This window comes from Sciurus vulgaris, assembly GCF_902686455.1.
Source record: "Sciurus vulgaris genome assembly, chromosome: 6".
NCBI classification, from domain to species: Eukaryota; Metazoa; Chordata; class Mammalia; order Rodentia; family Sciuridae; genus Sciurus; species Sciurus vulgaris.
The window spans coordinates 84,341,232-84,629,589 of NC_136466.1; the positions used below are offsets into that span (position 1 = coordinate 84,341,232).

At 35.4% G+C, this 288,358-nt stretch overlaps 1 protein-coding gene and 3 pseudogenes across 4 annotated transcripts; 2 read left to right on the forward strand and 2 right to left on the reverse strand.

Moving 5' to 3' along the window:
- The first annotated feature begins 72,743 nt into the window (after positions 1-72,743).
- SLCO4C1 (solute carrier organic anion transporter family member 4C1) lies at positions 72,744-143,524 on the forward strand. Its single transcript, XM_079145883.1, has 13 exons — positions 72,744-73,187; positions 76,150-76,413; positions 110,112-110,294; positions 112,093-112,189; positions 114,526-114,647; positions 116,383-116,501; positions 117,873-118,017; positions 118,402-118,597; positions 124,813-124,966; positions 128,465-128,655; positions 138,484-138,548; positions 140,336-140,473; positions 141,931-143,524. The coding sequence occupies exons 1-13, from the start codon at positions 72,842-72,844 to the stop codon at positions 142,089-142,091; spliced, it is 2,181 nt and encodes a 726-aa protein (XP_079002009.1). The 5' UTR covers positions 72,744-72,841; the 3' UTR covers positions 142,092-143,524.
- On the reverse strand, positions 134,188-138,477 carry LOC306664792 (large ribosomal subunit protein eL8-like; annotated as a pseudogene). Its single transcript has one exon. The product of its transcript is annotated as a large ribosomal subunit protein eL8-like (transcript).
- An 8,332-nt stretch (positions 143,525-151,856) lies between the features above and the next one.
- LOC306663441 (solute carrier organic anion transporter family member 4C1-like) lies at positions 151,857-182,012 on the forward strand (annotated as a pseudogene). The gene is made up of 10 exons (XR_013766681.1): positions 151,857-151,863; positions 152,541-152,660; positions 154,381-154,500; positions 155,870-156,015; positions 156,396-156,588; positions 162,803-162,954; positions 166,442-166,632; positions 176,471-176,535; positions 178,320-178,457; positions 179,908-182,012. The product of XR_013766681.1 is annotated as a solute carrier organic anion transporter family member 4C1-like (transcript).
- Positions 174,091-174,865, reverse strand: LOC306663442 (large ribosomal subunit protein eL8-like; annotated as a pseudogene). The gene has a single exon. The product of its transcript is annotated as a large ribosomal subunit protein eL8-like (transcript).
- Positions 182,013-288,358: the final 106,346 nt, after the last annotated feature.

Below are 288,358 nucleotides of genomic sequence, written 5' to 3' on the forward strand. Positions count from 1 at the left end.
TCTAGTTTTACTGTATTTCTTTACTTTCTGTCTTACAATTTCTTTTGTGGTAAAATGAGTTACTAAGAAGCATGTTTTGATTTCTTGCTTATCATTTTGGTTTGTCTATTATATTTTTTCCTTTATGGGTACCGTGTTATCTTTTAATTAGAACAAGCTGTTTAGAAACAATAGCACCATAAAATGACTATAAAGATGAAAAAGAGAGAGAGAAAATACACTGATTAAAATCCATAGCCTTTTACTCTATTCCTCCCCATATTTTACTCTTATTTGCTAGTTTTAAAACATCTAATGTTTTCTTTTTAAGTTTTAAGAATTTCCTTTAGCATTTCCTATAGAGGAGATCTGTCAGAAATATATTCTCTCAGATTTTGCTTGTTTGTGAATTTCATCTCTCATTCATTTTTAAAGGTTATCTTCTTTGCTGTGTAGGGTATTCTTGGTTAGCAGAGTTTCTGTTGTTGTTGTTTTGTTTTGTTTTTTCATTTAGTACTATGAAAATTTCATTCTATTCTCTCCTGGCCTATAAGATTTCTGCTGAAATGTCTGCTGTCAGACAAATTGGGACACACTGATGTCTTACTTGTTTCTTTTCTTTTGCCACTTTGAGAATATTTTCCTTATCTTTCACCATTGACAGCTAATTATAATGTCTTAGGGGTAGATTTTTTTAGTTAAATCTGACTGGTGATGTTTGAACTTCTGTATCTGCATTATCATATCCTTCTGTAGGCCTGGGAAGTTTCTATTATTATCTCTTTGATTAAGTTTTCTATTCCTTGTCATTCTCTAGTCCTTCTTGAATTCCAATAACCTGAATATTTGCTCTTCTAAAACTGTCTTCAAAATTCCCCTAAATTTGTTCATTCTTCTTCATTACTTTTTATCCTTCAGCTGTACTATTCAAATAGCCTCTCTGACTGAGCTCACTAATCTTTAATTATGTTCTACCTGTTTTGCTATTGGTGCCTCACATTTGTTTTGTTGGGTTTTTTGTTTGTTTGTTTGTTTGTTTGTTTTTTGGTTTTTGGTACTGAGGAGTGAACCCAGGGGTGCTTAACCACTGAGTCCCAGTCACTTTTTACATTTTGTTTAGAGACAGGGTCTTGCTGAGTTGCTTAGGTCCTGCCTAAGTTGCTGAGGCTAGCTTCGAACTCTTGTCAGCTCTCTTGTGTCAGCTCTCAAGTCACTGGGTTACAGGTGTGTGCCACTGCACCAGGCTCCTATCACATTTTTAATTTCATTTAGTTTATTTTTCAGTCCAAGCACTTCCATTTGATTTTGTTAAATTGCTTCCATCTTTCTGTTAGAGTATTGAATCATTTATCTATGTTTTTCTTTAGCTCTTTGCATTTCCTTAAAACAGCTTAAATAGCTCTAAATTCTCTGAGAATTTTTCCACATTAATTACTATTTGGTTAGTTTCTGGTGTCTTATTTTGATGGGAAGGTGAGGTGATGTTTCCCTGAAAATTCTTGATACTTGCCGCCATGCAGCATTGTCTGTATTAAAGGATTTATTCCATGTGTCTTTCTTTCCAGAAAACCTCAGGAATGTATTTCTCTCTCTCTCGCTCTCTCTCTCTCTCTCTCTCTCTCTTTCTCTCTCTCTCTCTCAGCCTTTAGTAACTCCTGCTATTTTAGCACCAGATAACACTCTAAATCAAGGTTTGTTGCAGGTTCTCTGTTAGTGGGATGTCACTGCTTAAACAACAGAGAATGATCTGAGCCCAGGTTTTCTTCCAAATTTGTTGTTAGTGTGTTATTTTTGCATAACCGAGAGAGGTCCACAAGCCTCTCCCTGGGGCTTGGGTGGGCCTTGATGCCTCATCCACAGTTCCTGGCCTGTGGTTAGGCACTGCTAGAGTCTGCCTGATCTGGGCAGAATCACCACGGAAAGACCAGCTCCAACATCCTATGCCACAGCTTGGTGTCCACCTCTTCCTTCTGCTCCCTCAATCAAACAGTTACTCTTTTCATATTGTGCCACCTGAGGTTGAATGAGAAAAAGTGGTCAGTCCTATGCCATATATGCTGTGATGTTGGGTCATGCCCTGAGCCTACAGCTTGTTAGATCAGCAGAACAGTGGGGCAGGACCTACAGCCTCACTGCTGCCTGTTTCAACAGTAGACACCCCATGGTCACTGTAACAAGCCACAGGTGATGATGCCTAGAATCAAAGTCTGATAGACTATTGCCATGTGTGTCTCCCTGTCGCTGGAGATGTTCCAGGGGTTCTGCTCATGGGCACTGGCCTGGAGATGGAGGCTGTGTGCAATGTGGCACTGAGTTTGAAGGCAAAATCTTGTGCTGCTATCATGACGTACCCAAGTGAGTGCAATATTCCTCCATGCTATTCTGCCTAAAACTGGGAAGAATTGGTGGAGTAAATCTCTTAGCCACCAAGGCTGACAGTAAGCTGGGTCACACCTGTGTCTCATAGCTGCAGCAACCTGCACAGTCTCATGAAGTGGTGCTTCAGGTTTACTTTGAGTTTGGCAATGATATAGACTGAAACATAAATCTGTCCCAGTGAGATCCTGGTCTCTTCTGATGTTATTATGTCTTATTGAGGCTTCATGTGTGAGCTCTTCTTTGCCTATATCTAACTATCTTTCAAATTATTTTTAACTTTCCATTTCCTTTTGACATTGAAATCATGCCTTCCTCCATCTATTTCTCTCAGAGCATTTATTTTGTCTTTGTTCTTATGTTTTTCTAGCTTAATGTCCACTTCTAAAATAACTTTTTTTAAACAACTTTTAGTTCCTTTCTGACTCCTATTTTTTTTTTTTTAGTTTTCTAATCTTGACTTGTAGTTTTATAATTTTTGTCATATTTTCTAGTCATTTTTTTCACCTGATATACTATTTTACAACTTTAATTTGCTGTGTGAAAATATCCTTTTTGTGGTTTTATGGATAAAAGTCATACTCCTTTTTATTTTATTCTAAATTGAATGTAAAAAATACTTTGGTATAAAGGATGGCACTTGTAGTATACTGTATCATGTTACCTCTAGATCTTCTGTTTTTCTTTTTCTTTTTTCTTTTCAAGAAAAGTTTGATTTTACTGGACGTGAACTAATCCAGCACTTTAATTCTACATTGTATCGTGGTCTCTTTGCATTCCCTTACAGAATGAGTGCTGGAGAATCTGCTCCTAATTGTGGAGCTTCTCCCATTGCCCTGCTTGCTTTCCACTCTGTATGTGCTGGGATGTTCCATGACTGTGGTCTAGAAAATTGTCTGCTGATTTTCTCTATTTTTCTCCTGCATAGGTGCTGATTCTTTATGACTGATGTTTATCTTTGCTGGTTCACATTGTTTATGGGAATACCTTATCACACCATTTTGTTGTTTATTTTCTTTCCACTTGGAGATTTGTTATCACAGATGTTCAACCAGAGGAGTAGGGAAAACAGAAACTATGTTGCTACTGATTTCACAGAACAACCCCACTACTGGTTCCCTCTGAGGGCTACTCAGTAAAGGTATCACAAGGATAACATGAACTGTGTTCTTCTAGGAAGGCAGGGTAGGATTAAGAACTTTCTAAGAAGATGAATAATTATATTAGAAAAGCACAATATCAAAAAGACAACTTTGAAAACTCTATTAAATTTTTAAATATGTCTCTAATAAACATTTTTTTATTTCTGTGCTTAAAAAGAGAGATTTGTTGTGATGATGTAATGGGTAGTAATTTTTCTTTATGTGTGGAAAGTTATGCACTGAAATATCTTGAAAACATAGTTATGTCATGTAAAGGACTTTATATTTTGCCCTATGGAAGGGTCAGTGACGTTAAAATGAATTATTTCAATAAAATTCTAAATATATAACTTAGAATTGAATAAAAAAATTATAAACTAGAATATTGAATGATATTTACCAGGGATATTATTAACCAATGTTGGATTTTCATTTTAGAGAAATCTCAGTGGCAGGATGTTTAATGGATTTTAAAAGACCTGATTGGGTGGGGGGGAGAATACTGTAATAACTTGTGAAAGCTTTGAGAAACTAGACTAAAGAAATACTTGAAGGAAGGGCAAGAAAGCCCTCCAAAATTTATAAAGAAGTTAGTCTAATGCTGACTACCAGGGTTTCTGGTAGAGGCAAATGCAAATTCATTAGAAAGATATTTTTTCAACAGAAACTATGGACCAATCACAACTGAAAATGAGTTTAAAAGTTAAAGTTTAAAAACCCAAAAACAATTTGTGAGCAATAATAAACATTTACAATGAACATCAGAATTGGGGACTGGATAAAATTGAGGAACTGAGAAAGTGTAAAATAAACATAGCTTATTTTATTAAAAAATAGAGGCAGTTCCTGGGTTCAATCTCCAGCACCAAAAACAAACAAATAAACAAACAAATAAACAACAACAACAAAAAAACAGAGGCACTAACACAAAACTGCAGGAAAATATTAGAACCAAATTGACTATAACATAAATTAAAATTATAACTAAAATTTTTAAAAACTAAGTAAGGGCTGGGGATATAGCGCAGTTGGTAGAGTGCTTGCCTCACAAGGCCCTGGGTTCAATCCCCAGCACCACACACACACACACAAAAAGTAATAAATAAATATTTTAAAAAACTAACCTTGACATTAAAAAGAATCATTTGACAAAAATTCTAAATATACAGCTTAGAGTTGAATATAAAAATTGTAAACTAAAAGATTGAATGAGAGCTATGCCTAAAATTTCATTCCAGAAAAATGGAGATAAAAAAATCTGAGAAAAGGGTTAAGAACCACAGAGGATAGCATAAGAAGGTCCAATATAGCTATACTAGAAGTTACAAAAAAAAAAAAAAAAAAAAAAAAAAGTTAGAAATGGAGGAGCAGCAGTGTAAAAAAAAAATACTGGTTTCAAATTTCCCCTTACTGATCAAACATGAAATTTTATATTCAGCAAATATATTAAGTCCTAGGCTTAAGAAAAACTAAAAGCTCTCAGTTAGAAAAATTTTAGTAAGAATGAAAAATACCAAAAAATAAGGAGCAAAGAAAAATCTCTTGTGAAATGACAATTAGACTGCCATCCTAATAGAAGTGATATAGGCCTGAAGAAAATGGAATAATTTCTACAAATTTCAGAGAGAATCAATAGAAATGTCATTCAAGGGGTTTTTTCAAGATGGCGGACTAGAGGGTGGCTGCATTTCAGGTTGCTCCGGGACTCAGGATTCAAAAGAGGAGATATTGAGAGACTTGGGACCAACTCAAAGCAGCTGGGTGAGTCTCTCCCATTGGGGAGGCATCCCGGATGGGGCAGTAGTCCCGGAATGCAGGGAACTTTGTGAAGTAGAGCTGCCCAGGGAGACACCCCTCCCCCCGCTGGAGCAGTAAACTCGGACAACTGGGAGCATAGTAGAGGAGGCTGCTCAGGATAGGGCTTAGACTCGGAGCAACCACTGGGGCTCTCGGCGGCGGCCCAGAGAAGGAGCTGCAAGGAGAGCTGTTTGGACTCAGAGTGACCACTCCTGAACACTGGGGGTGCCCTCAGGAGGGGGAGGAGGAGCGCAGCAGGTCGCTTGGACTTGGAGTGACTGCTTCTGAACACTGGGGAGCTGCCTGGAGGAGGAGGAGGAGCGTGGCGGGTAGCTTGGTCTCACAGTGACTGCATCAGAGCTCCAGGCAGCTGCTCAGAGGAGGAGGTGAGTGGTGAGTTGTTTGGAATCAAAGCGATCGTTCCTGAACCCCAGGGGGGGTGCTGCCCAGAGGAGGAGGAACAGGGCGGGTCACTTGGACTTGGAGTGACTGCCCAGGGCTACGGGCAGTTGGCGGGAGGAGAAGGCACGCAGTGAGTTGCTTGGACTCCTAGTGAGCGTTCCAGAACACTGGGCAGCTGTCTGGAGGAAGAGGCATGTGGCGGGTCACTGGGACTTGGAGCAACTGTACGGGGCTCCAGGTGGCTGCTCAGAGGAGGGGCTGCATAGCCAGGAGATTAGGTGCAGAGCAGGGTCCCAGGACCTAGGAGGCTTCTTGGTGGAAGAGCCGCACAGAGACACACTTGGGGTGGAGCGAAGGTTCCAGGACTGCGGGCAAATTCTCTGAGGAGGGGCAGCCTACAGAGACTCGTCTGTGAAGGGCGAGGCTCCCAGGCCCAGGAGGTAGGTCCAGGCCCCTGGGAACATTGAAGAGGAAGGCAGCCCAGCCCAGGCGGTAGTCGTGGATTGAGGCGAACCTCTAGGAGGGGAACTGACCAGCGAGACCTCTGCACTGGGTGAGTCTTCCCTGCCGGGTGAGGTTTTCCCACAAGGACTGTAAAACCAGAGACACAGGACCAAACTGGCATTGCCTCAGCCCACAGCCTAGTTTCCCATTGGATGACCATTGGTCAACACGTGGAAGAACCTCTTTTCCACTAGCAAGGAATATACCCCACCTGAAGGCCACCACCCCCAGAGAGGCAGCTTCCTTGTGGAGCACTGCATTATCAACTTCCTCCAAGACTTCAGCCCACTGAAGGCAAAGAGGGGATATACTAGAAATCTTCAGGGACATACAAGTCAATAGAGGAAATCTGCAATATCTCAGCGGTCCACTGATACCTGAACAATATAAGAAAACAAGGGAAGAAAATGCCCCAAACAAATCTAGATGTTACATCAATAAAACCCAATGACAGCATGGCAGAAGAAATGACAGAAAGGGAGTTCAGAATGTACATAATTAAAATGATCAGGGAAGTAAACGATGAGATAAAAGAGCAAATGCAGGCACTCAATGATGAGATGAAAGAGCAAATGCAGGCATTGAATGATCGCACCAATCGACAGTTAAAAGAGCAAATACAGGAAGCAAAAGATCATTTCAATAAAGAGTTAGAGATACTGAAAAAAAACCAAACAGAAATTCTTGAAATGAAGGAAACAATAAACCAAATTAAGAACTCCATAGAAAGCATATCCAATAGGATAGAACACCTGGAAGACAGAACCTCAGACATTGGAGACAAAATATTTAACCTTGAAAACAAAGTTGAACAAACAGAGAAGATGGTAAGAAATCATGAACAGAATCTACAAGAACTATGGGATATCATGAAAAGGCCAAATTTAAGAATTATTGGGATTGAGGAAGGCTTAGAGAAACAAACCAAAGGAATGAACAATCTATTCAATGAAATAATATCAGAAAATTTCCCAAATTTGAAGAATGAAATGGAAAATCAAGTTCAAGAGGCTTGCAGATTATAGAAGAAAAAGTAGGTCCAGATCTTCAACATGTCGGCTTAGGACCAGACTTCCTTAACAGGACTCCCATAGCACAAGAAATAAAAGCAAGAATCAATAACTGGGATAGTTTCAAACTAAAAAGCTTTCTCTCAGCAAAGGAAACTATCAGCAATGTGAAGAAAGAGCCTACAGAGTGGGAGAATATCTTTGCCAATCATACTTCAGATAGAGCACTAATCTCCAGAATCTATAAAGAACTCAAAAAACTCTACTCCAAGAATACAAATAATCCAACCAACAAATGGGCTAAGGAAATGAATAGACACTTCACAGAAGAAGATCTACAAGCAATCAACAAACATATGGAAAAATGTTCAACATCTCTAGTAATAAGAGAAATGCAAATCAAAACTACCCTAAGTTTCCATCTCACCCCAATTAGAATGGCGATTATCAAAAATACAAGCAACAACAGGTGTTGGCGAGGATGTGGGGAGAAAGGTACACTCATACATTGCTGGTGGGACTGCAAATTAGTGCAGCCACTCTGGAAAGCAGTGTGGAGATTCCTTAGAAAACTTGGAATGGAACCACCATTTGACCCAGCTATCCCACTCCTTGGCCTATACCCAAAGGACTTAAAATCAGTATACTACAGAGATACAGCCACATCAATGTTCATAGCTGCTCAATTCACAATAGTCAGACTGTGGAACCAACCTAGATGTCCTTCAACTGATGAATGAATAAAGAAACTGTGGTATATATATACAATGGAATATTACTCAGCCATAAGGAATGATAAAATTATGGCATTTGCAGGAAATTGGAGATGAAATGGAGAATATCATGCTAAGTGAGATAAGCCAATCTCAAAAAATCAAAGGAAGAATGATATCACTAATAAGTGGATGATGACTCATAATGGGGGGAGGGAAGGGTTAGTATTAGTGTTAGAGTTAGGGTTAGGGAGGGGGGCAAGAATGGAGGAAGGAAGGACTGCATAGAGGGAAAAGAGGGGTGGGAGGGGTGGGGGGAAGGGAAAAATAACAGAATGAATCAAACAACATTACTCTATGTAAATTTATGTTTACACAAATGGTATGCCTTTATGCCATGTACAGAGAAACATGTATCCTATTGGTTTACAATTAAAAAAAAAAAGACATTAAAAAAAAAAAAAGAGGCTTATAGGACTCCAAATACACAAAATTACAACAGACCCACACCAAGGCACATTATAATGAAAATACCTAACATACAAAATAAAGACAGAATTTTAAAGGCTGTGAGAGAATAGAACCAAATTACATTCAGGGGAAACCAATACGAATATCAGCAGATTTTTCAATCGAGACCCTAAAAGCTAGAAGGGCCTGGAACAACATTTTTCAAGCCCTGAAAGAAAATGGAAACCAACCAAGAATCTTATACCCAGCAAAACTTACCTTCAAATTTGACGATGAAATAAAATCCTTCCATGATAAACAAAAGCTGAAAGAATTTACAAAAAGAAAGCCGGCATTACAGAACTTTCTCAGAAAAATATTCCATGAGGAAGAGATGAAAAACAATGATGTAAATCAGCAAAGGGAGGAACTACCCTAAAGGAACAACGAAATAAAGGAGAAATCATGTCGTGTCAAAAGAAAAAAAAAAAAAAACCCAAAAATGAGCCAAATGACAGAATACAAATCATATCTCAATAATAACCCTGAATGTTAATGGCCTGAACTCATCAATAGAATGGCAGATTGGATTAAAAAGAAAGATCCAACATCTGCTGCCTGCAAGGACCTCATCTCATAGAAAGAGATACCCACAGACTAAAGGTGAAAGGAAGGGGAAAAACATACCATGCACATGGACTCAGCAAAAAAGCTGGAGTATCCATCCTCATTTCAGATAATGTAGACTTCAAGCCAAAGTTAGTCAGAAGGGATAAAGAAGGACATTTCATACTGCTTAAGAGAAGCATAAATCAGCAATACATAACAATCATAAACATCTATGCCCCAAAGAGTGGCTCATCCCCTGTATGTCAAACAAATCCTTCTCAATTTCGGAAACCAAATAGACCATAACACAATAATACTAGGTGATTTTAACACGCCTCTCTCACCACTGGACGGATCTTCCAAACAAAAATTGAACAAAGAAACCATAGATCTCAATAACACAATCAATAATTTAGACTTAACAGACATTTATAGAGTATACCATCCAACCAAGAGCGAATACACTTTCTTCTCAGCAGCACATGGATCCTTCTCTAAAATAGACCATATATTATGCCACAAAGCTAATGTTAGCAAATACAAGAAGATAGAGACACTACCATGTATTCTATCAGATCATAATGGATTGAAGGTAGAAATAAATGAAAGAGTAAAACACAGAAACTATTCCAACATCTGGAGATTAAACAATATGCTATTATATGATGAATGGATAACAGAAGATATTAGGAAGGAAATTAAAAAATTCTTAGAGGTAAATGAGAACAAAGAAACATCATATCAAAATCTCTGGGACACTATGAAAGTAGTACTTAGAGGGAAATTTATTTCATGGAGCGCATTTAATAAAAGAAGTAAAACTCAAAAAATAAACGATCTAACACTACAGCTCAAAGCCCTAGAAAAAGAAGAACAGACCAGCACCAAAAGTAGTAGAAGACAGGAAATAGTTAAACTCAGAGCTGAAATCAACAAAATTGAAACAAAAGAAACAATACAAAAAATTGACAAAATACATAGTTGGTTCTTCGAAAAAATAAACAAAATTGATAAACCTTTAGCCACACTAACAAAGAGAAGACGAGAGAAAACCCAAATCACTAAAATTCGTAATGAACAAGGAAATATCACAACAGACAGGATTGAAATACAAAACATAATTAGAAGGTATTTTGAAAATCTATACTCCAACAAAACAGAAAACCTCGAAGACATCAACAGATTTCTAGAGACATATGAATTGCCTAAACTGAATGAGGAGGACATACACAATTTAAATAGACCAATTTCAAGTAATGAAATAGAAGAAGTCATCAAAAGCCTACCAACAAAGAAAAGTCCAGGACCAGATGGGTTCTCAGCCGAGTTCTACAAAACCTTTAAAGAAGAGCTCAGTCCAATATTTCTCAAAGTATTCCATAAAATAGAAGAGGAGGGAACCCTCCCAAACTCTTTCTATGAAGCCAATATCCCTCTGATACCTAAACCAGACAGAGACACATCCAGGAAAGAAAATTTCAGACCAATATCCTTAATGAATATCGACGCAAAAATTATCAACAAAAGTTTAGCAAATCACATACAAAAACATATTAAAAAGATAGTGCATCATGATCAAGTGGGTTTCATCCTGGGGATGCAAGGTTGGTTCAACATCGGGAAATCAATAAATGTAATTCACCATATCAATAGACTTAAAATCAAGAATCACATGATTATTTCAATAGATGCAGAAAAAGCATTTGATAAAATACAGCACCCCTTCATGCTCAAAACACTAGAAAAAATAGGGATAGTGGGAACATTCCTTAACAGTGTAAAGGCCATCTATGCTAAGCCCATGGCCAATATCATTCTAAATGGTGAAAAACTGAAAGCATTCCCCCTAAAAACTGGAACAAGGCAGGGATGCCCTCTTTCACCACTTCTATTCAATATAGTCCTTGAAACTCTACCCAGAGCAATTAGACAGACCAAAGAAATTAAAGGGATACGAATAGGAAAAGAAGAACTCAAACTATCCCTACTTGCTGGTGATATTATTATATACTTAGAGGAACCAGGAATTTCCACCAGAAAACTTTTAGAACTCATAAGTGAATTCAGTGAAGTAGCGGGATATAAGATCAATGCACATAAATCTAATGCATTTCTATACATAAGTGATGAATCTTTGGAAAGAACAATCAGGAAAACTACCCCATTCACAATAGCCTCGAAAAAAATAAAATACTTGGGAATCAATCTCACAAAAGAGGTGAAAGACCTCTACAATGAGAACTACAGAACACTAAAGAAAGAAATCAAAGAAAACCTTAGAAGATGGAAAAATCTCCCATGTTCTTGGATAGGCAGAATTAATATTGTCAAATTGGCCATACTACTGAAAGTGCTCTAAGATTCAATGCAATTCCAATTAAAATCCCAATGATGTACCTTACAGAAATAGAGCAAGCAATCATGAAATTCATCTGGAAGAGTAAGAAACCCAGAATAGCTAAAGCAATCCTTAGCAGGAAGAGTGAAACAGGGGGTATTGCAATACCAGATCTTCAACTCTGCTGCAAAGCAATAGTAACAAAAACGGCATGGTATTGGTACCAAAATAGACAGGTAGATCAATGGTACAGAATAGAGGACACGGACACAAACCCAAATAAATACAATTTTCTCATACTAGACAAAGGGGCCAAAAATATGCAATGGAGAAAAGATAGCCTCTTCAACAAATGGTGCTGGGAGAACTGGAAATCCATATGCAACAGAATGAAACTAAACCCATATCTCTCACCATGCACGAAACTAAACTCAAAATGGATCAAGGACCTTGGAATCAGACCAGAGACCCTACAGATTATAGAAGAAAAAGTAGGTCCAAATCTTCAACATGTGGGCTTAGGACCAGACTTCCTCAACAGGACTCCCATAGCACAAGAAATAAAAATAAGAATCAATAACTGGGATAGATTCAAACTAAAAAGTTTTCTCTCAGCAAAGGAAACTATCAGCAATGCGAAGAGCGAGCCTACAGAGTGGGAGAAAATCTTTGCCAATCATACTTCAGATAGATCACTAATCTCCAGAATCTATAAAGAACTCAAAAAACTTTACACCAAGAATACAAATAATCCAACCAACAAATGGGCTAAGGAAATGAACAGACACTTCACAGAAGAAGATCTACAAGCAATCAACAAACACATGGAAAAGTGTTCAACATCTCTAGTAATAAGAGAAATGTAAATCAAAACCACCTTAAGATTCCATCTCACTCCAATTAGAATGGCGATTATCTAGAATACAAGCAACAACAGGTGTTGGCGAGGATGTGGGGAGAAAGGTATACTCATACATTGCTGGTGGGGCTACAAATTAGTGCAGCCACTCTGGAAAGCAATGTGGAGATTCCTTATAAATCTTGGAATGGAACCACCATTTGACCCAGCTATTCCACTCCTTGGCCTATACCCAAAGGACTTAAAATCAGTATACTACAGAGATACAGCCACATCAATGTTCATAGCTGCTCAATTCACTATAGCCAGATTGTGGAACCAACCTAGATGCCCTTCAATTGATGAATTGATAAAGAAACTGTGGTACATATAGACAATGGAATATTACTCAGCCATAAAGAATGATAAAATTATGGCATTTGTAGGCAAATGGATGAAATTGGAGAATATCATGCTAACTGAGATAAGCCAATCTCAAAAAACCAAAGGACAAATGATATCGCTAATAAGTGGATGAGAACACATAATGGGGGGAGGGAGGGGTTAGTCTTAGGGTTAGAGTTAGGGTTAGGGAGGGGGGCAAGAATGGAGGAAGGAAGGACTGTATAGAGGGAAAAGAGGGGTGGGAGGGGTGGGGAGAAGGGAAAAATTTACAGAATGAATCATACAACATTACCCTATGTAAATTTATGTTTACACAAATGGTATGCCTTTATGCCATGTACAAACAGAGAAACAGCATGTATCCAATTTGTTTACAATAAAAAAAATGTCATTCAAGAATTCTATTCCTTGCTAAATTGTTACTCAAAATAAAGGTGATGTAGAGAATATTTTACAGCATTTATCACCAATGGCACCTCAGGGAAAGATCTGTTGAAGGATATGATTGAGAAAGAAAAGGAATATATGTAGAAGAAGGTAGGACACATGAAGCAGCAGGACTGAAGACATGAAGCTAGCACATATGTGTGTTCATGCATATGTACATACACACATGTATACTAGTAGGGGTTAGCAAAGAATGATACTGGAAATGAGTGTTCAGAGCCAAGGAAAAGAGCAAAGTCACTAATTTTAAAATATTCTGTCACATATGAGGACAGGGAAAATATAAACAAATATAAACAATAGTGTGTTTAGAGAAAACTGCAAACAAGGAAAAGTTGTATTTGAAGGTAAAGTGGAACCAGTGGATGGGATTCTAGGTGACTAACATCAAGATTTCAATACTTAGCAAGGTGTGGTGGTAATCCCAGCTGCTTGGGAGGCTGAGGCAGGTGAATTGAGAGTTCAGAGTCAGCCTTAGCAACTTAAGTAGGCCCTAAGCAACTTAGAGAGACCCTGTCTCTAAATAAAATATAAAGGACTGTGGATGTAACTCAGTGGTTAATGCACCCTGGGGTTCAATCCCCAGTTAAAAAAAGAAAAAAAGATTTCAACACTTTATTCTAAATCCAATAGAAAACCAATAAAGAATTTTCAGTAGGAGAGTAGAGATAATCTCATTCTTTTCTTAAAAAGGAGCTTTGCCATTCAGCAACCATGTACAGCCAGAGGAATGAGAAGTTATGCTCCATTTGTGTACAATGTGTCAAAATGCATTCTATTGTCATGTATAACCAATTAGAACAAATTAAAAAATAACATAAAAATATAAAAGAGGAGTTTTGCCTTTTGAATACAGTGCGATATGATTAAAGAATTCTGAGTAGTTTTGTCAATAACCAATAGTGAATTGTTTAGGGTGTAAATACAGAAAATGTAGAAATATGGAAAGATTCTAGAACTATTGAAGAAGGAATAAAATGGCACCAAGGATAAATTCCAAGTTCTGGTGTGAACTAATATATTTTAGAAGTGCTATAGCAGGGGAAATAATGAGCTCATTTTTAAAATCCATTAGGTTTGAGTTAAGAAATTCCAGTGAAAGTTTATCAAGTATGTAGATATATATCTACATCTAGGTTCATAAGAGAAATCTGCAAAGGGGCTATAATTTGAATTTACATGTAAATAATGGGAATCCTGGGAGTGGACAAAATCCTCTTGATTAGTGTACAAAGAAGTCTATTAACAGTGAACAATAGATAGAGAGAAAACAGCCATAAGAAAAGCACAGGGAAATATTTAAGGCAGTAAGAGAAAGAGAGCTTCAAAGGAAGCTCTTGGTGTAGATAATCTTAAAAATGTTGAAAAGTACTTAGATGTTTTGGATTAAATATAACAAATATTTTGTTAAATGTATAAATGGGCTTGCAATCAGCAAATGTTGGTAGATAGGACCAAAATTACTCCATCTCTGTAAAGCAAGAATCACTGAAGAATTATTGCATCAGGCAAGGCTAGTCAGCATTTTTAAAACCAGTGTATTGGCTGGGCACAGTGGCATATACCTACAATCCCCCTGGCTCAGGAGGCTGAGGCAGGAAGATCACAAGTTCAAAGTCAGCATCAGCAAACAGTGAGGGGCTAAGCAACTCATTGAGACACTGTCTCTAAATAAAATACAAAATAGGCCGGGGGTGTGACTCAGTGGTCAAGTGCCCCTGACTCCAATCACTGGTACCCAAAAAACCAATCTACTTGCACAGGAAGGTAGCACAGTAGCTTGTTCTTTTGACCTTACATCCTAGTAAGGAGTGAGGTAAACCCAGTAATGTGGTTCTCATAGACCTTCATCATCTGAGATTGTGTTGAGAATTTATATTATCTTTATGTCTAAGAAATTCTAAACCAACCTATTAATTTAAAATATTTTTGGATATTAAATCAAGCTGCCTATCATAAGCTGCAAATCAAATTTTCATGAGACTTCCACTCTGACTCCTCAGAATCCTTACAGATTTAAACCAAATAAATATTTATGAAAAATTGAAAAAAGCTACAAATCTCATAATGAAATATGACATGTGAGAGTGAGCAGAAATAAGTAACACGGAATTATGTACCTCTTTCAACAGCCCAGATCTTTAAATATTGGCGCTAGGAAACTTTAAAATTAGATTTTTTATTATTTAATTTTATTTTTAGTTAAATAATAATTGCATATATTTATGGGGTAATGTGATATTTTGATATTTCTTTACAATGCAGAATGATTATATCAGGTTAATTAACATATTCATCACTTGCCATACTTTTTTTTGTGGAGAAAACATTTAAAGTCAACTCTTTTAGCAATTTCAAAATAAACAATATATTAATTTTAGTAAGTAATAAGGTAACTAAAGAATAAAGTAAATAAAATAGTATCAAAATATATAAGAAGGGGCTGAGGTTGTAGCTCAGTGGTAGAACATTTACCTAGCATGGATGAGGCCCTGGGGTTTGGTCCTTAGGTACCAGTGGGTGGAAACACACACACACACACACACACACACGTACACACACACACACACACACACATATGAATATTTGAAGGTAAATAAAAGCAAATTCATTCAGAAAATTTAAATGGTAAAATTGCAATTACAAATTCAACAAATAGAGTAAAAACTTGATGAGAGAATTGATGAACAAGAGTACAGACCTTACGAAATTATACAAAAATCCAGAGAAAGATACACAAGGTGAGAAAATAGGAATATATAAATAAAAGACAAAAAGAGGAATAATTACAATATGAAAAATAGGAGAAAATACTTAAACAATTAATGACCAAGGTTTTTCATTTAGCAGGGCATTGCAGCACATGCCTGTAATTCCACCAACTTGGAAGGCTAAAGCAGGATGATCTCAAGTTGAAAGATATCTAGGTTACTTAGCAAGACCCTGGCTCAAAATAAAAAAATAAAAAGGCCTGAGGATAAAGCTTGGTGGTAAATCACCCTGGGTTCGATCTCTAGTACAAAGAGAGACAAAGAGAGACAGAGAGAGAGAGAGAGAGAGAGAGAGAGAGAGAGAGAGAGAGAGAGAAGAAAGTTTATTTAAGTTTATTTAGTCATGAAAGACATGAATCCTTAAAAATCCATACCTCCATGGTTTAAAATAAAATTGCAGAACATAAAAGTAATTTTTAAAAAGTATTAGTGGTAAACAGATAAGATCCTGAGATTCGAGGAATAAAAACTTTATTGACAACAGATTTCTCAAGAATAATACTTAAATCCAGAAAACAGTGGAATGTTATCTTCAAATTCATGGTTAAAAAATAACTGTAAATGTGGAATGATATACTAAATAAAAATATTTAGTAAATTTTTAGCTACAGGAATAGCATGTGGGCTATTTTTTTCACATAAACAAAAATGAGAGATTTGAAGATGTACTTCAAGAAGAAAATGATTTCTGAAGGACAGTATGGGTGGCGAGAGTAGTAGATAAAGGAGAATGTGATTCACTCTGAGAAAACATGGTAGAATAAAGATCAGGGGTACATTGGAGAGAGAAATGTCCCAGCTGTTTCCAAGAGAAACCCCTTATGATCAGCAAGACTCTGACCCATTCTGGCAAGTGGCACCACTGGTAGAGGAAAGCCAAAGGAGCCCAAAGACTTCACACATGTCCCCAAGAGTGATTTCTGAGGAATTTCAGCTGACTCTTAAAAGTAGGTAGGAACAAGGTCAGTTTTGACCAACTTGGTTTTAAACACCTGGCAGGAGAGTACAGCCTAAGTATCATCCTACACGGGCATTTAAAAGTGAAAACAATGTTTGCTCTTAAATGTAGTTTAATATGTATACTTGTGTCAGCCCTATCGAAAATAAGTAAAGCTGGAAGCTATAAAGGAAGGATTCTTGTGTGGGAGTGCCTAATAATAGTGATTACAAAGAACTCTAGAGTCACAAGTTTGTGCTGAGTTAATTTGAGCTTGATCACCAAGACCTACAAATCTTCCTAACCTCCTACATTGATAAACTTGATCTGTTTTTCACTGATATGATTATGTGTGACTGTCTTCATAGTTTTCAGAGACTGACTGAAATACTGATTGCTTTTGTACTAATTATTTACAAAAAAAGTAGTGCTTTGCTGTCTTGTACATTGTTGTCTTAGCGTGATCCCTGCCCTCTGCATGCCTTGCCCAGTCACCTGCCATCTGTCACTGTGGACCTCTGAACTGCTCTGAATGCCCTTAACTGTCCATGCCTCACCTGATAGAGAACAAGGATTTTGGATTACTTTCCCCAACTTCCTCTTCTTTCATTAGGAAGCAGCTTGGAGATGTTGTCACCCATTTTTCCATAGAAATGGAATGTAGAAATTGACAGTAGGGAAATGTAACAGTGGTACAATTTATGCTTTGAATATGGCCCTTGCTGCTCTGCCTCTGAAACTTATTTTTTAAATGGACATGTTTCTTTCTCTTCCTCTCTCCCTGCTCCTCCATACTCTCTCCCCCTCCCTAATCTCATGGGAAACAGGATTACCTTTCTTCCTCATTTTAGGTAGATGTATCTTTGAGTACAAATTCACCATAGGAATGAAGTGATCCAGACTTTGAGAATGGTACAAGAAGATCTCAGAAATTATCAAGTGAATTACAACTTCAACAGAGAGTTCATAGAATCTAGACTTTGAATCACCTCTTTAAAAGCCCCCATTCCTGCTGATGGGCAGAATCACAGCCTCTGGGACAGGAATCCCTTGTGTTTCTCCTTTACAAGCAAAGCAGTAAACTTTCCTTTTCCTTTTTCTTCAAAATGAAAAAGAAAGAAAGGAAGGAAGGAAGGAAGGAAGGAAGGAGGGAGGGAGGGAGGGAAGGAAGGAAGGAAGAAGAACAGGCATAGTTATAGTAATTTTACTAGTAGCAGTAATAATAAAAACAATAACCTTGGGCAAAAAAGTGCAAGACTTTACCTTTTGGTATCACACAACACTATTTGTTTTAAATAATGTCTTGAACTACAGCTTTTTTTTTTTTTATCTAGTATAACTTTCCCTATATTTTCATTTTCATCTTTTCTGTTTTTATATCTTAATTATATTTTTCCATCTGATGTGATGATATCTCTATTGTGAATGACAAATTTAGGCCATAATTTTTAGACATAATTTATTGACACTTAAATCATACAGTATTGCAACTAGAATTTCTTCTTTAAAAAAAAAAAATCTTGCTTTTGCTTTCTATTTTCCTTAAATTCTCTACTCTTTAAAACATGAAATGTTGGGTTAGATTTTTCTGGCACTGTGTACAGCTATGGACACATCAGTTCTCATGCCCAAAAATTTGTAATGAAGCCGTTGCCTTCATTTGCCCCTTGATCGCACGCTGGGTTCAAGAGTGTGCACACTAGTGATGTACTACTACCTCCAAGCTGGATGGATTTAGGAAGAGAAGAAGGCCAATGTAGATTAAGGAAATGGGTCAAAGGATGCTTGCTCAGAAAACCAAAGTCCTGGAGTCACTGGTACATCCCCTTCACCTTAGGACCTCCTGTCTAGTGGGAAAGGATAGGTGAAGCTGGAGTAGCACAGGAATGGGCAGGTTCTTACAAAACATTGACTAGGAAACAGGGGTATTACTCCTTTCTTGAGTCTAGGGCAAGGCTGAAATATTAATGCATATAACATTTAAAAATTTTTTAAATTTACCAAGCAAAAGACAAACCCCTAATAGAAAAAAAAAAAAATTATGCATTTTAGACAGGAGTAAACACAAATGTCTAATAATATGAAAAAGATGTCAACCTAATTTACAATCATGAAATCACATAAATTGTTACATTTGCAAACATGTCCCAATGAAAACCACTGTTCTGTATAATTAAAATACACTAATAAAAACACTAAAAAGATACTACGGTATCCTCATCAGAAATTTAAAATTTTTAAAGAATGACAAATTAGTTTTATTCTCTAAGTTGAAAGTGTATATTCAATAACCCAGAAATCCCATACCTGGGAATATATATCTTGAAAAATCCTCATGTGTCCCAAAAAAGACATATTTGAAAAGATTTATAGAAGCATTCATTTGAATTTGAAAATAAGGAAATAATATGCATATTAATAAATAATAGAATGCATAAATAAGTTGTGGGGTTTTGTTGCAATGGAAACTATACAAATGAAAAAGTAAACAAAATTGAGGGATAGCTTTTAAAATGAATAAACTTTATAAATAAAAATTTGAGCAAAATGCCAAAGTACGGCCAGGCACAATGACACTCGCCTATAATCCCAGGGGCTGGGGAGACTCAGACAGGAGGATGATGAGTTCAAAGCCAGTCTCAGTAATGGTGAGGCTCTAAGCAACTCAGTGAGACCCTGTCTCTAAATAAACTATAAAATAGGGCTGGGGATGTGGCTCAGTGGTTGAGTGCTTCTCAGTTCAATCCCCGGTAGGTTCCCCCCAAAAAAGCCAAATTACAGATCATATACATAAATATTTGTGACACAATAAAATCCCAATCATCTTTTATTACATATGTATTAAATGTTTGTAATTTAGGCACCAAAATTCTGTAACTTTTATGGAAATGTGATGTATACAATAGAATTATTGAGAATTTTAAGAGAATGATGAAATATCAGTTCCAGCAGAAAAGGCAACATGCTTTGTTGCTTACACACAGTTGGAGAAAAACTGCCCCTAACCTAAAAAATAAATAAATATTCCTTCAGTCTGGTTGTACGAAATTTCATTATTTGTTCATCCCTAGAACTATAACAATGGCAAAGTTAATGATAATCAGTTGGACTGAAATTTGAACCCCTACATTAATAATTGCTAAGGGAGAAGTGATTGCTATAATTGGATGATCAATAGGGTTTCATCTCTAGGGCTTAAGATCCCTGGGGTCAACTTCCCTTAGGCCCCATAGTTGGTTTGAAAGCAGCATATGTCATACATAAAACTGAATTCTTTCAGGAAGAAGAAATCCGTGGGAGTTAATGTATAGGCCAGGACTATGGTAAAAATAGTGGTTTTTAAGAGGAGAATGTAGATGGCGAGAAGTGAGATATAAGTGAGGTAGAGACAGAAAGACAGACAGGCAGAGACAGATAAAAATAAAGCCTGTCCACCTCATAGCTGGCTTTCATGCTTTGAAACAGGGTGTTCCTGTTAGTATGTAAACCGTAGGAAGAACAGAAGATTTAAAGGGGATGAGCTTGTTTTGAACACACTCTTTCGTGGTATCACTGAAAAAAACAGATCTAAAGCTCAAGAGAGATCACAAGTAGAGTTATAATGGGGCATCATTTTTATAGAAATTATTATTTTATCCATGGAAGATGATACATTTGCTCAAGAAGAGAAAAGGACTGGTATAAATTGAAGAATTTTGAAAACATATAAGAAAAAGAGGAAAAAATTAAGAAGGAGAAGGAAGAAAATCAGAGCTGAAATGATCAAATAAACCAACTTAAAGAGTACACAAAGAAAAAGGGAGTAGTGTGGGGGGAAGGGAAAAAATAACATAATGAATCAAACAACATTACTCTATGTAAATTTATGATAACACAAATGGTATGCCTTTGCGCTATGTACAAACAGAGAAACAACATGTATCCCATTTGTTTACAATAAAAAAAAATAAATAAAAATAAATAAATAAATAAAACATTAAAAAAAAAAAAAAAGAAAAAGGGAGTAGTAACAATAGTCACATTTCTGAGAGGCAGGGGAAGGAAACTACCAAATGGCCTACAGGATGTATCAACAAGAGTTTGCTCTGAAAGTAAAAAAAGTTTCCTCTGAAAGTAATTTCAGAGGAATTGAACAGAAACTAAATGATATGGAGGTAAAAACAATTTCTTAAAGATAAAACAGTAGTTGGCTGGAGTACTGAGGTCTGGGGGGGTGGACAATGTGGTTTCTATTACTCTCGTGATGTTGCAGTGTCTATTACTGAGTTTCGAGCATCTTCAGTGAGTGATGGGAGGGGCAAGTAGGAGGAGGTTGTGTCTGGGAGCACGAACTTAATTCAGACATCTAGATTACTCAAAGGTAGAAGAAACACAAAGGAAGAAAACTTAGCTGAAGTGAAGAGAAAGGATTTCTTCCTTTGTAACAGAGGGGGCAAATGAAGGATGGGCACAATTCCATGCTCTGTTAGTCAGCATGAGACCTCTCTTACTTGCTTCTTGGCCTTTTCTTCTTCCAACTCACTCTCATCCCTGCTGTAAAAAAAACTTTTTAAAAATGCAAATCTGACCAGGTTATCCAATGTATTATTAGTTACTTGCCTGGCTCTTTTCTAGACTATGAAGCATTTAAAGAAAGTCCTATTTTGTCCATTTGTATTTATATAATAATTTTCCAATAATATTAATTGAAATAATGAATATTGAATGACTTTACCTTTAATACCATCAACACCAAAGGCTTTTCTTCATATAGAGATTCTCAGGTAATAGTTTGTTGGATAAAGTATAAAATCTTGTTTTATTTATTTATTTATTATTTATTTTTGCACTGGGGATTGAATCCAGGGGTGCTTAACCACCCCTGGGAGCCATATTCCCAGCCTGTCAGGAGCAGCAAATAAATCATTGCTTTGAATTCCATAACCCACAAACAGCCAGACTGCCCTTTTGAGTTTCTCTCAGTAACTCCTGAAAGACACACCCACTTGCAGACAGTCACTGTTAATGGGGCAGATTCCATGCCTGGTGTGGAATTTATGAGTTTGGTAGCTTTGAATTTAGATACCTGCTAGCCTTGGGTCAAAGAGATATCAGGGCCCCAACTAGCCTTGAAGTACCAGCTGCCTGGAGGAGGAAGAATTACTGTGCAAGTGATAAGTCCCCAGTCAGGCCATCTTTCACACAGCCTCTGGCTTCTTGTTTACTTTGCCCTCCTTCACAAGAAATTCCTTTGGTGTGTTTCACTGTATATAAAGCATTCAAGAGCTTTTTTCCCTCTGTTAGGATCAGACCCATCAGGTCTTTTCCACTCATGAAGCCCCTACTTTCAATATATGTATGTATACAGTTCTTGCATCCTTTGTGTTTATTTCTTAATACCACTTTCAGTCTTTTATTTCCAGCTGGCCCACATCTTCAGGGTTACTTATTCCCTTTCTATGCAGGTCGTGGCTAAGTCCAGCCCTTTTCATATTTTATTTACAGACAGGGTCTTGCCAAGTAGCTGATGCTAGCCTTGAACTCTGGATCCTCCTGCCTCAGCCTCCTGAGCTGCGGGATTACAGGGGTGCACCACTGAACTGGCTTCTATGAAGCTTAAAGGAGTCACAATATCTTATGGATTAATATTCAAAGATACTTCCCAACTTGCTTCCGTCCTCTAACTTAATGTGTCCTATTTTAATGTCCATTTCAGCAAAGTGTTTAATTCTAGATTGAAATGTATCCCCTCCAAAGCTATGTTTAATTCTTTTTTAAAACTCTTTTTTTGTAGTTGTAGATAGACAGCATGCCTTTATTTTATTTGTTTATTTTTTATGCAGGGCTAAGGATCGAACCCAGTGTCTCACTGGTGCTAGGCAAGTGCTCTGCCACTGAGCTGCAGACCCAGCCCTATGTTTAATTCTTAACCTCTAGAACCTGTGACTGTAACTTTATTCAGAAACAGTGAATATGTAAACAAATAAAGATAAGGAAGTTTTGAACTAGGTTGGGTCCTGATTCAGTGGCTAGCATACTTATAAGAAGAAGCAAACTTAGACATAGAGCAACAGAGGAAAAGGGAGTGTGAAGATGGAGACCAATGAGGGTAATGTGGCTCTCAACCAAGAAAGAAGCACCAACGATGTACACTACTACCAGAAGCTCAGAAAAGAAAAGGGAGGATTTTCTGGTAGCCTTCAGGGGAAACTTGGCCCTGCTGATACCTTAATTTTAGACTGCTAACCTCCAGAACTGTGAGAGAGCTACTTGGCTTTGTTATAAACAAGCCAGTTAATGGCATTTTGTTGAGTCCTAGAAAACTCTGTGTGTGTGTGTATGTGTGTGTGTGTCCCTTTGCTTCGACTGATTTCAAGAACGTTATCAAACTTAAAACTTATACAATCTCATTTCTTTTAAATTTTACTTTTTAAAAACATTTTACTTTAAAAGTTTTCACTTTTACTCACCCAGGAAATTAATTACACCATGTGTGATCTGTACCACCATATCCTAACTCTGATTATGACCTTTAGAACAAAAATTCACTTATTCCATGACTTGTTTTTTTTTTTTTCTATTTCCTCTATGACTTTTTCTTTTTCTTTTTCACTTCGTTGTTGCTGTTTGATGAAGAAGAAAGATCCTAAATGACATTAATCTGTTTAGGTTTTTTATGAGTAGTACTTAGGAGACAATGGTAGGAAAGACTTGGCACCAGTAAATGATTGCACATAAGAAATTTCACAGGTGAAAAATGGCCATACTAAATGATTTCAGAAATATTGCAAAAAATCTAAAAGCTGAAATCTAAAACTGCCTCACTTTTTTCAAAAAGCTTACGTGGGAGCTTGTTTTCAAAATGCTCAGGGATACCTCTTTCACTACATGTCGAACATGGAGAAAACAAAGGCAAGCTATCTTTTCTTTGAAACTTTTTTTATCACCTTAAAGTTTGTAAAAATCTGAATATTTCCAGTAGCAAACATTTAGGATGATATTAGATTAAATAAATGTAGTTTTTGAAAAGCTCAGCCCTGTCCAGCCCCCACACTTGCCCCCCCTGTAAAGTGTGAACCGCCCTTCCTTTTTGTACAGAAGATGAACTGTATTTTGCATTTTGTCTACTTGTAAGTGAATGTAACATACTGTCAATTTTCCTTGTTTGAATATAGAATTGTAACACTACACGGTGTACATTTCCAGAGCCTTGTGTATATTTCCAATGAACTTTTTTGCAAGCACACTTGTAACCATATGTGTATAATTAACAAACCTGTGTATGCTTATGCCTGGGCAACTATTTTTTATAACTCTTGTGTAGATTGTCTCTAAACAATGTGTGATCTTTATTTTGAAAAATACAGAACTTTGGAATCTGAAAAAAAAAATAAAAATAAATGTAGTTTTTGGTATATTGCAATGGTGCATTAATCTCAATTTATGGAAAATTATTTCAAGAGTGTTTCTAAATAGAAAGTTTGTGTCACGAGCTGACAGATGATACTAATATTTAATTGGTTATTTAATATGAACTGAAGATATTGAGGTTAATACATTTGAGACAGTTTCTGTTTTTCTTTTAATATTCTTTTCACATGAGATTGATTAATTATATGGTGGTAAGTTACCTAACGTGGTAGTTGTTATGTTACTAGGTTTAATATGTAATCATGCTTTGTCTAAGCAAGGTCAGGCCCAGGGATTTCCAGTATTATTTGGGGAAAATATCTTTTTGTTTCCTTTAGCGCTGGGATAAAGAGAGAGAAAATGTTAGTGGTTAATTCTTGTGCAAAAACAGGAGACTATGGGAGTCACTTAATGCCATACATTTTCCCCCTACATAAATAATAGGGCAATTTGATTATTGGGAGGCATTAGGAGGGAAGAAGAGGAGAGGCATGGGTTATGACCTTAAATTTGAGTGGTTTAAATTATTGGTCATTTGCCATCAGGAAAGAAAACAACTAAGAATGTTTTACCTATTGCCAAGGCATTGACTATATCCTTGTTCTTTGCTTGCAGGTGTGTATCTGAAGCATTCTCTAGCCCTGGACGTATAATTTTTTATTTGATTATTGAGTATGTTTCTTCAGTAACTGCCCATTATTATTTTCAACATCTTTACATAATTCTAAGTACACTTAGAAATAAATAATTAGGATATGAATTCAAAATTATGTGTGCTTAGGAAGTAGCTGTTTTGGAATTTTTTTTCTTTAAATTTAGTCTTAGAAGAAACTATATAATATAGTTTTCCCACATTGTAAAGAAAATACATCTTAGGATCATCTATAAATGTAAGTTATAGGCTAGCAGTATGTTTGACAAGACAGATTGTGATTATTAATTGTTTATATAAACTAAAATTTTAATGTTCTCTTTCCTAGAATATTCAAGTACTAATCAACTGATTATGATACTTCCAAACAATTTCACCTTGAAGTCTATTATAGACTTTTCTCTTCCTCTCCTCATGACCTATCATTTTGAATTATTTTTGTCCAAAAATCAAACTGTATTTATGAAAGAAAATATTCTATGGTTTTGTTGGAGTACTTTTATTGTCTTTCTGAAGTCCTGTAAATGGCTTTTGGTATTCCCCTTACAGCCTGTGAAGATCCCAGGTAGAGCACTACTGACCTAAAGCATCACTTTTCTCCCCACACTCATAAATACATAAATACATATTTTCTTATACATATGAAATGTGTGTCTTTCCTCGCTTAATGCACAAGAAACTCACACTGGGGCAGCAACTATGGGAAGAATCTGTACCTTCCTCTGTAAAGGAGATATATATTTCTGGAATCCTAGTTGAGAAATTAAATGTATTTCCTCCTAGAAACAATGATTATCTTGGTAAATAAGCACAGATGGAATTGTAGTACAAGCATACTTGGAGCTATTATGTATTTGGTTCCAGATCACTGAAATAAAGGGAAAACTGCAGTAAAGGAAGACTCATGAAATTTTTAGATTCCTAGTATATATAAATGTTATGTTTCTATATACTGTAGTCTATTAAGTGTCCAATAGCATTGTTTACTCAAATAACCACTATCCTAGATGAGACTCCAGGGCAGCTGATTTTTCCTACCACTCATAATAATCTTTTCCAGTACTTAGTAATTCCTGCTGTCAGAAATCTACTTTTTGTTTGATAACATTAATGAAGTACCAGCTATGTGTCAAACATTCCTGTCCTCATGTTTATGTTCTAATATCATGATTCAAAATGGTATATTAGGAGGAATGAAGCTGATGATACACATCTATTTGGAACTTGAACAAGATATTATCTCAACTTGTATACAAGGAACTGGCTACTAACATTGAAACTTATTTTTCATAGGAACTATTCCTGGACCAATTATTTTTGGCTTTGCAATGAATTTTTATTGTGCCTTTTGACACACTGACAGTTGGGTTGCTAAAGAACATTGGTTTTGTGACAAATCAAATATCCAACATTGACAGGAGATATAATGTTTGGCATTTTTTATAATTATAGGTTAAACAATTTCCTTACAAATCTACTCTCCAAGAAGATAATTAACAAATGGTTTACTCAGTAATTGAGAGAAATTTTCATAGATAAAAAGAAAATTTAAAAAAATTAAAACTGCAGAATACCATTTGATATATTATCTTTATAAAATATATAAGTATATTGCTTATTCACTACAAATAGCATAATTTTATCAATTAGAAGTATTTCATTTGCAGAAATGTTTTAACTGATATGTAGAAATAAGGTGAGTTATAAGCTGCTTTATTTAGGCTTCTTCAGAAAGACAGAACCAATAGGAGATAGGTAGAATAGATAGATAAATAGGGATTTATTGGCAGAATTGGCTCATGAAACCACAGGAGCTGAGATGTCCCACAATATGCCATCGGCAAGCTGGAGAACATGGGAGCTGGTGGCATGGCTCAGTGCAAGTCCAAAGGCCCAAGAACCAGGGGAACCACTGATGTAAGTAGTAAAGTCCAAAGGCCGGGAACTTGGAGTACTGATGTTCAAAAACAGGAGAAGTGCATCCTGCTCCAGGGAGAGAACATATTTATCTTTCCTCTGAACTTTTGTTCTTGCCAGGCTCTCAGCCAATTGGATGAGGCCCAACCACAGCAGGACAGATCTTCCTTACTCAGTCCACTGACTTGAATGCCAATCCTTCCCAGAAACATCCTCACAGACATGCCTGGTAATAATGCTTTATCCACTACCTGTATATTCCTTAATCCAGTCAAACCGACACCTACAATTAAACATTACCTGAGCTTTATTTGGAACACTAAGATTTTGCTTTTTGGGGGACGGGGTATGGTTTCCATAGACAAGTTGGCTGTAGCTACTGAATGCTACTGAAGAGAACGAAGGTACAGTAAAGAGACTGCTGTAGTGGAATGACCAGTAGCCAGGGAAATTGCTTGACTTAATGTAGTTTAAGTGAGTTTGGACAATTCGCTTAAACCTTTTGCATCTCACTTTAACTTGTTAAAAAAATGCTTACTTGGTTTGGTTGGTGGGTAGAATTATACCACTTTAACACTTAGTAATATCATAATTTGTTTCCTCTCTGAGCCAGAATGGCATTTTGAAAACAAAAAACAGATGACAATTTTTTAAAATCTTCAAATATTTTAATTTCCCCGTGAGACTTTGCAACTGAAAGGATAGTTTATAAATAACAGTGAAAACCCACACTGTCAATAACATATAGTGATTTTACTTTTATTTATAGGCCACCATGGAGCACACTTAATCTGCTCTCTGTACAAATAGTCAGTAGTGTGTAAATTAGGTATTTTAAAGTTCCACTAGTATAACTGGAAAATTTGTATAGAATAGATACTTTGGATATTGTTAAGAATATTTACTCTTCATTTAGATATTAACAATGCTAAGTTACTTTTCCCACAGTGATAGCTAAAAAAACCTATAAATTACAAGTTTAAAAAAAGCACTATGTTATGGGGGAAACTATGAGAAATAGAATTGAAAGATGAGATATTATTTAGACTAGAGTCTAAAAGTAAACAATAGAATAGAAGAATCTCAAATAAGTTTGAGGAAGTTCAAGTACAAGAACAAACAGATTTTGTTTTTTAATATGTGTACATTCATTCATTAAGACATTTAACAAGTATTTGCTGAGCTCATGTTATGACAGGTACTGCTGGAGGTATTAGAAAAACAGCAATAAACAAAAAAAGACACCAGCTTTCAAGCAGCCTCCATCCTAGAAGGGAGGCAGCTGATGAACAAATAGATAAGTAATGTACATACATAATGTGTCGAATAATAATAGTTGTGTTGGAGAAAAAAGAAGATAAAGATACGTGCTGCTTTACAGAGCGACCAGTGAAGGCCTACCTTTTTTTGGGGGGGAAGGGGTGCTGGGGATCCAACCCAGGGCCTTGTGCTTACAAGGCAAGCACTCTACTGACTGAGCTACCTCCCCAGCCCCAAAGGCCTACCTCTTGAAGGACTTGAGGAAGTGTATCATGTTCAATGAAAGAACATTCAAATAAGAGGAACAATCGCAGAAGCCCAGTGTCAAGAGAGTTCTTGAGAAACAACAAATGCCATGACAATAGCCTGTGAGAAGTGACATCATGTCAACCTTGAAGGCCCTTGTCAAGATTTTAGTTTTTAACTTGTAGTGAGATGCAAACATCTGGAAGGTTTTGAACAGTGTCATGATCAGGTTTACATCTTAAAGACTCAGGAGCCTTCTTTGAGAACAGAATAAAGTGAAACAAGGACAGCCACAAAGAGCTCACTTGGAAAGTTTTCAAAATCTAGGCCATACCTGATCAGGAAGTAAACCTGGGTGGGAGCTGTGCATTGAAAGGCAGTGGTTGGAGTCTGGATTAACTCTGAAGATAAAGACGAAAGAATTTATAGGTGGGTAAACCATGGGATGCGAACGATAGAGCAGAGTTATCAAAAACAAAAGTCCAAGCTGAAAGAGCACCTGCAGGAAGCACAAGATCATTTTAACAAAGAGATAGAGATTCTCAAAAAAAAAAAAAAAAACCAAATGGAAATCCTTGAAATGAAGGAGACAATAAACCAAATAAAAAACTCAATGGAAAGCATCACCAACAGACTAGACCACTTGGAAGACAGAACCTCAGACAATGAAGACAAAATATTTAATCTTGAAAATAAAGTCGCCCAAAAAGAGAAGATGGTAAGAAATCAAGAACAGAATCTCCAAGAAATATGGTACATCATGAAAAGACCAAATTTAAGAATTATTGGGATTGAGGAAGGCACAGAGATACAAAAACAAAAGTCCATGATTTAAACCTAGGAAATTGAAAGGTAGAAATATATTTGGGAAGAATAGTCTGCTGGATTATTAGTTTAGGGACAAAATCTAAAGTGCAGTTCTGCACATGTTAACTTTGAGATGCTTCCTAGAAAACAAAAGGGAGATAGTCAGTAGGCAATTTTGATACATGATTTTTTTATATCAGGAACAATTCAGAGGAATTAATGACATAAATAATATTTTTAACCATGAGACTGAATAAAATGACCTCGGAATAAATGAAGGCAGAGAGAAAGGAAGAATTTTGAAGATTAAATTCTGGAACATTGTAAAATTTGAGTTTAGAAAGTAAGAAAAAACAGAAAAGAAATTGTTAGGAAAGGCAGTCATTCTCTTCACAGTTGAGGGTAGCTTTAGGTATGGAACATTTCTTGCAAAGAGATGAGGAGTTTCCAGAGCCTGTGTTTTGCATATTTCTTTGGGGATATCTTTTTCTGTTCCAAATTTGATGATATTATTTACTATTATGTGGCATCTGACCTACTGCACTGCTGTCTTTCTTCCTGACAGGGAGGGCCTGGTGATCATGCTCTACCGCAAGAAGCGGGTATGTGCAGCCAAACTGCCTGCATCAGCTGTTGCATGGTCTTGCTGGCCATGTGGGACCAATGTATGGCAAGGGCTGGATCAAGCTAGTGTAGGCCTTCTACCTTCCTGTCCCAAGATAATTCTGAGTAAACTTTGAACTGCTTTAGTTTGGTGTGTACCTTCTCTGTTCTCAGGAATCTGAATCCCACACTGGTGTCTTTTCTGGCTGGCACACAGCCTAGCCACTTAGTGGAATAGTAAAATTGAGACCAGTAAGTAGGAAACAATAAGGTAGGATTAAAATTTTTAAATGAATCGTGTATGGTTCTGCTTCTGATTAATATATAGGACGTTATAACATTCTTTTACTCCTGCTTTAAGAGAAGGAAAAGGGTAAACTAACAATTGCATGATTTTAAAGATATTAAAGGGCTGTGTTCAAAGTCTGAATGAACTAAATCTCAGAATGAGATGAGCCCTTTGCAGAAACATATGTAAACTGAAAATTACAAAATCTGAAGCACATCTTTTTTTTTTTTTGGTACTGAGATTGAACTCAGGGGCACTCAACTACTAAACCACATCCCCAACCCTGTTTTGTATTTTATTTAGAGACAGGATCTCACTGAGTTGCTTAGCTCCTCCCTTTTGCTGAGGCTGGTTTTAAACTCCTGATCCTCCTGCCTCAGCCTCCTGAGCTGCTGGAATTACAGGCACGTGCCACCAGGCCTGGTTGTAGCACATCTTGATCTGGGTAAAATCTTGATAGGATCATAATAATTGGTTGCCTAGTTCACATTCAGATTCTGTTTCTGTTATTTTTTCATACTTGAATGTATTTCCTTAATTATTTTAGAGGGAGTAATATTTCTTGAGAAATACTTGTTTGAATTTGCCCATACTGACATAACATATTTTCTAACTTAAATATTTGAATTTACATGTGTTATTCTCTTATCCGTAAAAGTTTATTATAAATGTGCTAATTATTTGGTCTCTAAAATTGGATTTGATATAGCAAGAAACATAATTTTAGAAGCTTACCCACTTAAATTAGGATGCCGAATTATATGCTTATTTTAAAGGAAGAGTTTTAAATAAATTGATTTCAAAGTCCATTCATGAAAAGAAGGACACTCAAACACTAGATGGAGAATTTCATTTTCTTTTATCTTTTTTTCAAATGTTCTAATAGTTATATTGCCAGAAATAGTAGTTTGTTCAATATTGTTTAAAGAATACTGATTTTATTATAATTTGTCCTTTCCTTGTGGTTTTTTCCTTTATAAACATAAAAATAATATCTATTTGGTTCCTTATCAAAATTAAACTAATTAATTCCTGATAACTTCTACAAAGTAATGATAAAATGATATTAATAATAGATTCTCCTGAAAAATCTATCTAGACTCTCAATAATGTTTTTTGTTTTCAAATTCATGAGGTTTTAATACTAACAGATCTCAAGCATTGTAACATAAGTATTCTTTTATTTAAAAAGAATAATAATTATTATAATATCCAGATATTTATAGATATATAAAAACTTCACATCATACCCCAGATACATGCTCATTTACCAATTAAAATGAATGAATTAATTAAAAATAATATCCAGAGAATAGCTCTTATTATAGTGAAAAATAATTTGAGATTATTTTTACTATTATCACTAATTTCTAAGTAAATATATGATTTCATATTTTGCATAAATCATATGCTATTTTTTAAAATAGTTTGATAACATCAAACATATGCACATACTCAATTGGTATATTTAAAAAGTAATACTTTAATAAGAAAATAAGAGCTATAGGAAGAATGTGAGGACAGATGTTCAATTAAATACACAAAAGTTATAAATTTAAGATTATGAATATTTTTAAAAAGACAGGACGTTAGGAAACTTCTGGAATGAATGACTGAGGATCTTGGTATATCAATAAAAGCAGATAGAGTTATTGAAAATTACCACATACAGATTGGAAACTGACCAAAGGCAGATAAAAAAACAGATGCATTTATTTAAGAAAATGTGAAACTTGACAAGAATAGTGTAAATCTGTGTAATTTTATGTGAAGGTTGATTCCATGCTACCTCCCAGATCATGGTGTAGAACTTCGCATAAGCAGAGCAGGAGTGCAATGAAGACTAACATCTCTTCTGTCCTGTTAGATTGATTAAAGAGCACAGAAAATAATTAATTTTTAGAGGCATTGTCAAAAGCAGTTGTGAGCCGGGTGTGGTAGCACAGGTCTATAATCCCAGCTACTTGGGAGGCTGAGGCTGGAGGATTGCAAGTTCAAAGCCAGGCTCAGCAACTTAGCAAGACCCTAAACAACTTACTGAGATCCTGTCTCTAAATAAAATACAAAGAAAAAAGAAAAAGCAGTAAAGCAATAGTACTAGCAATAATCTAAAGTTGCAATAATGATTGGCACTAGCAACAAAATACATCCTCCAGAAAATTAAAAGGAGGATCTAGAGAATGAAGTAGCCAAAGAGGGTCTTACTAATATGCTGCTTTCTCTTGTTATTCTGTTAGAAATCAACAGAAACCTTACTGAACGTGAAGCCTTGTGGCTGCAGACAGTAATTACTGGCATAGATTTATAAATTTAAAAACTCGCTGAACTTTGAAAGCACTCCCAAGCCACACACAGATCCACTGGTAAAGTGTGGAAACCTTAGTGCCTCCAGAAGCAAAAGCACAATCTTCAGTCAATCACTGGCTGATCATTAAGTACACTAAGGAGAATCTTTAGAGAGGCAGTTTTAAAAATAAAGACAAAAACAAAACTGAGCTTGGTCATCAAATGCCACACCATGCAAAGGAAACAGATTCCAAAGAATTAAGGCACAGTCTTAAACAAATAGCAACAAATACAAGACTGGGGAATCAGAATCCAGATTTGCTACAGTGTATTTTCTGTTATTTTATTTTTAGGCAGCTTTTCTTTAGCGTTTTATTTATTAACATACAAAAAATATACAGATTATAATGTTCTCATATGCCTTTGTGTCACTTGCCAAAATCAGTTTGTGACTGATCTTGCCCTATCTACATTTCCATCCATTCTCCCACATTATAGCATCATATACCCTACACAAATGTTTCTGTGTATCTATCTAATAAGGAAAGGATTCACTTATTGGCGTGAGCACATTATTCACCTTCAAAAAAGTAATGATGTCTTAATATACTCTTATACTAAGTTAATGTTCAAATTTAAAATGATTTTTGTAAGATTATTGGTTTTCTTTTTTGTGCTATTTATGTTTTACTGGTGTATTATAGTTGTACATAATGGTGGGATTTGTTGCTACATATTTATACATGCTTACAATATAATAATATACTTTGACCAATATCATGTCAAATTATTACCATGTTATTTCATTTTACAAAAAGGGAGAAAAACTGCCATTCAAGAAATTTATTTCCAGAAAAACTATCATGTAAATAACTTCAGAGGATATTAATGGAAGCAAAATAAAGACATTTTCAAAAACAAGGACTGGCACAATTTACCACATCAGGCAACTCTTATGCGAAATACTGATGAAAGTTCTTTAATTTGAAAGGAAGTGACAGTAGGCAGTAACTTTAATTCACTTGAAGAAAGTGAATAATGGTAAATTTGTAATTATAGAGGTAGTTATTTGAGACAGTTGCCATATTTTGGACTGATTTGAGAGTTTTCCCCAATTGTTCACGTTCTAGAGATTTGATCCTCAGTAACATGATGTTGCAGGTAATAGAATCTTTAGGAGGTATTACCTGGTGAGAGGTCCTTCAGTCACTGGGGCTGTTGCCCTAAAAAGGGAATGTTGATCTTTTGAGGTGAGTTCTTTCCAGAGCAAGTTCCTATAAAACCCTGATTCCTAACTCTCTCTGACTTCCTATTTCATTATGTGTCCCATCTGTCATGAAGTCCTCTCCAAGAGCTGAGCTAATACTGACATCACTTCTTTGAGCCTCCAAAGCCATGAGATAAATAAAAATCTCTTTTGTTTTTGAAGTTGGCTGACCTCAAGAAGTTTGTTAGAGTAATGAAAAACTGATTGAGGTAATATGTTTATCTTAATAGATTAAAAGTCAGGAGAAATCTGCTTTTCCCATACCAAATATGGTATGTAGACTAGAAGAGTTGCAGACAAGGATTCAGTCTGGCACCTAGCTAGATTCTGAATCTTATGCATACTTCCATTCCTAGTCCACATACATTAGTCTGGAGGTCTTCTTATTGGAGGTCAAAAGGCCTCTCTCAGGTGCTTCTGCTGAAATCACATCACCAGAAGATACTTTTCTTGAAGATATTTTTCTCTGCCCCAGCTCCATGGGGGTTTCTGCCACTTCCCACATGGATGAGAAAAGGGTTAACTGCCAGAGGACTATGTTGGCTATAAATAAGTCAGTTACCCATAAACTTATCTAATCAATAAACACACAAGAGCCAATACTCTTTTTAAATGAGAGGAGGCGTGACAGGTCTGGCCATACCAGATCTGGCCTCTAACAACATGGAGTATCCCAAATCTCTTTTTAATTATAGCCACACAGGTAAAGGGACCTGGGATGGGAGGGGCTTCTCCTGTGATGAACAGGTTGAGGTGGAGTTAGGGGAGCCATTTTCTCAGGGAAACCGTCACAGAACCAGACAGGGAACCACTCACACACAGTGCCACATACTTCCTGGCAATCTGGGACAGTGCTCCATGGTAGCCAGTTCCTAGAAGTCAGACCTCTGTGTCCCATGGCTCAACCTAGTCTGATTCTGCTAGATAAGACACACAGCTCAGTATTCAATACTTTTCTGATCCTATCCATATCTTCTTTAGCTTCATCCAATCCCCCAAGTCCTTAACATGGCAGGGCTCTGTCAGCAGGGAGACTGCTCCCAATCTGCATTGATCTAACCTGATCCCTTGAAAATAGGAGCATCCACCGCTTATTCCTCTTTAGCTTATACTATCACAGTAACTGATTCAAATCTTAATAGTTACTTCAATTTTATCTTCTGGTCTCAACTGATTAACACCTGGAAGTTCAACTCTCCATGACAAGACCATGACAAGAATTTTCTTCTCTTAATGTCATTCACTCATGATAAACTGCTTTGATTCTCAACCTTTACATTAAAAAGTACATATGCTCAAATGGAGTTTTCAGATGCGCAATCTGATTAGAGAATAGACATAGTGCAGAATTCAAAATTCTGCAATCCACAGGGCAAGTAGGTCATGTAGCATGAACAAAAAGTGAAGTACAAATGGAAGTACAAATGACCAAAGAGCAAATAGAAGTTGATGGTCAATTCAAGATGTCATTATATTAACTACCAACTTAATTTCCACACATCTGAAACAGGAGGGGGAAGGGAGGGCTCTAACTGGAAAAGAGTAGGTGTGAGAATGGGCAGCAGTCTAATAGAGGGTTCCTAAATCCTCTCACCTTCTCTTACATGTTATGATGTCCTTGGTATATCCATGTCAGTCAAGAATTTGTGAATTGTGACTCTTAGAACAACTGCTAAACACAAATTGGCTATTCTACAAACTAATTGACCCAGGTGGGAGCTAAACCTGAGTCAATTTTCTATGAATGCTATTTCACTAAAAGTAAATAGGATGTATATGATCATAAAACAAAAAGTCAGAGAATGTTGATTGTAAGATGAACAGTGTAAAATGGGATTCATTTTTCTCACAAGCAGAATGTGTTGAGTAGACAGCTTTGGGTTAGTATAAAGACTTGCAGAAATAAGGACCCAGGTTCCCTCCCCCAGTGACTTTGTTTACCTCCTTAAATTCATAATCCAGAACTATCAATTGGATATCCCCAGTTACAAGGAGACTGGAGAGGTGTCTTTTAAGTGCACACATTGCCTTTGTTAAAAATATTGAGGTTACTTAATTAAACAGTGAGTTGAACATAGAGTGGACAAACAGCTATCTGTCATGAAAATGAAAGTTTTGTTTTCTAAAAATGATATATGTGAATACTTAAAAGGTATGTAAATTCCATTGAGAGAAGAAAATAAATTTGCTTTAAAGGAAGTGTGTGGTGAGGAAGAGAAGGAACATTTGATTTTGAAAAATTAAAGATCTTAGGCAAAAGCTAGGAGGAAGAAATACCTTGTGTGGTTGAATGGTGTGTGTGTGTGTGTGTGTGTGTGTGTGTGTGACTGTGTGTGTGACTTGCTAAAAAACAGATCTCATGTAACTGAAAATAAAAGTTCAAAAGAAAGTGTTTGCATGTAGTAGGAATAAATTACATCTGTTATATGATCATGTTATAATTTATATCTACTTAATTTACAATATGGTCTTACTAGAAAATAATTTATTTTCAAAATTCCAAACTTTGATAATAAATAACAAATGTAAGAAATACAAATGAGGCAAGATTTTACCTTGGACACCATGTGTCCAAGAAAGAAGCCCTTTCTAGAAGGAATCATAACTTATCAGATAATTCAATGTACCTAACATAAAACAAATCACCTGATATTAAGATGCACGACTCTGTCTGACACATATACTTGAGTAAAAAAATTCCCACTTCATTAATAAAGAAACAATGTAAACAATAATAATAGTTACTAGGTGCTCGCTTGCTGCTAACATTTACTCTAAGCACTTAGCATGAAGTAGCCTAATTAATCTTTGTTATTATTTGGGGATGGTGGTACCAGGGATTGAACTCAAGGCACTCGACCACTGAACTACATCCCCAGCCCTCTTTGGTATTTTATTTAGAGACAGGGTTTCACTGTGTTCCTTAGCATCTTGCTCTTGCTGAAGCTGGCTTTGAACTCATGATCCTCCTGCCTCAGCCTCTTGGATTACAGCATGTGCCACCATGCCTGGTCTAAGTAATCTTCATAACAGGATAGACACTACTGTTTCCATAATTTACACAGATAAATGAACTGTTGCACAAAACAAGGAAACAAAGCTGTTACTGTGCAAATTTGAAGAACAATCACCTCACTGTCATCATAAACCCAAGAATCCAGGTGTGTGGTAGTCCAACTACACAGAGCAATTCAATACAGCCAGTCCTCACAACAAGAATTCAAGGTCTTCAAGGCCACAGTTTCTAATGATCTGGCACAATTCATTTCAGAATCTGTAAAAAAGTGAATATTCCATATTTGGCAAGAGTGGTTCACAAACAGGAAGCCAGCAACTAAGATGTGAGGCACCAACTTCTGAGGCTTGAGAAATTTATTTATTTACATTTTCACTTGATTTTTTAATTTAGCTTCTCCAATTATAAAGTATCAAAAACTCAAGTATAATTTTGATTAATCAAATAAATAATATTTTTTAAATGTTGAATTAATTCAGGTTCATACTATGAATTTTCTTCATAAGTACTGATAGCAAAATTTATTAACTTATTAATAATTTATTAAGTTATCATTGAAAAGTTGAGGATCTACCAATATTAATATCTAAATTTCAATCAAGTTTATAGTTTAGGGTGTCCCTGTGTAGTCAGGATATTAGACATAACAATTTATTTTCCAAGATTTAAGACAAAAATTCTTTAAAAACTAAATCCATATATAAAGTAACCATTTATTTACCAATTTAAGAAATTATATCTTACTAACAATCTTTCTTCCCAGCTCAGAAGTACCTGCTGTTCTGAATTTGTTTAGTATAATGTCTGTTTATTGCTTTAAATTTTTTCAACATATCATCTGTACCCCCAAGTAGCATGTGGAATGTTAAATATTCTTAAATATTTCATAATCAGAGCAGTTTTATTTTGGAAATTTGCCAGTAATCATTTCTTTATCTATATTCAATTTGATAAGTATAACTCTATTTTATTAAATTTGAGTACTGTATAGTACCCCATTTTGTAAATTTACCATATTTTATTTTGTGCATCTTCTGTTACACATTTAAATGGTTTCAGAAATTTTTGCTATAGCAAATATTTATGCTATAATTTTCTTCTATAACCCTTTTTCCAATGAAACTCTTTTATGGGTGAAAATCAGAAGAGAGAAAGAGGGAGTCAAGGACAAATAGAGTTATATATACAGGTGTGCCTACCTGTGTTGTAAGACATGTATCTCCTCAGTGTTTCCAGCTATTGCCAAAGCATTCATCAAAACCAAGTTATCAAATTAACTCCATTGGCAATACATAATTGATCTCATTGCTTCAATTTTTTTTTTTTTTTTTAAAGAGAGATCGCTGTTTCCAATGAGATAGATGCTATATGGTATTTGATTATTTGTAAAGTTGAGAGTCTTTTTAAAAAACTTCTTATTCCTTAAACTTCTGTTTCTGTGAGTTATCTAAGTTGTTTGTATTTTCTTCTATTGGGTCATGTTTCTTTTCTTACATATTTCGGGCAGTCAATCTTTAAATTTACATACTGCATGTAGTCTCCATGGAATGCATTTTCACACTTTTACTAGTGTATTTATTTAAGAAAATGTTCCAATTCTAACAGAAAGCAAAAAATATAAATTTTGTGGTTCATATCTTATGAATATGATTTAAGAAATTGTTCCTCACCTTTGTGCATACTTTGCATTAAGTTTCTCTTCTTTATCTAGCTGCATGGATGAAAAAATTAGATATTTATTGCTTAAATATTTTTTTCTAATATATGTATTTAAAGTGGCATATTTTTCTAAATACTATATGTACCTACAAATATTAATATGTTTTGTTTTTAGTTTCATTGTGCTCACAACATTTACAAAAATCTCTTGTGAATTTCTTTTACTTACGAGCTATTTTGGAAGTCTGCTATTTAATTTTCAAATATTTTGAAATTTTCTGGATTTTAAATATGGATTCCTAATAAAAACTCATAGTCAGAGAATGTATTTTGTTACCCATTTCAATCTTTTTAAATGTATTGGGTCCTGTTTTATGACATAGGATAGAGTATAACTTGGTGAATGTTTCATAGGTAACTGAAAAGGATGTGTGCTTTGTAGTCATTGGATATAGTGTTGCATAAATATCAATTAGCTTAAGTTGTCTGATGGTGTTGATCAAATCTTCAATAACCTTACTGTTTAACAAATTAAATTTTAAACATATCAAAGTTCTCAACTACATTCATGGATTTGTTTATTTCTCACAATATTCCTGTAAAATTTGACTTTATGTATTTTTAAGCTCTGATTGATGCATATGCATTGAAATTATTATTTTTTAAAGAACTATTACACTCAATAATATGCTTGGATAAGGAGTCAACTTTGGGGCTCCAGTTGTAGCTCAGTGGCAGAGCGCTTGTCTAGCATGTGTGAGGCACTGGTTCAATATTCAGCTCCACATAAAAATAAGTAAATAAAATAAAGGTGTGTGGCCATCTACAATTAAAAAAAATTTTTAAAAGTAGTCAACTTTGCCCAGTATTATTATTGGCAAGCTTTATTATTAGTACAGCATCCTAACCCTTACCCATGGTTTCACCTTCTACTGTTTTAGTTGCCTATAAGCAATCATGGCTTGAAAATAAATAAATAAAGGAGTTCAGAAATAAATAATTCATAAATTTGAAATTGTGTGCTATTTTGAGTAAATAATACACTTTTCTCTCCCATTGTATCCTTCCTGAGTCATGAATCATCCCTTTGACCCCTCCATGCTCTATCTACTACCTGCCCGTTAGTCACTTGAGAGGCATCTCAGTTATCAGACTCATGGCCAGGTGTTGTAATGCTTGAGTTTAAGTTACACTTATTTTACTTAATAATAGCCCCAAAGCACAAGAGTAGTGATACTGGCAGTTTTATTATAGCATAATGTTATAATTGTTCTATTCTGTTTTTAGTTATGATTATTAATCTCTTATTGTGCCTGTTTTATAAATTAAACTTTCTCATCCATACATATGGATAAAAGAAAAAAGTAGAATATATAGAAGTTTTGATACTGTCTGATTTATATCTACTGGGATCTTGGAACAGATCCCCAGTGAATAAGGTTGTACTGTGGTATCATATAGTGTTTTAATCAGTTTTTTTGCTACTGTGACTTAAAGATGCAACCAGAACAGTTATAGAAGAGGAAAGTTTATTTGGGCACTCAAGTTTCAGAGGTCTTTGTCCACAGGCAGCTGGCTTCATTCCTTGGGGGGTTTGCGGTTAGGCTGAATATCATGGCAGAAGAGTGTGGTGGAGGGAAGCAGCTCAGATGTTGCTCAGAGAGCAGAGAGAGAGAGAGAGATCTCAACTTGCCAGATACTGGTGGAGGGAAGCAGCTCAGATGTTGCTCAGAGAGCAGAGAGAGAGAGAGAGAGAGAGAGAGAGAGAGAGAGAGAGAGAGAGATCTCAACTTGCCAGATACAAATATGTACCTCAAAGACACTGCCCCCAATGCCCCACCTCCTCCAGCCACACCCTACCTGCCTTCAGTTACTACTCAGTTAATCCCATCAGGTGATTAATTCACTGATTGGGTTAAGAGTCTCATAACCCAATCATTTCTCCTATAACTTTCTCGCATTGTCTCACACATGAGTTTTTGGGGACTCCTCACATCTAAATCACAACATATAGTATATATGGTATATACTTTCCTAAACATTTTGAGATAACTATGTCTGCTTTTCTTTCTGCTCTGAAAAACTCTTTTAGTTAGTTTTTTTTTTTTTTTTTCATTTAAGTTCAATATCACTTTATGTGGTGAACTTCAAATTCACCATCTTGGTTTTGTGTGTTGTTTGTTCATTTGTTTTTGTTTTTATTTTAATGGTTGCTGGGGATGTAATCCAGGTCTCGCACATGCTAGGCAAGTGCTCTACCACGGAGATACCCTTGTGGTCACATTTAATCTCTTTGCTTTCTCATCTATATCTTTTCAAAAGTATATCTTTTCTGTTTGTTTTGCTTTTAGTTGTTAATCTTGGGATTTCAACATGACTTTTACATACTAGTTTTTCTTGAATTAATTTTGTACAACTAATATATTTCAGAACTTAACAATAACACATTTCCATTTACCCTTTGATATCTCATTGTATATCAACCCCACAATGTGCTGTTATCATTTCTGCCTTAAACAATCACTTGCTTTTGAAGAAAACTCATTATTAAACAAGTCTTCTACATGTACTTACAGATTTACCATTTCAGAATCTCTTCATTCTGTGACAGATGCATTTTGAGTTTGGTTTTATTTCCCTTCTACAGAAAGGGAGAAACATCCTATAATGTTTCTTACAGTGCAGATGCATTGATGAAGAAAGTCCTTAAATTTTGTTTATCTGAACCTGCCTTAGCACTTCCTTCCTTTTTAAAGGTTATTTGCAGTAAATACAGAATTCAAGGGAATAAGTTTCAAGAAAAGCTTTTCATTTTATCTTTTCATTTTCTTCTCACTTGCATTATTTCTGAAGGGTTTAAACATAATTCCTCTTATTCCATTTTATAATTTTATTCTTTCATTTGAAAGAAATGATTTTATTTATTTCTTGTTTTCAGGAGTTTCAATATGATGACCTAATTGTGGATTTATTTTGTTTAGTTTTTGAACTTGGTTCTGTGGGTGATTTTTCCTGTCTGTAGATCCTCTCAGATTTTTTATGTATACAACTATATAGTCCACTAATAAAGAATGTTTCTTTCTTTCAAATTTTGTATCTTTCATTTTTCATTATGTTACTAACATAATTTTAATAGAATTGGTAATGATAGAGATTCACATTCTGGTTCCGAATATAAAACAAAGTCCTATATAGCTTTCCCCCTAAGTCTTATTACTGTAGGTTTTAGGTAGAAACCTATCAGTTAATTGAATTGCCTTACTCTTTTTAATTTTTTAAAAGTTTTTTTACTTTAAATGTATGTTTAATTATTATTAGAATTTGTAACATCTATTGAGATAAACATTCTATATTTCTCTTTCAATCTATCAATGTGAGCCATATTGATGTTTTTAAAAATTAAGACTTTCTTATAACCTTATTTGGACATAAAAATTTTTAATATATTGATAATTTGGTTTACTCATATTTTTAGATTTTTGCATCTATACTTTTAAGTAGAATTTGTCTACAACTTTGAGTTTGGGGAAGTAACCTTTTTTGTATTGGTATCAAGGCTGTATTTACCATATGAAATGATTCTTCCATCATCAAATTTATTAAAAGAATAAATCCTCTGACATAAACACTTCTATTACTTTTTAATTCAAATATTTCTAAAATCGATTCTTGTCCCATCAGTCTTTACATGCTTACTGATCATTTTTCCTCCTGATCTAATTCATAGCATGTTTCATAAGACACAGTCTGCCTACTTCCAGCTGGACATACTTGTGTCTTTATGTTCATGGTTTTGTCATTCCAAATAAATATTATCTCCTGAGGGAAGGGACACTATTTTATTGCTTTGAATATTCTTTCTATTGTGTTCTCTAATGGTTGCTTGTAATATACAAGAACAAGTTTGTCCTAGAAAATAGTGGCAAGTATCTATTTTTTCTTTCATTTTGCATCCAATATCCTATAATTTTTATTTGAGCAATGCTAACATAATTTTGTTTTTCTATATATGTACTTTATAAAACTTTTTTGCTTCTGAAAGCATTGGAAATACCAGGGAACATTTTTTTAAGGAAAGAAATTATGAGACAACCCAGGAGAACAGGATGTATTTGTTCCAGAAACTGATAGTAAAATGCCTATGGCAATGTACTACCAAATTCATTATTCTTCTTTGCCTCTAACACATAAAAAAATTATTGAATTACTTTATTCCTATGAACTGATAGAAGGAAGTTTATCAATCTATACTTATAGTTTTTAAATGTGAATTTTATGTAAAGGTATTTCACAGAATAATACATATTAATTAGCAGGTATGCAGAAGCTGTAGGAATGTTTTTTCACATATTGAAGTTGGCAGAAAAATGGCCACCCATAGATGTCCCTGCTCTAATATCTGGAGCCTATAAATCAGGTATGTTACATAACAAAGGGGAATTAAGGTTACAGAAGGAATTAAAGTTCTAATCACCTGACCCTTAAAACTGGGAAAGTGTCCTGCATTTTCCAGATTAAATGTAATCACAAACTTTTTTTAAATGTAAAAGAGGAACACAGAGAGCCGATGTCAGTGATGTGATGTAAGAAAGACTACCTTGAATATTTTTAGTTTTGAAGATAGAAGGAACTCAGAGTCAAAGAATACCAAAACACTGATTTTAGTCCCATGAGATCCATTTTACATTCTCTAGAACCATAAGATTATAAATATGTTATTTTTCTGGGTGGGGGGGAGGGAGGTACTGGGATTTGAACTCAGGGGCATTCAACCACAGAGCCATATCCCCAGCCCTATTTTGTATTTTATTTAGGGACAGGGTTTCACTGAGTTCCTAGCACCTCACTTTTGCTGAGGCTGGCTTTGAACTCTTGATTCTCCTGCTTTAGCCTCCCAAGTTGCTAGGTACAGGTGTGTGCTACCACGCCCAGAATAAATATGTTACTTTTTTAAGCCAATAGTTTTTGGTCATTCATGATAAAAGCAATAGGGAACTAGTATAGCTGTTGTACTAGTTCTCAAAAACTGTCCCAGAGATAATATTCATCCAATATTCTATTCACATACCCCACTTACATTGTTGTGGTCTCCTTTAAATTAGGTGTTACTAATTTTGTCCAGTGAAATGTGAACAGAAATGAAATGTCACTTCTGAGACTCGCTTTTCCAGTTACTGTGTCTATAACAGTTCAGATAGTACAAATGCAGGGTGGTTAATCCTCAGTTAACCTAGTCACCTCAGTGAATCTGTATTGTACAGTACACATCCCTGAAATGCTTGTTAAACATGAAAGGAGGCAGATTGCTCACTGTCAGGTGCCTATCATCCACCATTTGCCGCCTCTCCCCTGTCCATCGCCTGCCTTACAACTATCCATCATCCACCACACAAGGTTCACCTCCCAATCGTCCAAAAACAGTCAGCAAACAGATCGCCAACCACCAGTGGAGCACCAGCTGTGTAAGACCCCCCAAAAAGGAGACCCTAACTCTGTCCCACGGATCGACGGCAACCCCAATCAATGGCAGGAGGCGTCACTTGATGCAAACCGCAAGAGGATTTTATTCCAGCGTGCTGGGACCCAACTCGTGACTCATGCAGGAGTCGAGGAGTCGAGTCCCTAGCAAAAAATCTTACAAGTTTATAAAGGCAGAAACCACACATCGGGAGGGGTCACACACGGAAGGGAAAAGGGGAACAAAGCTGCCGGGAAATTCCAAAGGGGGTCTGGGTTTGCTGATAACATACAACATGTTTCACAATGTTTTACAACAGGGCATAGATTCCGGTCAACAGTTTCTGGTAATCTTATATCCTATATATCTTAACTGTCTGAGCACTATCTTGCTCAATTTACCCTTTTACTCTCTGTTTGGGGCTGTTTCCTGGAACAGCTTTAAGGGCTTTGTTCCCATCACTGGGAGGGAGACCTTAGGGAGTTGAGATAAAACAGACAGCTTAAAAAAATGTCCATTCTTTCAGCTGCCTGCTGTTGCCTGGAAGTTCACTGTGAGAGTAGCTGCAGGTTTGATTACATGTGGCTGCCACCATTTTGAGACAACAACCAGGCCCTGTAGGACCCCTGGCTGGACTGATTGAGCCCTGTCTCCAGGATCCCTCAGCCCAACCAATCACTCCCTGCCTCCGGGGACCTCACATCGAATAACTGCTCCCTGCCACCAGGACCCCCAGACCAACTGACTGCGTCCTATCATTGGGACCCCAGACCGACTGATTGCACCTGACTTCCAGGATCCCGCAACCACACCAAACGTACCTGACCTCCAGGACCCCTGCCTAACCAACTGCACTCCACCTCCAGGACCTCCAGTGGATCACATCCACACCCAAAGATGCAGCTCCCAATTTGGAAGCCAGAGCAGCCATCTTAGATAATCCTGGAAGCCGTAGCTCCAATCTTTAGATGTGGGAAATCCCATCCTGAGATGCTTGCTGGGAGACTTGAAGCTCATTGTTAGGTACCTCTCATGCATCAGGCTACTGAAGACTGGAAGGCTTGACTACTATATGACTGTTATACTGTAGATTTTCTTTTTTCTTCTTATTGAACAATTTTGTTTTTATTTGTTTACATTTCTTGCTCTCTTTTCCTTTTGTTTACCTGTTCCCTCAGAGTCTCTTTCTCCCTTTTTGCATGCTAACATCCAATTTCTTTTGATTACGCTCTTCCCCTTTCTATTATCTAGAACTTCTGTATATTCTTTTCTTATTCCATTAACAGCTACTTCCTACATCCTTCTGCATCCTCTTTGTCCTCCAATAGAAACTGCAGACCTTATTGCAAATCCATTTGTTATACTGAAGATAATATTTGAACTCATTCTGTCTATTATGACAATAATGTTATTGTCCTCATAGGGGCTATTTGGTCTAGGATTACATAGTGTCTGGATTGGACACTGCTAATATTGATCTCCTCTTAAAGATAAAGTTTTGGAAACCTATGGAGCCACTATAAGTCTATAGGGGGAAATCTGCAATACCCCAGATCTGCACTGCTAGAGGGGAAGATGCATGAACAACATGAAAAAACAAGGCAAGAAAATGATCCAAACAAATCTAGATTCTATACAAATAGAATCCAATGACAGTATGTTAGAAGAAATGTCAGAAAAGGACTTCAGATTATACATGATTAAGATGATTCGTGAAGTAAAGGATGAGATAAGAGAGCAAATGCAAGCAATGAACGATAATACCAATAAGCAGTTGAAAGAGCAACTGCAGGAAGCAAAAGATCATTTCAACAAAGAGATAGAGATTCTAAAAACAAACAAACAAACAAAAAACAACTGGAAATACTTGAAATGAAGGAAACAATAAATGAAATAAAAAACTCAATGGAAAGTATCACCAAAAGCCTAGACCACTTAGAAGACAGAACCTCAGACAATAAAGACAAAATACTTAATATTAAAAAAAAGTTGCCCAAACAGAGAAGATGGTAAGAAATCATGAACAAACCTCCAAGAACTATGAGACATCATGAGAAGACCAAACATAAGAATTATCTGGATTGAGGAAGGCACAGAGATACAAACCAAAGGAATGAACAACCTATTCAAAGAAATAATATCAGAAAAATTCCCAAACCTGAAGAATGAAATGGAAAATCAAATACAAGAGGCTTACAGAACACCAAATGCACAAAATCACAACAGATTCACACCAAGGCACATTATAATGGAAATGCCTAACATTCAAAATGAAGATAGGATTTTGAAGGCCACGAGAGAAAAGCATCAGATTACATATAGGGGGAAACCAATACAGATGGCAGCAGACTTCTCAACCCAGACTCTAATAGCTAGAAGGGCCTGGAACAACATATTTCAAGCTCTGAAAGAACATGGTTGCCACCAAGAATCTTATACACAGCAAAAGTAACCTTCAGATTTGAAGATGAGATAAAATCCTTCCATGATAAACAAAAGTTAAAAGAATTTACAAATAGAAAGCCTGAGCTACAGAATGTTCTCAACAAAATATTCCATGAGGAGGAAATGAAAAACAACAATGGAGGTCAGCAAAGGGAGGAACTACCTTAGAGAAAAACCACTCAAAGGAGAAACCAAGCCAAATTAAAAACCAAAAATAAGCCCAAATGACTGGGAATACAAATCATATCTCAATAATAACCCTGAACGTTAATGGCCTAAACTCCTCACTCAAAAGACATAGACTGGCAGAATGGATTAAAAAGAAAGACCCAATAATATGCTGCCTGCAAGAGACTCATCTCATAGAGAAAGACATCCACAGACTAAAGGTGAAAGATGGGAAAAAAGCTACAACGCACATGGACTCAGTAAAAAAGCAGGGGTATCCATCCTTATATCTGATAAAATGGACTTCAAGCCAAAGTTAGTCAGAAGGGATAAAGAAGGACATTTCATACTGCTTAAGGGAACCATAAATCAGGAAGACATAACAATACTAAATATGTATGCCCCAAACAATGGTGCATCCCTGTACATGAAAAAAATCCTTCTCAACTTCAGGAATCACATAGACCACAACACAATAATTCTGGGTGACTTTAACACACTGCTGTCACCACTAGATAGATCCCCCCCCCCCCAAAAAAAAAAAAAAAACAAACACAGAAACCATAGAACTCAATAACACAATCAATAACCTAAACATAATAGACATATATAGAATATTCCATTCATCAACAAGGAGATTCACTTTCTTCTCAGCAGCACATGAAATCTTCTCAAAAATAGACCATATGTTAAGCCACAAAGCAACCCTTAGGAAATGCAAAAAATACAGATACTGCTTTCTGTTCTATCAGATCATAATGGACTGAGAGTAGAAATCAATGACAAAATAAAAAACAGAAATTACTCCAAAACCTGGAGAAAATAATATGCTATTGAATGAAACATGGATAACAGAAAACATCAGGGAGGAGATAAAAAAATTCTTAGAGGTCAATGAGAATGACGATACAACATACCAAAATCTCTGGGATACTATGAAAGCAGTACTAAGAGGAAAATTCATTGTATGGAGCACATTCCAGAAAAGAAGGAAAAGTCAACAACTAAATGACCTAACATTACAGCTCAAAGCCCTAGAAAAGGAAGAACAGTAATAACAGCAAAAGTAGTAGAAGAAAGGAAATAATTAAAATCAGAGCTGAAATCAATAAAATTGAAACAAAAGAAACAATTCAAAAAATTGACATAACAAAAAGTTGGTTCTTTGAGAAAGTAAACAAAATAGATAAACACTTAGCAACACTAATAAAGAGAAGGAGAGAGAAGACTCAAATTACTAAAATCTGTGATGAAAAAGGAAATATCACGACAGACACCACTGAGATACAGAACGTAATGAGAAGTTACTTTGAAAATCTGTATTTCAACAAAATAGAAAGTACCAAAGACATTGACAAATTTCTAGAGACATATGCTCCTCCCAAACTGAACCAGGAGGTCATACAGGATTTAAACAGATCAATATCAAGCAATGAAATAGAAGAAGCCATTAAAAATCTACCATCCAAGAAAAGCCCAGGACCAGACGGATTCTCAGCCGAGTTCTACAAAAACTTCAAAGAAGAACTCATTCCAATACTTCTCCAAGTATCCAGGAAATAGAAAAGGAGGGAACCCTACTGAACTCATTCTATGAAGCTAATATCACCCTCATACCCAAACCAGGAAATGACACATCAAGGAAAGAAAATTTTAGACCAATATCCTTGATGAATATAGATGCAAAGAACCTTAACAAAATATTGGCAAACCATATCCAAAAACATGTTAAGAAAACCGTGCACCATGATCAAGTGGGGTTCATCCCTGGAATGCAAGGATGGTTTAACATCCATAAATCAATAAACGTAATCCATCATGTCAATAGACTTAAGGATAAGAATCATATGGTTATTTCAATTGATGCAGAAAAAGCGTTTGACAAAATACAACACCCCTTCATGCACCAAACACTAGAAAAAATAGGGATAGTAGGAACATACCTGAACATTGTAAAGGCTATTTATGCTAAGCCCATGGCCAACATCATTCTTAATGGAGAAAAACTGAAACCATTCCCTTTAAAAATGGGAACAAGACAGGGATGTCCTCTTTCACCACTTCTATTCAACATTGTCCTTGAAACTCTAGCCAGAGCAATTAGACAGACTAAAGAAATTAAAGGGATACGAATAGGAAAAGAGGAACTTAAGCTGTCACTATTTGCCAATGACATGATTCTATATTTAGAGGATCCAAAAATCTCCTCCAGAAAACTTCTAGACCTCATCAATGAATTCAGCAAAATAGCAGGCTATAAAATGAACACGCAGAAATCTAAAGCATTTTTATATGCAAGCGACAAAACAGCTGAAAGGGAAATGAGGAAAACAACTCCATTTGCAATAGCCTCAAAAAATATAAAATACTTGGGCATCAATGTAACCAAAGAGGTAAAAGATCTCTACAATGAAAACTACAAAACATTGAAGAAAGAAATTGAGGAAGACCTTAGAAGATGGAAAGATCTCCCATGTTCTTGGATAGGCAGAATTAATATTGTCAAAATGGCCATACTACCAAAAGTTCTATGCAGATTCAATGCAATTCCAATTAAAATCCCAATGATCTACCTTACAGAAATGGAGCAAGCAATCCATGAAATTTATCTAGAAGAATAAGAAATCCAGAATAGCTAAAGCAATCCTTAGCAGGAAGAGTGAAGCAGGAGGTATCACAATACCAGAACTTCAACTATACTACAAAGCTATAATAACAAAAATGGCATGGTATTGGCACCAAAATAGACAGGTAGATCAGTGGTACAGAATAGAGGACACGGAAACAAACCCAAATAAATACAATTTTCTAATAAGACAAAGGTGCCAAAAATATGCAATGGAGAAAAGATAGCCTCTTCAACAAATGGTGCTGGGAAAACTGGAAATCCATATGCAACAGAATGAAACTAAACCCCTATCTCTCATCCTGCACAGAACTCAACTCAAAATGGATCCAGGACCTCGGTATCAGACCAGAGACCCTTCATCTTATAGAAAAAAAGTAAGTTCAAATCTTCAACATGTCATCTTAGGATCAGACTTCCTTAACAGGACTCCCATAGCACAAGAAATAAAAGCAAGAATCAACAACAACTGGGAGAGATTCAAACTAAAAAGCTTTCTCTCAGCAAAGGAAACTATCAGCAATGTGAAAAGAGAACCTACAGAGTGGGAGAAATCTTTGCCACTCATACTTCAGATAGAGCACTAATTTCCACAATATATAAAGAACTCAAAAAACTCTACACCAAGAATACAAATAACCCAATCAACAAATGGGCTAAGGAAATGAACAGACACTTCACAGAAGAAGATCAACAGATATATGAAAAAATGTTCCACATCTCTAGTAATAAAAGAATTGAAAAATCAAAACTACCCTAAGAGTCCATCTCACCCCAATTAGAATGGCGATTATCAAGAATACAAGCAACAGTAGGTGTTGATGAGGATGTGAGGAAAAAGGTACACTCATACATTGCTGGTGGGGCTGCAAATTAGTGCAACCACTCTGGAAAGCAGTGTGGAGATTCCTCAGAAAGCTTGGAATGGAACCACCATTTGACCCAGCTATCCCACTCCTTGGTTTATACCCAAAGGACTTAAAATCAGCATACTACAGTGACACAGCCACATCAATGTTTATAGAAGCTCAGTTCACAATAGCCAGATTGTGGAACCAACTTAGATGCCCTTCAATTGATGAATAGATAAAGAAATTGTGATATATATATATATATATATATATATATACATATATATATATATACACACACACACACACAATGGAATATTACTCAGCTATAAAGAATGATAAAATTATGGCATTTGCAGGCAAATGGATGAAATTGGAGAATATCATGCTAAGTGAGATAAGCCAATCTCAAAAAACCAGAGGACAAATGATCTCGCTGATAAGCGAATGATGACACATAATGGCGGGTGGTAGGGGGGGCAAGAATGGAGAATGGAGGGACTGTATAAAGGGAAATGAGGGGTGGGAGGGGAGGGGGGAAGGAAAAAATAACAGAATGAATCAAACACCATTACCCTATATAAATGTATGATTACACAAATGGTATGCCTTACTTCATGTACAATTAGAAACATGTATCCCATTTGTTTACAATAAAAATAAATTTTAAAAAATATATGAAGCTAGAAATAAATAAGCCACAATTTCAAGAGTGACTATTTATTGCAGTATGACTTGACATAGTTAATCCTAAAAATAAATTTACTAAATTATAGCTCTGTGTAGATATTTCTATAGGGCACAAGTCTTTTTTCTTATTTATAGAGTTTTGATTTCACACTAGAGTTTTAAAATTTTAGACTTCATAGTTAACATTTTTCTTAGACCCTTATATTCGACCTGTCTTCTGGCACACAGATTTGCAATTCTAAGTTGTACTCTGTTGTTAGTGACTGAAGTGAAGAATGTGTATCTCTTTTAAAAGTCATATTCTTTAAAATACAAGATAGTTGAAAACCAGAGTAAGATGCAACTATACAAATTAAAAATATTGCTTTATTTTGCCTAGAGTTATCCGCAATTCCTCCTGCAAGTGCCAGGGCAGAGAGTATGTCAATGCCTGGGGAGGGGGCCAATATTTTTCTCAAAGAATTTTGAGGCTCCCATAGGCCTAAACAAATACTTATTTGACACTTCACATTTACCTGCCAAGTGGCAAAAAGTTATAATTTTATTTTAGCCTAAAAGTTTTAAAGCAAGTTGTTGCTCTTTGGTCAAGTCAATTGTAGAAGTCTAGTGTGAATCTCTTATATGAATGAACCGGAGAGGACCCCTGGGTTGTTCATTCACTCACAGTAGTCTGCAACTCCTGAGCTCAGATCTTGGCATTTACTAGGGCTGAATTCAAATTTTTACATATCCAGTGTTTCTAATATAGCCCAAATAAACAGATTTTTAGCCATTTATAGCCTGTGTGCTTTCCATATTAGGGGAAATTACTCAACAGGGATGAGCCACACACAGATCAGATAAACCCTACAAGCCGTTGCCTTCCTTTGCAGCTATCCAATCCTGAGTCCCAGCTGGACTGCTAGGAACATCACGGCGTCATGATGTTCCTCCTTTCCCCTTTGGGTTCCCTTGCCCTCCTCCCCTTCTGGATAGTGCTACCCAAGTTCTCTAGCCTCTGTGCCGTATACTGTGAGAGAACTCCCTTATAGGCCATCCTGTTCAAATGTTACCCAAATCAAGCTTATCTCACACCTTTTTCCTTGGGCAGTTCTGAAATCCCTCAATCTCACCGAAGAATCTTATGGAATGCCCAATATTTTCCGTCATTACATGGGCTACTGATTGTTAAACTCCAAAAGCACCTCCAAGTAACTGAGAGAATCTGCTCATTCAATGTGATTACTTGTTATTACCCATTTGGGGTGTGATGATAATAATGCCATCCCTGAAAAGAAGCAAACAGTTGTACTTGAACATAGTTACAATGTTAAAGAGCATTGTTTTCATAAATTCATTTGGAAATAGATTCGAATGTTTCGTAAAAGGTAACTCTGGCTTCAAATGATTTCATTAGCAAAAATTTAACTACTACCATACAGTGCCTTTTCACACATTATAACACAATGATTGAGACAACAGACTGAAAAAACAAGATTTGAATTCCAGTTTTGTCACTTAATTATGTGCCTTTAGGCAAGTTACATAATATTTTAAAGACACTTTCCTCATTGTCAAAATAGGGGTAATTATAGAGAATAATGTATCTAGGTTACCATCTGAAGCTGGCTTTGAACTTGCGATCCTCCTTCCTCAGCCTCCTGAGCCACTGGGATTACAGGTATGCACCACCGTGCCTGGCCCCATCGCTGTTATTAAGCTAAATTATAACTTTATTTAGATGCCACCATTATTTTAACCAATAATTTTTCTTCTGTTTCAAGATCTCATCTGGGACATAGCATTGTGTTCTGTTGTCATAGCTCCTTATCCTGTTTGATCTGGGATCATTCCTCAGGTTTTCCTTCTATCTCACAATCTTCCAACTTTTGAGAATGCCTAGTAGTCACTTTGTAAATTACCCTTCAATTTGGGTTTGCTTTATATTTTTTCCTGACCAGATTGAGATTTTGCATTATAAGAATAATGCAGGAAATAATAAGTGTTGGCATGGATGTGGGGAAAAATGCAAACTCATACATTGCTCGTGGAGTTGAAAATTGGTGCAGCCACTCTGGAAAGCAGTATGGAGATTCCTCAGAAAACTTGGGATGGACTCACCATTTGACCCAGCTATCCCACTCTTCAGTTTATACCCAAAGGACTTAAAATCAGCATACTACAGTGACACAGCCACATCAATGTTTATAGAAGTTCAGTTCACAATAGCTAGATTGTGGAACCAACTGAAATGCCCTTCAATTGATGAATGGATAAAGAAACTCTGGTATATATACACAATGGAATATTACTTGGTCATAAAGAAGAATAAGATTATGGCAATTGCTGGTAAATGGATGAAGTTGGAAAATATCATGCTGAGTGAAATAGGCCAAATCCAAAAAACCAAAGGTCGAATGTTTTCTCTGATAAGTGGATGATGATATCTAACGAGAGGTGGCGGCGAATGAGGAACTTTGGATGGTGTAGAGGAAAATGGGGTGGGAGGGGGTGGGGAACAGAAAGATATTAGGATGAAACAGACAATGTTACCCTATGTATATGTATGATTACATGAATGGTGTAAATCTACATTGTGTACAACCATAGAAATGAAAATTTGTACCCCATTTGTGTACAATGAAAATTCAGTCTGTAAAAATAAAAGAAATTTAATTAAAAAAAAGAATAATGCAAGAGAGATTAGCCCTTTCCATTACATCATATAAGGTATGTGATATCAGTAGGTATTACTAGTGTTAAAAATCTTGATAGTGTAACCAAGGTCATATCCACCAAGTTTCACTTTAGTATCTCTGCTAGTTTTTTCTGTCATCTCACAACTTTTGACATATTTGATTTGTTAGAAGCAAGTCACTAGTTGTAGCCAGCACTTACAGAAGGGAATGACATAAGGGTGGGAGAACCACGAGGCTGAGTTCATTAGAAGTCCTGGCAGAAATCCTTACCAAGTAAAATTGAGAAGGTCAAGATACTAATTGTACACATAAAGGATTTAGCATGTTACTGTCAGTATAAATGATAGCCATCATGATGATTATTATAATGTTTGTAATTTTGTGAATGACTTTCATATCGGTTCATTTCATTCAATAAATGTTTGTCATGCTAGAATTAGAATTTCATAAATAAATGCTTATATGTTAGAATTAGAAATACAAACCGACTTTGGTTTTGGAAAGATGATAATATAGGGAAATAAAATATTTGTGAATTATGACAAAAGATGTAAGGAAAGCAAATAGAATAAGGTGATATAATAGAGAATGTCTCTCTCTCTCTCTCTCTCTCTCTCTCTCTCTCTCTCTCTGTCTTTCTCTCTCCCCACCCCCCGACTATTTCAATCAAAGCAGAGAAAGCCTCCTTGAGATGACATTTATGCTGAGGTTGAATTTGGGAAAATGTCAACTTTACAAGATTCTGAAGAACAATATTCTAGGTAGAGAGAATAGCAAGTTTAAAGGCTACAAGACTGAGAAGATGTGTCATATTGATGGAGAGGGAGAGAGACCTTTATGATAAAGGGTATTAAGCAAGGAGTAAAAGTGGTATGCCACAAGACTTGAGAGGTAGACAAGGGTTAAAATATACAGGGCATTGTAGGTCAGGAAATGGCATTTTATTGTATTCTGACTATCATGGGAAAGTTTTAAAGGGTTTTATGAAAGATCTTTTTTTTTTTTCCAAATCTTAAATTTTCAAATTTTGTTCTAATTGTAAAATTACAAAAATATTATAGAAATAGCAATATTAGTAAATATACTCTTTACTCAGACTTTTCAATGATTTATGTTTTGCCATATTTACAACTTCATATTCTTTATAATTATATTGAGTGAGTTGGAGAACATAAGCATTCTCTTATATGATTATAGCATAATTGCTACTATGGTTTTGATATGGGGTGTGCCCCAAAAGCTCCTGTTAATGCAGGAATATCCAGAGGTAAAGTGGTTAGAGAGTTGCGACCTAATCATTTCATCCTAGTTTGAATGGACTGATTGGTGGTAACTTAGGCCGGGGGAGGGGGGTGAGGCTGGAGGAGGTGTGTCACTGGGTGGGTACACTAGAAGTGTGCATCTGCCCTGCAGTCCCTTCCTCTCTTTCTTGCTCTCTGCTTCCTGCCCCTGCCATGGTATGGGCAGTTTTCCTCTGCTGGACCCCTCCACCATGATGTGCTGCCTCACCTAGGGCTCAGAGCAACCAAGTTGACCAACTATGAACTGAGACCTCTGAAACCATGAATTCCAAGTGAACTCTTCCTCTTAAAAGTTGTTCTTATCAGGTTGTTTGGTCACAGTGATGAAAAAGCTAACTAAAACAATTACGAAAATCAGAATTTAATATTAGTATAGTTTTATTATTTTAATAAATATCATTTTTAATATTAATATAATTTTATTATTTAACCCACAGTCTGCAGCCAACTTTTGCCAGTTTTACCCACAACATGTTTGAATTTTTTTTTTTTTAATTATTTGGAGCAGTATCCATTCTAGAATTCTTAATTTTGATTTTTGTTGTCACAGTTTTTTAGATGCCTTTAATCTGAACAGTTTTTCAATTTTTATTTGCCTTACTTTGACCTCAAAAATTTTGAAGAGTACATTTTGCTTAATATCTTTTGATTTTAGTTTAATAATTCCTTTTGATTAAATTTTGGCTACCCATTTTTGACAAGAATACTATATAAATGAGATTGCATTCTTAGGGTATCATATCAAGACATGTTAATGCCTTTTTTTCCCAAAAAGCGTTGACTGTGAGGCAACCCAGGTCCCAGTATAGTCACCTCATAAATTAGACATCACATATGAAATATTAGGGAGAATGAGTAGTCAAGGGTTTTGCTCAGGTTTCTAATTTTGGTGAGAGTGTTTACATAGATGAACATACTGAAAGAATACTAGTCAAGGTGAGTTAAAGCTATTTTCTTATTTAAATAGGAAATGTAAATGAGTTGCAATTTTAAAATAAATAACCTAATAAATATTATCTATAGCATTGTGATTTTTTGAAAACTGAACTTGTGACTTTTTTGGGTCTGATCTTTATTCATGGAATTAAAGATCAAATAATGAGCATCCTTCTTTAAGAACTGTTTAGTCATGGACCAAAGTCATGTGCATGTTATATACACCTCGCTTCACTCTTCTGGAGGGGACACACTGTCAAACCTGGATTCTGTAGTTCAATTAATATCCCTTCAGTGTATATACTTTTGACCCATACTTTAACTTGCTGATGTTTGCTCAAATTTTTCTTGTCTTATAGTTTTGATTTAAACTGATTTTAATTTGTTCTATGTATTTATGTTTGTATTTATTTATTTACAGGTGTGCACCACTATGCCTGGCTTAAAGCTGATTTTAATTACAAAATAAATAAATAAATAAATGACCCAATAAGTCAATGTCAGCTTGTTCTGTCCAACCATAGGGGTATGTTAGTTTTTTGGTCTTAATGCTGTTACACAAAACATTCACAATATTTGTGGCAGATACATGGTTTTGTGTTCACCAGATTGTTTTATTTTCCTTCTGGGCATACAGGACAATTGCAGACACAGCACCCCTCACATTTAGGTAGGGCAAATGACTAATTCCTTGTCAGTGGCGTGAGTAGAATTATCACATATTCCATTTCAAGGCTGAGAAGCAGCAGTCAGTGCAAGCAATGTTCTCAACTTTTATAACACAGAGATATTAACATTAATTTGTTATTCAGTCATTATTTTGTCATAATAATTCAATCAAAAAAGATTTCTATTTCAACTGTACAGACTGTATTGCATTTCATTATCATACCAGCAAAGATATAAGGCAATTTTTAACAGATACTATGATGAAATTCAAACTATGAATACTTCTGGTTTCTAGAGTAAATAATTATCACATTCTTCCTTTGACATTTTATCACTTTCCATATAAGACATACATACATACACACACACACACACACACACACACACACACACACACACTTCCCATATGTGGTATTCACAATAGCTTATTTCTATTTCTCTTTTCCTAATCTTTGTAGTAATGTTTTCACACGTTTCACCTTTCCATATCTTCTGAACCCCACAATACTTTATTTTTCTTTAAATAGTAAAGTATCCTTTAAAGAGATCAAATTTATATATCATTTTTTTTTTCCCTGAAGGGCTTCTTTCAACGTTTCTTGTATGCAGGTGCTCTGGGTGTTGGGTTTATTTATTTCAGGTTTTTTTTTTTTTTAAGTCTGAAAACTTTATTTCACCTTCATTTGACCCTGTACGAGTACTGGCTTGCCCTCTGATCACTTCGGATGATTCTTTCCTGACATAGACTAGTTTCTTCACATCCATGTGGTATCTACACTCTGCTGCAGAGGACACACTCTGTGCCTCCCCTCTGTGTGGCTCTCTCCTCTCCAGGACTGTGCTCTGCATATTCTTTTCATTTTTCTATTTTTCCATCCACCACTCCCTCCCACTCCATTTTCCTTAATAGCATCCAAAGTTCCTTCATTCTTCTTTTTTCCCATTCTGCCACCCCACCTTGTTATATATTATCATTCACTTATCAGAGAAAGCATTCAGCCTTTAGTTTTTTGGGGCTTGGCCTATTTCACTCAGCATGATATTTTCCAACTTCATCCATTTACCAGCAAATGCCATAATTTTATTCTTCTTTATGGCCGAGTAATATTCCATTGTGTATTTATACCACAGTTTCTTTATCCATTCATCAACTGAAGGGCATTTCAGTTGGTTCCTCAATCTAGCTATTGTGAACCGAGCTTCTGTAAACATTGATGTGGCTTCATCACTGTATGATTTTAAGTCTTTTGGGTATAAACTGAGGAGTGGGATAGCTGGGTCAAATGGTAAGTCCATTCCAAATTTCTGAGGAATCTCCATACTGCTTTCCAGAGTGGCTGCACCAATTTTCAACTCCACCAGCAATGTATGAGTTTGCATTTTTCCCTACATCCACGCCAACACTTATTATTGCTTGTGTTCTTGATAATAGCCATTCTAATTGGAGTTAGATGAAATCTTAAGGTGGTTTTAATTTGAATTTCTCTAATTACTAGGGATGATGAACACTTTTTCATAGATTTTTTGATCATCTATATATCATCTTCTGTGAAGTCTCTGCCCAGTTCCTTAGCCCATTTATTGATTGGGTTCTTTGTATTTTTGGTGTAAAAATTTTTAAGTTCTTTATAAACTTTGGAGTTCTTTATAAACTCTGTCTGAAGTGTGTGTCAAAAAGATTTTCTCCCACTCCATAGGCTCTCTTTTCACTTTATTATTTCTTTTGCTGAGAAAAAGCTTTTCAGTTTGAATCTATCCCATTTATTGATTCTTGCTTTTATTTCTTGTGCTATGGGGATCTTGTTAAGGATGTATGGTCCTAAGACAATGTGATGGAGATTTGGGTTTACTTTTTCTTCTCTTTGGTGAAGGTTCTCAGGTCTAATTCCTAGATCCTTGATCTATTTTGAGTTAAGTTTGGTACAGGGTGAAAGATAGGGGTTTAATTTCAATTTACTGCATGTGGATTTCCAGTTTTGCCAGCACCATTTGTTGAAGAGGCTATCTTTTCTCCATTGTAAGTTTTTGGCACCTTTGTCTATTATGAGATATATGTACTTATGTGGGTATGTCTCTGTGTCTTCTATCCTGTACCATTGGTCTACCTGTCTATTTTGGTACCAATACCATGCTGTTTTTGTTACTATTGCTCTATAGTAGAGTTTGAGGTTTGGTATTGTGATACCTCCTGCATCACTCTTTCTGCCCAGGATTCCTTTGGCTATTCTGGGTCTTTTGTTCTTCCAGATGAATTTCATGATTGCCTTTTCTGTTTCTATGAGAAATGTCATTGGGATTTTAATTGGAATTGTGTGAAATCTGTATAGCACCTTAGGAAGTATGACCATTTTGATAATATTAATTCTGCCTATCCAAGAACATGGGAGATCTTTCCATCTTTTAAGGACTGCTTCAATTTCTTTCTTTAATGTTCTGTAGTTTTCATGATAGAGATCTTTCATCTCTTTGGTTAAATTGATTCTCAAGTATTTCTTTTTTATTTTTATTTTTTGAGGCTATTGTGAATGGAGTTGTTTTCTTTCAGGTGATTCATCACTTATGAATAAAAAAAGCTTTAGATTTATGCATGTTGATTTTATATCCTGCTATTTTGCTGAATTCATTTATGAGGTCTAGAAGTTTTCTGGTGAAATATTTTGGATCCTCTAAATATGGAATCACGTCATCAGTAAATAGTGACAGCTTGAGTTCTTCTTTTCCTATTTGTACCCCTTTAATTTCTTTGGTCTATCTAATTGCTCTGGCCAGTATTTCAAGGAGGATGTTGAATAGAAGTGGTGAAAGAGGGCATCCCTGCCTTGTTCCAGTTTTTAGTGGGAATGCTTTCTGTTTTTCTCCATTAAGAATGATGTCGGCCATGGGCTTGGTATAAATAGCCTTTACAATGTTCAGGCATGTTCCTACTATGCCTATTTTTTCTTATGTTTTGAGAATGAAGGGGTGTTGTATTTTGTCAAACGCTTTCTCTGTGTCAATTGAAATAATCATATGATTCTTAACCTTAAGTCTATTGATGTGATAAATTACATTTATTGATTTCTAGATGTTGAATCAATCTTGCATTCCCAGAATGAACCCCACTTGATCATGGTGCACTATCTTTCTAACATGTTTTTGTATGTGATTTGCCAGAACTTTGTTAAGAATTTTTGCATCTATATTCAGCAGAGATATCGGTCTAAAATTTTCTTTCCTTGATGTGTCTTTGTCTGGTTTGGGTATTAGGGGATACTAGCTTCATAGAATGAGTTTGGAAGCATTCCCTCATTTTCTATTTCCTGGAATATTTTGAAGAGTATTGAAATGAATTCTTCTTTGAAGGTCCTGTAGAACTCGACTGAGAATCTGTATGTTCCTGGGCTTTTCTTTGTTGGTAGACTTTTAATGGTTTCTTCTATTTCATTGCTTGAAATTGATCTGTTTAAATTTTATATGTCCTCCTGGTTCAGTTTGGGAGGAGTGCATGTCTCTAGAACTTTGTCAATGTCTTTAATGTCTTTCATGGAAGACTTTGCTGAGAATATTCTGTAGTGCAGGCTTTCTATTTGTACTTTTAACTTTTGTTTATCATGGAAGGATTTTATTTCATCTTCAAATCTAAAGGTTAGTTTTGCTGGGTATAGGATTTTTGGTTGGCAACCACGTTCTTTCACAGCTTGAAATATTTTGTTTCAGGCCCTTCTAGCTTTTAGGGTGTGGGCTGAGATATCTGCTGGTATCCGTATTGGTTTTCACCTACATGTAATCTGATGCTTTTCTCTCGCAGCCTTCAAAATTCTATCTTTATTTTGTATGTTAGGCATTTTCATTATAATGTGCCTTGGTGTGATTCTGTTGTAATTTGTGCATTTGATATTCTGTAAACCTGTTGTATTTGATTTCCCACTTCATTCTTCAGGTTTGGGAAATTTTCTGATATTATTTCATTAAATAAGTTGTTCATTTATTTTGTTTCTCTGTGCCTTCCTCAATCCCGATAATTCTTTAATTTGGTCTTTTCATGATGTCCCATAGTTCTTGGTGGTTTTGTTCATGATTTCTTACCATTTTCTCTGTTTGGCCACCTTTATTTCCAAGGTTAAATATTTTGTCTTCATTGGCTGAGGTTCTGTCTTCTGAGTGATCTAGTATGTTGGAGATGCTTTCCATTGAGTTTTTTATTTGGCTTATTCTTTCCTTCATTTCAAGGATTTTTGTTTGGGTTTTTTTTGAGAATCTCTATGTCTTTGTTGAAATGATCTTTTGCTTCCTGTAGTTGCTCTTTCAACTGCTTATTGGAGTGATTATTCATTGCCTGCATTTGCTCTCTTATCTCATTCTTTGCTTCACAAATCATTTTAATTATGTATATTCTGAATTCCATTTCTTCTACCATGCTGTCACTGGATTCTATTAATATAGAATCTAGGTTTGGATCATTTTCTTCCCTTGTTTTTTCATGTTGTTCATGTATCTTCTCCTCTAGCAGTGCAGATCTGGGGTATTGCAGATTTCCCCCTATAGGCTTATAGTGGCCCTATAGGTTTCCAAAACGCTTTCTTTAAGGGGAGATCAATATTAGCAGTGCCCAAATCAGACACTATGCAATCCTAGACCAAATAGCCCCTATGAGGACAATAACAAAATTGTCATAATAAACAGAATGAGTTCAAATATTATCTTCAGTAAAACAAAGAGGTTTGCAGTAAGGTCTGCAGTTTCTAGTGGAGGACAAAGAGGATGCAGAGGGATATAGAATGTAGCTGTTAATGGGATAAGACAAGAATATACTGAAGTTCTAGATGCTTATAGTGACCCTATAGGCTTCCAAAACCTCTTCTTTCAGGGAGAGATCAACGTTAGCAGCACCCAGTACAGACAATATGCAGCCCTAAACCAAATAGACCCTAGGAAGATGTTAACAATTTTGTCATAATAAACAAGAGAATGAGTTCAATTATTATCTACAATATAACAAATAGATTTGCAATAAGGTCTGCAGTTTCTAATGGAGAACAAAGAGGATGGGGAGGGGTGTAGGATGTAACTGTAAATGGGACAAGAAAAGAGTATATAGAAGTTTTATATCATAGAAAGAGTGAAAGTGTAATCAAAAGGAGTTGGTCATTAGCATGAGCAAAGGAAGAAAGAGATGCTGAGGGGAACAGATAAAGAAAAGGAAAATAGAGCAAGAAAAGTAAAGAAATAAAAACTTTAAAATTTTCAAAAAGGAGAAAGAAAAAAAAAAACCTACACTATAACAGACATATAGGATTCAAACCTCCCAGTCTTCAGTAACTGATGCATGAGGAGTACCTGACAATGACCTTCCAGTCTCCAGCAGGCATCTCAGAATAGGATTTGCCCCACATAAAGATGGGAGCTACTGCTTCCAGGATGATCCAAGAGGACCACTCTGGCTTCCAAATGTGCTGGCAAATGGGGAGCTGCAGCTCAGGGTGTGGGCATAGTCAGCTGGGGTTCCTGGAAGTGGGATGCAGTTGGTTGAGCAGAAGACCTGGAGGTGAGTTGTGGTCAATCTGGTTGAGGAGTCCTGGAGGCAGGGCACAGTCAGTCCGGCCGGGGTTCCTACAGGTCCTGGCTGTTGTTTCAAAATGGCAACAGTCACATGTAACCAAACCTGCAGATACTGTGACAGTGGACTTTCAGGCAACAGCAGGCAACTGGCGATCCACTGGCTGTCTGTGGTCAGTTTGCTGGCTACTGGCAGACAATCGGCTGGTGGACCTCAGGCAGTGGGTGATAGGAAGGTAAAAGGTAGGTGATGGGCAGGCAAGAGGCAGGCAAATAGCAGATGATAGGGGCCAATCAGTGAGCAAACGAGAAACAGATATCCTCTGCTTGAAACCCGAGTTATGGAGTGACAAGCGAAGTAACTTTTCTCTAGTTTGCCATCTTGGATCCTGTAATATCAGCTACTCAGGAGTCTGAGTAAGAAGAATCCCAAGTTTGAGGCCAGCCTGGACAGCTTAGCAAGACCTTCTAGCTTTGTGCAGGTATGCTGTCACACTCCTACTCTAAAGGAGAGCGGATGGGAAAAAAACCCACCACACACAGGAACTCAGTAAGTTTTCTTGCACTCTGATAAAATGGAATACAGAGGTCTTTGTACCTAATCTTCAAAGAATAGATGTTTGATTCCATGTATTTTCTGATATTCACTGAAGCTATTCTCTGTTTGCATACCTCTTTGGTGAGATCTGAAATCTTTCTTTGTGCTTGTGCTAAGAATTTCCACCACTAATTTGCTAAGTAGAAATGCAGTTTCTTTTTCTCTTTTTTTTTTTTTAAGAAGAAGGAAAAAGAAGGTTTGTTGCTTTGCTATCAAAGGAGAAACACAGGGGCCTCATGTCCCAGAGGCTGTGATTCTGCCCATCAACAGGAACAGGAAGCTTTTAAAGAGGCGACTCAATGGCTACATTCCAAGTGTTCTCTATTGGAGTTGTAATTCACTTGTTAATTTGGAAGATAGTCATTTCTGAGATCTTCTGGTACCATCCCCAAAGTCTGGATTACTTTGTTCCTATGGTGGGTGTGTACTAAAGGACAGATAACTGCCCAGGATGGGGAAGAAAGGTAATCCTGTTTCTCATGAGATTAGGGAAGGGGAGAGATTATGGAGGAGCAGGGAGAGAGGAATAGAAAGAAACATGTCCATTTTAAAAACAAGTTTCAAAGGCAGAACAGCAAGTGTTATATTCAAAGCATAAAGTGGAGCACTATTACACTTCCCCACTAACAAATTATACATTCCATTTCTATGGAAAATTGGGCAACATTACCAAACTGCTTCCTGCTGAAAGGGGGAAAAGTTGGGGGAAGTAACCCAAAATCCTTGTTCTCCATCAGGTGGAGCATGGACATTTAAGAGCATTCAGCTTTAGAGCAGTTCAGAGGTCCACAGTGGCAGATGGCACGTGACTGGACAAGGCATACATAGGGCAGGGATCATGCAAAGGCAACAATGTATAGACAGCAAAGCACTACTTTATTTGTAATTAATTAGTACAAAAACAATTAGTATTTCAGTCAGTCTCTGAAAACCATAAAGACAGTCACACATAATCTTATCAGCGGAAAACAGATCAAGTTCATCAATGTAAGGGTTATGAAGATTTGTAGGTCTATGAAATCAGACTCAAATTGACTCAGGATAAATTTGTGACTCTTGTGATAATTATTATTAGGCACTCCCACACAAGAACCCTTCCTTCGTAGCCTGTAGCTTTACTTACTTTTGGTAGTACTGACACAATGTACATCTTAAGTTACATTAATAAAAAAATGGTTTTACCTTTTAAATGTCCATGTAGGACTATGTTTTTAGGCTATACTCTCCTGCTAGGTGTTTAAGACCAAGTTGGTCAAAACTCACCTTGTTCCTATTTACTCATGAGAGTCACCTGAGATTCCTCAGAGATCACCCTTGGGGACATGTGCAAAGCCTCCTGGCTCCTTTAGCTTTCCTCCATCAGTGGTGCCACTTGCCAGGATGTGCTGGGGTTTGGCTGACCATATGTGGCTTCTCTTAGAAGCATTAGGGACATTTCCATCTCCGATGACCATTCTCTTTGCAGAACATGCACTGTTTGGCTTCTGTTCTCTAGGGTCCTCTCTATCTCACTGATCAGTAGATCAGGTGACTCAGCACAGTTGAAGGGCCCCTGAGAGGGGTCCTGTCATTCTCTGCATCCTGGCTGACCTTAGAGGGCATGGGTCAAATTGTTGACTGCTTTTTCTTTTCACTTCCTTGACTTTGGTATCCAAGTTTTTGGTTTTAAACACCCAACAATCCAGTTTCACCAGTCATAATGTGGGAGTAACAGTTTATAACTTGATATCTGTAATTTTACAGATACACCTTTCATTTAATTGGGGTTAGTATTAGTACTGGAAGTCAGCATTATATACTATCTGTACTGTAGGTGATGGCTTATTATCTCAAATTTAACCAAAGTTTTTTTTTTTTCTTTTTTCTTTAAGAAGCAGTACCTCTGTAAAATGCTAACAGTAAACAATTTTAAAGTTTACAAAGAAAATGTAAGGAATCCCACGGAAACCACGCCAGACACGGGAACTCACATAAGAGGGTTTATTTAGCAAATAGTGTCTCCCTGCAGGGTAAGAGAGAAAATGAGAGGGAAAGAAAGGGAAAGAGAAAGGGCGCATGCTAGAGAGAGTGGAAAGCGAGGAGGAGAAAGAAAGCAAGTGAGTAGGAGAGAGAGAAGCATGAGAAAAGATGGTGGGATAGCTATTGTGAATCATTGAATTCTGCCAGCTAACAGGGGACCAATAACGGAGAAGGATACTTGCAAGCTGACTGATGAACCAATAGCTAGCTAGGATGTTCACAGACTGACAGTAGTTGGAAGGCGGGGAAATGGCTGCACCAGAAAGGACGGGGGAGCAGCTTTGTACATTATAGAAAATACAAAATGAAATTAAACAGAGAAAAAAACATATTTGGTTTGTGTAATAGCTATGAACCAAGAAAAATGACTTCTATAATCTTGAAACTTTACTTAGTCATATATTATAGTAGTTGTCTGAGATCACAGTAATCTTTACAACAAAATCGATCTTTTTAACACAACTTTAAATGAGCTGAGGGCTAGACTATATATTAGAGTCATTCTAACATATAGTAAGGTGGAAGGCAGAGCCTTGTCTCAGGTAAGGCAGGGCTCTTCACAAATAACACAATACAACATCACATCTGAAACATGAATCAAAGAAAGGCTAGAGACTTTTAACTTTCTTTTTGTGGAAAAAAGTGGCAGAATGCTCCCATGTTTTACAATATTACCTTTAAACAGATCAGGGTCTCCTTAATACTTCTAAAAATACATGTAAATTCCAGTTTCAATGTGAAGAATAACACAAAATTGTCTATATAACTTATTGACAACAGGTTACTTTATCCAGCTATAAAACATCAAATACACAAATAAATATTAACCAAATTTGTTATTTTCCATACAAACCTGAGACTTCTGCTACACCTAATTTTAGTTTGGAGAACACCAATTTGGCAAAGTGCTCTCTGAAGCTTTATATTTAAGTTTAACTTTAAAAGTACAATTTAGAATCCAGAGTAGATGGTAACAATAATCACAGATCTGCATGGGGTTAACAAAAATCAAAGGATAGGCTTAAATTCCTTACACCTTTAGCAAACAGTGTTAATCATCAGAGGTTGACTTAGTCAAAGCAAACAGATATGGGTCTTCAAATGACAGTGTGGTCCTTCTATGTCAGATACAATGTATAAAAGAGAGCACTCATTGGTTATCTTGCCAGTAAACTTACATAAACTTTCATTTTGTAAACTTTTATAGAACACTTAAACAAAGCTTAGAGAGAGTTTTCAGATGCATACATATACCTAGTCACATATGTGTACAGTGTCAAATATATTGTCATCACCTAATAACAGTTGTTCGTTTAAACAAAGTAATAACTTATGACTTTAAAACAGGTGCAAACCCTAATTCCTTTAAGACTTAGTTTCCCCAAGTAATAAAACCTAACAAATATAAGAAAATTATCCTAACAGATAAGAGCAGATTGATGTTTCAGTCTTTGCTTCATATCAGTACATTAAAGTTCAAATAACTTTAACTGTGCTAATTATGACCAATTTACTCACAAACACAAACTTTTTGAGATTTACCTTCCACAGACCTTCTGCAACATGCTTAAACATTCATGACTTTACATCCTTAGTTTTGTCTTCTTTCATCTCGGGCTTTAGTACAAGAATACTACTTTACCGGACAAAATAATTTCTCATCCAGAAACATTATTTTACCTTCTAATTTTCCATGCTAAAATATATTTCCAGATCTGGAGTTATGTCTCAATAGTAGAGTGCTCACCTAGCATTCATGAGGCACTGGGTTCAATTCTCAGCACTGCATATAAATAAAGAAAATAAAGGTTCATGGACAACTAAAACAAATTAAAATAAAATATATTTCCATATCTATTACTTTCTTTTATCTTTTCTAGTTTCAGATCCTTTCTTAAATTCATATTCTGAAACAGACCTGATGAATGTTATCTGTACATTTAATTTACACAACATATTTTATCCCAGGAGAGGGCTGGATAATCCAGCATATACAAAAAACAAAAACAAAAACAAAAATCAAAATTGTGCCTTAATATTTTTCTGTCATATTGCATTCAGGGTTGGAGCACAGGATATTTTCGAGCCTATCATTATCACAATACCATCAACTTTGAGTTCCCCATTGTCCATTGTACCCAGAGGCTCTGTTTGGGCCTTTTTCTTATACTAGGCATATTGATATGCAGTGGAGGAGGAGGCCCTTTCCATCCTCTTCTTTAGGCCTCCTTGAAGATCACTTTGCTAAAGTTGCCTACAAAACACAGGTTGGCCTTAGTTTCTTTCTTTTTTTTTTTTTTTTCTAGGTGCAGTTATTTACTCTGCCAGTCTCCCCAGGCATTTAGTTTGATGGGATATGGTTATAGCAAGAATTGTTGTGCCCCAGTGATGAATATCCCCTGGGCAAATGGGGGGTCCTGTCAGATTTTAAAAGGGGAGACTATTCCTATCCCCAGCACATCACCTGACAGTGCTGAAACCTACTACCACATTCTTTGTGCCAGAAGCTTCCACCTCCTTCCCCAGGGGCAAAAGGGGTTGAAAGTCAGGGCAAAGGCCAGGTTCCCTTTGGCCATTTTTCTGCAGACCCAGCTTTTCTGGGATTTTTTTTTTTTTTTTTTTTTTTCCCAGTTTAGGACTGGTGTCCTTGGCTCACCATGAGATGATCTGTGACTGCCAGGAGCCAGGCTGAGAAACAATGCCGGGAGTGCCAGCACTGGATTCAAAAGGTTTATCCCTAGGTTCTTGAGTTCCACTTAACTGTGACTCCTACACCACTGGCACCACAGATGTCTCCAGAAAGAGGGTCCAGATGTTCCCACAAAAAGGAACCAAGTTGTGAAATCAAGAGTGTCTGCGTGCACACTGGGGACTTATCAAATGGCCAAAGTTGTCTTTACTGGGTTTAGTTGCCTTTTTCTCCAAGTGGACTGATGGAACAGGGATTTGCTTGATGCTTTGACTATATCCCTTGTGGCTTTGAAAACTGACAAGATTTTTCTTTTTCCCAACCTTTTTCCTGACCTTCTCCTCCCTGACCTTCTCCTCCCTGACCTTCTCCTCCCTGACCTTCTCCTCCCTGATCTTCTCCTCCCTGATCTTCTCCTCCCTGACCTCCTCCCTGACCTTCTCCTCCCTGACCTTCTCCTCCCTGATCTTCTCTCCCTGATCTTCTCCTCCCTGACCTTCTCCTCCCTGACCTTCTCCTCCCTGACCTTCTCCTCCCTGATTTTCTCCTCCCTGATCTTCTCCTCCCTGATTTTCTCCTCCCTGACCTTCTCCTCCCTGATTTTCTCCTCCCTGACCTTCTCCTCCCTGATCTTCTCCTCCCTGACCTTCTCCTCCCTGATCTTCTCTCCCTGATCTTCTCCTCCCTGACCTTCTCCTCCCTGACCTTCTCCTCCCTGACCTTCTCCTCCCTGATCTTCTCCTCCCTGATCTTCTCCTCCCTGATTTTCTCCTCCCTGACCTTCTCCTCCCTGACCTTCTCCTCCCTGATCTTCTCCTCCCTGATCTTCTCCTCCCTGACCTCCTCCCTGACCTTCTCCTCCCTGATCTTCTCCTTCCTGATCTCTCTAAGCATACTCTCTGAATCACCTCTGTAAAAGCCCCCTATTCCTGCTAACGGGAAGAATAACAGCCTTTGGGACAGGAGTCACCTGTGTTCTCCTTTGCTAGCAAAGCAATAAACCTTTTTCCTTTTCCTCAAAACTGTGTCCTCCTTTCATCGGCCAAGCTTTCGGCAACACCATGATAAAGCAATCTGTGCTGTTTAGGGAGAGAAGATGGGAGTTCCCTGAAGCAAAAGTTTAGGAAGCCACTGGGATGGTCCCTCAGTCCCTCCCTTTACTAGAATAGCTCCTCTGGTTCCATCTGGGGCAAACTCACCCATGTCCTAACTCTCCTGTAGTTGGCTCTCATCTAGTTCAGCAGCACCATGGATCCTTAGTGTGGAAGTGCAGTTCCTAGGAAAGACAGGCCTGCTCCAGAAAGTTGGAGTGGGGACTGCTCTTGGGTCCCATCTGGGGTACCTAATTTGCTGCCAAAAGTTCCGACCTTGTCCTAGATGCCAATCCAAAAATAAGGACACGGTTTTGAAAAAAAGGGAAAAGAAAGTGTATTGCTTTGCTATCAAAGGAGAAATGAAGGGGCCTCCTGTCCCAGAGACTGTGATTTTACCCATCAGCAGGAATAGGAAACTTTTAAAGAAGCAACTCAAAGGCTACATTCCACGTAGTCTCTGTTGGAGTTGTAACTCACCTGCTAATTTGGTAGATGGTCATTTCTGAGATCTTTCGGTACCATCCCCAAAGTCTGGATTACTTTGTTCCTGTGGTGGGTGTGTACTCAGGGACAGAACTCTGCCCAGGATGGGGAAGAAAGGTAATCCTGTTTCCCATAGATTAGGAAGGGGGAGAGTTTATGGAGGAGCAGGGAGAGAGGAATAGAAAGAAACATGTCCATTTTAAAAATAAGTTTCAGTGGCAGAGCAGTGAGTGTTATATTCAGAGCATAAAGTGGACCACTGTTAAAATTAATATGAAAGAATATATTAAAATCCCTTACTCACCTCTTTCTCTTTACTTGTAATTGATCTCTTTCTTGTTTTCAGTGCATTGAGCTTATGGGTGTATTTGACATTAAAATTCCTGGCGGTAGGCTGCCAGAACAAATGGTATCTTGATGTTCCTTGTAGTTCTACCAATCTAAATTTTAATAACTTTTATCATTGTACTAGTTCCCTTTGCTAAGAGAAAAATAATGGATAAACTGTATTACAGAACTATCAAGAGCTGAAGTTTGGCTATTTTTCTAATCAATAAAGATGGTGTTTTGTTATGAAATACAGAACTATCAAAAGCTGAAGTTTGACTATTTTTATAATCTATAAAGATGGCATTTTGTTATGATTATGATGTTTTGATCATATATCTTCCATAGAATTCTAGCATATTGAAGGCTCTACTAGACATCAAAATCAGATGTTGAGTAGCAAAGAAACACATTTTAAATATAATGTCCTCATTACTAATTTACAATAAGATAATTTCTTCTAGTCAAAAACACCTTTTGAAGCTGTGATGCACATCTGTAATTCCAGCGGTTTGGGAGGCTGAGGCAGGAAGATCACGAGCTCAAAGCCAGCCTCAATAACTTAGCTAGGCCCCCTGAGCAACTCAGCAAGACCCTGTCTCTCAATAAAATATTAAAAAGGGCTAAGGATGTGGCTCAGTGGTTAAGTGCCCCTGGGTTATATATCTGGTATGTAAAAAACAAAACACCACCCCCCCTCAAAAAAAAAAAAAAAAACACCTCTTAATATGTATAAATCCACTATTTTTTTTTGCTATAATATAATGTTTATATCATAATTATACTTTTAAGGAGCTCAGTGGTGTTTTGAGTAAACTGTAATAATATATCAATGAAAAGTTTAAATGATATTGTATATTAATGTTTACATTGGTAGGAGATATTTGTACCTACAAGTTTAGCTTTCTTAAGAGATTATTATATTAACTGTTTACACATGTTCTTTTAAAAAATTATGATCAGTCATGTTTATGCCTATGTCAATAATTTTTGATTAGTATGAAAAGGAAAGTATAGCTACATTTCATTTCAATAGAAATATATCTTTATGTGCAATTGTAGCTCAAAACATCATTAAAAATATGTAGTTCAGCCTTAAGTTTTTTATTATTTTAATCATATATTCTGTGAAACATTTAAATGGGAAAAATAAAGAATACTACAATCATTTAGATGGATTTATTGCTTTTGATTAGTTAATATATGATCTTCTAGTATTAGTAAAATATTAATTCTGTGATTTTTAAGTCTTCATCAATATCAGTGTTTGATCATATTTGTATTGAGGTCCTCTCAAGATCCCTCTAACTATTCTATGAAATTTTTGGTATTATAATGCTAAAAATGTCAGATTTGGTCTGCAACTGGAAGAGAATTAATAGAGTACACAGAAGGGGAAATTACTGTACTCCAGGTAGGCATATCAGTACATAGCCAGTAGACAATCAACCTCAAAGACCAAAGTGTAATCATAAGGTGCTCTTAATCATGGAATCAGAGAAAGGGGAGTTAGTGAACCAATCTCAATGCCTTCTCTCATTAAACCACTTTACCTTAGTTCACAATTCCTGATAGGGAAGATCTAGTGCCACAACCCAGAGAATAGCAGATATATCCATGCTTGTGTACCACGTTTTAGCTTACTATAAAATTTAGACACTGTCTTCTCACGCCAATCTCTACCCCTTAAAATATAACAAATGAAATCCACTTTAAAAATATGGCAATATGTCAATTATTTTCTGAAATATAACATAGTATATTTTGACAATTCTCATTAGGGACATATTTACCATAGATTAATCAACTGATTAATTTAGAACGTGACAATCTTCCACAGAATTATCAGACGTAAAACCTGTCAAGTTTTTTAAAATCTTTGTTGCAAACCTGAGTTCCCCTTACTTCCATCATTGCAGCATAAAGAATGTAATGTAATAGGAAAGTGGTGTTGGTAATACTTTCAGTAAGAGCAAGAGATATTTAGGATGAAGCAATAGCACCGTTGCTAATCTTTCAACAAAATCCTACACTGTTAGCACTGTAAAATTTATTTCTTGGTAGTGTGAAGTTAAGGGTATGATGATTATAATACTCTGATTTTGATTGGATAGTTTGGATTTTTAATTAAAAGCTACAGAATAGCCTTAATCTTTGCAGGTCTACATCTCTTTAAAGAAAACTATGGGGTAATTACTTGTACTCTATAGCTAAAATGGTGATCTCTACTTACAGATACCAGCTTTGAGTACTTTTCTGTTAAAAGAAAGACTAAGTCAGGCACAGTGGTGAACACCAGTAGTCCCAGATACTTGGGAAACAAGGTAGAAGGGTCACAAGTTCATGGTCAGCCTGGGCAACTTAGCAAGATCCTGTCTCAAAGTAAAAATAAAAGTGGATTGGGGGTGTAGCTCAGGGTAGAATGCCCTGGATTCAAGCCCCATTACCATTAAAAAAGAAAGAAAGAAAGAAAGAAAGAAAGAAAGAAAGAAAGAAAGAAAGAAAGAAAGAAAGGAAGGAAGGAAGGAAGGAAGGAAAAGAAAAAGATGAAGGGGGGAGACTAAGAGGATTACATGCCATATTTAATTTGGATATCTCCAAAATTGAAGTATTCAGGGCAGCATAAGTTCCTTAAACCTTATGAATATGGACAAAATATGAATTATGATATGTCAGTGACTATGTAATAATCTGACTGTGGTTATTAAAAGACAAAATGCCAAGTCCAGGCTGAGAGAACTAAAAACAAATCCTTACCCAGCAGCAGGACACCTATTACCTGTGAGAGTTACAGATCCTCCCTGGGATATGGTTTCTTCAGTGTATAAAATGTAGGTAATAAGTTATGCTCATGTAAGGATCAATAATGAGGCATATAGCAGACATTTTAAATGTTAGTTTCTATTTCTACTCCTTCTCCATATTCTAGACTATTTTTTTTCAAATGTGAGGAAACAGGGAACAGAATGTATGTCTTTTCAATGTAAGATATATATTTTATAACTCAATTCCTCAACCCCAAAACTACCATATAAGTAATTGATACAAATATTTTACAAATTATCATGTTATGTATCTTCCACTATGTATTAGTACTTATTGTCTGTTTCCTATTGCAATGTTAAGCACATAAGGTTCTGAATATATATGTCAGTTTTTGTTTGCTGGTGTACCCTTTAAACTATAATAGTGTCTAAAACCCAGGAAATGTTTTTTTTTTTTTTTTTTCAATTTTTATTTTTCAATGGTAAATGAAAGAATGAATGAATTGCAACTACAGTTACACATGGTGTTAAGCTCTTCAAGTTTCTCTTAATAATTTTAAGGGTAAAAATTACATATGGGATTATTTGGTACATGATAATTATTTACATGATTATCAGGACTTGATCTTAGACATGAACATACAGTCCAGAGAAAGTCATGTGTAAGTTTTCAGTTTCTTAATTTCTATTCCTTCAGTTTGGGGGAAGTAAAACCTAAAAAGTGGTTATGTTTTGCTGTTGAAGGTGGTTGTTATGGGGAACTAGTACACTTTCAGTTTCTGAGGAGGATGACAGGTAAAAATTTTATCACAATGTTCATGGAATCGTAAATTATATGTGTGGCTAAACGTTTGATTGTGGGATTCCAGGATTCTTGCTCTGGTAAGCAGCAAAGGAAGAAAACCGCAAGATATTTTCTTGAACGACCTCCTGATGCAACTGTTTACAGCTTTCATATCAGCACCCAGCGGGAGTTTTCGGGCACAGACTCCCACAAACTCTATTTGTTCCCAGTCCCTGGGCTCCAAGAAAGGACTCTGGAGGGCCTGGGACGTAGGGTAGAGCGGCTCTCGCCTTCTCACCTGGGGCGGGCGGGCTCGCACGCCTACGCTGCTCATTTCTATGACCCTATCTTGACACCAGAGGTGACAAGCATGGCGCAGCCCGGCGCCACTCATTTATCCTGCAGGCGGGTGACTTCACTCCACGCTCCAGGCAGCGGTGAGCTCCTGGGGGCGGGTTTGGATGACGGTGGTTGCAAGAAGGCTAAAGGTGGGAGGGCCGGGAGGTGAGACGCTTTCCCGCACGGGGGCGCTGTCACCTGTCCAGGGGAGGAGCCAGAGTGGAATCTAGCTTTTTGCTGCGCTGAGGTACTGAAGTCGGGAGAACAGTCCTTAACCATGAAGGGCGCCAAAGGCATTGAGAACCCAGCTTTCATCCCCTCCAGCCCAGATACCCCGCGCCGCTTGTCTGCATCGCCCGCCCAAGTGGAAGTCTCTGCTTTGCCCTCCGACACCCAGAGGGACGATTCGCAGCCACAGGAGTCTCCTGAGTCCCACAAGTCATGGGAGCCTCCTCTGCCTGCATCAACTCCCCCGGCTTCCCAAGAGCCACCCGAACCACAATCGTGGTCAGAGTTTGAGGAGGGGCCTTGCGGGTGGAGCAACTTGCATCCCCGGTGTCTCCAGCGCTGCAACACGCCACAAGGCTTTCTGATTCACTACTGCCTGTTGGCTCTCACACAAGGTAAAGTTCAGCGTCAGCTCGAGGGGGTGTCGGCCCAGCCAAGAGCAAGGGAATGGGGGCGGCGAAGTTGCAGGGAGGAGAGGACAGGTGCAGGGATCCCGTGCAGCTGACGCGCGGTGCGAGGCGCTGTGGGCTTGGAATTGTTGGAGCCGCCACTGACGACAGCCTACCAGGTTCAGCCTTCCACATTTTAGCTTCTCCTTTATTGCAACATTTAAAACTTGCTATACAAGTTTTTACTATTTTGTGCTCTTCCTTGGTTTAGCCGATTGGATTCTTCCAGGGAAGATTTAGGAGAACCTTTGGGGACAGTATGCCCCGGGGGTAATCCATTCTACATTATAAAAGTCTACTTTTTCAGAGTCCTTTAGCAAAGGGATTCTTCTATATTATTTCTCTAGTTGGGTTAATAAATTTGTAAATGAAAATAGGATGCTTCGCAAAGGAAACATGAATTTAAAATCTGTAGTATAGATTAGATATAAACATTCGCATTTTTGGAGTATATTTATATCACGACTGTGGACACAAGTGCACTACGGTGAGTAAATTAGCAAAGGCTTCAGGCCTTGTCAAAGGGTGAACCTTTCCTAGCTATTCAGGCACAGGAGTTATCCAGGATCTGTTTTGTTCTAGGAATTTCTTTTTGGTTCTCTTGGGAATTGCAGATTAAGTCCAGATTTATGTCCTCAGGAGTATGCAATCTCGGCGAGTTTAGAAGAGAGATGGTGGAGAGTGAAAGACTCTCTTCAAAGAAAACATAGAGAAGGTAATAGGGTGGGTGTAGCTTAGAATGCAAGGAATGAACTAAGTGGGAAGTTACAGTAAGACACCTGAGGAGGGGTGGGTGTTTTAAGTGGAGTATAGTGAAGGACGTTGAAGCTTAGTTTCTTGTCCTCCCCTAAGGTCTCCTTCCATTATTGACCCATCTTAGTTGTCCAGAATCAGTGATTGCGAAATGTCTCAGTGTCAAAGGAACGCAAAGTTCAAAAACTCGAACTTTACTTTGTATTTTTTCTTAAAATTTATTATGAAAATTCCAAATAATTCTAGAATATATCATTTATACTTAATATGAAATCATGTTTAAAATTAATATAAAATGTAACTAGTGCTCTTAGAAAAAATATCCGTTTTAGCCTGAAACTTCATATATTGAGAGATCACCAATTTAACAAGCATAATCTGGGATGAATATGACCCAATAAATAAATTCGTTTCAGTTTAAGTCTCAGTGACTGAAAACATTATTGCCATGATCCTTGGGAAGACCGTTTCCATTATATATTAATAGATGTTTCATTGGGAAGGAAAACAAAAAAATTATTTAGCTCTGAATTACTCAAACACAAACAGGAATTTTCTCACCACTTAACTTTCTAATATGCTTCCTATCTCCATGCATTTACAATAGAGAGGTGTGTGGTATTTCATGGAAGTGTTTTTAAAAGCAGTGTTCTTGGAATTTGTATAGCATAGTGTTCACTTAGGGGTTCATAGGATTAAAGTGTAGCCCTTCCAGAGGAGTTTCCTACTTATTTTTAAGGAGAAGTTGTACCCTAATTATTTCTAGTGACTGATTTTTAATCAGTATGAGACGTGTGGTGGGAAGTTGATTTTTAGGTGGGGAAATTTTCAAATTATCAGATGACTTATTTCCTTATAGAAGTGTCCTTCCTAGGTACTTCAGATATTTTGTCTTGAAATCCCAGAAATTGTTATAGTCTTATTAAACTGGCATAAAAGTAAAAAAACATATTAACACTTTTGAAAGCTGCAATATCAATTTTCTTGAAATAATTTTAAATTACAATCTTGATAAGCCAACATCTAAAGAACTGTTAGAGATCATGCCATGCTTATACTCATTGTACTAATTAATAATGATAACAACTCTTGATACTTCTTAAGTAAGATACATAACTAGTTAAAATTTGATCAGGTGCTTTTTATCTTCAATTTATGGTAATGTTTAAACTCTTGTAAATTTCATCAATATCTGAACAGGACACTTTTAAATCAGTCAAAATTGGGTTTTCCAACCTTTCTTTGTTTATCTTCCTTCATTATAATTACAAATAAGTAGAGGGAGTATTTTTTTTTTTCTTTTCTTTTCCTGTGCATGTGATTTAGAATGCTAATGGTCGAAATAAAACTCAACTGATGTTTATTTTTTGCTCTATAATCTTTTAAATGATAGCTTTAAGATCTATAGAAGTTTTGGAAAAAAAATTAAAAGGTATTTGAGAACTCAATTTCCCCTTCTTAAAACTAAGTCAAGGTGAGCTCTTGTGATAAGTATATTAGGGCTCAGGAAGCAATTGAGCATTACTTTAAGGCTTGTGGGGTCACTTGTTCTTTCTGCACTCTTCTCAGAGAGGTCTTTAGACGTACAGTACTACACTTGAAAACTCTGGGAAACTGACTCAATGGGACTTGAACAGTGACTTGTGTTTATCACTTAAAGAAAAATGAATTAAGGCCAGTTAACTGCAGTTTAATATGTAGCAAGTATCAGTTTTGTTGGGCACCTGAAAATTCACAAATGTGCAATTTAAAAGGCAAACTGGGCTAGACACTGTTGTTCTGGCCTTTAATCCCAGCAACTTGGGAGGCTGAGGCAGAAGAATCATTTGTTCAAAGCCAGCCTCAGCAAAAGGGAGGCACTAAGCAACTCAGTGAGACCCTCTCTAAATAAAAAACAAATTAGGGCTGGGGGTGTGGCTCAGTGGTCAAGTGCCCCTGAGTTCAATCCCCAGTACCTGGCACCGCCTCCACCCCCCAAAAAAAGGTAAACTGATTTCCAAGGAAGTATGTTTGGGTTGCGTAACTTTAAGAACTTTAAAACTGACACTTTTAAAAACAGCAAAAAAAGCCAAACTTTTTGTAGATTGTGTTAATAATCATACACTATGTAGTAAACTGAGAGTAATGTACTTAAATTTCCTTTTCTCTTTTTTAGGTATTGTTGTAAATGGCCTCGTAAATATTAGCATATCCACTATTGAGAAGCGCTATGAGATGAAAAGTTCCTTGACTGGCCTAATATCCTCAAGCTACGATATCGCCTTCTGTTTGTTGTCATTATTTGTATCGTTCTTTGGTGAAAGAGGACACAAGCCCAGATGGCTTGCATTTGCTTCCTTTATGATAGGCCTGGGAGCACTTGTGTTTTCCTTGCCACAGTTTTTCAGTGGATACTATCAACTGGGGTCCCTTTATGAAGGTAAGTGTCTGTTGTGTTTTTGTTTGTTTTGATTTCAGCAAGTGGTACAACACCAGATTATTAACTCTATTGCAGTTCACTTCTACAGAGGATAAGGGGTTAAGTCTTTTCCAGGGCTCACTGCCTACTTCATTATGTGAATTTGTACAAGGTAGGAAATTACAGACAGACTGGACATTATTTGTCATTTCAGTAGTTCTCTGGGTTTTTAATCCTTTGATTCTCATTACCCATATTACATGCAATCCTCAAAAGAAGTGTTCTGTTTGTCTGCAGGTGTTGTAATCTTACTGGGGTTTCCTGATCTGTAGTTTTTCCTTTTGTGCTATTATTTGCTGTGCTTACAGCTCTGTGCCTGGAACATGTTGATTCCTGATTTGAGACAAAAAGAGGTAACATTAACAGGAGCAGGACTTTTCCTAACAACTGAAATTAGCTCTACTTGGGGCTCGAGTTTAGAGACAAAACTTCTGGGCAGCCTACAGCATTGCTTTAGTTAGATGATATACATGCTTCACAGGCACAGAAAGGAAATTTAATTATTTTGATTTTTTTTTTTCCTCAAAGAATCATTTTTAATGGAAAAACAATTATGGTAGAACTGGAGGAATGTGCTTATGAAAGTACAAGTTCACATTTTTATGTCCTTTCTGGGACTTTTAATAGCAAACATTAAAATTATAAGGGATAAAATCAGATGGTTACAAATTTAGAGACCTTCAGGGATTAAGTAAATGAAGACGAGGCTTAGAACAAGAGGAGAATTTGACACTGCTGAACTATAGGTATTATTTTTAAAAGTTAAAATATTTATATTTGTGTGTGTTAGTGTTAAAAGTGTTAATCTCTCCCAAGACACATTTCCCAATTTTAATAACAAATAACTATGATTTTTAAAGTGCACTTATTAGGTGAGTAGACTTCATTTTATAAGTAAAAATAGAATATGCAAGCAGATAGATGAATGGGGAGTGTTTTTAAAATGTGGTAGAGTTTGAAATGAATAAGAAAAATAAGGAGAATGTGTTATCAGTGAATGGAGTACTTCAGTAGATTCTAGTCATTATCTAAGAGTGGATGAGACTGCACTAGGCAAATTTGACATAATTTCACTGGGGGTAGTTTCAGGAACTAGGCAGACATTGTAGCACAATCTGTAGTATAACACCTTTGAAATCTTAATGGTAAGGGGATATCAAAAGCTTGATCTGCCACATGAGAACACAGGATACTGATTGCATGATAGCAAAATGTTTTTGTGGTTATGGCTTTTGGGTGGTTATCTCCATGCTGCCTCACTCTTCCAGTTAATCAGATGTTCTTAAAGTAAACAAACTTTGCCCAAAGTCTCTGATTTTCTAAACTAAATATAAAAACTTCTTCCAGTACAAAACTTGGTCTGTCTTCAGCAGTCTCAGTACTGTCTCTTGCCACCCACACCTGGAATTATAGCCAATCTGAACAATTTCTATTTCCTGAAAGGAAATGGCAACAAGTTAAGGTGTGTGGTGGGGGTCGGGGTGGGGAGATGAAGCTAAGATTAATGAAGCCAGGTCAGAAATGTTTAGTACATTATTGTGTACTATGCAGGTTTTCACCAAATTTTTGTTGATCATGTTGACATTTTTCATTATTGTAGCAGATCAGATTTAATAGAGTATTGAAGTAGAAAAACTCAGGTTGACCTATGTTATTCTGCCATTCATACAACAAATATTGTTGGTATGAACTGTATATGGTACAGAGAAAACAGCAGTAAAACAGTTCCATGCCATCTAAAGTTTATGTATTAGTGGGAAGAAATAATTAATAAACAAGCTAATTGAAGATTAAAGTTAGAGGATAGAGGGGACAAACAGTATGAAGTCACAGTGTACAAACAGGTAAAAACAGGTGGGTAGGGAAGGCTGGCATAATAACAACTGGATAAGGAGGGCCAGCTTGAAAGATGCTTTCCACACTTGAAAGCAGCTCTAAGCTTGGATGGTTTTAGGAATTGTCAGTTTGGGCTGACCTGATAACAGGAGGGAAGAAGGTGGCATGAGATGAACTTAGAGAGGCCAATAGATACCAGGGAGACATTTAAATTTTTCTTGAAGTGCAGTGTAAAGTCCTGAATGAATATTACACAGGGAAGCACATTGATCTCACTTGAAATCACCTTGAGAGGTTTTTCCATAGTTCTGGTGAAAGATAAAGTAGGTGGGCCAGGATTGTAGTGGTAGAGATCCACAGGATAATTGACAGTATATTTTGGAGGAAAAAGAGATAAGACTTTACTGGATTTATTGTGAAAGAGGAATGAAAACTGACTCCTTTGTATTTGGCATGACCAACTGGGACCAAGTAGCAGAATGTGGAAGATTAGGGACAATACAGTGGGGAGTGGAGATCAAGAATTCAAGAATTTGGGTTTGGACTTGCCAAATATGAACTGGATATCCAGTGTTGCAATACATATTCACAAACATATTTATCTAAATGTGCAAGTCATTCATTACACTTAATTGATAATGTCACACTGATGTTTGGGAAGGGCTATCAGTTCCTCTTCAACTATCAATGTATGAACGTGCCTCGCTGCTATTTTGAATTTTTTTCCTTGAAGCTTTTACTTAACACAAATATTATCATGGTGTATGTGTGTATGCATGTTTACACTACTAGATACAGAATTCAGGACTGAAATTGTATTGTACATCTAAAAGAATCCAGATATTTAGAAATGGGAGGAGTATTAGAAATAACGAATCTCTTCTGTTTACAATGTAGAAATTTAGGACACCATTTAGGACTTTCATGAGAAAGTGGCTGCATAGTGATTTTACACATGGTTAATACCAGCTTACACTAATCCTAGTACTCATGCTTTTTGTGTTTATTCCCCTCCAATCCCCCAGTACTGTAGATGGAACCCAGAGTCTTGCACACACTAGACAAACACTCGATGCTTTGTTTAATATTTTCAAATTTTTGTACTTATTACTATGGTAGGTTATTAGCTATATTGAATTAATTCAATATTTTTATGAATTTAATTTAGTTTCTGAATTCAAGTATGATGGTCTACATTTTTTTTAAAAGCTTCATAACTTGACTTCTCAAGTAAATCTACTTTTGCAAATATGGGAACCTGTAACCAAATATATGAATTATTTTTCTAACTCTAAGGAGAGTAGAGTAAAAAACTGGGTATTTAAGTGGGAAGAGGAAAACAGGTAAATTGAAAGCTCCCTGTAAATGAATTAGGAAACGTATAATTTAATAAACGTATTAAATAGCATAATAAAACATGATATATTATAATAAAGAGCATACTATTAAACAGTCACTTTGTCTATTGAAATCATATAGTTTAATCAGAAACAAACACTGAGGAAATTAACATACGCTTGTGTGCTTTTTTGTTGCTGCTGTGTTTTTGAACTTGAGAGAAATGAAAGTCAGGTTCACATTGGATGAGATAATCTCTATAAGGGGAGATTAAAGTAATGCAATAAAGTTAGGAAGCAGAAGAAAACAAAGTATGAAATCTGATAAGCATGTATAATTTCTACAGGTGTGAGAGTAAACAAAAGGAGGTTAAGAGTTAGCAAATGGTAGAAAGGTGAATTTAAAACTGCTTGAATGTTCTGTTGTTTTGTGAAAAAGAAAAGGTTTGGGAGAAAGTTTTTTAAGGGAAGCTTTGGTAGATACATAAGGGTTAGAGATGATTGAGCAGAGATGATAAAATTTATCAAAGGGAAGTTTAGGTTGTTATTGGATACAGAAAAGAGGAAGTATTAAAACTAGAAAGAACAAATTTTTCTACAGGCTATTTTTTTTTACATGTTAATCTGAAACTAAGTAGTGTCATAAAACATTTTCAAATATGTCATATTTGACACTTTTTTAAAAAATTCTTTTTCACTTCAAATGGGTATTGACATTCACTTCTGACATAAAAGTATTATAATTTTAACATATTTAACATGCAATATATCTTTGTCCCTTAACATTTTGTTTTCATCTAAGTACATTTTAATTCCTTTTGGGTGAGTGTTTTTATAATGTTAAGAAAAATAATCTTTTTGTCTCTTTGAGAATCTGGGAGGGAGGTCATTTTTCAATACCAAGAAATTGGAGAAAAGTGATTACTAAACCCAACAAAGTTTTTATCAATCAGTTTTTTTCCTAAGTTACATTGTTTCTATTTTCCATCCCCTTCCCCTTCGCCTCCCCAAAAAGTGTGTCAATGATAAAAGTTTCCATTTGTTATAGTAGTAAAATGCTAAGTCTCTGTGATTGGCATTTTTGGAGAGAGATCTGTATAAAGGACTTTGGCTGTGTTGAGTAACTACTTAAAAAGTTGTGCTAGAAAAATTATTCAAGTGGGACTCAAAATTGGACTTAATTTCTACCTACTTTCTCTTTTATCTTGTATTCTTAAAGGTTTTTTCTTGTTTGTTTATATTTAAATATGGAATGCCCACCCTCATTGGAGAAGACCTAGAGCAAAGAACCTTAGAATTTCTCAACCACTAATTCAATACAGTATGCTTTAATTTTGGTTGGCCTTTGAGTGTTCTTCCCTCTTTGAAACTATTTCTTCCTTTATGAAAATCACTTTTATTTTTCTTATATTTCAATCATATTATAAATGAAATGAATGAAGAAAAAAAGTTGATTTCTTAATAAAACAAATGATCCAAAATTAACTTTAATATACACAATAAAAGGATTAAAGATAACTCTTTTAGAGTGAGTTGATGTTCCCAATGCAGGTATTATGATTTTTCATACGAGAGACTTTCCAGTGCTCCCCTAACTTCTGAAATGATTGAATTATCCTGTATGATTTCTCTGCATGTTTAATGCTGCCTTTTGGAGATCCTGAATCAGTAAGTCTGTAGTAAGATTCAGGAATTGATCTTTAAAAAAAATAAATAACAATTACCTAGTTTATCTTAGTTAAATGTGGAAGTACATTACAGTTTAGGTCTGATTATTTTGTGACACTCTCAACTGGACACAGAAAGGTTTCTTTTCATCTCAAGATTATTGCTTTATATCTTCCTTTAAAATAGGAGTTTCACAACCATAATGAAATACCAGGTGCTTTAATATTGCCAGTATTGTTGAAATTCAAATGACCAATGACCAAACTTCTGAAGCAGAAGAAACTTACAGAGAAAAATAAGTCAGGCAACCATGTCATTGAGATGTTAATACAAACTCAGAACTAATTCTGCTTATAAACTGCAGTTTTCTGGCAGGTAGAGGTTTAAAAAATGAATGGCCTTCAGCAAGAGAAAAAAGTCCCAGTGTTTCCCAAGGTATGATGTGCAGAGTAATTTCTAAGGATATTAAATATGTTTTAAAAATATGTTCCATGGCTGAAGAGTTTGGGAAGAAATGAAAGTTATTCAGGTATCTTTGCTGCATCAATGTATAAGGGAATGTATTTTGTGATTCTTTAGTAGTTTGCTATGTAGAATTCAGAACTTACTGAGCAAGGGGCTTTATTGCAATGATTGTCCCCTGTGTCCTGCTTTCCATCCCTCACTTTAACTTTCCTCTTCTAGGTGTTTCAGTGAATATGCTTTGGGAAAATCTCTGTGCTGTTTTAGGTCAAGTATGTGTTTTTGAAAGTTGCCCTGTTGAATTTAGAAACTTCATTATGGCCAGCATCTAGAACAGCAAGTGAGGTAGAGTAGGTGTTCAAGAAATGTTTGTAGAGCTGTCAAATATTTAATGAATAAATGTTTCCCTTTGATGGGGACATATTAGGTGTCTAATGACTTGCTCTTCCACAGAAGACAAGAATATACTTTAATACAAATATATATTACATACAAGAATATACAAGAGAATATACAATGTCAGGGAAAGACAGTTTGAAAATTCTATCCATGTTTTCTAAAACTTGACCAAAGAATAATGGGACATTTCTCTGTTTTCTGTCTCTCTCTTGCTCACCATTGAATAACAATTTGTGCTTAGTGATCAAAAAGGCAAAAAATTACTTGCTATAAATGAGTTTTATGGATAAGATTTGGATCTGAAAAATTTGCAGTGTGTAAAAGGAAGCTAAATTGAGAAGCATATTTAGAAGTAGCAAAATGCTTTGATATTCTGTTTTTGGTTTTTGTCATGATTCCTTGCTAAAATATTGATTTCCCTAAAAGTGCTTCTAAGGTAGTGCCAAAAGGCAGAATTTTTGATGGACTTTAATTATCTTCATATATAAAACAAAATTTTCTGATAGAATATTCAAAAGGGCCATAGGCATTGTGTCTAATCATATAAAATGTGTAGGAGGTAATGATTAAGCAATTTTGTTTTTGTAGCTTCCTCAGAAAGATTGGTAAAAATGTGGTTTGTGGTAAGAAAAAAAATGAGGAAATTATATTTTTTTAGTCATGGTTCTTAAAAATGCACAAATTAGCCAACATAAGTTTTAATGTATTTTTACTATTTCATTTTAATACTAATATTACACATATTTAATAAAAATAGATAATATAGCACATATATTAGGGTCAGGTAGAAATGAGTTTGTGTGATAGAACTATGTGATCCTGCCTTAAGGAAATTAGACATATGCTTTGGTAAGGCCATGTCCATTGTATGGAAAGTTCTCATTAAATTGTAGCAGTCAATAATAATGATTTTACTGATAACTGAATAACCGTTTTTTTTTTTTTTTTTTTTTCCTTTTTAGTAATTGTCAGTGGTGGTTTCAAAGTACTATAAATAAGGGAGTCTTTCCATATTTGTTTCTGTAGGTGCCACTTGATTTTGATGTATCTTTAAAGTTTAGCCAAACACTTTCAAAGTAACCCATGAGAAAGGATTTTAATTATATGTATTTCCAGGATTTTATTCTCATGAGATAAGAAGATGTAAATATCTTTTTTTCCCCCCCTGAATTTAATCATCACACATACCTTGTAAGATAATCAGAAAATAGCTGGGTTCAGTAGCACACACTTACAATTCCAAGTGTGGCTGAGGCAGGAGGATCATGAGTTCAAAGTCTTACTCAGCAATTTAGAGATGCCCTAAGCAACTCAGTGAGAACCTGTCTCTAAATAAAATACAAAAAGGGCTGGGAATGTGAGTCAGTGGTTAAGCACCTTGGATTCAATCCCTGGTAGAAAAACCCAAACAAAATATCATAAGAAAGGGAATAAATGTTTCTCAGATAATACAACCTGGGTTACCCACTGTTAACATTGTTCCCTTTTAAAATGTATACATGTATTCACGGATAATCATAATGAAATTTAATTACATAATCATTAACAAAGATGCACACCTCACATCCTCAGTTTAGTATTTATGCATTTTCACACATCTTTATATCACATTCACACATAACACATTTAAGATTTATTTTTAAGGAAATGAGTGTGAACCTATGGAAATCTACTTTTTTGCTTCTAGTATGTATTAGACATCATTTTATATTAATTAAGATAGAGCTACAGATTCTTTATGCTTTTATATTATTTCATTTTTAGATACGTTATTTAGTTGACTCTACTATGTTTTCTTTTTAAATACATTCTGTATTTGTGGTTAGAGATGTTCTGTGGGTCATTGAGGACAATCTGGATAATCTAAGAAGTAGAAAGAGAAAAAAAACTCAATTCATTGTTATTCTTTTCTCAGGGAAAACTGGGGGTTATTTTAATGCTTTTACTGGACTTAATTTTTTTTGAAGTTAATGTCATATCTAGCAAATCATTAGCATTTTTATTCTTGCATAACACTTTGTTTTACTTTGTGTTTTTGAATATTTACTTTTAAATCTTTTTATTAATTGTATGTGATAAACATGATATGTACCTAATAAACATTTTTATGTTTAAAGATTTTTCTCTGTTTTGTAATTGTACAGTATGCAGCCTTTTAGAGTTTGCCTTTTTTGTTCAGAATAATTCTCTGAATATTTATTGGGTTGCTGTGTTTATCAATTGTTCATTCCGTTCTATTGTTGATTAGTATTCTATGGCATGGATATTCCCATTTACTATCTGAGCAGTTTCCAAATTTTAGTTATTATAAATTAAGCCATAGACATTTGTATATAAATTTTCGCATGAACATAGTTTTCATTTTTCTGGAATAGAAAACCAGGAGTAAAATTGCTGGGTCATATGACAGTTATTTGCTTAGTTTTTGGAAAACTGCCAGACTGATTTCCAGAATGGCTGTCCCATTTCACTTTTCTGTCAGCAACGTGTGAGTGGTCAGTTTTATCTGCATCCTTGCTGCCTTTGGTGTTTTCATTATTTTGTTTTTGTTTTAGCTGTTTTGATAGGTGTATACTGAAATCTCTTGTGTTTTAATTTGCATTTCCCTAGTGGCTAAGGATACTGAGCATTTTTGCCTGTGCTAATTTGCCATCTGTATATCCTTGGTGAAATAGCTGTTCATATTTTTTTCCCATTTTCTAGCCAGAATTTTTTTCTTTTTTTTTTCTGTTCAGTTTTGAGTGTTATGTATGTATTCTAAGTACTAGATCTTTGTAAATATTTTCATCAATTTTACAACTTGTCATTTTATTCTTTTAACATGGTCTTTCACAGAGTAGTTCTTAATTTTGATGACATACTCTTTATTTTTCATTTTATGAGTTATGCTTTGTTGTCAAGCCTGAGAGTCATTTGCTTAGCTCTAGATTCCAAAGATTTTCTTCTTTTGCTTTTTTCAAAAAGTTTTCCAGTCTATTTTACATTTATGTTAAGTCTATGAAACATTTTGATCTAATTTGTACATAAGATGTGAAGTTTAGATCAAGCTTCATTATTTGTCTATAGGTGTCCAATTGCTCCAGTGCAATATTTTGAATAAGAAATTCTTTCACCATTGAATTGCCTTTGTAGTTTTGTAAAAAATAAGTTGGGGGAGAGGGTAGGGGGAAAGAAAGATAATCGAATGAGACAAACATCATTACCCTATGTACGTGTATGTTTACACAAATGCTATGACTCTATTTCGTGTACAACCAGAGAAACCATAGTAGTACCCATTTGTGTACAATTATTTTTAAAAAAAGTCTTTTAAAATGCAAAACAAAGATCAGTTGGGCATATTTTATGAATCTATTTCTAGGATCTCTATGCTGTTCTATTGATCTGTGTTCCACCAATATCAGTCTTAATGGTTGTGGCCATATAATAATTCTCAAAATGAATTTATTCTTCTAACTTCATTTGTGTTTTTCAAAATTATATGACTACTAAAATTCCTTTTTGTTTCCATGAAAATTTTAGAATAAACTTGTTTATATTGCGTTTTTTGCATTTTGGGGCAAATTTTATTTCTTCCTTCACTTTCTGTATATCATTAATCTTATTTATTTTTTTGTTTCATTAAACACAATAGAACTTTCAGTATTTTGAATAAGGGTGGTGAAAGAAAACATTCTAGTTCTTTATCTTGGGGGAAAAAAACTTTCTGTCTTTCACTTGTGCTGTACTTTTTTATAAATGAGTTTTATCAAGTTGATGTAATTTCATTTTATTCTTTTTTTTTTTTCCTGGAGAATTGTTAATCATAAATCATGGTTGAATTTTGTCAAATACTTTAGTATAAGTTGATATGAGCATATGATTATTACTTTTTAGTCTTTGGAGGTAATGGATTACATTTTTGTAAAATTTTTGATTATTAAGGCAGGCTTGCATTCTAGAATAAACCTAACTTGTCAAAGGTTTATACTTCTTCTGATGTATTTCTGAATTCTATTTGATGATATTTTGTTAAGAATTTTTGTACTTACACTATAGATTATATTAGTATGTTCTTTTAGTCCTGTGTCATTGTTTGATTTTGGTTTCAGGGGCTACTGGCTTCATATAATGAATTGAAAAGTGTCCCTTCTGTATTTGGGGATAAATTATCTAGAATATTCTGTATATGTTTATTAAAGCATCTGGGCCTGTCGATTTCTGTTTTGCAAGATTTTCCATTAAAATTTCAATCCCTCTGCCCCAAATTTTCAATTTCCCTAATGGTTATAGGGATATTCAAATACAGTTCTTCCTAGCATTCCCTTTTTTGGCTGCAGGATCTATTGTGAATCCTTTGTTTTTGTCCCTGATTGATAATATTTGTCTACTCATTTTCATTCTTTGTCAATCTCTTGTTAGAAGTACTCAATTTAATTCAGTTTTTCAAAGAACAAGTTTTGGTTTCATTACTGTTTTCAATTCACTGATTTGCTATTTCTATTTTTCTTCCTTCTGCTGGTTTTAGGGTACCTCCACCCCTTTTTTTCCCTGAGACTCCTTTAAGTGGCTTATATGGAAGCTTAGATTATCAGTTTGAGATCTTTACTTTTTTCTAATATATTCATTTATTTTTTTGCACTGGGGATTGAACCCAGGTACACTTTACCACTGAGCTCAGCCCTCAGCCCTTTTTATTTTTTATTTTGAGACAGGGTCTTGCTAAGTTGCTTGGGACCTCACTGAATTGCTGAGACTGGCCTCAAACTTGCTATCTCCTGCCTCAGCCTCCCAAGTCTCTGGGATTGCAGGTGTGTGCAACTATGCCTGCCTTAATGTGTGTATTTTATTGCTATGAATATTACTCTAAGCTTTGCTTTAGCTTTGTCTTATAGTTATGATGTACTGTATATTCATTTTTGTTCTATTTAATGTATTTAATGCTGGAGACTTCCTCTTTGGTTTATGGATTATTTGAAAGTTTGTTGTTTAATAATTTTCAAGATTTGGAGATTTTTCTGTCTTTCTTGTAATTTGTGTTTGTTGAAGTCAGAAAGCATATTACCTAAGATTTTAATTCTTTTAATTTTAGTGAGGTTTGCCTTATGGTCCAAGGTATGGTCTATCTTACTCTGTTCTCTAGGCACTACATGGGAAAGTGTATTATGCATTTGTTTGGTGAAGTGTATTATGAATATCAATTAGATACTTTTGGTAATTGTGATTGTTAAGTTATTCTGTATCCTTGCTAATTTTCTAGCTAGTTGATCTATAAATTGTTTCTAGAGGTGTTGAAATATTTAAATATAATTGTAGATTTTGTAGGTTATTCTTTCATTTCATTAGTTCATACTTCATGTTTTATAGCTCTTTTGTTGGTGAATATGTATTCAGGATTTGTATGTCTACCAGGTAGATTGACTTTTTTCTCATTCAGTCTTTCTTTGTGTCTGGTAAATTTCTTGCTTTGAAGTCAGTTTTATTCTAATATTAATATAGCTATTCTGACTTTATTTTGATTAATATTTGGACAATAGTCCCTTATATCATTCACTAAAATTGAACCTACCCACAACATTATATTTGAAATAAGATTCTTGTAGGTAGAACCTGTTTGGGTTATGTTTTTTATTCTACCCTGTAATGTCTTCCTTTCAATTATATGTAGACCACTTAGATGCAATATAAATGTTAAAGTTTAAGTTTACACTTTCATATTTCACTTTTTTTTTTCTCTAATATATGCTTCCTGCCTTCCTTTGGGATTCTTGAATAATGTTTAGAATTCCATTTTGATTTATTTGTGTTTTAATTACATTTCTTTGTTTAGCTTCTTGAGCATTTCCTCTAGATTCTGCATTCTATGTACATCAGTTATCATAGCCTTGCTTGATATTATTCAACTCTGGATCTTATTTAAAACTTCTTCAGTAGTTGCACCCCCTGATAGCTTGGAGGTGGAGGTGGGTGAGGCCAGGTTACTAAGAAGTCAAAGTTTCACTTAGCCTCAAGTGATACCCAAGATGGGAACAGGCTCCTTGTTGTTGAGTAATAGTGGTAATTCTGGATTTCTACCAGAATACTACTGATTCCATTCTCTTTGAGAGGGGGATGAGTGGACTTCCTACCTGTTCTTGTGCTGTCTTTAACACCGCAGAGGAGGGGTACGGCCTAGTTCCCACTGGACTATTCTGAAAGTCCTGGCTTCAGTAGGCTTCCTGTTATGTCACCTAATGCTGAGAGGAAGAGGAGTGCCTTAGTGATGCATGAAGATGGAAATACAGGCTACTGATGAAAGTTCACTGGCAGGTACGGTTTATCATCTCTTGGTTGGGATAAAACCCTGTATCTCTTCTCAGTTTTTTTGGCACCAACCTGGAGGGGTGATCTGGAATCTTATAGCTTCTCTTTGTATAGCTGGTGTGGGTGTACATGGAAGCATCGTTTTTTTTTTTTTTTGTTTTGTTTTTTTTTGCTGTTTTTTTGACTAGAGTGTTTATTGTCTAGAGGTTTCTGCCGTGGCAGGCTATACCTTTCCTGATCTTTTTGGTTAGAATTATCAGGGTTTTTGTGTCCTTTCATCGGTCTTCGCCCCTTGACATTTAACTCCAATTATGGCATAGATGAGGCAAAAATAAAACCTCAGAAACTTACAATAGTGTGGTTTCTTGAGTAACCAATATCACTAGCTGGTCTGTCTGCTCTTTGACTTCAGTCACTATGCACACACACACACACACACACACACACAAGTACATATTGTTCAGGGCTTTTAGTTGTACTTAGAGGAGGAATAAGGAAAAATACATCTATGCCATCTTCTCAGAGAAATCTTTTGTGTCTGTCCTATTTATCATTGCATCACTAGCATTCTGCATGATTTTTGGGAAAATGTAATCACTTAGAACATACTTGTTGCGTGGCTAAAGATATATAGATTTGGTTATGTGTTAGTAACATATAATCCCAAGATCTCACAGGCTTACAGAAATCTTGTGGATCTTGCATTAACTCTGTGTTGTTTACAAGCAGGCATCAGTTAATCTCTAAGCCATGTTCACCTGAAGATTCAGGTAGATTGACCAGTCACTATTTACATATTGCAGGCTGTGGAAAAAAGAATATGACAAAGCAGGTTCAGGTTGTTGAACCAATTGCCCTGGACTGATGTGCTTCCCTGGCACTCACCTGTCAGTGGATAAAGCAACATGTTTTAGATGCTGTCTAGGTGAATGAATCCTAATGCCAGTGGGACAGTGGAGTTCATTCTTTTTCCCAGGTGAATGAAAAACAATTTTTGGATAGTAATGCAGCCTCCCACATAATAAAATTTTAAGGTTGAGTAATATGATGTTTTAGATTTATTTCAAAACTATAATACCAATGAGTAGGGAAATAAAATTGGGAGAGAAGATCCAAAAATCGATTAATCATGGGCTGATAGTTGTTGAAGTTGATGGTTGGCTTCAAGGGAGTTCTCCATTTTGTTTGTTTCAATCTTTCTACAGTATAAAATAAAAATTAAAAAAAATAAAGAGACTGATGAGTAAAACAGAGAAAGCTTTCTGAAAAAAAATGGACGGTACCTGAACAATTATATTGTAGTCTTAAGAGGTCAGAAAACTTTTCTGTAAAGTGCAAGGTAGTAAATATTTTTGGTTTACAGGCAATGCAGAGTCATTGCAATGAACTCTGTTTTTTTTTTTTTTTTTTTTTTTTTTTTTTTTTTTTTTATAGTAAGAAAGCAGACATAGCAACCTAGAAATAAATGGGCACAGTTGTGTTTCAATAAATTCTTATTTACAAAAGATTCAGTGGGCTGGAATAGATCCATGGATCACAGTTTGCATTCTCTGGTCTTAGTGACTGCTGACTTTTGGAGCTGTGCAGTGCCACTTTCCTATGCAAGGAAACAAATTTAGTGCCTCTGGAGTATGACATCTACCTAAAATTCAAACTACCTTTATTAGATGATAAGTTCAGTGGGACCAGAAACTGGATTGGTTATGTTCATTGCTCTATGTCCCATGCTTTGGGAGAGTACATAAAGTAGGGGCTCAATAAATATATTGAAATGGGTAAATAATTCTTGCATACTTGAGGTCCAAAAATACTGTATACCCTTTAAATAAAAATCTGAACTTTTCATTGATGGAGAATATCTATTATTTCTCTTTGAACCTTTCCCTTCCCCCTCTACTAGACTAGAAGAAAGAGTAATTGCTTTGCTTATTTTCTATCTAATACAGTATGTATAGCTATACGTAGAACAAAGCAGGTATTCAATACTTTGATCACTCAAAGAGAAATTGTAGTTGACATTTTAAAAGAAGATAGTTATGTATTGCTAAAAAATGGAATGTGGTATCAGATTTTGACACCTTTCATGGATGTATCAGTAAATGTTTACACCAAAGCTACATAGTTCAAGGTTATTGAGCAAATTGGTGAGATAATAGTAGCCATTAAGCATAAAACTTTTTGATTTTCTTCCCTTCACCCTCATTTCTTTATCTCATATAACAAAACAATGGACATTTTTAGTGTTTTCCCACTACCACTTTATTCCAGATTGAACCTGCAGTATACCTCAGCTACTATCTCTCAAGTATCTCTAACTACTTTTCTCCTCATTAGCTATATTCCTTTAGCAATACACATATTAAAAAAGAAAGTAAAACATCTCTTTGACTCTCTTTTTATTTGCTATTAGCATTGTTTCCTTCTTGTTATTGCCCAGACATGTGAGAAAGACACCGGTCACAGTAATCACTGGTAGTTAAAAGAAGATACACCGAAGTCACTGCTTTGTAGGAATTGTGAGTTCACAGTATTATGAGTATTCCTCCAGCACATGGCTTCAAAATTCTTCTCTGGATCATTTTTTTGTTACCATCATTGGCCACATTTGAGGAGAGTGCTTGGAGATCATCAGTCTTGAATGCCGAGAAGTTGTTTTAGGCTACCTGTATGGAGTTGGGAACTCCGGGTTATGTACACCTATCAGTCATAATTTCTTTTAGGGGATGGTGAGAGTACTTTTGGCACCACAATTTTTTCAAAAACAATTTCTTACTTAACTGATTCCTGATATCCATTCCACACTTACTAGGGGATTTTGTTTGTTTTGTTTTTTAAACAAATTCCTCTTAGATTTAGTATATGCCTTATCTTTTTTTTTTTTTTTTGCTGGGGGTGGTATTAGGGATTGAACCCAGGGGCAGTACCATTTTACCATTGAGATATATTCCCAGTCCTTTTTATTTATTTTGAGACAGGGTCTTGCTAAATTTTTTAGAGTATCACAGGTTGCTGAGTCTGGCCTCAAACTTGCGATCTTCCTGCCTCGACCCCCTGAGTCACTGGGATTACAGGTATGTGCTATGACACTCCGCTATTTTACCTTTCTTATCTTTCTGAGCCTCATTTCTTTCCCTGATTTTTAATAATCCTGTCAGTTTCACTGAAAGCATATTGTTACTTTTCTTTGACACATATTTTCCAATTAAAATTATTTTCTTGGTCCCACCTTAATCCTTTCAGTGGTGTGTTAAAGGGTGGGGCCATCTTGGTCTTTTATAGGATTAAGAGGAGAGAAGCAGTTCCTCTTCCCTACTCTTAAATCCTAGTCGTTCTATTTCCTTTAATTTTTACCTAGACTATTTGGCAAAGATTCAATGTCTGCCACAAATTTCATTGTTGCCAGTTGTTTGTTATAGGATGGGGTCAGAACACAAGGGAAACACAAGTTTGTGTAGAATGTTAAAATAGGTGACTTGTAAAAGGGTTCCTGTACACCAGGTTTCACCATTTTCCAGCATATTATCCCACATATTGTAGAGAGTAGGTATTTGTTGATGAAGAGGATGGAGGAGAGAGGTAATAAAGGAACTGTTTCAAAGAATAAAGGAATGAAGTTAAAACCCTTATTTATTGAAGTATTTCTGAGGATACTTAATATTATTAAAGTGCTTGTGGGGTCCCTAGGAATAATATGTGCAGATTTTTTTTTTTTGAAAAAGGAGAAAAATTTTCTATATCAATTTGTTTTTGTAGATGATATTTCCTGTCATCCCCATGTTATTATCAATCTAGTCAGGTTCCTAACTTGAATTTTATGAGAACAATTAATACCTTGGTAATGAAGTATTTTACCTTTTTTGGATGTTTTATGGACTTGGTGTTACTAAAACATTATGTAACAATGTGATTGAACACTTTTAATTTTCAATTTTATGGGTATAGTTTAAGTGCTATAATATTGTGACCTGAAACACCGTAAAATACTGTTGCTTTTGTTTTTACTAAATGCCCTGGTATTCAGGAAATAATTTTTTTTTTTCAGGAGATAATTTTTTATGACAGGTATCTGGTTGCTTCAGAATGAAGTTTATTCTCTAATATATCAATTCAATTTCATTTAGTACATTGTTTAGTTTATGATTTCTACATACTTGTTTCTAGTTTGATATGTTCTATACTAACATTGTCAATTTTATTTTGCATCTCTGCATCATTTAAAAATTATTACTGTAGTATTTATTTATTTATTTTTAAAATTTTAATTTATTTTTATTATAAACAAATGGGATACATGTTGTTTCTGTTTGTACATGGAATAATAGCATACCATTTGCGTAATCGTACATTTACATAGGGTAATGGTGTTTGATTCATTCATTTTCCTCTCCCCCAACCCTCCCACCCCTCTTTTCCCTCTATACAGTCCCTCCTTCCTCCATTCTTGCCCCTCTCCCTACCCCCCCATTATGTGTCATCATACGCTTATCAGCGAGATCATTTTTCCTTTGGTTTTTTGAGATTGGCTTATCTCACTTAGCATGATATTCTCCAATTTCATCCATTTGCCTGCAAATGCCATAATTTTATCATTCTTTATAGCTGAGTAATATTCCATTGCATATATATATATATATATATATATATATACATATATATATATCACAGTTTCTTTATCCATTCATCAATTGAAGGACATCTAGGTTGGTTCCACAATCTGCCTATTGTGAATTGAGCAGCTATGAACATTGATGTGGCTGTATCTCCGTAGTATGCTGATTTTAAGTCGTTTGGGTATAGGCCAAGGAGTGGGATAGCGGGGTCAAATGGTGGTTCCATTCCACGTTTTCTAAGGAATCTCCACACTGCTTTCCGGAGTGACTGCACTAATTTGCAGCCCCACCAGCAATGTATGTGTGTACCTTTTTCCCCACATCCTCGCCAACACCTATTGTTGCTTCTGTTCTTGATAATCACCATTCTAATTGGGGTGAGATGGAATCTTAGTGTAGTTTTGATTTGCATTTCTCTTATTACTAGACATGTTGAACACTTTTCCATATGTTTGTTGATTGCTTGTAGATTTTCTTCTGTGAACTATCTGTTCATATCCTTAGCCCATTTGTTGACTGGATTATTTGTATTCTTGGTGTAGAGTTTTTTGAGTTCTTTATCTATTCTGGAAATTAGCGCTCTATCTGAAGTATGAGTAGCAAAGATTTTCTCCCACTCTGTAGGCTCTCTCTTCACATTACTGATAGTTTCCTTTGCTGAGAGAAAGCTATTTAGTTTGAATCTATCCCAGTTGTTGATTCTTGCTTTGATTTCTTGTGCTATAGGAGTCCTGTTAAGGAAGTCTGATCCTAAGCCAAAAAGTTGAAGATTTGGACCTGCTTTTTCTTCTATAAGATGCAGGGTCTCTGTTCTGATTTTAAGGTCCTTGATCCATTGTGAGTTGATTTTTGTGCAGGGTGAGAGATAGGGGTTTAGTTTCATTCTGTTGCATATGGATTTCCAGTTTTCCCAGCACCATTTGTCGAAGAGGCTATCTTCTCTCCATTGCATATTTTTGGCACCTTTGTCTAGTATGAGAAAATTGTATTTATTTGGGTTTGTTTCCGTGTCCTCTATTCTGTACCACTGATCTACCTGTCTATTTTGGTGCCAATACCATGCCGTTTTTGTTACTATTGCTTTGTAGTTTAGTTGAAGTTCTGGTATTGCGATACCTCCTGCTTCACTCTTCCTGCTAAGGATTGCTTTAGCTATTCTGGGTTTCTTATTCTTCCAGATGAATTTCATGATTGCTTGCTCTATTTCTGTGAGGTACGTCATTGGAATTTTAATTGGAATTGCATTGACTCTGTATAGCACTTTTGGTAGTATGGCCATTTTGACAATATTAATTCTGCCTATCCAAGAACATGGGAGATCATTCAATCTTCTAAGGTCTTCCTCAATTTCTTTCTTCAATGTTTTGTAGTTTTCATTGTAGAGATCTTTTACCTCTTTGGTTACATTGATGCCCAAGTATTTTATATTTTTTGAGGCTATTGCAAATGGAGTTGTTTTCCTCATTTCCCTTTCAGCTGTTTTGTCGCTTGCATATAAAAATGCTTTAGATTTATGCGTGTTGATTTTATAGCCTGCTATTTTGCTGAATTCATTGATGAGGTCTAGAAGTTTTCTGGAGTAGATTTTTGGATCCTCTAAATATAGAATCATGTCATTGGCAAATAGTGACAGCTTAAGTTCCTCTTTTCCTATTCGTATCCCTTTAATTTCTTTAGTCTGTCTAATTGCTCTGGCTAGAGTTTCAAGGACAATGTTGAATAGAAGTGGTGAAAGAGGACATCCCTGTCTTGTTCCCGTTTTTAAAGGGAATGGTTTCAGTTTTTCTCCATTAAGAATGATGTTGGCCATGGGCTTAGCATAAATAGCCTTTACAAAGTTCAGGTATGTTCCTACTATCCCTATTTTTTCTAGTGTTTGGTGCATGAAGGGGTGTTGTATTTTGTCAAACGCTTTTTCTGCATCAATTGAAATAACCATATGATTCTTATCCTTAAGTCTATTGACATGATGGATTACGTTTATTGATTTATGGATGTTAAACCATCCTTGCATTCCAGGGATGAACCCCACTTGATCATGGTGCATGATTTTCTTAACATGTTTTTGGATATGGTTTGCCAATATTTTGTTAAGGTTCTTTGCATCTATATTCATCAAGGATATTGGTCTAAAATTTTCTTTCCTTGATGTGTCTTTTCCTGGTTTGGGTAAGTGGGTGATTTTAGCTTCATAGAATGAGTTCAGTAGGGTACCCTCCTTTTCTATTTCCTGGAATACTTTGAGAAGTATTGAAATGAGTTCTTCTTTGAAGATCTTGTAGAACTCGAATGAGAATTTGTCTGGTCCTGGGCTTTTCTTGGATGGTAGGTTTTTAATGGTTTCATCTATTTCCTTGCTTGATATGGATCTGTTTAAATTGTGTATGTCCTCCTGGTTCAGCTTGGGAGGAGCAAATGTCTCTAGAAATTTTTCAATGTCTTTGGTAGTTTATATTTTGTTGGAATACAGATTTTCAAAGTAACTTCTCATTATGTTCTGTATCTCAGTGGTGTCTGTAGTGATATTTCCTTTTTCATCATGAATTTTAGTAATTTGAGTTTTCTCTCTTCTTCTCTTTGTTAGTGTGGTTAAGGGTTTATCTATTTTGTTTACTTTTTTAAAGAACCAACTTTTTGTTTTGTCAATTTTGTGAATTGTTTCTTTTGTTTCAATTTTATTGATTTCAGCTCTGATTTTAATTATTTCCTGTCTTCTACTACTTTTGCTGTTATTCTGTTCTTCTTTTTCTAGGGCTTTGAGCTGTAATGTTAGGTCATTTAGTTGTTGATTTTTCATTCTTTTCTGGAGTGCGCTGCATGCAATGAATTTTCCTCTTAGTACCGCTTTCATAGTGTTTCATACCCAGAGATTTTGATATGTTGTATTGTCGTTCTCATTGACCTCTAAGAATTTTTTTAACTCCTCCCTGATGTTTTCTGTTATCCATGTTTCATTCAATATCAATAGCATAATATTTAGTCTCTAGATGTTGGAGTAATTTCTGTTTTTTATTTTGTCATTGATTTCTACTCTCACTTCATTATGAACTGATAGAACACAAGGCAGTATCTCTATTTTTTTGCATTTCCTAAGTGCTGCTTTGTGGCATAACATATGGTCTGTTTTTTAGAAGGTTCCATGTGCTGCTGAGAAGAAAGTGAATCCCCTCATTGATGGATGGAATATTCTATATATGTCTATTAATTCTGGGTTATTGATTTTTTTATTGAGTTATATGGTTTCTTTGACTGGTTTTTGTTTGGAAGATATATCTAGGGGTGATAGCAGTGTGTTAAAGTCACCCAGAATTATTGTGTTGTGGTCTATGTGATTCTTGAAATTGAGAAGGATTTGTTTGATGTACAGGGATGCACCATTGTCTGGGGCATAAATATTTACTATCGTTATGTCTTCCTGATTTATGGTTCCGTTAAGCAGTATGAAATGTCCTTCTTTATCCCTTCTGACTAACTTTGGCTTGAAGTCCACTTTATCTGATATAAGGATGGAAACCCCTGCTTTTTTACTGAGTCCATGTGGGTGGTAGGTTTTTTCCCATCCTTTCACCTTTAGTCTGTGGATGTCTTTTTCTATGAGATGAGTCTCTTGCAGGCAGCATATTGTTGGGTCTTTCTTTTTAATCCATTCTGCCAGTCTACATCTTTTGATTGAGGAGTTTAGGCCATTAACGTTCAGGGTTATTATTGAGAAATGATTTGTATTCCCAGTCATTTGGCTTATTTTTGGTTTTTAAGTCAGCTTGGTTTCTCCTTTGAGTGGTTTTTCTCTAAGGTAGTTCCTCCCTTTGATGACCTCCATTGTTGTTTTTCATTTCCTCCTCATGGAATATTTTTTGAGAACATTCTGTAGTGCAGGCTTTCTATTTGTAAATTCTTTTAACTTTTGTTTATCATGGAAGGATTTTATCTCATCTTCAAATCTGAAGGTTAGTTTTGCTGGGTATAGGATTCTTGGTTGGCAACCATGTTCTTTCAGAGCTTGAAATATTTTGTTCCAGTCCCTTGTAGCTTTTAGAGTCTGTGTTGAGAAGTCAGCTGCTATCAGTATTGGTCGTCCCCTACATGTAATCTGATGCTTTTCTCTCGTGGCCTTCAAAATCCTATCTTTATTTTGAATGTTTGGCATTTTCATTATAATGTGCCTTGGTGTGGATCTGTTGCGATTTTGTGCATTTGGTGTTCTGTAAACCTCTTGTATTTGATTTTCCATTTCATTCTTCAGGTTTGGGAAATTTTCTGATATTATTTCATTGAATAGGTTGGTCATTCCTTTGGCTTGTATCTCTGTGCCTTCCTCAATCCCAATAATTCTTTAATTTGGTCTTTTCATGATGTCCCATAGTTCTTGGAGATTCTGTTCATGATTTTTTACCATATTCTCTGTTTGGGCAACTTTATATTCAAGATTAAGTATTTTGTCTTCATTGTCTGAGGTTCTGTCTTCCAAGTGGTCTAGTCTTTTGGTGATGCTTTCCATTGAGTTTTTTATTTGGTTTATTGTCTCCTTCATTTCAAGGATTTCTGTTTGGTTTTTTTTTTTTTTTTTTTTTTTTTTTTTTGAGAATCTCTATGTCTTTGTTGAAATGATCTTTTGCTTCCTGCAGGTGCTCTTTCAGCTTATTGGTATTATCATTCATTGCCTGCATTTGCTCTCTTATCTCATCCTTTGCTTCACGAATCATCTTAATCATGTATAATCTGAAGTCCTTTTCTGACATTTCTTCTACCATACTGTCATTGGATTCTATTACTATAGAATCTAGATTTGTTTGGATCATTTTCTTCCCTTTTTTTTTTTATGTTGTTCATGTATCTTCCCCTCTAGCAGTGCAGATCTGGGGTATTGCAGATTTCCCCCTATAGGCTTATAGTGGCTCTATAGGTTTCAAAAATCCTTTCTTTAAGGGGAGATCAATATTAGCAGTGCCCAAATCAGACACTATTCAGTCCTAGACCAATTAGCCCGTATGGGGACAATAACAAAATTGTCATATTAAACAAAATGAGTTCAAATATTATCTTCAATAAAACAAACAGATTTGCAGTAAGGTCTGCAGTTTTTAATGGAGGACAAAGAGGATGCAGAGGGATGTAGAATGTGGCTGTTAATGTAATAAGAAAAGAATATACAGAAGTTCTAGATAATAGAAAGGATGAGAGTGTAATCAAAAGAAATTGGATGTTAGCATGCAAAAAGGGAGAAAGAGACTCTGAGGGAACAGGAAACAAAAGGAAAAGAAAGCAAGAAAGTAAAGAAATAAAAACTTAAATTTTTTTTTAAAAGGAGAAAAAAGAAAATCTACAGTATAACAGTCATATACTAATGAACCCTCCCAGTGTTCAGTAGCCTGATGCATGAGAGGTACCTGACAATGAACTTCAAGCCTCCAGCAGGCGTCTCAGGATGGGATTTGCCCCACCCGAAGATTGGAGCTATGCCTTCCAGAATTATCCAAGATGGCCGCTCTGGCTTCCAAATGTGTTGGCAAATGGGGAGCTGCAGCTCAGGGGTGGATGTGGTCAGCTGGAGGTCCTGGAGACGGGATGCAGTTGGTCCCGCAGGGGTCCTGGGGGTCCAGTGTGTTTGGTGTAGTTGTGGAATCCTGGAGGCCGGGTGCAATCAGTCGGTCTGGGGTCCCCGTGATAGGGCTCAGTCAGTTGGTTTGGGGGTCCTGGCAGCAGGGAGCAGTCTGTTGATGTGACAGCCCCAGAGGCAGGGAGTGGTTGATCGGACTGAGGGATCCTGGAGATGGGGCTCAGTCAATCCGGCCAGGGGTCCTAAGGGGCCTGGCTGTTGTCTCAAAATGGCGGCAGCCACGTGTAATCAAACCTGCAGGTACTGTGACAGTGAACTTCCAGGCGACAGCGGGCAGCTGGTGCTCCACTGGCGGTGTGCGGTCAGTCTGCTGGCAGCTGTTGGACGATTGGGAGGTGAACCTCGAGCGTTGGATGATGGATAGGGGTAAAGTAGGCGATGGACAGGCAAGAGGCAGGCAAATGGTGGATGATAGACGCCTGACAGTGAGCAATCTGCTCTCAAAAAAGGCGTCGATATCCTGGCAGATTGCAGGTCATCACAGCAGGCAAATGGGGTAAACACCAGGGGATCGATAAGCAGCAAAAACTGCCTCACTGAGAAACAGATATCCTTTGCTTGAATCCGGCGTTATGGAGCAACAAGGAACGCAGCCTCCCTCTAGTCCGCCATCTTGGATCTCCAAAACTTAAAATTTTTCAATAAGGAGAAAAAAGAAAATCTACGGTAAACAGTCATATAGTAATGAAACCTCCCAGTCTTCAGTAGCCTGATGCATGAGAGGTACCTGACAATGAGCTGCAAGTCTCCAGCAGGCATCTCAGGATGGGATTTGCCCCACCTAAAGATCGGAGCTAGGGCTTCCAGGATTATCCAAGATGTCCGCTCTGGCTTCCAAATGTGTTGGCAAATGGGGAGCTGCAGCTCAGGGTGTAGACATGCTCAACTGGAGGTCCTTGAGGTCGGGTGTGTTTGGTGTGATTGCGGGTGTGTTAGGTGTGGTGTGATGGCTGGGTGCAACCAGTCAGTTTGGGGTCCCAGTGATAGGGCGCAGTCAGTTGGTCTGGGGGTCCTGGCAGCAGGGAGCAGTCAGTCGATGTGAGGGCCCCAAAGGCAGGGAGTGATTGGTTGGGCTGAGGAATCCTGGAGACAGGGCTCAGTCAGTCTGGCCAGGGGTCTAATGGGCCTGGGTGTTGTCTCAAAATGGCGGCAGCCATGTGTAATCAAACCTGCAGTTACTGTCACAGTGAACTTCCTGGCAACAACAGGCAGCTGATGCTCCACTGGCATTCGGCGATCAGTTTGCTGACTGTTTTGGACGATCGGGAGGTAACCCTCATGCGTTGGGGGGTGATGGACAGGTGTAATGCAGGCAATGGACAGGGGAGAGGCAGGCAAATGGCAGATGATAGGCGCCTGACAGTGAGCAATCTGCACTGAAAAAAGGTGTCAATATGCTGGCAGACTGCAGGTGATCACAGCAGACAAATGGGGTAAACAGCAGGAGATTGATAAGCAGCAAAAACTGCCTCACCAAGAAACAGATATCCTCTGCTTGAAATCAGACTTAAGGAGCAACAAGGAATGCAGCCTCCCTTTAGTCCACCATCCTGGATCCCTACAGTAGTATTTAAATCATATAAATTCTGAAGTTTTTTGGCTTTAATTTTTTATTATAAATCATCACTGCTACTACATCAAACTCAGTTTTTTGGGAATGTAGGAGTCAAAATTTGTTCATAGTTTTCAGTGGCTGAATTAAATGTGGCTCATATTAACTATTCTGTAAATGTTCAAAGATTAGAATTAGTACCCAGGGTTTTTTACTATGAAATACAATTTAATGTTATATTTTCACAGTAGCCCTTCCTGTTCAAAAATTAATTAAAGACCATTAGAATGGACCTCGTAATGGATATTCTTCATCTGTCTATTCAGAGCCCGGAGAGAGAGAAAATGAATGACAACGCTAAGCTTCAGAGGAAAAATCGGCCCAATTACACAAACAAGTTCTAAGAACTGAATCAATATATATAAATATAATAATTCTAAGTCTCATGAACCAAAACCTGATATGAATATGTACAGTGGGAATTCACAGCCCTCTGTCAGATTCCCAAGTCTAAGCCAGTCCATGGACTCTGAATTCAGTACTTAACGGGAGTGCAGATCTGTTTGAAGGATTTTACAACAGGACCAGGTATATGCGATATGTCCGTTCTCCTAAATCCATCCTGGAGGGACTTGAAGACTTTCAACAGAATCCTGAGGAGGAAGGGAAGTATCGATCCACCAGCTGGAAGAGTTTGTGAACTAAAAGCTATTATAGTTGAAAGGGCTAAGCACATGTTCCTGAATATGACGTTAAGCCAGAAGTAGTACCATGTCCTTAAGGGAATTAAAGAGCTTTGGGATACTATCAAAGATCAGAAAGACTTAGGAGTGATTCCTACAAACATTCTCACTTTTCCCCACACATTTGTCTAGTACACATGCAAGATAAAGTAATGGAGCATGACATAGATCATTGTAAACATCATCTGGGGGTGATACTAACCACAGTTGTTGCCATCTCTGGGCAAACCAACACAGTCTTATATACAATATGTAGCTATTTATATTACAGATGTTTTCTTTGACTTCTTAACTACAAAACATATTAGGGTGGCTCGCTTTCATTGGAAGATTAAGGTTATGTTATTGTCACATCTCAGTACTGTATGAATCATCTTGATCTCTGTCATAATGTAGTCTGGAACAGTGATTCTCAACTGGGGCCAATTTTCCATGTCAGGAAACATTTTTGATTATTATAGCTGAGTTGGAGGATGCTTCTGGCATCTAGTAGGAAGAGACCAGAGACATCCATAAACCCCGTACTACAGGAGAATCCTCCACCACAAAAAATGAGGTGGTCTCAAATGGCAGTAGCATCGAGGTACCATAATTATTTTATTATTCCATAGAACACCATACTGGGTTTTATATTGATGGTATGAAGTTTGGTAGATGTGATGAGTTGAAAAGTATTTTAGATGTCTTAGAATAGCATATGCATGCCAGAGGAAAGGAGACGAACCACAAATCATTTAGAGGCCTGCCATAAATTTCTAGGAGTTCAGCAGCCTGGGCCATGTCATATTTCCTGCTATGCTTCTTACATATTAAGGAAACATAGAACCTGGCGTACCTTTTAGTGTGTTGGAGGCATATATTACCTTATTTGTGCACATACATCTGCCCATTTGCTAGATAATACATAAGGCTGCCAAAGTTTAGTTGGAAGTGAAGCAAAATCCATTTCTGCACCTACAGGCAGTGTTTAAATGCAGACAGGGAGAATTTAGGGAAGCCTCTGGAGAGTCTCCGTAGGGAAATCACAGTGAGGGCCCCTAAGTTTTTATAGTAAGACCATAGTATCTCCTGCCTACAAACTATTCTTCATTTAAAAAGCAGATCTTGAATTATGCCTAAATACTAGTAGGTCAGACATAAATATGCCTACCTTCACTAGGTGACCTGTACGTCCCATTATGAAGAATGTGCTTTCTATCATAACAAAGCATAAAATTACATGCATGAAGTAGCATTCATTGTGAAATGAAATGTGTTATGGAAATCACAAGCATCTAAGTGAGCAGGCATCTCACACTACTGGTCTAATTGCTTTTCATGCCTTGCAGCTTCCCCTTGGAAAATGGAGGAAGGTCGTCATTATAGAAATTAACTAAGCCTTACTACAAAAACTTAGGTGTCCTCACTGTAAGGACCTCACAGAGATTTCCCCATGACTGGCTGGCAGAGGAGAAAGTATAGCCTTCTTTGCAGAGTTTGCAAGCTGTCTTGGCACTTAACAAGTAGCTGTGCATAACAGCCCCAGTCATGTTTTACAAGGCAATGATAAACACAACTCACTTTGATAAAAGGAAAGAAGGCCCTACCTTAGAGATTATTTTGGCAACTGATAAAGAATTGAAAACCATGACTTTAAATCTGGTCTTCACATAGTGACTGCTACTGCTCACCAATCAGAGCTCACAAGCTCCCTCCAGCACCAAAAGTACCCATGAATTTCAAAGTAACTTGAGAAGATTTCTCTGTCTTTGTAAAATTCCCAATCTTTCCTTTCTTCCCTGGATATACCAGAGTCTACCCTCACCTGTGCATGTGTGACATTCAAGAAAAAGGAAAGTGTATGTGTGTGTGTGTGCTTGATGGTTACTTAAATAATTTGGGATGGGAATTGAAAACATTTCTATAAACATTTCTCAAGATAAAATGACAAACATTTTTGACATAGGATCTAACAGTCAATCTGCTTATCTAAAATAGAGAAATTTAGGCTGACTGGCTATTAAAAGAACAAAAAAATGATGAAGGTAAGAAAAACAATACAATACAGTGAATTCAAACTCTCAGGTTATGGATTCATTCATTCATATCTATTGATTCATTCAGTGCACGCAATACCCCTTATTAGTATCTAGAAAGGGACACACAAACTACTTTGTCAACTCTGAAATTATTTAGAAATGTTTATAACATGTGACAGTGTACTGCTAGTATTATTTGCAAAATATCTCAACAGCCCCAGTGTGTATGATTTGGAGTCTCCTCAAAGTCCAGTCTATGCTGTTTCTTGATGAGAACTCATCAGCTCATGTTTCCCTGGTGCCCAGTTAATGAAGATTTAATTTACATTCATACATTTAGATTTTAGTGTCATCTCCTAAATCTTATATTTCAGTATTTTGTTCCACAGCTTTAGTTTTCTTTCTCAATACTTTAATTTTATGTGTATATGATCCTCATTGGCTAGCTTATGTGTTAAAATTTTTTTTTAATCATTCATTTTTCTTACTTTTCTCATTTCCATTCAGTATGTCCATTGCCCTCTTTTCTTAGTCTCTTTACATTGGGGCTCTTTACATTGTATTTTCTTTTCTATGGAGTTTTAATTTTTTTCTTTTGCATTTCCTCCCAGTGCATATTTCATTTCCTCTTTCTTTTTTTCTTCTCTGTTTTTTCTATTTCATTTCTGCTTTGCTTTCTTCTTTCACATAAATTATTGCTTTGTTTCAGGATGAAATTTGTGTTCACAATTTTCATCTGCTCCATGAAAGTATTTTTGGGCTAGTGTCCTAACATTAATTTGTTTTGGTTTTTCTAATTCTATTTATTTTTCTTCTCAGATGTTTCTAATGAATTGATCATTGCATTTCCAAAGTTCCGAAATAGCTAACAGAACATAGAAAGACATTTCTTTTGGCCTAATGTTAATTTAATACAATTATGTTATTGATTTTTCTTAAAACATCTTTCTAAGAGGGTGCAGTAGCTCTTTTTGAAAATTATATCGTTGACTTGGTTCCTGTTAGGTCCCCATAGCTGGTGAGTAGTCAGGCTGGCATCCCAGGCAGGTGAGCTATGCAGGCAGAGGCTACCTGCTTTTCAATTCCCACGGAGACAGAGGGCTGAGCTGTCCTTGAGATTCTTTTGTGTAAACTCCTCCCATCTGCCCTTCGTGTTTTTTGAATCAAAGCTGCCCAGTAGACCTTGGCTGCTGCCTCGCTCATTTCCTGTTACAGACAAAGGATATAAATTTGGACTTGGGAGTATTGCTCCTTACCTCTTGGAAGAGCATTTTCCTTTCTGCTTTTTCACATCTTCTACCACCAGACATCTTTGTCCTGTGGAAGAAGGAGTCTTCCCTGAACCCAGTGCCTCTTCAGAGGGACCCACACATTGCAAACATTGACGTTCAGAGATCTTTCATTTTTCTTTTTCAAGTTTTATAAGAAAGGTTTGAAAGACTGGTAACAGGGTGAGTGAAAAACGTTGTAAGCGGGAGATATGGGAATGAGCTAAGCTCCCCAGATAGGAAAGTGGTGCTCTGCTGACTTAGGGTGGTCAAATATAACAATCCAGCAGCTTTTTCTCAAACACAGGCCCTAGTCTGGGACATGGAGTGGGGACAGGAGAAGAAAATCACACTTTCCGGGAAGGTAGAAAGTCAGGCCCTCTCCAAAAGTTTGCCAAATCAATGTACTTGATGCAGGTAATTAAAAAGAGTAGGTTCCCTGGAAAATCCTACCTCTTCAATCCTACCCTGGGAGACTCAGGCAGCTCTTAGAAATCCTCTCAGAAAAGGGGTTGGGGGGATGGAATTCCACTGCTCTGCCTCTTTCCCTACCCTTGGCTACAGGATGGGCCCAGGGGAAAAGGGTTTCTTCACCTTCCAGGTGTTTAGGGCAAATGGCTGTAAATAAGGCTGTGGGTCTCTGTGTGGGATTAGGGTTGGGCTGAGCTTGATATTTAACTTCTAAATATTCTGACATATGGTATGTGGATTTTCTTTTTTCCTTTTGCTGCAGACTCTGTAAATATATATATTATAGGCAGGACTGGCCACTGGATTCTCTATTAAGTGAAATTCTAGTCTGTGATTTTTAATGGCAACCTTGCTCTGAATTCAGAAACAACGTAGGGGCTCCCCCTTGTGGTGTGTTGTCAAATCACATACCTTTTTTTCTTTTTAAATTTAGATTTTTTTGAATTTACATTATACTTGTACATATGTATGGGGTACGGTGTTATAATTCAACATGCATACATTGTGTAATGTAAAGTCAGGGTGATTAGTATTTCCATGTTCTTCACATTTGTCATTTCTTTCTATATGGAGTCTTTAAACTCCTTTCTTTTTAACCTTTATAGTAGGTTGTTATAAAATAATAATCTCCCTACTGCAACTGAAAACTCAGTTCTTGTCCCCAATGCCAATTTAATAATGAGGACAGTTTTGATAAAAGGGAAAAAGGTTTATTGCTTTGCTATCAAAGGAGAAACACAAGGGGCCTCCTGTCCCAGAGGCTGTGATTCTGCCCATCATCAGGAACAGGAAGCTTTTAAAGAGGTTATTCAAAGGTTACATTCCAAGTGTTCTCTTCTGGAGATGTAATTCATTTGCTAATTTGGGAGATAGTAATTTCTGAGATCTACTGGTACCATCCCCAAATTTCCTATGGTGGGTATGTACTCAAGGACAAGTAAATCTGCCTAAAATGGGAAAGAAAGGTAGTCCTGTTTCCCCTGAGATTAGGAAGGGGGAAAGATTAGGGAGAGCAGAAGAGAAAGAAACATGTCCATTAAAAAAATAAGTTTCAGTGGCAGAGAAGCAAGTGTTATATTCAAAGCATAAAGTGGATTGTGGTTACACTACTGTGCTGTGTAACTCCAGAACTTATTCTTATTATCTAAATGTGTTGTGGTGGCCATTATGCAACTCCTCCCTGTTAAGCAATGTCAGAAGTGTTTTGTTCAAAACTGATTTTCCATTAAAAGTCAAAATCGTAGTTTCAAATAGTTTCCTCAACTAATAGTACCACAGAATATATAGAGTAGTTGAATCCATTTTATAAAACCATATTATAACAGTACAATTTAATAAATTATTTTGTATTTGCTTCTGAAGTTCTTCAGGTCCACATGTCATCTCTGAATGGAGTGTTCTTTGGTAGACTGTACTCTAGCGATTTTTATTTTTTTATTTTTCAAACAAAATTCATTGTAGCCTAGCAGTGGTGCACCCCTGTAATCCCAGAGATTTGGGAGGCTGAGGCAGGAGAATCTTGAGTACAAAGCCAGCCTTAGCAACTTAACACGGCATTTAGCAACTCAGCAAGATCTTGTCTCTAAACAAAAAAAGAAAAAGATTCATTCTATGAGATTTAAGATGTATTCAAATACTTGTTTTTGTCTTTGTAGCTGAATGTGTTTGAGTATAAAGATTGTGGATCGTGTTATCTTTCATTGATTTCTTTTTTGGCATTCCTTCATTCCCTTATTGGATTTGTTTTGATATAGGGGTGCTTTACCACTGAGCCACATTCCCAGTCCTTTTTATTTTTGGTTTTGTGAAGGGTCTCACTAAGTTATTGAGGCTAGCTTCAGACTTGTGATCCTCCTGCCTCAGCCTCCCAAGTTGCTGGGATTGTAGGCATACACCACCATGCTTGGCAAGCATACTGTTTTCTATCTCCCTGTGCATAAGTAACTTTATCTTTAGGCCTAGTTATTCAAAATGGTATTTCTTTACCTTCTAAAATCCAGTAAACTTGCACAGGCATATCTTGGTGTTAAAAGTCCTGTATCACATTTCACTTAGACATTCTATGCCTTCATTAATTATAGACTAGTCTTCATTTATTTCAGAAAAGTTTCCTCAATTTTATTTATTTCTGTTGATTATGTATTTCTTTGATTGCATTTTTTGAATCTCATATGCATAACATTTTCTTGAATCTTACACATTTTGGTATCATAAATTTTTTTTCAATATTCTTCATGTTTGTGCCTTTTGTCTCTCCTTATAATTCTATTAATCTTTATTTTCTTTTGACCATTCCAGTGTGACTTTCATTTCTGATAGTTTTGTTCTTTTATTTTCATGTCTTTTCTGAGTTTTATCAACCCATTTATATTTCTTTCCATATCAGCACACTTCTATGAGTTTATAAACCCCTGTTTGAGTTCTCAACATTAAGAGGTGATTGTTTTCATTATTATTTTTTAAGCATCATAATGTGATAATTTTTAAAACTACATTCTTATGATATTTTTGGAGAATTCTGTCATACTATTTTTGCTTTTCTTTTTTGGTTGTTATTTATCTTTGAATGAGGTGAGTTATTCATTAACCAGCTCTTTGTATGATGTTTGTATTAGATTTCATTAGTTACAGAACATTTCATGCAGGGTTGTAAAATGAGAGGCTAATGCCATCCAATCTCAGAGAGCCAAAGTAATCACCAGAGATCTTTTCTGGAGAAAGATGGTGAAGAAAAGTGACACAGGCTCGAACATCTAGAAATAAATCCTAAGGCAGAAAAGTTAGAAAAGATGCTTTTTGGTTAATCCTACAGAATGCTGGATCCCTGTCTTTCTCACTAAAATATATTACACGAATTAAAAATAAAGTGATAAAAATGCCTAGATAAAATTGTTATTAGTTTACATGAAAGCATGGAGAAGAGAAACCATCTGTAAGTCATATATCAAAAGCAGAACATACGCAGTGAATTTGAAAAGTTAATTCCCAGAGAAAAAATGCAGGTGTCTAATAGATATGTGGAAAATGCTTAATTTCACTGATGATTTTAAAATGAAATGGAAATTACATGGCAGGCTAGAGGTGGGTAGCTCAGTGGTATCGTGATTGTCTAGCATGTGCAAGGCTGAAGGATCAACCCTGAATACAAGGAAAAAATTATGTTGTTTTTAACCAATAAGATTAGTAGTGATTTAAGTTTTATTATGTAAAGCATAATTGAGTTGTTAGTGGGATTGCATGCTTGTGTAATTTTCGATGAAACAAATTGATATTACCAAAATACAATTATTTATATGTTTTGATGGACCATCTCCATTCTTTCTAACCTGTTTTACAAATAGGCTTGTACTTAATCCCAGCAGCTGGGGAGGCTGAGGCAGGAGGATCACAAGTTCAAAGCCAGCCTCAACACAGAGGCTCTAAGTAACTTATCAAGACCCTGTCCCTAAATAAAATATAAAAAAGGGCTAGTGATGTGGCTCAGTGGTTAAGCGCCCCTGGGTTTAATCTGCAGTACAAAAAAAAAAAAAAAAAAAAAAAAAAAAAAAAAAAATCAAATAGTCTTTGTACAATGTGTCAAGATATGAAAGATTCTGCACCACAAGATTATTTGCAATAAGAATGACAAAAGTTTTCTAAATATATGTAAGGATTACTATACGTAATACATATTTTATGAATATATAATGATATAGATTAACATATAATATATATTAATTAAATTATTTACCTAGTCTAAGTGGTAGTCCAAGTAAATAAGTTACAGAAAATTTATGCTGTGGAATATTATAATAGTACCATCAAAGCATTTGAAATACAGTTTTAAGTACCACTGTCAAAGATGCCTGAAGTCAGGCATGGTTGTGTGCACGTGGGTGGTCCAAGCTACTTGGGAGCTGAGGCAGGAAGATTACTTGAGTCCAGGTGTTTGAAGCCAACAAGATAGCGTATTTTAGTTTAACTCTACTTGTATAAAAATTAAGTGCACATGCAACGTGTGAGTGTGTGATTAAGTGTCTGAAATGTTAAAAAGTGTCGCTTCCAAATGAGTGACATGGGGATGGGCAGAAAGTGATGGAGGCAGGAATAAGAAACAGGTTTGTTTTTCTCTTGATATTCTTCTGTACTAGTTCAAATTTATCTAAAAAAGAAAAGAAAAAAAGAAACAAAACCCGTGAAACTTCATGGATTTCATTCTCTGAAAAAGAAAAAAACACTAAAACCCCTTAGGAAACTCATATGACCGAAATGAGTACCAAATTTACCATAAAAGATATATGTATGTAGACAGATATATATATATATAACTTTTAAATGTAGTTTACTTATTTTTTATAAATATAATAAATATGTATATATGTATGTAGACAGACATGCACATATATAACTTTTAAAGGTAGCTTACTTATTTATTATAAAGCAGAAATAAAAAAAAGTTAAATGAGAAATACATGTAGTTATATACAATTTCATTGTATGAGATAATAAGGAAATGTTAGTCTAATGTATTACATCAAAAAAGTGAATATTGAAATCAGAAATTACAATTCAATTGCCTGACATGGCCAAGGAATTAGCATAAATAAAGTTGACCCAGTCCAGTTATGAATATAAATTATCTGCTAAGTTATTTATCCATCTTTTTATAACATGAATGTATCCAATATTGGAGGGTATATTTTAAATCTGGAATTTAAAAACTCATATTTTATGCACAGATTTGCATCTGATAATTTGATGATCATGAACTTAATTTCTTCATTTCCATTAATATTGAAAATACCAGTTTAAGAATCTCAGGATTCTTTAGGGAACTTCTTTATATTTTAAGGGACTTATTTATCCCATTTATCATAAAATAATAAAACTTGATCTGATATTAGGGAAAGAAATTCAATAAAATGGTTTGAATTTAAAGATACAACTTTGATATTGTTGTTTTGCCGTGAATATTGAGAATTAGTATATAGGTCAAAATGTCCTTTTGCCTAAGTACATTTTCGAAATGTGTTTTTAAGGTATTTGTTGAGAAATTCAGTATGGTACTCATATTGTAATTAAGACCTAAAAAAAGAAAGATATTTTCTCCTTCCCACTTCTTAATCTGAAATTTCTTCCTTAGGACCTGTCGCTTCAGTTATGTTTAGTCTACCTGAAAAATTTTAATTTTCTTCTTAATGTTAGTGTTTCATATTTTCTAAAAGTTTTGACATTGTCACATTTTATGAATTTTCTTCAGTATTCTGTATTTTTAAATATTTAAATATAACCAAGGTGAAGTGATTGAAAAAAAAGTGAAGGCTATGTTAAGGAAGAATCATTTGCAAGTTAGATATTTAATTTATGTGCTACATTTCTGTAAATTCACAATTTTTTTTTTTTTTTTTTCACTAAAGATACTTGCTCAATAACAAGGAATAGCACCAGTTGTACCTCATCAACCTCTTCACTTTCTAATTACTTGTATGTTTTCATCTTGGGGCAACTGTTGCTGGGAACTGGAGGAACCCCTCTATACACCCTGGGAACAGCCTTTATTGATGACTCTGTACCCACTGACAAGTCCTCTCTCTATATAGGTAAGTTTAATCTGTAATGTAATTGTCCCAGAATCATTTTGTCTTATTGTTTACTTCGTAGGTACGCTTGGTCTTAGTCAAAAGGCAAAGAAGTGGTTCTCATTTTTTAAGTAAAGCATAATCGGTTTGGTAAAAAGTTATTTGTAATGTAGGTATTTCCATTAGGCAAATGCACTATCTCCCTCATTTAACTATTTACTGTTGTATCCAGATGGTTAGTAAAATGCATAATGAGTTTTGCTCATGTCCTGCTGTGGGCATGTTAACCTTCCTGGATGGAAAGAACCACTGGAAAAGCCTTCTGTCTGGGTTGCCTGAATCCTGGGGAACTTAGACAGGGTGTGGCAATTACGACTGGTTACATCTTATGTGGACTTAAGTGGAGACCCCAAAGGGGGGGGGGGGGAAACCCAGAAAACAAAACAAAACAAAACTGGAGGGTATTCAGAAACTCTGGAATTTTCATTTTAAATTAACACTTTCATATGAGTCCTTTTTTTTTTTCCCTTTGTGATCTAATTCCAGGTAAAATTCCTGAAGTCTAGAGTTAACCAGGCTCTGCAAGGTGCTGAATCTAATTATTGACTGATTAATTTTTACGAGTTTTATTATTCTATCATAGGAAACCCATTGTCATAGTCACTGAAAGTCAGTGCATCTTTGACAGAAATTACTAACTCCACCTGAGCACATCCCTTAAATTTTTTTTCCTCCAGTGCTAGCAGTTGAACTTGGGGCCTTGTGTAACCAGACAACCACTTTAGCACTGATCTATATGCCCAGATCTGGGTACATCTCTAATATGGAAACTTCTGTAGCAACTGTATGCTCTACAAGTTTTAAGATATCCTTACAAAGTTGTTGGCTAAACTGAATTATACATTATTTTTGTAAAAGATCACCACTAAAGAATTTATAAAATACTTATTTCTAGCATTTTTAAGCATGTCCATTCAGTAATAAAATATTTTGAGTATGAATTCTTTATATGTGCACAACTATTTATAAATTAAATAGTTTAATTTTTTTTACTAATGTATTTTTTTCCTTTTTAAAATGCAACTATATTATAAATTCAGGTAGTTGGCAGATAGATAAAAATAATGTTTTCAGATCATCTTGCATTAGCTTTATTTTGGATATGCTGAGTTTTAGGTAAAAACTAAGTTTCTTGTTCTTTTGTTGTATGAGAATGAAAAACCCATCAGTTAAGAAAAAATTCTAGAAGTTGGTAATGGAGTTAAATTTTTTAATATATAGCAAAATGTTAAATATATAATGGATAGAAATAAGTCCAATATAATCTTGCCTCTTGTTAAAATGGGAATTGTCTAAGAATAGGTTTAAATGAATGTGTATTAAGAAATGGAATTAGCAGATAGAGGTTTGGAAATCTTCTGTAGGCAAGATAAATGCTTTCCAAGTGGATTCAGAGTGAGGAGACTTCTTGTTTCACATTGTTTTACTCTCTGAGATTGTAAACAATAATTATCATTCTTAGTACAGGATAATAGTAGTGCTGCTCATGCCCCGGTGAACTTCCCATGATTTGCAATTATTTGGCTTGTTGTAATTATTATAGTTAGACAGATTTTCTATTGAGACATACCTTTTAGATTCCTTGACTTAATTATTGACAATGATACCATTCAAATGGTACTTTTATTGAAAATTTTTATAATTTTGATGTAAACCTAATCAGTTAGATTTTTCTACAGCACAATATTTGCCTTTTTTCACTGTTAGAGATGCAAAGTTGTACATTTGGCTATTTCCAATGTCTTTGTTTATTTTTTAGGAATCGGCTATTCCATGTCAATCTTAGGCCCAGCCATTGGCTATGTTTTGGGAGGACAATTTTTAACCATGTACATTGATGTTGCTATGGGACAAAGGCAAGGCAATATCTCTTTTTCTTTCATTTGAGTGTATTTTTTTCAATAATATTAATATCGTAGATCTTTTTACAGTATTTATTCAGTATGTCATGTGAGATTTGTAGGACACGACGCTAAAATATACAATTTTTATATGATATCTTATTTTGACTTCATTGCTTCATGAATAAATACCATAACATCTCTTGATGTAATAATGTATTTATTCGTAAATAAAGATGTTTAATAAGGTTATGTGGTTAAATTTTTAGAAATACTTTTTTTAAGATTTCATGCATTGTTCAAATTCATTAATTCAATATAAGTAGTTACACAGATTTAATTGGAGACAGCTAGCCTGAAGAGTCTGAAGGGTCTATGATTCTCAGAAAAAGTTCTCTGGTAGCTCTGAAATGTCATAGAGATCACAATTATAATGTCATTAGAGATTACTACTTTAATAACTGTGACAAAATAATAATAATGATGTAATTCTTATTTATTCCATACCATATTCCAGACAGCATATTTTTTTATGTTAACTTAAATGTTTTCTTATTTAATCCTTCCTATAATTCTTTCAAGCAACTGATACTCACAGGTAAGTGGCCACAACATTAATTGAAGTAGATCTTTTGATTATAAAATTCCTGTTTCCTGCCTTTATCTTTTCTTGAGTAGAGAAATTAACGACCTTTGCTGAGGATCTGGTTTCTCATTTTACCAGTGGAAATCATAACTGCACAATCCCTTGCATGATGATAAATAATGAATATGGAAAAATAGCCCTACTTATGTGATTTTTTTTTTCCTCTCGAGAGCTTTTAGTCTTAGAATAAACGTTTAGAGACTGTGAAAAGATAAGTTAAAACAAAACAAAACCCTCAAAATGGTTCAAAGATTTTGATATAATACCCAGAATTCTGCAACTACTACTGGAAAATACAGGAGGAGTACTTGAAGATATGGAATAAGAAACGATTTTCAGGATAGGACCCCAAAAGCTCAGGAACAAAAGCAAACATTGACAAATTGGATTACATCAAATGAAAAAGCTTCTGCACAGAAGAGGAAATAATCAACAGAAAAGACAACCCTACAGAATGCAAGAAAATGTTCGCTAGTTACTCATTTGAGGGAGGAGTGTTAATATCCCGAATGTATTTACGAACACAAAAAACAGCATGTTATTTTATTAAAGAATAGCAAGTGATCTGGTTTAGAATCGCTGTTATGCAAAAAAAGTTGGCAAGAATGTGGAGAAAAAAGGAAACTCTTACAAACTCTTTGAGAATGCAAATTTGTGTAGCCACTGTAGAAAATAGTATGGAGGCTCCTTGAAAAATGAAAAATGGTGGTTCCAAATGATTCAGCCATATCTCTTTGGGGTGTATATACAGAAGAAGAGTTTCTTGCATACCCACGTTTGTTACAGCACTCTTCTCAATAGCCGAGATAGGAAATCAACCTAGGTACAGATGAATGGACATCTGAAAATATGATATATATATATGTATACACACACACACACACATACGCACATACACACACATATACATATGAGAGGATTAAATAAGAAAACATATACATATATATGTATGCATATATGTGTGTGTGTGTATCAGAATATTATTCAACCATAATATTCCTGTTATTTGTAGCAAAATGGATGGTACTGGAGGATATCATGTTAACAGAAATAAGCCTGATACTGGAAGAATAATATCACATGCTGTATCTCATATGGGGAAACTGGAAAACAAAAACAAACAAACAAACAACAACAACAAAAAAGCAAGTTGAAAGTAGAACAGTGATAGCTAGGCACTTGGATTGTGGGTGGGTGGATAGGATCAAGGTACACAGTATGCATGTGTGCAAATATCAGTGACTCCCAATCACGTTAGAATAATTTGTACTTAAGTAAATGCCAAAAGTGAATCCCAGAATATGGGCTTTTAACACAGATCAGTGATTTTTTTTTTGAGATATATTTAATTTTAAATAATCATAATAATTTTAAAGTAATTTTAACACAGTAGACGGAAAAACCAGTTATGGTTAAATAAAGAATGCTCAGAAATTCTATGTATGTTTTCAAATATTCATCATACTTATATTAACTATTAAATATTTTAAAATTTTATGTCATATTTACTATTTTAAAATACTTTGTAAATAATCATTTATGTCATTAATGTCTGCTACTGTTTGATTTATCATAAAGGCATCAATGAAACTTTGGTTATTATATTCTACTAGATCCTTTTGAATTTTTGCATATATGCTTATCATAACTGAGCTTTAATTAACAAAACTGAGTTGGCTTTTACCCCTTTTTTTCTGTTGTTTAGTTCTGCTATTACTGAGGATGATCCGCGATGGTTGGGGGCTTGGTGGATTGGATTTCTCATATCTTGGTTCATCGCTTGGTCTTTGATAATACCTTTCTCTTGTTTTCCAAAACATTTACCAGGTAAACAATTTTTCTTTAAAACCAGGAAGTTTTATTCCAATTCTAGCCCCGATGTTGTTTTCTTTTTTGGTTCAGGAGGTTGAACCCAGGGGCCCTTTCCATTTAGTTAAACCCCCCTAGTCCTTTTGTATTTTGAGGTAGGGTCTCACTAAGTTTCTCAGGGCCTCTCTGAATTGCTGAGGCTAGCTTTGAACTTGCCATCCTCCTGCCTCCACCCCTGGAGTTCCTGGTTACAAGCGGGCATCACTGGGCCCAGCCAGCTGTTGTTTTATATACGACTAATAAGACTGTAGATTCATCCTCTGCTGTTTTATAGAATCTCAGTTGTCTGCCTATGCAAACTTTTGAATACCTAACTTTATTTTAGACAATGTTGATTTATAATTTTAATATGAATGTATATTTCTCTTTAGTAATTAATAAAAGTGTGTATATATTCATCTTAGTACTTACTAAATTTGTTTTTTATGTTTTATCTGGAGTCCTGCTTTATTCTTTTTTTTTTTTATTTTTTATTTTTTTTGGGGGTGCTGGGGATCGAACCCAGGGCCTTGTGCTTACAAAGCAAGCACTCTACCGACTGAGCTATCTCCCCAGCTCCTGGAGTCCTGCTTTATTGTATGTAAGATACAAAATCTTTAAAACCGTTTCTATTTTGTTAATGACTAATTTCAAGGAACATTCTGTTTTAAATCATTCATGTTAATTATTTGTAGTAGAAAGTACAAGTGCTTATTTTTTTCAGTTATCACTGAAGTCATACTGTAGAACATTCGCTTTTACTATACCTTAATACTAGAGTTTATTAAAAAAATTAATAGAAAAGAATGTTCATTGTTCTGAGATCTTGCTTCTGTATCTAAAATAGGTGTCTGTAGAAGAGCTCTTCTCTGTTTTGAGGATATTTAGTGGTTCCCATTGTTATTTGCAATAGGATAGATGATTAATTTTGGAAATGGGCAAAAAAAAAACCTTGACAGATTAAAAATAGATGGACTCATTTTCTTTTTACTGCAGACCCTCCAATTTACAATTCCATGTGTTGACTGTTTTCTCAGATTTATTCATGTACTATTATTGAAAAATGAAGCCAGACATGGTGGCACATGCCTGTAATCCCAGCTACTTGGTAGACTGGGAATTTGCAGGAGGATTACAGATTCAAGACCAGCCTCACCAACTTAGACCTTCAGCAACTTAGTGAGACTTTGAATACAATAAAAAAAGAAAACCCAAAACAACAACAAAAAAAACTGGGAATGTAACTCAGATTTTATCTCCAGTATAAAAATAAATAATAAAATTAAAAATGAAAGAGACATTGTGATAGATGATAAATATTATTTTTCATCTACCTATCATTTTAGCAATAAATAGAGGAAAGGAAAAAAGCCACAAATGTACATTAATATATAAAGGATGAGAAAGAGAAACATTGGAAAGGAACAAGACATTTTAAGAGACTTGAAGTGAAGAAAATATATATGAAATGGGAGCAAAATTATCTCATTTTAATGTTTAAACTGGTCGGAACTTCCTTAGCTAGTGGTTATGAAAGCTAGCTCTTGGGACAGCCAGATTGCAGACATAAGTATTTGTACTGTTTTGTTAACAGAGGAACTGACCTCTTGTTGTGGAATTTATATACTTGCGGAAATTTGTGTCAATTAAAAAGTAAGCATTTTTTGAAATGATGAGTGAAATGATAGAACAAGTATATTTACTTTTTTTTTAGGTACAGCAAAAATTCAAGCTGGAAAAATTTCCCAGACTCATCAGAATAAGAGTAGTTCCTTGCAACACACAGATGAGAATTTCGGAAAAACTCTTAAAGATTTCCCAGCTGCTCTGAAGGTGAAAAAAAACTGTTCTCTTTCACTTTTTCTCATTACTACACTTCTGTCCCTTGTTCACATGTACCTAATGCATATGTAAACACACACACAAATCTTTTTGTCATGTATTTTTGTTTGCTCATTTACTAAAAATTTAGCTCTTATCAACAACTCTTCAGATAAAGTTGTTTCCCCGCCCTCCACCCCCTGTGAGTACAACTATTCCAGAATAGAATAGCTGAAAGAGCATGAGTTATTTTATTGGTGGTATCAATAATTTGTGGTCCCTCCTGGGCACTCTAGCCCCCTTTCCCATTGTTTCCTTATGCAGTGGTTGATCACTTATCACTGAAGCCTTTTGCTTCACTCAGCCACCTTTCCTCTCCTCTCCACACATGCACTTCTTGCAAGCTTGTTCACAACTTTAACTCCAACTACTATTATTTGCTCTTATAGTAGTCTGTTCCATTTCATATATTTTACTTCATTTATTTTATAAATTATAATTTTCATTACCATCAAGAGTTATTGATTACCTTTTTTTTTTTTTTTTAATCCTATCCCTTCTGGGTAGAAATTCCTAGACTGATTCAGTTCCCTATGGGTAACTTGTTTCACTGCTGGTTTTCCTTGGATGGGATATCACCTAATATCCTTGCATGTCTACGATATTTCTGAATAGATGAGTATTTTTGGGATCATTCCACTTTAATCCTAGTAGTGTTTGGGTATTGTTTGTTCTTTTCTATGTAAATGTGTTGTAGTTGAGGAGTTTCATGTTAGAATGATTTTGACTTTTTATGTATAAGTTTGCAAAAATTTTTATGTATCTTTGATTTCTAGTTAATGCTTAAGCATAAAAATTAGAAGCAGTCCAGAAAAAGAAATACTATTTAAAGTTGCTCAACTTTATACCTATTCTTAATGATACTATGAGCATCATTATGATCCTTAGAGACCATTTTCATCTGTGTTCATAGTCTCAAGGTTTGTGTTTAGTGGACATAAGAATTCAAAATACAATTAAAAATCAAATGAGTAGATTTATAGTATGTGCATTCACAATAATAAGTGTGGGGAAAGAAACCTTTTCAAGTGGACTTCTGCTTTCTGTCTCTAGCCTGTTGGGTGTAATAAAGGCATGATCATAGTACTGATGAAGCCATCTATTAATTCTCTAAATGCTCCACCTACCCATTTTCTCATTAATGTATATGTAAATCCATTAATCATCCTTAGTTATATTTTGGTGATGGAGGGAATGCTGTAATTTTATAGGCTAATATTGTGTTTATTAAAAGTTTTGCCATTTCACAATGCCACCATTTTAATGCTGCACTTTGCAGTAAAACCATAGTTATTCATTTGGTGAACTGTATTTTTTCTTTAGAATTTGATGAGGAATACTGTCTTTATGTGTTTAGTTTTATCAACTTCTTCAGAAGCCTTAGTTACTACTGGATTTGCAACATTTTTACCTAAATTTATAGAAAATCAATTTGGACTGTCATCCAGCTTTGCAGCTACCCTTGGAGGTAAAACTTTTTCTTTGTCCTAACTTAATCTAATAATTTTACTTTACCACAACACATTTTCATTAGGATAATATATAATTTTGGATATCTTGCATACTTTATACTGATTTGGATAAAAGTTTCTGATTTTATGACATCAACAATTTATTGTATGAGACTGAGAGAGACAATCCTATGACGCTGAAGAGAATATCTTTATGTTCAATAGTTAATTTTACTAAACCTTTACTTAATGAAACTGTTGTCATTTATGCAGTTATTTCTATGTTGGCTGAAAACTTCTATATGTTAAACCACATTGTTGCTTGCTTTTACGTTTCTCTAGTTATCAGTCTGAGTTATTGAGTATTCCTGTGTTCTCTTTTCTGTCTTCTTTCTCCTTAGGGGCTGTTTTAATTCCTGGAGCTGCTCTTGGTCAGATTTTAGGTGGTGTTCTTGTTTCCAAGTTCAAAATGACATGCAAAAATACAATGAGGTTTGCTTTGTTCACATCTGGAGTTGCACTTGTGCTGAGTTTTGTATTTATTTATGCCAAATGTGAAAATGAGCCATTTGCTGGTGTGTCTGAATCATATAATGGGTAAATATATTTCAATGCTTTTTCATATTACTATTAAAGTAGTAAACTATGTGTGCATTTACAAGTATAGGTATTCTTAAATTATGAGTAATTAACTTTTTTTATTATAAGACTTGTTTTCTACAAAGGAGCATGTGGAATTTTTTAAAATTTATTTTTATTGTAAGCAAATGGGATACATGTTGTTTCTGTTTGTGCATGGAGTAACAGCATACCATTTGTGTAATCATACATTTACATAGGGTAATGATGTTTGATTCATTCTGTTATTTTTTCCTTTACCCCCACCCCTCCCACCCTTCTTTTCCCTCTATACGTCCCTCCTTCCTCCATTCTTGCCCCCCTCCTAACCCCCATTATGTGTCATCATCCGCTTATCAGAGATCATTCGTCCTTTGGTTTTTGAGATTGGCTTATCTCACTTAGCATGATATTCTCCAATTTCATCCATTTTCCTGCAAATGCTATAATTTTATTCTTTATAGCTGAGTAATATTCCATTGTATATATATATCACAGTTTCTTTATCCATTCATCAATTGAAGGACATCTAGGTTGCTTCCAGCATGTGGAATTTTTTTGTTTTGCTTTTAGTCTGAATAATTGATATCTTCTTAAAAGTTGTGTTTATTTAAAGAGCTTTTAAGGAGCAAATATCACATACTGGGCACTATATTTGGTTCAGGGTTACAAAGACTAACACAACACAATCTTTGCTTAAGAAATTCACATCTACTATGCTTTGAATGTGTTCCGCAAACGTATATGTGTTGAAATAGTTTCCATCTTCACATGTCAATAGTATTTGGAGGTAAGGTCTTTAGAAGGTGCTTAGAATTAGAGGAAGTCCTGAGAGTACAACCTCCCTGATGACATTAATGGCTTTATAAAAAGAGGAAGAGAGATTCCTCTTTTCATTTCTTTCTCTGACTTCCTATATGATATCCTCCACCATGCCACGTCACAGCAAAAAGGTCCTCACCAAATACTGAGCAGATGTTGGCACCATGTCCTTGGACTTCCTAACCTCCAGGACTGTAAGCCAAATACACTTATATTCTTTGTAAACTACCCAGACTAAGTTATTGTGTTATAGCAACAATAAAACAAATTAAGATAATAGTGTGGGTAGAATTTCACATTTTATTTTCCCATTAATTTATTTTTTAAATAAAAATTATCTCATATTATTGAATTTCCTTAATAGATGAGTTGAAAATAAACTGGAAGAGAGATTAAAATGAAGCTTGTCCCAGGTATACTATTGTAGTATCTACTTAAAAATTTGTTTGTTGTAAAGAAACATATAATTTGCTGTTCTATGCTAATAGTGTGTTTCTACCTATAACCAGTTTTGACTATTTGTCTTTCTTTCTTTGCCTTATTTAGTTTGCTTTGAAATCCTAAGACACGAGAGGGAGATCAGGCAGGAGGCATTGCACAACAGTGTATTTTGTAGTTCACAGCAGTGCTTTAATTATTTCATTAGATGTGCATGTGGCTGTTGAGGGAGGTGGTATTCCAGGTCCAGGACACCATAAATTTTTGTATTTCAGCATTTCACATGGCAAAATGAATTGTAATTTGTTTAGAAGAGTTTGCCAATAACAATAATCATGATTTCAGGTTCCTATTCATATGTCTTCATTTTTTCACATCAGTTCGATGCAGACTGTTCTAAGGCAGTGTTTGCTTAAGCTCCATTACATGTATTCAGCACTTGTTGAATGCTTCCTTTGGCAGACCTCTGTGGCAAAATCCCTGTTCTAAAGGACAGGTTTGAAAACACAACAGTGACTGAACAATGACTTATGTCATTGGGAATATATAAAGTGTTAGGGAAACCAAAAGGAGAGCTTTTCCATTTGATTAGATTAGAGTCAGAGTGAGTTCATGGCCATATAACAAAATTGAGTTTAAATATCAGGTAAGGATGCAGGAGTTTGAGATTTAATGGTTAAAGAAGAGGGGAAGACAGAGGGAATGTGCTAAGCCAAGGGTATAAATGCTGTAAAAAGTGAAGGCTAGATTCAAGGATCAGTTTGAATGGGGCTTCCTGTTATATGTCCAGAAATAGTAGAAAATAGCTGGAAATTTTGAAAAGTAGGTAGAGGTAAGTTGTATAGACCTAATATTCATCCTTATAGACTTCACACAAAGCTATTACAACAAAGCACTTTTTCTGTATTCCTTTTAGGAAAACAAATTTCTGAATAGTTTACCAAATAGTAACAAAATAAATATGAATCCACTTGGTATTTTCTGTTCGATACAAGAGTTAATACCAGATGAAGTTTCCTTAACATAATCAGTAAGGAAGGCAAGTAAATTATTTGAGTTCAAGGAGGATATAGGGATTGATTATCAAGATATGTGAAGATCTGGAACATAAAGATAGTGATTAATATATATGTACATTTCTTGGTGGTGGAAAAAAACTGAAAGTGAGTATCATACACAAACCCACATTCACCCATGTTTATGTATGCATGTATAGAGAGGTATACGTAGAGACAGATTGGGCTTGATGTCACAAAGTAGGTGTGACAATGTCTGATTATTTTTCTCTGAGCCCCCAATTCTTAATTTTAGCTTCTGTACCTGCACATTAAAATGCTCATACCATGACTGCTTAGTCAAATAGCCTCATTCAAAAAACATGAATATAAGAAAAAGAAAAGAACAAAGCAAGGAACTCAAGAAGTACTGTTTCAGAGAGGGAGAGAAAGGTGGTAAGAATACGGTTTCTAGTCAGTGGTGCAGATAAGCACATAAGCACAACTAGGTTAAAAATGGTTTTTGTAGCTTTAAAATTAATGATTAGGCTTATTGCCAGGTTCATTTGAAGCCTGTATATCCAAAAAGCTTAAGACTAATAGTGATTATTTCAGAGGATATTTTGCAGTAATATTTAATTTATTATGAAATCTTTAATTGGGCACAACACTCAATTCTACTGAAAGGAGATTGCATAAGATATATCTCTAAAAATCTTTTAGTTATTACAATTTTCTTCCATTATATTGCTTTGACATTTGATAGGATCCTTGGGTCTCAATTTGGTAATTGGAGTTGGTGATGGTGATTTGTTTTTCACTTTGTATTTAAAATCTCATAAAATATGATATTCCATAGTAAGTACATGCAATGTTTTTGTGCCTATATCCATAGCTAGAATTTCTTTGCTTACATGAAGTAGCTCCAGAAAGAGGCATACCTATTATTGTAATAGTTTTAGGGAAATATTTGCCTATTACAGAGGCATAATTCTAGAGTGATAGTTTGAATTTAAATAAGATGGTGTTTAAGTTCTATTATTTGTGATAAATATGTCTATTTTTAAAAATATTAAAAATTTAAAAGTAAAATATTTAAGGTAATTCTAATATGTACATATAAGCCACATACTTGGCAACTCTTACTGTTTTTTCCATTAAGTTTCCTTCTTACCTCACTAAGTAGGTGGACTAAAGTGACCTACTCTTCATAATAAAATGTATGTTCTATACTTTGCATAATGTTTTCTTATATTTTGTGCATTCTCAGTAATTATTTATAAATACTGATAATTATACATTAGAAAATTTAAATATGAAAATTATTGTGTTAAGGCTATTTCTAGAGTTGAAAGGGATAGTTTCTCTGTAGTCCTCTCTCTATATATGTGCTGGAAGTTCTTTGTGGTCGAGGCTGTAATGTATGCTTTTGCCAATAAAACTGTGCTTGATAAGATATAAAACTGGCAACAGCCTGTGAAATAGGTTAGACTCAAAAGAGATTGCAGGTAGAGCGACAGATTACTTATAACCTACTCTTTCCACAATACTTTCCTCCAAACTTCCTATGCATTTGTTTATGTTGTGTTTTCTACCTTTCTCTTTAGTCTGTCTCCTTCATGAACTTCCATTCTCTACCAACTAAAACGCCATTTTTCAGTTTAGCGATATTGTCTTATCGTACAGTGGATATGCTAACTCTGTTTGAAAGAGTTAGCTTCAAAGTGGCAGGGATTCATCATTCTCTTTCTGTTGTTCTCCCTCTCATCTCTGGCCCTGCTTTTGGTTAGATATCTGCTAAGTGCCTTTAAGAAACACTTTTAGGTGTTTTGCTACCACTTTGGTAGTCTAGTGCAAAGTTGGAGATTACTGCATATTTATTAGCAAGTGGGCCCCCCATCCCTCGCAACACACACCTTGTGCTCTTCTCCCAGGGCTCTACTTGACTGGATTAATCAACCCTCCTGGTTTTAGCTAAATTTATATGCAAATAGATTTTAAAATTTCTACCTTCAGGCTAGATTTCCTCACCAAATTTGATACTCTTAATTTCTGTGCATATACAACCATACCTGTTACCTAGTTTCCAAAGTGATTCTCATTCTCTACTGAACCACTGGGAGTCACCTTTAACTTTCCATCCTTCAATCTTCAATCAGTTAACGAATCATCAGATCTTATTGACTGCATGTCCAAAATTTTTCTCCAATCTATTTCCTGCAAAATTTCTTATATTTTAAAATACAGTAGGATCATAGTTATAATTGGCATTCTGAGGGGCTGTCAAGTTTCCCAGTTTTCCTGTCCTATAAATGAAACAGAAGGTCAAATTATTTAAGTTCATAACTTTTAATGAATAGGCCATATCTTGCAGTTCATTTATTCACTCATTCAACATATGATCACTGAATAAATAAAATTAAATATCTGTCTTTGCACATAGGCTTATCTTTTTGTGGGAGGAAGATAGTCAAATCAATAGTTATATGTAATCATATCTTTTATCTTAAAATAATAATTCCCCTTTGTGTAGTTATCCCCTGTTGTTTGCAGTATTCTAGTTGGTCTCTTTTCTTCAAGTTCATACTCTGTTCAAGGATTATTTCTTGAAAAAGAACTTTTGTAATGTCATTTCCATTATAAAAATAGTTATTATCTTTTGCCTATATCTTAAAGCTTATTGTTTGTAACAAGGCCCACGAAGACCCTAATTAATCTGGTCCCCGATTCCTCTCCAAGTACATTTCCTCTCACTCTTGACTTCAAATACCGTTTATATTTCTCCACATCAACAGGATGCTGTTTCTCACTGCTATGCCTTTGTACCAGCTTTTTCTGAAGGGTCCCACTCCCCCATTGCCCAGCTATATCTTACTCATCCTTTAAGAATCATCTCAGGCAGTAGCTTTGGCTAGTGTTAGGTGACTGTCTCTGGTTCTTCCAGAATGCACTTTGCAAATATCTAACCATACTCAACATGTTAGTGTGTAATTGCCTATGTTCATCTCTACTCCTAGACTCTGAAGTCTCTAAGGGCAGGGACTATCTTATTCTGCTTCATATTCTCATTACCTAGTGTAGGTCTTAACTCAATATGTATGGTTGAATGAATGAATGAGGCATTGGGAAAGCATCTTTGATTAGAGTAGCCCATTACATTATGAAAGATATTGCTTTTTGTTAAGCAGCAGCAGCTTAAAACAACACTAGGCCTGGGGATTGGCAAACAAAGAGTAATCTAATCTCTCAAGGCTTCAATTTTCCCATTGGTAAATTGAATATATTGAATGACATGATTTTATTCATCCTTTTTTGGGTAAAAATTCTACCTCATACCTGGGGACATTTGGCAAAGATCTGGAGACCTTTTGGTTATCAAAACTAAGGAAAATGCTATTGACATCTGGTGGATGGAGTTTGGGACTGCTGCTTAACACCCCACAATCCATACAGCCAGTCACTACAGGCATTATCTATCACCAGAAAGAAACTCTACCTTCTTCATTTATTCTGCTTTGTTATTCTTATCACTGGCAGGCATTATATTATTAATGATTGTTTTTACTGCCTCTCCATCACAAGAAAGTTATGTACAAAGGTGGAAATTCTGTCTTATTTGGTCAGTAAACATGTGCTCAGTGAATGAATCAAATGACTAAATGTTAAGGTATGACAATGCTCTGAATTCTTCTTTAAAGGTTATGGCCTTAGAGCCAAGCATGGTAGTGCACAACTGTAATGCCAGTGACCTGGGAGGCTGAGGCAGGAGGATCAAAGTTCAAGGCCAACCTGAGCAATTTAAGGAGATACTGTCTCAAAATGAAAAATAAAAAGGGATGGGAATGTACCTCAGTGATAGAGTGCTCTGGGTTCAAATCTTAGTACCAGAAAAAAGTTATGATGCAGAGAATTTGATTTTCTGTCTTTTCTTATTTACAGAACAGGAGAACTGGGAAACTTGACAGCCCCTTGTAATAGCAATTGTAGCTGTTCTAGATCCTATTATTATCCACTCTGTGGAGGAGATGGAGTCCAATATTTTTCTCCATGCTTTGCAGGTTGTTCAAATTCTGTTTCAGATAAGAAAACAAAGGTAAGTGTGTCTGCTGCTTTTCCTTTAATGAGGCAATGTATTTATGACAGTCCTTTTGGTCCCTCTAGTGGAGTTGCCTCATCTTCCTGCCCCTCTTTCATTAAGAAACTCCAAACCTGCTGCTGAAAACCCTTCTTCCTTTGTGACTCAGGCAGTTCTTGTTGAAATATCAATCTGGCAGTTATTCACATATATTTTTGTAACATCACTATTGTTGTAGTGAAACATTGCTTAATTTTTTACTTTGGTTTATTTTTTTCTTCAATTCTACTTTAAGATCTTTAAGGTATTCTTACTAAATGCACTATACATTTAATAAATATTTATTTTACTTGATGTACCATGGATATATTTTAAGATATTCATTAATTCATTCTAAAATACAAATTTACCTTTAATCCTATGTCAGAATACATGCCAGCTTACCCAGAAGTTATTTCTTTTCAACCAAGTTAAATGTGAAGAGAATCCAAATGGAATCTTATTGTATTACTACTACAACCTAAAGATTTTATTTTAACTAAGTTTAAGAATATTGGGAGTTAATTATACTCAGATTATGAGTAGTACATAAAATATTATGCAGTTTTAGATGATGTGATAACTTTAAAAGGATCTGGGAGAAACATAACTATAGTATAGGAGACTACAATAAATAACCAAAGTAAGAATTATATGATTATTTTGAATTTTTGAAACATGGGACCGCAAGATGGTATTCCTTTCCCTATATGAAGATAAGTGAAGGGTTGTAAGAAAAATTTCTGTATAAATAAGAAGAAATAATTAATCAAAATAATTAGAAAGACTTCCAATTTCTTCCAAAACCAACATGAATGTATGAATGCATGTGTGTAAAGTCATATACTTTATATGTTCATGTGGACCTATATAAACATATAAACATATGTATGTGTGTGTGTGTGTGTATACACACACACATATATATATACATACACATATCTTTAATGGTTTTATGTGTAATAAATACATTCAGAGTGTATCTCAACAGATGAGGCTTTGAGTTTCCTGCTGGGGTAAAACAAAATATGATAAACAGCAAACATGTTTTTCTTGTATTTTCTATCCTATATCTTTTAAAATTAATCTAACAACATTTAAAAATCTGTTAAGAAATGGTGGTGACTCATAATAGACCTAATAATATATTTTGATGATGCTATATGGAATTTTAATTTTTGGAATTATCTTTTGATAATTAGATCATTATCAAGGAATATCTATAGAAAATTAATAAAAGACTAAAGAAGGAGTTTAAAGAGTTTAATCTCCAAACTGAGGGTTATTTTCCTTCAAACCAATAAGACATCTGGAACTGCTTTAGTTTCAAAACACCTTGAGAAAACCAGATGTTTCTATCAGTTAGAAAGATTCAAATTCCACAAGTGATCTTGGTGGATACCTAAGAATCTGAACTACTTGGCAGATAGCTATTCCTTTGGGAGGTAACATTTTCTTGCATATAAATATGACGGAGTTAAATTATTAGAAAGATTTTAAGTGCATAACTAGATTTGTGATATGCAGATGCTAATTCACAATAGGGATGGGGGACACTAAGGAAGAATAGAGTTACTTTATATTAGGTAGAGGAGACTTAAAGGAGGGGAAGGGGCATGGGGGTAGGAAGGATAGTAGCGTGAAACAGACATTACCTCATGTACATATATGATTGCATGGCTGATGTGATCCTACAACATGTACAATCAGAAAAATGAGAAATTATACTCCATTTATGTATGATTTATCAGAATACATAAATGCAAAATGCATAAATGCATTCTACTGTTATGTATAACTAATTAGAACAAATAAAAAAATTAAATAAAAAATGTATAGACACGAATACCATCCTGCTTAGGGAAATGCTAATGAAAAATCTAACACTCAGATCACATTTGAAGTACTGTTGATTATTTTGATATGTTTAATTTGCATTTGTATTTTTGACCATATGATGAGATAATTACCATCTTACACAGAAAATTGCCTTCCAGATATCATATAGGAAGAGCAAGTTATTTTGACTCCCAAATATTATCTTTCTCTTGGATTTTTATGTTCAACTAGTTCATGGAATAGTTTAAATAGGTTAATGCATAAGAAATTAATAGACACCTATGCACATTTGCTCGTAGTGGTATCACTCTCATAGTTTACACCTGTGACCTTAGTTACAAATAGAAACTTCAGAGATAAATGTGTATTTTACATAAGAGAGCTATGAAGTTTTTATCAGAATGAAAATCCTGTTCTCAGTTTACCCTCTTAAGATTTTAAGTGAATCACTTCATTATTTGATACATCTGATTGCTTAGTGTGTATTAGTTTTGGAGGTCTCATCTTCATATTTGGTTTTCTTGTATCCATACCAGTGGCCTTAAAACTACTTTAGCACTGAAAAAAGGTCTCTGACCTTTGAAACAATAAAATATCACCTTTCTTTGACTTTCCTGACTCTTTTGATGTTGGCTGTGGTTTAAAAATGTGTTAAAAGATTTTAAAATGCTTTTAAGAAATACCTGTGCCTAACCAACTTTTTATTTTTCATTTTATTTATTTGTTTATGTATTTATTCATTTACCTTTTGTGGTCCTGGGGATTGAAGCTGGGAATGTTTTACCACTGAGCTACATTACCAGCCCTTTTTATTATGAGACAGGGTCTTGGTAAATTGCTGAGATGGGCCTCAAACTTGTGATCCTCTTGCTTTATCCTTATGAACACCATCAAGCATAGCCTAAACAACTTTTTATGTATCTGATTTCTTTTTCTACAAAAGCAAACCTTGAAATTTTTTTATCATGCTAGTTTTCAATATTTCACATTATTAATATATGTGTGTACATATATATGTATATACACTAAGTATATATGTAAAACAGTCTGTAAGATGATGACATTGACATGTCTATTGTTTTATTGTGATCAACATATTATGTTAGGAAGCATAGTGTACTTGCAGTAAAGTAATTCCAAAAAGCTCAGAAAATTATAGTTAGAAGGTTATAGTTAAAAGAAGCAAGTTTTATTTTCAAATCCATAGGATGTGTTGGTTCATATTAGTATGGCACTTGTCACAATTCTAGTGTTTGCTCAGTTAAACAATTGTAGATAATGAGATTGTCACTATAGTCTTCGCTTCCTGTAGTGGAAAAGAAGAAAGTTATTAAAGAAATTATGGTCTAATGAAAGCCTAAGATGTGAGATCACATAACTGCTATCAATTTGTTTTGTAAATCATGAGACAATATTGGTTACAAATTGAAGTAATGACCATACAAGTCAAATACAGATGATTCTACTTCAATTGTATGGTTTGTTTCTACTTGCTTGATTTTTAGCGTTAATTATGCTTTCTCATCATTATTTATTGTATATGGATTAAGAAAGAATGAGTGGGTTTGCGAAGTCTAGAGATTACCTTATTTACAAATCTATTTTCAAAATAAACTGTTTTATGTCTAACATTTTCAGGTATATTACAACTGTTCCTGTATTGAAAGGAAAGCAGAAATAACACCCATGGCAGGCAGTTTGGTTTTTGAAGCTAAAGCTGGAAAATGTGAAACTCATTGTACAAACTTGCCGGTGTTTCTTGGCATTTTCTTTGTTGCAGTTATTTTTACCTTTATGGCTGGTACTCCAATAACTGTGTCCATATTAAGGTATGTATCAGTTGTGAATATGCATTTTCTTTTTTTTATTGTAAACAAATGGGATACATGCTGTTTCTCTGTTTGTACATGGTGTAAAGGCACACCATTTGTGTAATCATAAATTTACATGGGGTAATGTTGTTTGATTCATTCTGTTATTTTTTCCCTTCCCCCCACACCTCCCACCGCTCTTTTCCCTCTATACAGTCCTTCCTTTCTCCATTCTTGCCCCCCTCCCTAACCCTAACACTAACCCCTACCTCCCCCCATTATGTGCCATCATCCACTTATTAGGGATATCATTCATCCTTTGGTTTTTTGAGATTGGCTTATCTCACTTAGCATGATAGTCTCCAATTTCATCCATTTGCCTGCGAATGCCAAAATTTTATCATTCTTTATGGCTGAGTAATATTCCATTGTATATATATACTGCAGTTTCTTTATCCATTCATCAACTGAAGGACATCTAGGTTGGTTCCACAATCTGGCTATTGTGAATTGAGCAGCTATGAACATTGATGTGGCTGTATCTCTGTAGTATGCTGATTTTAAGTCCTTTGGGTATAGGCCAAGGAGTGGGATAGCTGGGTCAAATGGTGGTTCCATTCCAAGTTTTCTAAGGAATCTCCACACTACTTTCCAGAGTGGCTGCACTAATTTGCAGCCCCACCAACAATGTATGAGTGTACCTTTCTCCCCACATCCTCGCCAACACCTGTTGTTGCTTGTATTCTTGATAATCGCCATTCTAACTGGAGTGAGATGGAATCTTAGGGTTGTTTTGATTTGCATTTCTCTTATTACTAGAGATGTTGAACATTTTTCCATATGTTTGTTGATTGCTTGTAGATCTTCTTCTGTGAAGTGTCTATTCATTTCCTTAGCCCATTTGTTGATTGGATTATTTGCCTTCTTAGTGTAGAGTTATTTGAGTTCTTTATAGATTCTGGAGATTAGTGCTCTATCTGAAGTATGATTGGCAAAGATTTTCTCCTATTCTGTAGGCTCTTTCTTCGCATTGTTCATAGTTTCCTTTGCTGAGAGAAAGCTTTTTAGTTTGAATCTATCCCAGTTATTGATTCTTGCTTTTATTTCTTGTGCTATGGGAGTCCTGTTGAGGAAGTCTGGTCCTAAGCCGACATGTTGAAGATCTGGACCTATAATCTGTAGGGTCTCTGGCCTGATTCTGAGGTCCTTGATCCATTTTGAGTTTGGTTTGGTGCGTGGTGAGAGATAGGAGTTTAGTTTCATTCTGTTGCATATGGATTTCCAATTCTTCCAGCACCATTTGTTGAAGAGGCTATCTTTTCTCCATTGCATATTTTTGGCCCCTTTGTCTAGTATGAGAAAATTGTATTTATTTGGGTTTGTGTCCATGTCCTCTATTCTGTACCATTGATCTACCTTTCTATTTTGGTACCAATACCATGCCGTTTTTGTTACTATTGCTTTGTAGTAGAGTTGAAGATCTGTTGTTGCGATACCCGCTGCTTCACTCTTTCTGCTAAGGATTGCTTTAGCTATTCTGGGTTTCTTATTCTTCCAGATGAAATTTCATGATTGCTTGCTCTATTTCTGTAAGGTACGTCATTGGGATTTTAATTGGAATTGCATTGAATCTGTATAGCACTTTAGGTAGTATGGCCATTTTGACAATATTAATTCTTCCTATCCAAGAACATGGAGAGATCTTTCCATTCTAAGGTTTTCTTTAATTTCTTTCTTTAGTATTTTGTAGTTCTCATTGTAGAGGTCTTTCACCTCTTTTGTGAGATTGATTCCCAAGTATTTTATTTTTTTCGATGCTATTGTGAATGGGGTAGTTTTCCTAATTATTATTTCCAAAGATTCATCACTTATGTATAAAAATGCATTGGATTTATGTGCATTGATCTTATATCCCACTACTTTACTGAATTCACTTATGAGTTCTAAAAGTTTTTTGGTGGAATTTCCAGGTTCATCTAAGTATATAATCATATCATGAGCAAATAGGGATAGTTTGAGTTCTTCTTTTCCTATTCGTATCCCTTTAATTTCTTTGGTCTGTCTAATTGCTCTGGCTAAAGTTTCAAGGACAATATTGAATAGAAGTGGTGAAAGAGGGCATCCCTGTCTTGTTCCAGTTTTTAGGGGGAATGCTTTCAGTTTTTCACCATTTAGAATGATATTAGCCATGGGCTTAGCATAAATGACGTTTACAGTGTTAAGGAATGTTCCCACTATCCCTATTTTTTCTAGTGTTTTGAGCATGAAGGGGTGCTGTATTTTATCAAATGCTTTTTCTGCATCTATTGAAATAGTCATGTGATTCTTGACTTTAACTCTATTGATATGGTGAATTACATTTATTGATTTCCGGATGTTGAACCAACCTTGCATCCCTGGGATGAAACCCACTTGATCATGGTGTACTATCTTTTTAATATGTTTTTGTATGCGATTTGCTAAAATTTTGTTGGGAATTTTTGTGTCGATGTTCATTAAGGATATTGCTCTGAAATTTTCTTTCCTCGATTTGTCTCTGTCTGGTTTAGGTATCAGGGTGATATTGGCTTCATAGAATGAGTTTGGGAGGGTTCCCTCCTCTTCTATTTTATGGACTACTTTGAGAAGTATTGGAATGAGCTCTTCTTTAAAGGTTTTGTAGAACTCGGCTGAGAACCCATCTGGCCCTGGACTTTTCTTTGTTGGTAGGCTTTTGATGACTTCTTCTATTTCATTACTTGAAATTGGTCTATTTAAATTGAGTATGTCCTCCTCATTCAGTTTAGGCAATTCATATGTCTCTAGAAACCTGTTGATGTCTTCAAAATTTTCTATTTTGTTGGAATATAGATTTTCAAAATAACTTCTAATTATGTTTTGTATTTCAATCATGTCTGTTGTGATATTTCCTTGTTCATTCCGAATTTTAGTGATTTGGGTTTTCTCTCATCTTCTCTTTGTTAGTGTGGCTAAAGGTTTATCAATTTTGTTTATTTTTTCGAAGAACCAACTATTTATTTTGTCAATTTTTTTGTATTGTTTCTTTCGTTTCAATTTCGTTGATTTCATCTCTGAGTTTAACTATGTCCTGTCTTCTACTACTTTTGGTGCTGGTCTGTTCTTCTTTTTCTAGGGATTTGAGCTGTAGTGTTAGGTCATTTATTTGTTGAGTTTTACTTCTTTTATTAAATGCGCTCCATGAAATAAATTTCCCTCTAAGTATTGCTTTCATAGTGTCCCAGAGATTTTGATATGATATGTCTTTGTTCTCATTTACCTCTAAGAATTTTTTAATTTCCTTCCTAATATCTTCTGCTATCCATTCATCATATAATAGCATATTGTTTAATCTCCAGGTGTTGGAGTAGTTTCTGTTTTTTACTGTTTGGTTTATTTCTAACTTCAATCCATTATGATCTGATAGAATACAAGGTAGTGTCTCTATCTTCTTGTATTTGCTAACATTAGCTTTGTGGCATATTATATGGTCTATTTTAGAGAAGGATCCATGTGCTGCTGAGAAGAAAGTGTATTCACTCTTGGTTGGATGGTATACTCTATAAATGTCTGTTTAGTCTAAATTATTGATTGTGTTATTGAGATCTATGGTTTCTTTGTTCAATTTTTGTTCGGAAGATCCGTCCAGTTTGTTCAACTTTGTTTTCTAGGTTAAATATTTTGTCTTCAATGTCTGAGGTTCTGTCTTTCAGGTGTTCTATCCTATTGGATATGCTTTCTATGGAGTTCTTAATTTGGTTTATTGTTTCCTTCATTTCAAGGATTTCTGTTTGTTTTTGTTTCCAATATCTCTCTTTATTGAAATGATCTTTTGCTTACTGTATTTGTTCTTTTAACTGTTGATTGGTGCAATCATTCAGTGCCTGCATTTGCTCTTTCATCTCATTGTTTGCTTTCCTGATCATTTTAATTGTGTACATTCTGAACTGCTTTTCTGTCATTTCTTCTGCCTTGCTGTCATTGGGTTTTATTGATGTAACATCCAGATTTGTTTGCGGCATTTTTTCCCTTGTTTTCTCATATTGTTCAGGTATCAGTGGACTGCTGAGATATTGCAGAATTCTTCTATTGACTTACAGTATCCTTGAAGATATCTATATATATCCCCTCTTAGCCTTCAGTAGGCTGAAATCTTGGAGGAAGTTGATAGTGCAGTGCTCCTCAAGGAAGCTGCCTCTCTAGTGGTGGTGGCCTTCAGGTCTGGTATTTTCCCTGCTAGTGGGCAGAGGTGCCTCCGCTTGTTGACCAATGGTCATCCAAAGGGGAACTAGGCTGCAGGCTGAGGCAAGGCCTGTTTGGGCCTGTGTCTCTGGTTTTTCTGTCCTTGTGGGAAAACCTCACCCGGCAGGGAAGACTCACCCGGTGGGGAGGCTCGCTGTTCAGTTCCCGTCCTAGAGGTTCCCCTCAATCTACAACTACCGCCTGGGCAGGGCTGCCTTCCTCTGTAACGTTCTCAGGGGCCCAGACCTACCTCCTGGGCCTGGGAGCCTCACCCTTCGTAGACGAGTCTCCTTAGGCTGCCCCTCCTCAGAAAATCTGCCCGCAGTCCTGGAACCTTCGCTCCGCCCCTAAGCGTGTCTCTGTGCAGCTCTTCCACCAAGAAGCCTCCTAGGTCCTGGGACCCTGCTCTGCACCCAATCGCCTGGCTACGCAGCCCCTCCTCTGAGCAGCTACCTGGAGCCCTGTACAATCGCTCTGAGTCCCAGTGACCCGCCGCATGCCTCTTCCTCCGGACAGCCACCCGGTGTTCTGGTGCAGTCACTAGGAGTCCTCCTCGCTGCGTGCCTCCTCCTCCTGCCAACCACCTGTAGCCCTGGGCAGTCACTCCGAATCCAAGTGACCCGCCCCGTTCCTAATCTTCCTCCTCCGGGTAGCCCCCCGGGTGTTCAGGAGCGGTCGCTCTGTCGCTCTGAGTCCAAGGGACCCACTGCACGCCTCCTCCAGCAGCCGCCCGGAGCTCTGGTATGGCCACTCCGAGACCAAGCGACCCACCGTGCTCCTCCTCCAGGCAACCCCCCGGTGTTCAATAGCGGTCACTTTGAGTCCAAACAACTCACCACTTGCCTCCTCCTCTGAGCAGCCACCTGGAGCTCTGATGCAGTCACTCCCAGTCCAAGTGACCCACTGCGCTCCTGCTCCTCCTCCTCCGGGCAGGCCCTGGTGTTCAGGAGTGGTTGCTCTGAGTCCAAACAGCTCTCCTCGCAGCTCCTCCTCTGGGCAACCACCCAGAGCTCCAGTGGTTGGTCCGAGTCTGAGCGCTGTGCTGAGCGACCTCCTCTATGATGCTTCCAGTTGTCCGAGTTCTCTGCTCCAGCCGGGGGAGTGGTGTCTCGCTGGGCAGCTCTACTTCACAAAGTTCCCTGCGTTCCAGGACTACTGCCCCATTCGGGACGCCTCCCCAATAGGAGAGACTCACCTGGCTGCTTTGAGTTGGTCCCAAGTCTCTCAATATGTCCTCTTTTGAATCCTGAGTCCTGGAGCAACATGAAATGCAGCCACCCTCTAGTCCGCCATCTTGAAAACCCCTGAATATGCATTTTCTGAGGCAACGTGTTGAGTCAAAAGAAAATAGACTCAGTGGCAAATTCAGCCCTTGTCATCTATTAATTCTGTGGCATTGGAAAAGTAACTTCACAGAGCCCCAGATGTATGGGGTTTAAATCAGATCATGTCAAAGTATCTTAACTTTGATTACCTGGGATGTATTTGGTTTTAGTTTCTCTGTGTGTTTCATGAAACTTCGTTGTGAGCTGAAGATACATTCAATTTGGGCATCATGGAAATGAAGAGCACTCCCTGTACACCAGAATCAGAATGGCATGCATTCTTCCTTAAGCATGAGGTGCTGTGAAGTAAATCCTCCTGCAGACAGGGTTTCACTTGTTCCTCTTCCTTCTATACTTAGCTTTGCAAAAATGTTTCCTACCTGCCCTACCTTAGACCCACTGACCTTTCTGTATTTTTCCTTGCAAACTATAGGTTTTCCCTTTTCAATATTTTGTTTCATAGTATTCACTTGCTACCTTTTCATGTATTTTTTGATGAAAAAATGATTTTGGATTCTATTCTGAAAACATTAAGTAGTTAAAAATGCACTACATGGAAGCATTTGGAGAAGAGGAAAATGCTTTTTAAATTTTTTTTGAAAAATTATACAAATTACTTTTCAACTAATTTGTTTTAAAAGACTGGTATCTTATCTCTCATCTGATTTTCTTGTGGTCAACATTGTATCTCATTAATGTTTGACACTTATTAGTTAAAGAATTATTGTTGAGTGAAGTGGAATTTCAGATTCATATCTAAATCTGCCTCAGATTTTACCCTTATTCCCTAGGTATGTTTTCTGTATCAAAGTTAGTAAGAGGGTAAGAATTATGTGCTTTCACCTTAATAATGATAGTCAAAAAAATCAGTATTTTTTTCATATAAATGTTAATTTATTTTTTTAAAAAATTCCATCTTTATTTGTATAATTGATAAATGAAATTTGAATATATTTAAGGTATATATACAATATTTTGAAATATATATACACTATGAAGTGATTATTCACAATCAAACTAACATACATATATATCATAATTATTTGTGTGTGGGGGGGTGAGAACATTTGTCATCTACTCATCATATTTCAAGCATAAAATACAGTATTATTAAGTGTGCATCTCATCTCCAGAACTTACTCTGCATAATTGAAACATTTTACCCTTTGACTAACATTACCCCGTTTCCTCACCCTCAGCCTCTGGCAATCATTAATTCTTCCTTATTCTTACATGAAGTTTTTTTTTTTTTTTTTTTTTTTAATATCCACCTATGAGTGAGATTATACAGTATTTTGTCTTTGTGTGGTTTATTTTCAATAGCATAATATCTTCAAGTTCATCCATATTGTAACAAATATCAGGATTTCCCTTGTTTTTAAGGCCAATTAGTATATGTCATATTTTCTTTATCCATTCTCTTAGGTCAAATCCATACGTTAGCTGTTGAGAATACTGCAATGAACACTCTTCAACATAGTGATTTTATTCCCTTCCATAAGCAACCAGATGTGAGGTTACTGAATCGCATGCTAATTTTATTTTTAATTTTTGAGTACTATCTGTATACTACCTTCCATAATGACTGTAGCAGTTTTGATTCTTTCTAGTAGTATACAGTGTTTCCCTTTTCTCTAAATCCTTGCCAGCATTTGTTGTCCATTACCTTTTCTATGATATTTAAACTAATAGGTATGAGTTGATGTTTAATTGTGGTTTTGATAAACATTTCCCTGATGATTCCTTATGTTGAGCTTTTATCCCCCATATTCTTGTTGACCATTAGTATGTCTTTCTTGTAAAACTATATTTTGCTTATTTTTTATTTTTTTTTCTGGATGAAGGACAATTTGTTATTTTTATGTACAGGAACCCAACAGCGAGCATTTATCCTAGTTTAGTGGCACATCATTTATTTAGCCTTTGCCTTTTGGCAATGCGAGCCACAGATTTTGAACCCAGGACGTTGCCTCTCCATGATGGATCTCATATCTGTCATTGTAGTTGGTTCTGACAGCTTCCACCAGCATAGCCAGAGCTCCTTTGTCTTCTGAATTAACCTGCGTGAAGGCAACTGTGGCTCACATCTCCCTGTGAACCAGATGCCCCAGCCTGGCCTTCCACTTGATGATGGCAATAAGGGATTCCCATCTTGCGACACAGGGTGGGCAGGAAGACAAGCAGCTCAATGGAATCCACATCGTGTGCAATCACCTCCAGCTGAGCCTTCTTGCTCTCTACCAAGGTGGTGTCAGTGTTGACACCTGCTTGAAGGACTGGCAGTCTGCTTGTGGGGATATCCCCTTTGCCAGCAGTCTTTTTCTCTGCTCGGGTCAAAAGCCCCTGCTGCTTCTCCTGCTTTGTCTCTGGTCTGTATTTGTGGGTGGGCTATTGCAGCTGGGTGGCTGTTTGATGGTACAAGGCCTGGGTGAACTGCTTAATCTTAGGAGGCACTTTCAGCTGCTTATAGAGACTACCCTTTTGCTGCTGTGGCCAGATGTAGCAGGGCCATTTTACAAAGCTGGTAAGGTCCCTTTTGAACTGGATGTCCTGTCCGATGCTGAAGTTCTCTGGCCTCCTCTCAAAGATGGGGTTCACCACCCTTTTGGCTTCCTGCTTCTTGACCACAGCAGGGGCAGGAGCCACCTTCTTCCCTTTGACCTTCTTTTCTTTCGGCATCTTGGGCGGCTGGAGGAGCTATTTTGCTTATTTTTGAAATTTTATTCTTTATCTTGCTATTTTGTCGTTTTAGTTTCTGATTTCCTTTCAATGCCAACTCCTCATAAAGTGTAGGGTTTGCAGATATTTTCTTCAATTCAGTAGGTGTCCCTTCATTTTGATGATAGTTTCCTTTGCTGTGTAGAAGCATATTAGTTTGATATAATCCCATTTGTCTATTTTTGCTTTTGTTGCTTATGCTTTTGGTTTCATACATTTTAAAAAACCATTGACCAAGTGACTGCTAAGTAATTTTACTGTTAGGCAGTATTTTTTGCAGAAGTTTTATATATTCAAGTATTGTGGTTAAGTCTTTGATGCATTTTGAATTGATTTTTGCCTATGGTGTGAGATAAGGATCCAATTTCATTCTTTTGCATGTGAATGTCTGGTTTCTCCAATGCAATTTATTGAAGAAAATCTTTGTCCACTGTATGTTCTTGACACCTCGTTAAAGGTCAATTGTATAGTACTTTGTGGCTTTCTATTCTCTTCCATTGCGCGCGTGTGTGTGTGTGTGTGTGATGCCAGAATCATATGTTTTCATTACTATAGCTTTGTACTATATTTTGAAATCAGGTGGTGTGATTCCTTAAGCTTTGTTCTTCTTGCTCAAGATTGATTTAACTGAGTCTTTCTATATAAATATTAGGATTATGTTTTCTATTTTTGTAAAAGATGGTATTGGCATTTTGATAGGAATTGTACTGAATCTTTAGAATACTTTGAGTAGTCGGTATACTTTAATAATATTAATTTTTCTAATCCATGAACATAGGATGCCTTTCCATTTGTGTCTTCCTCAATTTCTTTCATCATCATTGTTTTTTATATTTTTAGTGAACAAAATTACACTCCTTTGATTACTTTTATTCCTATGTATTTTTTAATGCAATTATAAATGGAATTGTTTACTTAGGTTTACTTGGTTTTTTAAAAATAGTTTATTGTTAGTATATGAATTCTAAAGCTTTACTAAATTCATTTAACTCTAATAGTTTTTGGCAGAGTCTTTAGGACTACACACACACACACACACACATGATTATATCATCTGAAAACAGACAGTACTTCTTTCTTCTCAATTTTTATGGCTTTGATTTCTTTTTTTTACCTAAGAACTCTGGTTAGGAATTCAAATACTATGCTAAATAGAAATCGTGATACTGTATTCCTTATCTCAGAGGAAAGGTTTCCCTCTCTTCACTATTAATAATGATGCTAGCTGTGGGATTGCCATATATGACAATTACCCCTGCGTATCTAATTTTTGAGAAATTTTTATAAAAAGTAAGCCTCATTAATAAATGACTCTTCTCCTTTACCTTTGTTAAAATTATAAGAGCTGGTGGTGTTTTTGGTGTTATTTAGTTCTGATAACACTTTTCTTCTTTTATAATTCCAGAATGAATAAACTATTCATAAGGTCTTTTAAATAGTCTGTTTATTTAAATGAACATTTACATTTATATCAAAATACTAAACTGATGTAGATATGAACTTGCTCAAAGAGTAATTATGCCATATAACTTTTTTTTGTCTCACTTGTGTTTAATATTTCCAGGTGTGTTAATCAAAGTCAACGTTCGCTAGCATTGGGAATACAGTTCATGTTGCTTCGATTATTAGGTATGTCATTTCATTGGCAAATGTTGGCTATTTTGGTTCATTGAGTTTATGAATTTATTTAGATAGGGTACGTGCCAAGAAAATAATTAAAGTAAGAGGAAAACTATACAATTGTCATTTAAGAAAGCTGTTTACTAATGCTCAGGATGTAGCATTAATTCTATGCCACATGATAACATAATGACAACTTTTCTCTTACCCAATTTGTTATTGTTGTTTCCAATCCTATTGCAAATATAATTTTATAAGATGTACTGAATTTACTTAAAATATAAAATAAAACCTTCAACACATAATTTATTTTCTCTTCTTTATCTTCATTTGTGACACTGTTATGTTGCATTAACAGTGAAAATTAATGAGTCAAACATCAATAGCAACTGTGGTGTTGATATTGTGACAAACTAAGAACTGTTGGAAGAAATTATGTATTCTAGAGAGTTTTATAAGTTTTCAGATATGGGAGTTTTCTGATGTAGGAAGAATAAGAAAGAAATATAATAAACATAATACCAAGATATTCATTAAAATAAAAGTAAAAAAGAACATTAGAGATTACCTAAACCAACTTTCTTATTATTCTGATGAGTAAATTAAGTTTCTGAAAGATTCAGGGTTTTGCCCATAGTTACAGAATTAATGATGGAAATGAGACCAGGAAAATGATCCCTCTCAGTTCAGTGCAGTTTTGACTTTATCCTGCTACATGTCATGAAAGCACAGACCAGGTATAGCCTGAGACTTTTTCTAAGAAATACTTCCTGAAATCAAACATTTGATTTGTAACAATTGGAAGTGTCTTAACTACAGTCGTCTCTGAGTGTCTTTGGAGGATTTGTTCCAACCCCAAAAAGGTATCCAGAGGTACCAAAATCTCTGGATGCTCAAGTTCCTAATGTAAAATGGCTTAGTATTTGCATATAATCTATGGATATCCTCTCCTTTCATATACTTTAATCATCTCTAGTTTTTTTATAATACATAAAACAATGTAAAAACTATGTAAATAGTTGTTATACTGTATTGTTTAGGGAATAGTGACAAGGAAAAACAGTTTGTACATGTTCAGTAAAGATGAATTTTTAAAAAATATTTTCAACCTGTGATTGGTTGGCTTCAGTAATGTGTGTGTGTGTGTGTGTGTGTGTGTGTGTGTGTGTAAGAAATACTCCAATGTTTGTTAACATGATACATACATTTGTGTGTGTGTGTACTCATACAAATTCATATTAACTTGTATACACAACAAATGTATTATAGTTCAACAGAATTACTTTTGCATCAATTATGAGCATTTTGATGGGGCTGGGGTTATAGCTTAGTGATAGAGGACTTGCCTTGCATGCATGAGGCACTGGGTTCAATCCTTACCACCACATAAAAATAAATACAGAAAATAAAGGTATTATGTCCATCTATAACAAGAAAAAATTAAAAGAATAAGCATTTTGATTTTTAAAATCTATAATAGCGAATTTCAAATGCATATTCATTAAATTATCAAGCAATGAATTAAACTCTTTACTAAGTTAAATTTTAACACAATACATGACAAAGATTTCTATTAAAATATTTTTAACTGATTAGAATATATAATTAGATATATTTATTTTCAATTATTTTATTTGTGTGTTTATCTTTTTGTCTTTTACATGAATTGATTAACTTGCATCTGGACAATTGAAGGCCCATTTTTATCTATATAAATATATGTATAGCTATGTATATTAAAAACTTGTACAAGCTGTAATCTTTGTCCTTTTGTATTTTGCCTACAATTTTTCTAGGCACTATACCTGGACCAATTATATTTGGTGTCACAATAGACAGCACATGCATTCTCTGGGATATTAACGAATGTGGAATTAAAGGTGCTTGCTGGATTTACGATAATATCAAGATGGCGCATATGCTAGTAGCTATAAGTAAGTGACTTCTTGAAAACTTTAGAGTAAATTAATGTTAAGTCAAAAAATATCAGTGTTGGTTACTTGTATCATAGTTGGTCTGGAAAGTTCAGTGCACCCTGATGAACAATCCTGTAGCCCCAGGATTGGAGATTGGTTGCCACACCATGTAATGGGAAGCTTCAAATGGAGTCTGCAAGGTGCAGTCTTAATTAGAAAAGTATAATTTTAACTTTCATTATATCACACATTTGTTATTATTTTCTTTTTACATTTTCTTTCACAGTTTTTAGGGAAGTATACCCAAAAGCTAAAGGTGAATTTTGAGAAACTCAGGAATGATGGTCATATAGGTGTTTAGGCTTTGGAAAACATAGATCTGCTGTAGGGTAGTGTCCTTTGGTTATGAGGCATGTTGTAAGAAGATTTTTATAGTTTAGAAGATATATATATATATATACACACACACACACACACACACACACATACATGCTAAGTATATTTGTGTTTCTCTTCACCTTTTATGGTCTGTGTTGCTATGGTTAAATAATAGTTAAGATTAAGGAAGTAGAGCAACACATCTAGTATGTATTAGTATGATAAATTTAAATTCCAAAATAACCCAAGGAATTAGAATATTTTAAATAGAGACATCTTGAATATGTGTATATCTATAAAGCTCCTCTTTCTACAAATCTAGTAATGCTTGTATCAATGAGCATTCCTGATTTTCAAATGTACATTTTTCAATAAAATATTAATAATTAGTAAAAAAGAAACCAGCTACTAGAAAAACTACACAGTGAGATCACATTTAATTTATTCTACTGGCACTAATTAAATGCTTAGTACCGTGGATGGTGCTAGTTTTTGTTTACCTAGTTGATTTTAAAACCAGAGTTCTTTGAAAACATATCAAAGCTTATGAAGTAAATCTTAATGTCTCCTATTTTTAGGTGATACAGCAGGGTAAATTTGGGTAAGAATTAAATGTGATATATTTCTGTAGAATCTTTTTCCTAAGATCTCCAAAGTTTACTTTTTAAAGATTATTTTCCATTTGGACATGAAAATTCTGCAACTTGATTCAAATTTAAGGATGGTAATAGGCTATTTTATCACTGACACTTGGTTGCTTGTAACTTTCTTAAGATAGGATATTGTATTAAAGTTGTAAATGGAACATGGATTTATTTAATCCTATACAACACTTATTTCACAAAAATGCACACTCATGACCATGAATACAACAATTATTGTACATTTTTATTGCTTAGAAAGAAAATGAATGCTAGTTCATTGAGTTGTATAAATATTTATTTCTGTCTGCCTGGTGTTTTACAATTTTAAAACAATCATAATGCCCATGTAGTAATCCATTGTGAGTTTCACTTCATGAAGAATTTCTCAATGAGCATTAACTTGTGTAATAACTGAAGGACCAAAGGCATGATTATCTTTATTTTTCTATTCAGCTGTTACTTGTAAGGTTATCACCATTTTCTTCAATGGATGTGCAATCTTTTTGTATAAACCGCCACCATCAGGCCCAGATGTGTCATTTCAAAATCAGAATGCAGTCGTGACAACAGTTCCAGTAGAACGGGATCTCAACAAAGCAAGAAATGAAGGGTGAAGAGAAAAAGATTACTTGACAGTTGGAAAATTGACCTCCATTTCTAAGAACACTCAGTGCCATGGCAGCATTATCTACCCAGTATAGACAGTGGTATTTTAAAACACCGATGGTTCATATCAAGAGTGTTCATTGTATATGTATCAACTCCTTGATTTTGTTTGAATGCAAGAAGCAGACCTGTGCCTCCAAAGTCACCAAAGCCTGAAATCACACACAGGCTCACTTATTTTCCACTGTCCTACGTCAACCAGTAACAAGAAAAACAGCTAAAAATTAGTTTAAAATCTATATTTAAAAAACATGATGAAAAAAACCTCATCATTAAGTTTTTATTTCATTTACAACTTGTTGCACTTTAATTTTTATCTCTGATAATGGAAAAATTTAAGCTAATCAAATTTTTTCTCATGGTTTCTTGGAATTGTGACAGCCCATGAATTTAAAGGCAGCTTTACAATGTAATTTGTCTTCAAATTAATATATTAATCTGGTCTTTATTTTACTACAGTTAAGTTATTGAACTATTAGAATATAGGTTAGTTATCTTCTTTGTGTTCAAGTATATGAAAAAATTCAGCATAGAATAGACATATGTTACATTTCAATTTGATTTCCAGTAGCCGATTTTTGATTTTGCTAATTTTCAATACTTAATTTTTTGCTCCTGTGATAGTATTATTCAATTATATATATTTCAGAAGAAAGAACCAGGTTCCATGAAATGTGCCAATTAGATATAAAAATGTTCCTTAATGTGTTATTGACCAATATTTGTATACTGAATAATTTTTCTTATTTTAAAACCTGATAATCTAGCACATTACTTAGACTACCTAAAATAGGGCCTTGCACATAGTAGGTATCTATTATTGTTATTCAATTAAGACATTAAGCCCTGTTCTTTGCTGCATTTAGTATTAAGGTCAAATGTCTCATAAACCTGATAAAATTATAAATAAACCTCATGCATTTTGGTCATATTTATGTCACATTTACCCTGAATACAGAGGAAATAGTTCAAATCAACAAAAGTAACTTCTATTATTAAAAATTTTCACTGTCTAGAAAAGGCTGGAATGTAACTCCATGGTGGAATGCATGTCTGGCACATGCAAATCGAAACTTAGAGGTGATTACATTTATATCTGGGTGGTTTCTTTTCCCCCAAATAAAGGTTTTAATTTATTAAGGTTGATTATCAGATTTCCCTCATCATTCCTTCCCTAGGGTAGTCTTTTTGCAAGCAAGTTTTAGTAGATTGTGATCAGGAATATCACAAGCTGAGAGTAAAGAACTAGTAGGAAGCCAGGAGAAGGACTAGAAATTTGCAGAACTTAAGAGATTGTGTTTGGTGGAAATCTGTGAGAGATGAGTATTCAGGATCCTAGGGAGCCTTGATAAGCTGAAATTCAAGGAGAATAATGGAAGTATTAGAGGCAAGCACACTTGGCTATTAGTGGGAGAAGCAGAAGGTAGGAAGCAGAGGGTTAGAGTTGCTTAAACTAGGAACCATTTAAGCACCAAAATTAAATCCAGAAAGCCAAAATTCAGGTATTGGGGAAGTGGGAAATTTCATCAACCAACTATTGAGAGACAGAGGGAATGTATATGTGATACCGCTATGAGACTCTTCCTTGCACCCAGTCAGACATATTCAGATGTTGCTACCTGCTTACCATCAAGGCTAAGGAGAATTTAGACTAATGTTTGTCCTAATATGGACACAAGGGACGCACAAAAGAGTTTCATTGCGTAGACTGATGGCAAATCTGAGACACTCACCAATAGAAATGATGAAATGAGAATAAGAAAGCAACTATAAAAAAGTGACTATACAAACATGTGAGTCTAGGGCCATTTAATTTAGGGAGAAGAAAAAAAAAATACACCCATGCATATAAACAGTTTGATAAACAAGTCATCAAATAATTGGCATTTATAATCAAGGGCTACATTGTATTCGGTATATACAGTTTTATAAGATAATAACATTTTTAACAAACATTTTAATGAAAATATAATAAACCAATAATTTTGGCCTTTAAAAGGAGTGGGACTCATCATTTATAATATATATTTAGAAAGACTACCTCCTTTCATGATAGGGTGATACAGACACTACTATAATTTATAATTGTCATTTTTACTTTTGTATCCACCTAGGTTATATGAGTTGGTATGCTACTTCTAGAACAAAATTTTTCATAATATGTGTTTTTCACAATTTGTAATGATTTTAAAGAAAGGTTTAACTTATAAGTTGACCTTTGGAATTTTGTATGTACTTGGATATATGTCTTAAACCTTTTAACACTTTTTATTATCCTAATTGTAGAAAATGCAAATGTAAAACTGTTATATGTGGAAAAACTGAATACATTTGACTTATGTAAATTGGAGGAATATATAGATACAAATTTAGATCCATATTCTTTCAAGATTTTTTGTACATAATCATACAAAATAAACGTACATATATTTTATTGAATCAGAATGTTTGTATTAGATTGTTTTATAACAAAGTTTTGGAAATTTTGGTTTATCTCTTTATGAATATAAACACATTTATGAATGGGAAAGGGAACTTGGTGCACTTTTGAACTTGGTGAATATAATTTAATGAATCCAGTGATTTTTGGTATCTCAACAGATGTATTTAATAGAAAACATTCATTATTAAATATACACCAGAAACATTATTGGACATGATAGTTTCTATGTGACAGATTGACATATAAGATTATATGAGTAGGCTACATGTTGCAGATGGTTTATTGTAAAATATCTGAAACTTAACAAAAGTAAGATGGTTTAGAAGGAATATATTTAATCCATCTTAATTTATCAAAATACTCAGTAAAATACTTGCAAAGAAATCATTTTGGACTGTAATGGTTTTTACCTGGTCTGATCCTTCTTAAAATCCCACCTTAAATTTATTTCTCATGGTTTCTTAGTCTTTTCCAATCTGAAACAGTTCTTCAGTCTTTTTTTTTTTTTTTTCTTTTTGAATGTACTTCTTTTCTATTGGTGAATATTAAATAACTCCAAACTTCAGTGACTTAAAACAAATGTTTATTTTACAGTTCTGTGGGTCAGCAATTCAGGAGCAGCTCTGCTGGGTTTTCTGAGATTTTTCAGTGAAGATGTTAATTAGAACTATAATCATGGAAGGCTTGCCTGGGATGTGATCATGTGCTTGTAAAAACCGGTGCTCTTGTGGCTGTTAGAGAGCTCCATTCCCCAGCCTGTGATCCCCTTCACAGGACCTAAGGTTGTGGCAGGGATGAAAGATAGAAAGGAGAGTGGGAGAACAACCAAAACTCAAATCATAGTGTCTTGTAGGACCTCATATTAGAAGTGGCATATCCCTTCTAAAAACTGCATTCTGTTGACCATCCAGAGAACCCTGGAAATATTATTTGTACATGCAAAGATGCTTCACCACAGCATCTAGATTCATACTAGATTGAATCAACCAGAGAGGAGAACACATCTTTAGAACCCTCCCTATCATGCCTGATACAATGTGGGAGGAAACCACAGAAATGAGAGAATACCAGGAGGCAGGATCACTGGGGTGATCTTGGAGGCTGGCTACCACACAGGATCCTGATGTTTTGGAAAAGGATCAGCCAATTGTTTTGTAGAATATCCTTCAGTTTGGGTTTGTGTGATGTTTTTTTAATGATTAATACTGATATATACATTTTTGGCAAAAATTCTATAAAACCGTGTTCTTCCCAACACATCTGATCTATATAATGACTGTATATGATGAATCTTTGGTCACTTTGATAAGGTTTGTGTTTGCCAGCAATGACTGCTCTCTTTATTTTCCCCTTTGTTTTTAAGAAATATCTCTTGCATAGATACTTGGAGACCATGCAGATATTTTATTTCTCAGCAAACTTTCACCCAAGTCTGACATTTACCGATGACTCTTACATGCACTTACTCTGAGTTTTGCCAACAAAGATTCTCTATTTCCATCACTTCTTGAGTTTACATTAATTAGCATTCTACTTTAAGAAAGAGCTATCCCAAATAAATTTCCTCAGTTATGTAAGTATACTTTTTTTTTTTATTCTGTGGAATATTTTTTTTTAATTCATCAAATTGTCTTATGTTTGGTAGTTGGGAGCATTATAAGTTTCATAATTGTTTCTTTGTTTCATATTCACATTGTTAGTGAGCATATTTGTACTCCTTAGCACCATAAGACGTTCCTGGCTAGCTGAGCACAGTGCAGCCTGCAATCTCGGTGACTTTGATGTCTGTTAGGATCGCAAACTTCATGTCAGCCTCAGCTATTTAGTGAGCACCCTGAAACTTAGCAAGAAACTGTCTTAACATTAAAATTTTAAAAAGCCAAGCACAGTGATGCACTTCTGTAATTCCAGTGGTTCAGGAGGCTGAGGCAGGAGTATCGCAAGTTCAAAGCCAGTCTCAGCAACTTAGGGAGACCCTAAGCAACTTAGGGAGATCTTGACTCAAAATAAAACAAAAAAGGATTGGGGATGTAGCTCAGTGTTAAAGCACCCCTGGGTTCAATCCTTGGTACCAAGAAAAAAAGGAAAAAGAAGACTATGGGTGTAGCTCCATAGTAAAGCACTCCTGGTTTCAATCCTCAGTATCTAAATAAATATTCTTGTCTCCTCTGCAAGAGTTCCTAGTTCCTTGTATTGAAGAATGGTTTTTCCCAAATAATATTTTTAATTATAGGTAGACACAATACCTTTATTTTGTTTATTTTTATGTGGTGTTGAGGATTGAAACCAGTGCCTACACATGCTAGGCAAGTGCTCTACCACTAAGCCACAATCCCAGCCTCAAAGAATGGCTTTTAAAAACCAAGATTTTCATGTCAACACACATATTTCAACATCCATTTCTTTTTTTTTCCACATGTGAATATGCATATGGATACCTCTAATTGAGATCTAGTGCCACAAAGTTCATTCTAGCCTTCCCTTTTTAATTCGCAAATCCTTTCTCCAAGAGTGAGAAGCCTGGGTCTCATTATCTACAACACTTATTTGCCCTATATTGCATCATAGGTTTTTATTGCTCACATGACATTATTACAAATTTAGCATCATAAAGCAATATCCATTAATAACTCACGGTTGTGTTGGTTGAAGTCCAGGCATACTGGTTCTGCAGGTTCCCAGTCCTGTGCTTCTCACGCTGAGGCCAAGGTAAGGTGGTGTGTATTGGTGGAAGGTCAGGAAGTACACACTTGCACGCTTGTTCAGGCTGTTGGGTGAATTCAGCTTCAGACCATATTATCAGTAAGGTCAATGCTTCCTTGAGGGCTAATATCTGGAAGCTACTGTTCTTGGATCCTGGAGATCATCCACATTTCTTGACTCATGTACTTACCTCACTTTCTCATCTACAAAACCAGCAAGAACATGCCAGTCCTTAGGATTTGAATCTCTCTGACCTCCCTTTTTTTTACGCCTTTCTTGCTCCCTCTTTTGCTGCATTTTTATGAATTTAGCATGATAACATTCTCTGCTTTTAAGGGCTCATGTATTTAGATTTACCAATCTAGACAATCCAGGATAAAGGCCCTATTTAAGGGACTACATCTTAATCACATCTGCAAATTCCTTTTACCACACAATCTACATGAGTATTTCAGTGAAGAGGCCAGGGCCTGAGAATTTTGAAGCATGTTTAGAATTGTGTCTACCATACTTTTATACATAAATAAGTGTATCACTGCCACATATGCTATAAAGACCCAATTTACTAAGGAGAACATTTGAGGTGGTGGCAGGAGAAGCTATTCAGATCCTCTCCTAAAATGCAGTGATGAGGCAAACCTAGAAAAGTTATTTAACTCTTTCAGGACTCAGGTATTAAAGAAAGGCATGTAATAAATTAGGAAGTATGTATTCACCAATAAACCACTAAATTTTGGATAAGAACAGTGGGACTGTGTGGTGTGGTAGCTGGGAATACTCCAGCATCTTGGTAGGACTATGTGTGAGGCACAGTAAAAACTAGTAATTTTGGTGGTGGAGAAGGCTGACTTGATTTGGAGTGGAACAGGGTAAAACCAAAGGTTCCTGGGCATTTCCCCAAGACACTAGCAATGTAAAAGGCCTGTCTTGCAGCCTGCCTGAGATCAATATGCTGGGAGAAACTAAGTAAGCAGAGTTTCCTGAAAAACTCTTCTTATAAAAGAACCAGAAATCTCTGGAGAAACAGTTATTGCTATATTGAAAAATATTTATCTCGCCTGCAAAAGGACTCAACAATCATGACAATATTAATGGTCTTCTTTTGAATAATTGAACTTAACTTAAAAATGACATTTTACTATATAAAATTTCCCTTGTAAAATTGATTAAAAAGGAAATTGTGAATTTAGAAACAATACTTTTTTTTAAAAAGAAATTGCTATTGATGATTTCCCTCAAGTTAAATGTGAGAAGACCCTAAGAGAATCATGCTAGTGATGAAAATGTGTGTAAGAATTGAGGCTGATACTTCTTCCCTAGTTTCACATTTGCTGAGTTGCAGTTCCACCAGAAAGGAGTTTGTGCCCCAATATGTTGAAAGGGTAAAGGAAAACAGAAAGAGCTTTCTGGACCATAATACAAAGAGAAGAGGACTAGATACATTTGCAAGTTCTGAGGATCAGAACTTCCCATGTATTGACATGCCTTCAAGTATGACTGTATGTAACTTGTGCAGTCTTCCTGGAACCCGGTCTCCAACCCTTCTCTGCCAAGAGCTCCTCCCAGAAGTGAGAACGAAAGTGGGTAGTCTGTCTGTAAAGTCAGCTCAAGGGAGCATCAACTTAAATGGGACCCTCAGTTCAGCCTGGCCCTACGATTGCCCTCCACAATGAACCAGTTTTTGAAAGCCTGCCACAGTGGAGGACATTGTGGTCTGTCAGTGTTGTTCAAGAGCAGACTAGGTAGGCCTCACGGTGACAGATTTTTGCCTTTCCTCTTCTGTTTCTGTTGCAGTGGTTCACTTCATGCTTTGATATAGCCCTTGCTGCTCTGCCTCTGAAACTTATTTTTAAAATGTACACGTTTCTTTCTCTTCCTCTCTCCCTGTTTCTCTCTACTCTCCCCCTCCCTAACTCAGGGGAAACAAGATTACCTTTCTCCCCCAACATAGGCAGTTATCTGTCCTTGAGCATACACCCAGTTTAGGAACGAAGTAATCCAGACTTTGGGGATGGTACTAGGAGATCTCAGAAATGACTCTCTCCCAAATTAACAAGTGAATTACAATCCAACAGAGAAACGTGGAATGTAGTCTTTGAATCTCCTGTTTAAAACCCCTGCTCCCCTTGGGCAGAATCACAACCTCTGGGACAGGAGTCCCCTGTGTTTCTCCCTTGCTAGCAAAACAATAAAACTTCTTTTTCCTTTTTTTCAAAATCATGTCCTCATTATTGGATTAGCATCAGGGACAAGGATCAAGATTTTGGTAACATTGCTTCCATGCATTTTTGGATACAGAACACAGTCAGTTCTAATTTGGGGGAATAAGAGACGGGACCTTTCTAATTACTAAAATGGCCATTGAGCTATGGAGTCTAAGAATGTTGCCAAGAAGGTGTGGAAAGTAGATCATACTGGGTGAATTTTTAAGGCAACAATGGAATAGAAATAAGGCCCTTACAGTTTGCATCTTGTGAGTTCCACTTTTATTAGTTTACTATTTGTGTACCCTTTTTTTTTTACTTATTCAGGGGGAATAGACATTAAGATTTTCTTACTTTCTTCTTCTCAGTTCAATGCAAAAATCTGTTTCTTACTTTTGAAGTTAATTAACCAGAGATTAATTGGAGTGGGTGACAACAATGACCACAGTTTAGGTAACTTACAGAACTTTTAAAACTAAGAGTACTCAAGTCCCACCCAGGACTAAACATTTGCTTGTTAAAAATTTCCCAGGTGGGGCTGGGGCTGTGGCTCAGTGGTGGAGTTCTTGCCTAAAATGTGTGAGGTACTAGGTCCAAACACCACATAAAAGATAAAATAAATTGACTTAAAAAATTTCCCAGGAGATTCTGAGATGAATCTAGATGTAAACTACTAAATATTAACTAACACATTGTGGAAGATTGGGGTTAGGCATGCTCACACTTTTTTGTTAATGGCAATATCTTTCTTTCATTTGAGTGTATTTTTTTCAATAATATTAATATCGTAGATCTTTTTACAGTATTTATTCAGTATGTCATGTGAGATTTGTAGGACACGACGCTAAAATATACAATTTTTATATGATATCTTATTTTGACTTCATTGCTTCATGAATAAATACCATAACATCTCTTGATGTAATAATGTATTTATTCGTAAATAAAGATGTTTAATAAGGTTATGTGGTTAAATTTTTAGAAATACTTTTTTTAAGATTTCATGCATTGTTCAAATTCATTAATTCAATATAAGTAGTTACACAGATTTAATTGGAGACAGCTAGCCTGAAGAGTCTGAAGGGTCTATGATTCTCAGAAAAAGTTCTCTGGTAGCTCTGAAATGTCATAGAGATCACAATTATAATGTCATTAGAGATTACTACTTTAATAACTGTGACAAAATAATAATAATGATGTAATTCTTATTTATTCCATACCATATTCCAGACAGCATATTTTTTTATGTTAACTTAAATGTTTTCTTATTTAATCCTTCCTATAATTCTTTCAAGCAACTGATACTCACAGGTAAGTGGCCACAACATTAATTGAAGTAGATCTTTTGATTATAAAATTCCTGTTTCCTGCCTTTATCTTTTCTTGAGTAGAGAAATTAACGACCTTTGCTGAGGATCTGGTTTCTCATTTTACCAGTGGAAATCATAACTGCACAATCCCTTGCATGATGATAAATAAATATGGAAAAATAGCCCTACTTATGTGATTTTTTTTTTCCTCTCGAGAGCTTTTAGTCTTAGATAAACGTTTAGAGACTGTGAAAAGATAAGTTAAAACAAAACAAAACCCTCAAAATGGTTCAAAGATTTTGATATAATACCCAGAATTCTGCAACTACTACTGGAAAATACAGGAGGAGTACTTGAAGATATGGAATAAGAAACGATTTTCAGGATAGGACCCCAAAAGCTCAGGAACAAAAGCAAACATTGACAAATTGGATTACATCAAATGAAAAAGCTTCTGCACAGAAGAGGAAATAATCAACAGAAAAGACAACCCTACAGAATGCAAGAAAATGTTCGCTAGTTACTCATTTGAGGGAGGAGTGTTAATATCCCGAATGTATTTACGGAACACAAAAAACAGCATGTTATTTTATTAAAGAATAGCAAGTGATCTGGTTTAGAATCGCTGTTATGCAAAAAAAGTTGGCAAGAATGTGGAAGAAAAAGGAAACTCTTACAAACTCTTTGAGAATGCAAATTTGTGTAGCCACTGTAGAAAATAGTATGGAGGCTCCTTGAAAAATGAAAAATGGTGGTTCCAAATGATTAGCCATATCTCTTTGGGGTGTATATACAGAAGAAGAGTTTCTTGCATACCCACGTTTGTTACAGCACTCTTCTCAATAGCCGAGATAGGAAATCAACCTAGGTACAGATGAATGGACATCTGAAAATATGATATATATATATGTATACACACACACACACACACATACACACACATATACATATGAGAGGATTAATAAGAAACATATACATATATATGTATGCATATATGTGTGTGTGTGTATCAGAATATTATTCAACCATAATATTCCTGTTATTTGTAGCAAAATGGATGGTACTGGAGGATATTCATGTTAACAGAAATAGGCCTGATACTGGAAGAATATATCACATGCTGTATCTCATATGGGGGAAACTGGAAAACAAAAACAAACAAACAAACAACAACAACAAAAAAGCAAGTTGAAAGTAGAACAGTGATAGCTAGGCACTTGGATTGTGGGTGGGTGGATAGGATCAAGGTACACAGTATGCATGTGTTGCCAATATCAGTGACTCCCAATCACGTTAGAATAATTTGTACTTAAGTAAATGCCAAAGTGAATCCCAGAATATGGGCTTTTAACACAGATCAGTGATTTTTTTTTTGAGATATATTTAATTTAAATAATCATAATAATTTTAAAGTATTTAACACAGTAGACGGAAAAACCTAGTTATGGTTAACTAAAGAATGCTCAGAATTCTATGTATGTTTCAATATTCATCATACTTATATTAACTATTAAATATTTTAAAATTTATGTCATATTTACTATTTTAAAAATACTTTGTAAATAATCATTTATGTCATTAATGTCTGCTACTGTTTGATTTATCATAAAGGCATCAATGAAACTTTGGTTATTATATTCTACTAGATCCTTTTGAATTTTTGCATATATGCTTATCATAACTGAGCTTAATTAACAAAACTGAGTTGGCTTTTACCCCTTTTTTTCTGTTGTTTAGTTTCTGCTATTACTGAGGATGATCCGCGATGGTTGGGGGCTTGGTGGATTGGATTTCTCATATCTTGGTTCATCGCTTGGTCTTGATAATACCTTTCTCTTGTTTTCCAAACATTACCAGGTAAACAATTTTCTTTAAAACCAGGAAGTTTTATTCCAATTCTAGCCCCGATGTTGTTTTCTTTTTTGGTTCAGGAGTTGAACCCAGGGGCCCTTTCCATTTAGGTTAAACCCCCCTAGTCCTTTTGTATTTTGAGGTAGGGTCTCACTAAGTTTCTCAGGGCCTCTCTGAATTGCTGAGGCTAGCTTGAACTTGCCATCCTCCTGCCTCCACCCCTGGAGTTCCTGGTTACAAGCGGGGCATCACTGGGCCCAGCCAGCTGTTGGTTTATATACGACTAATAAGACTGTAGATTCATCCTCTGCTGTGTTTATAGAATCTCAGTTGTCTGCCTATGCAAACTTTTGAATACCTAACTTATTTTAGACAATGTTGATTTATATTTAATATGAATGTCTATTTCTCTTTAGTAATTAATAAAAGTGTGTATATATTCATCTTAGTACTTACTAAATTTGTTTTTTATGTTTTATCTGGCAGTCCTGCTTTATTCTTTTTTTTTTATTTTTTATTTTTTTTGGGGGTGCTGGGATCGAACCCAGGGCCTTGTGCTTACAAAGCAAGCACTCTACCGACTGAGCTATCTCCCACAGCTCCTGGAGTCCTGCTTTATTGTATGTAAGATACAAATCTTTAAAACCGTTTCTATTTTGTTAATGACTAATTTCAAGGAACATTCTGTTTTAAATCATTCATGTTAATTATTTGTAGTAGAAAGTACAAGTGCTTATTTTTTCAGTTATCACTGAAGTCATACTGTAGAACATTCGCTTATACTATACCTTATACTAGAGTTTATTAAAAAAATTAATAGAAAAGAATGTTCATTGTTCTGAGATCTTGCTTCTGTATCTAAAATAGGTGTCTGTAGAAGAGCTTCTCTCGGTTTGAGGATATTTAGTGGTTCCCATTGTTATTTGCAATAGGATAGATGATTAATTTGGGAAATGGGCAAAAAAAAACCTTGACAGATTAAAAATAGATGGACTCATTTTCTTTTTACTGCAGACCCTCCAATTTACAATTCCATGTGTTGACTGTTTCTCAGATTTATTCATGTACTATTATGAAAAATGAAGCCAGACATGGTGGCACATGCCTGTAATCCCAGCTACTTGGTAGACTGGGAATTTGCAGGAGGATTACAGATTCAAGACCAGCCTCACCAACTTAGACCTTCAGCAACTTAGTGAGACTTTGAATACAATAAAAAAAGAAAACCCAAAACAACAACAAAAAAAACTGGGAATGTAACTCAGATTTTATCTCCAGTATAAAAATAAATAATAAAATTAAAAATGAAAGAGACATTGTGATAGATGAAAAATAATATTTATCATCTACCTATCATTTTAGCAATAAATAGAGGAAAGGAAAAAGCCACAATGTACATTATATATAAAGGATGAGAAAGAGAAACATTGGAAAGGAACAAGACATTTTAAGAGACTTGAAGTGAAGAAAATATATATGAAATGGGAGCAAAATTATCTCATTTTAATGTTTAAACTGGTCGGAACTTCCTTAGCTAGTGGTTATGAAAGCTAGCTCTTGGGACAGCCAGATTGCAGACATAAGTATTTGTACTGTTTTGTTAACAGAGGAACTGACCTCTTGTTGTGGAATTTATATACTTGCGGAAATTTGTGTCAATTAAAAAGTAAGCATTTTTGAAATGATGAGTGAAATGATAGAACAAGTATATTTACTTTTTTTTTAGGTACAGCAAAAATTCAAGCTGGAAAAATTTCCCAGACTCATCAGAATAAGAGTAGTTCCTTGCAACACACAGATGAGAATTTCGGAAAAAACTCTTAAAGATTTCCCAGCTGCTCTGAAGGTGAAAAAAAACTGTTCTCTTTCACTTTTTCTCATACTACACTTCTGTCCCTTGTTCACATGTACCTAATGCATATGTAAACACACACACAAATCTTTTTGTCATGTATTTTGTTTGCTCATTTACTAAAAATTTAGCTCTTATCAACAACTCTTCAGATAAAGTTGTTTTCCCCGCCCTCCACCCCCTGTGAGTACAACTATTCCAGAATAGAATAGCTGAAAGAGCATGAGTTATTTTATTGGTGGGTATCAATAATTTGTGGTCCCTCCTGGGCACTCTAGCCCCCTTTCCCATTGTTTCCTTATGCAGTGGTTGATCACTTATCACTGAAGCCTTTTGCTTCACTCAGCCACCTTTCCTCTCCTCTCCACACATGCACTTCTTGCAAGCTTGTTCACAACTTTAACTCCAACTACTATTATTTGCTCTTATAGTAGTCTGTTCCATTTCATATATTTTACTTCATTTATTTATAAATTATAATTTTCATTACCATCAAGAGTTATTGATTACCTTTTTTTTTTTTTTTTTTAATCCTATCCCTTCTGGGTAGAAATTCCTAGACTGATTCAGTTCCCTATGGGTAACTTGTTTCACTGCTGGTTTTCCTTGGATGGGATATCACCTAATATCCTTGCATGTCTACGATATTTCTGAATAGATGAGTATTTTTGGGATCATTCCACTTTAATCCTAGTAGTGTTTGGGTATTGTTTGTTCTTTTCTATGTAAATGTGTTGTAGTTGAGGAGTTTCATGTTAGAATGATTTTGACTTTTTATGTATAAGTTTGCAAAAATTTTATGTATCTTTGATTTCTAGTTAATGCTTAAGCATAAAAATTAGAAGCAGTCCAGAAAAAGAAATACTATTTAAAGTTGCTCAACTTTATACCTATTCTTAATGATACTATGAGCATCATTATGATCCTTAGAGACCATTTTTCATCTGTGTTCATAGTCTCAAGGTTTGTGTTTAGTGGACATAAGAATTCAAAATACAATTAAAAATCAAATGAGTAGATTTATAGTATGTGCATTCACAATAATAAGTGTGGGGAAAGAAACCTTTTCAAGTGGACTTCTGCTTCTGTCTCTAGCCTGTTGGGTGTAATAAGGCATGATCATAGTACTGATGAAGCCATCTATTAATTCTCTAAATGCTCCACCTACCCATTTTCTCATTAATGTATATGTAAATCCATTAATCATCCTTAGTTATATTTTGGTGATGGAGGGAATGCTGTAATTTTATAGGCTAATATTGTGTTTATTAAAAGTTTTGCCATTTCACAATGCCACCATTTAATGCTGCACTTTGCAGTAAAACCATAGTTATTCATTTGGTGAACTGTATTTTTTCTTTAGAATTTGATGAGGAAATACTGTCTTTATGTGTTTAGTTTTATCAACTTCTTCAGAAGCCTTAGTTACTACTGGATTTGCAACATTTTTACCTAAATTTATAGAAAATCAATTTGGACTGTCATCCAGCTTTGCAGCTACCCTTGGAGGTAAAACTTTTTCTTGTCCTAACTTAATCTAATAATTTTACTTTACCACAACACATTTTCATTAGGATAATATATAATTTTGGATATCTTGCATACTTTATACTGATTGGATAAAAGTTTCTGATTTTATGACATCAACAATTTATTGTATGAGACTGAGAGAGACAATCCTATGACGCTGAAGAGAATATCTTTATGTTCAATAGTTAATTTTACTAAACCTTTACTTAATGAAACTGTTGTCATTATGCAGTTATTTCTATGTTGGCTGAAAACTTCTATATGTTAAACCACATTGTTGCTTGCTTTTACGTTCTCTAGTTATCAGTCTGAGTTATTGAGTATTCCTGTGTTCTCTTTTCTGTCTTCTTTCTCCTTAGGGGCGTTTTAATTCCTGGAGCTGCTCTTGGTCAGATTTTAGGTGGTGTTCTTGTTCCAAGTTCAAAATGACATGCAAAAATACAATGAGGTTTGCTTTGTTCACATCTGGAGTTGCACTTGTGCTGAGTTTGTATTTATTTATGCCAAATGTGAAAATGAGCCATTTGCTGGTGTGTCTGAATCATATAATGGGTAAATATATTTCAATGCTTTTTCATATTACTATTAAAGTAGTAAACTATGTGTGCATTTACAAGTATAGGTATTCTTAAATTATGAGTAATTAACTTTTTTTATTATAAGACTTGTTTTCTACAAAGGAGCATGTGGAATTTTTTAAAATTTATTTTTATTGTAAGCAAATGGGATACATGTTGTTTCTGTTTGTGCATGGAGTAACAGCATACCATTTGTGTAATCATACATTTACATAGGGTAATGATGTTGATTCATTCTGTTATTTTTTCCTTTACCCCCACCCCTCCCACCCTTCTTTTCCCTCTATACGTCCCTCCTTCCTCCATTCTTGCCCCCCTCCTAACCCCCATTATGTGTCATCATCCGCTTATCAGAGATCATTCGTCCTTTGGTTTTTGAGATGGCTTATCTCACTTAGCATGATATTCTCCAATTTCATCCATTTCCTGCAAATGCTATAATTTTATTCTTTATAGCTGAGTAATATTCCATTGTATATATATATCACAGTTTTCTTTATCCATTCATCAATTGAAGGACATCTAGGTTGCTTCCAGCATGTGGAATTTTTTGTTTTGCTTTTAGTCTGAATAATTGATATCTTCTTAAAAGTTGTGTTTATTTAAAGAGCTTTTAAGGAGCAAATATCACATACTGGGCACTATATTTGGTTCAGGGTTACAAAGACTAACACAACACAATCTTTGCTTAAGAAATTCACATCTACTATGCTTTGAATGTGTTCGCAAACGTATATGTGTTGAAATAGTTTCCATCTTCACATGTCAATAGTATTTGGAGGTAAGGTCTTAGAAGGTGCTTAGAATTAGAGGAAGTCCTGAGAGTACAACCTCCCCTGATGACATTAATGGCTTTATAAAAGAGGAAGAGAGATTCCTCTTTTCATTTCTTTCTCTGACTTCCTATATGATATCCTCCACCATGCCACGTCACAGCAAAAAGGTCCTCACCAAATACTGAGCAGATGTTGGCACCATGTCCTTGGACTTCCTAACCTCCAGGACTGTAAGCCAAATACACTTATATTCTTTGTAAACTACCCAGACTAAGTTATTGTGTTATAGCAACAATAAACAAATTAAGATAATAGTGTGGGTAGAATTTCACATTTTTATTTTCCCATTAATTTATTTTTTAAATAAAAATTATCTCATATTATTGAATTTCCTTAATAGATGAGTTGAAAATACACTGGAAGAGAGATTAAAATGAAGCTTGTCCCAGGGTATACTATTGTAGTATCTACTTAAAAATTTGTTTGTTGTAAAGAAACATATAATTTGCTGTTCTATGCTAATAGTGTGTTTCTACCTATAACCAGTTTTGACTATTTGTCTTTCTTTCTTTGCCTTATTTAGTTTGCTTTGAAATCCTAAGACACGAGAGGGAGATCAGGCAGGAGGCATTGCACAACAGTGTATTTTGTAGTTCACAGCAGTGCTTTAATTATTTCATTAGATGTGCATGTGGCTGTTGAGGGAGGTGGTATTCCAGGTCCAGGACACCATAAATTTTTGTATTTCAGCATTTCACATGGCAAAATGAATTGTAATTTGTTTAGAAGAGTTTGCCAATAACAATAATCATGATTTCAGGTTCCTATTCATATGTCTTCATTTTTTCACATCAGTTCGATGCAGACTGTTCTAAGGCAGTGTTTGCTTAAGCTCCATTACATGTATTCAGCACTTGTTGAATGCTTCCTTTGGCAGACTCTGTGGCAAAATCCCTGTTCTAAAGGACAGGTTTGAAAACACAACAGTGACTGAACAATGACTTATGTCATTGGGAATATATAAAGTGTTAGGGAAACCAAAAGGAGAGCTTTTTCCATTTGATTAGATTAGAGTCAGAGTGAGTTCATGGCCATATAACAAAATTGAGTTTAAATATCAGGTAAGGATGCAGGAGTTTGAGATTTAATGGTTAAAGAAGAGGGGAAGACAGAGGGAATGTGCTAAGCCAAGGGTATAAATGCTGTAAAAAGTGAAGGCTAGATTCAAGGATCAGTTTGAATGGGGCTTCCTGTTATATGTCCAGAAATAGTAGAAAATAGCTGGAAATTTTGAAAAGTAGGTAGAGGTAAGTTTGTATAGACCTAATATTCATCCTTATAGACTTCACACAAAGCTATTACAACAAAGCACTTTTCTGTATTCCTTTTAGGAAAACAAATTTCTGAATAGTTTACCAAATAGTAACAAAATAAATATGAATCCACTTGGTATTTTCTGTTCGATACAAGAGTTAATACCAGATGAAGTTTCCTTAACATAATCAGTAAGGAAGGCAAGTAAATTATTTGAGTTCAAGGAGGATATAGGGATTGATTATCAAGATATGTGAAGATCTGGAACATAAAGATAGTGATTAATATATATGTACATTTCTTGGTGGTGGAAAAAAACTGAAAGTGAGTATCATACACAAACCCACATTCACCCATGTTTATGTATGCATGTATAGAGAGGTATACGTAGAGACAGATTGGGCTTGATGTCACAAAGTAGGTGTGACAATGTCTGATTATTTTTCTCTGAGCCCCCAATTCTTAATTTTAGCTTCTGTACCTGCACATTAAAATGCTCATACCATGACTGCTTAGTCAAATAGCCTCATTCAAAAAACATGAATATAAGAAAAGAAAAGAACAAAGCAAGGAACTCAAGAAGTACTGTTTCAGAGAGGGAGGAGAGAAAGGTGGTAAGAATACGGTTTCTAGTCAGTGGTGCAGATAAGCACATAAGCACAACTAGGTTAAAAATGGTTTTTGTAGCTTTAAAATTAATGATTAGGCTTATTGCCAGGTTCATTTTGAAGCCTGTATATCCAAAAGCTTAAGACTAATAGTGATTATTTCAGAGGATATTTTGCAGTAATATTTAATTTATTATGAAATCTTTAATTGGGCACAACACTCAATTCTACTGAAAGGAGATTGCATAAGATATATCTCTAAAATCTTTTAGTTATTACAATTTTCTTCCATTATATTGCTTTGACATTTGATAGGATCCTTGGGTCTCAATTTGGTAATTGGAGTTGGTGATGGTGATTTGTTTTCACTTTGTATTTAAAATCTCATAAAATATGATATTCCATAGTAAGTACATGCAATGTTTTTGTGCCTATATCCATAGCTAGAATTTCTTTGCTTACATGAAGTAGCTCCAGAAAGAGGCATACCTATTATTGTAATAGTTTTAGGGAAATATTTGCCTATTACAGAGGCATAATTCTAGAGTGATAGTTTGAATTTAAATAAGATGGTGTTTAAGTTCTATTATTTGTGATAAATATGTCTATTTTTAAAAATATTAAAATTTAAAAGTAAAATATTTAAGGTAATTCTAATATGTACCATATAAGCCACATACTTGGCAACTCTTACTGTTTTTTTCCATTAAGTTTCCTTCTTACCTCACTAAGTAGGTGGACTAAAGTGACCTACTCTTCATAATAAAATGTATGTTCTATACTTTGCATAATGTTTTCTTATATTTTGTGCATTCTCAGTAATTATTTATAAATACTGATAATTATACATTAGAAAATTTAATATGAAAATTATTGTGTTAAGGCTATTTCTAGAGTTGAAAGGGATAGTTTTCTCTGTAGTCCTCTCTCTATATATGTGCTGGAAGTTCTTTGTGGTCGAGGCTGTAATGTATGCTTTTGCAATAAACTGTGCTTGATAAGATATAAAACTGGCAACAGCCTGTGAAATAGGTTAGACTCAAAAGAGATTGCAGGTAGAGCGACAGATTACTTATAACCTACTCTTTCCACAATACTTTCCTCCAAACTTCCTATGCATTTGTTTATGTTGTGTTTTCTACCTTTCTCTTTAGTCTGTCTCCTTCATGAACTTCCATTCTCTACCAACTAAAACGCCATTTTTCAGTTTAGCGATATTGTCTTATCGTACAGTGGATATGCTAACTCTGTTTGAAAGAGTTAGCTTCAAAGTGGCAGGGATTCATCATTCTCTTTCTGTTGTTCTCCCTCTCATCTCTGGCCCTGCTTTTGGTTAGATATCTGCTAAGTGCCTTTAAGAAACACTTTTAGGTGTTTTGCTACCACTTTGGTAGTCTAGTGCAAAGTTGGAGATTACTGCATATTTATTAGCAAGTGGGCCCCCCCATCCCTCGCAACACACACCTTGTGCTCTTCTCCCAGGGCTCTACTTGACTGGATTAATCAACCCTCCTGGTTTTAGCTAAATTTATATGCAAATAGATTTTAAAATTTCTACCTTCAGGCTAGATTTCCTCACCAAATTTGATACTCTTAATTTCTGTGCATATACAACCATACCTGTTACCTAGTTTCCAAAGTGATTCTCATTCTCTACTGAACCACTGGGAGTCACCTTAACTTTCCATCCTTCAATCTTCAATCAGTTAACGAATCATCAGATCTTATTGACTGCATGTCCAAAATTTTTCTCCAATCTATTTCCTGCAAAATTTCTTATATTTTAAAATACAGTAGGATCATAGTTATAATTGGCATTCTGAGGGGCTGTCAAGTTTCCCAGTTTTCCTGTCCTATAAATGAAACAGAAGGTCAAATTATTTAAGTTCATAACTTTTAATGAATAGGCCATATCTTGCAGTTCATTTATTCACTCATTCAACATATGATCACTGAATAAATAAAATTAAATATCTGTCTTTGCACATAGGCTTATCTTTTTGTGGGAGGAAGATAGTCAAATCAATAGTTATATGTAATCATATCTTTTATCTTAAAATAATAATTCCCCTTTGTGTAGTTATCCCCTGTTGTTTGCAGTATTCTAGTTGGTCCTCTTTTCTTCAAGTTCATACTCTGTTCAAGGATTATTTCTTGAAAAAGAACTTTTGTAATGTCATTTCCATTATAAAATAGTTTATATCTTTTGCCTATATCTTAAAGCTTATTGTTTGTAACAAGGCCCCACGAAGACCCTAATTAATCTGGTCCCCGATTCTCTCCAAGTACATTTCCTCTCACTCTTGACTTCAAATACCGTTTATATTTCTCCACATCAACAGGATGCTGTTTCTCACTGCTATGCCTTTGTACCAGCTTTTTCTGAAGGGTCCCACTCCCCCATTGCCCAGCTATATCTTACTCATCCTTTAAGAATCATCTCAGGCAGTAGCTTTGGCTAGTGTTAGGTGACTGTCTCTGGGTTCTTCCAGAATGCACTTTGCAAATATCTAACCATACTCAACATTGTTAGTGTGTAATTGCCTATGTTCATCTCTACTCCTAGACTCTGAAGTCTCTAAGGGCAGGGACTATCTTATTCTGCTTCATATTCTCATTACCTAGTGTAGGTCTTAACTCAATATGTATGGTTGAATGAATGAATGAGGCATTGGGAAAGCATCTTTGATTAGAGTAGCCCATTACATTATGAAAGATATTGCTTTTTGTTAAGCAGCAGCAGCTTAAAACAACACTAGGCCTGGGGATGGCAAACAAAGAGTAATCTAATCTCTCAAGGCCTTCAATTTTCCCATTGGTAAATTGAATATATTGAATGACATGATTTTATTCATCCTTTTTTGGGTAAAAATTCTACCTCATACCTGGGGACATTTGGCAAAGATCTGGAGACCTTTTGGTTATCAAAACTAAGGAAAATGCTATGACATCTGGTGGATGGAGTTTGGGGACTGCTGCTTAACACCCCACAATCCATACAGCCAGTCACTACAGGCATTATCTATCACCAGAAAGAAACTCTACCTTCTTCATTTATTCTGCTTTGTTATTCTTATCACTGGCAGGCATTATATTATTAATGATTGTTTTTTACTGCCTCTCCATCACAAGAAAGTTATGTACAAAGGTGGAAATTCTGTCTTATTTGGTCAGTAAACATGTGCTCAGTGAATGAATCAAATGACTAAATGTTAAGGTATGACAATGCTCTGAATTCTTCTTTTAAAGGTTATGGCCTTAGAGCCAAGCATGGTAGTGCACAACTGTAATGCCAGTGACCTGGGAGGCTTGAGCAGGAGGATCAAAGTTCAAGGCCAACCTGAGCAATTTAAGGAGATACTGTCTCAAAATGAAAAATAAAAAGGGATGGGAATGTACCTCAGTGATAGAGTGCTCTGGGTTCAAATCTTAGTACCAGAAAAAAGTTATGATGCAGAGAATTTGATTTTCTGTCTTTTCTTATTTACAGAACAGGAGAACTGGGAACTTGACAGCCCCTTGTAATAGCAATTGTAGCTGTTCTAGATCCTATTATTATCCACTCTGTGAGGAGATGGAGTCCAATATTTTTCTCCATGCTTTGCAGGTTGTTCAAATTCTGTTTCAGATAAGAAAACAAAGGTAAGTGTGTCTGCTGCTTTTCCTTTAATGAGGCAATGTATTTATGACAGTCCTTTTGGTCCCTCTAGTGGAGTTGCCTCATCTTCCTGCCCCTCTTTCATTAAAGAAACTCCCAAACCTGCTGCTGAAAACCCTTCTTCCTTTGTGACTCAGGCAGTTCTTGTTGAAATATCAATCTGGCAGTTATTCACATATATTTTTGTAACATCACTATTGTTGTAGTGAAACATTGCTTAATTTTTTACTTTGGTTTATTTTTTTCTTCAATTCTACTTTAAGATCTTTAAGGTATTCTTACTAAATGCACTATACATTTAATAAATATTTATTTTACTTGATTGTACCATGGATATATTTTAAGATATCATTAATTCATTCTAAAATACAAATTTACCTTTAATCCTATGTCAGAATACATGCCAGCTTACCCAGAAGTTATTTCTTTTCAACCAAGTTAAATGTGAAGAGAATCCAAATGGAATCTTATTGTATTACTACTACAACCTAAAGATTTTATTTTAACTAAGTTTAAGAATATTGGGAGTTAATTATACTCAGATTATGAGTAGTACATAAAATATTATGCAGTTTTAGATGATGTGATAACTTTAAAAGGATCTGGGAGAAACATAACTATAGTATAGGAGACTACAATAAATAACCAAAGTAAGAATTATATGATTATTTTGAATTTTTGAAACATGGGACCGCAAGATGGTATTCCTTCCCTATATGAAGATAAGTGAAGGGTTGTAAGAAAAATTTCTGTATAAATAAGAAGAAATAATTAATCAAAATAATTAGAAAGACTTCCAATTTCTTCCAAAACCAACATGAATGTATGAATGCATGTGTGTAAAGTCATATACTTTATATGTTCATGTGGACCTATATAAACATATAAACATATGTATGTGTGTGGTGTGTGTATACACACACACATATATATATACATACACATATCTTTAATGGTTTTATGTGTAATAAATACATTCAGAGTGTATCTCAACAGATGAGGCTTTGAGTTTCCTGCTGGGGTAAAACAAAATATGATAAACAGCAAACATGTTTTTCTTGTATTTTCTATCCTATATCTTTAAAATTAATCTAACAACATTTAAAAATCTGTTAAGAAATGGTGGTGACTCATAATAGACCTAATAATATATTTTGATGATGCTATATGGAATTTTAATTTTGGAATTATCTTTTGATAATTAGATCATTATCAGGAATATCTATAGAAAATTAATAAAAGACTAAAGAAGGAGTTTAAAGAGTTTAATCTCCAAACTGAGGGTTATTTTCCTTCAAACCAATAAGACATCTGGAACTGCTTTAGTTTCAAAACACCTTGAGAAAACCAGATGTTTCTATCAGTTAGAAAGATTCAAATTCCACAAGTGATCTTGGTGGATACCTAAGAATCTGAACTACTTGGCAGATAGCTATTCCTTTGGGAGGTAACATTTTCTTGCATATAAATATGACGGAGTTAAATTATTAGAAAGATTTTAAGTGGCATAACTAGATTTGTGATATGCAGATGCTAATTCACAATAGGGATGGGGGACACTAAGGAAGAATAGAGTTACTTATATTAGGTAGAGGAGACTTAAAGGAGGGGAAGGGGCATGGGGGTAGGAAGGATAGTAGCGTGAAACAGACATTACCTCATGTACATATATGATTGCATGGCTGATGTGATCCTACAACATGTACAATCAGAAAAATGAGAAATTATACTCCATTTATGTATGATTTATCAGAATACATAAAGCAAAATGCATAAATGCATTCTACTGTATGTATAACTAATTAGAACAATAAAAAATTAAATAAAAAATGTATAGACACGAATACCATCCTGCTTAGGAAATGCTAATGAAAAATCTAACACTCAGATCACATTTGAAGTACTGTTTGATTATTTTGATATGTTTAATTTGCATTTGTATTTTTGACCATATGATGAGATAATTACCATCTTACACAGAAAATTGCCTTCCAGATATCATATAGGAAGAGCAAGTTATTTTGACTCCCAAATATTATCTTTCTCTGGATTTTTATGTTCAACTAGTTCATGGAATAGTTTAAATAGGTTAATGCATAAGAAATTAATAGACACCTATGCACATTTGCTCGTAGTGGTATCACTCTCATAGTTTACACCTGTGACCTTAGTTACAAATAGAAACTTCAGAGATAAATGTGTATTTTACATAAGAGAGCTATGAAGTTTTTATCAGAATGAAAATCCTGTTCTCAGTTTACCCTCTTAAGATTTTAAGTGAATCACTTCATTATTTGATACATCTGATTGCTTAGTGTGTATTAGTTTTGGAGGTCTCATCTTCATATTTGGTTTTCTTGTATCCATACCAGTGGCCCTTAAAACTACTTTAGCACTGAAAAAAGGTCTCTGACCTTTGAAACAATAAAATATCACCTTTCTTTGACTTTCCTGACTCTTTTGATGTTGGCTGTGGTTTTAAAAATGTGTTAAAAGATTTTAAATGCTTTTAAGAAATACCTGTGCCTAACCAACTTTTATATTTCATTTTATTTATTTGTTTATGTATTTATTCATTTACCTTTTGTGGTCCTGGGGATTGAAGCTGGGAATGTTTTACCACTGAGCTACATTACCAGCCCTTTTTATTATGAGACAGGGTCTTGGTAAATTGCTGGATGGGCCTCAAACTTGTGATCCTCTTGCTTTATCCTTATGAACACCATCAAGCATAGCCTAAACAACTTTTTATGTATCTGATTTCTTTTTCTACAAAAGCAAACCTTGAAATTTTTTTATCATGCTAGTTTTCAATATTTCACAATTATTATATATGTGTGTACATATATATGTATATACACTAAGTATATATGTAAAACAGTCTGTAAGATGATGACATTGACATGTCTATTGTTTATTGTGATCAACATATTATGTTAGGAAGCATAGTGTACTTGCAGTAAAGTAATTCCAAAAAGCTCAGAAAATTATAGTTAGAAGGTTATAGTTAAAAGAAGCAAGTTTTATTTTCAAATCCATAGGATGTGTTGGTTCATATTAGTATGGCACTTGTCACAATTCTAGTGTTTGCTCAGTTAAACAATTGTAGATAATGAGATTGTCACTATAGTCTTCGCTTCCTGTAGTGGAAAAGAAGAAAGTTATTAAAGAAATTATGGTCTAATGAAAGCCTAAGATGTGAGATCACATAACTGCTATCAATTTGTTTTGTAAATCATGAGACAATATTGGTTACAAATTGAAGTAATGACCATACAAGTCAAATACAGATGATTCTACTTCAATTGTATGGTTTGTTTCTACTTGCTTGATTTTTAGCGTTAATTATGCTTTCTCATCATTATTTATTGTATATGGATTAAGAAAGAATGAGGGGTTTGCGAAGTCTAGAGATTACCTTATTTACAAATCTATTTTCAAAATAAACTGTTTTATGTCTAACATTTTCAGGTATATTACAACTGTTCCTGTATTGAAAGGAAAGCAGAAATAACACCCATGGCAGGCAGTTTGGTTTTTGAAGCTAAAGCTGGAAAATGTGAAACTCATTGTACAAACTTGCCGGTGTTTCTTGGCATTTTCTTTGTTGCAGTTATTTTTACCTTTATGGCTGGTACTCCAATAACTGTGTCCATATTAAGGTATGTATCAGTTGTGAATATGCATTTTCTTTTTTTTATTGTAAACAAATGGGATACATGCTGTTTCTCTGTTTGTACATGGTGTAAAGGCACACCATTTGTGTAATCATAAATTTACATGGGGTAATGTTGTTTGATTCATTCTGTTATTTTTTCCCTTCCCCCCACACCTCCCACCGCTCTTTTCCCTCTATACAGTCCTTCCTTTCTCCATTCTTGCCCCCTCCCTAACCCTAACACTAACCCCTACCTCCCCCCATTATGTGCCATCATCCACTTATTAGGGATATCATTCATCCTTTGGTTTTTTGAGATTGGCTTATCTCACTTAGCATGATAGTCTCCAATTTCATCCATTTGCCTGCGAATGCCAAAATTTTATCATTCTTTATGGCTGAGTAATATTCCATTGTATATATACTGCAGTTTCTTTATCCATTCATCAACTGAAGGACATCTAGGTTGGTTCCACAATCTGGCTATTGTGAATTGAGCAGCTATGAACATTGATGTGGCTGTATCTCTGTAGTATGCTGATTTTAAGTCCTTTGGGTATAGGCCAAGGAGTGGGATAGCTGGGTCAAATGGTGGTTCCATTCCAAGTTTTCTAAGGAATCTCCACACTACTTTCCAGAGTGGCTGCACTAATTTGCAGCCCCACCAACAATGTATGAGTGTACCTTTCTCCCCACATCCTCGCCAACACCTGTTGCTTGTCTTGATAATCGCCATTCTAACTGGAGTGAGATGGAATCTTAGGGTTGTTTTGATTTGCATTTCTCTTATTACTAGAGATGTTGAACATTTTTCCATATGTTTGTTGATTGCTTGTAGATCTTCTTCTGTGAAGTGTCTATTCATTTCCTTAGCCCATTTGTTGATTGGATTATTTGCCTTCTTAGTGTAGAGTTATTTTGAGTTCTTTATAGATTCTGGAGATTAGTGCTCTATCTGAAGTATGATTGGCAAAGATTTTCTCCTATTCTGTAGGCTCTTTCTTCGCATTGTTCATAGTTTCCTTTGCTGAGAGAAAGCTTTTTAGTTTGAATCTATCCCAGTTATTGATTCTTGCTTTTATTTCTTGTGCTATGGGAGTCCTGTTGAGGAAGTCTGGTCCTAAGCCGACATGTTGAAGATCTGGACCTATAATCTGTAGGGTCTCTGGCCTGATTCTGAGGTCCTTGATCCATTTTGAGTTTGGTTTGGTGCGTGGTGAGAGATAGGAGTTTAGTTTCATTCTGTTGCATATGGATTTCCAATTCTTCCAGCACCATTTGTTGAAGAGGCTATCTTTTCTCCATTGCATATTTTGGCCCCTTTGTCTAGTATGAGAAAATTGTATTTATTTGGGTTTGTGTCCATGTCCTCTATTCTGTACCATTGATCTACCTTTCTATTTTGGTACCAATACCATGCCGTTTTTGTTACTATTGCTTTGTAGTAGAGTTGAAGATCTGTTGTTGCGATACCCGCTGCTTCACTCTTTCTGCTAAGGATTGCTTTAGCTATTCTGGGTTTCTTATTCTTCCAGATGAAATTTCATGATTGCTTGCTCTATTTCTGTAAGGTACGTCATTGGGATTTTAATTGGAATTGCATTGAATCTGTATAGCACTTTAGGTAGTATGGCCATTTTGACAATATTAATTCTTCCTATCCAAGAACATGGAGAGATCTTTCCATTCTAAGGTTTTCTTTAATTTCTTTCTTTAGTATTTTGTAGTTCTCATTGTAGAGGTCTTTCACCTCTTTTGTGAGATTGATTCCCAAGTATTTTATTTTTTTCGATGCTATTGTGAATGGGGTAGTTTTCCTAATTATTATTTCCAAAGATTCATCACTTATGTATAAAAATGCATTGGATTTATGTGCATTGATCTTATATCCCACTACTTTACTGAATTCACTTATGAGTTCTAAAAGTTTTTTGGTGGAATTTCCAGGTTCATCTAAGTATATAATCATATCATCAGCAAATAGGGATAGTTTGAGTTCTTCTTTCCTATTCGTATCCCTTTAATTTCTTTGGTCTGTCTAATTGCTCTGGCTAAAGTTTCAAGGACAATATTGAATAGAAGTGGTGAAAGAGGGCATCCCTGTCTTGTTCCAGTTTTTAGGGGGAATGCTTTCAGTTTTTCACCATTTAGAATGATATTAGCCATGGGCTTAGCATAAATGACGTTTACAGTGTTAAGGAATGTTCCCACTATCCCTATTTTTTCTAGTGTTTTGAGCATGAAGGGGTGCTGTATTTTATCAAATGCTTTTTCTGCATCTATTGAAATAGTCATGTGATTCTTGACTTTAACTCTATTGATATGGTGAATTACATTTATTGATTTCCGGATGTTGAACCTTGCATCCCTGGGATGAAACCCACTTGATCATGGTGTACTATCTTTTTAATATGTTTTTGTATGCGATTTGCTAAAATTTTGTTGGGAATTTTTGTGTCGATGTTCATTAAGGATATTGCTCTGAAATTTTCTTTCCTCGATTTGTCTCTGTCTGGTTTAGGTATCAGGGTGATATTGGCTTCATAGAATGAGTTTGGGAGGGTTCCCTCCTCTTCTATTTTATGGACTACTTTGAGAAGTATTGGAATGAGCTCTTCTTTAAAGGTTTTGTAGAACTCGGCTGAGAACCCATCTGGCCCTGGACTTTTCTTTGTTGGTAGGCTTTTGATGACTTCTTCTATTTCATTACTTGAAATTGGTCTATTTAAATTGAGTATGTCCTCCTCATTCAGTTTAGGCAATTCATATGTCTCTAGAAACCTGTTGATGTCTTCAAAATTTTCTATTTTGTTGGAATATAGATTTTCAAAATAACTTCTAATTATGTTTTGTATTTCAATCATGTCTGTTGTGATATTCCTTGTTCATTCCGAATTTTAGTGATTTGGGTTTTCTCTCTTCTCTTTGTTAGTGTGGCTAAAGGTTTATCAATTTTGTTTATTTTTTCGAAGAACCAACTATTTATTTTGTCAATTTTTTTGTATTGTTTCTTTCGTTTCAATTTCGTTGATTTCATCTCTGAGTTTAACTATGTCCTGTCTTACTACTTTTGGTGCTGGTCTGTTCTTCTTTTTCTAGGGATTTGAGCTGTAGTGTTAGGTCATTTATTTGTTGAGTTTTACTTTTTATTAAATGCGCTCCATGAAATAAATTTCCCTCTAAGTATTGCTTTCATAGTGTCCCAGAGATTTTGATATGATATGTCTTTGTTCTCATTTACCTCTAAGAATTTTTTAATTTCCTTCCTAATATCTTCTGCTATCCATTCATCATAATAGCATATTGTTTAATCTCCAGGTGTTGGAGTAGTTTCTGTTTTTTACTGTTTGGTTTATTTCTAACTTCAATCCATTATGATCTGATAGAATACAAGGTAGTGTCTCTATCTTCTTGTATTTGCTAACATTAGCTTTGTGGCATATTATATGGTCTATTTTAGAGAAGGATCCATGTGCTGCTGAGAAGAAAGTGTATTCACTCTTGGTTGGATGGTATACTCTATAAATGTCTGTTTAGTCTAAATTATTGATTGTGTTATTGAGATCTATGGTTTCTTTGTTCAATTTTTGTTCGGAAGATCCGTCCAGTTTGTTCAACTTTGTTTTCTAGGTTAAATATTTTGTCTTCAATGTCTGAGGTTCTGTCTTTCAGGTGTTCTATCCTATTGGATATGCTTTCTATGGAGTTCTTAATTTGGTTTATTGTTTCCTTCATTTCAAGGATTTCTGTTTGTTTTTGTTTCCAATATCTCTCTTTATTGAAATGATCTTTTGCTTACTGTATTTGTTCTTTTAACTGTTGATTGGTGCAATCATTCAGTGCCTGCATTTGCTCTTTCATCTCCTCGTTTGCTTCCCTGATCATTTTAATTATGTACATTCTGAACTCCTTTTCTGTCATTTCTTCTGCCATGCTGTCATTGGGTTTTATTGATGTAACATCTAGATTTGTTTGCGGCATTTTTTTCCCTTGTTTTCTCATATTGTTCAGGTATCAGTGGACCGCTGAGATATTGCAGATTTTCTCTATTGACTTATAATATCCCTGAAGATTTCTAGTATATCCCCTCTTAGCCTTCAGTAGGCTGAAGTCTTGGAGGAAGTTGATAGTGCAGTGCTCCTCAAGGAAGCTGCCTCTCTAGTGGTGGTGGCCTTCAGGTCTGGTATTTTCCCTGCTAGTGGGCAGAGGTGCCTCCGCTTGTTGACCAATGGTCATCCAAAGGGGAACTAGGCTGCAGGCTGAGGCAAGGCCTGTTTGGGCCTGTGTCTCTGGTTTTTCTGTCCTTGTGGGAAAACCTCACCCGGCAGGGAAGACTCACCCGGTGGGGAGGCTCGCTGTTCAGTTCCCGTCCTAGAGGTTCCCCTCAATCTACAACTACCGCCTGGGCAGGGCTGCCTTCCTCTGTAACGTTCTCAGGGGCCCAGACCTACCTCCTGGGCCTGGGAGCCTCACCCTTCGTAGACGAGTCTCCTTAGGCTGCCCCTCCTCAGAAAATCTGCCCGCAGTCCTGGAACCTTCGCTCCGCCCCTAAGCGTGTCTCTGTGCAGCTCTTCCACCAAGAAGCCTCCTAGGTCCTGGGACCCTGCTCTGCACCCAATCGCCTGGCTACGCAGCCCCTCCTCTGAGCAGCTACCTGGAGCCCTGTACAATCGCTCTGAGTCCCAGTGACCCGCCGCATGCCTCTTCCTCCGGACAGCCACCCGGTGTTCTGGTGCAGTCACTAGGAGTCCTCCTCGCTGCGTGCCTCCTCCTCCTGCCAACCACCTGTAGCCCTGGGCAGTCACTCCGAATCCAAGTGACCCGCCCCGTTCCTAATCTTCCTCCTCCGGGTAGCCCCCCGGGTGTTCAGGAGCGGTCGCTCTGTCGCTCTGAGTCCAAGGGACCCACTGCACGCCTCCTCCAGCAGCCGCCCGGAGCTCTGGTATGGCCACTCCGAGACCAAGCGACCCCACCGTGTCCCTTCCTCCAGGCAACCCCCCCGGTGTTCAATAGCGGTCACTTTGAGTCCAAAACACAACTCACCACTTGCCCTCCTCCTCTGAGAAGCCCACCTGGAGCTCTGATGCAGTCACTCCAGTCCAAGTGACCCACTGCGCTCCTGCTCCTCCCTCCTCCGGGCAGGCCCTGGTGTTCAGGAGTGGTTGCTCTGAGTCCAACAGCTCTCCTCGCAGAGCTCCCTCCTTCTGGGCAACCACCCAGAGCTCCAAGTGGTTGGTCCGAGTCTGAGCGCCGTGTGCTGAGCGACACTCCTCTATGATGCTTCCAGGTTGTCCGAGTTCTCTGCTCCAGCCGGGGGGAGGTGGTGTCTCGCTGGGCAGCTCTACTTCACAAAGTTCCCTGCGTTCCAGGACTACTGCCCCATTCGGGACGCCTCCCCAATAGGAGAGGACTCACCTGGGCTGCTTTGAGTTGGTCCCAAGTCTCTCAATATGTCCTCTTTTGAATCCTGAGTCCTGGAGCAACATGAAATGCAGCCACCCTCTAGTCCGCCATCTTGAAAACCCTCTGAATATGCATTTTCTGAGGCAACGTGTTGAGTCAAAAGAAAATAGACTCAGTGGCAAATTCAGCCCTTGTCATCTATTAATTCTGTGGCATTGGAAAAGTAACTTCACAGAGCCCCAGATGTATGGGGTTTAATCAGATCATGTCAAAGTATCTTAACTTTGATTACCTGGGATGTATTTGGTTTTTAGTTTCTCTGTGTGTTTCATGAAACTTCGTTGTGAGCTGAAGATACATTCAATTTGGGCATCATGGAAATGAAGAGCACTCCCTGTACACCAGAATCAGAATGGCATGCATTCTTCCTTAAGCATTGAGGTGCTGTGAAGTAAATCCTCCTGCAGACAGGGTTTCACTGTTCCTCTTCCTTCTATACTTAGCTTTGCAAAATGTTTCCTACCTGCCCTACCTTAGACCACTGACCTTTCTGTATTTTTCCTTGCAAACTATAGGTTTTTCCCTTTTCAATATTTTGTTTCATAGTATTCACTTGCTACCTTTTCATGTATTTTTTGATGAAAAAATGATTTTGGATTCTATTCTGAAACATTAAGTAGTTTAAAAATCACTACATGGAAGCATTGGAGAAGAGGAAAATGCTTTTTAAATTTTTTTTGAAAAAATTATACAAATTACTTTTCAACTAATTTGTTTTTAAAAGACTGGTATCTTATCTCTCATCTGATTTTCTTGTGGTCAACATTGTATCTCATTAATGTTTGACACTTATTAGTTAAAGAATTATTGTTGAGTGAAGTGGAATTTCAGATTCATATCTAAATCTGCCTCAGATTTTACCCCTTATTCCCTAGGTATGTTTTCTGTATCAAAGTTAGTAAGAGGGTAAGAATTATGTGCTTTCACCTTAATAATGATAGTCAAAAAAATCAGTATTTTTTTCATATAAATGTTAATTTATTTTTTTAAAAAATTCCATCTTTATTTGTATAATTGATAAATGAAATTTTGAATATATTTAAGGTATATATACAATATTTTGAAATATATATACACTATGAAGTGATTATTCACAATCAAACTAACATACATATATATCATAATTATTTGTGTGTGGGGGGGTGAGAACATTTGTCATCTACTCATCATATTTCAAGCATAAATACAGTATTATTAAGTGTGCATCTCATCTCCAGAACTTACTCTGCATAATTGAAACATTTTACCCTTTGACTAACATTACCCCCGTTTCCTCACCCTCAGCCTCTGGCAATCATTAATTCTTCCTTATTCTTACATGAAGTTTTTTTTTTTTTTTTTTTTTTTTTTTAATATCCACCTATGAGTGAGATTATACAGTATTTTGTCTTTGTGTGGTTTATTTTCAATAGCATAATATCTTCAAGTTCATCCATATTGTAACAAATATCAGGATTTCCCTTGTTTTTAAGGCCAATTAGTATATGTCATATTTTCTTTATCCATTCTCTTAGGTCAAATCCATACGTTAGCTGTTGAGAATACTGCAATGAACACTCTTCAACATAGTGATTTTATTCCCTTCCATAAGCAACCAGATGTGAGGTTACTGAATCGCATGCTAATTTTATTTTTAATTTTTGAGTACTATCTGTATACTACCTTCCATAATGACTGTAGCAGTTTTGATTCTTTCTAGTAGTATACAGTGTTTCCCTTTTCTCTAAATCCTTGCCAGCATTTGTTGTCCATTACCTTTTCTATGATATTTAAACTAATAGGTATGAGTTGATGTTTAATTGTGGTTTTGATAAACATTTCCCTGATGATTCCTTATGTTGAGCTTTTATCCCCCATATTCTTGTTGACCATTAGTATGTCTTTCTTGTAAAACTATATTTTGCTTATTTTTTTATTTTTTTTTCTGGATGAAGGACAATTTGTTATTTTTATGCACAGGAAAGCCAACAGCGAGCATTTATCCTAGTTTAGTGGCACATCATTTATTTAGCCTTTGCCTTTTGGCAATGCGAGCCACAGATTTTTGAACCCAGGACGTTGCCTCTCCATGATGGATCTCATATCTGTCATTTGTAGTTGGTTCTGACAGCTTCCACCAGCATAGCCAGAGCTCCTTTGTCTTCTGAATTAACCTGCGTGAAGGCAACTGTGGCTCACATCTCCCTGTGAACCAGATGCCCCAGCCTGGCCTTCCACTTGATGATGGCAATAAGGGATTCCCATCTTGCGACACAGGGTGGGCAGGAAGACAAAGCAGCTCAATGGAATCCACATCGTGTGCAATCACCTCCAGCTGAGCCTTCTTGCTCCTCTACCAAGGTGGGTGTCAGTGTTGACACCTGCTTGAAGGACTGGCAGTCTGCTTGTGGGGATATCCCCTTTGCCAGCAGTCTTTTTCTCTGCTCGGGTCAAAAGCCCCTGCTGCTCTCCTGCTTTGTCTCTGGTCTGTATTTGTGGGTGGGCTATTGCAGCTGGGTGGCTGTTTGATGGTACAAGGCCTGGGTGGAACTGCTTAATCTTAGGAGGCACTTTCAGCTGCTTATAGAGACTACCCTTTTGCTGCTGTGGCCAGATGTAGCAGGGCCATTTTACAAGCTGGTAAGGTCCCTTTTTGAACTGGATGTCCTGTCCGATGCTGAAGTTCTCTGGCCTCCTCTCAAGATGGGGTTCACCACCCTTTTGGCTTCCTGCTTCTTGACCACAGCAGGGGCAGGAGCCACCTTCTTCCCTTTGACCTTCTTTTCTTTCGGCATCTTGGGCGGCTGGAGGAGCTATTTTGCTTATTTTTTGAAATTTTATTCTTTATCTTGCTATTTTGTCGTTTTAGTTTCTGATTTCCTTTCAATGCCAACTCCTCATAAAGTGTAGGGTTTGCAGATATTTTCTTCAATTCAGTAGGTGTCCCTTCATTTTGATGATAGTTTCCTTTGCTGTGTAGAAGCATATTAGTTTGATATAATCCCATTTGTCTATTTTTTGCTTTTGTTGCTTTATGCTTTTGGTTTCATACATTTAAAAAACCATTGACCAAGTGGACTGCTAAGTAATTTTACTGTTAGGCAGTATTTTTTGCAGAAGTTTTATATATTCAAGTATTGTGGTTAAGTCTTTGATGCATTTTGAATTGATTTTTGCCTATGGTGTGAGATAAGGATCCAATTTCATTCTTTTGCATGTGAATGTCTGGTTTCTCCAATGCAATTTATTGAAGAAAATCTTTTGTCCACTGTATGTTCTTGACACCTAGTTAAAGGTCAATTGTATAGTACTTTGTGGCTTTCTATTCTCTTCCATTGCGCGCTGTGTGTGTTGTGTGTGTGATGCCAGAATCATATGTTTTCATTACTATAGCTTTGTACTATATTTTGAAATCAGGTGGTGTGATTCCTTAAGCTTTGTTCTTCTTGCTCAAGATTGATTTAACTGAGTCTTTCTATATAAATATTAGGATTATGTTTTCTATTTTTGTAAAAGATGGTATTGGCATTTTGATAGGAATTGTACTGAATCTTTAGAATACTTTGAGTAGTCGGTATACTTTAATAATATTAATTTTTCTAATCCATGAACATAGGATGCCTTTCCATTTGTGTCTTCCTCAATTTCTTTCATCATCATTGTTTTTTATATTTTTAGTGAACAAAATTACACTCCTTTGATTACTTTTATTCCTATGTATTTTTTAATGCAATTATAAATGAATTGTTTACTTAGGTTTACTTGGTTTTTTAAAAATAGTTTATTGTTAGTATATGAATTCTAAAGCTTTACTAAATTCATTTAACTCTAATAGTTTTTGGCAGAGTCTTTAGGACTACACACACACACACACACACATGATTATATCATCTGAAAACAGACAGTACTTCTTTCTTCTCAATTTTTATGGCTTTGATTTCTTTTTTTTACCTAAGAACTCTGGTTAGGAATTCAAATACTATGCCTAAATAGAAATCGTGATACTGTATTCCTTATCTCAGAGGAAAGGTTTCCCTCTCTTCACTATTAATAATGATGCTAGCTGTGGGATTGCCATATATGACAATTACCCCTGCGTATCTAATTTTTGAGAAATTTTTATAAAAGTAAGCCTCATTAATAAATGACTCTTCTCCTTTACCTTTGTTAAAATTATAAGAGCTGGTGGTGTTTTTGGTGTTATTTAGTTCTGATAACACTTTTCTTCTTTTATAATTCCAGAATGAATAAACTATTCATAAGGTCTTTTAAATAGTCTGTTTATTTAAATGAACATTTACATTTATATCAAAATACTAAACTGATGTAGATATGAACTTGCTCAAGAGTAATTATGCCATATAACTTTTTTTTGTCTCACTTGTGTTTAATATTTCCAGGTGTGTTAATCAAAGTCAACGTTCGCTAGCATTGGGAATACAGTTCATGTTGCTTCGATTATTAGGTATGTCATTTCATTGGCAAATGTTGGCTATTTTGGTTCATTGAGTTTATGAATTTATTTAGATAGGGTACGTGCCAAGAAAATAATTAAAGTAAAGAGGAAAACTATACAATTGTCATTTAAGAAAGCTGTTTACTAATGCTCAGGATGTAGCATTAATTCTATGCCACATGATAACATAATGACAACTTTTCTCTTACCCAATTTGTTATTGTTGTTTCCAATCCTATTGCAAATATAATTTTATAAGATGTACTGAATTTACTTAAAATATAAAATAAACCTTCAACACATAATTTATTTTCTCTTCTTTATCTTCATTTGTGACACTGTTATGTTGCATTAACAGTGAAAATTAATGAGTCAAACATCAATAGCAACTGTGGTGTTGATATTGTGACAAACTAAGAACTGTTGGAAGAAATTATGTATTCTAGAGAGTTTTATAAGTTTTCAGATATGGGAGTTTTCTGATGTAGGAAGAATAAGAAAGAAATATAATAAACATAATACCAAGATATTCATTAAAATAAAAGTAAAAAGAACATTAGAGATTACCTAAACCAACTTTCTTATTATTCTGATGAGTAAATTAAGTTTCTGAAAGATTCAGGGGTTTTGCCCATAGTTACAGAATTAATGATGGAAATGAGACCAGGAAAATGATCCCTCTCAGTTCAGTGCAGTTTTGACTTTATCCTGCTACATGTCATGAAAGCACAGACCAGGTATAGCCTGAGACTTTTTCTAAGAAATACTTCCTGAAATCAAACATTTGATTTGTAACAATTGGAAGTGTCTTAACTACAGTCGTCTCTGAGTGTCTTTGGAGGATTTGTTCCAACCCCAAAAAGGTATCCAGAGGTACCAAAATCTCTGGATGCTCAAGTTCCTAATGTAAAATGGCTTAGTATTTGCATATAATCTATGGATATCCTCTCCTTTCATATACTTTAATCATCTCTAGTTTTTTTATAATACATAAAACAATGTAAAAACTATGTAAATAGTTGTTATACTGTATTGTTTAGGGAATAGTGACAAGGAAAAACAGTTTGTACATGTTCAGTAAAGATGAATTTTTAAAAATATTTTCAACCTGTGATTGGTTGGCTTCAGTAATGTGTGTGTGTGTGTGTGTGTGTGTGTGTGTGTGTGTAAGAAATACTCCAATGTTTGTTAACATGATACATACATTTGTGTGGTGTGTACTCATACAAATTCATATTAACTTGTATACACAACAAATGTATTATAGTTCAACAGAATTACTTTGCATCAATTATGAGCATTTTGATGGGGCTGGGGTTATAGCTTAGTGATAGAGGACTTGCCTTGCATGCATGAGGCACTGGGTTCAATCCTTACCACCACATAAAAATAAATACAGAAAATAAAGGTATTATGTCCATCTATAACAAGAAAAAATTAAAAGAATAAGCATTTTGATTTTTTAAAATCTATAATAGCGAATTTCAAATGCATATTCATTAAATTATCAAGCAATGAATTAAACTCTTTACTAAGTTAAATTTTAACACAATACATGACAAAGATTTCTATTAAAATATTTTAACTGATTAGAATATATAATTAGATATATTTATTTTCAATTATTTTATTTGTGTGTTTATCTTTTTGTCTTTTACATGAATTGATTAACTTGCATCTGGACAATTGAAGGCCCATTTTTATCTATATAAATATATGTATAGCTATGTATATTAAAAACTTGTACAAGCTGTAATCTTTGTCCTTTTGTATTTTGCCTACAATTTTTCTAGGCACTATACCTGGACCAATTATATTTGGTGTCACAATAGACAGCACATGCATTCTCTGGGATATTAACGAATGTGGAATTAAAGGTGCTTGCTGGATTTACGATAATATCAAGATGGCGCATATGCTAGTAGCTATAAGTAAGTGACTTCTTGAAAACTTTAGAGTAAATTAATGTTAAGTCAAAAAATATCAGTGTTGGTTACTTGTATCATAGTTGGTCTGGAAAGTTCAGTGCACCCTGATGAACAATCCTGTAGCCCCAGGATTGGAGATTGGTTGCCACACCATGTAATGGGAAGCTTCAAATGGAGTCTGCAAGGTGCAGTCTTAATTAGAAAAGTATAATTTTAACTTTCATTATATCACACATTTGTTATTATTTTCTTTTTACATTTTCTTTCACAGTTTTTAGGGAAGTATACCCAAAAGCTAAAGGTGAATTTTGAGAAACTCAGGAATGATGGTCATATAGGTGTTTAGGCTTTGGAAAACATAGATCTGCTGTAGGGTAGTGTCCTTTGGTTATGAGGCATGTTGTAAGAAGATTTTTATAGTTTAGAAGATATATATATATATACACACACACACACACACACACACACATACATGCTAAGTATATTTGTGTTTCTCTTCACCTTTTATGGTCTGTGTTGCTATGGTTAAATAATAGTTAAGATTAAGGAAGTAGAGCAACACATCTAGTATGTATAGTATGATAAATTTAAATTCCAAAATAACCCAAGGAATTAGAATATTTTAAATAGAGACATCTTGAATATGTGTATATCTATAAAGCTCCTCTTTCTACAAATCTAGTAATGCTTGTATCAATGAGCATTCCTGATTTTCAAATGTACATTTTTCAATAAAATATTAATAATTAGTAAAAAGAAACCAGCTACTAGAAAAACTACACAGTGAGATCACATTTAATTTATTCTACTGGCACTAATTAAATGCTTAGTACCGTGGATGGTGCTAGTTTTTGTTTACCTAGTTGATTTTAAAACCAGAGTTCTTTGAAAACATATCAAAGCTTATGAAGTAATCTTAATGTCTCCTATTTTTAGGTGATACAGCAGGGTAAATTTGGGTAAGAATTAAATGTGATATATTTCTGTAGAATCTTTTCCCTAAGATCTCCAAAGTTTACTTTTTAAAGATTATTTTCCATTTGGACATGAAAATTCTGCAACTTGATTCAAATTTAAGGATGGTAATAGGCTATTTTATCACTGACACTTGGTTGCTTGTAACTTTCTTAAGATAGGATATTGTATTAAGTTGTAAATGGAACATGGATTATTTAATCCTATACAACACTTATTTCACAAAAATGCACACTCATGACCATGAATACAACAATTATTGTACATTTTTATTGCTTAGAAAGAAAATGAATGCTAGTTCATTGAGTTGTATAAATATTTATTTCTGTCTGCCTGGTGTTTTACAATTTTAAAACAATCATAATGCCCATGTAGTAATCCATTGTGAGTTTCACTTCATGAAGAATTCTCAATGAGCATTAAACTTGTGTAATAACTGAAGGACCAAAGGCATGATTATCTTTATTTTTCTATTCAGCTGTTACTTGTAAGGTTATCACCATTTTCTTCAATGGATGTGCAATCTTTTTGTATAAACCGCCACCATCAGGCCCAGATGTGTCATTTCAAAATCAGAATGCAGTCGTGACAACAGTTCCAGTAGAACGGGATCTCAACAAAGCAAGAAATGAAGGGTGAAGAGAAAAAGATTACTTGACAGTTGGAAAATTGACCTCCATTTCTAAGAACACTCAGTGCCATGGCAGCATTATCTACCCAGTATAGACAGTGGTATTTTAAACACCGATGGTTCATATCAAGAGTGTTCATTGTATATGTATCAACTCTTGATTTTGTTTGAATGCAAGAAGCAGACCTGTGCCTCCAAAGTCCACCAAAGCCTGAAATCACACACAGGCTCACTTATTTTCCACTGTCTACGTCAACCAGTAACAAGAAAAACAGCTAAAAATTAGTTTAAAATCTATATTTAAAAAACATGATGAAAAAAACCTCATCATTAAGTTTTTATTTCATTTACAACTTGTTGCACTTTAATTTTTATCTCTGATAATGGAAAAATTTAAGCTAATCAAATTTTTTTCTCATGGTTTCTTGGAATTGTGACAGCCCATGAATTTAAAGGCAGCTTTACAATGTAATTTGTCTTCAAATTAATATATTAATCTGGTCTTTATTTTACTACAGTTAAGTTATTGAACTATTAGAATATAGGTTAGTTATCTTCTTTGTGTTCAAGTATATGAAAAAATTCAGCATAGAATAGACATATGTACATTTCAATTTGATTTCCAGTAGCCGATTTTTGATTTTGCTAATTTTCAATACTTAATTTTTTGCTCCTGTGATAGTATTATTCAATTATATATATTTCAGAAGAAAGAACCAGGTTCCATGAAATGTGCCAATTAGATATAAAAATGTTCCTTAATGTGTTATTGACCAATATTTGTATACTGAATAATTTTTCTTATTTTAAAACCTGATAATCTAGCACATTACTTAGACTACCTAAAATAGGGCCTTGCACATAGTAGGTATCTATTATTGTTATTCAATTAAGACATTAAGCCCTGTTCTTTGCTGCATTTAGTATTAAGGTCAAATGTCTCATAAACCTGATAAAATTATAAATAAACCTCATGCATTTTGGTCATATTTATGTCACATTTACCCTGAATACAGAGGAAATAGTTCAAATCAACAAAAGTAACTTCTATTATTAAAAATTTTCACTGTCTAGAAAAGGCTGGAATGTAACTCCATGGTGGAATGCATGTCTGGCACATGCAAATCGAAACTTAGAGGTGATTACATTTATATCTGGGTGGTTTTTTTTCCCCCAAATAAAGGTTTTAATTTATTAAGGTTGATTATCAGATTTCCCTCATCATTCCTTCCCTAGGGTAGTCTTTTTGCAAGCAAGTTTTAGTAGATTGTGATCAGGATATCACAAGCTGAGAGTAAAGAACTAGTAGGAAGCCAGGAGAAGGACTAGAAATTTGCAGAACTTAAGAGATTGTGTTTGGTGGAAATCTGTGAGAGATGAGTATTCAGGATCCTAGGAGCCTTGATAAGCTGAAATTCAAGGAGAATAATGGAAGTATTAGGAGGCAAGCACACTTGGCTATTAGTTGGGAGAAGCAGAAGGTTAGGAAGCAGAGGGTTAGAGTTGCTTAAACTAGGAACATTTAAGCACCAAAAATTAAATCCAGAAAGCCAAAAATTCAGGTATTGGGGAAGTGGGAAATTTCATCAACCAAATATGAGAGACAGGGGAATGTATATGTGATACCTCTATGAGACTCTTCCTTGCACCCAGTCAGACATATTCAGATGTTGCTACCTGCTTACCATCAAGGCTAAAGGAGAATTTAGACTAATGTTGTCCTAATATGGACACAAGGGACCGCACAAAAGAGTTTCATTGCGGTAGACTGATGGCAAATCTGAGACACTCACCAATAGAAATGTGAAATGAGAATAAGAAAGCAAACTATAAAAAGTGACTATACAAACATGTGAGTCTAGGGCCATTTAATTTAGGGAGAAGAAAAAAAAAATCACCCCATGCATATAAACAGTTTGATAAACAAGTCATCAAATAATTGGCATTTATAATCAAGGGCTACATTGTATTCGGTATATACAGTTTTATAAGATAATAACATTTTTAACAAACATTTTAATGAAAATATAATAAACCAATAATTTTGGCCTTTAAAAGGAGTGGGACTCATCATTTATAATATATATTTAGAAAGACTACCTCCTTTCATGATAGGGTGATACAGACACTACTATAATTTATAATTGTCATTTTTACTTTTGTATCCACCTAGGTTATATGAGTTGGTATGCTACTTCTAGAACAAAATTTTTCATAATATGTGTTTTTCACAATTTGTAATGATTTTAAAGAAAGGTTTAACTTATAAGTTGACCTTTGGAATTTTGTATGTACTTGGATATATGTCTTAAACCTTTTAACACTTTTATTATCCTAATTGTAGAAAATGCAAATGTAAAACTGTTATATGTGGAAAAACTGAATACATTTGACTTATGTAATTGGAGGAATATATAGATACAAATTTAGATCCATATTCTTTCAAGATTTTTTGTACATAATCATACAAAATAAACGTACATATATTTTATTGAATCAGAATGTTTGTATTAGATTGTTTTATAACAAAGTTTTGGAAATTTTGGTTTATCTCTTTATGAATATAAACACATTTATGAATGGGAAAGGGAACTTGGTGCACTTTTGAACTTGGTGAATATAATTTAATGAATCCAGTGATTTTTGGTATCTCAACAGATGTATTTAATAGAAAACATTCATTATTAAATATACACCAGAAACATTATTGGACATGATAGTTTCTATGTGACAGATTGACATATAAGATTTATATGAGTAGGCTACATGTTGCAGATGGTTTATTGTAAAATATCTGAAACTTAACAAAAGTAAGATGGTTTAGAAGGAATATATTTAATCCATCTTAATTTATCAAAATACTCAGTAAAATACTTGCAAAGAAATCATTTTGGACTGTAATGGTTTTTACCTGGTCTGATCCTTCTTAAAATCCCACCTTAAATTTATTTCTCATGGTTTCTTAGTCTTTTCCAATCTGAAACAGTTCTTCAGTCTTTTTTTTTTTTTTTTCTTTTTGAATGTACTTCTTTTCTATTGGTGAATATTAAATAACTCCAAACTTCAGTGACTTAAAACAAATGTTTATTTTACAGTTCTGTGGGTCAGCAATTCAGGAGCAGCTCTGCTGGGTTTTCTGAGATTTTTCAGTGAAGATGTTAATTAGAACTATAATCATGGAAGGCTTGCCTGGGATGTGATCATGTGCTTGTAAAAACCGGTGCTCTTGTGGCTGTTAGAGAGCTCCATTCCCCAGCCTGTGATCCCCTTCACAGGACCTAAGGTTGTGGCAGGGATGAAAGATAGAAAGGAGAGTGGGAGAACAACCAAAACTCAAATCATAGTGTCTTGTAGGACCTCATATTAGAAGTGGCATATCCCTTCTAAAAACTGCATTCTGTTGACCATCCAGAGAACCCTGGAAATATTATTTGTACATGCAAAGATGCTTCACCACAGCATCTAGATTCATACTAGATTGAATCAACCAGAGAGGAGAACACATCTTTAGAACCCTCCCTATCATGCCTGATACAATGTGGGAGGAAACCACAGAAATGAGAGAATACCAGGAGGCAGGATCACTGGGGTGATCTTGGAGGCTGGCTACCACACAGGATCCTGATGTTTTGGAAAAGGATCAGCCAATTGTTTTGTAGAATATCCTTCAGTTTGGGTTTGTGTGATGTTTTTTTAATGATTAATACTGATATTATACATTTTTTGGCAAAAATTCTATAAAACCGTGTTCTTCCCAACACATCTGATCTATATAATGACTGTATATGATGAATCTTTGGTCACTTTGATAAGGTTTGTGTTTGCCAGCAATGACTGCTCTCTTTATTTTCCCCTTTGTTTTTAAGAAATATCTCTTGCATAGATACTTGGAGACCATGCAGATATTTTATTTCTCAGCAAACTTTCACCCAAGTCTGACATTTACCGATGACTCTTACATGCACTTACTCTGAGTTTTGCCAACAAAGATTCTCTATTTCCATCACTTCTTGAGTTTACATTAATTAGCATTCTACTTTAAGAAAGAGCTATCCCAAATAAATTTCCTCAGTTATGTAAGTATACTTTTTTTTTTTTATTCTGTGGAATATTTTTTTTTAATTCATCAAATTGTCTTATGTTTGGTAGTTGGGAGCATTATAAGTTTCATAATTGTTTCTTTGTTTCATATTCACATTGTTAGTGAGCATATTTGTACTCCTTAGCACCATAAGACGTTCCTGGCTAGCTGAGCACAGTGCAGCCTGCAATCTCGGTGACTTTGATGTCTGTTAGGATCGCAAACTTCATGTCAGCCTCAGCTATTTAGTGAGCACCCTGAAACTTAGCAAGAAACTGTCTTAACATTAAAATTTTAAAAAGCCAAGCACAGTGATGCACTTCTGTAATTCCAGTGGTTCAGGAGGCTGAGGCAGGAGTATCGCAAGTTCAAAGCCAGTCTCAGCAACTTAGGGAGACCCTAAGCAACTTAGGGAGATCTTGACTCAAAATAAAACAAAAAAGGATTGGGGATGTAGCTCAGTGTTAAAGCACCCCTGGGTTCAATCCTTGGTACCAAGAAAAAAAGGAAAAAGAAGACTATGGGTGTAGCTCCATAGTAAAGCACTCCTGGTTTCAATCCTCAGTATCTAAATAAATATTCTTGTCTCCTCTGCAAGAGTTCCTAGTTCCTTGTATTGAAGAATGGTTTTTCCCAAATAATATTTTTAATTATAGGTAGACACAATACCTTTATTTTGTTTATTTTTATGTGGTGTTGAGGATTGAAACCAGTGCCTACACATGCTAGGCAAGTGCTCTACCACTAAGCCACAATCCCAGCCTCAAAGAATGGCTTTTAAAAACCAAGATTTTCATGTCAACACACATATTTCAACATCCATTTCTTTTTTTTTCCACATGTGAATATGCATATGGATACCTCTAATTGAGATCTAGTGCCACAAAGTTCATTCTAGCCTTCCCTTTTTAATTCGCAAATCCTTTCTCCAAGAGTGAGAAGCCTGGGTCTCATTATCTACAACACTTATTTGCCCTATATTGCATCATAGGTTTTTTATTGCTCACATGACATTATTACAAATTTAGCATCATAAAGCAATATCCATTAATAACTCACGGTTGTGTTGGTTGAAGTCCAGGCATACTGGTTCTGCAGGTTCCCAGTCCTGTGCTTCTCACGCTGAGGCCAAGGTAAGGTGGTGTGTATTGGTGGAAGGTCAGGAAGTACACACTTGCACGCTTGTTCAGGCTGTTGGGTGAATTCAGCTTCAGACCATATTATCAGTAAGGTCAATGCTTCCTTGAGGGCTAATATCTGGAAGCTACTGTTCTTGGATCCTGGAGATCATCCACATTTCTTGACTCATGTACTTACCTCACTTTCTCATCTACAAAACCAGCAAGAACATGCCAGTCCTTAGGATTTGAATCTCTCTGACCTCCCTTTTTTTTACGCCTTTCTTGCTCCCTCTTTTGCTGCATTTTTATGAATTTAGCATGATAACATTCTCTGCTTTTAAGGGCTCATGTATTTAGATTTACCAATCTAGACAATCCAGGATAAAGGCCCTATTTAAGGGACTACATCTTAATCACATCTGCAAATTCCTTTTACCACACAATCTACATGAGTATTTCAGTGAAGAGGCCAGGGCCTGAGAATTTTGAAGCATGTTTAGAATTGTGTCTACCATACTTTTATACATAAATAAGTGTATCACTGCCACATATGCTATAAAGACCCAATTTACTAAGGAGAACATTTGAGGTGGTGGCAGGAGAAGCTATTCAGATCCTCTCCTAAAATGCAGTGATGAGGCAAACCTAGAAAAGTTATTTAACTCTTTCAGGACTCAGGTATTAAAGAAAGGCATGTAATAAATTAGGAAGTATGTATTCACCAATAAACCACTAAATTTGGATAAGAACAGTGGGACTGTGTGGTGTGGTAGCTGGGAATACTCCAGCATCTTGGTAGGACTATGTGTGAGGCACAGTAAAAACTAGTAATTTTGGTGGTGGAGAAGGCTGACTTGATTTGGAGTGGAACAGGGTAAAACCAAAGGTTCCTGGGCATTTCCCCAAGACACTAGCAATGTAAAAGGCCTGTCTTGCAGCCTGCCTGAGATCAATATGCTGGGAGAAACTAAGTAAGCAGAGTTTCCTGAAAAACTCTTCTTATAAAAGAACCAGAAATCTCTGGAGAAACAGTTATTGCTATATTGAAAAATATTTATCTCGCCTGCAAAAGGACTCAACAATCATGACAATATTAATGGTCTTCTTTTGAATAATTGAACTTAACTTAAAAATGACATTTTACTATATAAAATTTCCCTTGTAAAATTGATTAAAAAGGAAATTGTGAATTTAGAAACAATACTTTTTTTTAAAAAAGAAATTGCTATTGATGATTTCCCTCAAGTTAAATGTGAGAAGACCCTAAGAGAATCATGCTAGTGATGAAAATGTGTGTAAGAATTGAGGCTGATACTTCTTCCCTAGTTTCACATTTGCTGAGTTGCAGTTCCACCAGAAAGGAGTTTGTGCCCCAATATGTTGAAAGGGTAAAGGAAAACAGAAAGAGCTTTCTGGACCATAATACAAAGAGAAGAGGACTAGATACATTTGCAAGTTCTGAGGATCAGAACTTCCCATGTATTGACATGCCTTCAAGTATGACTGTATGTAACTTGTGCAGTCTTCCTGGAACCCGGTCTCCAACCCTTCTCTGCCAAGAGCTCCTCCCAGAAGTGAGAACGAAAGTGGGTAGGTCTGTATGAAGTCAGCTCAAGGGAGCATCAACTTAAATGGGACCCTCAGTTCAGCCTGGCCCTACGATTGCCCTCCACAATGAACCAGTTTTTGAAAGCCTGCCACAGTGGAGGACATTGTGGTCTGTCAGTGTTGTTCAAGAGCAGACTAGGTAGGCCTCACGGTGACAGATTTTTGCCTTTCCTCTTCTGTTTCTGTTGCAGTGGTTCACTTCATGCTTTGATATAGCCCTTGCTGCTCTGCCTCTGAAACTTATTTTTAAAATGTACACGTTTCTTTCTCTTCCTCTCTCCCTGTTTCTCTCTACTCTCCCCCTCCCTAACTCAGGGGAAACAAGATTACCTTTCTCCCCCAACATAGGCAGTTATCTGTCCTTGAGCATACACCCAGTTTAGGAACGAAGTAATCCAGACTTTGGGGATGGTACTAGGAGATCTCAGAAATGACTCTCTCCCAAATTAACAAGTGAATTACAATCCAACAGAGAATACGTGGAATGTAGTCTTTGAATCTCCTGTTTAAAAACCCCTGCTCCCCTTGGGCAGAATCACAACCTCTGGGACAGGAGTCCCCTGTGTTTCTCCCTTGCTAGCAAAACAATAAAACTTCTTTTTCCTTTTTTTCAAAATCATGTCCTCATTATTGGATTAGCATCAGGGACAAGGATCAAGATTTTGGTAACATTGCTTCCATGCATTTTTGGATACAGAACACAGTCAGTTCTAATTTGGGGGAATAAGAGACGGGACCTTTCTAATTACTAAAATGGCCATTGAGCTATGGAGTCTAAGAATGTTGCCAAGAAGGTGTGGAAAGTAGATCATACTGGGTGAATTTTTAAGGCAACAATGGAATAGAAATAAGGCCCTTACAGTTTGCATCTTGTGAGTTCCACTTTTATTAGTTTACTATTTGTGTACCCTTTTTTTTTTTACTTATTCAGGGGGAATAGACATTAAGATTTTCTTACTTTTCTTCTTCTCAGTTCAATGCAAAAATCTGTTTCTTACTTTTGAAGTTAATTAACCAGAGATTAATTGGAGTGGGTGACAACAATGACCACAGTTTAGGTAACTTACAGAACTTTTAAAACTAAGAGTACTCAAGTCCCACCCAGGACTAATTACATTTGCTTGTTAAAAATTTCCCAGGTGGGGCTGGGGCTGTGGCTCAGTGGTGGAGTTCTTGCCTAAAATGTGTGAGGTACTAGGTCCTAAACACCACATAAAAGATAAAATAAATTGACTTAAAAAATTTCCCAGGAGATTCTGAGATGAATCTAGATTGTAAACTACTAAATATTAACTAACACATTGTGGAAGATTGGGGTTAGGCATGCTCACACTTTTTTGTTAATGGTTTAATCATGTTTTCTTATTTCTAATTTTGATCATTGTGAGACTTAAAATGTACTTTGAAAGAAAGAAAGGGAAGAATAGGGGTAATTTTTTTTTTGGGGGGGGGGGGGCAGGGTGATGGGGATTGAATCCAGGGCCTTGTGCTTGCAAGGCAAGCACTCTAGCAACTGAGCTATATCTCCAGCCTAAATAGGGATACTTTTGAAGTAAACTGGGGCTCTCGTGAAAATATGGAAGCTCTGGGAGGTGGGGTGAGCGAGTTAGGTAAAGAATGTGCTAGAAATTTAGAAAGCATTTGAGAGAAACTGACCCATTGCAAAATTTTGCCTAAGGCTCATCCATTCAGAGATAACAAAAAATTAGAGAACATACTTGGTAAACTTCTTTTCATGAACTAGTGAGCAACTTCATTAACATGGGCATAAACACTGCAGGATGCTCCCTGGAGAGCTCCAGGACTGGTTGGATTGAGCAGAAGGAACCATTGGATGGGATGGGAATGCAAGAAATTCCCATGAGGATAATGGGGGCATATTTGGGATAACTAAGTTGGAGGTGAGGAAGGCACTGACAGATTTAAAACATCCTGACAAGTGCTCTGCAGCTCTGGATTCCTGATCTCTTTCAAAAAATGCAGAACCAAGCAGTCAACCCACCTGTCTACCCCAGTGACAGAATGCTCTGCTTGTCCTCTTTGCTGATTGTTAGACAACCCAAAGCTTACATAGGACAGAAGCAAATCACAATGTTGGACAACACTGCCCATAAAAATACTTTCAACAAAAGTTTAGTAAATTTCAGATAGTTCAAGTGAAAATAAGGTAGTTATCAGTTACTGTTTATCTACCATGTATAAAGAAACATGCAGATGAATTTCATATTTTGCACTCATATGTGAGACTATTAAAACTTAAGGAAATTAATTTGTCAAGGCCATAAAGCTATAGTAAGGGCTAGAACTTAAATCCAGATATTTGTGGCTCCCAAGCTCAGGCTTTTCTTTTTCACTAGAATAAGTTAACTTCCTAGGTTAAAACCAAACAAAACAAAACGAAATCATGCAACTTTTAGTTATAGGTATTAACTCACAAAGCTTTATATTCTATGTCTGTATCTTATTAGATAAGAAAATTTGAGGCAGTAGACATAAAAATGTGGATCATTTCAAGGAAAGAAATTGTAAAATTTAATTTTCTTCTTTCTAGGATTGCAATTTCTCTTTTGGCCATCAGGTGGCAGCGTTGATTTTACTATTTCAACAAAGGAGTTTTTCTGAACCTAATTTCTGTTCCTGATGTAGTATTTCTGGTCCTTCTATAAAAGTTATATCTGCATTTTTTCAGCAGCATTATTCTCATTCTACTACTTTCTCATTGAAGATCATTGGAAATATTGCCAGTTAGAAGTTAAACTAGTAGCTAACAACAATTATTCTATAGTGCAAGTTTCATTATTTTAACTTATTTTGGATAGCCATGCAATCTACACATTATACAATGTGGTTTTCTTTCAAAATAGCCTTTACCAAAGTTTTTTCCAAGTTATCTGAGGCTTTAATATGCAATGTTGTGACTAGAATTACTTCCTCATAAACCTAAAATTTAACTGGTAAAAATGCAGTGTATATAGAAAACTAATTAGTAAATCAATCAAATATTTAAACAAAAAGGCAAAGGCAATACATTCAGTTTCTAGAAACATTTACTTGCAGGTTTACTTGATATCAGGAATATTTTAAGCTTCAAAAAGTTGTGAGGGAGAGAAGAGAGAGAAAGAAGAACTCTGCTCATATTATTTCAGTATTTATTATTTATAGACACTTGGACTTTTGTAAATAGAAGCGATACCAACAGTCATTGGTGACAAGTTCTGCTTCCTCAAATGTTGAAGTTTGAACATTAAAGAAACAAGCCGAAGCAAGCATATGAAGCAGGTGTTATTTAAAGATAGTAACAGACTTCTCTCGGGAGGGAGAAGTGGGGGCCATGGCTGGTGTTCTGGTATCCCAAGAAGAGAGAGTGCCCTGACCCTTTTTATAGAATAAAACTTCCTTTGTTCTCCTGCTCTCTCCTCACTTATCTCTCGCCTTCCTGCCTAGGTGACTAGACCCAGGAGATGCTGGTGGCATGGCCCAAAGGTAAGAAATAGATGGGCAGAGGGAAAGGCCAAATGGAGTGATCCAGGCAAGAAGCAGCCTAGGGGGCATGAATTAACAACTCCCTGTCTGCAACCTTTTGGGAGGGGTAATATAGGCAGGCAATTTTTGGTAATTTTGGTAATTTGGAGACATTGGCATTCCATGCTCCCAGGGGGTCTCCAACTTCCACTGGCCTCCATTTTCTCAATCTGACCCAATAACCTATTCAACACTAACTGCCTATCATTAATTCTGGCTTCAGAAGGGTAAATAATCAATTCTATTAAAAGGCAATTTAATTTTTCACCAGGAATTTTATTATGTAAGCGTTTAGAGTCAAGACTAGAACCAGTAATACAGATACATAAGAGATATATCACCCCTTCCTCATGGAGGCGTTATGGAAGTCCTCTGCCAGAGGCCTGACTCCAGGGATCAACAAGTCAGGTTCAGCCACTGAACTGTAAAGGTGAAAATCATGAAAGGAACTTCAATCAGTTATGCTACACTGGAAAGACAATGGGACTAATGTCCTTATCCTCATCTTCCAGGGTCTGATAATGACTTTGAGATTTTATAGAAAGGGGAATGAAAGCAAAGGTTGGGGGTTTTGCACAGTTGGAGGCTTTTCACAACTGCCAAAGCTGGTGATCTTGATCAGATGTATTCTGTCCTTAATCTCAGGATTGATCAGGCAGGGTCTTGTCCCAGATTTAAAAAAAAAAAAAAAAAAATTGCTGTTGCCTAGAGGGTAGCTTCCACTAGATCAGATCTTGTTTCTGGAATCCCAGGTGACTGGGAGCAAAGGGGATGAATGCAAAATGGAGGCAGAGAGGCCAGGTCTTTAATCCTGCTTTTAGCTACACACTGGACGTTTGCAGGCAAAAGTGAAGAGTTTAAGTCTTTGTTACAAATGTACAACACAGAGCACGTTCAAATTTTCACCAGAACATACAATGGAGGGACACTAACTGCTAGCACAAAAAGACAGACTGGACGCAAACTTTACGGATCAGCTCTTTATTCAGGAATGAAGTCTCATGCAGGACCAGGTGGGGGGCAGGAACGGGGGTGGGGGGTTGGGGGGGAGTGGGGATGCTGCTCAACCCTGGTGGAAATGGTGGAAAATGGGCCCCTGAACAAAGGAGGGGACTGGGCTTATGTAGGTAATACTGAGAGGTGCCTTAATTAATGAGTGTTGGCTTGGGCACTCAGGAATTTGAGGTCTGTTTTACTGGACAAAATGGGAGGGAGTCTGGAGTCAGCAGTTGGTTTCTGGGATTTATCTTACTGAGCAGCATGGAGGGCCTGGGGTCAGTGGTTGGTATCTGGAAAGGATGTATTTAGGGAAGGAATAATGCTTTGGCCTTGCCCCAGAGACTGCCTTTCTAGGTTTGATGGACAACTCCTCCCCAGGGTTTGTTTTATCACCGGGAAAGAATGTACTGGGAAAGGATCAATGTTCTCAATGTATGGCTTTCTTTCCTACCCCCTACCCACCTTTCCTAGGTGTCACTATTTTTGGGTTTTTTTTATTTTTCATATCCAACACCAACCCTATCTGAAATTTTTATGCGGCAAAGTGCCAGCCGTGGTTGTGATACGGAAATTGATGGATTAACATAAGGTTACAAGGCTATCCTAATCACAAATGATTTCATAGCTCTATTCCAAAACTGGTTTAGGTAGAACTACCTCTGCCTCTAGAAATAATAATCTCTCCTCTCTCCCATCTCTTGCTCATCTAAAGAACTCAAGGTTCTCCCTTCTATAGAAAATTCCTCCTCTCCTCTCATGCCTTCCGATTGCCCATCCTTGTGCTGTCTCCCCACATGCAGGCTCAGGTGGGCATCTCCCTTGGGCTAAATCTTAGGCATCATAAGCTCAATCTGTCAGGAACTATACTCACCATCTACCTCCCTTCTGATGCCATCCTACCTCTACTTTCTTCATTTTGATGGATTGTAAATCAGCATCAAATTTTGCATATCGTGATTCATAATTTCAAGGAAAGGATGATAAATAGATATTAACATTTCTTCATTGAATATACATTGGGTTTACTATGTAAAAAGAAAATAAGCTGAATGTCATATCTAGACAGGTTAAATATTTTTTCCATTATCTATATGGATCATCAAGAAAAATTTAAGGGAAAAATCAAGAATGATCAAGAAAATTCAATTCCTCAGTGTACTTTTATTTTCAAATATCATTTCATAAATGTTTTAATTTGATAATATGAAATATTAATTATCAATACAAACTGGATGTGGAAATACTTTATTTTTTGAATTCACTTCTAGCTACACAACCCAGTTGATACACCAGAGATAGTCCCAGGAAAAACCTATGAAATGAAACTGATAGTTTTAAATACGTTCTGTAATTATTAGACATTGGAGTGTCAAAGCAAAAACTGCATCAGAGTTAAAGAGGAAAAGAAACTTTATTCAAAACTATTATAATAGAGAAGAGAGACCAGAATTCAGTCTGAACTCAATCTACTGAAATAAAAAGTGGTAGGGTTTCTATGAGATGGGTTGAAGATGAATCATGGACTAGCTGTGTTTGCCGGCTGGCCTTATTTACCATAGGAGAAGTAAACTTTCACACATCTTCAAGACAAGCAGTTGCAGAACTTGAAGCAAGGAGCCCACTGAAATCAGGTTCTTATCCTCCTAAGACACTGAAAGATCTTAGCCCTGCCTTCCTGGATGATTACATTTCAATAGGAGGGAAGTGTCAAGGATGTCTTGGTTAGAGGAATGCAAATTATTCGAATTGGTTTCAAATTGCCCCAGGTCTTGGTAGCCATGTTTTATACAGCATAACCTGTGGTTGTTTAGTATTTGATTTTGGACTTAGGGACCAGGGAATGCAAAAGCGCTTCTTAAATTTTAGTCTGACTTACCCTATTATTTTTAATTAGATAGCACATCTGTCAATGGATTTGTGGTTTTGAGCAAATGAGTATAACAAAGCAATTAGTTACTAGAGACTGAAAATGTTAGCCATGGTGTCCTCAACAGACATTGATCCTATTTTTATGCTTTTAAATTCTGATACAAGAAAAGTAATCATAAAAGAGGGCCATGAACAGCACAGGCTGAGATAACAAGGCCCAGGCACACTAAAGTTAATTACCTACTGTAAATGGCTTGCATATAGGCCAATAAGAGATTGGGGAGTAAGCATATTACGGCCACTATAATAGAAGACATGAAATGAGACAAAAGAAATGAGGGATGGAAATGTAACGCATGGAAGGAAATTCTTATGGGAGATTAATAAAATCACATTACTATTGTGTTTTATTCCAGTTAAAGTGAATGACCTTCACTGGCAATGGTTCATGAATCCAGTGATGATGACATACAGCTTAACTCCTTTTGTGTTTTTTCTTGTTTCTTTCTTGTCCTGTTCCCTTTATGACTTGGGTAATTAGCTACATGGCAGATACGTAATCTAAACGCGTGAAACCTCAAAGGATGGAAGTTGAATAGGCTGTGCTTACCTACTTGAAGAATTTTCCAATGTCATATCCTCTTTGCCAATCACAAAACTGCTAGATTTGTACATTAATAGCTGTTTAGTTGATGGAGTTCTGCACTGTCAGAGCATTTTATCAACTTTCAGTGAATTTTTTGACCCAGTAGTTGTGCTGCACTGTTGAGTGGATGTTTCTGTTTTGGGTAGAAAGCTGTTTTTTTTGTTAATTAATTATCGCCACATATGATTATGAATAATAAGCTTCATTATTTCTATGACAACATAACATTGGTCCTGGGAGTTGGTAAAGGGAAATGAAACCTAAGTTAGGCACCACCCCAGATCTGTGCTCTTCGTCTAGATAAAATGACTTTCTAAGACTCATCCCAATCTAATAAACTCTCAGAGGATGGAAGGGAGCAAATATCTGTTAATGAAATTATGACGACAGGGCACAGTCTGAGGCGAATTTACTATAATTCTATGACTTAGTATAATATTCTTGCAGAGATTAGGTACTAGTCTGGGGGATTCCAAATTCTCAGAAAATTTTGTGTCTCAGGCATTTTTTTCATGGGATACAGAGACTCAAAGAAAGAGATAATAATTAAATTTATTAATTTAATAGGTTCAAAAATAAGTAATCTTTATTCCATGAAGTTTAATGGTTATTTGAAAAAATACATAAGTTGAAATAAAAAATAAAAAATACATTCATATTTCATTCTCAAGTACAATTACTAATGTTTGCACCTGTTGGACACTGTACAACTTCTCAAACCTTGGACTCACAGAATACTGTCAACTTCCTTTCCTATCCCACATTATCTTTATTATAGCAATTTCTGAAGACCCAGCTTTGTAGAAATACGGAATCACCTAAAGGAATTGAGCAATCAAGTCAAATTCAGGCTTCTGAATTGCTGAAGCTAGTGGTTTAAACAGAGCCCAGCAGATATCAAGTAGTATAGTGTTTTCTCCAAAAGATTTTAAATATCTCAGGCTGGGGTTGTGGTTCAGTGGCAGAGTGCTTGCCTAGCATTTGCAAGGCACTGGATTTGAGTCTCTGCACCACATATAAATAAATAAGTAAAATAAAATAAAGGTTAATTGCCAACTAATATATATTTATGTAAAGGTTTTAAGATTTTAAGTATTTCACAGGTCCCCTGTGAGTTTGTTACAGCACACTGGGGTGTGTAAGGACAAATACAAATTTAGAATAGAAGGCTTAATTAAAAGTACAAAATAACAGTCCTTCCTGATAAAATGAGGACAACGATTTTTCCCCCTCTCCCTTTTCATAAAACTTATAATTGTCTATTTGAAAGATAAATAAATACTTTCAAAAGCCAAGTAGCATCTTGCCCAATTAATGACCCAGGGGTGTTTTTCTCAAAGACCTGGGAACCATTCTTTGCAATGAAATGATCAAGAGAGAGAGAGCTTTTACCTCTCAATTTCTAGGAAATAGGCATAGGCGGGTCCCTGTCTCCAAATTACCTCCTATTGTAATGATATGAGAAATTCATCTTTTGAATAAAGCCAATTAGCTAATTCATTCAGATGGTCTCTCTGGTTGCCATATAAACTTAGGAAAGCAAGTTCATCCTACATGTGGCAAATATGCTGCCAGTCTTCTTACTGAGTTATTCTGTATCTTGAAAATGTGAATGTAACAGGCTGCATGTGTTTGGTTACATGGAAGTATAAGGATTCCTTCTATCCTTGCTGCCTCTTTAGTGAATTGCACTATGATGCACCTGAGGCTTGGATTTTAATGCATATTCTATAATAACATCGTTTTTGTTGTTCTCCCTTTGTGGAGAGGTTTTCTGGGTAAGGAGGCGATTTTTGTTTTTATTAATATTTCATCAACAGGTGCTTTCAAATTTGTTTGGAGACAATAACTCTGTTTCAGGGAATACAGCCTGAGGTTCAAAAATAAATAACCCACAAATTTAAAAAATTGTCAGAAAAACATCACCACAAAGGTTGACAGGAAAAGTAACAGAAACGTAAATATATTCTTTGGCTTAGAAACATTTGATAATACAAATCATAAATAAATGGAAGTTGGAAAAGAATTTATTATAGTGGATAGATAAAGCGTAGGGCAAGCTAGGTTGTAAGAGACTTAATATTTTCATTTATCACAATAGGGAATTGAAAGATAATAGCAAATATTTGACAAAAATTTTATTGAGTAATGGAAAGTAAATACAAAGAAAAGAATAACAGACAAGAAAATGGTCACTTCTGGCCTGTAGAATATTGAGTATGAGGGCAGGGTGCAGAGGTAGGCATTAGTATACTCGTGTTTGCCAAGCTTTCAAAACTATTTATTTTGAACTCTTCAAATATTTTATTTAGATAAAGATTAAGGTTAGAAACCTATTGAATCATGGAGGAAAATTATTTTTTCAGGAGAAACATTTTCAGGGGAATGTCTAAAATTTTCTTTCAGTTATGATTTTCCACACTTTGTTGTACCTTGCACGAGTGCATACTCTTTCTTTCTACCTCTTGTGTGTACTTATGAAAAGGATGCTCAGAAATTAATGAATCTGAAAGTGATGTGCACAAATTAAAGACTTCTTCCCAGGTGCCAATATGAGATTTATGATTTGTCTGAAATTTTGGAATCGATTCTAACACTATATCTGTACTCCACATGATGCCAAATAATCAGCTGCAAAGGGAAGAATCAAAGTCCACACTCATTGCGAATTTTTTTTTTCATCTTGTACACCCAAACTCAGTGCATTCTGGCACTAACATGAAAAATTCTGGAAACAAATTGGTTATGGATTGGTTAAACATAACTCCCAACCTTGGCCTTGCGCACACACCACGCGTACACATACCACACACACACACACACACACCTATATGTAAATTTTTTTTCAATAGGACTAAACTTCTTAGATGTCTTAAAAGTTTTCTTAACTACAGAAATAGAAATCCATACAAACAGAATACTTCATTTTTATGCTCAGAAGCACAACTTTAACTTTGTTTGAAAATGGAATACTAGCAGCTTGTGGTCAGAAAGATATGTTCTGTGGTTCGATCATATGGGGAATATTTAGCTCCCAGTGAGTCTTAAAAAATTATTTGCTCTATATGATTTTGTTAATGAAAAAACCTGTAGATAAGTTATAGTAATACATTCTGAAGAATGTAATCATCTATTCTCCATTATTAATAAGCAGTCTTAAGCTAAAAGACTGAAAAACCGAGAAATAACCTACTAAAATCCTCAGTTTATTTAATATCTGGATGTCAGAAGATTTAACACTACCAAACTAATAAAAGGTAAACAGATCATTATGCGGCTAAGATACTATGAGGAGAGATAATAACCCTGAAGATGATAATTCTGAAGGACTCATAGTCTTTTCTTTCTTTCTGCTAGCACATTTCTGCCATATTTCCATTGCCTTGTATTTTCTGTATTTACAGAACTGCTAGGTCCCAGACCAGAGCCACACGACCGATGAGGACAACACAGGCAACCGTAGCAAAGGCCACTTGCATTGGCCGTGCCATTTTAGGCTCTTTCTGATTTAGAAAAGTTAAAATTTTTGCCTTATTAAATAAAGACCAAAGACTATCATTTGGACCGAAGAGCTATTTTATTATGGGATATGTATCAGTAAGCATAATAAATAAAATTAAAAACTAACTTTCAACAAAATATTTATCTAATTAAAAAACATTTTTATTCCTGATCATTGTTTTCTTTTTTCTTTTTTTTGTATATAATGAGAACACTTAGGAAGATATACTTTTTTAGCAAATTTCGGGTATACAGTAAATATTAATCGCTAGTTACATTGATGTACATGAGGCCTTCAAAATTTATTCATCTTCTATAACTGAAATTTTAGACCCTGGACATCTCTCTGTTTTCCCCTTTTGTCAGCCCCTTACAGTCATTAATTACCGTACTCTCTACTCCATGAGTTTCTGTTTCAGGCTCCACATTGAATGAGATCATGCAGTATTTGTTTTTCTCTGGCTTTTTTCAGGTATCACAACATTCTGTAGATTTACTATATTGTCATAAATGTCAGGATTTCTCCTTTTTTTTTTCAAGGCTAGTTTTCCATTGTGTCTATATACCACAATTTCTTATACACTCATCTATTGATAAGCACGTGGGCTGATACAGCATCTTGGCAATTGTGAATAGTGCTACAGTGAACATGAGTTGCAAATACCTCCTCAGCAGACAAATTTCTTTTTGTTTGGATATATACAGGAGAGAGTGGATTCCTAGATCTGATGTAGCTCCAGTTGTGATTTTTTGAAGAATCTCTGAACTGCTTTCCAAAGTGGCTATAACAATTCCAGGACATTGAATTTGTTTCTGGGTTTTCTATTCTGTTTCATTTGTCTATATGTCCATTTTAAGTCATTGTCATATAGTTTTTATTACTGTAGCTTTATAATACATTTTAAGTCAAAAAGTGTGAACCTCTGATTCACATAGATTCAAACGATATCAAATCCTTTTGACACATTAGCATTCCAGCTGTACAAGGATGCTGTCAATGCCCCGTCAGACCTCCCAGTCCCACCTGGGAACATATGCACAGATAATTACCATACTCATTGATATGTCAAGGGAATTCCCTGTTCATAGGAACATGTTTTACTCAGGTTAGAAGTGCAAGGAGGTTAATTGTTTAAAATTAAAACTAATATTTTAAACTAACATCTTTAATATATGAGAAATTTGGTAGTATTAAAGTTAATCACTTAAAGATGGTTTTCTATAATTTTACAAAGACATAGAATCATAATTATATATCATCAGTTAATGACTTATGGAAATAGAAACTTATAAAACACCTGTCAGAAAAGGAAAAAAAATCTTTTTTTTTTTTTTGTTTTTTTTTTTTTTTTTGTTTGTTTTTATAGTGTTAGCATAACATATATTTATTTTATTGTGTTACCCTTTCTATAAAGAAAATGTGGGAATCCATATGATTAAATGAATCATAAAATTTACATTCTTTGTCACACAAATACAGCAAATGGGTGCCCTGTCTAGCTCCTAAGGTAGGGTATTATCTGTTGATCATTTGTTCCGTAGCATATTTATTATGAGTCTTCATGTGTCCTATCTTTGACTGTTAACAATTTTGTCAAGTGATAAAGCAAGATTACAACTGAAGAAATAGTGAAGCACCCTGGCTTGGGGAGTGTTTTAGACAATTTATTTTCTGTTGCTGTGACCAAACGACCCGAGAAGGAAAACATAGAAGAGGACAAATTTATTTTAGCTCATGGTTTCAGAGTTCCAGTTCATGGCCAACTCCATAGCTCTGGGCCTGAAGTAAGGCAGAACATTATGGTGGAAGGGCCTGGGAGAGGAAAGCAGCTCAAGATATGACATCAACAAGCAGAGAGCAAAGTCTACTCACTAGGGACAAAATATAACCTCAAAGTCACACCCCCAGTGACCTACTTCCTTCAGTCATACCCCATCTGCCTTCAGTTACCACCTAGTTAGTCCATATCAGTGAATTAATCCACTCATTAGGTTAAAACTCTCATAATCAAGCTTTTGGGAAACACCTCATATCTAAACCAGAACAGGGAGAGAAAGATAGTAAAATAAGCCCAGGTAAATTTTAGTCTTCATATACTGTAAAAGATGCTGGTATTTCTGACTTTAAGTGCTCAACAGTTTGAAGTTCCTTCTAGAAAGGTTCCCCATGGCTGAGGCAGGGATTCTGTGAGGGACTATCTGCAAACCCTTGTCAGGGACGGAATTGTAATATTTAACAAATTTATTGGGTCATACTTTGAGTTTTGTTACTGATCTAATCTCAAATCTTAGAAAATGACTATATGGACCATGCAATATATACTCTTGTCACAGGAAAGCAGGGAGCTGAAATTCCAAACCTTGGTTCTTGTGTTCCAAAGAAAGAAAATTTGAAATCAGACACCAAAAGTCATGCAAGAGAACTTTATTATAAGTGAAAGTGAGGCAAAAGTAAAGAAAAAGAAAAGTGAGGCTCAAGCAGAGAGCACTCTCAAAAGAGAGAGTGGGCTGTTTTGAAGCAGAGAATGACAAAGGAAACAAGGCTGTCTCCAAATTTTTTACTGTTTGATGTTTACCAGGAAAGCTGGGGACCACCTTCCGTACTCTTTGTCAATCAGGTGTTCAACTCCTCCTTCACATCAGGCAGTGGAGTTTTTGACCTTATTTGGTCTTCTCTGGAACTGTCATGGTGACCATCCTATTTAGGAGGGCTTCATCTGCAAGTCAATCTCATGTTAATGTGGGTACTGGGGTCAGTAACTGATCAGAGTTACCTTGGTGCACCTGTGCTACTAAAGAAATCTTCTTTCCTAGACAATTGGAAATGCTTATAGCCATAATTCCTAACTTCACATCAACCTCAATGGACCCTGTCAAGAGTTAGTCCTATTAATTCTTTTCTCTTGACATGATTTCCAACTAGCTTCCTTGCTTCTGTTTATTTTCTACAAATTAACTACCACTCTTTGTTTTCTCATCTACTTCAGAAGTAGTTTAAAGAAGACCCTAAAGTAATTTAAAGAACACGTGTGACCTTGCCTGCATTTCACAGCTCATTGATTGCTACTACCTAACATTCTTGAATGCATTCGAATCATCTCCCTCAAAGGGGCACTTAATGAATCCACAAAGATCACATAGATTCAGAACTTGCTTTTTCTGAAATGAATTCAACTGTCTTCATGTATGCTAACTTCTTTGGTCTGCATAATCTTTTCTTTTTTCTCTCTTTTTTCACACCAGGGTTTGAACCCAGGGGTACTTAACCACTGAGCCACATCTCCAGCCTTTTATATATATTTTTTTTTATTTTGAGAAAGGGTCTCACTAAGTTGCTTAGGACCTCAATAAGTTCCTGAGGCTGACTTTGAACTGGCAATCTTCCTGCCTCAGCCTCTTGGGCCACTGGGATTACACGCATGCGCCACCACTCCTGGCTAGTCTGCATCATTTTTTGTGTTGTGTTGATAGATGAGGAAATGGTGATTTCAGAAGGTTAAATTATTGTTTGGTATTCAAGCTGATTACTATAAAATGAATGAAACAATCACAGATGTGTTGGTACAGTCACATCATGACCTCATTTCTTCTTCCCAACTCCTAATAGGCACAAAAAGTATCTTTAGGTCCATCTTGAATCCAGAAAGTAGTTGTTCTCAACAATTGTGTAACTATAAGGATATTTGGGTGAACATTTTTTAGTACTTAGAAATAATAGCATACGTGACAAATTTTCTGTAACCTGAGGGACACCTTGCATATGTAGAAAACCATAAGAAATCATCTGGAATATTTGAAAAGCACTTGACTACTTTTACTTTTGTTTGAATAAATATACTGAAAGAAACAACAGTATAAAATACATCAATTGTCATCACTGTTCACTTTTTATTACTTTAACTTCTCTTCACAAAATAAGTCAGAAATGAAGTGACGTTAGCTTCTAGTTCAGCTTCACCATACTGAGGAATTTAGAGTGGAAAAGTGAGTGGTGCTTTCCCTGCCAGATGCCTCTCTACCTCTCTCTAATTCACCATTGACTTCCCACCTCCCAGTCCATCCTCTTGGCTTTTCCTCATGCTGCCAAATATGAAGAGCTGGGGAATTCTGAAAAATGCTAAAGATACTCTGCAGGGGTTGTTAGCTTCTCAGGGGTTGTTATTCTCTCTCTCTCTTTCTCTTTGGGTTTGGTTCACTTCCCAGTAGTTTATTGCCTAATACCAAGGGTCAAAATCTTTTGAAAGAATTGACTATTTCTTTCTCCTCTCTTCTCACTTCAAATGATCAAATAATGTCCTCATTCTACCTCACTTTTTACAGGGCAGAAAAAGATTCATAAAGATTATGTTTTTCTTCCCTAAAAAAACTCCCTTAGCAAGGAAATACTAAATATTTGGCTATAACCATGAAACTAGAAAAGAGTAAACTACTGACCCATCTTTTCCTATCTCAGAATAAAAATTGCTTGAAAATTCTAAATTCAAAACATAAAAAGAAATGTCTGATGATTTATCTTTCTTTTGTCATGACTAGGCACTTTATATTCTGCAGGATTAGGTTGTTCAGAGGAACAAGTTTGGCAACAGAGTTTTCAATTCAGGGTATTCATTTATTTATAATTAACTATGTCTTTAAATAAAAGGAGCTCTTAAACACAGCAAGTATAATTCTTTATTAAGTGGTGAAATTTAATGAATTTGTTAAAAGTGTTCATATTCCATGGATACCTGTATGCCAGCTACCCATCCTTCAATTAGAGTGAAATTATTAGGAAAAAAGATATGAATTTATGTAATTAAATATATGTTTATTTTAATTTTCTATTTTATTTTGAATATCTGATCTTGCCTTTTCTTTTCTCTGTTTTTTTAAGTTACATTAATTTGAGGGGACTTTTTTTTTAGTTGCATTAATTTGAGGGATCTATTCTGTCCATTTTTCACAATGTTTTGACCAAGAAAGTGAGTCAGATTCTCTGTTTTCAGAAATGAGGCTTATTTCAATGTAGAAACAAATATCACATATCTAGCAGGGACTTTGCAAAAACTTTGTTTTAGTCAAAATAAGACAGAGCACTTCTGGAAAAAAATTTTAAGTCCAGTTTTAATTATTTTTTTAGTTTTGTTTTTCCACAATTTTATTGGTACATTATAGTTGTACATGATGATGGAATTTGTTATTATGTATTTTTACATGCATACAATATAGCAATATAATTTGGCCAATATCTCTCACAGCACTACCCCCCCACCCTGTCCTCTGAAAAGTTTTTTTTTTTTTTAAAGTAATCAGTAACTCAGAATTTCAGGGAATATCAAAATATAAAAGTTTAGAGGGAATTTTAAAAACCAAATTTCACCCACTATTATTGTGCTTTGGTTTATTTGATTCTTAAAATTGAGAAGAGTTTGTTTGATGTACATAGATGACCCATTGTTTGTGGCATAAATATTTAAAATCATGTTGTGCTGGTTTATGTTTCCCTGGAGCAGTATGAAATGTCCTTCTTTATCCCTTCTGACTAACTTAGATTTGAAGTGCACTTTATCTGATATAAAGATGGAGACCCCTGCTTTTTTACTGAGTCCATGTGCATGTTTTTATTTTCTCCATCCTTTCACCTTTAGTCTGTGGATGTCTTTTTCTATGAGATGAGTCTCTTGCAGGCAGCATATTGTTGGGTCTTTCTTTTTAGCCCAATCTGCCAGTCTATGTCTTTTGATTAATGAATTTAGGCCATTAACAATCAGGGTTACTACTGTGATATAATTTGTATTCCTGGTTATTTTGGCTTTTTTTTTTTTTTAACTTGACTTGGTTTTTCTTTTGATTGACTTTTCCTTTAGGGTAGTTCCTCCCTCTGCTGACTTGTATTATTTTTCACTTCCTCCTTATTAAATATTTTCTGAGAATGTTCTGTAGTGCAGCCTTTCTATTTAAATTCTTTTAACTTTAGTTTATCATGGAAAGATTTCATCATCAAATCTGAAGGTTAGTATTGCTGGGTATAGGATTCTTGGTAGCATACATGTGCTTTCAGAGCTTGAAATATATTGTTCCAGGCCCTTCTTGCTTTTAGGATCTGGGATGAGAAACCTTCTGATATCCGTATTGTTTTCCCCTTATAAGTAATCTGATGCTTTTCTCTTGCAGCCTTTAAAATTCTATCTTTATTTTGTATGTGAGGTATTTTCATTATAATGTGCCTTGGTGTGGATCTGTTGTAATTTTGTGCACTTGGTGTTCTGTAAGCCTCTTGTATTTTATTTTCCATTTCATTTTTCAGGTTTGGGAAATTTTCTCATATTATTTTGTTGAACAGATTGTTCATTCCTTTGGTTTATATCTCTGTGCCTTCCTCAATCTCAATAATTCTTAAATTTGGTCTTGTCATGATATCCCACAATTCCTAGAGGTTCTGTTCATGATTTCTTACCATCTTCTATGTTTGGTCAACTTTATTTTCAAGATTAAATGTTTTGTCTTCATTATCTGAGATTCTGTCTTCCACAAGGTCTATTCTGTTGGTGATGCTTTCTATTGAGTTTTTAATTTGGTTTATTGTTTCTTTCATTTCAAGTATTTCTCTTTGCTTTTTTTTTTTTTTTTCAGAATCTCTATCTCTTTATTGAAGCGTTCTTTTGCTTCCTGCATTTGCTCTTATAACTGGAAATCCATATTCAGTAAAATGAAATTAAACCTCTGTCTCTCACTCTGCACAAAACTCAACTAAAAATGGATCAAGGACGTTGGAATTAGACCAGAGATTCTGCACCAAATAGAACACAAAGTAGGCCCAAATCTTCATCATGTTGGCTTCATTATGTTGGCTTAGGATCAGACTTTCTTAATAAGACTCCCAAAGCACAAGAAATCAAATCAAGAATCAATAAATGGAATGAACTCAAACTAAAAAGCTTTTTCTCAGCAAAGGATACAATCAACAATGTGAAAAGAGAGCCTACAAAGTGGGAGAAAATCTTTTCCACATGCACCTCAGATAGAGCACTTATCTCCAGCATTTATAAAGAACTTACAAAACTTTACACCAAAAATACAAGAACCCAATCAATAAATGGGCTAAGGAACTGGACACTTTACAGAAGACGACATACAGGCTATTAATAAATATATAAAAAAGTATTCAAAATCTCTAGTAATTAAAGAAATGCAAGTTAAAACAACTCTAAGATTTCATCTTACTCCAATTAGAATGGCTATTATCAAGAACACAAACAATAGATGTTGGCGTGGATGTGGGGAAAAAGGCACATTTTTACATTGCTGATGGAGTTGCAAATTGGTGCAACCACTCTGGAAAGCAGTGTGGAGAATCCTCAGAAAACTTGGAATGGACCCAACTTTTGACCCAGTTATTCCATTCCTTGGTTTATATCCAAAGGACTTAAAATTAGTATACTACATTGATGCAGCCACATCAATGTTTATAGATATATAGCAGCTCAACTCACAATAGCTAGATTGTGGAACCAAACTTCAACAGATGCATGGATAAATAAACTGTGGTATATATACACAATGGAATATATTATGCCATTTGCAGATAAATGGATGGAATTGGAGAATATCATGCTAAGTGAAATAAGCCAATCCCAAAAAACCAAAGGCTGAATGTTTTCCCTGATAAGTGGATGATCATATATGATGGGGTGGAGGGGTGGAGGGTGAGAGAAGAATAGAGGAACTTTAGAATACATAGAGGGAAATGAGGGGGGGTATGAAAAATGGTGGACTGAGACAGACATTATTACCCTATATACATGTACAATTACATGAATGATATGAATCTACATTGTGCACAACCATAGAAACGAAATGATGTACCCCATTTGTGTACAGTGAATCAAAATGCAATATGTAAAAAATAAAAAAAATTTAAAAAAATTTCTAGTTATGAAGTACTGCCAGATTTCCAAATTCTTGAACTCATCTCTGTTATTAATATTCTCTAAGAGTCACCTGGGAAAATGGATCTTGATTTCTAAGTCAATAGCATGTGACTTCATTGAACAGTTAGAGAAAGGTTGCCTTTGAAATAATGTAGATTGCCAGGCATTGTGAGGCAGGTCTGTAATCTCATTGACTCTGGAGGCTGAGGCAGGAGGATCACAAGTACAAAACCGTAGTGGGCAACCTGGTGAGACAATGTCTCAAAATTAAAAATGAAAAGGACCAGGGATGTGACTCAGTGGTGGAGTGTCCCTGGGCTCATATATATATATATGATAAATAAATAAATAAATATATATATATATATATATATATATATATATATATATATATTTCACCACCATTGTATTACAAAGATGGCATGGGTGGCCATCAGGAGTTCTTAACTGAAGGCAAGGACAAATCTACTGAAGATGGGAAAGCTTCTTTAACCAAGTCAAATTTTCTTTCTCAGTTTGACATATCATCTGCCAGAAGTCACATGCTAAAAACCCTTTTAGCTTTTCCAGAATTGTCATAATTCATAATTTAACATTTTTGAGGTTGGAGAAGGTCATATTAAATGTGAAGCAAATTTCTAACTTTACATAAAAAGTATTTAAATATTTTTTTTTTTTCCCTCAGTGGAAGTGGATTATTGGTTCAATTCTTCATCTTCTTGTGTGAATCTAAGCTTTCATCTAAAGGTGAAAAATTGCACTGGAATTCTTTTCTAACTCAATATGTAGGAAGAATGAAGAATTGTGATAATTGCCACTGAACTAACATTTTTTCTTCATAAAATGAATTTTTAGGAATAAAAAATATTGCAGGAGAAATCACATGTAGTAGAGTTAAATGTTTACTTTTCAGATATTTATCTGCGAAAATGAACATGTTTCTTTCTTTTCTATGATTTATCTGACCTTCTTTACAATGCTTCAACTCTGTAAGGTAGAATAAGCCCTCTGTTGTCCTAGTTCTACCTCAATACATTAATTTAAAACACTGTAACCCAATTCATATTCAGAAATTGAAGCAATTTCTTTGGGTAACTTGTCAACATATTCTCTTTGGGATGATTTGAATTTTCAAGATTGTTTCTCTCATTCTCAGCTTTTTGCCAATATACTTTCTGGAAATATGATGTGGGGCTCACAGTGACCTTATGGTAGTGTCAAGAGGCAAGGTCTGTGGAATCAAGTAATTTTCTCTGGTCTCTGTTGTAGAGTGACTCATCCCATATGTTTCTTGAATTAGTGATCACTGCCATGGATTAGTGGATGTTTGGCCATTGTGCATCGTGACATTTGTCAATGGAACGCGTAGTTCTTATCTTTGATCACCTGTCGTAAGATCCATCCATACATAGAGCATTCTCTTTATCATAGTCCCTGTGCTTCTTAAGTTCTACTGCATTAACTTTATAAGGGTATATGAAAACTGTTGACTCCCCTGTACAGTCCCTACAACTGGGGAGGAAGCAAGGGGAGAGAACCACCTTGGGGTATATCTCTAGCCCTCTTCCTTCCTTTACCAGCACTATGTGATTCCTGACATGCTACATTGAACGAGTCCACATGCAAGGCTTCCCTTAGGCCAGTGGATGCAAACAGCAATTTGTAAGCAAAATCCACCTGCCACCTGATGTTCTACGAATGTTTTATTGGAATATAGCCACATTTATTAAACTGTTGTTTCTGGCTGTCTTCATGCTCTTGAGGATAGAATTGAGTAGATGTGACAGAAACCCCATGGGCCATAAAACCAAAAATATTTATTACCCAGACCTTTACAGATGACGTTTACTGACTGTACCTGTGTTCCAGACTTGCACTCTTCTTGGTATATCCTGGGTAAATGTATGACTCCCTTTTCTCGCCACACTTCTTCTCAAGATCCACCATTCCCAGTAGGATTTTTTTTTTCCCAGAAAGGAGAAATGTGGATAGTGGTCAACCTTTCTCATCACCCTCATTTCTCTTGTCTGTAACATTTGTGCAGCCTCAAGAGTATCTGTCCACCCTCTCATTGTCTGCCTGCAATTCCCTTTATCAGTGCATTTTTGTAGAATGGTATGTTGTGTCCTTTCTTGAGATCCTAATGACAAGTGGGGAGTATGGAGGGAGAAATGAGTTTACCAAAATATAGAATACAAATGGAGAAATATTTTGACAAATATACTTGTTTCACATGGCCTATTTTTCATTTCCTACTAGTGTGATTGAATGCCAATAAATAAGTGCTTGAAAGGGAATAGATTGTTATTTTGTTTTTTCAAGTGATGCTAAAATATCCAGATAAAATCCTTCTCTTGTTCTGAAATTAAATTAAGTAAAAAATATATATAATTGTGAATATCTAGGTAAATGAAGACCAATTCCAAAAAGACATTTAAAGAATAACATTGTGACGTAACAACTATGTGGAGTGCTCTGCTTGTAAATCACACATGGCACATCAGCTTCCTTCTTTCTATTTTTATACCTGGTCAGGTATATCTAGATACACATTTATTCTATCTCTATTTCTATCTATTACCTCTAAATTGTATAGTTCCATGTGGTTTGGGAGTGGACATTCAACTCCATTTAGGGTATTTTACAATGCTATAATAGACCTCTGTGCTGAAAGGATAGTAAACATCTTTATTCATATTTTTTGAGTCTGAACATCTCTGAAATAACTGAAGGAGGTTTTTCTAATAGTCGCAAGAATGCATTTATTTTTCAATATAAATTTGTGGTAAAATAGGGATCATAACTCACATCTATAGGTTTCAAGTCAAAGTCAGATTTTTCTAAATTAACCTCTTCAGCTAAGCATTGTCAGCCATAAGAATGGGATTCTTAGGAGACTTGTATAGACCCAATATTTTAAAAATTTACAATTTATCAGGGTTTAGTGGTGTATGTCTGTAATCCCAGTGGCTCTGGAGGCTGAGGCAGTAGGAACAATAGTTCAAAGCCAGTACCAGCAACTTCGCAACCAGTAACAAATAATAATAAAAAAGAAATAAACCCTTTTTTTACTTCTTTACTTTTTACTTTTTAAATTCATTCTTTTTAGTTATACATGACAGTAGAATGTATTTTGACATATCCTACATAAATGGAGTATACCTTTTCATTCTTGTGGTTGTACATGATATGGAGTTACACTGGTTGTGTATTCATATATGAACATAAGAAAGTTTTGTCTGATTCATTCTACTGTCTTTCCCATTGCCCCCCACCCCACCCTGCCTGTTGTGAATCAACATCTACATATCTGAGAGAACATTTGGCCTTTTGGGATTGGTTTATTTCACTTAGCATGATTGCCTCTAGTTCCATCCATTTATTGGCAAATGCCATAATTTCATTCTTCCTTATGACTGGGTGATATTCTATTGTGTATGTATAAATGTACCACTAAAAACTTATTTTTTTATTAAAAATCATAAATTTACATAGGGCAATGCTGTTTGACTCATTCTGCTATTTTTTCCCTTTCCACCCCACCCCTCCCACCCTCTTTTCCCTCTATACAGTCCTTCCTTCCTCCGTTCTTACCACCCTCCTTATCCCTAACCCTAAACCTAACCCTAACCCTAATGCTAACCCCTCCCACCCCCCATTATATGTCCTCATCCGCTTATCAGCGAGATCATTCGTCCTTTAGTTTTTTTGAGATTGGCTTATCTCACATAGCATGATATTCTCCAATTTCATCCATTTGCCTGCAAATGCCATAATTTTATCATTCTTCATGGCAGAGTAATATTCCATTGTATATATATGCCACAGTTTCTCTATCCATTCATCAACTGAAGGGCATCTAGGTTGGTTCCACAATCTGGCTATGGTGAATTGAACAGCTATGAACATTGATGTGGCTGTATCTCTGTAGTATGCTGATTTTAAGTCCTTTGGGTATAGGCCAAGGAGTGGGACAGCTGGGTCAAATGGTGGTTCTATTCCAAGCTTTCTGAGGAATCTCCATACTGCTTTCCAGAGTGGCTGCACTAATTTGCAACCCCACCAGCAATGTATGAGTGTACCTTTTTCCCCACATCCTCTCCAACACCTATTGTTGCTTGTGTTCTTGATAATCGCCATTCTAATTGGGGTGAGATGAAATCTTAGGGTAGTTTTGATTTGCATTTCTCTTATTACTAGAGATGTTGAACATTTTTTCATATATCTGTTGATTGCTGGTACATCTTCTTCTGTGAAGTGTCTGTTCATTTCCTTAGCCCATTTGTTGATTGGATTATTTGTATTCTTGGTGTAGAGTTTTTTGAGTTCTTTATATATTCTGGAAATTAGCGCTCTATCTGAAGTATGAGTGGCAAAGATTTTCTCCTACTCTGTAGGCTCTCTCTTCACATTACTGATAGTTTCCTTTGCTGAGAGAAAGCTTTTTAGTTTGAATCTATCCCAGTTATTGATTCTTGCTTTTATTTCTTGTGCTATGGGAGTCCTGTTAAGGAAGTCTGATCCTAAGCCAACAAGTTGAAGGTTTGGACCTACTTTTTCTTCTATAAGATGCAGGGTCTCTGGTCTGATTCCGAGGTTCTTGATCCATTGTGAGTTGAGTTTTGTGCAGGGTGAGAGATAGAGGTTTAATTTCATTCTGTTGCATATGGTTTTCCAGTTTTCCCAACACCATTTGTTGAAGAGGCTATCTTTTCTCCATTGCATATTTTTGGCCCCTTTGTCTAGTATGAGAAAATTGTATTTATTTGGGTTTGTGTCCATGTCCTCTATTCTGTACCATTGATCTACCTGTCTATTTTGGTGCCAATACCATGCTGTTTTTGTTACTATTGCTTTGTAATAGAGTTGAAGATCTGGTATTGCGATATCTCCTGCTTCGCTCTTTCTACTGAGGATTGCTTTAGCTATTCTAGGTTTCTTATTCTTCCAGATGAATTTCATAATTGCTTGCTCTATTTCTGTAAGGTACATCATTGGGATTTTAATTGGAATTGCATTGAATCTGTACAGCACTTTTGGTAGTATGGCCATTTTGACAATATTAATTCTGCCTATCCAAGAACATGGAAGATTCACAATAGCATCGAAAAAAATAAAATACTTGGGAATCAATCTCACAAAAGAGGTGAAAGACCTCTACAATGAGAACTACAGAACACTAAAGAAAGAAATTAAAAGAAAACCTTAGAAGATGGAAAGATCTTCCATGTTCTTGGATAAAAACTTATTTATAACTTGTGATCCTTTCTGCCTCAGCCTCCTGAGCTGGGATTATAGGAGTGCACCACAGCATGCAGCCTGTGATGAAGTTTCAGGTTGGTGAGGTGAATCTGAAGTCTGGCCCTAGGCCAGAGGTCAATGAATGGTGGTGAGATCAATGAAGGAGAGCTTCTGAAAGTGTCCTGACTGCTCTCAGTTCCTCCTAGGAATGTGCTCTGCTAGGAGAGCCCTGCACAGGGAACTCTGACCTCCTTTCTTCATTTCTCATGAGTTTCTACTTGACTTTCTAAACTAAAAAGTGAGGTACAAGCAACCATGAAAGAAACAAAACTGAAAAACCAAGGATGCAATAGAATTTGAATTTCAGATAAAACAACAACATCCATAATATTGTGAAAAACAAGGACATCTTTTAATATAAAAACTGGAGTTTTTTATTGTGTTGAAATAGTTCATGTCAGTGGTCATTATCATCTCTGTTATGAAATGAAACTAAATATTTACCCTCATATCTTAATATTATCTCCCATTAAGAAACCACTTACATTCATTCTCCTTGTAATGAAGTACGGTACTCAATTTTTCCTACAAACAATTATTTAAAATTATTTTCTCACTTAAATATATTCATCACTGAAATACTTATCATTTAACATCATTCAACAGAAGAAAATTTGTTAATTATCCTAGTAGTAATCTGTCTTGGAAAGTGGGAAGTCCTTTGAAAATATAGATGAGTTTATTTGAAAAATTCAGATTTTTATCATTTGGATTTTGACATGTTGGTAAAGACCATGAAAGGATATCAATTGTTAAATCATCCATAAAATGGAAGTGTAGTGTTAATTTTGTTTAGTGATCTTTTTATTTATTTTATTGTAGGTTTTCATGCTTTTTATCCACTGGCTTATAGAGACCACTCTCAATTTCTTTTGTAGTTTTTCAGTCTTAACATTTCCCTGCTTAGACTGTGTAAGATCAAGGCCTCCTTGAGAATTATGAAGGGCGTCATGGACCACATATGACATTTCAATGAATACACAACTCAAAAAACAGAAATGATTAAAAAAACCCCACAAAACCCCTTGTGATTGTCCACTATTCTTAAACATTTAAAAACTATTCGCTTTCTGACCTGAGAAGTTGTCTATTTTAGAACGAGTTTTAGCAGTTTATTTTTATGCCCCATCTGTAAGAGCACGATTGTTTTCTTCTCCAAGTTCCTTGAAACTCCCTCCAGTTGCAGTTAGAAATGATATTCATTTGCCAGAAGCAGAAATCTACTAAAGTGGATTAAACAAGAGAGATGTTTATATTTTTTCCTGTCTATGAGAAATTGGAGGTTAGTGGTCAAAGACGGATATGGCCTTGGTGGTGCTGTGACCATCAGGTTTCCTGACTCCCTCCATCTTCTCGTCTTCCATCCTTTGTGCATGTTGAAATTCTAACCCCAAGGTCGTGATATTAGGAGGTAGGACATTTGGGAGGGAATAAGATCACGAGAGTATGGAAAACCTACTTTGCTGTTGTTGTTAGCACTAACGTGTTACTTACATATTTTGGATATTGATCCGTTATTGGACATAAGATTTTCAGTTATCTTCTTCCATTTCATAAGTTCCTGTTAATGGATGTGGAGAATAAAAATTTCCAAAATAGTGAAACCTGGGGAACAGAAAAGTGAGTGAAAATGAAGGCCGTGCATTGACAGCTTTCACCTCCCAAGGTGAATGTTTTCCAGATGCTGGTTGGAGGTAAAGAAGATGCTTTATCATCCTCAAAAGAAAACAGTCTCTGGAAGACGTCATCTCCTCCAAAACAAAATCCTTTTTGGCACTGTCCACAGACCTTGACTCAAAGGGCCCATATTCCTGACTGTCTAAGCAAAACTGACATGTGTTCACTAGACCACCGATCAAAATAACCTGTATGAACCCAGTCCCTTTCTTTGTTCAGGGGCTGAACTGAGTTCCACGATGCCATTTCATCCCTGCACCCCTGTTCCTGTGTGAGACTTGGTTCCTGAATAAAAGAGCTGATCTGTGGAGTTTGCACTCATCTCTCTCTTTTTTGTGCTAACACCTTTCATTTTATCGTTTTCTTTACTGTAGAGAAGAATTTTAGTCTGAAACTATTTCATTTGTCTGTTTTTGTTTTGAATGTCAGTACTTTTGGTATCTTATCCAAAAAAATCATTGCTCAGATCAATGATAAACAACAGGGTTTCCCTATGTTTTCTTCGAGGAGTTCAATAGTATCAGATTTTACATTAAAGTATTTACTCCATTATTAGTTGATTTTTGTGCATTATATAAGATAAGGATTCAACTTTACTCTTCTGCCTATGAATATCCAGTTTATCTAATACCACTCATCTTTTTATCTGTTCTTATGCCAGTGCCACACCGTTTTTATTACTGTAACTTTGCAAAACATTTTGAAAATCAGGAAGTATAACAGCTCCAGCTTTGTTCTTCTTGGTCAAAATCTCTGTCTATTCAGGGTTTCTTGTGGTTAAATATAAATTGTAGAATTATTTTTCTATTGTTAAAAACTCCATTGGAATTTTAACGTTGATCTCAACCTGTTTCAGTAGTACGACCATTTTAATAATATTCATTATTCTAATATATTAATATGAACAATCTTTCCATTTGGATCTTAATTTTTTATCAATGTTTTATCATTTTTAATGTACAGATCTCTTATCTCCTTAATAAGTTTATTCATATTATTTTTTTTTATTGTAAACAAATGGGATACATGTTGTTTCTCTGTTTGTACATGGCGTAAAGGCAAACCATTTGTGCAATCATAAATTTACATAGAGTAATGTTGTTTGATTCATTCTGTTATTTTTTCCCTTCCCCCCACCCCTCCCACCCCTCTTCATATTATTTTGAACATTATTCCACATCACTTTATATATGCTCTTTATTATGCTTTTAAATATTGTATTTTTACATTAATGATATAATATAGAGGTCATATGAGCCACTCTTGAACCAATATTTCAGTTTGATTATGCCATTTTAATATTTCACTATTCATAAATAATACCATTATTTCAGCACATGGTGTGTATATCTTTAGGAGAAATTGCTAAAAGTGGAATTTCAAGTCAAAGATTGGGGATGGCTTGCATCCTATGAATATTGACAGATTATTCCCCAAAAGCTTTGCCAGGGAATGAGACTGAAGAAAAAATTGTTAGGACTTACTTTCAAGTAACTGAAATAGTTTGAATTCTAACAAACACATCACAATATTAAAGGCAATAAGAGGAAAAAATATGTTTGAAAAGTATGGAGAAGTCTTGAAGGGATGAATGTGGAGTACAGGAAGACTTGTCTTCACACACTTGACTTGGGCAATTTATGTAGCAAAGATCCACTCTGCCTCTCATTTTTTTTTCTCTCAGAGGGCCACTTTCAGCTTTATCCCTGGATAGGGAACATGGTTCTGAGCATTCCTGAAATCATGTCTTTTTTTTTTAATTATTTTTTATTTTTATAGACCACACTTTGATTCATTATACACAAACGGGGTACATCATTTCGATTCTATGGTTGTGCATGATGTAGATTCATACTATTCGTATAATCAGACATGTACATAGGGTAATGATGTCTGTCTCATTCCACCAGTTTTCAGAATCCCCTCTCATTTCACTGTACAAAATCTAAAGTTCCTCTGTTCTTCTCTCACCCCCCACACTCCCACCCCCATTATATATCATCATCCACTTATCAGGGAAAACATTAGGCCTTTGTCTTTTAGAAGACATCCCAAGAGAGAAAAAGGTCTTTTCTATTGATAGCAATAAAGAATTCACTAGGGAAGGATTCTATGTAGCCTGATATATTCATATTGCCTTACAGTTGGCAAACATATATAGACTGAAATATGAGATGCTGCTATTGGTCACCTATCACAGATTCCCTGGTTAATAGAAACTGCTGTCTCTGCAGGGGTATCATTATTTGTTTATGGGTAGTTTCCACTTACCCCTCAAATCATACCGTATGGTTGAAGCAAACACTTAAAATTTGGTTCTAAAGAAAGGAAGAAAAATTGATTGTGATCATGTGTGAAGAAAAGCAGGAAGAAGAGAGAAGCAAAGCCGGAAGGAAAAAGAAAAGACAGTAAGTCTATACCAATAAACGAAGGAGACAGGAGAAACTGGATAAAGTGAAGCAATGCAAGAGGAGGAGTCAGACTAAAGGAGAGTCTTGATGCAGAAAAGAAAGAGAATAAGAATTGTTAATAAATGGAGGATATAATCCTGCTTTAGAGGTTTGTGCTTTGTTAAAATGCCAATGTCCATGGAATATTTTGACTAGGTTTTTAAAAACGTGTCTTTAGATTAAAATGCACTACTTATTTGGAAGAAAAGGAATAAGATTTTACGAAAATCACTTTTGAATGTTGCTGCCTGACTGGATATAATTGAAAATGGTTATTATCTTATTGGTGTTTTACAATGTCTAGTAAAATGTTCTCTGAACTCAACCCTGTCAGCATAGTCAATGCATCTCTTAGCTGCGAAGAGCAAAGCAAAGCAGCAAGTACATTTTATACGCTGATTTAAAACTAACTACAAAGGGGAGGAAATGGTTTGCAGATCTAAATTCTTTGCCTAAGGCCATGTGAACACATGACAACATATAAACCATTTATTTTTCTTACTTAAATCAATTATAAAATCAACAGAACCACCCAAAGGGGTTGAGATCAGACATCATGTAATTGACTCATTATAACCTGTCAATAGTTTCCCTTAAGAAGTGAGTAGATGCATACTTATTTGGTGATTAATGTAAACTCAGTTTCCATAAATATAAATATGCCATTTTATAGAAGATTGGGAATTCATGTGGCATTTGGTTTTATTAATATAATGTGACATGAAATATTTATGCACAAATGTACTTTGAAACACATAATGCAACAGACTTTCCTTTTCAAGTATCTTCAGCAAGACACAGGTATTGTTTCCCGATGGCTGATTGTATCTTTCTTAAATCTGACCATTTGTGCCCATTATTATAATACTACTGTCTGATGAGTATAGTCTTCTCTCTCCAACAAGTGATTGTGTATTTCTTGAGATAAGGGAGAATAATTTATCTTCCATAGTCTTTTTAAAAATGTCTTGCAGAGACAGGTGGCATGGCGACTGCTTATAATTCCAGCGGCTCATGAGGCTGAGTCAGGGGAACCACAAGTTCACAGACAGCTTCTGCAACTTAATGGGGCCCTTAGCAACTTAGTGAGACCCTGTCTCAAAATTAAAAATAAAAAATAAAAGTGAAAAAGGTCTGGGGATGTGACTCATTGGTTAAGCACCCCTGGATTCAATTCCCAGCATTAACAACAACAACAACAACAAAAAGTTCTGCAGAGTTCTAAGCATAGAATGCATACTTAATACATATTTATTGCTTTAACATGGCTGAATACAAGATGAGATAGTTTGGCCTAAAATGTGATTTCTTTCTAAATTTTCAGATTCCCAAGCTCCTCTGCTCTTGGCTTTCCTTTCAAATTATTCAACATACTGTCCCTGATCCCAGTTTGAGCCAAAGACTAAAGGAGGGCATAAGAATATGTGTTTTACTTTCTGTTCTGCTATTATTTATTTTTTATGCAATAGGTCCTTATTTTGTGATTTCTATTTTTCTTTAACTGTCTGTATCACTGATCTTCTCATTATATTCTTGCAAAGATGGACCCGTGGTTTGATAACATGCTCATCATTGTCTCTTTAATCCTGAATCTAGCTTCTGCCTTTGCTTCATGTTTTCTCACATTCAATTTAGCAAAACTGATCACATGGCTGGGCCTAAAATTAGAATGGGTGAAATTTTAGCCTGAACTGTGCCTCCCACTCCAAATTCATATTTTGAAATCCTGATCTTTAGTGTGATTTATATTTGGAGATGAGCCATTTAAGGAGATATTTATAGTTAAATGAAGTCATAAGGGTGGACCCCTTATCCAGTATGACTAAGATGAATGACACCAAAGAAAGGCAGAGAATAGATTTTGTGAGAACACAGTGATAAGATGATTTTTTTTAAGTTAAGGAGAGAGGCCTCAGGATACTTTGCTAACACCTTGATTTGGGACTCCTGGCCCCCAGAACCATGAGAAAAAAATTTCTGTTATTTAAGCCACCCAATTAATAACCCTTAGGTCTGGTAGCTCTAACAGACTAGACAGGTGGTCTCAGAAAAGTTCAGAGCAAAATGCATGGGTATAGATAGGACATTAGTGCTTATTGATCTACAGAAGAAATCTGTAAGGCTCTTTTAGAATATACTTTAGTGTATTCTATAATTTAGCAATAAATATAAATATATACTACATAATATATAGTACTTGCTACATAAGATTCATGTAAAGATTTACACATTTACATAATGTACAGACAGAAAAGAGTGAAATCCCGAATGTCAAGTATGATTTTTTTTCCCAAGTTGAACATATAGGTAGTCACCATGAGGATAAAAGCATAAAGCAGTATTCATGTGTGTGAGAGAAGCAGTAATCAATTAGTTGTTTTAAACCTATATCAATTAATCTTGCCATGCCAAAATAGAAAGATGTCTGTTTTTTTCAGCTGCCCATATCAACTATGCCACAAATTGGGTTCTATCATTGGTTGTTTCTCACATTATATTCTGTTCTATTGCTGTGAACTGGTATCACTTAGTCATTTTTTTGTTTGTTTGTTTTTCTTTTGGTACCAGTGATTGACTCAGGGGTGCTTAACCGTAGAGCTACATCCCCATCTCTATTTTGTATTTTATTTAGAGACAGGCTCTCACTGAGTTGTTTAGTACCTTGCTTTTGCTGAGGCTGGCTTTGAACTCATGATCCTTCTGCCTCAGCCTCCCGAGCTGCTGGGATTATAGGTGTATGCCACCGAACTCAGCCCACTTGTTCTTAATCACTGTATTCCCATGAATATGCTGTTCCCTAACCTTTGTAGAAATTTTCCAATCATGATGTCAACTTCAATGGAAAGATATACTTGGATATTGATTGAGTGGCATCGAGGCAACAATTCAGTTAAGAGAGACATGATATGTTTACAGTATGGAGTGATTGCATTTTACTTTTAATTGGGTCTTATATATCTTGCATGATGCCTAATATCAGATATTTGATATTTTGGTAATATGTTAGGTTACAGCATTTAAATTTTTAATTATCTTGTAGAGTATTGGATATTCTAGGTGTGTATTATCAATGGCAGTGTATTAATGTTTAGTTTCTGCATTATTATATAGGTTATGTCATTCAGCACAATATTGAGCTGAGCTAAAGGGATTATAAAGGTCTTAGTTGTTTCATTCATAATTTTAAGAGGCAAGCTCTTAAATTTCTATTAAATCAGCAAACATGAATTTGCTGCTGGGGTTTAATAGATAGTCCTTATCAGATAAAGGAAGTATATTACTGTCACTATTTTTGTTAGTAAAATGAAAACATGAATGGATGTTGAATTTTCTAACATATTTTTACATTTTTTGTGTTATGGTTTAGATATTAGACGTCCCCTAAAAGCTCATGTATAAGACAATGCAAGAGGGTTTAGTGTTAAAATGATTAGTTTAAGAGAGCCTTAACCCTATCATGAATTAATCTCCTTCTAGGGATCAACTGGTTGATAATTATAGGCAGGTAGGGTGTGGCTGGGGAGGTGGCTCCCAGGGGGCACGCTTTTGGGATATGTATTTTCTCCTTTTTGAGTGGAGCTCTCTCTCCTTCCTAGTGCCATTGTCCCCAGCTGCTTTCCTTTATCACACACTTCCACCATGTTCTGCCTATCTCAGGCCCTGAGGAGTAGAGTTGGTCATCTAAGGACTGAGTTCTGAAACTGTGAACCCCACCCTCCATAAACTTATTCTCCTCTAATTGTTCTTGTCAGGTCTTTTGATTGCAATGGCAAAAATACTGACTAAAACAGTTTGTGAAACTATAATTTTGTATACTTCAATCTGAAAAGTTGTAAATTAAATTGTCTTTATAATTATGAACTACTCAACACTGGAATAATATTCAGTAAAAGGTGAGATATTCATTAGTTTCACTCTGTTAACCTTCCATGAATTTATTTATTTTAATTAACACATAAAAATTGTACATATTTATGAAGTACTGTGCGACGTTTTGATACACGTACCTGCTTTGCAGTGTTTGAATCAGGATAGACATATCCATCTCCTTAAACATTTATATTCAAAATTCTTTTTTCTAGCTTTATTCATATATTATTATTTATAGTTACTCTACATCTAGATACCAGAACTTATTTTTCCTAATTATAACTTAGTACCTGTTGACCAATCCCATCTTATCCCTCTCCTACCCCTACTCTCCCTAGACTTTGATATCCATTATTCTAGTGCCAACTCTCAAGAGATTAACTTTTCAAGATTTCCTAGATGGGGGTTTGGGAGAAGAAAAAAAAATAGAATGAATCAAAAACTATTACCCTAGGTAAATGTATGACTGCAAAAATGGTATGCCTCTACTTCATGTACAAACAGAGAAACAAGATGTATCCCATTTGTTTACAATAAAAATGAATTAAAAAATATTAAAAAAAAAAGATTTCCTAGATGTATGAAATCATGCAATATTTGTGTTTCTGTTCATGGATTACTTTATTATAGTGTCATGTCCTCTCAGTTTATTAATGTTGTCATGAATGACAATATTTTACCTTTTTAAAAAAATTTTTTTACTTGTCAATGGATCTTTTATTTTATTTATTTATTTATATGTGGTGATGAGGCTCAAACCCAAGGCCTCACACATGCCAGGAAAATGTTCTACCACTGAGCCACAACTCCAGCCCAGTATTTTACCTTTTAATGGCTAAATAGTCTTCCATTATATGTATGCACTGTTTTCTCTATCCATTTATCAGTTGATAGACTAATTTCAAAGCTATTGTGACTAGTGCTCCAATAAACATTAGAGTGATCATATGTGGTGCAGATGCCTGTAATTCTAGCAACTAGGGAGGCTGAAGCAGGAGAATTGCAGGTTTGAGGGCTGCCTCAGTCAGCCCCTGTCTTCAAATAAAAAGATAAAAAGGGTTGGAGGAGTAACAGTAGTAAAAGGGCCTGTGAAGTTCATTCCCAGTACCACAAAACAAACAAGAAAACAAACACACATGTGAGTGCAGATGTTTCTTTGACATATGAACTCATTTCCTTTGGCTATATACCCAGTAGTAAAATTGCTAGATCAGTGCTTTCCTAACATTTTTTACAGACTTTTTTAGTTATGCTTGTGAGAGAGAGATAGTAATGACATTGTCCCATGTTGTACATCCTTTCTGATTTTTGTTTTAATCTTCTGGTTATATCAAAGCTGTTGAGAAAGCTGCATTAAAATTTCTAACTATGATTAAAGATTTATACCTTCTTAAAAATTTTATTCATTTTTTATTTGTTCTAATTGGTTGTACATAATAGTAGTATGCCTTTATACATTTTGATAAATCATGCATAAATGAAGTATGATTTCTCATTTTTCTGATTGGACAAAAGACTTATGTCTTTCTCCATTTATTTCTTTTCACTATACAAAGGTATATATACATTTTTAAATGTTGTTTTGTCCTACTGGGAACAATCTTTTATCATTGTCAACAGAATGTATCTTTTTTAAAGTTTCCTTTGACATTATCATGGCCACAACAGCTTTTAGTAATGCAATTTAAACAGTATATATTCCTTCTTTCATTTACTTTTAATCTTAATATGCAACTTAAAAACCATGAATTTGGTCATGTTTTTAATGCAATATAACAATACTTTTCTTTTATAGGAGCATTTAGTCCAATCACAAAAAGTACAATACTACTTAAGAATGGTATAGAATTTAGTTGAATTCTCCTGAGATTTTTTAATATGTATAACATTTGCTTTTGGTTGTTCATATCACTTGTTTTAGTCAGCTATTTCACTGCTGCGAGTAAATGGATCTGACAAACACAATTATAGAGGAGGAAAGGTTTATTTGAGGGCTCACGGTTTCAGAGGTCTTAGCCCATAGAAGTCTGTCTCCATTCCTTGGGGCCCAAGGTGAGGCAGAACATCACTGCAGAAGAGTGTGACAGAGGAAAACAGTTCACATCATCAGGAAGCAGAGAGAGACTTGATTTGTCAGTTATGAATGTATATGCCCCACAGCCACATCCCAATTCCCACCTCCTCCAGCCACACCCTACCTGCCTCCAGTTACCACTCAGTTAATCCCATCAGGGATTAATTTGCTGATTGTTAATACTTTCAAAACCCAATCATTTCTTCTCTGAACCTTCTTACATTATCTCACACCTGAGTTTTTAGGGGATACCTCACATCCAAACCATAACATCACTTGTATTTAGTTTTCTCTTTTTGAATGATCAGATTTTTTACCCATCTATCTCTTATATTAGTTTTTAATTTTTTGGTACCAGGGATTGAACCCAGGGACACTTAACCACCGAGACACATCCCCAGCTCCTTTTATTTTTTATTTTGATACAAACCAGAGGATGGAATCCAGGACAATGTGCTTACTAGGTAAGCTTTCTGCCACTAAGCTAAATCCTTAACCCTTCTTTTTTTAGATTTTTAAGATTAAAATATGCAACCCTCATTTATTAAAATCTTTTCCTATTAGTAATTTGATTATTTAATATTGCATAGCTTTAAGATATATATTTTGATATCTATATTAAGAGCAAAAAGTTTACTACAGGGAAGCAAATTAACATATTCATTATCTTCTATAGTTCTTTCTTTGTGTGTTCATGTGGTAAGAGTACCTAAAATCTACTCTCAGGAAATTTTCAATGTACCATAATATTAGGTATTGTTATGCTGTATATAAGATCTTTATACTTATTCATCCTATATAACTGCAATTTTTCACTTCTGAACCTACAGTTGCTCATTTTCTCCTCTTCTCAGAAGTAAACCCAGGCATACAGAGTCAGCTAATTCTCACCAAGGCCTCTAAGAAGAAATAATGTGAAAGAACAGTTTTCACATTAAAAGATATTGGAAAAACTGTATACCTACATGCAAAATATTGAAATTGGATTTTTATTTTATGCCAGACAAGGCTTAAATGTAGAAACTGAAATTGTAAAGCTACTTGAAGGAATCATAGAAGGAAAGTCCTTTGATGTTGGCCTTGGTGACAAATTAGAATTTTTATCACTTTTTAGCAATACAAGAAACCTACAAGAATGGAATGTACTTTCTCCCTTCTTGCCCCTTGTACTATTTGTTGCAATATATCTTACTTTCACGTATTTATAAACATAATGATATGTAGATATTAATGTCAATTTAGAAAAATCAACATATTTACAGAAATGTTTAACCATATTGTTTACTCTGTCCTAAAGTACTTTGCTTTAATTAGGATAATTTATCTTTAGTTGGAAGAATTCATTTAGTATTTAATAAAGAGGAAATGCTCAGTTTCTTTTTTGTCTGAAATTTTATGCAATATTTTTAGTTAAACTTTATTTTACAATAATTGTAGAATATTATGGTATTATATGAAACAGTATAAAGATACTCTGTCATCCTGTGTACTTTTTACCCAGTTTCCCACAATGATAATACTTTGTAAAAGTATAAAAAACTATAAAATACCACCAGCAGGATTTTTTTGGGGGGTTGGGTACTGGAGATTGAACTCAGGGGCACTCAACCACGGAATCATATCCCCAGGCCTATTTTGTATTTTATTTAGAGACAGGGTCTCACTGAGTTGCTTAGCACCTTGCTTTTTGCTGAGGCTGGCTTTTGAATTTGAGATTCTCCTACCTCAGTCTCCTGTGCCACTGGGATTACAGGCGTGCACCACCCTACCCGACACAATCAAGATATTGACATAGATATAATCGACCAATCTTACTAGGATTTCCCCCCAAGTTTGTTACTTTGCTTATTTGTATGTGTGTGCATGTACTTAATTCCATGAAATTTAGTACATTTATACAGGTAAATTTTACCACCAGAGTTGATACTAGACAGTTCGCATTACTATAAAAAAAAATACCTTGTATGCATTTTAGAACCAGGTCCATCTCATTCCCACACTGGTGCGTAAACTTGCAATCAGTATGCTCTTCAGCTTCAGTTTTTTTTTGACATTTAAAGAGTCTCATGAAAATGGAATCAAAATTGTGAATAAAGAATTTAGTAAGGCTATCTATGAATTGTGTTTTAACATAATTTCTGGTAAAGAAACTCAGGATGCTTGCTTTCTAAATAATAATAATACAAATATAAATGTAGTGCATATATTGAGAATAATTTTTATTTATTTATTTATTGTCACTGAGGATTAAACCCAGGGGTGCTTAACCACTGAGCCACATCCCCAGATACTTTTATTTTTTTATTTTGAGACAAGGACTTGCTAAGTTTCTTAGAGACTTTCTAAATTGCTGAGGCTGTCCTCAAACTTGGAATCCTCCTGTCTCATTCTCCTGAGCAGCTGGGATTATAGATGTGTACCATCACACCTGGCATTGAGGACAATTTTCAAAACATGTGTCAAAGGAACATGGGAGAGAAAGCATTGAATAGGGAAACTGATATCAAACCTAAAATTATAATTATAGCAATGCAAGTAGGTGATACAGATTTTGTTTTTTAATTGTAAGGAACCTCAGATTTGATGGTTAAAAATCAATCCAAAGTCAGTAACAAACCATTTTCAAGCTAGAGTGTTTATGGCTTAAAGAGCATTGGATCTTACTACCAAGGCCCTGAGTGGAGCCAGAACACCAGCAGACTCATGGCCATTGTTGCCTAGGACAGCAGTTGACATATATACTTGAAGGTCTATTCAGTTTGGTATCACCTTTTCTATTTTGATAAAATGGCAATTAAAAATGAAAAGGAATATGTGACAATAGTGAAACTAATTGAAGAAAAACCATGAAAGTAATCAGCATAATGAATTTTATCCAAGTGTTCTATATTCATTAACCAATGATGATTTTCATATCAGTTTCATTATCAGACCAAATGCATAATCATTCAGAGCCAGCACTGTGAACTCAACTGATCATCACAAAATTAAGCTACCTGCTTTCAAATTAGTGCATATCACCAACAATTAAAAAGCTGAATGAAGTTTGCAGTTATCCTGATAAATGAGGAAGATTAGAAACAAAAAGCTAGACTTGCTTTGCAGTACTAACTCTTTCCTTGGAAAGGCAGTTAAGTAACCTGCACCCATACTGCTCTTCACCTTTGTGGAGCACTTGAGAATAGATAGGATGTGACTTTGTAAAAAGATAAAATTCCAGGACAGAAATGACCCCACTCTACTTGAGATTAACTAAGGGTTGCTGTTTTATCTCAGAAGTCTTGCTCTTCATTGTGCTATTCATGTTAATCTGAAAGAAGAGGAGCAGGCAAAAGGTAAAAGGCTAGTCCTTCTCCAACTATCCTGTGAATACTTACCACATTCTTTCTCTCCCCAGGATGGTTTTTGGGTGTGTGTCATGACAGGTGATGCCTAATTTGTCAATGCCACCAATCAGTGTCAGAACCAGTATTCTAGAACTCTGAGATTCAGGGTGGCAAATGCTACAGTCCTCAAGAGTTTTACTGTGTATTTAGTAGAATCGGAGACAATGTTGCTTTTCTGATTTGAGCTTATATCTTCTTGTGCAAGGGACTAGAACTAAGTCTAATATGCCATAAACAGAGTTCAATTACATTTGCCTGCAGCCACTCTCACCACTGGGCTCAGCTTTCATTCTGGGATCAGACTGAGACTTCAATCATCCACTTCCCCTCATGAAGATCAGTTCAGGCCACAAAACCACCTGCCTGTTCATCTCCTCCAGCAGATATCAGACACGCCTGAACAATTTTAATTCTCAGTAAGAATGCAAGGTGAGCTCAAGCTGGGACCTCTGACACACAATAACAGAAATAAGTACAAGTGCATCTCAAAGTTTAGCTCAAGCTGGTACTTTGTAAATTTTTCAGTGGGAGTAGTGCAGTGTTCTCATTTTCCAGTTTGTTCCTTTGGCAAACTATTATACCCAAATAAAGATGTCAATTACGATTGAAATGAGCGGAGCCAGAACACCAATTTATTATTATTGATTATTTTCCTTTTCCTTAAGTCGGAAATTCGTGTAGTGATACTTGCCTTTGTAAGAATTATCAAATACAAATGTTATTTAAAGGATTGGTATTTGAGACGAGAATTCCTATTTCTAATAAAATTATTTCTTTTTGTTTCTTCCTTCCATTTCAAGAGCAGGGTGATTTTATAATTTCATTGCCAAATGCTTCTAGTGACATGTTGACCTCTGTCAAACAATTGCTATTGCCGTCATACTGTAAGCCATTATCTGGAGTGGAGTGTTAGATCTATTAACTTCCGAAGTGAGCATCCATGTGTACAAGTACTGCCGTGAGGTTCCCCAAAGTATAGTTTTAACTACACATCTATTAACAGCAGGGTAGCAATACAGGGATATAAATCATTTTGTGAAATGGAGATAGAGACATATTTCTGCTTTTATAAAAATCCACATATTTATTAACATAAAACATTTTAACATTAATGGAAATTCAGGGATTTAAAAGAAATGGAAAATGGTACTTTAAACTTAATAAGCAGTTTAAGTCTTTCCCACAGCTTTAAGACTAGCTGAGGTAAGTTGAAGAGTAGCAAAAACTATTTCTTGAGGTTATTAGTCAGTAGAAAGCACCCACAATGAACAGGGTTTTGGAAAAACATATATTCAGTGTGGAGGTGTCTGTTATAGAACTCACTTACAGTAGTGCTCCACCAAATAAGCTGGAGGTCCTTGAGTCTCTTCAGCCTTTTGGGTGTTGAGGTTTTTTTAGAAACTGCCACTTCCTGTTACAACTTTTTCCTCAGAGTATCATAGAGCCAGTATGGGCAATAGATTGTAAATCAGTCTCACATTAAGGAAGTAAGATGCAATCTTCCAAACTTCGTAACTTTTTCTTTAAGTGCTCTGCTCTGCCTTTTGTTCCCTCTTTCTTCCTCCCTGGCTCCCTAAATTGTTAACTACCCCTTCTGCCTCCCCAGCTAACCTAACAGGAGCTACTTACTTTGTCACCCAGCTACACCATATTTCTCTTGAAAATTGTCCTACTCTGGAATATTCTGAAAAACCAGCTCATTACCACTTTTCAAAAGTCATTCTTTCATTATTAGATCTCAATACTAAAACTGATGAATTTTGATGAATTAATGATTCCATAGGCAAATATAATTTAATGTTAGTATGCTCCTATACTAGGGCATGTTATTTATGGTTCAGATGAAGATTTCATAGAAATAATATCTTAAAATGACGTAGGATTTGGAATTTAAGGCAACAGAGTGGGCATGGCAATTATACTGGTCTTGAGGCAGGTCTTTGTGGATCCCTGTAATAACCAAGCAGGGAGAGTTTGCCTTATTTAGAGTGGTCTCAGCCTTCAGCTTGATCTGTAACTACCTGAGTTGGAGGTCAGGAAATCTATTATGTTGTTGGAAACCTACGTTCTGACAGTATTGGAGTTAGAGAAAATAGTAAATGCTTCTAAGCAAATTATGGTTCTTCTTTGGAGTTCTGTATAATGCTTCATAAAAAGATGTTTTCAGATTTCAGCTTAGTTTCTTACTTTATACTTTATTGAGAAGATATCTTTTCCTGCCCAACAATCACACCCCTACAATATATAGAAGTTCCACTCCTTGCATGAGATCCCATAGCTGCCTGTGAGAACAACAGAGCATTTTTAGCCTCCTGTGAGTTAGTCAGGCAGTTGAGATGACATCATACAGATGGATGTGTCTGAGCCTCACATGATTATTGGTTTCCTCTCCTACCAAATGCAGCCACAAGATGGCAATGTGACAATTTAAATAAAATCAGCAGTTAGAAAGCTTTGTTTTATTTAGTTAAGGGGAATTATAAAAGGTGGAATCCACTTTAGGCAAATACTTTACCTGAACAGGGAACTATATCCACAGTGTATTAATGTTTGTGTTGTGGTTCAGAAGATGGGTAACCTCCCGTCAGTGATTCAGGCTGGGGCAAAATATAACCGCACATCTGGCCTTCTCCTCTTCTCCTCTAAAGTGCTCCAGCACAGTGGTTGATGCAGGTCTCTGGATTTTGCCTTTGCACAGTAATGAGAAGGTTTCAAATGACATTGACTGGCACTAGAGGACAAAGGCAGTCACTTTGATTTTACTTTTCCTCCTGTGAGATACAGACAGACTGAGTAAATTCCTACCAAGAAGTCAACTTTTAGAGGGCAATAAATCCTATTAGTTTACAGATAAGTCATTTAACAATTCTTCAAAGTTCATTGTTTTGCTCACTGGGTGAATGTAAGATTAACTTTACATCATAAAAATTTTATTATTTAGCATTTGAATCAGTGTTGTAGAATATAGAAGAATTCATTATAGAGAAATGTTTAGTCTGTTTCAGGGCCACGCAGCTTGAAATATGCAGGTGTATGCTTATTTTTTAATAAGCCTAGGGCATGATTCCTTCCTTATTTTCTAGAATTTATGTGTATAAAGTAACTAGTGAAGAGAAAGTTTGAAAAGTCTGAGGAAATGATTTGTGTAAAACATTTAGTATAGTCCTTGGCCCATAGACATCAACAACAAATGTTATTGTAATATTGTTATTGTTCTCGTTGTCATGTTCATAGTTGGTATTTCATTGACAATTTTCATGGGAACAAATTATCTTAGCTCTGTCACAAAGCCACAGATAAAATTTTCTTACACAATGATCTGTTTTGGAATGCAAAGACATAATAAACGCTAATCCATGTTAACTGAAACTTTGGAGTGGGTAGTTTATCTGAATAGTCTTGCTTAATTCTCACAAAACTGTGGGTAACTACTACGTAAGTGAGACACACACACATGCTATGTATTTATGTAATGATATTTATGTGTATATTATGTATGTATGACAGAGGATGAAGGATTTTTATTTCTCTCACATGTCGAAGCCTCTGAGTCAGCCCTTCAGAGGGGCAGCATTGGGCATGTGCCTACTCACAGCTGTAGCCACGTTCTATTTGACTCCATCTTTCCCCTCTCCATATATAATGCCAAATCTTTTGGGGATATCGGATCAGCTGTCAGCCTCCACTCGGTGGCAGCTCCTCACTCTATTTTTGACAATGCTCCAGACATAAATTGCTCCATAGTCATGTGGGCTCCTTTAGAGAGGTAATTTTTGAGGACTCTTATGAATTTCTAAGGTTTCTTATGACCCTTCAAGGCTCTTCTTAGCTGTTTCTTTATCCAATTCTTTCCAGTAAACTTGCTTCCTGGAGTTCATGTTGTTTTTATGGAGCTACATTTATCTCTTAAGGACTTCACATCTAAATCTCCTTTTTTTAAAAAACATTTTTAATTTATTGATTCTTTGTAGTCATATAAAACATTGAGATACATTTTGACATAATCACAAAAGCATGGAATATAATTTGATCTAATTCAGTCCCCAGCACTTTCCTCCTCTCTGATCCCTTCTCTCTACTGACCTTTTTGCAATTTATTTATAGTTTTTTAAAATTAGCGTTTTGTGGATATACTTGGAATTGAGTGTGCTGTATTCTTGTGTGCACTTACAGAAGTTTAGTCAGATTCATTTCTGTTCCTACTTCCCCTCCCAGACCAGTCCCCACGTCTTCCCCCATCTGAGAGCACTCTGAGGAGTGAACTATCCAGGCCCTGCTTAAAAAAAAGTTCATTGTGGCAAGCTGCACACTGCCTGCATCCTGGGGAATGAAGCAACTGTACTGCTTTATAAGCACCGTTCCTGGCAGAAATGATAGCCTCTGCTTTTCTTGCTTTTCTTCTCTCATAGAGCAAATTCACCTTATGGGAGAACATATATGAAGGCATTTGGGGCCCCAGTATTTTATGTTTTTGTTGTGGACCTAATGTCTGTGTTTCCTCTCCTCTTCCCATTCATATGTTGAAATTTTAACCCCCAATGTAATAGTATTAGGAGGTGGAGCCTTATGGAGGTGAGCAGGTCATAAGGGTGGAGACTTCATAAATGGGATTAAGGCCCTTATGGAAGACATTTTACAGGGCTCTCTTGCTTCTTTCTGGCATGTGGAGAAAGAAGATGGCCATTTAAAATACAGGAAGTGCACTCACTGGACATCAAATCTGTCATTCCTGTAATCTAGGATGGTCCAGCCTCCAGAACTGTGAAAAATAAATGTTTATAGTTGAAGCCACCCAATCTATGCTAGTATTTTCATAGCAGTCCAAGTGGGCTAAGACGCTTGCCATTCTTGTATGAATGAAGGCTGGGTGGAGGAAGGGGGCCCTTGTCTCTTTGCCCTAATACCAAAAATGTATCCTCTACAACTTGGAGTTGAGGCAACAAGCAGTGTTCTTGGCTGACCTAAGTCCATAAGATATGATATTCCTTGACTGTGAGCTTAGGAGACAAGAGGTCCCATTTTCTTGGCCATACCACCTTGAACTGAGCTTCTACTGTACTGAGCGGAAGTATGGGAAAGGTAGGGAATGCACTGTAACTCATGTGTCACAGAATCTTGGATTTCTGTGCCAGATTTAGTAGATTTTCTTGAAGCAATGTGTCTTCTTTTATTGTATATGTTTAGAAAAATTGCCAGATCTTAAATGGTTATTTTTCAATAATTTTAGGCAGTTATGATTCTTTTCCTGGATAGCATGTCCACAGAGTTCCCACATTGCCATTGCCATTCTGGAAGTGTAACTCCTATAATAAGCATTTACTGAATGACTTTTAAGTGCCATCCAGGAATAAATATTTAAGAGCTATCTCATTTTATCTTCACAAGAACACTTTGAGCTATATACCATCATTAGCCTTATTTATGGATGATATCACTGAGACTCAGATTGCATGGCTTGTACAAGGTTGCACAACTAGTAAATATTGAAGCCTGTATTTCAACCAAGGTCTTTCTGACTGCAGAACCTACTTGACTGTGGCTATAATGGATGGTCAGTGTAGGACTCAATAGCCAGATGGCCTTGGGCTAAATCCTGCCTCTGTCACTTAATAGGCAAAGGGCCTGGAGCAAATGGCTTAATCTCTTTGTCTCCCTTTACTTGCCAAAAAAAAAAAAAAAAAAAAAAAAAGTTAAGTACTTTCCTTGCTTGTGGGATTGTGGTGAGTCTTGAGAGAGGAAGAATATTAAAAAGTTTTATGACAGTTATTGACCCAGTATATGAGTTTGATAGTTACTAGCATTTTTATTATTTTTATTCTTAGTAAAATCTCATTCTATTATTGACTGAAAGGAATTCTTTGGATATAAAAAAGAATTCCGTCACTGAAATGTTTGTTTATATCTCAAATGAATCTCTAGTATATTTTACACTTAATTCTTTGAAGAAAAGGAGAATAAATATATTTTAATCCCAGAGCTAACAATTTTTTGGTGGATTTTAAGTCATTAGCTTTTCAGAGCTATGGTTTCATTTTATTTTTCAAAGTAAATTTTTAATTGATGTATCAAAATTATATGTATTTATTTGTGTACAATATGGTCCTGCTAAGAATTTATACATTGTGGAAAGGTCAAATCTAGCTAATTTATAGTTATAGTTTTTAATGTGGAGTTACTTTTCTTGTCAATATTTTATTTGAAAATAGAAGTACTTCCTTATTTCTCTTTGATAAAATGGTAATTCTCTGACCCTCCCCTTTTTAGAAACATGAATAATCTTCAACATATGATAACAATATATACCCCTCCTCTCAGAACTAGGGACTAGATTATAACTAAGGTTAAACCATTGTACAACCCTGCTGGTGAAATGTTGGGCCTGGTAAAGGAAGAAAGGAATTGTGTTAGTTTTCTATAGTTTCTGTAACAAATCACCATAAGCTTGGAATTTTAAAACAACAGATTTTTTTTCTCAAAGTTCTGGAGAACACAAGTCCAAAATATGTATCAATAGATCAAAATCTTGGACTTTGCTTCCCCTAGAGTTACTAGGAGAATCAGTTCTTTGTACTACTAGGTTCTGGTAACCACCAACATTCCCTGGTTTGTGGTCACAATGCCTTTCTCTCCTGTCCACATGAAATCTCCTTATTGTTTTCTTTTAAAGGAATACCTGTGATAGTATTTAAGACTCACCCATATAAGAAGGCTCATCTGTCCATATCCAGATATTTAATAATATCTGCAAATATCCTGTTTCCTTCCAAAGTAATATTTATCAATTCCAGAAACTAAGGGACCCTAATCTAATTTTATCAGTGTTCTTACAGAAAAAAGAAATGATATCAGAGTTTGCTCTTTACACAGCATGTGCACAGAAGAAACGTCATATAATGACAGACAGAAGGTGACCATTTGAAAGCCAGGAGGAGAGGCCTCACCATAAATCAATTCTGCCAGCTTGATCTTGAACAGCAAGCCTTCACTGCTGTGAGAAAACAAACTTCTGTTGTCTAAGCAACCCAGTCTGCGGTATTCTCTTAAATGGCAACAAAAATATATTAATACACTTCTGTTGCTCATATTTTCTAGAATGAATAATTATAAAAACTCCTGCCTGAAAGCAGTAAGATGACTTGGGGGTCATTTCCCAATGGGATAAAAATTTTGGTCATACCACCAAATAACTGCTTAGAGACCAGGAGAGGTGGTGGCTAAGGATCAGGGTAATCCAGTGCTTGTGTGGAGAAAGGTGAAAGTCACCATCGCTGATGGACCAAATAGTAGTTTCTATCTTCCAACTTTCCTCTTCTATATTTTTCCCAGGAAGTGAGACTTACTATTATCTTGATGGTGTTTCCTGACATATATGCTAAGATGTATCTCAGTGGTGCTAAGGTCTGAACGGATAGGACTGTGAGCCTTCAAAAACGACTTGTTCCTTTATGTCCAATAGGAGCAAATAATCTTTAGCTGTTAGGTGATGGTGTCTATACTGGGTCACTATCTCAGTTAAAGGCATGGACTTTTAGGGTCAGCTTATATCCAATGATTGATGGAGGCAGGGGTATCAAGGCCCATTTGTTTTGTCCCAGGCAGAACAACTGTGAGGGCCTATTTTAGCTTCTGATTCCTGGGGCCTGGTGAAGCTCTCAGACCTGCCTGCGGTTCAACCTCTTCCTCTGCGCAATTCTGATTCCTTCTAGTTCATAAACATTGATCCTAATAGTGTTTCCTTTGTGCTCCTTGTCTCTGAGAACCTGATTGATACTATTCACTAACAATTGGGTTAAAGTTAAAGCCTTTTTTTTTTTTTTTTTGTATTGGGGATTGAACCCAGAGGTGCTTAACCACTGGACCACATCTCCAGGGATTTTTGAGACAGGATGTTGCTAAATTGCTTCAGGCCTCTCTAAGTTGCTGAGGCTGGCTTTGAACTTGTGATCCTCATGACTTGACCTCTGGAAATGCTGGGAATACAGGTGTGTGCCACTGTGCCCAGCAAGCCTCTGCTTTTTATTTGGAGTCCTTGGCACCAATTTCATCCCAAAATGCAAAGTTACACTCAATGTTTTGTAGCACTAAACTAATGCCTTTGGCTTAAGTTTGCTTACAATCAAAGCATCCTAAAGGCACCTAACAGGGAGCACATTTGTGAAAATATGTACCTATGGTTTATTGTAGTCTGTGCTGACAGGACCTAATCACTTAGAGGGCTGTAACTATTAAAGGTAGATGGGGAAAGGGTAGTATAATAAAGCTGAAAAATACAAAATTTTCTTTTCATGGGTCACAAGTAATGAGGTCTTTGTGCTAAAATTATGCCCAATCAACAGCCATTGTAATTAAATTGGGACCAAAACAAATGGAACAAACTTTATGTGATATTTTTGAGATTAAGCATACATCCTGGGTAGACAGCCTTTAATTCTGTAATTATTTCTGAACCTGTGTGAAGCAGCAACAAACATAAAAATCACAGTATTCGGTATGCACATCATGGAAAGAACAACACAAATGTATCCTATTTTATTGATTAATTGCTTTCTAAACTATTACTACAATGTAATATTTTTTGGTGTATCAAGTCTTTTTATTCCATAGAGCTTCTCTTTGGATTAATGGTGTTCCCCCACTGAAGGTGGTTCCAATGAAGAGAAATTTAAAATAATCTTAAAATCTTTCAATGAAAAATTATTTAAAACATTTAACTATTTTATGTTATGAATGAATAAATTATAAAACAAATATTAAAGGGAGTTTTGATTTTTGATTTTGTTATGATAACTTACACTGATATTAATGAAATTTTTGGGATCTGAAACACATTTGGGATCTGAAAAAATGTGTGTTTTAATTGAAAATTTCTGAGAGTAGATTTTAAAAGTTCTCACCACACACATTAAAAAATGATTATGTGAGATAATATATGTTAATCAGATTGATTTAGTCATTCCACAATGGATATCTGTATCAAGCCATCACATACACCATAAAAATCTAAAATTTTTATTTATCTATTAAAAGTAATAATATGCCATTTTGGCCTTTTCAATACTTATTTTATTTCTATGTTCTTTATTTTAAAGTCCTTAAATCATTATAACCTCTGTTATTTACTCATGTCGGTACTGTTCACTTTCCAAGTTTAAAATCTAATTTTGGTGGATGTTTGCTGCTTCACATAGTGGTTTTGTTTCCTTATCTCAGAGTTTAGTCTCTATTCTGTTGGTAACAGTATTGGATTTCTTTTTAAGGAATTATGCCTCTCCCATTGTCAAAATTGTAGTGAGAGGTTATATCTAGATGCCCTGCACAAGATTAATGGACAAAGAAAAGAAAAATAATTGGAGTTCATGCATTGCAGTGTTTGGTGTCCTCCATGAGAATGTTCTGCAGCAGCAGCAGCCATGACCTTCAGAACATCTCTTCTTCTCTCCTGTTAACTGGATTTGGTTATTACCACTGAATTACAGAGTTCCCTGGAAACTTTCTAATAAATTTTCTTTTCAATCATGTAAGAGAGTCACTTGATGTTGATAGCAATGAAAACAAAACCCCTGACTATTCCAAAACTTTAAGAGTACACAAAATACCAAATGTCAGATGTCTATAGAGATTATGAAATAAGTAGCTAATATATTTAAAGTATAATAAAGGCAAAGTATTTTGATCTTTGTAATTTGATAATTATTACTCATTTTCCTACTCGATCATTTAGACTACACTCAGGATATTTTCTCTTTTATACTTCTAAGGTATATTTGACAGATTGACATCTCTTCACTCTTTTTTTTTTTTTTTTTTCTTTTTTCTTTTTTCTTTGTTTGTTTTCTTGAGACACATGCCAGATTATTGTCAGAGTGAAGGATCTTCAGGATATTCAGGTGATCAGGGTTGGGGAACAGGATTCAAATCAAGTAGCAACTCTGCTCACATTGATCATATTGATTAATTTACTCATTTATCCATCATACAGGTATTTACTGTGAGCTTTAAGCATGCTAGGCATATATTAGAAATTAAAATCAGACAGTGAAATAAACAGCACATTTTAATTCAGGATGAACTGTAGCATGAAAAGTGGACTCACCAGTGGTACCCTGAGAGCTCAGGAGGCTCCTGCAAGGGCCATAGAGTTCTCAAGTGAGAAAGTGCTCATTGGGGTCTTGAAGAATGTGTAAGAAGTGTTCAGGCAAAGAATGAGAAAAAGGGGGAAAAAAAAAAAAAAAACCCAGAAAACCTAAGGACAACACAACAGGAAAATATGCATGGTACATTTGGAGACATGAAGTGGTTATGCACCTGGAACAGGATTTGAGGGTTGATGTTAGGGATTTGATAGATGAGTCTGAAGACAATGGTGATTACCACCAAATTTTTAGCAAATACTAAGTGCTACATTCAGGAATTTGGATTTAATCTCAAAGTTTGGAAGATACAGAGTTAAGATATACATTTTTGAAGAAATTGTCCTGGCTGCTGCCCATGGAACAAAATTTTAGTAGGCAATCTGAAATAAAAACAGAAAGAAATTCAAGCTATTTTAAGAGTCCAAGTGAGAATGTTGGAGAAGAGACCTGAGGTAGCAAGACCCACTATAGTCATTTGAAATCCCACTCACCCCCAATGGCCAAAGGAGGAAACACAAAAGCAGATATGAATTTTTAGTATTAATTTCAAGCATAAGTTCCATTGGCAGATTTTATTCATCTATTCATGAATTAAATATTTATTCTGTGCCCTTCTCTGGCATTATTTTAGCTACTAAATATATAAGGGTAATGAAGCAGGAATTTAGCTATCCTCGAGTCTTTCAGCTAAGATTCCAGCGAGAATTGCTGATACATTTCAAATTGCATAATTTAAAAATGGTTTATTAAAAGGAATATTTTCCCCAGAACCACACATACACTAAAAGAATATTTTTAAAGTCGTGTATGAAAATCACGTTATTTTCTGGGGATGGAAAGGGATATTTTAACCCTTAACATGAAGAAACAAGAGAAGGGTGTGGCTTCTGTAACCCGGAAGAAGGGAGGCTTGAGGAGATAGGCCACTTTGAGAGAAACTGTGATCATGGAGGACACTGCTCACCTAAGGTGACCTTGCATGGAAGGAGCTGGAGAATGAATATCCCCACAACCCCTCCATCACTCTTTCATCTTTTTTTTCCATGTCCTGCTGGGGGATCTCAGTGGCTCAACCAAACAAGACAAAGGCAAGTGTTCCTATGTTTTCTGTATAGGTCTGCATCCTGCAGCAAATAGACATGTAGAAAGTTGGAGAGTTGACTAGGAAAAGCAAATTGAAAGTGCAATGTCTTGTGAATAGGATGAAACGCTCAGGTATTTTACTGCATGTGCATGCATGTATTCATCCTTTCAAAACTATGTCTAATATTTGTTTCAACTTGACAACCATGTGGAATGGTGGGAGGAGGAGAGAGGTTAGCATACTGTGGTTTCCCTGTGTTGACTAGGCCTTAGAGGTAGCCCAGGACTTCACGCCCAGCAGCCCTCCCTTTGAAGTAGGCATGTACTTTTACAATCAGAGTGTGCAGAACTTTTTATTTAACAGTGTATTTAAAATAGTATGCAAATGACACTCATATTTATTATTCTTATTTCTTAGAATCTTGCAGTTTGGACAAACTTCAGCATGTGAAAGAAAGGAGTAAGGTTTTTTTTTAGACTGCTTACATAGACTTTGTGCTTTGTGTCCTTTTCTTGTGACCTCTGTTTGCCTATTTGTGGATTATTTGGTCTTTTTGCTTTTTCAATGTTTTGGGTTTGCAATGATGAAACGCTTCAATGTAAAGTCTAAAAATACACTGCCCTCTATTAGTTTTTCTTATATAAATAGAAGGTGACAAAAGCAGCTTGTCACTGGCAATTCTGAATTCATTATTCTGAATAAAACTGACATTCAGGGTCTTAGCTGGTCAGTGACAAAATAAAAGATGTAAAACTGACAGGCAGAGTAAATTCACCTAGGTAGGGGGAATTTGTCATTGTATAGTTATATTTGATCTTGTTAAAAAAGGAAACTTCATGACATTCTCAGGATTCTAGAAAGAAAGATTTAGATTGTAAGGAGTTGAAGACTTCACTTGTAGTTTCAGATATCTTGTAAATGAACATTAAAAATGCTCTGAAAATAAAGGAAGAAGTCTGAATCTGATCAGCTACGCACATATTTACTGCAATGGTATGTGTGAGAGTCACAAATTTTACTTCTTTCCTATATGCCAATGTTTTGAAGATAATTCACTTTGTCTTTAATACACCATATTTGTAGGTAGAATCAAAAACATTAATAAATAGAGAACTACCACGAGTTTTAAAGATAGGAAAGGTACTGGAATCAGACAATATGATAGAAAGGAATTGCTCCTGCTCTCCACTCTTGGTCTCATGGGCAAAAATAGTAAATTCATAACAATATCATTGTATGCTGGGTAAATAGAATCCAAAAGTAAAAGTTTGTGCTGTGTCCTTTAGGGAGTATGCACCAATCAGGGATGGCTTAAAAATCTGTAGGCCAAGAATACATAGCCTGTATCTGGGGAATGCCAAAGGCAAAAGTTCTCACAGGCCTGCAAATAATGCTACCCATTTTTGCACAAAAAGCCCACATGTTTATATGTACTATGCAAAGGGGTCTTGGAAGCCATCCAAAGTGTCAGGATGAGAGAACTGCAAATATAAAATTTCACATTGTTTCCCTAAATTTCTAACAGGCTTTAGAAAACAGTTTAGTAGTAGTGAAAGATCAGGTTTTACCCCTATTATAGACCCGGAACTATGGTTCAGTCTATACTGAAGGAGGAAAATTTTGTATTGAAAATGAGTTTAAAATTTAATATAGGAATAAAAATAAAAAAAAATTAATATAGGATGGATGAAATATTTTAGCACTTGAAGGTATATTTGACTTGCTGAATATAGATATTAATCCTTGAAAGTGACTCAAAAGTCACATCAGATGTATAAAATGTGGTTGGAGTAATGGGAATAGAGGTTGAAAAGTGTTTGAAGGCAGGCTTTATAGAATAATAAAGCTACTTCCTGGTTTCAATAAATCAGTAATAATAGTATTACAGTATTACAGAAATTTCTGCATATTGAATTTGAAGCCACAATAGAATAATTAGTAAATTCTGCCAATTTTGCACTTTCCAAATAATTTTATTTTAAAATAAAAAAGGTGGGTTTGAAATAATCAGTTTGTGCAAACTATGTGTAGTATCATTTGATCACCCAGAACAAGCTGAGTCATTGAGTCTTGGTCTCCATACCTTCCCCTTTTCCCTTCCTTTTTCCTATCTATTTAACTTCTAGAAAGATTTACATTAAGACTGACTCATCAATGAAACAGGAAACATTTCATTCCAGTTTCAAACATTAGCAAACTTGGGAAAATATGATAATCTTTTTTTTTTTTTTTTGCAGTGCTGGGGATTTAACACAGGGCCTTGTGCTTGTGAGGCGTGCACTCTACCAACTGAACTATCTCCCCAGCCCAACAATTGATAATCTATGGAGGAAAGATTATTTGTTTATAGATGTAAAGAAGGTTTGATAAGTGTGGAAGTTTGGAAACGATGAGGGGGGCGAAATTCAGGACTGATAGGAACTTAAGTAAAAAACAAAACAAAACAAAAAACACATTTCATGAATGTTATAACAATGTGTAACTTAAGAGGGTAGAAAAAACGAAATTCTCAGGGTTGGTGACAGTTCAGTGGTAGAGTATATATATGAGACCCTGAGTTTGATCACTAGCACCGTGGAAAAAAATTGTTTTGCTTTGTGAATTTGATGAGTTTTATGCATTGATCTATCATGCTGAAAAAATTCCTACACAATCTTAACCATTCAAAATACTTCTAATGCTGTTTTAAGTTTTTGCAGGCATTTTCTCCATGTATTTTAAATTTAAAATATTTTCCCCATGAATTTTAATTTGAAGTTCTTGGTGACTAGGCGGGATGCTCATTTTTGTCTGATGATTCAAACTGAGCATTTCCTTCAAAATCTGGGGGAGTTCACAGTGAAGAGTTGTGAACTCCCAGGGTAGATGTGATAAAATGCCTATTTTGGCCAGTGGAATGTATCACACCAGTTCTCACTTGCAGCGTGGCTTGAATCTTACTCAGGAGCCATGAATGATTCAAGACACATGGGCATGACTTTCCGTGCTGTATTCTTCACACAGTATCTGCACTGCTTTTGACCTTTTCCCTTCCCTCTTTCCTGACAGCTCAATCTTTCACTTCCTCAGCAGGCTTTCCAGTTGGCACTTCAATAGTGAGGAGTCATGTTGCTGGACTGCTATCCCCAGCCAGTGCTGTGTTGATGGTACCACTTGGCTTACCTTTTCAGGAACAAGGACACCATGGTTTTAATGATTCTTTTTCACTTTTTTAGGGATTTTTGATTTTTTAAAAGGTTCATTTCTGGAAGGGGACAGTAGTTAAGTTGGAAAAAAAAAACTAAGTTATTCCATCAGGCAAAATACCAAAAGCACTTAATTATTTCAGAAGCAAGATTTGTAAAAGATTGATATTTGTTCATTTAGCATAAACAATAAAACTACATTTATTATAGCAGAAATGGTGTCCCTAGAATACATTTTTCTCACTTTATGCTTGCAAAAGTTGATCTTTAATAACCCAGTACAGAGGATAGGTGATCAGTAATTTCCTTGAACAGTAACTTACATTTGATATATATTCCTATCCTCTTAACAAGCTTCATGTAGTCTTATAATTTTATATCTCATTATGTTCACTGGCATCTAATAGAAAATGCCACTGTATAAATCAATTATGAAATTATACCTAAATTGTGTAATAAATTGTATGACAATTTAGAGTTTTGAAAATCTTCATTAATCCTTTTGTAACTTTACTTATTTAAATACAAGCAAAACTTGTCTTTTTGTCCTTTTTTTCCCCACCTACACACAAAACACATACATAAAAAGCTTGGTTTAATCATTTGAGGAATTTACTATTACTGAGTTTTTAATCCAAAAACAATTTACAAGATTATTCAAGGATATGCTTCTGCTTGGGATTTGGAAAACTGAAAAAGTCTGTCACTCTAAACATAGGAAGAAGTTAAATAAACTTTTAAAATCATATATATATATAATATATATACAATCATATATATAATCATATATATATATTTTTTTTTCCTATCAAAGAGCTGAAGTCACACGACAAACAAGTTACCAGTTATTTTATAAAAACACGTCTTTCCACTGGTATAGGGTCTGACATTCTCAACTGTATATAGTAGGGGAGACTGAGTTCTCAGGATATGCAGCTAAAGCTGTAGGCAAATTTTGTGACAAATTGATACAGACTGAGTATGGACTACAGTAAGAGAACGCCCTTTATCTGCTATACCACCAATAAAGAAGGGATTTGCACTCACTCTCAGGCTCTTTCCCATGAAAATCTAATAGGTACTTAAGAGAAATTTTGTGTGAGGGGAAAGACTAAAGAGTATCCCTCCTTGGTGTAGTTCTGAAGAGCAGCCAGTGCTTTGAGAAATGTTTTAAGGGACAACTATCCCTAATGAAATTAAAGCCTTTAAACTCTGAGGGAGTAGCAGTGAAGTTGAGTCCCCTACGGCATAAGTAAAGATATTTTTTTGGACACAAAACGAAATGTGTTATTTCTGACAGAGGGGAAAAAAAGTAAACTGAATTTTATCAAAATAAAAACTTTTTCTCTGAAAAAGACATTATAAAGGGAATGAAGTGACAAGAGACTGCAAAAATATTTGCAAATCCGTTGTTTGATGAAGGACACGTAACCAGGATACATAAAGAACTCAGTTGTTTGATGAAGGACACACAACCAGGATACATAAAGAACTCTTAATTAAAACTCAAAAATAAAATAAGCAAGACAATTGAATATAAATAAGCAAAATATTTGAACACATGCTTCATAGAACATACATGTATGTCAAATATGCAAATTTAAAATGCTCAAAATTATTTATCATTAGAGAAATAATAATATCTTAGAGAAGGTGAATACCCAACTCCAGTCGGCCCTAGGCTGTAAAGAAGGCATGAATGCCAACCTGTGTCAACAATGAGAGGAGAAAATTCCCAAGAAACACATGTGCAGTTCGCCGTCACTAAAAGTCTGACCTCATTGAAGAAGACTTCCCTCCCCTGAAACCTTACCACTGCATTTCTAAAGGCCAATTTACAGGAGTTTCTTTTACATTTCATGTCTGGCTTTCAAGAAAGAAAATGATGCATCAAAAAGTACAAAAGAAGAAAAACCCAACAACAGTAACCACAAACCCTGTTAAAGGGACAGAGCAATCATTAGAGTCAGACAGGGCAGAAATGTTGGAAATATCAGACTGTGAATATGGTAAACATGCTAAGGGTTCCAATGGATAAAGTAGAGGGCATGAAAGAACTGACAGGTAATATTATCAAGGAGGAGGAAAGCCTAAGAGGGATTTTAAAAGAAATATTAGCAATCAAAAACACTAAAGGAACAAGGAATGTTTTTGTTGGACTTATTAGTAGACTGTGGAAAGGATATCTGAGCATAAAGATATATCAATTAAAACCTCAAAAACTGAAAAGCAAACTGAACAAAACAACAGATTATTCTGAGGACTACAGGACAACTTTAAAAAGTGATATATATTGACAATAGATATTGACATATGGCTATAGATGTAGACATAGATATCACCAGAAAGAGAATAAGGAAGAAAAAGGAACAGAAGAAATACTCAAAAAATAATGACAAAGAACTTCCCCAAATTAAAGACAAGTTCCAGAACAAGGAATCTCAGAAAACATCAAGTAAGATAAATGATAAATATAGCAATACCTAGGTATGTCATTTCAAACTACAGAAAACCAATTATAAAGAAAAATCCCCAAAGAAGATAGAGGAATAAAACACCTATGTTTAAGGGAACAATGTTAAGAATTATATCTAACTTCTCCTTAAAAATCATGTATTCAGGAAGAAAGTGGAATAAAATATTAAAGCATTGAGAGAAACAAATCATCAACCTAGAACACTGTATCCTGTGAGATTATGCTTCAACAGTGAAGTAGAAATACATATTTTCTCAGACAAACTGAATTTGAAAGTATTTGTTCCAAATAGACTTGCATTAGAAACAAACCTGCATAAAAAATTCTTTAGAGAGAATAAAATGTATATATGTAAGAAACTAAAATAAGCATAAAAAAAAAGATTGAAGTGAAGGTAAAGCAATACCTCTGATTTTTTTTCTTAATTCATCTAAAAGGTAATAGTTTCATTAAATAATAATGACATTGTGTTTGCTCTTCTTTTCTCTGACCAAAATACCTGAAAAGATCAACTTAGAGAAGGAAAAGTTTATTTTGGCTCATGGTTTCAGAGGTTCATTTTTTATTCAGTGAGCTCCATACTTCTGGGTCTGAGGTGAGGCAGAACATCATAGTGCAAGTGTACAGCAAAGGAAGACTGCTCAGCTTAAGGTAGCCAGGAAGGGGGAGGGGTGGGGGTGGGGGAAGGAGAGAAAGAGAGAGAGAAGCCAGAGACATGACATACACTCTCCAAGGGCATGCCTACTGTGACTTACTTCCTCCAACTACACCCCACTTGCCTATAGTTACTACTCAGCAGTCGATTCAAATTACCAATTCATTAAATGGAATAATCCACCTATTAGGTTATAGCTCTCAAAATCTAATCATTGTACCTCTGAACATTCTTACATTGTTTACCACATGAGCTTATTGGGAGACATATCAAAACCTTAACAAGCATCCAGATATTCCATTATACATGCTTATGTATACATATATACATAAATGAATGACAGCAATGACTCAGAGACAGGAGGCAGGATCATAACTATCATATAAAATGTTTGCATTGCACCTGAAGCAATACACCATCATTCAAAAGTGAATTTGAATTAATTTCAAATATATATTATGAAGTTTAGGGAAACTAAAACTTTTTTTAAGAAAGTGTTAATTATATGCTTAGAAAGGGGAGAAAATGAAATCACATTAAATGCTCAATTAGAAGCAGAAGATAAAAAGAGTGAAAAAAATAAGGACAAAGAGCAAGAAAAGGCAAGAAATAGTATAGATGAACAACATGGTCAATATTAATTGAACTGTATTGATAATCAATTTCAACATTAATGATCTGAATGCAACAATTAAAAATCAGAGATTTCCTAAGTGGATTAAAAATCAAAACATACTGCATTTTATACATAAGAAACCAATTTTAAATAAAAAGACATATAAATTAGAAATAAACAGATGGATAAAAGATATTATAATGCTAATTTAGCATTTCAAACTCTAATCAAAAGAACAGACTTCAAAGTGAGGAAAGTTAGCAGGGAGAAAGAAGTGTATTACAATATGATAAAAGGGACAATTCTCCAATAAGACTTAACGGTCTTTAATGTATATGTACTGAACAAAAACATTAAACTACTTGAGGCATCAAATTACAAAATTGCAAGGAAAAATAAATGAATCCACTGTTATGGTTGCAGAGTTCAACACCCCTTTATCAGAAATGAATAGATGCGTCAGTCAGAAAAATCAGCACATAGTTCAACTCAATAGCATGTTAATCACCTGAATATAGTCAATGTCTATAGGCAACACCATATGATAAGAGTAGAATCTTCTTTCAAGATTACATGGAATATTTACTAACATAGACCACATTCTGGGATATAAAACATACCTTAACACATTTAAAATAATAGAAATCATACAAAGTCTGTTTTCTGATCACAATGGAACTAGTTATAAATCAATAATAGATAACAAGAAATTCCCAATGTAGGAAAATAAATAAAACTTCTAAGTAACATATAGGTCAAATAAGAAATTTCTAGAAAAAAATCACACATTGAACTTGAGTAAAAATGAAACCACAAATTATCATAATTAGTGGAATGCATCAAAAGCAGAACTTAAGAGGGAAATCTGTAGCATTGAATTCATATATTAGAAAAAAGAAAGATCTGAAATAAGTAATCTATATTTATACTTTAGGAAACGAGAAATAAAAGTAAAGTAATTACAAAAGAATCAGGAGAGAATAAATCATAGAAATTAGAGAAGAAATTAGTAAATTAGACTTTTCCAGGCAGCCCTGCCCCCTCCGGCCACAGGCTCTTTCCACGGGGCAATCCAAGATGGCGGACTAGAGGGTGACTGCATCTCCTAGCGCTCCAGAACCCAGGATTCAAGAAGGGGAGGCATTGAGAGACTTGGACTGAAATAGAGCCACGGGGTGAGTCTCCCCAACCGGTTGAAGCTCGGCCTCGGCGGCAGGCCCGGATAGAGGCTGCTTATCAGAGCAGGGAGGGCAGCTAGAGTCTTCCCCAGGTAGCCCTGCTCCCTCTGGCGGTGGTTCTCCCACACGGCCAACTTCTTGGAGCAGGCCCCCAGAGCCTTTCTGCACAGACCAGCTCCAAGTCCTGGAGCCAGTGGCAAGCTCTGGCCTGCAGGCAGCTTCAGGGACCAGGACAGGGCAGCCAGGGACTTCCCCAAGCACCCTTGCTCCCTCTGGCAGCAGACTCCTTTCATGGCCAGCCTCTCAGAGCAGACCGCTCAGTGAGAGCCTTACCACACAGAGCCAGCTCCAAGCCCTGGAACCAGTAGCGAGCTAGGAGCAGCTTTTGTCAGAAGCACTGCATTATCAAGTTCCTCCAAGACTTCAGGCTACTGAAGCCTGGGAGGTGATACATTGGAAATCTACAGAGACACTATAAGCCAATAGAGGAAATCTGTAGTATCTCAGAGTCCCATTGACATCTGACCTATATGAGAAAACAAGGGAAGAAAATGTCCCAAACAAACCTAGATACTATATCGATAAAACCCAATGACAGAACAGCAGAAGAAATGTCAGAAAAGGAGTTCAGAATGTACATAATTAAAATGATCAGGGAAGCAAATGAGGAGATGAAAGAGCTAATGCAGGCATTGAAGGAGGAGATGAAAGAGCAAATGCAGGCATTAAATGATCACACCAATCAACAGTTAAAAGAGCAAATATGGGAAGCAAGAAATCATTTCAAAAAAGTTAGAGACACTGAAAAAAAAAAAAAAAACAGAAATCCTTGAAATGAAGGAAACAATAAACCAAGTTAAAAACTCCATAGAAAGCATAACCAATAGGATAGAACACCTGGAAGACAGAACCTCAGACATTGAAGACAAAATATTTAATCTTGAAAACAAAGTTGACCAAACAGAGAAGATGGTAAGAAATCATGAACAGAATCTACAAGAATTATAGGATATCATGAAAAGGCCAAATTTAAGAATTATTGGGATTGAGGAAAACTTAGAGAAACAAACCAAAGGAATGAACAATCTATTCAATGAAATAATATCAGAAAATTTCCCAAATCTGAAGAATGAAATGGAAAACCAAGTACAAGAGGCTTATAGGACTCCAAATACACAAAATTACAACAGACCCACACCAAGGCACATTATTATGAAAATACCTAACATACAAAATAAAGACAGAATTTTAAAGGCCGCAAGAGAAAGGAATCAAATTACATTCAGGGGGAACCAATAAGAATATCAGCAGATTTTTCAATCTAGACCCTAAAAGCTAGAAGGGCCTGGAACAACATTTACCAAGCCCTGAAAGAAAACGATGCCAACCAAGAATCTTATACCCAGCAAAACTTACTTTCAGATTTGACGACGAAATAAGATCCTTCCATGATAAACAAAAGCTAAAGGAATTTACAAAAAGAAAGCTGGCATTGCAGAACATTCTCAGCAAAATATTCCACGAGGAAGAGATGAAAAACAACGATGCAAATCAGCAACGGGAGGAACTAGCCTAAAGGAATAGCCAAATAAAGGAGAAACCAAATCATGTCAAAAAACAAAACTGAGTCAAATGACTGGGAATACAAATCATATCACAATAATAACCCTGAATGTTATTGGCCTGAATTCATCAATCAAAAGACATAGACTGGCAGATTGGATTAAAAAGAAAAATCCAACAATATGTTGCCTGCAAGAGACTCATCTCATAGAAAAAGATACCCACAGACTAAAGGTGAAAGGATGGGAAAAAACATACCATGCACATGGACACAGCAAAAAAGCTGGAGTATCCATCCTCATTTCAGATAATATGGACTTCAAGCCAAAACTAGTCAGAAGGGATAAAGAAGGACATTACATACTGCTTAAAGGAAACATAAATCAGCAAGTCATAACAATCATAAATATCTATGCCTCAAACATTGGCTCATCCATGTATGTCAAACAAATCTTTTTCAATTCCAGAAATCAAATAGACCACAACACAATAATACTAGGTGATTTTAACACACCTCTCTCACCGCTGGATAGATCGTCCAAACAAAAATTGAATAAAGAAACCATAAATCTCAATAACACAATCAACAATTTAGACTTAACTGACTTATATAGAATATACCATCCAACAAAGAACGAATACACTTTCTTCTCAGCAGCACATGGATCCTTCTCTAAAATAGACTATGTCTTATGTCACAAAGCTACTGTTAGCAAATACAAGAAGATAGAGATACTACCTTGTACTCTATCAGATCATAATGGATTGAAATTAGAAATAAAGGACAGAATTAAAAACAGAAACTTCTCCAATACTTGGAGATTAAAGAATACACTATTATATGATGAATGGATATCAGAAGACATCAGGAGGGAAATTAAAAAATTCTTAGAAGTAAACGAGTACAAAGACACATCATATCAAAATGTCTGGGACACTATGAAAGCAGTACTTAGAGGAAGATTTATTTCCTGGGGTGCATTCAACAAAAGAAGTAGAAATCAACAAATAAACGACTTAACACTATAGCTCAAAGCCCTAGAAAAAGAAGAGCAGACCAACACCAAAAGTAGTAGAAGACAGGAAATAGTTAAAATCAGAGCCGAAATCAAAGAAATAGAAATAAAAGAAACAATCAGAAAAATTAACAAAATAAAGAGTTGGTTCTTTAAAAAAATAAACAAAATTGATAAACCCTTAGACACTAACAAAGAGAAAGAGGGAGAAAACTCAAATTACTAAAATTCGGAATGAACAAGGAAATATCACATCAGACTCGAGTGAAATTCAAAACATAATTAGAAGCTATTTTGAAAATCTATACTCCAACAAAACAGAAAACCTCGAAGACATCAACAGGTTTCTAGAGACATATGCATTACCTAAACTGAATGAGGAGGATATATACAACTTAAATAAATCAATTTCAAGCAATGAAATAGAAGAGGTCATCAAAAGCCTACCAAGAAAGAAAAGTCCGGGACCAGATGGGTTCTCAGTTGAGTTCTACAAAACCTTTAAGGAAGAGCTCATTCCAATACTCCTCAAAGTATTTCATAAAATAGAAGAGGAGGGAACCCTTCCAAACTCATTCTATGAAGCCAATATCACCCTGATACCTAAACCAGACAGAGACAAATCGAGGAAAGAAAATTTCAGACCAATGTCCTCAAGAACATCAATGCAAAAATTCTCAACAAAATTTTAGCAAATCGCATACAAAAATATATTAAAAAGATAGTGCACCACAATCAAGTGGGTTTTATCCCAGGGATGCAAGGTTGGTTCAACATCTGGAAATCAATAAATGTCATTCACCATATCAACAGACTAAAAGTTAAGAATCACATGATTATTTCAATAGATGCAGAAAAAGCATTCAATAAAAATACAGCATCCCTTCATGCTCAAAACACTGGAAAAAATAGTGATAGTGGGAACATTCCTTAACATTGTAAAGGCCATCTATGCTAAGCCCATGGCTAATATCATTCTAAGTGGTGAAAAACTGAAAGCATTCCCCCTAAAAACTGGAACAAGGCAGGGATGCCCTCTTTCACCACTTCTATTCAACATCGTCCTTGAAACTCTAGCCAGAGCAATTAGACAAACCAAAGAAATTGAGGGATATGAATTGGAAAAAAGAACTCAAACTATCCCTGTTCGCTGATGACATGATTATATATTTAGAGGAACCTGGAAATTCCACCAGAAAACTTTTAGAACTCATAAGTGAATTCAGTAAAGTAGCAGGTTACAAGATCAATGCTCATAAATCCAATGCATTTTTATTTATAAGTGATGAATCTTCAGAAGGAGAAATTAGGAAAACTACCCCATTCACAATAGCCTCGAAAAAAATAAAATACTTGGGAATCAATCTCACAAAAGAGGTGAAAGACCTCTACAATGAGAACTACAGAACACTAAAGAAAGAAATTAAAGAACTCCTTAGAAGATGGAAAGATCTTCCATGTTCTTGGATAGGAAGAATTAATATTGTCAAAATGGCCATACTACCTAAAGTGCTATACAAATTCAATGCAATTCCAATTAAAATCCCAATGACATACCTTACAGAAATAGAGCAAGCAATTATGAAATTCATCTGGAAGAATAAGAAACCCAGAATAGCTAAAGCAATCCTTAGCAGGAAGAGTGAAACAGGGGGTATTGCAATACCAGATCTTCAACTCTACTACAAAGCAATAGTAACAAAAACAGCATGAAATTGGTACCAAAACAGACAGGTAGATCAATGGTACAGAATAGAGGACATGGACACAAACCCAAATAAATACAATTTTCTCATACTAGACAAAGGGGCCAAAAATATGCAATGGAGAAAAGATACCCTCTTCAACAAATGGTGCTGGGAAAACTGGAAAACCATATGCAACAGAATGAAATTAAACCCCTAACTCTCACCCTGCACGGAACTCAACTCAAAATGGATCAAGGACCTGGGAATCAGAGCAGAGTCCCTGCATTTTATAAAAAAAAAGTAGGTCCAAACCTTCAACTTGTTGGCTTTGGATCAGACTTCCTTAACAGGACTCCCATGGCACAAGAAATAAAAGCAAGAATCAACAACTGGGATAGATTCAAACCAAAAAGTTTTCTCTCAGCAAAGGAAACTATCAGTAATGTGAAGAGAGAGCCTACAGAGTGGGAGAATATCTTTGCCACTCGTTCTTCAGATAGAGCGCTAATTTCCAGAATCTATAAAGAACTCAAAAAACTCTACATGAAGAATACAAATAATCCAATCAACAAATAGGCTAAGGAAATGAATAGACACTTCACAGAAGATATACAAGCAATCAACAGATATATGAAAAAATGTTCATCTCTAGTAATAAGAGAAATGCAAATCAAAACTACCCTTAGATTCCATCTCACCCCAATTAGAATGGCAATTATGAGGAACAAAAGCAACAATAGGTGTTGGAGAGGATGTGGGGAAAAAAGTACATTCATACATTGCTGGTGGGGTTGCAAATTAGTGCAGCCACTCTGGAAAGCAGTATGGAGATTCCTCAGAAAGCTTGGAATGGAACCACCATTTGACCCAGCTATCCCACTCCTTGGCCTATACCCAAAGGACTTAAAATCAGCATATTACAGAGATACAGCCACATCAATGTTCATAGCTGCTCAATTCACCATAGCCAGATTGTGGAACCAACCTGGATGTCCGTCAGTTGATGAATGGATAAAGAAACTGTGGGATATATATATACAATGGAATATTACTCAGCCATGAAGAATGATAAAATTATGGCATTTGCAGGCAAATGGATGAAATTGGAGAATATCATGCTATGTGAGATAAGCCAATCTCAAAAAACTAAAGGACGAATGATCTCGCTGATAAGCGGATGAGAACATATAGTGGGGGATGGAACGGGTTAGTGTTAGGGTTAGGGTTAGGTTTAGGGTTAGGGTTAAGGAGGGTGGTAAGAATGGAGGAAGGAAGGAGTGCGTAGAGGGAAAAGAGGGGTGGGAGGGGTGGGAGGAAGGGAAAAAATAACAGAATGAATCAAACAACATTACCCTATGTAAGTTTATGATTACACAAATGGTATGCCTTGACTCCATGTACAAATAGAGAAACGACATGTATCCCATTTGTTTACAATAAAATAAAGAACAATTCATAAAATAAAAAAAAGAAATGAGTAAATTAAAAATGATAAATTATTAGGAAAAAAAATCAATGAAACCAAAAGCTGATTCTTTACTAAGATCAATAAAATTGATCAATAAAATTCTAGCCAGAGTAACTAGGAAAAAAGAGCACCTAAATTATTTATATCAGAAATGAAGCGGTACCATCATTATGTATCTATGGACATTGAAGGAATAATAAATGAATACAATGACGAGCTCTATGCTGATAAATTTGACAAGAAGAAACAATTCCTTGAAAAACACACTTTGATAAAATTCTTATGCAATAAGAAATAAACCATTTGAATAAATTTATCTCTGTTAAAGAACTTGAATCTATAGTAAACAATTTTCCAAAACAGAAAGAACCAAGGCCAGATGAATTCACTAGTGAATTCTATTACACATAAAGAAATTATACCAACACTCTGCAATCTCTTCTAGAGGATAGACGTAGAGAGAATGCTTCCAAAATCATTCTGAATCCAGCATTATCTTAATATTAAAACCAGGGGCAACACAATAAAAATATTAATTGATATCACTCATTAACATAACTGTAAAATGCTTAACAAAATTTTAGCAAATCTAATACAACAATATATAAAAGAAATTATACAACATGACCAAGTATGATTTATTCCATGTATGCAAAACTGGTTCAACATTCAGAAATCAATGAATGTAATCTATCACATCAACAGGATAAAAAAAAAAATCACATGACCATATCAATAGATGAAGAGAAAACATTTGGCAAATTCAACATTCATTCATGATAATTTTCTTAAGTTGATAAGGAATATCTGCAAAAATCCTATACTAACATCTTGTTTGAAAGTGAGAAATTTGAAACTTTCCCAATAAGATCAAGAACAAGGAAAGAAAGTCTCCGGCCATCACTCTTTTGTATAATCATAGTGTAAGTTCTAGCAAATGTATTAAAACAAGGCATAAATATGCAAGGTATGTATAAAGGGAAAAATAAAAATTGCCACTGTGTGATATGATTAGCTATGTGAAAAATCTAAAAAGACTCTACAAAAATTTCCCTGGAACTAAGAAGTGATTATAACAAGATTCCAAGACACAATGTAAACATACAAGTCAATTGTTTTTCTATATAAAAGCACTGAATAAGCGGAATTTAAAATTAAAATCATAATTTCATTTAAATAAGTACACCAAAATGAATTAGTTAGGTGTAAATATCTTAAAATATGTACAAGTTCAATATGAGGAAAATGACAAAACTCTGATAAATGAAATCAAAGAACTAAGTAAAAGGTGGTATATCGAATGTACATTAATATAAAGATTCAGTATGATCAGATTATCACTTCTTCCCAACTGCAGCCAAGTATTTAGAGCAATCCCAATTAAAATTTCCTCAAGTTATTTTCTGATTATGGACAAACTTATTCTGAAGTTTATATGAAGAAGCAAAAACAAAAATACACAACCACAAACCAAACAGAATAATCAAGACAAATGAAAAAAGATGAGCAAAACTTACTATAAAGTTTCAGTAGTCAATATTATTTAGTTTTTTTCTTTTTAAATAAACCAAAGGGTCAATGAAACAGAATAGAGAACCCAGAAATTGAACCACAGAAATATAATTAACACTTTGGATAGAGGAGCAAAAACAATACAATGGAATAAAGATTCTCTTTTCAACAAATGATGCTGTAAAAACTGAAAGTCCACATGCAAAAAAAATTGAAATGGATTTAGGCACAGACGTTACAAATTTCACAAAAAAATTCAAAGATGATTATAGAAATAAAAGGAAAATGCAAAAGTTTTAAGTTCCTAGAAGATAACACAGGAGAAAGCCTAGATGACATTTTCAATACAACACTTTGGGTACAAAGTGATCTATAAAGGAAATAATCAATATGCCAGAGTTCATTAAAATTAAAAACTTCTGTTCTTCAAAAGAAAATGTCAAGAAAATGAGAAAACAAATCACAGACTAGAAGAAAACATTCTCAAGAGACACATGTGATAAAGAACTCTTACCCAAAATATACAAATAATGCTTAAAACTGAATAATACTAGTAAAAGCATAATATATAACAGATTTAAGACCTTAGCAGACATCTCATCAGAGAAGAAATACAGATGTCAAGTAAACATATGAAAAAATGATTCACATCACATATTATCAGGGAAATACAAACTTAATCAATAAGGTCCTTTTACAACAGAAGAATGCACTTAAGAATGACCCAAATCTGTAATACTGACAACATTAAATGCTAAGAAGGACAGGCAGCAATAGGAACTCTCCTTCAGTGCTGGTGGGAATGCAAAATGGTGCAGCCAGGCTGAAAGACAGCTTGGCAGTTTATTATAAAATTAAATATACATTTATCATATAATCCAGCAATAATAATCCTTGATGTTTAACCAAAGATAATGAATACTTTAGTCTGCACAGAAACTTGCATATGGTTGTTTATAGCAACTTTAATTATAACAGTCCAAACTGGAAGCAACATAAATGTCCTTCAGTAGGTGAATTGGTAAATGAGTTGTGGTATGTTTATACATGGCATACTACTCATCATGAAAAAGAAAACTCTATCAAGGCATTTAAAAAAAAGGAAGAAACCTTCAAGGTATATTATTAAGTGAAAAAAAATGCTGAAAATACTCCACACTGCATGATTCCAAATATATACAATTCTGGAAGAGGCAAAGCAGTGTTAGAGACATTAAAAATATCACTGGTTGCCAGATGTTCAAGCCTTCAAGAGGGTAAAAAGAAGAACATGGAGTTTTAGGGCAGTAAAAATACTGTGTGTGATACCACAATGGAGAGTATGTGTCATTATAAATTGATCCAAACCCATAGAATGTACAACACCTACAATAAACCCTGATGTAAACTATGAACTCCAGGTGCTAATGATTCTGTCAATGTAGGTTCATTAATTGTAATAAATGTACCACTCTGGTAGGGTTGTTTATATTAGGAGGGGCTATGCATGTGTGAGACACTGAGTATACAGGAAATATCTATATCTTTCTCTTATTTCTTCTGTGAACTAAAGCTTCTAAAAATCAAAGTCTTCAAAAAATGAAAATATAATCACTGTATTTCCTTAAAATCACACTCTTTGGTATTTATCCAACTAAACTGAAAATTTATTTCAGCACAACAATCTCTATATAAATATTTACGGCAATTTTATTCACAATTTTCCCAAATGGAAGCAACCAGAGTTTTTGAACAAGAGAATGAATTAACAAACTATTGTACATCCACACTGTGCTATGGAGGAAAGAATTAAAATGATAGTAACTGTGAAAGAGGATTTGCTTTTAATTGCTCTCAAGAGCAAGTAATTGTGTGAAGCAACATTTAACAGAAAGTAGCAGTGTAGTGTGGTTTTATAGCATGTGTAAAAGTCATGAAAACAATTACACATAAGATGGGTGCTATGGTTTGGGTCTGGGTTGTCCTCCAATTTCATGTGCTGGAAGCCTGTTCTCCAGAGTGACAATACTTGGAGTTGGTGAAAACTTCAAGAGCTGGGGATTCACTGGAGTTCCTCAGGGTACTGGAAGTGCTGCTTTTGAAGGGATTAAAAATAGTACTCATAGGGCCATTATGAGTTAGTTCTTATGATAAAATTGTAAAAAAAAAAGAGCTCCTGGCTCCTCTTCTCTTGCTGGCTTCCATTCTGGCCATAGAATCTTTCCTTTTTGCCACATGCTCCTACCATTGTGATACCATCCTCCATCAGGCAAGCTGATACCAAACACAGTGCCCATGAACCTGTAGAACTGAGAGACAAATAAACCTCTTTTCTTTATGAAGTTACTCAACTTAAAGTATTTTGTTACATAAAGAAAACTGTCTTCCATTGTATTAGTCAATGGAAGACAAATCAAAATTGATGTAAATGTATACTTAGGTGTAAACACATACTTACAGATGTATGTATGCGTGTATGTCTTCATCTATGTATGTTCTCACCTTTTTCCCTGACAAAAACTGGGAATAGCTTCATTCCAATGGCAAATAGCAATATAGTGTTCTTGATATCTAAAAATATTTAATCACTAAAACGAAACAGATTTCTAAGAACAGATCTGATATTGAGAACACACTGTATGAGAATAGAACCTCCTTCTGTGCTGAAATAAGAAAGTGTTCAAGAATAATGGCATATTGAAAGTACGAAGGATCAGCTTTGATGGAGTTTCCAAGGGTCGAATCTAGAAAAAAATTTCAGCCTCAAATTAAATAATAATAGTAGTGGATCAGGACCTGGTGAACAAATTAGATAACCTTATGTTTAAGTAAATTGAATATTTGATTAGAGATTTGGGCATTTTTAGAAGTGCTAGCAGCAATATGGTTGACTAGATGCTCTTTGTACTTTCTCCTCCCCTATCATGAAGCAATGAATAAAAACTACATTTCATCCAAAAATCACTGAAGGAGAGCACCAACGAACAGCAAAGCAGCAGAAATCCTGTATAGCACAGAAATTCAGGATGGCCTCATAAAGAACCAAAGGAAAGACCTCACTTGTGCTGTCTCTCACTCCAGTGAAGGATGAACTCACAACCAGGAAGGACTTATCTCTGTGTGGAAATGGTAAGCAATGGGACATCAGCAGTCCCTATCACCAAATGCATAACCTCAACACCTGCTGTCTTAGTTGGATATTCCTACTCTACAGTCCACAAGGTTCTGAGCCCAGTTGAAATAGCACTCTGGAGGCTACACAGAGCTACCTTCAGAGAAGGAGATAATACTGTGCCCTGCACTCCCATGGCCTAGGCTGCTACTTCTCTGATCTACCTTGGAACCAGATCCACTCCTAGAGTACATCCTGCTTTATACCCATTGCTTCTCTTCATCCCTAAGGTTAAATTGCTACTGTATGGTATCCACCCAGGAGTGAGCCATTCTATATCATAGTTATGTCAGGCCACCACAGAGCTGCTTCATTCCTTCACTACAGTTCTGTTGAACTCTCCCTTTAGGGACAAGATGAAGTGGTTCCCTGCCCCAGGGGATCCAGAGCTTTGACCACTGGAGCAGTCATTTTCTGGGTTGCAGCAGCCAATGTATTACCCCACCACTGGGGACCTTAGGTTTTCTAAACACTGAAGCCGTTGTGTGTTCTGTGTCATAGGTGAGGCCGCACCATAACCTCAGGGATCCAGAGGCTCCAGTGACCATGTAGCTACACTTTCTGTGCTTCCTATCCCAGAGAATCAGAGCTTTGTCTGGGCTATGCCCACCAGACCAAAAACCACAGTATCTTACCTACATGGAATTGGACTAAGCTAAGCTCTGGCAGCCTTAGCTGCTAAGTGCCCTGTTTTTCCATAGAGGGGAATCAGTGCTACAATACCTGCTGTTCCCAGGGCCTAAACCACAGTAGCATTTTGCCATTTCTGGGTTCTGACTGCTGCTGATCCTGGCCTCATACAGCCTGGGTTCTGCCACATCCCACCGCACAAAGTCCAGAGTTATTACCATGTGGTGTCTCATCCCCCGGTTCTTGAGTTGCCATAGTGCTCTATTGTTTCTGGGTCAAATTTCAGCTGTACCAGACTTCCCAGTGTTCATGCCTCCAGAAGCCTTTTTTCCCCCTGGAGTTTTGTTAGTATTGCACCCTGCCCTTCAGGGTCAGAAACACAGCTGCGTCTCATCCCACTGAGCCTGAGCTGCTGAGGTGTGCCACACAGAGAAACTCTGCATTAGCAAAAAAAGAAAAAAAACTACATCTAATTGTGACTTGGGGAAAGTCACAATTATAGCACTGGGATCTTGAGACCTTGAGATCAAAAACCTAACTTCAAGGCCTCTCTAAGTATCTGTGTCCTGGATCCCAGTGTCGCTGTGGTTGCCTGTGAGTTATGCCAGACCCAGAACCAGAAGTGACCTCTTCAGTTAACATTCCTTACTGAGAAAATCAAGAACAAGCTCTTCCGCTAATAGCCTGTACACTCAACATCACTTCCACCAACACCTGCAGCCTAAAGAGAAATTCAAAGTCATTGCTAGCAATGATCACAACTGAAGCTGTAGAGATATGCCATTGTGCCCACACAGAATCAGAGCCAATAGGCACTTGTCCAACTGACTCTTTCTTATCCATCTGTAGGTGACTTCCCTTACTAAAGTCATTCTGTAAAGTTTGAAAAAGGTGACTGTACCATCAGGTGTGCAGAAATCACTGAAGGGACACAAGAAAAATGGAAAAGCAAGGAGGAAAGAAACCATTAAAGGAACAAAGTAATTCTCTAGAAATCAACTCCAAGAAATGGAAATTAATGAATTGCCTGAAAAACAATAAATACAATGCTCTTAAGAAACTCAACTAAATACAAAAGAATATAGATAACTCAATCAAATAACGAAAGCAATTCATCATCTGAATGAGAAACCAAAATAAAATGATTGATAAAAAAAATTGATAGATTTCTGAATCTTGGAACTGAAGGGTACAGTCGATGAAGTAAAAAATATATATTCAACAGCAGATTAGAAAAAAGCGGAAGAAATAATCTGTAAAATGAATATCTGCAAAGACCCAGTGGAAAAAAATAGTAAAAACGAGTGAAGATACACTGTAGGGCATAGGGGACTCCATTAACCAAAATTGTTGCGCTATGGTAATTCTAGAGGAGAAAGAAACAGAGAAAGAAACAAAAAGCTTATTTAATAAAATAATTGCTGAAAACTTCCCAATCTTGAGAGTTATATGGGTGTTCAGATTTGTGAAGCTTAAAGGATCCCTAATAGATTTAATTAAATGAGATCCTCTCTAAGGTACAATATATCAAACTTTTAAAATTCAAAAGACAATTTCAAAAACATAAAGAAAAATGCCTTCAAATATAAAGGGAATCCCCATTAGACTACCAATGTATTTCTTAGCAGAAAACTTTCAGGTCAGTAGAGAATGAGATTTGATGTACTAAAAGAAAACAAACAAAAAAGCAGACCAAGAGTATAATACACAACAAAACTGTGTTTCAGAAATGAAAGAATAATAAAATCTTTCATAGATGAACAAAAGCTGAGGAAATATTTTAATAATAGATCTGCCTTACAAAAATGCTCATAAGAGTTCTTTAAGTGGAAACAAAAGGATGATACTTATTATCATGAATATATATGAGAGTATGGAACTCACTGGTGAAGGTAATTACAGTGAAATCCAAAATACTTCAATACTGGGAAGATTGTGTTCAAATTATGCATATATCTAGTATGTAGGTTAAAATTCAAAACAGTTAAACATAACTAAAGCTAACTATTGGCAAGGAACACACTATAAAAACTGTGACGCCAAAACATAAATTGTATGGTAAAATTGTAGAGTTGTATGGAGTAGAAGTTAGGTTGATATTAGCTTAAATAGTATATTAAAATTATAAGTTTTTTAATGTGGGCCTTACGGTAACTAAAAAAAAAACATAGCAGATATACACATCATAGAGAGAACAGAATCAAAGCTTACCACCACAGAAAATTATACCACAAATATAGATGATAAAAGAAGAAAAAAGAACAAAGGGGATAAGAAATAACCAGAAAATAATGTATTGTCAGTATGTCAGTAGTAAGTCCTTGCTTATCAATACTAACCTTGAATAAATTGATTTAATTCTCCAACCAAAAATACTGAGTGGTTAAATAAATTAAATAAAAAAACAACAACAATCCAACCATATGCTTCCTACCAGACACCTACTAATCTTTAAGGATACACATGGGTTGAAGATGAAAGGATGGAAGATGGTATTATATGGAAATGGTAACCAAAAAGAGAGCTGGGATAGTTAAATTTATATGATGTCAACTATATTTCAAGTCAAAATTGTCACAAGAAAGAAAGAATAAAAAAGAGTCAATTCATTGAAAAGAAATAGCCATTATAAATATATATCCATCCAACAAAGGAGCCCCTAAAGACATAAAGCAAATATTAACGGAAATGAAGGGAGAAAGAGGTAGCAATACAACCACAGGAGAATGTTCCAATCTCACTTTCAATAATGGGTAAATCAACCAGACAGAAGCCAATAAGGAAGTAAATATTTTTGTTCAGCACACATTAAATGTTCTCCAGGATAGATCCTATTTTAGGCCACTAAACAAGTCTTAACAAATTTAAGAAGATACAATTCTACCCGTATTGTCTAAAATGGTATGAAATTAGAAATCAATATCAGGAGGAATCTTGGAAAATTTTCAAATATGTGGAAATTAATCAATACGTTCCTTAACAACCAATGGATAAAAAAGAGGAAATCAAGGTGGAAGTTAAAAAAATACCTTCAGAAAATTAACAGTGTAAGCACAAAATACTAAACCCTATGACATGTAGCAAAAGTTGTACCAAAAGGAAGTTTATGGAATAAGTGCCTATATTAAAAGAGAAGAACCATCACAAGTAAACATTCTAGTACTAGGCCTTAGGGAACTAGGAAGACAACACCAAACCTAAAAATTCGCAGAAAAAAAGAAATAATAAATAATAAAAATTAGCATAAAATAGAGCAAACAGCAGAAGAATTATTGAAAAAAATCAATAAAACTGAGTTCATTTTCTGAAAAAACAAAAAACAAAAAACAAAAACCAAAACCAAAAAACCCAAATTGACAAAACCCCAGCTAGTTTAACTAGGAACAAAGAGCAGAAGACTCAAATCGATAAAATAAAAAATGAAAGGGATGAAATTATAACAGATGCTTCAGAAATAAAAAGAATTGGGGAAACTAATAGAAAGCATTATGTACCAACAATTTCTCTAGGATAACCTAGAGAAAATGGGTAAATCCTAGAGAAATACAACCTACCGAGATTGAGGCAAGAAGAATTAAAAAGCCTGAACAGAACAATAATGAATAGAGATTAGAAGATGCATTTAAAAAACGTCTAACAAAGAAAAGCTCAGGACCAGATGGCTTCACAGTTGAATTCTATCAAACATTCAAAGGACAATTAATACTAATATTTCTTAAAGTCTTCTGATAAAGAGAGCCAGAAGGAATGCTTCCAAATTCATTTTATGAGAGTAACATCACCTTGATACCAAAGCCAGGCAAAGAAATCACAAGGAAAGAGACTAAAGACTAATTTCTCTACTGAGTATTCATCCAAAGTCCTTGATAAAATATCACAAACCGAATCCAGTACATATCAAAAAATTGGGATTTATCCCTGCAATGCAAGACTTGTTCAACATATTAAAGTCAATCAATGCAATGCATCACATTAACAGAATGAAAGATAAAAATCAAATTATTATCTCAATCAATACAGAAAAAGCATTTAACAAAGCCCAAGATTGTTTCTTGATAAAAATCCTCAATTGTTTAGGCATGGAAAGAAATTTCATCAATAGAAGTGACTTATGAAAACTCCAAAATTAACATTGCAATCAAAAGAGAAAAGCTGAAATATTTTCCACTAAGATCTGGTACAATGCAAAAATATTGCTCTAATTCTCTTTTTTTCAACATAATATGGAAAATATTAACAAGAGCAATCTGGCATGAGAAAGAATAAAAGGCAATGAATCAAAAAGGAAAGAGTAAAATTGTCTCTATTTGTAGATGACATGATCTAAGTTGTTCAAAAAACCCACCAAAGATTCTAAAAAAATATTTTAGAACTAATAAAATATTCCAGTTAAGTCCCAGGATATAAAATAAACATACAAAATAATTATTTGTATACATAAAAAAGGCCTAACTGAAAAAGAAATCAAGAAAATTTCATTTATTACAGCATCAAAATGTCTAGAAATAAATTTAACCAAAGATGTGAAAGATCTACTCTTAGTGTTAAAACCTATGAACTCTGATGAAAAAACATTTAACAAGACACAAGTGAATTGAAAATTTCCCTATGTTTAAGGACAGGAAGAATTAATATTGTTAAAATATCCATGCTACTTAAATCAAGATATAGATTGAATGCGATTCCTATTGAAATCCCAATGGAATTTTTCAATAGAAATATTTTAAAACTTTAAAAATGATTTGGAACAATAAATGACCTAAAAGAGCCAAAAAGTTTGAGAGAGAAGAAGAAAGCTAGAAACCTCATAGGTCACAATTTTAAATTATGACACAAAACTACAGTAGTCAAAACAGTATGATACTCATAAAAAAAATAGGCACAAAATAGAGAGTAGCGCAAAATAGACAGCCCAGAAATAGATCCAAACATTTACAGTCAACTAATTTTTTGACAAGGGCCCAAAAATGACACAGGAGGGAAAGGATAGGCTTGCAACAAATGGTGCTGGAAAAACTGGATTTTCACTTGCAGAAGAATGAAATTTGATCTCAAATCATATTCAAATGAATAGAAGATCTGAGCAGACTAGAAACCATTAAACTCTTAGGAGAAAATAGGGGGAAAGCTCCTGGACCCTGGTATTGGAAATGATTTTTGAGGGTGGGGTATCTCAAAGATTAGGCCACAGGGACGACAACAAATAAGTGGAACTAGATCAAGCTGAAAGCCTTCTGCATAGTATAGGAAATAATCCAAAATGAAACTGCCATCCATTTCCATTGAGAAAAATATTTTTTACTCATGTATCTGATGAGGTGTTAATATCCAAAATGTATGAAGACTAATACAATTTAATAGTGGGAAAATAAATAATGGAAATAATAAATAATAATAGTGGAAAAATAAAAGTGGAACAAAGTTCTGAATCCATTTTTCTCCAAAGAAATCACAAAGATCACCAACAAGTACAGGAAAAGATGCCCAGTGTCATTAATACCATTTGGAGAATGCAAGTCAAAACTATTATGAGCTGGGCATTCCAGTGACTTCGGAGACTGAGGCAGGAGGATTGCAAGTTTGAAGTAGGCCTCTGCAACAGCCAGACCCTGTCTCTAAATAAATAAATAAATAAATAAATAAATAAATAAATAAATAAATAAATAAATAAAAATAGAACTATAAATATAAAATGGGCTAGGGATGTAGCTTAGTGGTAAAGGGCCCCTGGGTTCAGGCCCTAATTACAACAAACAAACAAACATAAATACTCATTACGAGATGTTATCTCACATCTGTTAGGATGGTTACTTTCAAAAAGTCAAAAGATGACAAATGTTAGCTAGCACAGGAAGCAAAGGGAATTCTGTTGGTGGACTTGCCTTTTGGTATAGTCATTACAGTAAACTGTGGAAGTTTCTATAGAAATTAAAAGTAGAACTATCATATTACCTACCTTTCCCTCTCTTGGGCATATAGTAAAAGGAAATAAAATCACCACTTTATAAACATTTGCACCTCCATGTTCCCCACAGCAAGATTCACAAGAGCTATGATATATAAACTATCTTAGAGTCTGTTAATGGATGAATAGTTAAAGAAACTGGTACACATATACAGTGAGATATTATTAAGTCTTACAAATATGGAGGAGAACTTACCATTTATCATTTCATGAAAGAGCCTGTATGACATGCTAAGTGAAATAAGCCAGACATAGAAAAAATTACATTTCCTCACATGCATGAAATCTTAAAAATCTTAAAACACATAAAAATAGCAAACAGAATTATAGTCACCAGGGGTAGGTGGTGTGATGGAAATGGGAAAAGGCAGGTCAGAGAACCCAAAGTGGTGAATATGTAGGATGAACCAGGCTAGAGATCTAATAATGTCCATGAGGACTATAGGTGATAAAATCATATTCTATGCAGGATTAATACTTAATGAATAGATTTTAGCTGCTTGGGTCACAAATATTTCAAAAAACATGATTAGCTGTGTGAAACAATGGATATGTTAGTTTCACCAATCTTTTTATATGTATTCCAAAACATCCTGTTGTATACCTCAAATATACACAATAATACTTTAAAAAAGTAATGATATTTTTTCCATTGTCTTAACCTGACTTCCAACAAAATACTTGTCTGTAAATAAGGGAAAAGTGACTTTTTCATGAAGCCTGAAAAACGCTACTTTATTCAAGTGATCAGAGTGGACATAACCAATAATGGACAAGTTTAATTTTAAGAATCCTGATAAAATGCAAAGAAAAAATGACAGTATTAATAAATACATAAATGTTAATGTTCTTCTATCAGTGTTCACATGGTACTATGTAGAAGATTGTCCTCATTTGTAAGAAACACTGATTTATTTTGGGAACAGGTCATCATGTCAACAATTTACACTCAATATCATTTTTTTGGTGGGGCACTGGGACTTAAACCTAGGGTCTCATGCATGCCAAGTGTATGTTCTACCACTGAACTACTCCTTCAGTCCCAATATAAAAACTTTTAAGGTATTCTTACAAATTTTAAGTTTGATTTTATTAAAAAAAAAATACTCTGTCTTGATGGTCTTAATAGAGTATTTAATTGTTATTCTTAGATTAAGAAATTGCTGCATTCTTTTTAGTCAATTACATTAGTAATTTTGGTCAAGAATTTTTTCTGAGATGTTTTAATGAGAAAAAAATAAGATTTTATGTACTGATCAAGGTAGTAAATTTTCAGAAATCATTACACTCTAGTAATTCATATCACATTCTGGAGTAAATTAAATATTGTATGACAACGACATTACTAAGGAAAATTATTAAAAATGTAATTGAATATATTTATTCATATAAGGAAAATTATAAATTACAGATATAGTTTTAGATTAAAGCAAACCTTTATTTTTCAAGATTCACTAAATATTTAATGGCATGATGATTTCTAATTTTTTTTTCTTTTTTAAAAAAATAATTATTTGTTCTTTTTAGTTATACATGACAGTAGAATGTATTTTGACATATTCTACATATATCAAGTATAATTTCTCAATCTTGTAGTTATATAAGATATGGAATTATACTGGTCATGTATTAATATATGAACGTAGAAAAGTTATGTCCTATTCATTCTACTGTCTTTCTTATTCCCAATTTCCCTCCTTCCCTTCATCCCCCATTGTCTAACCCAATGACTTCTATTTTTCCCTACAACCCCACCTTATTTTGGGATAGCAACTACATGTGAGAGAGAACATTGAGCTTTTGGATTTTGAGGATTGGCTTATTTCACTTAGCATGATCCATTTGCTGTCAAATGTCATAATTTTATTCTTCTTTATGGCTGAGTAATATTCCATTGTGTACATGTACCACATTTTCTTTATGCATCCATCTGTTGAATGGCACCTAGGTTGGTTTCATAGCTTAGCAATTGTGAATTGAGCTGCTGTAAACATTGATGTGGTCACGTCATTATAGGATGCTGATTTTAGGCTTTAGACCAGAGACCCTGTACCTACTAGAAAAAAAAGGAGACCCAAATCTCTATTTATGCCAATTTAGGAACAGAATTCCTCAGCAAGACTCCTAAAGTGCAAGAATCAATAAATGGGATGATATCAAACTAAAAAGCTTCTTCACAGCAAAGGAAACAATCAAGAATGCAAATGAAGAGCCTACAGAATGAGAGAAAAATCTTTGCCATCTGCATCTCAGAGCATTAATCTATAGGATATATAAAGAACTAAAATAATTATCACCAAAAAAACAAAGAAACCAATAAATAAAAGGGAAAAGGAACTGAATGGGCATTTCACAGAAGAAGAAATACAACTAATCAACAAACATATTAAAAGATGTTCAATATCTTCTATTATCAAGAATACAAGTAATAATAAATGGTGGGAAGAATGCGGGGGGAAAAGGCGCACTCGTATGTTGCTGGTGGGAGTGAAAACTGGTGCAACCTCTCTGGAAAGCAGTGTGGAGACTCCTCAGAAAGCTTAGAATGGAACCACCATTTCACCCAGTTACCCACTCCTCAGCATATACCATAATATCTCTAAATGGTCTAGTTACTCATGTGCCTTCCACAGTCAGCTTAGTTTCAGAGACACACTGATAACTCCAACATTAGATAAGGGTTTACAGCTGTACTCACTGTGTCGAAGGAAGAGATTACATACCTAGTCAATTTATTGCCTCTTGAATCTGAGAGTGTTATTTATACTGGTGTCAAGTATTTGACCTCTAGAAAATGAGGTGTTTGAACCCCAGCCACATGGGGATCAGATTTTCTTTTTTGGTAATTATAGGCTAATTTTTAAGAAGTGTGTATGTGTATGTAAACATATGAGAGAGAAGCAAGAGAAACATGTAGAGAAAAAGAATGAAGAGGATCTTAAATTTTTATTTCCTTTTATAATATCCATTTGGGATTGGTAAGGGTTCTTTTTAAACAATGTAAGATCCCAAATTCATAATTTAAACATGAGATCGAATTATTAACAGAGCAAATTGTGATTAAGAAACACCTTTAGGTAATATTTAAGTGCCAATGTTCAGGCTGAGAGACCTGAACTCATACCCAACAGGAATTCCCTACATGTTGAAATTGTCAGAGGGCTCATCATAGACAACCTGGTACCCAGAGTCACTTTTGCTTTACATTTTAGAAATGTCCTCACACTGTGACATTTAGAGGCCCAGAGCATGTTTTCCCAGTGGCAATGAAAAGGTTCATCAGTTCTTTCATTTTAGGAAAAATTTAGACTAGAAATTGACTAGGCCTAGGAGAGTCTGAAGTTTAATGTATTTTTTAAAAATAGATCTGGTATGCATTTGAACACTTTATCCTAAGTGCTGAATGCAGGTCAATTGGTATTGCAAAGTTATAGTAATCAAAAGAATTCACAACTTTTTCCTCCTGCAGAAAGTCTTCTATTTTCTTAGGTTTCTTACCATGAAATCCCATAATGAAATACCACAATCTCTGTGATGTCATTATTTAGAATACTATTGAAATACAGAATATTATAGTTCTTCCTTTAATACTGTGTCTAGAGAAAGTGTATAAAATTTTGCAGTCAACAAATTTCACATAGGATGGAATTTGATCTCTTCAGACATTTCCAATAGCACCACAAATAATTATTTATAAACCTTCCACATGTTCAGTTTTTCAAAGTGTTTTCTCTTGTCAAGGAGGGTCAGTTGGAGTGAAATTGATTATGAAGCTGAAGTTTGTCATTCTCAAAAGCCAGAAGCCAGAACTTACCTTAGGCTTTAATATGGACACAACTAAGTAAAATGCTGTCAAGAAATCTAGGTTTCTTTGAATGGTGTAATGTATTAAAACATAACCCAAACTTCTTGAGTATCATCATCACAATTTTGACCATATTTGCATATCTCCCATACTCATGCTTACATTTTTTAGACCATAAACTTAGTTTTATATTTAAAAAGATTTATTTAAAAGACCTATTTTATAACACAATTGGCACAATGTCTATTTGTTTCCCCAAAATGGAAAATAATCATGATATAAAGTGGTAACACATGATCTTACATTCCATAGTGGAAGAAAATGTCTTTACTGTTAGGCAGACCTTGATTAAATTTTTGTTTTTTACATTCAACTCAAATATTTGATTGGTGATGTTGGGTAGTCTTTTATGATATCATAGACTCTGTTTTCTTTTTTGTGAAATAGAGATAATTTTACCTAACTTTTAATGATCCAAGAAAAAGTACAATCAAATCATATGAGAAAATAGTTATAACACTGAGATAAAGTAGCTAATCAGTAATAGCAGATCTAATCATAATCATCTATGTTTTAAACTGTTTTCTGCAATTTTCTTCTCATCTCTACCTGCTGAAATCTTACTCATGCAAGTCCTAAATTTAAAATTACTTCTTCCTCCAAAATACCTCCTATTTTCCCTGCTATAGCCAAAATCTATGATAACACTTTAAAATTATTTAAAAACAATAAAAGAAAAAAGAAAAATGGAAAATGTAAACATCTTTGCCTTTTACTTCATGTAATTTGTCCTAATTTTAAAAGACAAAGAGAAAAATTAGTACAAATGCTTGGTAAGAGCTCCCCGACCCCCAGAAGAGTTGTTTTCATGAAACTGGTTTGTTTTTAATTAACAAAAGGGAAATTTTATATTAAGTGTAATGGTTTATTTTCAAGTTGTAATAACACACACACAATGCAGAAGAGAATTGGTTTTAAAAACAGACTACTGAGTCCAAGAGATTATAACTAGAAACCTTAATAATAATGGTAATTTAAAAACTCCCATAAAGAAAAAAGTTGTTTATGCATATTCTTCAGCTTTATTTAAAACAGAGTTCTGAGCACACTAAATTTGCTGGTTAGCGCTTCTCCCTCATAATCTGAGATGTTTTGTTTTAGAACAGTTGCAGACTTTGCTATCAGAATAGCATACGGCTATTAAATTTGATCAGAGCACAGCACAAACTAGAAAAATAGCAAATGACCAATGAATTTTCCCATGCATATCACACATCTTCATTATATAGTTAGTGAACTTAAAACAACTTTATATAATTAGTAAGTATGTATTTAAGTTAGTTTTAAAAAGAACCAGGGGGAAGGAGGAAGGAAAGGAAAGGGGAAATATTGGTGAACAATATTGGCCAAATTATATTGTTATATTGTCAGCATGGACTAATATGTAACAGTAAAACTCACCATTATATATAATTATAATGCACGAATAAAATATGGAATAAAATAAACTTAATGTTTATTATTCGTAATTTTTAGGGAAGAATGCTTTCAGTTTTTAAGCCTTCCAAATCTTAGTAAATATAAAAGACAATCATAGCTGGACATTTTCCAGTCAGGTTAGCAATAAACATATAGTACAAAATTAGTTTTCCATAACAAAGTTCAAAAACAGTGAATGCACAGGTTAAAACAGAGGCATCTATTTCCTGTTCTCACTTTATAACAATTTATCTTCTTTGACTTCTTTCTATTCTAAAGGCATACAAAATAACGTGAAGATTTTTGTCACCAAGATTGTTGAGAATAATGTTTGAACTCAGAACTTGTATATTTTCTTTTAACATTTTGTATTGATTTTTTTACTTCCACAACAACAAGCACAAACCTAGTAGCTCAAAACAGCACAAATTTACTTTCTAATGCTTCTACAAGTTAGGATCTAACCATGGTCTCACTGGGCTAAATTTGAAACACAACAGGCTACTTTCCTCCTGGATGCTCAAGGAGAGAATATATTTTCCTGCTTTTTGCACTTTCTGGATGCTGTCTGTATTCCTTGTCTTGCTTTCACTTGCTGTCTTCAAAGTTTTCAATGTCTCATTTCTTTTGACCTGGCCAGGAAGTTTCTCTGCTTATGAGGATACATGTGATTGGAATGGGCCCCTTTGGATAATCTAGGACAATCACTGAAGGTCTATATCTGTAATCACACTGGCAAGTCAGAGTAGGTAAGACAACACATTGACAGTTTCCAGATATTAGAACACGGACATCTTCAGGAGCCATTTTTTCCTACTTTCTATATACTTTGAACCAAGGACAATATACTTTACTTTGACAACCATTGTTGCTATTTGTTGCTACAAGTTTGGGGAAAAGAGTGAAAGGGTAATTTTTCAGTATTCATTGTTTAAAAAAGTTTTTAGTTGTAGAAGGACACAATATTTTATTTACTTATTTTTATGTGGTGCTGAGGATTGAACCCAGTGCATTGCACGTGCTGGGCAAGGGCTCTACCACTGTGCTAAAACCCCAGTCCCTTCAGTTTTCCTTAATAATATGCAACCATTTAGGATGATTTATGTATTAAGAAATAAAGAAAATAAAAGTAACAAAGGCATAAGTACGTTATCTGTGGGGCCATTATTTTGATAAGACAAGAAGATACAGTTTTGGGATTTGACTGTAGTCATTCTGGGTGCAGAAGTTCTCAACTATTAACCACCATGCATATATTCCTCTCACATTATGGAGAAAATAATTCCAACCTGAATAAGTTGATTTGCAGCTTTGGTAAAGCAATGAATACCAAAAACTAACACGGGGCTTGAACCAAGGCCACCACTCAGGACTGCTAGTTTTCCTGCCACTACTCACATGCACTTAATTCAAATTAAAATAAAATGACAAGATGATGGCTGAAGAAATATAAGGAAGGAAGAAGGGTTGGGGAAGGCAGGAAAAGAGAGAGATTGAATAGGGGAGCTGTTTTCTTCATTTGGCAAGGGAACATAGTAAATTTAACATAGTTAAAACTTTGTAGAACTCGATCTGAGCAATGTGTGCATCTATATATAAACACCAATTTGAATCCTGCATCCCCAAATCCTTAAAATGTTTAGATATTTATCTTTCCCAAGTGTACAGATGCAAGAGTCAATGGCCACTGACCTTTAGTGAAAAACTTGGGACATGATTATACTATATATTTAACAATGTTGTTGGTAGCTGTTTCCTCCTGAGGAAATTTTTTCTCCCTTTAGTCCATGGGTCTAACTGACTCTGGTAAGGAAAATGGGCAAAATCTTTTATTTGGTGAACTACTTTCAGTCTCCTGATTATATACCTTTGATTTCATTTCATGAAACAAGTTGATTTGGACCTTTGTTGGCTCCCTGTTTATCTGTGAACATCAGATTCCAGGAACTATCTCCAGGTTGGTTCCTCCATCCCATCATCCACTCCTTCTGACCTTGTCATTTGTTGTACAATTAAGTTCTCGTGATGTATGAAGATGAAGAGGCACCATCTGATCCCCGGTATTCCGAGATCCCCTCAGCCCCATTTCCTAGGCCTGTGTCAAACTCTCCAACCCTTACCTCAGAACCACAGGAGGAAGCCATGGCTGCATGAATGACCCCTATGAACTCTCTCTACTTCACTAGTTTCCTGAAAACCTAAAATTATTAAAAAATAAAATAAATTATTAAATGCTAATAAATATTACATAATAGACTTTTTACACTGATTAGTGCTTTTACTACACAAATATTTTTTATTATACAGTATGCAATATAAGGTAAGAGAGTTATCTGTCTTTACCACCAAAAGGGAAGAAGCTATCTGAAAATAAATCTAATATGGAGGTAAATAGATCTGACAAAGGACGAAACCAGTTCCTAATCTCAGTGTTTAAATGCTGGATCCAGTAGTGTATGATGTCAGTCCTCCCTCTGCAACTCTCAGTCAGTGAGTCAATTTATCCCACTTTTAATTTGTCCATTCCAATTCCTAAATCTATTCAACTCAGGATAATCTGCCATCATACACATGCCACTATACAAAGTGTTTGCTTTTACTTCTTGTCCTATATGGTTGCTAATTCTAAAGTTTTAGACTTAAAGACACTTTGCTTTTTTAGTGTCTCAGATAAGGTTGATGTAGACAGACACAAACTTTGGAATACCATCCCCCCGAGAAGACAGGATCTGAGTTTTTTGCCCAACCAAAGATTTACACCAAGCAGGTATTGACTGATCTTAAGTCAGTTTAAAAATATTGAACTACACTCTATTATTCATCATGGGTTGGGATTTCTCATAATGTCCCATTGATCCAGGAACAATCTACTATAAAGTGTAATTAGTATGTTTTATATTGAGCACAAATAGAAATATATATATGTTGCACCAGTAGATTCCAAGACTTTTCTGTAATCTGCCATGCATCATGACTTGCAACATGCCTTTTCTTCAAGTCACACTAAGGTCATGTGGGAAATCTCACAAGACTAGCTGATAAAAGAAGATAAAGTATAAGCTTTGCCTATTCATGGAATTTGCCAAATCTGTGAGTATAAACTGAAAGTGGAAGATGGTTTCAGTAAAGTCCCACATAGTGGTGACTTTACTAGAGTGAAAATAAACTTGGGCAGAACTTTAGGGATGAGCTAGTTAACCACTTTATGTAAAGAATGTCCCAAAGAAGAATACACGTGGACAAATGGGCAGTGTGACAAATAACTGTTTCAGTTGATCAAGGACAAATACTTGAAGAACAGGAATGAGAACTCTAGAGGAAAGTCATGTTCATGGAGGTAGAATAGTGGACATGAGGTGTAAAGATCTTTTTAACTTACAATAATGTCCACCCCAGAGCACTTTCCAATGTAACAGCATTGAACAAATCAGCAGATTAAATAATCTAATAGTTCATATCATCTAGCCCTGTCATTGGCCACCCCACTTGTGATGAGATAATTGTTGGATAGTAGTGGCCATAACTGCAGGAGGAGAATATTTATGAGTTTGAAGTTATTGGATTATGTTTATCAATGTTTATCTAAGTAAACTGAATGTCTAACCTGTCTGTCTTACTTGGGGTTTGACAGCTAATGGCAAGGACTAGAATGATGTCCACTGGCTGAGTTATTAAGTCTACTATGTCCCATATAATGCTGTCACTCTGGTAAGTGCTGTCTGGTGGGCGTTTTCATAAAATACAGTGATCTTTACTCTTCAAATCCATGATTTTATGCCCAGGAGCATGTGTGGTATATACAATTAGGATAGTTGTCTCAAAAAGAAAGTTAATAAATACTCAAAGGTCATCATTTATTAATATTTATACCATATTTTATTATTACATTTGCAATTTTTTAATAAAATTTTTTGAGACTTTATTTATGACTTGGTACATGGTCAGTTTTGGTAAATGTCCCAAGAGTGCACATGAAGAATGTGGCCAATGCCTTTGAACAAAAAGCATCAATATCCATAAACAGCTACTTTAAGACAGGTTGAAGTACATTTCAATTTTACTTCTAGTAATTCTACTTCACGGAATACATTGTCCATTCCTAATCCAACTCAACAAAAGGGGTAGGGGAAATTCAAAGAATTTAATTCTATAATCCAGGTTAGAAAAGTGAGGATCTTAATGACAAAAATAAAACAAGTAGGTGACAATATTTACAGGTCCAGGTGGTAATAGAATGTAGGCAATGTGTTTAGGAAAGAATTAAGAAAGGTGCTCAAGTTATAGAGGTGGGTCGGGATAGCATTTACTGAGCTAAGGAAAACAAGAGAAAGGTCAAATTTTAGGGGAAGAAAGATGGCGTTGAATGCTCAGCTTATCTGTAACATTCAGGTAGTGACTTTAGTAAAGTTTGGTAGGCTGTACGCATGAGGAATAAAATACTGAATTACCCCAGCCTCAGTCTCTGTTTGTCCCAAGATGCTTAATTTTCATTAAACCATTAATTTTTTCTAACTACATCAGAAATAAGCTGATGGATTATTCTATGTGCTTTTTAAGTTATCTATGTGTATTGAACACATGTGATGAAAATACAATGTAGTAGCATAATACTTCTCATCTCTTTCCAGCTTCTCTTTCAGGGAAGTTATGTTAGTAGTTCAAAATTCACCATGTAGGAATATTCGGTCCAAGAAAACTAGCTAATGCTACAAATCTGGGCTCCCTTCTTTCCCTTGAATTGCCAATTGGTAAATATTTTCCAGCACATGACTGAAGGTAACTCTCCAAAAAGCCATCTTTAAAGATAAAAACAGACAAACAAAAAACTCTTTTTTTCCTTTGTCAGCATTCAAGTAAGAGAGCAGAAATTTTTATGATATAAACAAATTTTATTTCACCAGATTTAAAAAAATATATGTATTGGGATAAGAAAAGATAAGGTGAAACTTTTCAAATACCTTTCTAGGATGTTACAATGAGGTATTACTCATGGCTTAAAGGAAGCTTCCCTTAAGTAAAGTAGAATTAGCTTTCCTTTACTTTAATGAAGAATCTACTGAGATGTACAAAATTGTATCAAGATTTTTAGGATTTCTCAGAAATTATTCTAGGTCACTGAATCTCAGGTAATGTTATCCTTCATTCTGATATAATCTCCAGAATATTTATTTTTATTTTTATTATTTTTTTTAGTATTTTCAATCATTTATTGCATTTTTATTTATTATTGCATTTGGATACAAACACTCAATGTTTCTGTATTTTTTTTACTTTATTTTTATTGTAAACATATGGGATACATGTTGTTTCTGTTTGTACATGGAGTAACAGCATACCATTTGCATAATCATACATTTATATAGGGTAATGATGTTTGATTCATTCTGTTATTTTTTCCTTCCCCCCACCCCTCCCACCCCTTTTTTCCCTCTATACAGTCCCTCCTTCCTCCATTCTTGCCCCCCTCCCCTCCTACCCCCCATTATGTGTCATCATCTGCTTATCATCAAGATCATTCATCCTTTGGTTTTTTGAGATTGGCTTATCTCACTTAGCATGATATTCTCCAATTTCACCCATTTGCCCACAAATGCTATAATTTTATTATTCTTTATAGCTGAGTAATATTCCACTGTATATATATATACCACAGTTTCTTTATTCATTCATCAGTTGAAGGACATCTAGGTTGGTTCCACAATCTGGATATTGTGAATTGAGCAGCTATGAACATTGTGGTGGCTGTATCTCTGTAGTATGCTGATTTTAAGTCCTTTTGGTATAGGCCGAGGAGTGGGATAGCTGGGTCAAATGGTGGTTCCATTCCAAGTTTTCTAAGGAATCTCCACACTGCTTTCCAGAGTGGCTGCACTAATTTGCAACCCCACCAGCAATGTATGAGTGTACCTTTTTCCCCACATCCTCTCCAACACCTATTGTTGCTTGTATTCTTGATAATCGCCATTCTAATTGGGGTGAGATGGAATCTTAGTGTAGTTTTGATTTGCATTTCTCTTATTACTAAAGATGGTGAACATTTTTTCAATGTTTGTTGATTGCTTGTAAATCTTCTTCTGTGAAGTGTCTGTTCATATCCTTAGCCCATTTGTTGATAGGGTTATTTGTATTCTTGGTATAGAGTTTTTTGAGTTCTTTATATATTGTGGAAATTAGTGCTCTATCTGAAGTATGAGTGGCAAAGATTTTCTCCCACTCTGTAGGCTCTCTCTTAGCATTGCTCATAGTTTCCTTTCCTGAGAGAAAGCTATTTAGTTTGAATCTGTCCCACTTCTTCATTCTTGCTTTTATTTCTTGTGCTATGGGAGTGCTATTTAAGGAAGTCTGATCCTAAACCGACGTGTTGAAGATTTGGATCTACTCTTTCTTCTATAAGATGCAGGGTCTCTGGTCTGATTTCAAGGTCCTTGATCCATTGTGAGTTGATTTATGTGCAGAATGAGAGATAGGGGTTTAGTTTCATTCTGTTGCATATGGATTTCCAGTTTTCCCAGCACCATTTTTGAAGAGGCTATCTTTTCTCCATTGCCTATTTTTGGCCCCTTTGTCTAGTATGAGAAAATTGTATTTATCTGGGTTTGTGTCCGTGTCCTCTATTCTCTACCATTGATCAGAATATTTATTTTTATACAAAGATTTATCTTAGTACTCAATTATTTAATTATACCTTAATTCTTAGCTGGCTAATGAGACTCTTTCAGTATTTTTAATTATATTTTAGATATTAAGGTATATACCTGCCTTGCTTGATATGCAATTCTCTGGGAGTTCTTTGGAATTATCATTGACCTTGGTACTTTTTACCACACCTGTAATTTTGGTATAGAAAATATGTTAGGAATGTAAGTTATTTCTTTCAAAAAAGAAATGCTAAAACAAAATTGTACCATTGATTTTCCCATTACAAATTGCTTATCTTTTTAGTATTTGCATTAAATTGCCAGTTTCTAAAATGGACTAATAAGACAATGATTCATCACATAATACAAAAATAAAAACCAACCAAACAAACAAAGACAAAATAAAAACATAATGCTTGATGTCCTGGAAAGCAATTTCCAGAGGTATTCTTTAAAGTGAAGAGTTGGTGCTGAATACTGCACTGCTAAATGACTTTGCACAGGAATTATACTGACACAGTTTTGAAGCATTTTTTCCATTAGGAAACCAATTTCCACTTAAATGGTGAAATCAAGCTCTGACTTGATTGTTGTAGTGAGAAGGATTATGCTGTCAAATCAGATGAATCCATGTGAGCACAATGTTTTTGTTTAGACAAATACTGAAAATATTTGTGTGCCAAAAAAGCACAATAATCAACTCTATTGTAACATTATCTTTAAAGAAAACTGTTATTCTTCCTTTAAAATGCAGTTTATAATAGTTGGCTTATCTATTCTAGAAAATGCCATCCAACAAAATCTAATTTATCATATAGATTTAAACTTTTCATTTCGATTATATTGAATTCCTGAAAGATATGTATTTTCTACATCAGTTCATATATGTTAATAGTATTTGTCTTTACCTTCCAATACATGTCATTTTTATCCTTACAGCCTTTAGCTTGCTATGATTCTTTTGTTATTTGTAAATCATTTTGTGAAGCCAGTTATGGCTAATGGGACAGATCTGTATTCTTGGATTGTTTCAATGACTTAGTTTGCCTCTCCATCTTGTTACTTCCTGTGGTAATTTATGGCTCCAGATTTGGCTCTAAAGTAGATGCTCAATAAATATATACTAAATAGATGAATAAACTTTTTGCCCTAGAGAAGTTTAAATAGTTGTCTCTGCTTGTGAAATGTATAAACCACAGTTTTGGTGAACCATTGAGGCTGCTAATAAGAATGTAATAATTTATTGAAGTTTAAGTTTTCAATGGCAATGTAGGTGACCTTGTTGTGTTCCTTGAATGTAATATAGGAATAGATTTGTTGTTTAAATTCTTCGTTGATGCAACCCATTGTTATCGTCATGGGCGGTGTATAGTCACAGATGATGTAAACACAGAGCTCCTTGAAACCTAGAGAGTCTAATTAAAAGTCAGTGACTTGACAGTGAATTTAGGTAGATCAGACTGATATATATGTGCCTCTTTGAGGTGGCCACTACTCTGAAGATGACATATAGAGTAGACCAATAAGAATGAGACAAACATCATTACCCTATGCACATGTATGATTACACAAATGGTATGAATCTATATAGTGTACAACCATAGAAATAAAATTATGTACCCCACTTGTGTATAGTGAATTAAAATGCAGTCGGTAAAAAATTTAAAAAAATAATTAAAAAAAATAGAGTAGACCAATAAGATATTAAGTCTCTGCTCTGGGTGCTAAGGACTGAATGTTTGTTCCCTTAACCTCCATAGTTCATACATTGAGCTTAATCCACAAAGCAATGGTATATTTGGAAGTGGGAATTTGGGAGATAATTAGGTCATAAATATAAGACTCTTGGGGATTGGATTAATTCTCTTTAAAAAAGTGAAATAGACATGGAATCCTTTTTTTGTTCTCTGTCACATAAGAGATAGCCCTCTGAAACCAGGAAGTGGGACCTTACCCACCTAATCTACAGTAATTTTGTTGTAGCAACCTGAACTGAGACATTGGGAATGGGGTCCTCTGCACAGTCTCTAGGCACACCTGGAGTTCAGAGGCCCTGAACACAGACTTAAAGAACCGCGTTTGTGCTACTGAGCCATCAGCATGACCTTAGCTTTGCAGCAGTAGTGCAGTGCAGATGGGTCTTCTGCATAAATTCTGATAACTACCCCTTGTCCAGCATGCTGCTGAATTGGTGTTGGCATTAAATACACTGGCTCCAACCTGTTCTTGTGGTCAAAGGTAGTGGCATGGCCCTCCCATGAAGGTGGATAAACAACGTCCTATCTCAGGCTATGGTTCTTTGAATTCATCATTCTCCTTCCTTCCATTTTTTGCTTTTTCTCTACACCTTAGGTTATTTTATTAGAAATAGAACTGTATAGGGGCTGGGAAGGATAGTAAGGAGCTAGAGATGTCATAATTCTTAAAGAAAAGGAGTAAACATAAAATAAGTTTTATATGCTAAGTAGTTGTATGGTTTACAAGAGAATAAGTTATATTATCAGAACAAAAACATAGGGTTAGGAAACAGAAGTTTTTAACTGTACTTCTAGCTCTGGGACTAGCCAGCATTATGACCTTGTGGATTTGATTTATTCATCAGAACAATGAGGCATTTAGTTTCCTATGTTCATACATGAATACAAGACCAGTGAAACTCTGCATCATGTACAACCACAAGAATGGGATCCTAATTAGAATAAGTTATACTCCGTGTATGTACAGTATGTCAAAAATACACTCTACAGTCTTGTATATTTAAAAAGAATAAATAAAAAAGGTAGTAATTTTAAAAATGAGACATTAAAAATACAAAGGCCCTTTGCAGTCACACATTGTATAATTCTACCATGGCCTTGCTGCTGTTTTTTTTTTTTTTTTAAGAAAGGATTCATACCTGAGCTGAACTCTGAGTCCTTGGTATTACACTTGCTTTAAAATATATTTTGCTACTTCTTTAAAAAATGAGAAATAGCGTATGCATTCCTTACTACAGCCACTGGGCTTTATATCAACTTGTTCTTGATAGTTTTATATCTAAAGGAAAACATATATCAAGGGGATGGTCCTCTCCGTAACTCTTGGCATATTTTACATCATCACACCAATGCCTTTCCAGGTACTTATGCCAGTGCTATGGTATTAGTCAAGGTCTTAAAATGTCCTTGGTTGACTTAAGGGAAATGGAGTTTTCTGTGCTTCTTAACACTTCGTATTATAAAATATATATCTTAGAGTGAGAATTGTGGGTAGGTGACTGCAATCAGTGATAAGAGGAATTCATCTTTCTGCAGGTCACAGGAATCAGTGCTTACATTATGTCTGTGTGAGTACAATTAAAGGCTTTTGAAGATCTCTATGTTTTCCAATGGCAGAGGTAGATTGACATTCAATATTGTATTTGAATGGCACAGGTTAAAATACAGAGTAGAAAATTACATAGCTTGGCTAAATGCTCTAAATTAAAGGATTTAGTGAAATCTGAATGTTTTTCAAACTTCAGTCTGAATTCAGCACTGTTGGTGCCAGTACCTGATCTGTTATTCCTGTATTGAGGCTGTTTCTTCTGAAGCATTGCTATGCTTTCTCTGTATCCAGTTAGTCAAATATAGATGTTTCTGATTTATTCTGAAAGAATAATTTATGATCCTGTCAAAGAAGGATTTATTGTTTTCTGAGTAACAATATGAAGTTCATACTCTCTCCAATCAATTCAAAAACTTGAGGATTAAAATGTAGCTATGTATGCATCAACTTGGACCAATCTCAAAAGCATTATGCTGAGCAAAATAAAGCAGTACCATACTAACCTAGGAAGAGAGCTGTAAGAAAGTATTGAATTCTGGAGGCAGGTAGAAGCAGGAGCCATAGACTGCCTCAAGAGGGCCAGGAGGGTGAGGACAATGATTTATGTCTTATTTTGTGCAGTGGTTATACGGGTATAATACAAGTGTTAAAATTTAGCGAACTGAATACTTACAATCTATGTATTTTATGGCATGGAAATTGAACTTCAATGTCAGTTATCTGAAAAAGATTATTCTAAAATATTGGTATTGATATACAAAAAACAATCATTAAAGTTTTCATTTGAAAATAATGGGGCCTACAACATTCAGAATGGCAGCTTAAGGAGCTCTTTGGCCCTTCTACACAGTAAAATGACTAAGAGTGTAATAATTTTGTATACAGTCTCAATCATTGTTGTAAAGGAATACAGAAAATTTAAAAAATATTTATTAAAGAAAAGTAAATCAGTATATTGAGAATCTGTGGTATTTGGGCTATAATCCATCTCTCTTCTCCCCACGAGCTCAGCATAGAAAAGCTGTATTACAATTTGAGTGCAATGTAGAACCAAGTTTTCCCCCAGATTCCAGCTTAGGATGCAGTATTACCTTGGAACAGAAAAAACATTAGCATTTTTCATTCATCCAATCCTAGGTCCATGTTTTAGAAAGTATTCTATATCAGATGTGTGGAAATGTTTGGATTTTTCTTCTTCAATTCACGTCTCACTTGCAAGACAAAATTTCTACCCTATGCATGACAAGTAAAGAACACTGATTCCCACTCACTTGTGCTGCAGCTAACCCATAGAGTGGAAGTTCTGCTCTGGGAGAGGAGAACCTAGAGTACCAGAGGCTACTGCTCTCACCGTGTACTTACATGTAAATAAAGGAGCAGGCCATGGTACTCATCTCCAGCTCCAGAATCAGTAACGATAAGGTGTTGCTCAAAGGGAAAAGCAGGATTTGGGACAGAGAGTTCCATAGCTCTTCCCAAGAGAAATTTGCTTCTTTATTTGGAACAGACTGTGAGGAAATCCAACCTCAAATGTACTGTTGAAAACAACAGGGATTTTGGTGGTAAGCATTTAAATGGAAGATGATGGATCTATGAGAAGACCGAGGTAAGCTACAGATCAAAGAGGATCAGGGAAAGAGAAAGCTAAAAAGAGCCTTACTGCAGTCAGAAAAAGCCTCAAGGATAAGTCTTAAAAATTATTTCTGCTAAGGTCCAAGATTTAATTGGATTAGAATTTACAGTTATTTATACTACAAAGCACTAGCTGGTAATTAGTGGAGGTGAATAAGTTATGTTACATGCTTAAAGAGGAAGGGAATTCAACAGAATTTAACCTCAGCAACTTAGTGAGTCCCTAAGACCCTGTCTCGAAATAAAACATTAAAAAAAAGGGTTGAGGATATGGCTCAGTAGTATAGTGCCTCTAGGTTCAATGTCTGATGCCAAGAAGGAAAAAAAGGTAAGCAAAATCATCAGTTATACTAGTTATACAAAGAAAAAATGTAATGACTTAAATACAATCTGAGATGAAAAAGGAAACATTACCTTCATACCATTAAAATACAAGTCATACCATTAAAATACAAATGATCCTGGAGATTATTATGATCAAAGACATGCTAACAAGTTGGAAAACCTAGAATAATGGAAAAGTTTATGGATATATATACCCACTGAAATTGCACCATGAAGATGTATAAAACTTAAACAGAGATTAAATCAGTGACGAAGTCTCCCAACAAAGAAAATGCCAGAAACAGATGGTGTCACTACTGAATTCTATCAAAGTTTTAAAGAAAAATCAATGCCATCTCTTCTTAAACTAAAAAGGAGGGAATCCTCTTAAACTCATTCTATGATGTCAGCATTACCCTGATATAAAACCAGACAAGGACTTGTTGAAAAAAGAAAACTATAGACTAATAGAACCAGTGAATATAGAAGTAATTTTTTTTTTTTTAAAAATACAAGCTATCAAATACAACAGCACATCAGAAAGATAATTCACTAATTTATTTTATAAGTAAATTAGTAATACAGGCTAAGTATAAAAAACTCTCAGCCAAAGTCATAGCAAATGGGGGAAAGCTATGATTTTTTTCTGTAAGATCTAGAATGAGAAAAGGGTGTTCACTCTCATTTCTCTTATCCCATGTAGTGTTAGAAGTTTTAGCCCAAACAAGTAAGCAACAGAAATAAATGACTGGCTGACTAGTAGGAAGGGAGAAAGTCAAATTGTCCCCATTTGCAGATAATATGTACTACGTACAGAAAAATCTATCCTTCCCAAAAAGTATTAGAACTGATAAAGGAATTCAGCAATGTTTCAGGATATAAAATCAACGAAGAAAAATTATTGGTATAAAATATACCAATAATAACATTGTAGCCAGGAGTAGTGAGTGGTGCATACCTGTAGTCTCAGCTACTTTGGAAGCTAAGGCAGGGAACTCTCTTGAGGACTGAAGTTCAAGGCCAGCCTGGGCAACATAGAATGATCCCTTCTAAAAAAAATGAGATCTCTGAGAAAAAAAAAAAAAAAAAATCAAGAAAACAATTCCATTCACTATAGCTACAAAGGAAAATAGACTACTTAGGAATAAATTTAATCAAAGAAGTGAAAGAACTACTTCTTTCACTTCTTTATTGCAAATTCAAATTTCTCCATTCTATTTTGAGATACATAATTCTAATTATATTCATTCTAATGTGCCATAGAACACCAAAAGTTATGTCTCTTAATATTTTAGTAAGTAAATATATCCATATGTGCCACAAATAATAAAAGATGAGGAAGGAAAGAAAAGTTTTTATATGACTGGAGTGTAACTTAGAACCATGAAGTAGTATTCCTAAGAATGGTGGAAGAAATGAAGTTTGTGAAGAACCCCTGAACCTGACATTAATTCCAACCAATAGAGGCATGACTGGTTATTTCATCTGCTGGCACTATAAGATTATTTAATATTGAATAAGGGTTGGTGGCCCCATAATGGCTTAGAAGTTAAAAATATTTATTTTAGCTTTTAAAGTTAAGCCCTTTTTCTACACTTGAAAATTACTTAAACCCAAGGTAGTAGGGTTTCAAAAAGTATTGGCAGCATACCAATGCATATATGCTGAGAAAAATAAAAAGAGGAAGATATGCAATCACACCTAAGTACCACTATTATTAGTACCTACTTTGTCATCTGTGAAGGAACTGACATCTTTCCCAGGTTTTATCTCCCTCAGAAAGGAAAATGAGCCAGATTTTCTTTGCTTACATTGCTGTTATGTAAAACACTGATAGTTTTCTTAACTTTAAGTGCCTCAAAGTGTTAGTGTTGCATAATATTCAGGAATATCATGTTGATGTGTGTGACAAATGTAATTTGGAGGACAGATTTTGAAGTGATCTAAAAAGCAATTTTGGGTGTGATTCCTAAAGTAGGACTATCTTAATTTATTTACTTTTCTTGTCTTCCATAATCTTGAGTTGACAAACTTTGTGTTTCTATCTCCATTTTGGAGAAGACTGAAGAGTTATGTCTACTTAGTACAGCTCTAGGAGTAGAGTTGTGAATAGAAATTTAATTCTGTGCAAAATGCACTGCTAAATAAAACTTATAAGAATGCTTCATGACAACAATTGTTTGGAAAAATTTCTGTTACTTCTTCGTAAAAAATAGTATTCAGAACACAGACTTAAAAATGCACACGCATATGATGAATACAGTAACTTCTGTTGAACTGTCATTAAAATACCCCCAAAACACTTTACCCATTCCCTAAGCTCCCTATGAAACATTCTGGTTTTTCAGTAGCTGATGTTAATCAAAGTCTTTTTGATTTTCATGCTCATTATTGGAGGTGTTTCACACTTGGGTATGATTTAAATTTCCATAAAATTGTAATGAATCTGCAGCTGGCATTAAAATGTTATTAAGATGGCAAGTTATGATCAGTGCCTCCTTAGATGGAGATGGTGATAGGGGTTTCCAACTATTAATCCTACCAGAGGTCTAGCATGACTGTTAATTAATCACTTTCCTTTTACTAAGAAGTCTGCTGAGAAGTAATAGGGCCAAAAGAGTCTGTTTTTTCATAACACTGTCTGAATGTCTCAGTCTTGGATGGCTCAGTATGACCCTGAATCTGGCATTTGGATTTGCTCCACTGGTTTGTGTCTTTCTTGCTATCCAATTATTCTGTCATGGCATTTCCCCTGATCTTAGGGATAGCCAAGCAGCTGACAGTCATAATGATTCTGATTTCCTAAGTTCAGGGCTAGGAAGTATGCTCAGGTATAAGGGCCAATTTCATTTGAGCATATGTATAAAAATGAACTTGTTTAACTATTGACAAATTACATATATACCTCTCCAAAAATCATAAACATAGCACTCAGCACATCATGTCAATAAAAATAAATGTGCATAGAATAGCAATAGATCCTATCTGCTGAATTTCATGCTTTGTTTCCTAGATATTTATTCATTTATTTCTTTTCATTTAATAGTGAGTATAGTAGATTCCAATGATATAAAAGAAACATAGAAAAGTTTAAAATTTAATTAGTGCTAGTGTCTTCTTCCTTTAGGAAATAATAAATTATAACCATCATTTTATTTTAGTCATGTTTATACACATTTCAGGTGGTGTAGTTTGAGTGTCCAAATTCTACTTTCATAATTGAAAAGCTGATATAACTAAATCTAAAGATTGCAGAGGATAAAAGACATCTTAGTTTGAAGGATGGATGGAGATTAGCCACCTTGCTATGCTGCAGTGTGTGTTGTGAATAGTGTTACTGTGTCCTGAAGAAATTCTGATTATCTTGATGGAGAAGGAGGTCACATGGAAAGAGCCTGGGGGAACAGGAAAAAGAAATCACAGAGAGGAAGAGATGGAGAGAGAGAAAATGTGTAGGAAACTGTATTGGCTTCAGACAATGGATAATAAAATTCAATAAGCCCACAGAATCATTAAGAAACACTACATTATCATTGTTTTCATCCCCAAAGTTTTGCTATGATTTGTTGTAAAAATATAGATTACTGGGATTGGTATATTTACTTATTTGTTTACTTAACAAATAACTTTAGTATCAACTCTACAGAGTCTGTTTTGGTGCACACTTTTGCACCAAAATTTCCTTCAAGGCAACCTTAACGGGTACCTGGTTCTTTAGTTCTCTGATTATTCTCTTATCTTCATGAATTAATACCACTTGATCTTTGATTCAAGATATTTGACTGAAAACTCCCAAATTCCAAATTGAAATCCTTGTCCTTGGAGATATCTATTACCTTCTCTGAATTTTAAGATCTAAGAGTTTAAGTTCATTGTTACTGGATTCTGTGTATTTGCATTGTAGTTTATTCATTATTTTAGGTTTTTCAACCCCCGTTTTCCTCAGGATCATGTGAGAAGTGGTTCTTTTCTTCCCTCCTTTCTGCCCTTTCATGGGGGTATGACACAGAGTTTAGAAATATCCAAGTGTTCTGGAAAGAATATCATGAGAACACTTACCCATGTTAATAAGCCCAGTCACCTTAGTTTGCTGTTCATTGTTAAAGTAATTTTATTTACTGTTAAATACTCCGGTGGTTTTATATGTGCAGGTGTTGGGAAGGCTTACCATGACCTAAAAAACTAATGTAAATGTGCATTGTTGTGGCTTACATATAAAGTATCCCCACAAAACTCATGTGTGAGACAATACAAGAAAGTTTGGAGGTGAAATGATTGGGTTATGAGAACCTTAATGTAATCAGTGAATAAATTAACTGGGTGGTAACAAGCAGGTGGGGTGTGGCTGAAGGGGGTGGGTTTCTGGGGTGTGCCTTTACGATGCATATTTTATCTCAGGTGAACAGAGGTCTCTCTCTGCTTCCTGTTGGCATATTCTGAGATGCTTTCCTCCTTCACACTCTTCAACCATGATATGCCGCCTCATTGTGGGCCCAGAGCAATGGAGCTGGCTGTCTATGAACTGAGACCTATATAATTGTGAGCCCCATGTAAATCTTTCCTCCTCTAAAATTGTTCTTTGTTAGGTCTTTTTGTACATAGCAGTAAAAACAAAACAAAACAAAACAAAAAATTGGAGTAAAACATGCATGAGCACACAAACACATCACAGCAAATGTGAAAGATCTAAGGAAAATCACATTTATATGCTGGTCACATTTCTGAAATTACTGAATTCAGATTGAGTTCTTTTTTGAGTGGTATGTGTCACAATTTATTGATTGCTAGTATCCAGCAATGCTTTATAACTATTTTATGGATTTTCTTCTGAAAGTATTTGTAATTTGAGAAAACCACAAATTAATTATATGCTTTTGTGTGTGGTAAACAATTTGACCAACAAAATGTGATGTGAAGAATGTCTGTAGTTTGCAAACTTTTGTGGGTATTACTAAAAGCAGAGCCTCTCTGTTTGCTGAGAGTCCATTAGATCTCCAGTGTAAAGTTTTCCAACATGTAATTATACTGACCACTAAAGGCATGCTGAATTTGAGTGTTTTTCTAAATGTCTTGCAAATATTCAATGCTTCTTAAATCTTTCCGACTGACCATCAACATCCTTTGCCCACATGAAATTTGATAAGAAAACCCAGTGCCTAAGTGATATTGGAAGAGGGTGAGTGCTACCAGTTAAAATTCAGGGTTCATAAACTGTTTTATTTCTACAAAGATTACAAAAGTAAGTGCTTTTATAACATATTACCAGGAACTTCCTAATTTGTTAAAGTCCGCACTCTAGAGCATGACTTTAGTAGTATTTTGTGAAAGTTGCATATAGAAGCCAACTAGGCTTAATATTTCCTAATTCAGTGAAGTATTTTAGCATGCAATACATTGGATTCTCTTACAAATCCCAGGCAGCCATTCGTTACAAAGATGAAGAAGACCTAGTCTACTTATGCTTTGCAATTACTGGAAGTTTACACATGACTCTTCTGTATGTCTTCATTGATAATTCATTTAAAGTTTCAAAATTGAACTTTAAAAGATAAAAATTCTGTATAACAAAATTTTCCAATGTCATAATTCTCATTCATCACTTCATATTTCTCTTAAATCCATGTGATTGCTCTGATACACCCTGGTTGTAATCAACAGGAAGGAAGAATCTATTGTTTTATCTCTAAATGTCTGAAAATACTACAGATTAACTTTCTTCACTACAAATTTTTTCAAACCAATTAATACAGGACAACATGACGTAACAAAATCTATAAATGAAGAAGAGACTTCTACTCACCATGGTGAATCAGAAGCCCTAGGAAATCCTTGATGACTTTTTTCCCCGCTGAAAGTCATATGCCCACTACTCAGAATGTAAAGAAAATGATCTTACTGGCCTTATCAGATTGTGAATGAAAAAATGGGAATTCAATTTTTATTTAAAAAAAAAATCTAAAACAACAACAAACTACCCTGCTTCTTTAAATTCTCACTTAACCCTGGTTAACTTTCTTTCATGAATAATACATGAATTGGAAGCAGGTAGTCTCTCATATAGCTTATTTAATTACTTAACTGCTGTGCTGGAGACTCTCATACATTTTTATACATTTTTTTCCCAATTATCAAAGTCTTTACATCATTAGTGAGGATTGTGGAACAAGATTTACAACAAACTATTTCTCTTTTTTTGAATGCTACTCATATATATTTTATGAAGAAATTAAGCACAGGATATTTAAAATTTTAAAATCTTTTGGATGTTTGATTCAGAGACATGATGATTCTTACACATAGGAAGTTTTTTCTGAGATGATAGATATGCCACTTATGCTAATGTGATCATTATATATTTTAAATATGTATTTAAATATTGCACTGTACCCCATAAATTATTTATAATTACTATGTGTCTTTCAAAAATTAAAATATTTTAAAAAGAAGTTTGTCATTCAGCTATGATAAAAGAATTGGGGCTAGATTAGTCCCCTGTAAAAAAAAAAATCATGAAAACCAGAAAAAAAAAAAAAAAACCTAGTGGACTGTTTTTAGTGTTAACCATATGCACCAATTTTCTCTGCCTAGGGACAATTTTCTTACTATGATAGTCTTGATAAACTTAAAAGGCAGAGTTCTGGGAAATTTAAGAAGATTGGAAGAATAAGAAACCCAGAATAGTGAAAGCAATCCTGAGCAGGAAAAGTGAAGCAGGTGGTATCACAATACCAGACCTCCAATTATACTACAGAGTAATCGTAACAAAATGGCATGGTATTGGCATCAAAATAGGCAGGTAGACCAACGGTACAGAATAAAGGACACAAAAACAAACCCACCTAAATACAGTTATTTCATACTAGACAAAGGTGCCAAAAACATACAATGGAGAAAAGATAGCCTCTTCAAAAAATGGTGCTGGGAAAACTGGAAATCCATATGCAACAGAACAAAACTAAACCCCTATCTCACTCCCTGCACAAATCTCAACTCAAAATGGATCAAGGACCTAGGAATTAGATCAGAGACCCTGCACCTCATAGAAGAAAAAGTAAGTCCAAATCTTCATCATATTGGCTTCGGACCAGATTTCCTTAACATAACCCCCAAAGCACAAGAAATAAAAGCAGGAATCAATAATTGGGATAAATTGAAACTAAAAAGCTCTTTCTCAGCAAAGGAAACAATCAATAATGGGAAGAGAGAGTCTACAGAGTGGAAAAAATCTTTGCCACACACTCTTCAGATAGAGCACTAATTTCCACAATATATAAAGAACTCAAAAAACTCTACACCAAGAATGCAAATAACCCAATCAATAAATGGGCTAAGGAAATGAGCAGACATTTCACAGAAGAGGATTTACAAGCACTCAACAGATAAATGAATAAATGTTCAGCATCTCTAGTAATAAGAGAAATGCAAATCAAAACCACCCTAAGATTTCATCTCACCCCAATTAGAATGTCTATTATCAAGAATACAAGCAACAATAGGTGTTGGCAAGGATGTGGGGAAAAGGTACACTCATACATTGCTGGTGGGGTTGCAAGCTGGTGCAGTCACTCTGGAAAGCTTTACAGAGATTCTTTAAAACACTTAGACTGGAACCACCATTTGACCCAGCTATCCTACTCCTTGGCCTATATCCAAAGGACTTAAAATCAGCATACTACAGTGATACAGCCACATCAATGTTTATAGCAGTTCAATTCATAATAGCTAGATTGTGGAACCAACCTAAATGCCATTCAGTGATGAATGGATAAAGAAACCGGTATATATACACAATGGAATATTATTCAGCCATAAAGAACAATAAAATTATAACATTTGCAGGTAAATGGATTGAGTTGGAGACTATCATGCTAAGTGAGATAAGCCAATCCCAAAAAACCAAAGGTTGAATAATTTCTCTGATAAGTGGTTGATGATACATAACAAGATGGGGGAGGTAAGGAAAGAATGGAAGAAGGATGGATTGTGTAGATGGAAATGAGGGGGAGGGAGGAGGAGGGGACAGGAAAGATAATAGAATGAGACAAACATCATTACCCTATGTACATGTATGAATTCGCAAATGGTATGACTGTACTTCATGTACAACCAGAAAAACGATAGTTATACTCCATTTGTGTACAATGAATCAAAAAAGAAAAAAAATGACCCCTGCACCTAGCTCGGTGCTATCACTGGTTGGTCCCAGTCGTGAAGCGAGTGGGTGGTGAGCCAGGCCACCTACATCATGGAGGTAGGCGGCGGGCAGCTATCTGCCCACCCAGCAGGCCAAGGACAGACGTCATAAATGAGCAACCCCACCTGACCCCTGCACCTAGGTCGGTGCCATCACTGGTTGGTCACAGTTGTGGAGCGAGCTGGCGGGCGAGTCAGGCTGCTTGCATCGCAGAGGTAGCAGATGGGCACCCAACTCACCTGCCTTGCGGAGCTGGATGGCAGGTAGCCAACTCACCAACCATCAGGTCAAAGACAAATGCCCTCACTGATCAACCCTGCTGGACCACCACACCAAGGTTTGTTGCCATCATGGAGTTAAACAGAGGCTTCTTTATAGGCTGGTGCAGGAATTTTGAATTACTCCTGAGGGCGTGGCCATCATCATTGGAAGGACAACTCCCTTCCTGAGACACCTACAGGAGGCTAGAGGACCTTTGACAAAACCCAGGAGCCAAGAAAAGGAGGTAATGAGAGACTCGGGACCAACTCAGAGCCACCTGGGAATATACCCCACCTGAAGGCCACCACCCGTAGAAGGCCAGCTTCCTAGTGGAGCACCACATTATCAAGTTCCTCCAAGACTTCAGGCTACTGAAGGCTAGGAGGTGAGTTACTGGAAATCTACAGAGACAATATTGGTAATTAGAGGAAATCTGCAATATCCCAGAGTTTCACTACTAGAGAGGTAGATACCTGAACAATATGAGAAAACAAGGGAAGAAATTGTCCCAAACAAACCTGGATGGTATAGCAATAAAATTCAATGACAGCATGGCAGAAGAAATGACAGAAGGGGAGTTCAGAATGTACATAATCAAAACAATCAGGGAAGCAAACGAACAGATGAAAAAGCAAATGCAGGCATTGAATGATCACACCAATCGACAGTTAAAAGAGCAAATACAGGAAGCAAAAGATCATTTCAATAAAGAGTTAGAGATATTGAAAAAAAAAAACCAAACAGAAATCCTTGAAATGAAGGAAACAATAAACCAAATTAAAAACTCCATAGAAAGCATAACCAAGAGGATAGAACACCTGGAAGACAGAAACTCAGATATTGAAGAAAAAATATTTAATCTTGAAAACAAAGTTGACTAAACAGAGAAGATGGTAAGAAATCATGAACAAAATCTCCAAGAACTATGGGATATCATGAAAAGACCAAATTTAAGAATTATTGGGATTGAGGAAGGCTTAGAGAAACAAACCAAAGGAATGAACAATCTATTCAATGAAATGATATCAGAAAATTTCCCAAATCAAGAATGAAATGGAAAATCAAGTACAAGAGGCTTATAGGACTCCAAATATACAAACTTACAACAGACCCACACCAAGGCACATTATAATGAAAATACCTAACATACAAAATAAAGACAGAATTTTAAAGGCTGTGAGACCAAAGAATTAAATTACATTCCAGGGGAAACCAATACAGATATCAGCAGATTTTTCAATCCATACCCTAAAAGCTAGAAGGGCCTGGAACAACATTTTTCAAGTTCAGAAAGAAAATGGATGCCAACTAAGAATCTTATACCCAGCAAAACTTACCTTCAGATTTGATGATGAAATAAAATCCTTCCATGATAAACAAAAGCTGAAAGAATTTACAAAAAGAAAGCCGGCATTACAGAACTTTCTCAGCAAAATATTCCATGAGGAAGAGATGAAAAACAATGATGTAAATCAGCAAAGGGAGGAACTACCCTAAAGGAACAACCAAATAAAGGAAAAATCAAGTCGTGTCAAAAAAAAAAAAAAAAAAAAAAAAAAAACCCAAAAATGAGCCAAATGACTGAGAATACAAATCATATCTCAATAATAACCCTGAATGTTAATGGCCTGAACTCATCCATCAAAAGACACAGACTGGCAGATTGGATTAAAAAGAAAGATCCAATAATTTGCTGCCTGCAAGGGACTCATCTCATAGAAAGAGATATCCACAGACTAAAGGTGAAAGGATGGGGAAAAACCATGCACATGGAAACAGCAAAAAAGCTGGAGTATCCATCCCTATATCAGAAAATGTGGACTTCAAGCCAAAACTAGTCAGAAGGGATAAAGAAGGACATTACATACTGCTTAAGGGAAGCATAAATCAGCAAGACATAACAATCATAAATATCTATGCTCCAAACAGTGGCTCATCCATACAAGTCAAACAAATCCTTCTCAATTCCAGAAATCAAATATACCACAACACAATAATACTAGGTGATTTTTAACACACCTCTCTCACCACTGGACCTTCCAAACAAAAATTGAACAAAGTAACCATAGATCTCAAGAACACAATCAATAGTTTAGACTTAACGGACATTTATAGAATATACCATCCAACAAAGAACAAATACACTTTCTTCTCAGCAGCACATGGATCCTTCTCTAAAATAGACCATATATTATGCCACAAAGCTACTGTTAGCAAATACAAGAAGATAGAGATAATACCTTGTATTCTATCAGATCATAATGGATTGAAATTAAAAATAAATGACAGAGTAAAAAACAGAAACTACTCCAACACCTGGAGAT

Bases quoted from the DNA above. Each gene is read 5' to 3' on its own strand.
- SLCO4C1 (XM_079145883.1), top strand. From the start codon at position 72,842: ATGAAGGGCGCCAAAGGCATTGAGAACCCAGCTTTCATCCCCTCCAGC. The intron at 114,648-116,382 runs GTAAACAATTTT...CTTTTTTTTTAG, and splicing joins TTTTCCAAAACATTTACCAG to GTACAGCAAAAATTCAAGCT. The intron at 140,474-141,930 runs GTAAGTGACTTC...TTTTCTATTCAG, and splicing joins GCATATGCTAGTAGCTATAA to CTGTTACTTGTAAGGTTATC.